The following is a 288,358-nucleotide window of genomic DNA, read 5'->3' on the forward strand; positions in this document are numbered from 1 at the left end:
AAGAAGCAAAAAATCTATTGTGCCACAAGATCTAATCTTTGTCTGCATGTAATTGCCTTATTAAAAGATTTGCAAGCGAACTCCTTCTGTGATTCTAAAGGAGACGGAGAAGAAAAAGGCATGCCGCTTAAACTGAAAGAAAAGAAAATACACACCGCTAACGCTCCCCAAACTCTTCTTATTATATGACAACAACGTGTAATCCAAACTAAAAGTTAGATCTGCAGCCTCCTAGCATTTTAGCAGCGGCAAAGACACAACCGTGGCAATCTAGCATCCATGTGTGGTTTTGTATTTAAGCTCAAAGGAGGTGAATTTGGCTCCGCGTAGCCTTCAGCTATGCTTGGCAATATGAATTATGCTAGGTATTATCCATCTAGTTGCTACATTTATATCCCATCCTTCCACCAAGGAGCTCAAGGTGGCATACCTCCCCCTTCCTCATTTTATCCTCGCAACAACCATGTGAGATAGGCTAGACTAAGAGACAGTGAATTCACACCCCCATGTGAGCTTCAAGGCTGAATAGTGACTTGAACCCCAGTCTCCCAACACTTCTGATCAGTATACCATACTGGCTCTCTAGTTAATTTTATCTCTTTCCCTCCTCTCTCCCCTCCCTCCCCATTGCCCAATGGATTTAGCAAGCGAAGCCGGGGGGGGGGCTACAATTTATGTTGCTAATATGAGCAAGGCCAGATTCCTTGTCTGTCTCGGCCACCAACAGTTTCTGCACTCTGAGGCTTCCCATCAATGGAACTGCTCCGCAATTCGGCAGAAGAAAAAGGAGTAATCGCCCAATATTGTCGCCAATGCCAATTAAATTTCATCTGTGTGAGTAGAAGGTATGAGTGGATGACACGTTCTTTTAGCCCTTTGGCCTATTCTCCCCATTCCTACATACACACACATAGATATAATTGCTTACTTTGGACTGTTGAGAAGGCATGGGATTGCACCACTTGCCAGCTGAAATTGTTCCCTTAAAAAACCCACCCCACAGATAAAGTAATGAAGCATCATAACACAGGCTTCTATTATAGACAATTGTGTTAATTCACCTCATTCCCACCTTGCACATAACATTCTCTGTATGAGAGAAAAGAGCAAGCCAAGACCCATTTTATTTCTTTGGGACGTGGGTGGTGCGGTGGTCTAAACCACTGAGCTTCTTGGGCTTGCCGATCAGAAGGTCGGCGGTTTGAATCCATGCAATGGGGTGAGCTCCCATTGCCCAGTCCCAGCTCCTGCCGACCTAGCAGTTTGAAGCAAACCAGTACAAGTAGATAAATAGGTACCGCTGTTGCGGAAAGGTAAACGGCATTTCCGTGCCCTCTGGCACTCGTCATGGTGTCCCGTTGCACCAGAAGCGGTTTAGTCATGCTGGCCACATGATCCACAGGAGGCAGTAATGGCCACCAACCTGGATGGCTTTAAAGGAGGAATAGACAAATTCATGCAGGAGAAGAATATGGAAGTCTGCTGATGGCAATGTTCCACCTATACTGTCAGAGGCATTCTGCCTCTGTCTACCAGTTTCTGCATTTCATCTGACCCATTTACTGCAATTATTAAGTTTGCAGATGATACTACCATAATGTGTCTCCTTTTGCATCACACCTTTTTAGATTGCACGGCTGAGGGCAGGGGCTTTGCTCCCCCCCCCACTTCCCCCCCTTTTTCTAGTGATTTCATATTAAAAATACATGCGGAAATAAGAGCTTCAGTAACAAGGCTCAGATTGCAATCTCATGCGCGCTTGCATGTTTTGCCTGTTGTGTTTCCATTCCCCCCCCCCCACCCAAAGAAGGTCTGATGTTTCATATGGTCAGTGCACTCCACAGTCAGCCAGCCTGCAAGTTTAAGTGCCTGGAAGCAATCTTGTAGGTCTTCCCAGTTGAATGAATTATCCTTGCCTTTCTTAGTGAGTGTCTTAAGGAAGGTTATGCCATAGCCGTGGAGCCACCCCTAAGAAGGCCCTGTTTGATGCATCCAGAGAGCTTCCTTCACAAATACATAGTGCTCAGAAGCAGAAATTCTGCAGGTCATTTTAGAAAATGGGGGGGGGGGGATACAGATTATCCTTCAGGTATACTCAGCCTAGATAATTTATGACTTTATAGAAGATGACTGGTACCTTGGGGAGGGGGGAGTGACTAAAGGCAAATGAGCAAGACTATATCAGATATGTTCCCTACAACTAACCCTCCCCCAGAAAGCTCTAATATTTAGAAACGTACCGATTGATAAATGTGTGTGGGGTGGTGTGATTTGGGGACCAAATGTTGATCTAGCCCTGTGAAGGAAAATACTATTTTCATTCTCCTCTTTCTCCTTCGGTTGACTGCAATCCATTTAATAGCTGCAATTTTCATTGATGGGGGTTCATAAAATGGTTTGGGACTAATCATTGATTGTTATAAACATTTCATTCTTTAATCAGTAATTCCTATTGAGCTTCGCTGTAGTTAAAACGATTAATCACGGAGCACTGGCATTTAGCCCTTACATAACGTTGGAAAGGCCCTACGATCTGGAATTAAGTCCGCTGTGCTTCCTAGAAGGCCTTATTTCAGCCTGTTGTCAGATTTGATTTCATTTTGCTCTGCTTCGTCTGTGTGATGGTTATTTTCAACAAGATACACTTGTGGCCTGGTCTGCATCAAAGATGGAGAAGCTTCTTCAGACTGAGGGCTTCAGTGTCTCATGGGGAGCCCCTAGGTGGTGGTGGGCGGGGCCAGAGGCAAATGTGGGTGGAGCAATGGATGTGACACAGACCATTCTACATTCCAGCCTACAGTCTGACTTTGTAGACCAAGGGTAGGCAACCTAAGGCCCAGGGGCCGGATGCAGCCCAATCGCCTTCTCAATCCGGCCCGCGGACGGTCCAGGAATCAGCATTTTTTTACATGAGTAGAATGTGTGCTTTTATTTAAAATGCATCTCTGGCTTATTTGTGGGGCATAGGAATTCATTCATTATTTTATTTTTTTCCCAAAATATAGTCCGCCCGCCCACCACATGGTCTGAGGGACGGTGGACTGGCCCACGGCTGAAAATGGTTGCTGAACCCTGTTGTAGACCAAACACACTCAAGCACCTCCCTCATTCCAGGCAAACAACAGAGAGGCATCGTTACAGCTCACGGACAGATTTCTCTCAGGCCAAAGGACTCAAGGAAAGCCTGGAGCGTCTGATGTTTGGCCCCTGGACCTGGGGTTCTCCACCCCAGTCTACATAATAGAATATTTTTGCTGTGTACCTTCAGCTTGAATCGTTTAGGGAAGGAGGGGTTGCCAATGGAGAACTAGCTGAACAGATATCAGAGTAAAGGTAAAGGGACCCCTGACCATTAGGTCCAGTTGTAACAGACTCTGGGGTTGCGGCGCTCATCTCGCTTTATTGGCCAAGGGAGCCGGCGTACAGCTTCCGGGTCATGTGGCCAGCATGACTTAAGTCGCTTCTGGCGAACCAGAGCAGTGCATGCAAACGCCGTTTACCTTCCCGCCGGAGCGGTACCTATTTATCTACTTGCACTTTGTGCTTTCGAACTGCTAGGTTAGCAGGAGCAGGGACCAAGCAACAGGAGCTCACCCCGTCACAGGGATTTGAACCACCGACCTTCTGATCGGCAAGCCCTAGGCTCTGTGGTTTAACCACAGTGCCAGATTCCAGAAGACAAGGGCAAATGAAACAGTACAACCTACAAAAGCCATCCTGTTGAGCCAAGGAATTTGGGCATGGATATGATGTCACAAGTGTTGGGATGAAGCTCAGAGTGCATTGAAAGTGGGTGGGTTAAGCATGGAGAGAAAGTGTTGAGTTCTCAGCTGTGTGTGCGCGCGCGTGTGTACATTGTTTGACTTCTCAGTCCTTGAATACCCTGAAGAATGCACATTGCCACTTGATGCAAAATAAAAGGGTTCTTTTGCATGTGAGAATGGGTCATCACAGATCTATAATGCGTCAGACAGACCTTTCGCATCACCTCAGTGGAATCAGTTCACACGTGCAGCTGTCCATCAAACGTGTGAACCATTGCATGACCACTGACAGATGAATATCTGAACAGAGCCTGCCAAGAAACCCTGCACTTGAAGTGGTATATTGGAGATGCTGCAGCCATCAAGTGATAACTACTCCTGGTTAACCAGGCTCAAACCTGCATGACTCCAACACATGTATATATCTCATTTACACATTACATTTTTAGGGATACATTTTTTAAAAAAAGTATACGTCAAAAAAATGTGAGAGTGGTATTCAAAACACCACAGTTAAGTGGAGTGTGTGCTTTTTACGCACAGAGAGAAAACGGTGGACGTCCTCTTGTCTGCCTGCCTTCAGAAAGGGTTTCATTGAAGGAAAACCATCCATCACCGGAAATCTACAGCAGAGATAGTGAACCGAAATGGGCTTTCAGTTGCTGAAGACTATTCCTTCCACCCCTTTACCTCCCCCCCCCCCCCGCTCTTCTGCCTTTGGATACAAGTGACTGGTCTCTCCCTCTCTCTCTCTCTCTCTCTCTCTCTCTCTCTCTCTCTCTCTCTCTCTCATTATCATTCTTCAAAACCAGGCACTCTCCCGATGATAATCGCTTGGATCTGTTTCCCCAATGCTTTCTGGCTGGTCTTTTTTTGGGGGGGGGTGGGGAGGAGAAAGAAGAGGGGTGGTCTGCTGCTTCCTTTCTGATTGGTCACCCATCTCTCCTTTTGTTTTGGAGATGATTATAGAATTGACTTTCAAGTCCTGGTCTCTCCTCCCTACTTACCCTTATGGTACACCCAGCATCGGGCGCTTAGAAAATTCTTAAGACTTCTTTTATGTAAAGGTTGTGACAAAGCATTATGAGCTTGCAATGGTAAGTGCCCTTTTATTATTACAGTTTTTCTCTCTCTCTTTCCTTTTGCATTAGAGAACCACGGATCGTGTTTTCTTGGGAGAGCGGGGGGGGGGGAGTAAGAGAGGCTTTGGGGGGTGGGACTGCTTCAGAATAACCACCCAAGCGCTTTCAAAGTGCACAGAAAGCGATACTGGGGGAAACTTCAGCTGTTTCATGCGAAGCAAGGCAAAGGCTGTAGAATCAGTCTGCCTGCCTGCCAAAGGATTTTGCAAAATATATGTGCAAATATATATATATATATCTGCATATACGATATATGTATTGCATATCTCTATGTATGTCTCTGTTCAGTCCAGAATCAGACCCACAACCTGAGGATTGTGCTCTGAATTCTGCCCCAGAAGAGAAGAGAGTCCAGTCATAATCTAGCACCGTCCAAGAACAATGGAACTCCGTCTCCCATTCAAAAACTAGACCCGTCTTCTCGCTTGCACGTCTGGTCTGTCTGTCTGTCTCTCTGTGTGTGTTTAACCCTCCCATCCATCAACTGGCATTAGCTCAGCGCTAGAGAGAAATTGACACGCACACCAAAGGCATTACCTAAATACCACGCAGCTTCTCGCTCGAGCTGCAACCCGACGCATCCCATTGGACTCAATGGGCCTTACTCCCGAGTAGACCTGCTGCCTAGTAGGCTTCCACGACCGCTGAAAGGCGGAGGGAAGGAAAAGTCCCTAAGCATGAGACACGGAAGCAACATCTAAATTTGCATCCTCGCCTTGCAGCCAGGTGGATAAAATGTGATCTTATTAAATGGGGAGGGGAGGCGTCGGAAAGGATCCCAGGGCTGCTCTGCCTTAATAGTTGCCTCGGGGGCGGGGTCTTTCAAGAGGAGCAGTTTGTCTGCATCAGGGGTAGCCAATCTGGTGCCCTCCAGATGTTGCTGACCTTTGGCCACGCTGGCAGGGCTGATGGGAGTTGGAGTCCAACCACATCTGGAGAGCACCAGATTGGCTGACGCTGGCTGTTATGTTTGAGGTGCAGCCAATCATCTCCTTTCTCCCGGCTCACTGTTTTTATTAGCTCCTGCGCCTTTAATAGCAGCTGAACGTGCATATTTTAGGAAAGATAAGACTGATGCCCATGCTTCAAAGAAGCAGATCTAGCTGCTGTAGAAAAACTCAAGAGAAGACTAGGCTAGCTATCTTTCTGGATGATTGGCAGCTTCTCCAGCTACACTTTTATTACTGAAACGGAGGTCAACATTAGGACCATGTTTACCATCTCTCAGTGTGTGTGTATCAAGATGATGAGAAAAAACATAGGAGAAGGGCTTGGTTTTGAAACATTGGCCACCCGAAATATAGAACCAGTTTAGAAAGAGGGACATGTTCAAAGCAGCTGAGAAACACCATCTTAAGAAGTTAGTTCAGTGCCTTGTTCCTTTTGTTGCATCTTTATGCATCTAGGTAACTGATACTGATTCACCATTTCAAGTACCGATTCTCTGAGAAATTTGGCTGCAGTTACCCACCTCCCGCTGACCCCAATGGAGGCAGGTTGCAAGAAGCTGGACTCTTTGGTTTCATATTGCATCCTATTGCTGCTATTATTATTTTTTCAGCAGCTGTAATTGATGCATTCATTGCAGGCCAGATCTGCTGCCCCTGTAGATCCTGCTGCCTAAGGCAGTCTCCTCACTTTGCCTCATGGCTGGGCTGGCTCTGTTTGGGAAGTTGTATCGCCCTATATTCTAAGTGAAATCAACGCAAAAACAGACCGCTGTGCTCCTCTCTGGAAAAAAGAAATCAAATAGTGTTATGCTGAAAAATTCGTAATACCTTTGATTCCATTTTACAGAAGGCACATGTGAGTGGTCTTCAGTTTTACTCAAAAGTAGGCCCTAAATAGAGGGACGCGGGTGGCGCTGTGGGTTAAACCACAGAGCCTAGGACTTGCCGATCAGAAGGTCAGCGGTTCGAATCCCCGTGACAGGGTGAGCTCCCGTTGCTCGGTCCCTGATCCTGCCAACCTAGCAGTTCGAAAGCATGTCAAAGTGCAAGTAGATAAGTAGGTACTGCTCCAGCGGGAAGGTAAATGGCGTTTCCGTGCCCTGCTCTGGTTCACCAGAAGCGGCTTAGTAATGCTGGCCACATGTCCTGGAAGCTGTACGCCGGCTCCCTCGGCCAATAAAGTGAGATGAGCGTCGCAACCCCAGAGTCGGCCACAACTGGACCTAATGGTCAGGGGTTCCTTTACCCTTTACCTTTAGGCCCTAAATAATGTTAGGCTTATAAATTTCATGAGGTCGGCTCAGAATACCACCCTATGTAAGCCAGAGTTGCCTCCAAAAATTGGTTATCATTGTTTTCCTTTAAAAGGGGTGGGTGGGTCCAAAGTAGGCCCAGAAAGTGCTGGAAAGGGATGAAGTTTGCATGAAAGGTTTGCTATCTGGCCTTGACATTGATCACATCTCCTTATCCATCAGAAAACCTCTTAATTGGTCCAAGATGAACTTTGTCCCCAACTGAACACTCTGCATTGCTTGATGTTTTATCATGTTTTTAATATTCTGTTGCAAGAATGTCCAGAGTTAGAAACAATAAAGTTGTTGTTGTTGTTTGTTGATATGGTCCCTGGAGTAGTTTTTTCTGGAGTAGAAAATCTAGTATACAGTGGCACCTTGGTTTACAACCATAATCCGTTCCAGAAGCCCATTTTTAAACCAAAACAGGTTGTAACCCAAGGCGCGCTTTCACCAATGAGGCCTCCCCCCAAAAACTGTTTGTAATCCAAAAATAAAAAATAAAAAATGTGTTGTAATCCATAACAAGGTTGCAAACCGGGACACGCACTTCCGGGTTTGATGTGTTTGTAATCCAAAACGTATGCAAACCAAGATGTATGCAAAGCAAGGTACCACTGTACATGTTTAGTATACACATATACCCCTAAGGCAATATACTCCTTGTGATTATTGCAAGACAGGAAGCACATGTGAGGAGCACATCAGACTGCATTGTATATTTCTCCACTTCTTGTTAGCATCTACAGTGGTACCTCTGGTTATGAACTTAATTTGTTCCGGTGGTCCGTTCTTAAGCTGAAACCATTCTTATCCTGAGGCATGCTTTCACTAATGGGGTCTCCCACTGCACGTGCGCCGGAAATACATGATTTCTGTTTGCATCCTGGGGCAAAGTTCGCAACCAGGAGCAGCTACTTCCGGATAGCGGAGCTCATAACCCGAAACGTTCGTAACCAGAAGCATTTGTAACCAGAGGTACCACTGTACTGACAAAGAAAGAGGGCGTTGTTTGGTTTCGGAACAACAAATAGCGTTTACAAGTGATGGCAATATGAACTGTGGACGAAGTTTTTGTCAATAGCTACTAACAATACCTCAAGGAGGTCCTTCCTCTTGGACCAAGCTCTCTTGAGCCAGTATTGGGATGTTAGTTGAGATGTTGATGCTAGTTGGTTAGTAAGTAGGAAGCTATTCTCCTGTTTGTGCAAGTTTTGCAAGATTTGGGGAAGGCATCTTGCTATCTCAAAATGTTGTTGTTGTTTAGTCGTTTAGTCGTGTCCATCTCTTTGTGACCCCATGGACCAGAGCATGCCAGGCACTTCTGTCTTCCACTGCCTCTATCAAAATACAAAAGCTTCAATATACTGTTAAGGGGAGGTCAGATGGGGAAGAGCGTCCCTTCCCACATCATGGCAATCATGATGTGGGAAGCTATCCCTGAGATGATCCCTAGCTGTAGAAAATTCTTATACAGTACAACAGTGTGGGAAAGGAACCAAAACTTAGCCTTATTCTGCATGTGCCATAACAGAACAAAATGGTGCACTCATTGTGGAGGGGGGGAAATTATTTATTGAGGAGGAAGTGACAAGCAAACTGGGAAATCCTTTTTTATGATTTTTGTAAAAGGAGTGTGAGATTTATGTGATTTATCATGTCCAAAAATGGGAGGTTTGCAGAATTGGGCAAGTGTTGCAATCACACCTGTGCGGCAGTTGCACAAAAAGGCGTTTCAGTACCCAGGAGAGCAACTCACCAACCAGAAAGAAAAACCAGCCCTATGCTCCTTACAGATGCTTGGGCAGCCAAAATGAGCAGCAGAAACAAAAAAGGATATGGTTGCATCTTTCTAAAATTTCATCTGACTTTAAAAAAAAAAACACCAGCAACTTTAAGTTGTGTGGGGCTCTGGTTTTGAGTGGGGAAGTAGTGTTCACAGGAGATATGGCAGGTATTTGTAGAATTTGTACTGTTAAAACGGAAACGGGTCAAACCATCACAAGAGGTGTTGAAATTCTGAGAGGTTGGATAGTTACAATGGAATGGTCTCAGGGGTAGGCTGCAGATTTTTATTTTTATTTATTTATTTTTATTATTACTTTGTCAATAAAATAAAATAAACCACAAAATCTGAGGGGGGAGGGGAAAGTAGTGTTCAGAGGGGGGGCTTTTGTGACTCATGCCTATTTTCTATCCCTTGGAGTTGCTGTTAACCTGATAAGTGGGGTGGGGGTTAAGCAGTGGCGTAGCGTGGGTTGTCAGCACCCGGGGCAAGGCAAGTAATTTGCACCCCCTAACCCGTGGATTTGCACCCCCTAACCCCAGATGTTGTGCCCGGTGCGGCCGGCGCCCCCTGCACCCCCCATGCTACGCCACTGGGGTTAAGACAAAGGTTTCGATATTGTGCCTGTCTTTTCTTTTCTTATTGCATGGCTAAGAGCATCTTGAAGTGTGTATAGCATTCATCCTCTGATACATTCAAGAATAAATAGCTAAACTGCAGCATATTAAAAAAAAAAAAGTTTTGTGGTAATCTTTCATGCTTCATAATAACATCAGCAAAGTTTATCAGCAAAGGGCAGATAACACACTCCCCCCTTTTTAAGACAAGGGATTTTCTTACTTTGAATGGCATAGTAATAATTATACTACTACTACTACTACTACTACTACTACTACTACTACTACTACTAATGTTATTATTTGTATCCCGTCCATCTGGTTGGGTTGTCCCAGCCACTCTGAGTGGCTTGCTGCTTATAGAAAATCAGACATTAAATGCTTCCTGATACAGGGCTGCCTTCAGACGTCTTCTAAAAGGTATAGTTATTTATCTCCTTGACATCTCAAGGGAGGGTGTTCCACAAGGCGGGCACCACCACTGAGAAGGCCCTCTGCCTGGTTCTCTGTAACCTCGCTTCTCGCAGTGAGGGAACCGCCAGAAGGCCCTCGAAGGAGGACCTCAGTATCCGGGCAGAACGATGGGAATGGAGATGCTCCTTCAGGTCTACTGGGCCGAGGTCATTTAGGGCTTTAAAGGTCAGCACTGGCACTTTGAATTGTGCTCGGAAACGTACTTGGAAACCAAGCAGAAACACGAGTCAGCTGTTCACTATGGCGAGCTGCATTGTATTTCTGTTTCAATTATAGCAATAATTTCCAAATTGGCATCAATACATATAAATTAGAACTTGCAAATATCAAGCAAATATGTGCTACATCCTTTGACCTCTTTTATGGTTGCTGTGTTTCCTCTCTTCTGGCAAATTGTATTTTTTTTTTTTTTATAATAATTTTTATTAAGGTTTTCCAAATTAGAACAAATCAAAGCAAATTAAATCCAATCTATTGCCAATAACTAGGACTTCCCCTCCCTACCCCCTCTTGTGTTCCAAATCTTCCAAATAAACAATTAAATTCAACAAATTCTTATCCCCAGATTACACTCTTCGTCAATAACCCAATTTATCCAAATTCTCGTCCCCTAAGATCGATCTATACCCTTCCACGGGTTTCCCCCTTTCAGACATAGTACAGATGAAAATAAGATAAATGTAAATAATAATTTTACAGCCTTTGGATTCCAATTTTCCCTCCCCTTTTTCCCCTTTGCGTTTCACCTATCCCTCCACTTCTAATATCTTCCTGGAGTTCCCACATTACACTATATCCCTCCGATTCTTTGCCAGTCTTTAATTACAGATGTCCAATCATAGAAGGAGTCTATCAAATAAGGGCCCATTTCTTCTATCCAGGTTTTTATATCCAGGAGTAAAAACTCCAATTTTGTATCCATAAGCTTGTCAAACCTGAATATCCCAAATGTTCCCCCAGTTCTGTCCAGTTCTTGTTGTTTCCTTGTTCTTATCAATCATTCTCCTCCTTTTTATTTCTCTGTTCTCCCACAGAAATGTTCTTTTTCCAAAAGTTTCTAGTGTCTCTGCAGAGGTTTGTTATTCTTGAAGCAAAGCATTACATCATGTTCCTTTCATTTTCCAACAAATAGTTCCATTGTTTCCTGTAGTGTGTAGACCTCTGTAGACAAAATAGTGTTTCATTCCTGCAGTTTCCCAGGAGATTGAAAGTTCCATTCAACTGTTCACATTTCCTGTGAAAAACACATGCAATGTCCCTCGGCTCCTCTAGGTGGATTGCAGTAACAAAGTTCCCTTCCAGAATCACATCCACCAGACCAAGTAGCTTGTTGACCGATATTTAAAACAGTTTGTATTCAATTTGTAACAAATATAACCGGCAAAGTCCTCATAACAAAGTCTCTATTTTAATCTTCCTTTTTGACAGCTCTTTGACAGCTGTCAAAACCTCCATCACTTTTCTCCAGGCAGTTTCACGAATCGCTCCAGGGATTCCGGGGGGGGTTGCTTTTTTTTAAACAATTCCACTTTTCTCCTCCAGCTCAATCTTGTAATTTTCCCTCGCGAAGTTGCTGATTCGGCAAGATAAGGTTACACTCGATCTTAGTTGTCCAGTCCTTTGTTTTGGCTCTTCTACAATTTAGGGGTAGGCTGACTTCCTTTTTTCCACCTCCCCCGTTCGCTCCGAATTTTAAAAATTTATCCCCTTTTTTTTTTAGTCCATATTCCAATTACTCACGGGTTCTTCTTTAGAGCCGAATTTTCAATAGAAGAAGTCAGCGCTCTCCGCCGGATGGCATGCGGCTGCGCTCGGCAGGGATAGCAGAGAACTCAAAGCACCACGCTTCTCCCCGGCACCCGATCCGTAGCCTTTAAAAAGGCTCCTTCACGAGTCGGGAGGGCGCTAACGGTGCCAGCCGAGTCTCCATGTCCACGGCCTCAATCTGGCCGTGGTTTTTAAGGGTCCCCGCATCGCCGGTGCGGTAGGACCCAGCCCCTGCCAAGCCGGCTCCCTCCGGAGCTCGGAGGGAGCCCGCCATTCGGCGATGGCGCCGACCCGGAAGTCCCCTCTTCTGGCAAATTGTAAATGACCTTAAGAACATAAGAGACCTGCTGGCCCAGGCCACCAGCTCATCTAGTCCAGCATCTGGATCTCATAGTAGCCAACCAGATCACAGAATCATAGAATTATAGAGTTGGAAGGGACCCCTAGGGCCACGAGTCCAACCCCCCCAAAAGGAAACATGACAAAAGATACTTACACCTTCCAATGATCCATGCACATATCCTGGAAGAGACAGCTGAGTCGACATTAGAACTGCTTGTTATAATATTTGAAAACTGATGTTAGCTTGGCAGCCTATGAAAAAGCAAATATGTTTGTGAGAAGCCCACAAGCAAAATCCAAGTGCAACGCTTCTCTCCCCAGCCGCTCAGTGTGTAGAGCAGAGGTCATCAAACTTTTTCAGCAGGGGGCTGGTCCACTGCCCCTCAGAACTTGTGGGGGGCCGGACTATATTTGGGAGGGGGGAATGAACTCCTATGCCCCACAAATAACCCAGAGATGTGTTTTCAATAAAAGCACATACTCTACTCAAGTAAAAACACCAGGCAGGTCCCACAAATAACCCAGAGATGCATTTTAAATAAAAGGACACATTCTACTTGTGTAAAAACACCAGGCAGGTCCCACAAATAATTCAGAGATGCATTTTAAATAAAAGGACACATTCTACTTGCGTAAAAAAAACACTGATTCCAGGACTGTCCACAGGCAGGATTTAGAAGGTGATTGGGCCAGATCCAGTCCCCAGGCCTTAGTTTGCCTACCCATGGTGTCGAGCCTATCAGTTGATACATCTAATGGCCAGCATGGAAGGAAAAGAAATATGTGAGATGCTCAGGCCAGGCTTAGCCATGTCTACCTGAAAAGAAGTGAGATGGCTGACAACTTGGCATCCCACTTTGTTCATTATTAAATTGATATCCCACCCTCCTCTGATACATCCCTACCCTCTCTCCCAAAAGGAGCTCAGGCTGGCAAATGCAGACGACTCCATCACATGTGGGTTCACAACAGGATTGTTTTCCCTCACCCCCCTAAATGCCTCCGATTCTGGAACCAGAAACAAAATTAACTTAGACTGCAGACCTATACACACTGCAGGGGAAAATTCCATTGAACTTCCTGGTAGCAAGGGAGGTGTGTGTTGTGTGAAGAAATGATTCCAGCAAGCGCAGCTTTCCCTACCCCACAACAATAAGCTGCTTAAATGCTCTCTTATGCCCAACTCTTGCAGATACAGGAGCTGTCTTGCCCCATAGTCATGTATTTTAATTTTTTTAGCAACCCTAAAAAAGAGGCAAATCAGCAAAACTTGTACTTCTGGAGGAGTGGCTGGCTGAGAATGTTGTGCTTCCTTAGGGGAAGGGGCAAATCTATTTTTGACTGCCATTTGTTAGCAAGTCAAGCATTTTCTTCTAAAAATATGCCCAGCTCTGACGTCCTGGCGGGTGCATTCTAAGAATGCAGCGATGTCTTTAATGTTGGAAAGCACAAGCCCGGTCATCTATGCTAACCATGCTGTTTTGGACACATGTTGTGGAGAGGGATATCCAGTTTTCTCGATTTCCCTGCCCACCAGCATATTATGTCCTTGCACTTAATTCCTCCCCACACTTTTTGTTGGTTTGTTTCTAAGCAAGCAGGCAATTAGATTTCACATTAAACTGAGCAAGCACTGATGGGGTTTTGCATGCTACAGTGCATCGTATTGTTCTGTGCATGTGAAATATGAAACAGATGGCCAAGGGAGCCCAGGAAAAAAGTGTGTATGTGGGGGGGGGGAGAGGGAACTTGCTGTGCCCTTTTTAATAAGACCTTAATGTTAAGCGAAGTGGCAGCCAAGTGCTTTCTCAAACACAACTTTTATGATTACTGTTTTCTTTATAAAAAGACAAAATGTGTGTGCTGTGTTTGCATAGTTTTCACTGCAAACTAATGCCATTCAGTTACTGAATTATCACGGCATGTTTCCCATGCCGTTGTTTGCTCGGAGCAGAACAGTGCAATGAGACAGAGGATCCCCTAAATGCATCAGGATCTCAACCTATACATTTGTTCACTTACTGCAATAGTCACATCAGGTACCCTGCCCACGTCTGTCCCTAAGTACCCCTGCCATGTATCCATCAGAAGTTTGCCCATGAGCAAATGTAGTTGGGGGGAAAAAAGGATGCTCACCACCCTGGTCTCTAGGCAACCTTCGGCCCTCCAGATGTTTTGGCCTACAACTCCCATGATCCCTAGCTAACAGGACCAGTGGTCAGGGATGATGGGAATTGTAGTCCAAAACATCTGGAGGGCCAAAGGTTGCCTATGCCTGCTCTAGACCATCTTGATTGGCTTCTCAGTTACTATGCATGGGCCTCAATTCGCCAAGTACTGCAGACCACCACCCCTCTCCTGTTTTTCAAAAGCCAAGCCATGGACCCCCTATTTTTGAAATGTTGATTTTATGTGAATGGTGCCACAGAACCCCCTGGGTGGGTTATGCACACCCAGAGGTGGAGGAAGGGGGTGCAGTGCGGGGCGGGTTGTCCCGGGTGTCACCACTTAGGAGGTGACAAAATGGCGGGCGGCACTCACCGTGCGGCCTGCAGTGCGCCCGAGCCACACCTCTCTCCTGGGAGTGACATGGTGGCCTGGGCGCGCGCAGGCTCCATGCCACCTAAAAGGTCCACCTGCGGCCTCCCCCCCCCCCAGCTGTAGGGCGGCTGAGTGAGAGGAGGCAGGCAGACTCCTCAGAGGCCCCACGGAGCGTCCTGCCCCAGCTCGCCCCACCCCACGGGTAGCTGGCCACGCCCCTGGGCACAGGACACACGCACCGCCCCAGGCGCCCAATCGGCTTGCTCCACCACTGTGCAGACCGCCCCCACAGCATACGTGGACCACCAGTTGGGAACCACCGCCTTAGAAGATGTTAGAAACTTAGGCTGCCCACTGATAGACACTTCATTGGAGTAAGCTCCACTGGTCATAGTATCCTTTACTTCTGAGTAAATCAGGGTTGCTATACGTCCAGAATTATGTCCAGAATTTTTATTCTGCACATCCGCCCAGGGATGTTTGTACTTAGGACATAGGATGTTGCCTTGTATGGAGTCAGACCATCACCTTGTTGAGTCATGTCTATGTCAGTAGCCTTTACCTTTTTCAGACCCAAGACTCACCTTTAGGTCAGCCCAAACATGCATTTGGGGTCTCGTTTCTTAATTTAAAAAATGGATTTGTATGATGGTAGTACAGATTAGGTCATCTAGCAGCTGGGTCCCTGCTTTACCTGAAATCGCTTGAGATTGAACCTGCGACTCTTTTGCAACAGACTATGTGCTTTGCCACTGAGCTCCATCCTGTCACTTTGATATAGCCTTGCTGCCTTGGGGTATCTTTTCTAAGCTCAGCTGCTTTGCATGTCCTGTTATTTAGGAAAATCATTCAAAATGTTGTCTCCTTTTTTATTATTAAAGGGAGAAAGATGCATGTGAAATCCTCTTGAACTCATTTTGCTTGTGATACTGAATAGCATTCAAATGAGAATGATCTTCCCAAATTTTTTGTTTTTTAATTTTTTTTTTTTGCAAGCTTGCCCAATCCAGCTGTATATTTTATATGCTAATCTAAATTCTATTTTTGTTCCCCTTGGGGGTTTTAAGTGATTATAATTGTTGCTCTTCAAAAGCCAAACAGATGATGATTGCTGCTTCAGGAATATACCAAAAAGAAACTGGCTTTCATTAAACCTGCTCATCCCTCTTTGTAATTATCCCTATTTTATCTCACTAAGAAGCAGGAGGGAAATGGCAAGTATAGTTCAATGAAGGCACTTTGGTTATTTAAACACTGCTTTTATTGAGCTAACAGGGGGTGTTAAAGGGGAATTTCCAGGAGGAGGAACTGTAGCCTATAGCCCAGTTACCTTTCCACTGGAGACTAGAGAACCCTGAGTCAGCTTAGAATGTAGGCCAGCCAAGAATACTGCAGGACAGATGCCCCTTTTCAGCATCTCTGAAAAGAAAGAAAGGGAAGGAGGGGAGAAGAGAGAATTTGTTAAGTCCAACCTCATAGATATGGCTATGATAGCAGACTGACAGATGTTTTGCAACACATCTCCCTGCCTGCCTGCTCTGCTGGAAGTTGCCTTATAGTAAGCAGCGCATCATTGTGGGAGTCAGAGGAGAGAAAAGAGATGCAAGGTTTGGCAGACAGGATACTTTGAGTATTTCTGGACAACCCATCCTGATTTGCTTGCAGGGAGATGAGATAGCGTTGGCTATTTCCAAGCCTCCGTTCTGATTTGTTTGTATCAAAGGAAACATGATCTAACTCGCCAATTTCTTTCCCTATCTGATTTTTGGGGGATTAGCAGTGTTTGTGTGTGTGTGTGTGTGTGTGTGTGTGTGTGTGTGTGTGTAAGGCCTCCCAATCTTCTATAATTTTACAACCTGAATTTCCAAGTGTGTGACTGAATCTCACCCGAAAATAGTCACAGTGCCCTGCAAGTGAAGAATAGTTTAGAGCACAACAGGCTTCCTCCATTTTGTCAAATCTTGCTTGGGAGACTGAACAACATGCAGATTTTTTTAAAAAAGGAATTAAGTACAGCTAGTGTTTGATTTCTCAAAAAAGAGAGGACCATCTCGAAACATGACCCTCTGATCTGCTCCTTGATCCTCTCCAAGTGGGGACTCATTGCAGTTTCTCAGTCGTGAGAGAAATGTACTTTGGGTCTGTTCAGGGACACTGTCATTTCTTCTCCCTTTGCAACTTAGAGGGCCTGTTTATTGAGCATTCATCCTGATTGCCTTCTGCAAAACTTCGCCTGAGGCGAGGCAATGTCCACTCTTTTTTTTTTTTTTTTTTGTGTCAAGCTTTCCTAACTGCAAAAACCACTTTCCTAATTGCAAAAATGTAAGTGGTCAAAAAAAAGTGGGTTTGTTGCAACTTTAAACCACTTTAAATAAACCTACGGTGCATTTCTAGGTATGCAATTGGATCCTTCTGGGGGGGAGAGTTAAAGTCTGGTGGGGAACTAGGATTTGGCAGTGGCACTGAAAACAGCTCTTGGGGCTGTGTCCTATTCAGGGATGGAGGAAGGGGTGTGTGGTAGGGGCGGCTCACCAGTGGCGTAGCGTGGGTTGTCAGCACCTGGGGCAAGGCAAATAATTTGCTCCCCCTAACCCGTGGATTTGTGCCCCCTAACCCTAACCCCCAGATGTTGCACCCGGTGCGGCCGGCCCCCCCTGCACCCCCCACACTACGCCACTGTGGCTCACACCGGGTGTCCACACAGAGGGGGGTGACAAAATGGTGGGCGGCACTCATTGCAGGGCCTGCAGCAGGCCCGAGCCACACATCTCTCCTGGAAGTGACACGGTGGCTTGGGTGCCCGCAGGCTCCACATTGCCCCAAACGGTCTGCCCGCCTCATCCCCCTCAGCTGTAGGGCGGCTGAGTGGGAGGAGGCAGGCAGACTGCTCAGAGGCCCCACGGAGCATCTTGCCCCAGCTGGCCCTGCCCCCGTGGGTGGCTGGCCCCGCCCCTGGGCACAGGGCTTGCATGCCGCCCCAGGCGCCCAGTTGGCTTGCTCCACTGCTGGCTGGTGGACCCCATACTGAGGGCTTCCATAGGGGCAGCAGTGGGAAGCTGTGAGCTGCCATTTAAAATTTCCCACAATGCCCTGGAAGTACCCAACAAAGCATAACAAAGGATGCTATGGGGGATTTCAAAGGATGGCTTGTAAACTTGGCCTTTTGGCACAGGGGACGCAGGACAGGTGGCAGGAGCAGCTACCTGACGGTCCTTGACCTTGGTGTAGCTCATATCTGCAGAGGTTAAAAGCCACGTGAGGTAGGAATTACTACATCATCTTAATTTAATAGAACTAACGTAGAGAAATGGGATGCAGGTGGTGTTGTGAGTTAAACCACGGAGCCTAGGGCTTGCCAATCAGAAGGTTGGCAGTTTGAATCCCCACAATGGGGTGAGCTCCCGTTGTTCGGTCCCAGTTCCTGCCAACCTAGCAGTTCGAAAGCACGTCAAAGTGCAAGTAGATAAATAGGTACCACTCTGGCGGGAAGGTAAACGGCGTTTCCGTGCGCTGCTCTGGTTCGCCAGAAGCAGCTTAGTCCTGCTGGCCACATGACCCAGAAGCTGTACGCCGGCTCCCTCAGCCAATAAAGCGAGATGAGCGCCGCAACGCCAGAATTGTCCGCGACTGGACTTAACGGTCAGGGGTACTTTTACCTTTATCTTTTAAGAAAGATCCAGATATCTCCTGGAATGTAATGCCTTTCCAAATATTTGCGGCACTTGTTTTTAAAAAATCTAATAAAAATAACTTCCGTCTGCACTTTATATACAACATGCAAGCCTCGCATGAGTCTTTATGCTGCCATCCCACTTCTCAGATTCCTACTGTACTCTACGGGAGTTACACCACTGGGCTGTGCCATTTATCTTACACCTTTCTGCTTCGGGCTTGCTAATGCTGCATTACCTTTTCATAAGCCCAAGATTGCCTGTCAAGGAGATCTGTAAAAGCAGGGCTGTCAGCGGATTTCCTCCACCACCCCGTCTCTCCCCACACACCCCTTTACCAGGAGACAAGCTGTATTAGTTGTGTGACAAGACCGCTCTTCTATTTTGGAAAGGAAGGATTTATTCCAGGGCTGTGCTCTCGTGCATGGCAACAGCCACATCACGACCGGTGTGCTGAGTTTGGCAGAGAATGGGGAAAGCATGCATTTTGCAAGACAACGCAGTAGGTTGGCAATTCGGAATACAGGAGCCTGGAGGAGCTCCTTCCCTCACCCAGTGTTCCAAATCACATTGGTCCTCAAGAGCATCTCAAGCTCACTAAATAACTACCGGCCCTTTCCACAACATGCACACCCAGCAGTGAGGGACACACGTCTGTAAGGGACCATATAACACTGGTCCTGAAAGACCTTCATTGGCTCCCAGTACATTTCCGAGCACAATTCAAAGTGTTGGCACTGACCTTTAAAGCGCTAAATGGCTCGGCCCAATATACCTGAAGGAGCATCTCCACCCCCATCATTTTGCCTGGACACTGAGGTCCCCCGCTGAGGGCCTTCTGGCAGCTCCTCACTGCGAGAAGTGAGGTTACAGGGAACCAGGCAGAGGGCCTTCTTGGTGGTGGTGGCTGCCCTGTGGAATGCCCTCCCATCAGATGGCAAGGAAATAAACAACCAGCTGACTTTTAGAAGACATCTAAAGGCAGCCCTGTTTAGGGAAGTTTTTAGTGTTTGATGTTTTATTGTGTTTTTAATATTCTTTTGGGAGCGCCCAGAGTGGCTGGGGGAAAACAGCCAGGTGGGTGGGGTATAAATTATTATTATTATTATTATCAAAGGTAAAGGTAAAGGTACCCCTGCCCGTACGGGCCAGTCTTGACAGACTCTAGGGTTGTGCGCTCATCTCACTCTAGAGGCCGGGAGCCAGCGCTGTCCGCAGACACTTCCGGGTCACATGGCCAGCGTGATGAAGCTGCTCTGGTGAACCGGCACCAGAGCAACACACGGAAATGCCATTTACCTTCCCGCTATAAAGTGGTACCTATTTATCTACTTGCACTTTAGGGGTGCTTTCGAACTGCTAGGTGGGCAGGAGCTGGGACCGAATGACGGGAGCTCACTCCACTGCAGGGATTTGAACCGCCGACCATGCGATCGGCAAATCCCACAGCGCCACCCGCGTCCCTATTATTATTATTATTATTATTATTAGTCTGCCTTTCACAGGAAAACCCTCTCAGCATTCAAAGACCCTCAAGCAAAAATAAAGCAAAACATAGTTATTTGTATCCTAACTAGGCTCCCCTGATCAGAAGGGTTGTGTGAGGAACCCATTACTCTGTATGACTACTATTAAGTATATTTTAACCACCACCGGTTATCTTTTGGATTTTGTGTGAGGGAAATCTTAGCTACTTGGAGACTCAGGCCAAAGTTGAACCAATAAGAAATATTTATTTTACAGAACAAAGTGGATAAAACAAAGGCTGTATCAGGTGGTAATGTTATTTCAGGAAACAGTGAACTTATTAACAATTGTATTAAATCTAATGCAGGCTTCCTCAACCTCAGCACTCCAGATGTTTTTGGCCTACAAATCCCATGATCCCTAGCTAGCAGGACCAGTGGTCAGGGATGATGGGAACTGTAGTCTCAAAACATTTGGAGGGCCGAGGTTGAGGAAGCCTGATCGAATGGATGTTATAGGCTTCCAAACAAGGAAGTAAATGCATAGTTTTTTTCAACCTTCAGTCGCTTAAGTTCAGTTATTACACTTCAGGTAGTTGTTAAAGGTTTCCAGACTAGGAAGAGAAGGAGGGAGGTGTTCATGGTGAGTTTCAGCACCTTTTTTTCTAGAAAAATAGCACTGAGTGGAACATTTTCACCTGGCGCCGAAAAATATATAATGAAGGTGCCAGACAAACTTTCCTGAGGAGAACATTCCACAAACAGGGTGCCAATACAGAGAAGGCCCCGTTCTTGTGTTGCCACCCTCCAGGCCTCTTGAGGAGGAGTCACACGGAGAAGGGCCTCAGATGATGAATGCAGAGTCAGTGCTTGTTGAAAAATTGTGTTCAGAAACAGAATTAATCTGGAGCTGCCCAATCTGATTTTGAGATGATTCTTCAAATGAGCTAAGGGGACACAATAAATAGTCTTGAATAAAAATGTTTTTGGACAAAGGCATCACATTCACTTTCAACAGATTATTGACTACCCACACTCAGTTTGTGGAGGTGGGTGTGAACATCGTGTAACAGAGACTGGTTTACAACTGCAAAAGGGAAATATATTTTTTCTGTAGGATCCCTAGAATTTGAGTAACCGAAACCCAGAAATCAATATGGACAAGGCACAAAGCAAACAAACATGCAAGGTGACTGCAGAAAGCCATTTTTTTTAAAAAAACATGATCAGTGGAAGTTTTGTTGCACTCTCTGGGTATGAACCTGAACTGATTTGCTGCAAAATCCAAAAGGTAAACTAAATGCATTTATTTAGCATTGCGTGAGTGCACTAATTTCAGGCGCAGGCGTAAGGGAGTTTAATTATAACCATAGTTCCTTGGGAGTAGGATGCATTCAACTTAGTGAGACTTCTCGGTAAACATGCATACGAATATAGCTAAATAAAACTGTTTCACTGAAGTGAGTTTAAGCAGACTTTACAGCCTTGACGCCAGAAAGCATCTTATGGAAAAGCTATCATTACTGCGAGGGTGAAACAACCCAACTGCCATATTTTAAAAATTACCGGTACATCCTTGAAAATGCTGTGAGAGAGACATCCTTGCCAAACATAAAGAAACCTGCTCCCAAGTAAATATTCTAATTTACTCAAAATACACTGGGAAGAAAGCTGAAGGGTTTTGTTTGTTTGTTTGTTTTTTGCTAATGAAAAAGTATGAGGGTTGTTTATTTCACTTTCTTTCTTTTTTCTTTTTTTATTTATTGAGTTTATATGAGTTTATTTTCAACATACACACCCACACTTGTAAAACTGCATAATCAACTGTAAAACTGCATAATCAAAAGAAAAACAAACAAACAAAAAACAAAGGAAAAACAAAGGAATACAAATAATCCATAGTAACGTACAAAAACATATATAGAACAGATAATGAACTATCTATCTATCTATATCTATATCTATATCTATATCTATATCTATATCTATATCTATATCTATATCTATACACACACCATATTTCAGTTCTTCTTTTCTTCCAGTTGACTTCCTTCATCTTCTGCACGGTTCTCTTTTCATTTTTGGTAAACTGCCTCCTTCTTAATTCGTTATTACCCCCTTTTTTTACAATTGTTAACTGAAGTACCATAAATTATCTTGCAGAAGTTAATCGATATTTCGCTTTCTTTCGCCCTCCTACCAAAAGGAAAGCCCCTCTGATGAATTTTCTCCAGATCTTTGCCTGGCACCATTCCCTCTATCCACAAGGCTAATAAAGGAGGCCAGAGGCCAGAGGACAATAAAGGAGGCAAAATGGCGGCCAGCTTGCCAGCTCAGCAGTTGTTGTTAACTACCACTCGCAAAAGGGGCTTCAGAATAAACCTTGGAGGGAAAGTGGATAGGAAGCTGCATGTGACACGGCTCTTGGTGAGCTCCTGCCTTGAGAAACTGTCAGAGAATTTCTCCTACTCCCTGGAGAAATTTAGTCCTCCCCTGAACAATTTCTCCACCCAAGAAGGGGTGTCCACAGCTCTGGTTCTATAGAGCTTGGGATTTCTTTGTATTTTCCTAAACACTTCTTAAATTTATATATGTTGTTAACAATTATCATACATTTTTGTTGTTGTTGTTTAGTCGTGTCTGACTCTTCGTGACCCCATGGACCAGAGCACGCCAGGTACTCCTGTCTTCCACTGCCTCCCGCAGTTTGGTCAAACTCATGTTGATAGTTTCGATAACATTGTCCAACCATCTCGTCCTCTGTCGTCCCCTTCTCCTTGTGCCCTTCATCTTTCCCAACATCAGGGTCTTTTCCAGGTAGTCTTCTCTTCTCATGAGGTGGCCAAAGTATTGGAGCCTCAGCTTCACGATCTGTCCTTCCAGTGAGCACTCAGGGCTGATTTCCTTCAGAATGGATAGGTTTGATCTTCTTGCAGTCCATGAGACTCTCAAGAGTCTCCTCCAGCACCATAATTCAAAAGCATCAATTCTTCAGCGATCAGCCTTCTTTATGGTCCAGCTCTCATTTCCATACATCACTGCTGGGAAAACCATAGCTTTAACTATATGGACCTTTGTCGGCAAGGTGATGTCTCTGCTTTTTAAGATGCTTAATTAATTAACACTGTGATTCTGTGCTTCTGTGGAATGCATATAGCACTTAATGACAAAACAGGCTTACTCTTCTACTCTACTATATTTCCAAAGAGCAGCTTATATATGATTTCCAGGGAGTCGTTCCTCCAGGACCACCCTTTCCTTGCTTCAGGGTGGGAACTGAGCAGTGGGTTATCAAACCATGGTGCAGCTTATCTTCTGCTCATTCATCTGCATGATTCCCCTTATTGCCTAGTTTACAGGCCTACTTTACAGGCCCATAGCCAGATAATATGTGCAAAGCACTTTGGACACTTCAAACGAACTCTATAAATGCCAAGTATTCCTCATCTTTTGTATATTTACAAAAATGATATTTGCTTCCAAAAGGTCATACAGTTGTTCCACAAATACCACCACTGCTCTAATCTGACTGAGCCTACGGTTCTCAGATACACTAACAGATAATAAAAACAGTATGAATGTCATATGTTGTCACCATAAGTGATGATCGGATGCAGTCATGTATATATGTAATTGGGAGGAAAGGTTATGTGGACTTTTGGCTGGATAAGCAGGCAAACCATCCCATTGTGCTCTCTCAGATCAGGCTGTAAAACCATAACTTTTATCCCTAACATTATTTTGAGTGTACTTTAAATATGTCCCAGTCCACAGTATAAATCTGTCTCTTATGCATGTGATCTTATTACCTTAAGATATAATTACACAGTGCTCCAAATATAAGGAACGTGGCAGCTTTTTAATTTTTTGTTTAAAGGTAGTAACTATCAATAGGCAATAGCCATTATTTTACAGCTCTGTATCATTAGCAGAACAATTACTGCAGAGGAGAGATGTTTTAACACAATGCACACTCTTTTCTCCTTTAGATAATTGCATGAAAACATAAAACTCATGCTCGTGATAATAAAGTGCTTGTGTGGCTGGTTTTAACTTTTCATATCATAGGTGCATGCTAATCCTTCCAATAGTTATCATTCCTCCTCGCTCCTCCCTAATCCTTCTTGGAGGAGCTTTGCCCAATTGGTACATATAATTCAGAGTCATAGAGTTTACTTGCTAGAATGCTCAGAATGTTTCAGTATGAGTATGTTTAGGGAAGCTTTTAATGTTTGATGCATTACTGTATTTTAATATTTTGTTGGAAGCCGCCCAGAGTGGCTGGGGAAGCCCAGCCAGATGGGCGAAGTATAAATAATAAATTATTATTATTGAGTTCTCATACTGATCTGCAGTGTTAATGAACAGCAACAAGCAATGGTAACCATATAACTGACAATGGTTGTGCAGCACTTCTTTTTTAATATATTTGTTTTTACTATCATCATTATTATTACAAATCTGTTGTAGCTTGGGTTTACTGTCACATCTTAGGGTAATTACCGTATTTTTCGCTCTATAAGATGCACCAGACTACAAGACGCACCTAGTTTTTGGAAGAGGAAAACAAGACAAAAATATTCTGAATCCCAGAAGCCAGAACAGCAAGAGGGATCACTACGCACTGAAAGCAGCGATCCCTCTTGCTGTTCTGGCTTCTGGGATAGCTGTGCAGCCTGCATTCACTCCATAAGACGCACACACATTTCCCCTTACTTTTTAGGAGGGAAAAAGTGAGTCTTATAGAGCAAAAAATATGGTATTTGTTGTTTTCTGAAACCGTCTTATATTGAGTTAAACCATGGGTTTATCTAGCTCAGTATTGTCTACATCCGGACTCACAGTAGCTCTCCAAGGTACCAGGCTGAAATCTTTTCCACTCCTACCCGAAGCAGGCATAGGCAAACTCGGCCCTCCCATCATTCCTGACGACTGGTCCTGTTAGCTAGGGCTGGTGGGAGTTGTAGTCCCAAAATATCTGGAGGGCCAAGTTTGCCTATGCCTGTGCTAAAGATTGAACCTGGAAACTTTTGCATGCTGAGCAGGCAACTACCTTGCTACAGCAAAAACTGAGCTACAGCTGCTCTGGAGGCCACAGCCAATTGTAACAAATGAGCATTCCACCCTTGGTATACAAGTCAGCGCCAAAGAGCATGCATCAAACAGCATAAAAAGCAAGCAAATTAGACTTATATATCATGCTGTTTGAAGTTATTGTCGCTCTGTAAATAAATATTGGTATCTACTCATTTGTGGACTGGCGATTATCTTTTCCTTTATTTCCTCTGCAAATAGTTCTGGGAGCTTACTGGTGCTGCGGAAAGTGAGATAGATACCTCAGCTACAGCCACCTGTTCCCTGTCTTGGGTGCACATTATTTGACACAGGCTAATGGCAAACATGAGACGCGGGTGGCACTGTGGGTTAAACCACAGAGCCTAGGACTTGCCGATCAGAAGGTCGGCGGTTCGAATCCCCATGACGGGGTGAGCTCCTGTTGCTCGGTCCCTGCTCCTGCCAACCTAGCAGTTCAAAAGCATGTCAAAGCGCAAGTAGATAAATAGGTACCGCTCCGGCGGGAAGGTAAACAGTGTTTCCGTGCGCTGCTCTGGTTCGCCAGAAGCGGCTTAGTCATGCTGGCCATATGACCCGGAAGCTGTACACCGGCTCCCTCGGCCAATAAAGCCAGATGAGCGTCGCAACCCCAGAGTCGGTCATGACTGGACCTAATGGTCAGGGTTCCCCTTTACCCCCTTTACTAATGGCAAACATGGAGCATGTCCCGTCCCCGTCCCCCCCCCCCCCACTGATGGAATATTAGGAAAACAAAATGGTAACTGCAAATGTTCTTATTGATTCTGATCCACGCTGACAGAAGTCACCTATTGTTTGTTATGGCCTTACAGTGAGTAGTGCTATCCAAAGTGGGCCTGAAAATGCAGGACTATGCTGTTCTGTGCACATGATGTCATACAAATTACATGGCTGCTTGCTTAGATACCTGAGTCAATGGCTCTCCAGCATTTGCTATGAAACCCACTGTTGGGATTTCATCTTCTGGTATCAACTCTGCCTGCGCCCAGTAAACCACAGGCACCAAAGCAGGAGCCAAATGCTTTGTGATGCATGGTGCATGCTTTCTTTCAGCTCATCAGTATATCCCAGCATCTGCAGAAGTATGCCTAGCTGAAGCCACAAAGAGGACCTTTTCACTGGCCGTACGCAGCCTCTGGAGGCTAGTCTGGCCTCCATTTAAATGGATTTCCACTGGATGGGAACATCCTTCTGGTACAGTAGTAATTTGGATTAAGTACTTAATTCATTCCAGAGGTCCGTTCTTAACCTGAAACTGCTCTTAACCTGAAGCACCACTTAAAGTTCTTAACGCAAGGTACTATTTCTGGGTTAGCGGAGTCTGTAACCTGAAGCACATGTAACCCGAGGTACCACTGTATAGGAGGACTTTGGAGCCACAAATGGTTTTAAAGCAGCTGAACTGAATGGTTTTACTGGCTGAAGATACCTGGTTGTTTGAAAATCCGCTTTGTGCTTTGTGTAGGCGTGTTCTGCTGTTGGGTATTTTTTAGGCGTTCTGTTTTATTGCATGCTTTGACTTATTGCTATTTGCTGCCTTGTGTATTTTTAGAGAAGGGGTGGCTAACCTTTGGCTCTCCAAACATTCCTGTTCTCATCATCCCTGACTTCTGACCATCCTTATAGGGCCAATGGTAGTAGGAAGCCAGTACACACACACACACACACACACCCTAGCCAGATGTTTTATATACATAAATATATAACTAGACCAGTGTTTCCCAAACTTGTGTCTGCAGCTGTTTTTGAACTACAACTCCCATCATCCCTACCTGGCAAGACCAGTGATCAGGGATGATGGGAACTGTAGTCCAAAAACAGCTGGAGACCCAAGTTTGGGAAACACAGGTCTAGAGTGACCAGATTAGTGAACAAGTCATAAAAGGCTGGTTGTGTCCATTTAGAAATTTAAGTGAAGACATTAAGAGATAAAATAAATCCTATGAAATCCCCAGCTATGCTGGCTGCCTAACCATAAAATATTTTCTGTTCTAAATTTTGAAAAGTGTATCTCAGCAATCTTAACAATAAGCCTGTAAGGCCTTGTTACTATTCTCCCTCCATTGCAAGGTGCATTGTCTGAGAAAAAGGAACTTGCTGGTGGCTGTCCCATATATTAGGGAAGGGGCTGAGATTTGCAGCGGCAACTTTCACCCGTTAGACCACTCTCTCCAACCTTTCTATCTTCAGCTAAATAAACAAAGCCTCATTTCAACAGGAGCCCATTTCCCTGCTAAAGCATGGAAGAGCCGAGTCCTTGACACCATTAGCCTTTCCAACAGGATTTGTTGCTTACACAAACATATGGCTCATTTTTCTTACACCAATTCAGTAATTATTCCAAAACTCATTAGTCAGGCTCCCCCACCACCACCTTCAGAGAGGAGTTGGCAAATTTATGATCCCTGGGAGATGAAGTGTCTGTGTCTCTGTGCGGTACGGGAAGCGAAGCCATCTTCAACACAACACAACATCTAAACTTATTGGGGCCTTTTATTTAGATAAACTGCTTTAGCACACGTGCACACCCAACATGCAGTCCCCATTTGTCTTTCAAAGGAACGATTCTGTGCGTGGACTCACAGTGCGGTTGTGAAGATGAATTTTGTTGCGACGAGGGACTCCTGTCTCCAGCAGAACACGAGATCCCGCTATTCCATGCCTAATCCAGGGGCCATTTGAGGACATGGAATATTGGCTTCTCGACTCTCTCTCTCTCTCTCTCTCTCTCTCTCTCTCTCTCTCTTCCCCGAATCAAGGCTCGGGGGAGAAGCTTCTCTCCTTGCAAGTGGAAAGGCATTGCACAATATACGTGCCCTTTAAGTGTCCTGCCAGCAACGTGCTCTCTAATCCCACCTCCCCACCCCACATCTCAACTTCTTAATTTCATAGAATTGTAGAATCGGGGGTCATCTAGCCCAACCCGCTGGAATACAGCGCAGCAGGTGCGTGTAAGCATATATTTGGGGGTGGGGAGGGCTTTATGTCTTTATTTGCCAGAACACAACGCAGCTGGGGCTGTGCTTGCTGCTTGCTCCCTTACAGCACCTGGATGGCCTTTGGAGGCGAAAGTTTGGCGCATTGCAAGCTCGCCTCCCTTCATCCTTCTCTTCCCCCCCCCCTCCATCCCTGCTCAGCCCGCCGCCCCATTCAAGTGATTATCTGTCGAAGACCTCTAGAGCCATCTCCATCTCTGCAGCGCGCTGATAAGACAGCTGTTTCTCTCGCCGCCGTGTCTCTCCGGGCCCCGGTCTGTCTTTCGGTACAAACTGTGGCTTTGTTACCCTGGCCTGCTGCTGTCACTTTCTCTGTTGTGCGGGGCGTTTGATCCGAGCACAAAAGGGGGAGGGTGGCTGGGTGGCTGGGTCGAGGTGCGGGGGGTTGCAGAGTGACAGAGACTAAGGGAGGGAGAGGGAGAAGGGGAGAGAAAAGAGATGGGAATGATCGCCTGGCTGATAGGCATGGCTTTGCGGCATGTATCCGCGTCCAAGTTGCAGAGAAGAGGGAGGGGGTGTAGGAGGAGAGGGACCCCCTGCCCACAAGCAGCAAGCCAGAAACTCCCCCCGTCTGCCTCCCCCACACCCTTAAAAAAAATAACCTAGCAAATGAGCGAGGGATAACAACGAGAAAGCAAGCAGATGGCTTCCTCCAGTCTGAATCCAAATAACGATCATTTATCTTCCCTTTCAAGAAGTTAAGAGATTGCTCCTGCCCTTCCCGCAAAGAATAATTTTTTAAAAGCAACCCCTTCTTCGCAACTGCCTTTGTACATACCAAGCATTCAAGGGGAGTGGGGGGGGGGAGCAGAAAGCTCATTTGTATTCAGGCTGCATCATCATCATCATCATTTTATTTTATTTTTAAGAAGAAGAAGAAGAAGAAGAAGAAGAAGAAGAAGAAGAAGAAGAAGAAGAAGAAGAAGAAGAAGAAGTGGTGTTGCTTAGTCAGGCTCGCAACTCCTAAACTTGCTGCCAACATGCGCAGCGCGAGTCTAGGCGTGAGATATATATACTGTATATATGTTTCACACACACACGTGTATGATTTGGAAGAAATCTTCATTGGGTTCAGTTGGACTCAGTTCTCGGCAAGAGGCTTAAGGCTGCAAGCTTTCGTGTCAGCGGGACTTCCTTCCAAGTAGCAACATCCTGTCAGTGTCTACTCGGAAGTCAGCACTGGTTTATCCCCAAGGAAGTGTGGAGCCCAAGTGGCGCTCCGAAAGACACTCCGAAACAGGCGTCCACTGAAAGGAACTGAAACGGAGCGTCGGAACAAGTGAGTCAGTTGAAGCTTGAGGCCCGTTCGGTGGCTATTTTGCAACAAGGAAAGAAGCGATACTTTCTCTCTCCAGTTAAGAGAGAGAGAAAGACGTTGCAAGAGGCAGTGTGTTGAATTAAGCAACGCCTAGACCATTTCGTGCGCTGGAGCCCTCCCGTTTATTATATACTTCTTTTGCGTTTAGGGAGCACGCCCAGTAAACATGACCTTATGAGAGCCCTTTCAAAAAGAAGCTCTTTTAAAGACCGATCTCTCAACTCGCACAATTTCACACATGGGCAGCACTATCGCCTTGAGATAACATGCTTTCCAAACGGAATAGACAGTTACATCTCAGATATATATTTTTCTGCTGAAGTCCCCCTTCCCGTCCCCGCTCCCTGTTTGAGCGTGGACAAGCGAGCCTCTCTTTCTAACCGACGCGCTTTACAGCTCTTGTGAAACAATGGTTTTCTAAAAAGAGAATTTGTGTGTGTTTCAACTTGGCTCTTAGCTGCTGTGTGACTTCCTCGTTCGCCGACCGTGGGAGATGGCTGATAAAGCAAGGAGAAAGAAGTGAGCTGCTTTGGCTAAGGAGCGTTGGGCGCCTCTGTCCATGGTCCTGAAACTCCCCAACTTTAGTTTTAGAGTGGAAACTGGAGATTAAGAGATTGCCGAGATTTGGGGATGGTTCCTTTGTTTTCCCCACCCCGTCCAGCCCCCAAAAAGTGTTCTTCTGCCACATGAAATGTACCTTCCCGGGCAGGCGCGTTAAAAACAACTTGTTTATTTGTTGTTGTTGTTGTTTTCTTGAAATTGCTAACTTCCTAAATTATTGAGTTTGGTTTGCGAGTGACTGGGTGGTAGCAGGACCTACTCAACTCTAAAAAGTATGTTGCCCGCGTCCGAAAAGTGATGGTCCTGTTATTTTTGAAGAGCACTGTTGTGTGTGTTACTTTTTCTTTTTGTCGCTGTGTTCTTACCTAGAAAAAGCAGCTGTGTAAACAGAAAAAGAGTCTCTTTATTTATTTCTTTGTGTTATGTGTCAAACGTCGATGTCTGCAAAGTTTAAAAAAATCAAAAGATTAAAAGAAAAGAAAAAAAGATGAGGACCATCTTTTGCCTAAACAGGAATGGGACAGGGGAGGGACCTGGCGGTAAGACCTTCAGGTCAGTCTGATGGATGAGAACATCTGCTTAATTTCACTTGCTACTTTGCTAAGTGTTTGTAAACTTACGGGTGCCTTTTTAAAAAAAAGAAAAGAAATGAGTTCAAACTAGCGGTTAACATGGCATTTGCACTGTGTACAAGGTTGGCATGTGGCGTCTTTTTCTAGAATCTCCTGGTAGTCCTTGGGGAAAGTTGACGAAACCCCATTTCTTAAGTTAAAACAGAGAGAGAGAGAAAAGATACACACCTTCGAGGGATTTCTCTAGAGCAGCTGCTTTTGAAAACTTAGCAAGAGTGTTGTTTTTAATCGATTCCACTGAAGACAGAATGCCACTTTGCTGCACGTTTTAATCAGCTCTGGCATTTCGCAAGGTTACTCTCCTTCCTTTCTTCTCCAAGGCTGCCAACTCTCCCCTTAAAACATCTCCCCCCAAGTTAGTCACTTAGGCAACTCCAAAGAGAGTTTGGTCTTACTTCTTTTAGCCTATCAATAGTCCAGGTTGCCGCTGCTCTCCATTCTTCCTCCTCCTCCACCCCAACTCGTCCTTCAAACGCCGATTTGACATATAATAGCTGGCTTCATCAAGAGATGCTCCTGAATGAGGGGCGTGTCTATAACACATGGCTAGAGCGTTAAAGGGAACAAAAAACAGCCTGCCTTTCTTGTTCTAATGATGGCATCACTAGTGAAACAAAGGTGGTCATAATTAGGCAGAGCCCACATCTAAAATCTCAAAAGCAACAAACAAAAAGTCCTGGTTTTTTACGGGACCCCAACGTTGTAAATGTAACCCCACGTTCATCGTCGAGGTGGGTATCCTTTTAAAACCTAACTAAGGCATCAGTCATAAAGACAGCACTGTTCTGTTCCTCCCTCCCCCACCTCTTCTGTTTTAGGGTTTCAGGATCCATCCCATCCCACATTCCCCCCAAAGAGGCAGACAGCGTTTAAGGAGTTAGCGTTATCCCAATGCTTCACAGTACCAACTTCAGCCCAAGGGGAAAGGTTCGTTTGAGGATGAAGCGCCCATTTTAGTTCACCTGAAGGCGGCTAGGCGGTGTAGAAATGAACACACACACACCCTCCATCTGACGTCGATTGAATCCTGATATTGTAGGGACCAAATAGTCGGATAACCGACGGCTCTGGCATCCGTCCCTTTCATCCCCTGTAAACACTTAAGGACACACTCCCGGGGGTCCCAAATTAACATTAATCTCACGGTCCCTACCTACTTTCTGGCACTCCTCTCCACATGCAAAATCTTCGGTTGTACTTCGTTTGGGGGGGAGGAGAGGGATGGGCATATAATACCGCCTCCCCCGGGGGCATAGAGTGCTTAGATGTTACACGTAGCGGTTCGCCCCTTCCTCCTTCCCTCTCCCACCAAATATAGTCTAGAAGGCATTTCCGATTGGAGAGAGAGCGAGAGAGATTGAAGTACAAGAGAAGGACACGGAAGGGCAAAGGCACGGAAAGCTGCTGCGGTGTACCCACCGGGGGAGGTAGGAGGAAAAAAACCATTCTCAAACAGAATTAAGTCAGAACAATCGGCAAGGAGGTCGAGTGGAGGTGGGGGGGGGGGAGTCTTTGCTTCCCCCCACCCACCCCCCGCCGCCGCCGCTACCGCCACCATCAGCATCCCTCTCTCCGCCCTAGCAGCTTAGGAGAGCATCTTGGAAGGATGGCGAGCAACTTTCCTGGAGAGGAGGGAAGTTGAGGGCGGGAGGTGGGAGGCAGGACCCTGAAAAACGCTTCTTAGGCAGCCTGGGAGGGGGGCAGATTCAGCTTAACAGGCTTCTTCCTCCTCAAAGGGAAGACCGGTAGACGCCCTGTGAAATTCAAACGCATGGCAAGTGCAAAAGACTCTGCAGTTGGGATGGAGCTGCTTTTACCCCCCCCCCCTTTTAAAGAAAGAATTTTGTGTTCTCCCGGTGAACACAAGTCCCTACAAGTCTTCAAGGTGTGCTTCCTTGCTTCCTTCTCTTCAGTTGGCTGACCTACATAGTGGCAGACCGTGTGTACTGGAAGGGGGTGGTGAACATCTAATTGTGTATCTCTGTGTAAGAGAGGGGTGCCTACTCTTTGGTAAAGAGAACTCGTGACAACCCCCCCCCAAAAGCGGGTTAGATCAGACCTCCTTCCTCCGTCTAAAGAATCGTGGCGGCAGCATCCGACCTAAACCCAGCCGATCGAGCAGTGATTCAGCCTGCTGTTGCAAAAAAAAAATGTGGCAAGCATTGCCAACGTCTTGCATTTCGTCTGGCGTGTGGAAGTTCCTCTCCAAAAGAGAGAGAAAGACAGACAGAAAGGGAGGGCGGGTGCTGGGCAAGAGAAGGACAAGGGGAGGAGAGGCAACTTCGCTCAATCCCTGCGCTGCTCGCTTCCTGCGCTGCCTCTCCCCTCTCTCTCTCTCTCTGCCTTGCCTGCCCTGCTCGGCGCAACGCACCCTTGAAACGGGACTCCATTGAGCCCTCCGGAGTGACACGGCCCTGCGGCCAATCCGGAGCAGCCTCTCCGCCGGGGCGGTGCCTGCCGGAGCCTGCCGGACCAATCGGGGGCTCCGCAAGGCCTGCGAGCAAGCTTAGCTGTCCCTGGCTCCGGCGTATACTTCCGCGCGTGGCACTCGGGATAGGTGGGAGAGCCTGGCGCGGCTGCAGAGACACATAGGCGCGCACCCTCGTGCGGAAGCAGAGGAGCGCCGGGTGATACGGTTCCTATAAATCTGTGCTCCACTTCGCCTCCCATTTAAGGCGTCCTCCCCCCTCGTGCCTGTTCTCACTTAAAGAGATGCAGCAGCCCACTTCGATTGGGAGCTGCTAGAGCGAAGGAGGCAGAGAGAGGGAGGCAGCCCTTTAGGAAACCCTCCTTTCATCCCTTCTTTCCTTTGTTCCTACCTTTTATTTATCCTCCCCTCCCCCCCTTTTTCTGTTTAGTTGTGTTGTAACAGGGGAACCTTCGCTCTTGCCACGCTCCTTATTTTTTTTAAGTTCTTCCCCCTTTCTTTATTTTTTCATCCCCCCCTTCCCAAATTTCTTCCCGCGCTGTGGGAGCGGAGAAAGAAAGCAGCTTTTAAAAATAATAATAACAATATATATATATATATATATATATATTTCAATCTTCTTTTACATTTCTCCGCCCCCCTCCCTCCATTTTTTATTTTCTTCTGTTTACAACTGTCCACAATTTAGGTTTTGGGTGTTGTCGTGAGACCTTCCCCCTTTTGCTTCTTACTCATCTTTATTGGGACACCGCTACCTTTTCCCCCTTTTTTTCTTTTTTCTTTTTCTTTTTCAAAACTGAAGCGAGAAAGGTAAGTTGCGCTTTTTTGTTACTATATTATTATTATTATTATTATTATTATTATTATTATTATTATTATTATTACTCTTGCTGTTTCGTGTCTCTGCTCGCCCTTAGGGCGGCTACCTCGCCCACAGAGGGAGGAGGACCAAAAGTCGTAGACAATTAAGTTTACCGCACACACACACTTCTGTGCTCGGTTTTCAGCGCTTGGTGCCCCCTGCTAATAGGGTTAGAGACCCGCTGCACCGTTGTAGAAATATCTGCATGAGATAGAGCAGTTGGTAGATGATATACGTTATATATGTATATTACTTGCGTTTAGGCAGCTAGGTGCTCACAGGGAGCAAAACGCTGGAGAAAAATACAGCAGCTTAGCTGGAGGTGTAAAGTTCACAGTCTTTTTTAAAAAAACAAAAAAAACAAAAAAAACCCACCTCTGATCGTGAAACGCGTCTCTCGCGTTGGACCAGCGGAAAGTACCCAACACACAGGGCATGAGGATGAATGAATGGAATGAGCATCGCTTTGAGGAGCTTAAACCCGGCGTTTGCAGATCAGACGGGATAAGCTCGCCGCTGTAATTGCATTAACCAAATAGCATTGGGTGGCTTGGAAAGAAAGAGAAGGTGGAAACGGCGGCGGCGGGCGGGGAGGTGGGTGGGTAGGAGAGACAGAGGCGCGCACACACAGCAGACAAGAGACGAGATGGGAGAAGCAGTAGCTTGATATTGGCGAAAATTTGCAGATCCTGGTGTGTGTTAGTTGTCAGAGCTGCTGGCTGGAGATGTGCCAGTATATATATATATATATATATATATATATATATATATTTGTGTGTGTGTGTGTATTAAAATGGGGAGGTGGCAGCAGGGTGGGAGAACCAGACTTTTAAACAACCTTCCAATGACAATTATAGCGCTCTGCAGGGAGAGTTCCGCTTTTATATCCGGGAGACACGATTTTCTTTGTTCTGAGGAAGCTGAGAAGGGTGGTGAGTTGGGGGGGGGGGGGGAGAGAAAGATGCTTCAGCTCTTGATGCAGCCGAAAGACGTCCTCGCTGGCAGCCCGGCTCGCGTACCTTGCTTGGGCGGAGAGCGAAGCGTTTCCTCGCGTCGCTGTCCTTGGTCCTGAAACTGCGGCTGCGAGGGCGGCCGGCTCGAGAGCCCAGGAACCAGAAATCGGTCCCCTGAAGGCGAGAAAGCGTAGAATCAGCCGGGCGACGAGACAGTCCTCCCACAGTCCCCTCCTATTGTGAAACTGATACCATGCTGGAGAGGAGGCGAGGCGTTCGTAGTCCCCAGCCCGCTCTCGTTTCGCCTGGTGTCAGCATTTGGGGGAGAAAGCGTCTGCTCCTATGGTTTAATGAAGGACACACACACCACTCCCTCCGCGTCCTTGAATATTGCATGGAAGAAGTTGGTGGCAAAAGGTGGGGGGACATGGGGCGATGAGATTGTGGCAGTCTCTCTTTCTCTCTCTGTGTGTGTGTCGTTTTTTGGTTATGTGTGAGTGGCCGCAGGCTCGCCCCGGGGCCTTGGATTTCGGCTAGGAGCGGCTCCGGCTTGCTGTTGTAGCTTAATTTATGCCCAGCACGTTGCTATGTGTGTATGTATGTATGTATGTATGTATGTGTGTATGTATCCACCTATTTCGCTTCCGGGAAGCATTTAACAGTAGAGCTCTATCACTCTGAACAAATCGGTAGCCTGGGCGCCCTGTTTCCCTTTGGTTTGTTCCAACTGGGCAGCAAAGGAAATTGGGATCGAAGCGCCGAGATTTAATTAACAGTTGAAGGGTGGTGGGGTTTGTGTTTTTTAACCAGCTGCCTTCAGGGTGGGTGGGTTTTGTGGTGTTGTGGGATTTTTTTGCGGGGGCGACTACGTAGAGCTAGAGAGAGAAACCCAGGTATAGTCAGTGTGTTATATTTCTGAAGCACACCCCTTGCATGCCTTGGAGCCTGCTTATCAGATATTGCTCAGAATATCAGACGACGTTTTATTCGCCCTGCACGGCCTCGAGATGCGCTCAGGCGCGCGCAAGGCTGCAGTGTTCAAAGCTCTGGCCGCGGCGATGGGGGGAGACATTAGTGGGACTCATCTGGAGCAAGTGGCTGAGGGGTTTGGCAGCGTCAGAATTCCCAAGAGGGTCTCTCCGCCCTTCTTACTTTAAACGAGGATCAGTGTAATAAGGAACCTTCTTCTGGAGGGGTTTGGAACGTGCTTCGTGTTGGTGGTGCCCCCCCCCCCAAAAAAAACCCCGCTTGGTCTTTCGTCTCCCTGCGCCAGCTCGGCTGGCTTTTAAATCTCTCCTTTTCAGGCCACGCTGCAAAGTGACATTGCCAGGCACTCAACGCTGAGAAGTTGAGCTGCTCTCTTTGTGGAAGGCACGCTTTTTTAGAGAAAGAGAGAGGGAGGTATAGAATCCAAACTCAGCGTGACCGTTGGCACTTACAACCGAGCGTACTTAATATTTGGAGTACTGGGGCTACGTAGGGGTACAACCACCCCAATACAGATGGTTGGGAGACGGGTGGTCACCATCAGTAGTTGCAGTAAAAACGTGGAAAGCTTATATATGCTACGGAAGAAGGCCAGGTGGAAGTGCTATAGGGCAAATGTTTTGCACGCTCGAAAGTTCCCCGTTCAAGCCCTTCATCAGGAGGTCGGGCGTGTCTGAAACTCTGGAAAGCCGCTACCTGTCAATGTGAGCAACACTGGCCAAGATGGGACCCATGGCAGACTGCCTGGGCGAGGCAGCTTCCTAAGGAGCTACTTGTTTCTTTTTCTGTGGTGGGTGGGAGCAGATGGCCTCTGGGTAGACCCCCCTCCCTCCCCAAGAAGCCACGCGGACCTTATCTGCCCTCCTCTCTCCACCACCCAACAGAAGCAGCTCTGCTTGGGGGAGTAAGATGGCCAAGGTGACTCCGAAGCAGCTCTTCCTAATAAAACCGGGCTGTAGGCCTGCGCTGAGCGCGTCTCGGGGGCTTCAAGGGCGCGCCGCTTTAAGGGAGCCTCCATCCCGGCTCTGCGCCGGCTAAACCTCCCCTGCGCAAGGCTGCAGGTGAAGGAGATTAGCCTCCTGGCAGAGGAAGGAAGTACTCCGCTAGGGGGGCAGGTGCGAGCAATGCCACCTAATTGTCTGGTGAAGGTCAAGCTATGTATGGCGGAAGCCGGTAGCAAATAATGCTTGTTGTAGTCGGTGGGATTTAGAGCTGCCTCGAGGGCAGGACTCGGTCGTTCCGCGTTTACGAGAGCTGCTGCCGATTTATTGAATCGCTACAAAGCTGCCCTTCTGAATTTGTCTCCCGTGATTTCCTGCGCCGACGGCCCGCTCTAGGTGCGGTCCAGCAGGCGCGGAGCGCGCGCAATCCTGAAGCCACTTAATCCGGCCCTTCTTGAATTTCAACCGAGCTTTAGGCCCGTTGCCCCCCAAAGGAGTCAGCCCAAGCTGCTGCCTTCGCCTAGGCGAGACTGCCATCATTTTCCGTGGTGGGCCCAGGCCCCACTGAACTCGGTGGGGCTTGCTTCCCGGTGAAGTGGGCTGCTGCACGCGGTCCTTGGAGAGAGAGGGGGGGGGGCGTCGAGGCTGCAGTTCGGCTCCTGCTTTCTGGATCTGAGGGGCGCTGCTGTTCCGTATTCGGAGGGTTGGACAAGGACGGAGGTCTCCACAATGCCCTTGAAGACAGTCAAACGCCTTTTCCAACTCCTTAGAAGTCGCTGGTGAGAAAGACTGCGCACAGGGCCATGACCACACCTATCTAGAAAGCACTTAAGGCAGCTGAAAGCTAAACATGTTTTTAAGGCAGGATGCTTGCAACCCGCCCCCCTCTTTTGTTCAGACCGGCGAATCTTGGCATGACGGCTTAAGTGCTTTATGGACGAGAGCCACCAACGATTTCCCTTCACGTAGCTCCATAGTCTCCCATTAATCTTTCACGAGATGTTCTGCAGAGTTAAGAGGCTTGGTGGATTGCAGCCAAAAAGGCGCTCGTTCGACACAGTTTACTCCGGAGTCATTGACTTGAGTTGTAGGAGGACGGCTTCCAAAATCAGGTCTAGCTGCTTACTGGCTTCCCGTGCTTAAGCTGAAGGAAGTCTCGTCGAGTATAGGGGCGCATTACTCCCAAAGAAGTGTGCACACTAAATTGTACCAAGCGTTCGGTTATACAGCCGCGCAGCCCGATTCTGTGCACTTGGAAGTCGGTGCTAATGAGTTTAGTGGGACTTGTGCTCACCACGCCTGCATGCCTAGGATTGGGCCGCCCGCATTAGTTCCAACGGGGTTGGCTTCCTTATAATTGCGCATATTATTCCATGGCTGTAACCCTCCGTACCTCCAACTGCGAGTAAGCGCCATGTAACTCGGAAATATTTTCCTCCAAGTATGTATGGCTGTGAGCTTAGCATAGGAGCCAACTCCTAGGGGCCGAGGTCCCCCCAATAAAGTATTTTAGGGGGCCGGTCCCTAATAGTAGTAGTAGTAGTACTACTACTACAGTAGTAGAAATTATTATTATTATTAATACCCCGCCCATCTGGCTGGGTTTCCCCAGCCACTTGGGGTGGCTTTCAGCAAAATATAAACACATAATAAAACGTCAAACATTAAAACCTTCCCCATACAGGGCGGCCTTCAGAGGTCTTCTAAAAGTTGTAATGGACATTGCTATTCAAATGGTGTCCTTGTCATGTGATTGATTCTGTGGGGCGGAGCTTGCCTGGTCCCCCCAATATTTCATTCAAGTTGGCACCCCCGGAGCTTCGGATGGCCTTCTAACAACCCGATCCTATTCCACCTTCTCCCAGAAGTAAAGCCATTGATTTTATTTATTACACTGTTGCCATGTGCAATTAATTCCTATGGCAAACAAAGGAAATTGTTTCCGAGCAAGCCCACGACCATATTCACCATCTGACACCATTAATTTCAGCAGGATTTATTTTCTAGCAAGCGTACATAGAATTGGTCGGTTCCCCCCCCCCCCCCCAACCTGGCGCATCTCCCCACCTAACTTGGGACTTACAACTCTCATTGATCATCCTAGCTGGAGCTGATGGGAGTTGGTGTCTTAACATCTGGAGGGCAGCAAGTTGTAGGGGGGGGGGGGGCATCAGGCTGGAAGCTGGTTGCGTCCCACCCATTTGACGAGCCTGTGATATCAATGGTCGTCTGCGGCATCAGCAGAAATAAACTCGGCGCCAAGGCTTCCAGAAATTACAGAGCATCACATTAGGCTCTCGAAATGGAGCTGCTGTTGCACTAGGTCCAGAGTTAAAGGTCTCCTAATTCCTACACTAAGGGGGGGGGGACTCCAACCCGCCCCCCACAACCTGTCTTTCAAGTTTAAATATGGAGATTAACTTGGGGTTGGATTGAGCCCGCCTTCCCCACAGTGGCGCAGGCGCACTTCGAGAGCACCCCCTGTTGTCACTCAAAAACTGCTCCGGGGGCCGTTCATTTATTTTATTTTTCCCGCCGGCGCCCGACTGGAGTTCTGTGCTAGGACGTTGCTCGCTTGCACCGAGAGTATTCTTGCACTAAAAACGCCGGAGGCCAGATTTTATTTTATTTCTGCAAGGGTGCACGACCGGCTGTGATGACCGCTACCAGACACTGCAAAGTTAGTATATTGCATTAAGTCTTGGATTGCTTTTTAAGAGGCAGGGGGTTGTCGTACATCGACATACATACTATTTATCTGTACTGAAAGCGAAACAGGATTTTAGGCCAATCCTGTGCGCACTTGCAAAGACACCTCGCTTCTTTCAGTAGGCCTTTCAAAGCAGTATGCGTTGGGGACACGGTTTTAGTTTGCAATCCTCGACGTCTACCGGAGAGTAAGGCTGCATATAGGTTTATGTCGTACTTAATTTGGAAAACGTCGCTGGCATTGCAGTGGCGTCGGACCGTTTGCAGACGCGAAATCTAAACCAAGTCCGCAAGGTTCCGTGCAGTGCGTAACTCCATCCGGATCTGGTCAGATGCAGGTGTTAATGGACAGCGTTTCTTCGAAACGAAAAGCCCCACCGACCTCGCGTTAACTTGCACAGTTATAATGGGACCGCATGTGCAGTTTCTGGAGAGCAGGCCGTGCCGAGCTCGGCGGGGCCTCCCGGAGACAGCTTGCAACGGCTGCCTGGCTAGGAGAACTTAAACAGGGAGGTCATAAAGTCGTTGCAAACGAAACCTTGCTTGGGCAATGCTTTTTCTTCTTCCTTTCTCGTAGTAGCCGCGGGGCTCTCGTCGGGTTTGCAAAACCGGGGCGATTTTAAACGTTGGTGCGAAAGTAACAGGTCTCCGCTTGCAGGGAGTCGTTTGCGCCCTTCCTGGGGTTGCACGTGGAGGAAAGGCGGGGCGGAGGAGCCCAGCCCAAGGGCTAAAGTGGCCGCGCGCGTGGTTCCGCTGGCGCGCCTGGCGCCTCTGATTAGCGCCCTCCCTTTCCTCCTTAGCAGCGCGCGCGCGCGCAGGTGTGAGGTGAGGCGGCCGCAGCTGCAAGCAGTTGGCTGCGGTAGGGTAAAGGCAGGTGCGCGCGCGCCGCCCCGCGTCCTCCGCAGGGTTCCTTCGGAAGGGCGCCAGAACGTCGGAAGAAGACCGTCGCCTTTTTTGACTTTGGTCAGGTTAGCTGTTTATCCTCGAGAAGTTAATGTTTCATTTCTTTCCAGCTAGCCAACAAGCCTGTTTGTGTGGAGCTGTGAATGGCTGGTCCCCCCCTTTTGTTTCCTGGGGGGCGAGGGGGCGTGTTGGTGGGTTGGGGAGGGGTTGAGAAGGGGATGGCGATTTTAAAGTTTCTGTTTCCTTGCTTTTTCTTTCTCTTGGTGAAGGTCGTTCTCTTTGCTAGTGGCTTGGGTAAAGGTGCATTTGAAAATCAGGATTTCGTGTGAACGTGTGGCTTCTGGGAGTGCCAGAGTTGTAAGCTGGTATGCAAATCAGAGGGCATATGTTCATTTGCACATATTCCAGGAAGGGCTGTAAATCTTTGGTAAGAATGCATGCTTTGCACGTGGAAAATCCCAGGTCTAACCCCTTTGCAACTTCCAAGTCGGACTGGCAGAAGCTCTTGCCAGATATTCTGCAGAGCTGGTGCCAGTTATTGTAGAGAAATAAAACAAATAGTCTCCACTTTGTGAAAGGCAGCGTTCTCTGTACGTGCAGAATTCCTGATTCTCCCCCCCTGCAGAATGCTGTGTTGGCATTACAGTATGTGGAGACCAAGTATTTCAGATTTCCAGAATTATATATATATATTCATCAGCACATTGGGCAAAGCTGGAATGAGAGCTCAAGGAGGTGCACTCTAAACTTCAAAGAGGAGGCTGTAGTCCGTCAGATTGCACTCTTGTGTGAACAGCTCTTTGCGTGCAGCCCCATAGGCCCTTTGCAACAACTTAATGATTATTATTATTTTGCTATCGGGAATCAAAGCAAAGCAGCTAATAGTCAACATTAGCTATTATTAACTGCTGTTTGACTCAGAACCTTGAGAATGAAGGTGTTTAATGTATTCAGTGCAATTCTTAATGACATTAAGGTTGCAACCTTGGGCTTGGAGATAAGCGTCAGTGGGGCTTCCTTCTGAGGAGACATGCTTGAAAAATCCCAAGTCATCCTAACGCTTGTTGTGCTTGCCGATCACAATATTGAAAGACAGGAGCAGGTTTAAAATTCTGTGTGCAGATTTTTTCCTTCCATCAAAAGACTTGGGTATTCTTTTAAAATACGAGCTGAACGTTGGGGGGGGGGGAGTTTTTTCCTTTTTCTTTCAGGTGGAGGCAAATTCTCCCTGTGTGTGTGGCTGCACACATTTGCTTCTAGAGAGGCAAGTGTACTATTCCTAAGTGCCATCTTGCTGAAATTACTCCAGAAATCCACATTGACTTTCAGTCCTTACTGATGTTAGAAGGAATCTCTTGCTAAAGGCTGCGGATGCAGGTGCTGAGCTTTAATTTCCTTTTAGGGGGAAATTATTGTAGTTAGACCTTTTGAGACTGGGGCTTTCTCAGGTCTTCTGCTTTGGGTATGGGAAAATATGCAGGTTTCTTTCAGTACAGCTGAAAACCATTCAGCATAATTGGAAGTAGAGTTCAGGAGAGGCAGATGGCTTAAGATCACAAAGAGATGAGGTTTGCTAGAGTCTTGGATTGGAGGCAATATTTGAGTGAACGAGCTTGCATGGGAAAGATAGCGTCTTCTCAAGTCTGCAGGAGGACTGCGTTTCAATGCTTGGCCACAAAACTGGTGGTGTCTTTTCCAAAACTGTATAGTCAATGGGGCGTATTCTAAAGTCAAGTTCTGTTGATCTGAACTGACATTGTTCGTTAGCTCCGGAGAACAGCCTCACAACAGCTTGCCAAAAGTTTTGGAGAACAACTTCACCTTCCTTCCTCATTTGCCTTTCTGGCTTGGGCCTAAATTTCATTGAAAGCAGTGAGCATTATTTAGCATCCGTCAGATTGTGCAGCTGATGAGGCAAGTCTTCTTTAAAGCACTGCCCTTCCTCTATGACAGCAACATCTGATCATCCAGATGTTTCTGAACTACAACTCTTGACCGTAGCTGGCATATCCAATAGCCAGGGATGGTGGGAGTTGCTCAGTAACAGCTGGAAGCCCAAAGGTCTTCACGCCTGTTCTTAGCTAACTGGTAAGAAATGGTAGTCAGGGATGAATGTGAAAACACCCCCCCCCCCAACTTTTGTGTTATATCTGCTTCTCTCGTGACACATAGCACACTTCCATTAAATTTATATCACTTCAGCCAGCATATTTCCCTCAGGATAGACTTCCTCTGTAACTTTAAATTAGCAATGGGAAACTTGGGCCTTGAAGATGTTTCTGGATTCAAATTTGAACTTACCATTGGCCAAGCTGGCTGGGACTGATGAGTCCAGCAACATCTGGCGGGCCACACATTCCCTATCATTGCTTTAAATCCTACAGTAATTCTTTGCAAGGGGAAGGATATTCCTAGAAATCTGGACTCTCATTTCCCACAAACTTTGGCATCGGAGCAGTGTTTCCAGCTGTTTTTTGGACTACAACTGCCATCATCCCTAGCTAGCAGGACCAGCGGCCAAGGATGATGGGGATTGTAGTCCAAAAACAGCTGGAGATCTAAGTTTGGGAAACACTGATCTAGAGTGCAGATCTAGAGTGCCAGTTTATTAGGGTTTCATAATTTTATATTGCAAAAAAATCCCCTTAGACTGCTTTGTCGCGGTCAACGCTTGCTGTTTAAATGATTCCATCATGTATCTTTGATTTTAGAAAAGTGGTTCACAGCATTTGAAGTGTTAAAGGGCAAACTTGGAGCAAGCTCCAGAACCGGGTTTCATTACTTGTCGCCTGCAAGACCGAAATTCAGCCCAGCAGCTGTGAATTGGGAGTCTTCCAAGAAATGTTGTTTTCTGCCACCTGTGGGCGGTATTGTCAAGCTGGCAGACCGCAATGTTTAAGGTTGGAGGGTTGTGTTTGGCCTGCTCTGCAAGCAAGATTATGGAGTGCGGCTTGCATTTCAAGTAAGAAGGGGAACCTTTCGAATGGCAAGTCCTGTAAGAAAGGCTCTCTTCTATTGGTAAAAGGCATCTTAAGCAGAGCTACTGACACAATTTATGGGATGCCTTCATGGCTCCCCTCCAAGCCAGAACTCAATTTCGGCGCTTCTCAGGTGGGTTCCATTGCTATTATAAGAGAACAAGGGGTGAGTTCTGGAACCTCTTTTTCTAGAAAAACAGCACTTGGGTGCCTGTATAAAGTAATCTGAGCTTGCCATAATGTACAAGTGAGAGCATGATGAGTAATGTGTCAATTTGCAGAGCCAGAGGAATGGAATCTTTATTTTCCTAATATAAATGGGGAAATAGCCGGTTGACATCTTCTTTTGCCTTTCAACTGGTTGAAGCAAGTGGCTCAACTTTGTTAACGTCTACTGCTGAGAGTTTGACTCATTACCCTCAACCACTCCTACAGCCTTGCTTTAGAGAAATGAATCACAGAGGAGAGGTTATTGGCTTGGCAGTGAGCAGAAATTGAAAATGCCACGTTGCAAAGAAAGCAAGCAGTCGGAGCTGGATTTGAAGAGGAGGAAATTGCCAGTAGACACAAATCTGCCTTCTGCCCACACCAAGCCTGTATTACTAAAATTAAGGTGGACCTTTGGCTCTCTGAGAAGAGGTAGAGAATAGAGGCAGATAATTCAAAGGGGGGAGGAACTTGTGTGTCTGTTTAAGTGCAACATGGGGACTTAATACATATGGGGAACAGGACAAGGAATTGAAAGTTCCCAAGGTTATGTACACAGAAACCTTGAACTGATAAGATCTACCCCTGAAACGAAGCAATAACTCCAATTTGCAAGCTGCCATACTTTTATTCTTGCACAAAAATGTTGCATTCCATTTGCAAAGCTGAACCAGAATTGGTCATCTTGGTGTTCTGGTGAATCCAGTGCCTTTTGCTCTGTTTGCCTATTGGACAATCTCCGGGTATTTTGCTGCGGATTCAGGCCCAGATTCTGACTCCCAGTTGTTTTAAAACAACACCTGATAAAATGACCCCTTTCCTCACAAGTTGTGCTTCTGAAATTAAGAAAGGTTGGGGCTCAGTTCCGGTATTCAACACAAATTCCCGAGCTCTGAATTCTTTAGCGTGTCTTTTGCCGCTGACTCTGTTTTGGGGTTCTAGTAAAACAAGAAACCTCAAAGTGTATCCCACAAACCTGAAGTATGTGCCTCTACCCTGTTTCTGGGATTCAAATACAGTCATACCTCTAGTTACGTAACTTTCAGGTTATGAACGCAGCAAATCTGGAAGTGTTTACTTCTGGGTTCGCTGCACGCGCAGAAGCGATCTACGCGCTTCACACATCTGCAGAAGCGATAGGTGCGCTTTGCGCACGCGCAGTAGCGACACTACTTATGTACTTTTCAGGGTGCGAATGGCACCTTGGAACAGATCGCGTTCGTAAGTAGAGGTACCACTGTAATAGTTTACTGGCAGCAGGAGCACCCCAAGCAGCGTAAAATGAATGGTAGGTTTATGTTTCGGATAGCAGAAGTGGTCAAAGGTGAAATTTAAAACAAAAGCGGAGGATACCAGCAAACTAAAATAAACAACATGAGGTGATTGGTAATGGGTATTTAACTTCATTTCTGTCATATTTCCCCCCCCCCCCCGCCCAGCTAAAAAAATAAAATCAAGAAAGGATTAATATAAAGAGAATATAACAGAACGACGACTTTTACTTAGGAGGAAATCTTTTTCAGAAAAAAAGAAAGAAATGCATTTTGGACTGGGGGGGTGATGAAGTATGAATATTTGTCCTCTTCTGTTGGTAGAGTGTGAGATTCTTAATCTCAAGATAGTGAGTTAGAGACCTACATTAGGCAAAAAATTCCTGTATTGTTGGACTAAACGACTCTCATGGTTCCTTACAGCTCTTCAATTCAGATTTTACTATCCTTCTTTTCCCCATACAGTGGTACCTCGGGTTAAGTACTTAATTTGTTCTGGAGGTCCGTTCTTAACCTGAAACTGTTCTTAACCTGAAGCACCACTTTAGCTAATGGGGCCTCCTGCCGCTGCCGCGCCGCCAGAGCACGATTTCTGTTGTCTTCCTGAAGCAAATTTCTTAACCCGAGGTAATATTTGTGGGTTAGCGGAGTCTTTAACCTGAAGCGTATGTAACCCGAGGTACCACTGCACTGGTTTTTAATGTGCCAGCTGCTTTTTCTAAACATTGGTTTTATTGCGCAAAAGTTTAATTTTCGAATTGCTTCCACCAAACGCCTGTGTTTGAGCAACCATTTTAAATTTTAGCAAAACTGATGGACTTGCAGCTCAATCCAATGCATGAGTAGTCAGAAGGTCTGTTAAATTCAAAGTCGTGTAAAGGTGATTGCAGCTTTAGTGGCCAGTTAAGATCATCACACGATTGCTACTGTATTAGTCAAGGATAAAAAAACAAATGACCTTCAGATCTGCTCAGAACTGAATTTTGTGTGTGTGCAATTATTCTGCAAGTGCCCCCCTGCATAATTAAGCATGGAATTTCCATTTATGCAGATGGGTGAGGATATATGCATACTGTTGACAAAATGCATTTGGCCTTTTGCTGCACTCGGTTTGTACACCTTACCTGACAGATGTCATGTGTGATGCCCATACAATTTCAGATCTTTGCAAGATGAATCAAATGTTTGGACGGGGGTGGGGGGTGAGAGAGGGTGGGACTATATGTGTAAATAGTTGAGTTGTGAGGGCAAACATTTAAACAAAGATTGAGAGGCATCTGTTTCCAGTTTGAAAATAATAATAATAGTAAATTCACCCCTAGATCAAATGTTTTCCGAAGCTCTTGAGCAGATGGAGTGAGATACCTGAATGAAAAGGTATTTGCTTGTTAAGTAATCTTATGTCTAAAAGCCGAATGAATAGACTCCATTGGTGTTTCAGGTGTAAGTCAACTTCCTATGTCGCTGCTTTTAATATTTCTCTGTGTGGCAAGTGAGATCAATTGTCAATGACCTTGAGGATGGAAAAGAGTTGTATTGTCATTTAAAGGGTTTGAAATACCCTTTAAATTTCCCCTTACAAAAGCCGTTTTGTATATACACTTGAACTGATGTTTTCTTTTATGGTGATGCTTGTCAGCTGTAGTGGATTTGTGTGTGAATAAAAAAAAGGCTTTTTATTCTGCTTCGGCACTGCAAAAAATTAGTCTTCAGTGCAGCCAGAAAGCCTGGTTTTTTAAAAAATAAATAAATAAAATGCCAATTGACATTTGAACAAGTCTCTCCTTTATTAGTCAGGTTTGTGTGTAACCTGTGGGTGGTACGCAGTTAAATCTTGCTCAGAGTAGACCATTTAAAGTTAATGGACCTAACATTGTCGTATTAATTTCAGTGGGTCAGCTCTGAGTAAAACACAGTTGAATACCACCCTGTACCAAAAAAAACTACAATAAAAAGCTCAATTCTGTAACCTGTTTATATTATGCAAATTAAAGACACGCACATAATTTTTACATTTTGCATAATTACATCTCTCCCCCCCCCCCCAGCTATGGGGATTGGTAGTGTGTAAAGCAGAAAATCTCCATGCTTAAACTGGGAGTTTTGCTCAGCATTCCCTTCCAAGTATTGCCTACATGAACTCTTAAATATATCTTCTCAGCCATAAGGGCTCTTCAAGGAAACGTGCAATTTTCAGGATGCTAAATTCCATGCCCGGCTCCACATTTTGCACACTTTGCTGTTTGTGTTATGCTCTGTGAGTTTTGGTGCAAGCTCCGTTCTCTCTTGTGAAGCGGAAAGCTTCTGACATTCAGATAAATCCTGAGACTGTTGCCTGAAATTTGTAGTCTCCCTCATGAACTTCCTGTTACAATTAGCATTGAGACACATGGTATACTTTTTGATTCCTCTTTGAAATGGCTCCTAAAAGTGCATGACAAACTTGTCCAGACCCAAGGCATGGTATTCCCCCTTCCTCTTACGTTCTGCTTTGTTGTGAACACAAAATAATTAGTTGTACTTCAGAATTTGCAGCCATACTGAGAAGGGAATTTCTCTTGCACATTCTTTACCACCCATTTTAAAATATTGCATGCTTTGCTGGATTGCCTGCTGAAGGTTTTTTTTTTCTTTTGACCTGCTTTGCTGATCTCTCCTGGTGAGAGAAACTGCAGTTGACAGATGGTTTTACTTGCATTTTAAGTATCCATGGCTGTTTCTCTTCTCCGGGTGAATATTTTGTTTTCTGCAAATGGTTAAACCTTCTAGATGTTAAAGTTTCTGTTCTGTATCCTTGACAGCGATGACCATTCTTTGCTTCTTTTGTTTGCCCTGGGCACAAATAAACACAGAGCTTTCTTTCTTGTGAGTTTTAAACATTGCATGAAGTATTACGGAAGAGGAACCCAAAACCGAATTTTGAATTCAGTTCTGTTCTTGTTCGGGGTGTGTGTATGTGAATTATCTAGATTACACTTTCTGGTTGGAATGCCTGTGTGTTTCTGTCACCAGGCTACTGAAGCAGAAAGTAGCTTTTTAAGCGGACCACAATATTGTACCCCAAACATTTGCTTTAAAACAATGGAAGATACGGTAGTTAAAAGCAAAACAAAAAACCACATGGGTGTGCTGGAGAGCAGGGACTGATATTTTATCCCTTTCTGGAGAGAGAAATTGCCATTATGCTGCCAGTATTTGAAGATCATCCGATGCTACTAGCCCAGCAGGCGTTGTTGTCAAATTGCTGGGACTCCAGCATCTAATGGATTACAACTGGAGCTAGACTTCTGTAATATCTGCCAAATTACACAAACAGAAAGCAACTGCAGGCTTGCTATTCTGCCTTGCTCGACACAGATAGTTTTAGCAAGTAACATTCAGGTTTGGCCTGCAATTTTCGAGCATGCATTCTTAGGAAGTAAGTCCTGTTGGGCTTGGGGAATGGGCAGCAGGGTTGGTTCAAAATAAATACGCTTAGGTTTCTGTGGCATTTGGCGAGGTGTTGTTGTTGTTGTTGTTGTTATTAAATTTCTATACTGCCCTTCATCTGAAGATCACAGGGCGGTTTGTAATATAAAAACACAGTTTCCTGCAAGATTTTCATTTCAGCTCTTCAGACTCCACAGTAGTGTTAATATAATCTGCGCCTTTTGTGGTGTGCAGCTGAGATTTTAAGTAGCCTTCAGGTGCGTTAATGCTATCCCAGAGTAAAGAGAGGTTCGACTTAAAAGCCACTTTGGGTGTATAAAGCTCCAGAAAATGTTTGGCAGACGTCTCTTAGGACCCTGTTCTGTTGGAAGATTCAGAACAGGCAAAGGAAGTGTGCACAGCACATTGTTAAAACAATGGCGTTTGCTTCCACAATATATAGTGACTAAGCACTAAACTTGCTGGAAACTCGAAATGTGTTGCAGTGTAAGTGTATGGGAGCAACTGTCAAAATAATAATAATAATAATAATAATAATAATAATATTATTATTATTATTATTATTATTATTATTATTATTATTATTATTAAGTTTCCAATCAAGTGTTAAAAACAATACAGCATTAAATATTAAAAACTTCCCTAAACAAGGCTGCCTTCAGATATCTTTTTAAGAGAAGATAGCTGCTTATTTCTTTCACATCTGAAGGGAGGGCGTTCCACAGGGCGGGGCCACTACTGAGAAGGCCCTCTGCCTGGTTCCCTGTAACTTTGCTTCTTGCGGTGAGGGAACTGCCATAAGGTCCTCAGAGCTAGACCTCAGTGTCCGGGCTGAACGATCGGGTGGAGACGCTCCTTCAGGTATACAGGACCAAGGCCATTTAGGGCTTTAAAGGTCAGCACCAACACTTTGAATTGTGCTTGGAAACGTACTGGGAGCCAATGCTGTTAAGTACAGAACCTAGTTACAGTCCTTGGAGTTCCTGTTTGTTTGCTTTAAAAAAACACAAATGTTTGCTGGAATCCTAGAGGGCATTCCAACCCTCTTTAAGTAGGGGTTTCCCAAAATTAGGATGTATAAAATGTTTTGCTAATGCAGGGAAAAGTCAAAATATTTATCTTCCTAGCTTTCTGGGAGGGAAACGTTTAAATTGGACCCGCACAGGCATCCCCAAACTTGGCCCTCCAGATGTTTTGGGACTACAACTCCCATCATCCCCAGCTAGCAGGAACAGTGGTCAGGGATGGTGGGAATTGTAGTCCCAAAACAGCGGGAGGGCCAAGTTTGGGAAATGCGGCTTTAGAGTGTCTCCTGCTCCCCCGCCAAAAGCTGCAGAGAGACCAGAGTTGTTGAACTTTTTGGGGATAGGTCGATCTACCAAGGGCAGCCCGCAATCGACAGGTAGATCGTGATCAACCGCTTGGGCAGGCCTGCTCTAAGGGATGCGGCGATAAGGTTAGTTTGCATTGATTGATTGAGTGAGTGTTGCGTGTCGAGGTCCGCAAGCCACCCCCCAATAATTCACACATCAATTTTGGTTTGGGTTTTTGGCAAGATTTTGGCCACAACTTTATTTAAATACACACAAATGGGTGGTTGCTTAGGCATTCGTTCCAACTATCTGTCCTTGCCCAGGGACAGAACTGACTTCCGGATTCCAGCGGAAGCCAGTGAGGGAAACAATTTTGGGGAGAAAATGAAGCTGGGCCTCAGTCCCTCACTTCACACCCTCATGCTCCTGGTGGCTTGCACGGCCCAAGTCCGATGCCAGGGACAAGGACGAACAGAATGGCAAGCCCCTGGATTCCTTTAACGGAATTCTCTTTCCACACCACCATTGGAGGTGTAGGCACTTACCCCTCCACCAACCATTTGAACCAATGCCTAACCGCCAACCTTACAAGTTGTGACGATTTGCTACGCAGTAGGCAAAACCAAATGGCACCAGCCAATCAGCCAAATGGGCAAAATTCCTACCAGGCCCTTGCCTCAAAGCAGACGACCTCATGACAGGCATAGCAAGGTCAAGCGAACAAACCCCCCAATACAGGGAGGGTGGGCAGGTGATCCGGTGCAAGGAGCCAAGGGGACGCCCAAAGTTGGGTGTCTAATATTTAAAACCTCTGACCTCTCCTTCAAAATTGGCAACAAGCAATTCTCCCCAGCGACCCAGTTAACCAATTCACTGCCTGGGTCACTCTGCAAATCTGTCCAGCAACACTGGGGTGGCTTGTATCCCCCACCGCAACACGTGCTCTCTGCTAGGGAGAACACTTTTTTTGGCACTTAAGACCTTGATGTTGGGAACGGGGTACCCATGGCCATCGCAGATGTCCCTGGATTTACAGTTTTTGCCCATCCCTGACCTTTGGCCACGTTGGCTGGTGTGGGAGTGCCAACAACACCCATCCTTGCTTTTATGCTAAGTGAAAACAGCAAGGAGTCTTGCAGCGCCTTAAGCTAACACGTTTATTTTGGCATAAGCTTTTTTGAGCGCTCGCTTCATCAGACATATGATATAATCCCACATTGCCAGGCATATATGCACACATGGTGAGAGGATGGAGAGGCGTTGCGGGGGGGGGGGGGAGGCAGAGGAAAACAAAATGCAAAAACAGAAAGGAAGAACACAGTGATAAGTAACAGCAAATTAGTGACAATAAACCAGGCTGTGTTGCTGATAACACAAACATCCTGTAAAGTCTGTAATTTCAATTCAAGCACCGGTGATGGATATTGTTTCTGTCCTTTTTGCATTTTGTTATCCGCTGGCCTGACTCCTCTCTGTTCTCCCTTCCCTTCTTCACCCCCCAATTTATAATTCTGTGTGTATAAATAATGCTTTCTGGTTTGGGATTTTACTTTATGTGAATTTTAAACCTACAAAAGTCATAATAAATGTGTTAATCTTTAACATGCTGCAAAAGACTCTCTGTGCTGCAGTGGACTGACATGACTGCCCCTCTGGAAATTTATTTATGCTAAGCAGTGTTTGTGTTGCATGGGTCTGCCGTGGAAGTAATTACGGCTTACAAATGATTCCAATGGAAAAGGCTTTAATTTATAATTTTAATTATAACTTGGAATTCAGTTCTGCTCATCCTGCAGGCACATCCTTAAAATAGATCGATGGTTTTAGCACCAGGAGTGTGCAGGGTGTCCTGCAAATAAGAAAAAGCAAAAGACAGAGATCCCTGTCCCAGATCCCTGTCCCAAGCAATTTGCAGACCAAATTGAAGAAGAAAATATGAAATGCCCAACCTTTGGTACTTTTGTTTCTGTGCTTTCTTAGGCACCCAGTGTGGCTGGGGCAACCCGGTCAGATGGGCAGGGTACAAATAATAAAATAATTATAATATAATAATAATAACAATAATATATATATATATATACACACACACATACATATACATACACACACACACACACACACACACACACACACACACACACAGTGGTACTGCAGGTTACATACGCTTCAGGTTACAGATTCCGCTAACCCAGAAATAGTACCTCGGGTTAAGAACTTTGCTCCAGGATGAGAACAGAAATTGCGCGGCTGCGGCAGGAGGCCCCATTAGCTAAAGTGGTGCTTCAGGTTAAGAACAGTTTCAGGTTAAGAACGGACCTCCGGAACGAATTAAGTACGTAACTAGATGTACCACTGTGTGTGTGTGTGTGTAAATCATTTTTATACAATTTTCAAAAAATATAAACATGCAACAAAAAACAGTACAGAATCCAAATATCAAGATTACTCTGAATCTCCTGGCTTACCTCCATCCCTTCCCTGGGTTCTTTTAGTTCTATTTTCAAGTGCATATCAATACTTCTCCAATTTTTCATCTTCCTAAGTTACCTATGCATTCTGTTACGTTACAAGTGTATTTAAAATCCTGCTAATATTTTGGCCTGCTTACAATGATTTTTTATATACATTATTTGCAGAGATCTCCAGACTCTTAAGCTGTAGTCAGGCTTGGGCTACAATAGGCACAGGCAAACTCGGCCCTCCAGTTTTTTGGGGACTACAGCTCCCATCATCCCTGACCACTGGTCCTGTTAGCTAGGGATGGTGGGAGTTGTAGTCCCAAAACATTTGGAGGGCCGAGTTTGCCTATGCCTGGGCTACAACCAAGTACCTCAAATAATTGTTTGGCTTAGAGATACGATATGCATACTTAGAAATTGAGTTGCACAGATATCAATAAGATGCGTGCTGAAAACGAAGGTGTCATTTGCTGTTTACGTAACTTCATGCTAGTCCCATCCATTTTGGGGGGTCATGGGCCAGCTGGATGCTGAGGGGTGGGGGGTGGGGGAGGCGCCAGCTTGGGAACCTGCCAAGGGAAGAGGTCTCAGAGCCAAGGGATTGGTGGTGGGATGATGACGAAGGAGAAGAGAGCAGCTCAGACTAATACTAATAATACCCCACCCACCTCTGGGTGGCTTCCAGCAAAATATAAAGGCATAATAAAACATCAAACACATATAAACTTCCTGATACAGGGCTGCGTTACAGGGGCTGATATCTGAGCATGTGATGGAACAGTGCAATGCATTAACGCATGAGACAACTTCCATTGACCTGTTTCTAACCTGAGTATTGGATCTGTTTAAGCATCATGGACCGGCCGGATGCTATGGGGTGGGTGGGGGGCATCAGCTGGGGAACCCCTGAGAGAAGAAGGCTCAGAGCCCTGGGGAGTGAGGGTGGGATGATGATGATGATGAGGGAGAAGAGGGAGCAGACTAGAAGGAGGAGGTGTTGGAAGTGGAAGGGGCAACAGGGTTTAGTGAGTAGGAAGAGGCTGGGGCAGAGAGCAGTCCAGAATAGAGGCAGGAGAGGAGGAGGAGGAAGGGGTCAAGAGGCAGAGATGAGCCAGGATGCAGAAGAAGCTGGGAGGTCTCCTCCTCCTACTGGAGCCATCTTCCACCACCACCCCTGGTCTTCCAGAACAAGAAGAGGTATGAAGAGGGCAGAGCCAAAGACAGATGCGTCAACATAGTCTTAGATTTCCTGGGAAAGCGGGGACCTTTGTTCCCCACAACTGCCTCATAGGGGCTGTAATAATAATAATAATAATAATAATAATAATAATAATAATAATTTATCTCTACCCCGCCCATCTGGCTTGGTTTCCACAGCCACTCTGGGTGGCTTCCAACAGAACATTAAAAACAGAATAAAACATCAAACATTAAAAACTTCCCTAAACAGGGCTGCCTTCCCGTGTCTTCTGAAAGTCGGATACAGAGGTACCTCGGGTTAAGAACTTAATTCGTTCCAGAGGTCCATTCTTAATCTGAAACTGTTCTTAACCTGAAGCATCACTTTAGCTAATGAGACCTGCTGCCGTGCCGCTGGAGCACGATTTCTGTTCTCATCCTGAAGCAAAGTTCTTAACCCGAGGTACTATTTCTGGGTTAGCGGAGTCTGTAACCTGAAGCGTCTGTAACCTGAGGTACCACTGTAGTTGTTTATTTCCTTGACATCTGATGGGAGGGTGTTCCACAGGGCGGGCGCCACCACCGAGAAGGCCACCTGCCTGGTTCCCTGTAACTTTGCTTCTTGCGGTGAGGGAACTGCCATAAGGAGCTGGACCTCAGTGTCCGGGCTGAAGATGCTCCTTCAGGTATACTGGACCGAGGCCGTTTAGGGCTTTAAAGGTCAACACCAACACATTGAATTGTGCTCAGAAACGTACTATAAATGTCTACAAAGTGTCTTCAGGAGTACTTAAAGAAAACCACACCTATGAAATATATTTTTTTCTTATAAAATGAGTGAAGCATTTTGATGTGAACAATTTAAAAAAATATATGCTTTTATGCAAGCTAGTTTAGTATTAGGGAATGGAAATGTACTTGGAGATTAACGTGCTTGTATAAGGCTGTGTTCTCATGCAATCAGGGCTAGGATCTGGCTGGAACGCTCTGTAGGATGTTAGTATATTAATACATTTTGGAACCAGCTTTTGCTCTTGAAAAACACTTCGGTTGTTCTGACGAATGTGTCCTGAAGCATTTGGTGCTGGTTTGTAGCACACTGATATGCTTATATACTTACTGCATGTATGGCTAGAGGGTTCTGAAATGGTCTTTGGTGCAGCAGCTCCAAGATAACATCTTTGAGTCGCTTGCTGTTTATAGTGTCTTGAGACTGCAGAGAAGGAAGCACAGAATAGTGTGTGGGTGCTCAGAAAGAAACCCTGGGACAGGGAATTGGATGCCGCTGTGCTGAGAGAAACCGGAAGAACATTGTAGGGTGGAATAAATTAGCTTAATGTTTCACCAAGACTGCAAACTGCAAAGAATAGTATCTAAAGCTCATTTGACCATGTGCATTATGTTGCATTTCAAACCCAAGTGATGATTGTGTGCCTTACAGCGGTGAACATTGGAACTTCAAGGGGCATTTTGGACAGTTTTGTGGAAGAAGCTTCTAGTTCAGGCATCCCCAAACTCGGCCCTCCAGATGTTTTGGGACTGCAACTCCCATCATCCCTGACCACTGGTCCTGGTAACTAGGGATGATGGGAGTTGTAGTCCCAAAACATCTGGAGAGCCGAGTTTGGGGATGCCTGTTCTAGTTCCTCCAGTGCGGGTCCAATTTAAACATGTTTCGCTCCCAGAAAGCGTGTTCTCCTTCATGGAGAGCACGTGTTGCGGTGGGGGCCGCCAGGACACTCCAAAGTTGGGGGCGGGCTAATTGTTCGTTGGCCACTGATGCGATTGGGGCTTCCCTTGTTGTTGGGATCTAGTTAATGTTGCCATTTGTTGATTGGCAGCCAGAAATGCTAAAACTCCTTGCACGAGGCTAGGGCTTCCTCTTTTCGCCCGTGCATCGGCTTGCCCGTCCCTCCCTCCCTAGAATAGGGTTGTTCGCTTTGACCTTGCTATGCCTGTCATGGGGTCGTCTGCTTTGGAGCGGGGGCCTGGTAGTAATTTTGTCCATCTGGCTGATTGGCTGGGGCCATTTGGTTTTTGCCTACTGCGTAGCAAATCGTCACAACTTGTAAGGTTGCAGTTAGGCATTGGTTTATGGTTTGGTTGGTTGAGGGGAAGTGGTTGAGTGCCTGCCCTTGGTAGGTTGAGTGCCTGCCCCTCTAATGCTGCTGCTGCTGCAAGGGATTCCATTAAAGGAATTGGGGGCTAACTATTGCTTGTCCACTCTGTCAAGGGGGCTCGGGCCATAGCAATGAGCTCCTGGTTGCATTTGGGGTGAGGGCAGGTTCCCTGCTCCGCGTAACCCCCAAGTGTATTCCCCCATTCTGACTTTTGCATCGTGCGGAATGTCAGTCTGTCCCCCATGGTGGGGGCAGATAGTCGCAACCAATGCCTAAGCAACCACTCACAAATTTGTATTTCAATAAAGTTGTGGCCAAAATTATGCCAAAAATCTTAAACAAAACTTTCTGTGTGATGTGTGAGTTATTGGGGCGGCCCTGGGGACCTCGACACGCAAAGCTAGGAAGATAAATATTTTGACTTTTCCCTGCATTAGCAAAACATTTTATATGACCTAATTGCAAGGCGGAGAAAGATATTTAAGACTTGATTCACTTTTTTCTATATGTACAATTCACTGTAAATTTTGAACCTGCAAGCATAATCAATTAAAAGGTAGGAGGCGGGTATTCTATAATTTTATCTAGTATTTCCCCCCCCCCCCCAGAGTCTGAAATGCACAGCGGGCTCATATTAACAGCTTCCACCTGCCATTAACTTGCAACTAACATAATAATGGATTCCCTTGCCATTTTCAACAACCTTTTTGTATCTGTCTAATCAAGGGTGTACAAAATTCCAGTCTCTAAAATTTTCCGTTAGAAAAGCCTCACAGTTTTCCTGTATTGAAAAAAAAAATTCTTATAGCAGTTTGGGGAGAGGAAATGAAAAGCGTCGTAGCTACTGAAGTCCTTTTACCATGCCCATGTCAAGGACTGAAGTTAAAAGTAGTTTGAAAAGTGATGCATCTGCGGTGTCATCAAACTGATAATAAAAGCAGAACACTCTTTTATATTCAAGAATGGCAAGCAAATTTCCATCTCTTATTGGCACCACGCTTCGATATTTTCGGCTCTCCCTCACAGTAGAGAGTCTGGTGCAGGCCTGTGCATCTAGGCTGTTTAAATGCAAAAGGCAAGCAGGAATAAAACCTACTGAAAAAGAGTCTTGCATTTAAAATGTGCAAAATGCGGCCCGCAATCTCAGCAAAAGGTTTAATCACTGAGGAGTCTCTGTGGTCAGTCTAGCCTGTTGTGAGGAAACAGGGACGTCTGCCAAGTTTTTATCACTCCTCCAACAAACGTCTCATGGCCACAGATTCCTCGTCTCCGGGTGAAAGTTTCTAAACACTTTTTAAAAAGCAGCGCCTTTCAGAGCGTGTTAGTCATTTGGGTTATCCAGTGATTAAACTGTAAGTTTTGTAATTGGTTTTTGCATACCTCCCCCCCCTTTTTTTGGGCTCATTTTTGGAGTACAGCTTCTTAAGCGAGACAATTTTGTTGGAGCTCATGATGAGGGATTTCAGCTGTCCTGTTGGGCTTGGGGATTTTGGTCTGGTTTGCATTCAGTCGTAATTAAAATCAAATAATACGAACAAGCAGCATAGTTAGTGCATGCTGCTCATGACCAGCGCTGGAATTTTGCCAGGCGCTTTTTGCACATGGCTATAGGCCACTATGGAGGGACGCAGGTGGCGCTGTGGGTTAAAGCCTCAGCGCCTAGGACTTGCCGATCGAAAGGTCGGCGGTTCGAATCCCTGCGGCGGGGTGCGCTCCCGCTGCTCGGTCCCAGCGCCTGCCAACCTAGCAGTTCGAAAGCACCTCCGGGTGCAAGTAGATAAATAGGGACCGCTTACCAGCAGGAAGGTAAACGGCGTTTCCGTGTGCGGCTCTGGCTCGCCAGAGCAGCGATGTCACGCTGGCCACGTGACCCGGAAGTGTCTCCGGACAGCGCTGGCCCCTGGCCTCTTGAGTGAGATGGGCGCACAACCCCAGAGTCTGTCAAGACTGGCCCGTACGGGCAGGGGTACCTTTACCTTTATAGGCCACTTGCGACCAGGTGAAGATGCACGGACGCCAGGATGATGTCTCCACCATCTGGAGGTCCATTCTTAGATTTTGACTGTTTTCACACACTAGCAACACATCCTGTAGAATTCCATTATATTTTGTTTGCACAATCGGAATGAATTTCAGGAAGCAAAAAGTCATACTGAAAAATACAACGTTCTGTTTTGGCGACTGGCAGCCATTTGGCGCCTAGCTTATACAGTGGTACCTCGGGTTAAGTACTTAATTCGTTCCGGAGGTCCGTTCTTAACCTGAAACTGTTCTTAACCTGAAGCACCACTTTAGTTAATGGGGTCTCTCGCTGCCGCCGTGCCGCCGGAGCATGATTTCTGTTCTCATCCTGAAGCAAAGTACTTAACCTGAGGTAATATTTCTGGGTTAGCGGAGTCTGTAACCTGAAGCGTATGTAACCTGAGGTACTACTGTATATCTAGAGTTTCTAACACTGCTTATGATGATAGAAATATACTATTTTCAAGTGTGGCAGTTGCACTTAGTTGCTGCGGATAATAACTTCTAGTAGACCTATCATCCACATATTGGTTTAAACCTCTCCTAAACCCATCTGAGGGATGCGGGTGGCGCTGTGGGTAAAACCTCAGCACCTAGGACTTGCTGATCGCATGGTCGGCGGTTCGAATCCCTGCGGTGGGGTGCACTCCTGTCGTTCGGTCCCAGCGCCTGCCAACCTAGCAGTTCGAAAGCACCCTCGGGTGCAAGTAGATAAATAGGGACCGCTTACCAGCGGGAAGGTAAACGGCATTCCGTGTGCTGCGCTGGCTCGCCAGATGCAGCTTGTCACGCTGGCCACGTGACCCGGAAGTGTCTGTGGACAGCGCTGGCTCCCGGCCTCTAGAGTGAGATGAGCGCACAACCCTAGAGTCTGGCAAGACTGGCCCGTACGGGCAGGGGTACCTTTACCTTTACCTTAACCTTAAACCCGTCTGAACATGACCATATCCCATGGCAGTGAACTTAACAAATGCATGTTTTGAGAAATTCTTCCCTTTTGTCCTTGGTGTGAAATACTGCAGTTCATTGGGTAACCGTGAGCTCTGTCATGAGAGAGGATTCTCCCTGCCTGTTTCCTTGGTGCTATTCAAAGTTTCACACATCTCCCCCCCCCCCCACAAGAAAACCTAAAAAAGGACCAAAACACTTTTCAACTTTCCTTGAAAAGGAAAGTTTTCTTTCTTTCTCAGACAGGGTGATCAGAGACAACATTGGAAAAGACAACCTTAATAATAATAATAATTTATTTATATGGCGCCCAACTGACTGGTTTTCCCCAGCCACTCTGGGCAGTTTCCAACAAATTAAAACACAATACCAACATCAAACATTAGGAACTTACTCAAAAGGAAGCCCTGCTCATCTCAGTGAGCCTAAAGCATTATCTACATTTCCGCTTGTGGTGTGCTTAGAAAGTACGGTTCCGACCAGTTTCCGTCCTTTGCTCCTTTCCAAGGGAAAACTTGCTCTTTAGCGATAAAGGTAAAGGGACCCCTGACCGTTAGGTCCAGTCGTGACCGACTCTGGGGTTGCAGCGCTCATCTCGCTTTATTGGCCGAGGGAACCGGCGTACAGCTTCCGGGTTATGTGGCCAGCATGACTAAGCCGCTTCTGGAGAACCAGAGCAGCGCACGGAAACGCCGTTTACCTTCCCGCCGGAGTGGTACCTATTTATCTACTTGCACTTTGACATGCTTTTGAACTGCTAGGTTGGCAGGAGCTGGGACCAAGCAACGGGAGCTCACCCCGTTGTGGGGATTTGAACCGCTGACCTTCTGATTGGCAAGTCCTAGGCGCTGTAGTTTAACCCACAGCGCCACCTGTGTCCCTTCTTTAGCGACAGTTTGGAACAAATGGCAATCAGTGGTGGCGGCAGAAGTCCGAATTGCCATTTGCTCTGCTTGAGTGCTAAAAGTGCATTTTTCCCTGGGGTGGAAGCAACAGGTCAAGAAGTGTTGATAAGCCCACACTCCCAGGCAAACATGTATGCAGTTTCAATTCAAGGCTTAATTTGGCATGTTTTATCTGGATTGAGTGTAATAACGATGCAAACTTTTCGAAAAGCAAAGCGAAACCCTTCCTGTAGGGAAAGGATTATGTGTTCTATAGGGCTGAGGGGTGTCTGGTTTTCAACGTTGTGATACATCGGCAGCAAAACATCACGATATACCGATATATCATGATGTTTGAAATAAGGATGTAGAGGCGAACGGGGCAATGTTCTGGCAACTGATGCTACTTAGGGGTCCAAAACTGATACATTTTTACTTACCTTTAAAATACTATATTACAATTGTTACTTTATAGTACACAGGGGCATCAGGAATCATGAGAAAAGCGATGGATGGCTTCATGGTTTTTCCCATACCACAATTTTTTACATAGCACAGACACACATATCGTGATTTGCGCTATATCGCCATGCCGAATATTGTGAAACCGTTGCTACGATGTGGACTTCAGACTGATTTGGGGATGGTGTATTGATACATAATCCAGCCCAAGTGTCCTAAAATTGCTCTCTTATTTATTTTCTCGACTGCTTAATATATTAAAAATACCTCTAAGCGGTATACAAAAAACCCCCAAGAAGAAAACGCACAACTTAAGCAAAACATTACAAAAACACACAGTTGCATATAAACATGTCACATTAATACAAGGCAACTAATATATGCAAATCAACGCTGGTCCATTTTCTTTCAGAAACACCCTCCCTCTTAATCTCCCAGGTTCTCACTCAGAGTCTATGCAAACTCTCAGCTCGCCCACAAAAGTCTTGCAATAAGAAGAGTTTCTGGGAACAAGAGTCATCACCCTAATCTCTCACTCTAGACTTGCTTTTTACGGACAGGCGCAAGGTGCGTGGTTCTTCCTTCAGGCTGCCCACTCAGGTGTCCCTTTAAAGGTGCAGTCTCCAAAACCAGTTCCAGGTACAGCAGGTTTGTTGGGTTTCCTGGGGGGGGGGTTCAAAGGATGGGGAAAGGCCCCCCCCAGCTCTTTCTTCACCCTCTCCTTCTCTTCTAGCTGCTTCTGAATTGAGTTATGTGCGAAGCCTCCCCTCCTGCCCTATGGCTACATTTGGGGTTTGGAAGCGCAGTGAAAATCTGGGGACAGTGCAGTGGTACCTGTAGTTGCATTCCTCTTTCGTTACGGACTTTCAGCTTACGAATTCAGCAAACCCGGAAGTAAACACCCGGAAGTTCATCACGCGTGCATGCACAGAAGCATTCCTTGCACATGCACAAAAGCGATCTGTGCACTTTGCGCATGCGCAAAAGCGCTTGATTGTGCTGCGCACATGCATGGAAGAGGCGCTGTAAGTGTGGACTTTTCGGGGTGCGAACGACATCTCGAAACTGATTAAGTCTGCAACTAGAGGTATCACTGTATCTGTTTGCCTTTGGCAAATGACTCTTTGTGAGCCAGAGTTTGGCTTTCTGGCTTGTGCAGTTTCTGTCCCAAAGTTTTAATGCCTACCGATGTGGTTGCTACCACTCTTTTGCTTTTTCCTCTCTATATAAATACAGAATGAGACATGGAGAAAGCTATCCTCCCAGGCGATAGCTGACAAGTGGGTCTTGTGCAACCAGGCAACCCTGGTTTGGAGAGATTACATTGCTGAATTTGCACACTTCAGATGTGAGTGCCTAACTACTATAGTTGTACCTTGGAAGTCTTAGCGGAATACGTTCCGGAAGTCTATTCGACTTCCAAAACGTTTGGAAACCAAGGCGTGGCTTCTGATTGGCTGCAGGAAGTTCCTGCAGCCAATCAGAAGCTGAGGAACCTGTGGCGGATGTTCGGGTCCCAAAGAATGTTTGCAAACTAGAACACCCACTTCCAGTTTTGCAGTATTCGGGAGCCAAAATGTTTGACTTGCAAGGCATTTGACTTCTGAGGTACAACTGTATTCTTATTCCATACCAGAAACATTGCCACTACAGTGGTACCTCAAGTTACATACGCTCCAGGTTACATACGCTTCAGGTTACAGACTCTGCTAACCCAGAAATAGTGCTTCAGGTTAAGAACTTTGCTTCAGGATGAGAACAGAAATCGTGCTCCGGCGGTGTGGCGGCAGCAGGAGGCCCCGTTAGCTAAAGTGGTGTTTCAGGTTAAGAACGGACCTCCAGAACAAATTAAGTACTTAACCCGAGGTACCACTGTACTATGTAAATTTCTGTTAATTAAAACACCCACAGTAATATTTCAGTTGTGAAATGAACTAGCAAAGGTTAGTTTCTTCTGTAATCATCAGACATATTTTCATCTGACTTCTTCCTGAACCTTCCCAGTTTTTAACAATATACAGTCATACCTCTTGCGAACGCTTCATGTTGCGTTTTTTCGGGTTAAGAACGCGGCATACCTGGAAGTGTTTACTTCCGGGTTTCGCCACACGTGCAGAAGTGCTCTATCACACTTCGCACATGCGCAGAAGCCCTGCTCTGGTTATGGACTTTTTGGGGTGTGAATGGCACCCCGGAACGGATTGTGTCTGCAATCAGAGGTACCACTGTATTGTTGAAATACTTGGCAGAATGTTGCTTAGTTTTTCAGTGGAGCTAAAGGATTTGGGTATATCAGGAAAAGGGCTGGCAGTCTTTTTTCTGCATGCACAAGTCTAAACATACAGATACTCTACACTTTGAATTAGATAAAGGTCGGCTCTGTTTATATTGGCTCGGAAAGAGCCTAGTGTTTCCAAAACCACCACAAAAAAACCACCACAGAGGTGCAGCTCTGCTTGTTTCTGAGCCATTCAGATTAATTCAGTACCTCCTTCCATCATAAAATGTGTTTGTCCCTTCATTTTAAATCTGGCTTGCTTGCTGGTACAGTTGGTGGCAATAAGCAGCTTGAATGAACTAGGGAGACAGAGAGGATGTGTCCCTGAAAACTGCTAGTGGCTCTCACCCCAAAAAACGTTTTGCTCCAGGGTGGTTTTCTGGGGCAGTTGGATTAAACAAGCTGTTCTTACTGGATTAAAATCTGAAAGCCCAAACAGGGGAGAAATTGAGTAACAGGCAGGGTGGATAAAAAGCAAAGATTTTTTTAAAAAAAAAATCTGATTTTTTTATTATTTAAATCTGATTATTTAAAATAAAATGCTCTTGGAGCTAAAACCTTTCTAAAGATAGTTTTCTATTTAAGTTACGTTATAGTCCAAAGGCTTTTCATCAGCAAATAAGGATTTGTTTAAAGTTTTTCATGTGTGCTAAAACTCAGTCCTAAGTTTGTTTGTTTTTTCTAGCACATTGGTTAACAAACATGGATAAATTGCTATAATGTTATTGTTTTAGTTAAATAAATTGTTGAAATGGTTATTAAAGACATCATTATTTTTTTCTTCCAATAAAGTACAGCAGAAAAGCTGTCCAGATATAAACAATAATTTCAAAATTATCTGCCTATGTATTTCTGATAGTATAACCAAATCAGTAGTTTTTGATATAACTGTAAAAACTACTCTGAAAATTTATTATTCCAAAAATGAAACCTTTGTATGGTTGTAGCTATTAAGAGGATGCCAGCAAGGTTGAAGCTTTCTGTAAAAATGATTTAAATCAAGCCTTACTGACTAGTAATTTAAATCGTGATTTAAATTGATTCGGTTTAAATCAAATCCACCCTGGTAATGGGGAATTTTCCTCTTCACCAGCCCTCTTAGTTCCTATCTGGGCCAGCTTGACGAGCTTCCTTGGCACCTCTGCTTAGAATAGACACACTGCTTAGGTATAGGTTAGCTTTGCTATTTAACACGACGTAGTAATAAATTACCTTTTTGCAAATTGAAAATCAGTTTAGCGATACTGCAATACGTATGTTCAGCTTTGCTTTCAACGAGTGACCTCGCAGTAAAAACAACAACACAAGTAGGACGGTATCCCGTTCTGGGTTCGTGATTTGCATTTTTCTTTTAAATTCTGTCTTGAGTTTCCCTTTCTGCAACGTAGCAGGCAATGCGCCCTGGCCTTTAGGCCACGGGAAATTGCATCACTGTCCTCCAGCTGTCGCTTGCCGGCAACCGGCCGCCTATAATTCCTCCAATCACAGCACTGGTGATGCACAAAACTCTGAGAACGTGTAAAAACAAGAACACCTTGCTGTGAAAATCCACCACGTTGTGGTGTGATAGCCACCACAAAGCCAGACCCCCCCTCTCCCAGTGAAATTCTACGTTGCACTGATGGTTTAGGATTTTATTATCATTTACTTGATCTAAGGCTTCCCGTTTCATTGGCGCAAGGTGAGAGCTAGCCTTATAATATAATAATAATAATTTATTATTTATACCCCGCCCATCTGACTGGGTCTCCCCAGCCACTTTGGGCATCTTCCAACCAAGTATCGAAAACAATACAGTGTCAGACATTAAAAACTTCCCTGCCTTCAGGTGTCTTTTAAAAGTAAAATAGTAGTTTATTGCCTTGACACCTGGTGGGAGAGCTTTCCACAGGGCAGGCGCCACAACCAAGAAGGCCCTCTGCCTGGTTCCCTGTAACTTCACTTCTCATGCCGAGGGAACCGTCAGAAGGCCCTTGGTGCTGGACCTCAGTGTCCGGGCAGAACGATGGCGGTGGAGATGCTCCTTCAGGTATACTGGACCGAGGCCATTTAGGGCTTTAAAGGTCAGCACCAACACTTTGAAATGTGCTCGGAAACATACTGGGAGCCAATGAAGATCTTTCAGGACCGGTGTTATACGGTCTTGGCGGTTGCTCCCAGTCAACAGTCTAGCTGCCACATTCTGGATTAATTGCAGTTTCCGAGTCACCTTCAAAGGTAGCCCCACGTAGAGCGCGTTGCAGTAGTCCATGTGGGAGACAAACAGAGCATGCACCACTCTGGCAAGACAGCCTGCAGGCAGGTAGGGTCTCAGCCTGCGTACCAGGTGGAGCTGGTAAACACTGCCCTGGACACAGAATTAACCTACCTTGGGAAGAGCAGTGGCTCTTTTGCACCTCTCTTGCGCCATATTTGAGTAGCAGCCATCACCTTATGTTGGCAAAATGCCTCACTATAACATGCTGTATATTGGAGCGTTTCCAAGGCAAGTGCAGTAGCCGGAGAGCCTTTCTGAAAAGGCTTCTTTGCGTTTGACCTTTTCAGAATGGTTTTGAAGGTCTCTTTGCTTTTCCCCCAGTGGTGAGTGCTTTCCCTCTCTCCCTGAATTGCAGAGAACTGGGGAGAGCAGATGGGTGTATCTTCCTCAGTGCTGGAATCAACACAGGACTTAGGCAGGGGGTCTGATTCGCATGGAAAGCTAACCGCATGGGCCTGGGTGCCCCCCCCCTACACATCCCTCTGAAATGGCTGTGAGAAAGAGATCAGAAGCTTTTGCTTCCATTTTCAAATAACAGTGTTTTCGTTTGTTTGCTTGTTTTAACTTGGACAAATGTTGGTTAATCTTGGCTTGTTCATTGAAACGAATATGGAGATTTTGCCTTGGCGTAATACTGGCTGTAATGGCAGTTGATGAGAACCAACCTAGCAGTTTGAAAGCACGTCAAAGTGCAAATAGATAAATAGGTACCGCTCCAGCGGGAAGGTAAACGCCGTTTCCGTGCGCTGCTCTGGTTCGCCAGAAGCAGCTTAGTCATGCTGGCCACATGACCCGGAAGCTGTACACTGGCTCCCTTGGCCAATAAAGCGAGATGAGCGCCGCAAAACCAGAGTTGGTCACGACTGGACCTAATGGTCAGGGGTCCCTTTACCTTTAATACTGGCTGTAATGGCAGTTGATGAGAAGCAATGGTAAAAGTAGAAAAAGGGGAACATGTATGACAACTACCTGGGGTTTGGTTTGTCTGTTTGGGAGCTTGTCTGTGCATCTCAACATGGCTTTTGTGCAGCGTTTTTCTTTGACGGTTGCATGAAAAAAAAAGTCAAACTTTTGAAACAACCCCCAGTTGAATATTGTGTATGCCGGTAGTCTGGAACGAGCTCTTGCTTGATTCGATCCTGATAGAAATAAAATTCGCTTCCTTGAAAGGATAAAGTTTTGGGGGTCCTAGTGGAAGTCCTTGAAAGATGACCTTCTTTGCCCATCTATTCAACCTGCCACTTGAATGTTCAAGTGGATTGTGGAACCTCAATGGGTTGTGTGTCCAGAAGGCCCTTGTCAACACAAATCAGCTCACAATATGCAAGACCATTTGGGGTTGGGAGCAAATATTTGGCATCCTTTGTGTGTGTGTCGGGGGGGGGGGGAACCAAAGTAGGTAAAATTGAGAACTGTGGTAATGGACATAAAGCATAATTGCAGGCTGAGTAATTACTTTGCGGGACTGTTTGAGCAGGTTACCCCAAGGCGGCAATTCGAAGATAATCACATTTTACTCTATAAATACTAGTGAACCGAGAGCTCCTTTCTGCCTCCTCCTTCCACCTGGGATTAATGCGATTAGACTTGAATCCAATTGGTGCCTTAAAATGTGGCTGAACAGTAGGCTTATCAGCAGCTACCTAAACCTATCTACATCACTTCATCTGAGTTCCCATCTGTAAAATGGGACTAAGGTTTTTTTTTTCTTTTTTGAACAGATAAGGATTGTAAAGCTCTGGCACCTAGAGGTTCATATGGTTGTTTTTAGAGTACTTTATAATCAGTGCCGGATTTCTGTATAAGCTAAGCAAGCTATAGCTTAGGGCCCCACTCTCTTGGGAGCCCCCAAAAAATTTAAAGGAAAAAAAACTGGATGTACATTTCCAAACTATAAGATAAAAAAATAAAACCTACATACAACAACAGTGTTTTGTGTTGTGTAGGCTCCCAGGATGTAAGTCATGGGACCTGTCTGCTAGCCTGCTCCCTATAGTATCACTGGCTTGCTCATTTCTATGTATAGGGTGCCTACATTCTGCATGTGCAAATGGCTTGAGATACCTATTAGGTCCATAAACTATCATATAGTATATATCCAACACAAAAAAGCGACAATTTGTCATTGACAAAGGACAGCTGGACATATCAAGGGCCCCCGTTACCTTCAGTAGCTTAGGGCCTCATCCAACCGAAATCCAGCGCTGTTATAATAGGTGCAGTGTTGCCCAGTGGCCTCGTTCATCTTTCCGTGAGATTGTTTCTGGTACGTGGGACATGCAAAAACTGCTGGGATGGACCCTTTAGTTACAGGAAAGATTTGGGTTCTTGTTTTCTGGCAGGTTTATAAATGTCTGTATTGCAAACAATTAATTAGTAACTGTTCACCATTCTAGTTTGCTCTGCCTTTTTTTTTTTTTAATTAAAAAGCTGTCAACTTCAAATGTTAATTCACCAAAGTAGGTTCTCTTCAGTGGCTTTTGTTAGTGAGAAAGAAAAGTGATTTTCTAGTTGAAACTGTTTAGCGTGGATCAAAAGGGCAACTGCAGAGATGCTATTAATCTCTCCGCACTGTATTCTTGGGACGCTTTCATGAAAGGTCTGCGTTCCGAAGTTCGAAACATGAAACAAAACTTGGGTTATCTATGCAGGGCAACTATGGAAGTTAAATAATACCTTCTCGCCTGCTCTCATCCGTGCAATACTTTTTTTCTATTAGGGTCAGCTAAAATGTCACTAAATAGCAGGCAAGCATTTTGAGCCCAGAACTCTTCAGGCTAGATAAGCAGGGGGGATATATTATTATTATTATTCTAATTAATATTATTAAATATTGTTTGACTCCTGAAGGCTTTATTCCACAAGTCAATACATGGTATAAACATAGATCAAGTTACCATTTACACACCTCAATAAGGTACATGGCTAGGGACAATCTAACACAGAAATTCATCAGGTGTAGCTCCTGTTACTGTAGCTCCATGATAAAGTGTACCTGTTGAGTTCATGGATGCAGACCTCAGTGTCTGGGCTGAAAAAATGGGGGTGGAGATGCTCCTTCAGATATACAGGGCCAAAGCCATTTTAGGGCTTTGAAGGTCAGCACCAAGACTTTGAATTGTGTTGACTTCACACCCAAATCTAGTTTATTTTCCTTAATCATATATTGACACGATGCATCCTTGTTTTTAGCAACTAGTCTAGATGCCACAGGTGACAAGGAGTTTCATGCAAGCAGGTTACTTACTAGGCTGGCAAAGGAGGGAGGGGTTTTCTGTAGGCTCCTTAGGCCACCATGAGACAATTCTCATGATCTCTTGTCGGGCTGGCATTTCTGAAAATGGCTCCCCCATGTGGTGATGGGCCTGTAAATAATACAGTGGTACCGGAGGTCCATTCTTAACCTGAAACTGTTCTTAACCTGAAGCACCACTTTAGCTAATGGGGCCTCCTCCTGTTGCCATGCCACTGGAGCACGATTTCTGTTCTCTTCCTGAAGCAAAGTTCTTAACCTGAGGTACTATTTCTGGGTTAGCGGTGTCTGTAACCTGAAGTGTATGTAACCTGAAGCGTATGTAACCCGAGGTACCACTGTACAGCAACATAATGGCATGGATATAGAGTTAAGTGATGTCTTAACTGGCAGGTCAGATGGAAGCCAGTTCTTGTTCCCTTAAAATTGCTATGCAGAATTGGCAGTAGGTTGCATTTATGGAGCAGGCAGTATTGCTTTTCTTAGTGTTTATAGGCCTGATTTAAATATTCAGTTAAGGAGCTGTATTGAACTAAGACTTCTGGGGGTTTATTTCATTGTCGGAGCCAGGGTTGTACCTGTTTATTGTTTGGTAGAAACCAAATGGTCCTAATTAGGTAGGTGTTTGGAAGCAAACATTCATCTCTATAAGGCAGTTGTCAAAACATTTTGGTTGACCTACCTAGCCAGTACCCAGGATTGAGTTCTAGACTGGGGTTATTAAGCTGTTAAGTGAAATGTACAAGGCAAATGTAGGAATTTAGTGATGCGTGAGTCCTTCCCAATGTAAGATTTTTACTGTTTGCTTTCTTGCTTATATTGTGCCAACTGTTTTCTTTCGTTCATTGAAACAAAGCTGTGGCTCTGGGGAAGAAGAGAAGTTTAAAAGTTGCAGGAACGATGCTTAACACCTATAGAACTCATACAATAAATTGGGTGGGTTTTTCTGCCAGGAGGGGGGCTCTTTTGTATTATACCACATTGCCATGCCATCTCACTTATCCATAAATATTGGACTACTTTGGTAAGCATAGTATACTCTGTTGGCAGCGTTCGAAATTAGCTAGGAGCCAGGCGCATTTTGCACCTGGCTGTTGGCCACTTGCGACCAAGTGAAGATGCCAGGATGGCGCCTCACGTCTCCACCATCTAGAGTCGCATGCCTGGGGATCCTTGGGTCTTGACTGTTCTCACACACCAGCAGCACATCCTGTGGAATTTTATCTGTTAAATGTTACCTGCACAATCGGAATGAATTTCAGGCAGAAAAAAGTCATATTGGAAAAAAAGAGTTATCTTGTAAAGCTGGCCATTTTTCAACAGTGCAAGTGGTAATATAAGTGGATGCTAACTTTTTAGGAGGGAGATGCTTAAATTTCACTGCAAAGAGCTGCACTGCATGTTAAGAACTTGAGTCTGCAGAGATGACAAATTCGTAATTGTGCACTGGGAGGAATTGTTCCTGACAATGTTCTGACGAAAGTGAAGTGTCCTTGGGTTGCTTTGGCTTGTTTGCTCGGATCCGATGTGTTTCTTTATTGTGGCTTAGAGCAGAATAATGATGTTAGAAGAATTAATTGGTCTTGCAGTGCACTTTGTAGTACACATTCCAGCCATGTATTGGTTATTCCCTCTTTAGAGAGACCCGGCTTCTCAAGTCTTGGGCTGTTAAAGATAAGGTTTGTATTAAAGGAGATGCTAACATGTGAGTGGGGGGAATGTTCAGTGGCTTCACTGAAGAATGACCTATCTGGTAGGGTTGTTGGACATAGTATAATTTATTAAGAAGTACCTGCAGGTGGTGCTGTGGTCTAAACCACTGAGCCTCTTGGGCTTGCCAATCGGACTTGCCAGTCAGAAGGTCGGCGGTTCAAATCCCCACAATGGAGTGAGCTCCCGTTGCTCTGTCCCAGTTCCTGCCAACCTAGCAGTTCGAAAGCACATCAAAAAAAGTGCAAGTAGATAAATGGGTACCGCTCCGGCGGGAAGGTAAACAGCGTTTCCGTGCGCTGCTCTGGTTTTGCCAGAAGCGGCTTAGTCATGCTGGCCACATGACCTGAAAAACTGTCTGCAGACAAATGACAGGTCCCTCGGCCAGTAAAGCGAGATGAGCACTGCAACCCCGGAGTCGTTCGCGACTGGACTTAACTGTCAGGGGTCCTTTACCTTTTTTTTACACATGTTTAGGATGTTTAAGCTCTTTGGGGAATAAATACACATGAATGAATGAATGAATGAATGAATGAATGAAATATACATACAGTGGTATCTCGGTTCTCGAACGAAATCGGTTCCGGAAGCCCGTTCGGGTTCCAAAACGATTGAAAACTGAGGTGCGGCTTCCCATTGGTTGCAAGAGCTTCTTGCACTCATTGGAAGCTGCATCGCACATTCGGTTTCCAAAAAAAGTTTGAAAATGGAAGCATTTACTTCTGGGTTTGTGTGGTCGAGAACCGAAACATACGACAACGGAGGTGTTCGAGAACCAAGGTACCACTGTACTGATTTTTCCCCCCTGCCAGAACTCAGATCTGGCACCTCTCAGGTGGGTGCCATTGCCATTTTAAGAGAACAAGGGAGATGTTCATGATGAGTTCTGGCACCTCTTTCCTAGAAAAAATAGCAGGGCACATGCTGTTCAGTGTTTTGCCCAGTGGTGTCTCATTGCTCCCTTGCTAGTCTTGAAAACTTGAGTTCTATAGTAAAACAGCTGAGATAAGTGCATTCCTTAAACCTTACTTCTACCTCCCACCTAGTCTCAATTTCATTTCATTTTTCATTTCACTTTTAATCTGTAGACCGCTTTTCTATATTACTACATATACACACACGGCACTTTACACACACCTAATAGTAATCTGATCCAATACAAAAAGTCGTAATAAAGCATAACTTTAAAATTGAACAACGTATATCAAATAAAGTAATAATAATCTATTAGACTATACACAATAAAATTGACTCTCGAAACCTCAGCAAATAATAATTAAACAGAAATTCACTCTTAACGATTACAATAAATTGTTGTAAAGTTAACAACCAAGCTATCCTGATGTATTTAAATACTTCAGGGTCAAGCTTCCAGCTGTAGGGTTAAAACGTTTGCCATATATTAGGAAATAGCGCTGGGTTTCCATCTTTCCCTATGGTGTTTTGTTATAAACTTGGTAACTTCCATAGAAAGTGTCCTTGCTTACAGCTTTTTGCATTAAGCTTTATTGACTTGTGGCCTGTTAATTATGGGGTGACTTTCTTTGGGGCTGTTGTGTAAATTTGCCCTGAATAATCAATTCCTCCAGACCTGACTTCTTGCTCTGGAAACAAGCTAAAGTAAAGTAATGTGTGGGTTCTCCGGGAAACCTTTATGCAAATCAGACCAATTTGCATAAGGTGATTTCCATGAGATAATGTTCGGTTTTGCATTGCAAAATATTCTGATGCCCTGGAGAAGGGTGATCTAGTAAACAAAGCCAAAAACTATGAAACTGTAAAGCTTGACTGATACTGCATTCTTACCAATAAACTTACAAAAGTGCTTAAACAAAACACTAGAAAAAAATTCACCCCACGTCTCTGCTGGGGAAATGCCTAATATTGCTTGGGGTTTGTGTCCTATCACATGACAAAGTCATTTTCTTTAACTGGTGCTTGTTGTATGAATGACTCAAAGCTTATGGGACTGCAACTTGCATTCATTATATCTGAGGCCATATGCTTCTAAAAAGGACAATAATATCTGTCTTCTAAAAGTCAGATAGCTGTCTATTTCCTTGACTTCTGATGGGAGGCCGTTCCACAGGGTGGGTGCCACTACCAAGAAGGCCCTCTGCCTGATTCCCTGCCTTCTTCCTTTATGCAGAAGCCCAACTCTGGGATTGTTGTATAAGAATTGCATCTCTGTCCTCCCTCACCTTGAGTCTTGAGCCTGCAAGTTGCGCACATTTAACATGTGCACATTCAGATTCACATGCTTGGCAATTAAAAAAAATAAAATCAAAAAGAGTGGATATCCAGGGAATTTTTTTTTCTGGCAAGCCCCTCCACCCTTCCATTGAACACAATGTGTTATGACTATATGCAATTTTAGCTTTAGGTGTGATTCCCAGAACAATAACCCTTCATAAGTTTACTGTGCCTTGGTATGCTGGAGTAATATTCGGTTATCATTTGACAGCTGCACGAGTTTGCAATCCTTTTTTCTCCCTTATTTGGGTTATCAGTACAGTGGTTCTCAAACTTAATCCATTCTGGAAGTCCGTTCCAAAACCAAAGCATTCCAAAACCAAGGCGCGCTTTCCCATAAAAAGTAATGCAAAACGGATTAATCCGTTCCAGGTTTTTAAAAACAACCCCTAAAACAGCAAATTAACATGAATTTTACTATCTAACGAGACCAATGAGCCATAAAATGAAAGCAATAAAACAATATACTACAATCAATCAATCAATCAGTAGCTGAACTGGGTTCCACACAGTCACACAAAAAAACAAAAACAAAAAAGAGCCGCAAAAACAAAAAATAAAAATAAATAGCAGTACCAGACAGACTTCAGCGTAACACTCAAAATGTGTAAGTGTGGCACTCAAAACGGAGCACGTTTGGCTTCTGAAAAAAGTTCGCAAACCGGAACACTTGCTTCTGGGTTTGCAGTGTTTGGGTTCCAGGTTGTTTGAGTTCCAAGTTGTTTGAGAACCAAGGTACCACTGTATTTGCTTTCATAGTTCTCTCCAACCCCATCTCTCAATAATCAGGGGAACCTCGTGTCGACTTTATATCCTCTTTATATTCTCTCTTCTGCTTGTCGGGATCCTTTCTAAGAAACGTGGACCCACCTGTAGCCTTATCTGTTTGTGAGACAACTACAGGCTTGATGAAAAACTGTAGCATAATCCATCTTCTGGACCCCAAGTTTAGTTTGACACTTTGCAGCAATTGCATTCAGAACAGCGCTCAGAATTCCCCAGGCGCATTTTGCATCCTGTAGAATTCTATCCGTGATATTTTATCTGCATAATCAGAATGAATTTCAGGAACCTAAAAGTATTGGGGGAAACAGGACTTTCGAGGTGTCTGGCCCCTAAGCATTCTGTTTTGGCGACTGTAACCCTGGTTTAAGGAGCCATTTGGCGCCTAGCTTATATCTGAGTTTCCCACACTGATTTTCTAGTGAGTGGGTGTGAAAGCTTTCCAAGTAATAACTTTTGAATTCAGACAAAATCAAGGTCTTCAGCAGGCCCTATGATCTGTTGAGAATACAAACCCTTGCAAGCAACTTAGTACTTCTGCAGTAGTATTGTGCATTGGTACCTCAGGTTAAGGACTTAATTCTTTCCAGAGGTCTGTTCTTAACCTGAAACTGTTCTTAATCTGAAGCACCACTTTAGCTAATGGGGCCTCCTGCTGCTGCCGCCGCGCTGCCGGAGCACAATTTCTGTTCTCATCCTGAAGCAAAGTTCTTAACCTGAGGTAATATTTCTGGGTGAGCAGAGTCTGTAACCTGAAGCGTATGTAACCTGAAGCGTATGTAACCCGAGGTACCACTGTACTTAATCATCAAAGGACCCAAACTGCCTTTCATCATCTCTTCCGATTGGTCAAGTTGACAGCAACTACAACCAAAAATCTCAGGTGCCTTTTTGCCTGGGTTCTTCACAGTGGAGGATTTCCCACTTAACAGATAATATTGCAGAAGGCATAAAAGATTTGTTGCAGGTGTGAGGGTATTTGGTGGCGAGCTTTGGGCTTGAGTGGTGGTTAGGCATTGGTTGATCTTATGATGGGGGAGGGGAGGTGCGGCCTTCACCTGCCCCTCCAAGCTTAAGGGTATTCCCTTAAAGGAATCAGGGTGTGTGGATCTTGTCCGGAGCCCGGGGCAGAGCTAGGGCCATGCCACAACCCCGTCAGGAACCCAGGGGGAGCTCAAGTTGGTTTGCATCGCCGGGGCTCCCGGTGGTTGACCCTTACTGACCTCCCTGCATGATGGGCAGGAGTCAGATATAGTCGGGTCAATTCCAATGCCTAAGCCAATACCGCTCACATTCTGAAACCAATAAAGCTGTGGCCTAAATTTGCCCAATAACCATTGAGCTAATATCCGTGTCCTTGTGTCTTATTCATCGACGAGAGGGTGGCTTCAGGGTCTTGACACACAACCAAAAATTGCAGGTGCCTTTTTTTGCCTGGGCTCCTCAAAGTGGAGCATTTTCCACTTAAGTTTGAACACTGGTGCATCTCACAAGTGCTGAAAGCAGTATTTTGCGTAATGCCGTGAGATTGCCAGCTTTGTGGACCGTATTCTTCATTGATGAGCAATAACACTAGTCAAATGTTCAGTTGCTGACTCTCCATCTTCAGCCTCCTAAGCTGCCTCTCTGACAGGCTCCGCTGGTGGTGTCTCGATTGGCTGGCATCTTCTTCCTTTCCTTCTGTTCACACTTCCCCGCAAAGGTGCCCTTCGTTGCCCATCTGGTTATGTTTGTGCTCGGAAAGGCAATGTCTCCAAACATTGCTGTTGTGTGTTCTGCAGTGCTAGAGGGAGAGGGCACTCCAGACTTGAGAGCTTTGTCATCTGAGAAAAGAACAACATGCTAGGCTCAAAGAAGAGGCATTTTGATGGAAGTGAAATGCTCAAAGCCATTCTCGAAAGCTGGCCTGTGAATGATAACCAAGACGTCCTGATTTTATTTATTATTGATTGATTGATCGACATAAAAGGTAAAGGTACCCCTGCCCGTATGGGCCAGTCTTGTCAGACTCTAGGGTTGTGCGCTCATCTCACTCTAGAGGCTGGGAGCCAGCGCTGTCCGCAGACATTTCCGGGTCACGTGGCCAGTGTGACAAGCTGCATCTGGCGAGCCAGCGCAGCACACGGAACGCCGTTTACCTTCCCGCTGGTAAGCGATCCCTATTTATCTACTTGCACCCAAGGGTGCTTTCGAACTGCTAGATTGGCAGGCGCTGGGACCGAGCGACGGGAGCGCATCCCGCCGCAGGGATTCGAATCGCCGACCATACGATCGGCAAGTCCTAGGTGCTGAGGCCTTTACCCACAGCGCCACCCGCGTCCCTATTGATCGACATAGGACAACTCAAATATTACTGACCCCTGAATGGTGATCAGGGACGGACCAAGACATTTTGACACCTGAAGCGAACCACAAAATGGCCTCCCTCTCCCTGCCGGGGAAGAAGGGGTGAATAAAGATTACGTTGGGAACAAGGGGGCAGTAAAGATCTACATTGGATTCTGCTGCCCCTGTGGATCCTACTGCCTGAGGTGGCTGCCTCACCTTGCCCATGGTTGGGCCGCCCTGGTGAACATAAGGAAAATGGCTTAACAAAATAACAGAATGTAACCCCCAAAAAAGGAATAGGCAAGGCAATATAATGGAACATAACTTCAGAGCATCTTTGCCATCGTCTTTCATTTTGGTGACAGATGAAGATGTAACTTTTTACCCAGGGTTTTGGGGAATGGGTGAGGTATATTGGAGATATATACCGTATTTTTTGCTCTATAAGTCTCACTTTTTCCCTCCTAAAAAGGGGGAAGGTGTGTGCGTCTTATGGAGTGAATGCAGGCTGCGCAGCTATCCCAGAAGCCAGAACAACAAGAGGGATTGCTGCTTTCACTGCGCAGCGATCCCTCTTGCTGTTCTGGCTTCTGAGATTCAGAGTATTTTTTTTTCTTGTTTTCCTCCTCCAAAAACTAGGTGCGTCTTGTGCTCTGGTGCGTCTTATAGAGCGAAAAATATGGTATATGTTTTGATAGCAGCTGTTGCTGTTATTTGATTTTGTATTTTGGCTTCCTACTTTAGTTATGCTTGCTTAAGTTTGATACTGAAGTCAGTGTATATCTGCCATGGGACCTCCGAGTGAAGGGAAGACGATAAGCACTTCTAATTAATAAACATGTGGCCCTCGAGATTGTGCTTGCACTTTAACTGACTGATGGACAGATACTAACATTTGTTAATCACTGTTATTATTACTACTACTGTTATTAATTGCCCACCCTTCACCCTAGTGCATGACAATGGAAAACACAATATTAAAAACAGTTTAAAACAAGTTAAATAAAAATAAATAAGAATATTACATATATAAATATATTATGTAAATGAAAGCGTTACATTAAAAACATGAAAAATCTCCAAGGTTGCCTAGTGATGGGTTGATATGTCAATTTGGTTTTCTCGGTTCCTCATTTTTCTGCTCTTGAGTTGTTCATACTTGCAGAACAGTTTTGCTTAAAAAAAAAAATCCTCATGAGAACTTGTCAGCACTTTAGTGCATATTTCTCCTTATTTAAACATTTTTGTAGGCAATTTTGCTAAATGTGCATGTTTTCGCAAAGCAATCTACTCTAACATAATGCAATTTTATCTTCGCTAACAGTATGCATTTTTGTACACATTATTTGGATTGAAAACTTCATTGCAAAATTCAGGGAAGCGTGAATTTTGAAGGATGGCTGTGTTTTCATTTAGTGTATTGTTTCGGAAAGGGCAAATTAGGTCGGGTTGCCTTTAAATGTCAACTGAATCAAATTTCACCCCCATCTCTATCTGTGGCAAGTAAGAATCACATTTCTTTCTTGGGTACCCAGACAGAAATGCTTTCCTGAAGATGTGGTGGTTCTCTTTTTAGGCTACAAAGGAGTCACTTGAAAATACAGGCTAGATTTTTTTTTTCCTTAAAAAAGCTAAATGCTGTCTAATAAATCATTTTGTGGTTGTTCTGCTTCTATGGCGGCAGGTGTTGGGTGGTGTTCCGGGCCCAATTCAACATGCTGGCTTTGATCTATAAAGCCTTTAATGGCTCAGGAACGCATGGACTGCCTCTTTCCATATAAACCTACCTGGACCCTGAGATTATTTTCTGAGGTCCTTCTTCCTGTGCCACCTCCTTGTGAGGTCCGGAGGGTGGCAACATGAGAACAGGGCCTTCTCTGCAGTGGCTCCCCATTTGTGGAATGCTCTCCTCAGGGAGGTTCGCCTGGCACCTTCATTATGTATTTTTAGGCACCAGGCAAAAACATTCCTCTTCAACCAGACCTTGGGCTGATGAATATCCTACAGCCTTTTACATGTATTTGTGGGAAGGAGGGGTTATTGTTTTGGTTTAATTATTTGCTTGTGTTTTATCCTGTATTTTATTTTGTGAACCACCCTGAGATCTTTTGATGAAGGACAGTATATAAATGCAATAAATAATAATGTTGGTTCTTATCCACCACAGCCAGCGTGACCAATGATTAATCTCCCCTAGTGCATTGATATAGTGCTACCTTGGTTGTCAAACTTAATCCATTCCGGGAATCATTTTGACTCCTGGAATGGTTCGAAAACAAAGGCGTGGCTTCCGATTGGTTGTAGGAGCTTCCTGCACTTATCCGGAAGCAGTGTCAGACGTTCAGCTTCCGAAAAACGTTTGCAAAACGGAACACTCACTTCCGGGTTTGTGTTGTTTAGGATCGAAAAAGTCCACGTACCAAGGCATTCGACAACCAAGGTACGATTGTATTTTTGTGTGGCCAAGACAAAAAGTGGGGTGCTTGGCTCTTCCCTACCCAAGTGAGGGATGTGGGTGGCGCTGTGGTCTAAACCCCATAGCCACTTGGACTTGCCAATTGGAAGGCCGGCAGTTTGAATGCCTGCAATGGGGTGAACTCCCGTTGCTCTGTCCCAGCTCCTGCCAACCTGGCAGTTCGAAAGCACACCAGTGCAAGTAGATAAATAGGTACTGCTGCAATGGGAAGGGAAATGGTGTTTCTGTGTGCTCTGGTTTCAGTCACGGTGTCCTGTTGCTCCAGAAGTAGTTTAGTCCTGCTGGCCGCATCACCAGGAAAGCTGTCTGTGGACAAATGCCGGCTCCCTCGGCCTAAAAGCAGAGATGAGCGCTGCACCCCATAGTCAAATCCAACTGGGCTTACCTGTCCAGGGGTCCTCTACCTTTACCTTACCCAAGCTGGCACCATATATGTAGCTCAGTGACTTTCCCCATGTGGGAAATGAATTAACTATTGGCTTCTGGTCCAGCCAATATTTGGGAGGACAAAATACTTGCCTACAAAACCCCAGGCGGTCTTCCACAGGGAGCCCACAGGGAATGCTGTAGCAGTTCCTTACTTTGTATGAACTTCAAATCATGCTTGGGCCTCTCCACAGCCTTTGATTCTCTTCTTCCTTGTCTATGGTTCTTGCCATGAGACTTCAGGAACTCCTGAGATTAAGTATTTGTTTTGAAATGGACTCCAAATAATCTGTTCTCCTCCTCCTCCCTCTCTAGTTTTGCACTGTCTAGCAAAGGTAGACTCTATGAAAGCATATATATATATACTGTATATATTCTGCCTTTCCAATCCTTTAGCTTTTTCCTGTAAGGATGCATTTGCTTTCAATGCTTCAGGAGAGGCGCAATGTGTTATGTCTGCTGCCTTCTGATAAGGAAACTGCCACAGAAGAACGGCCTTGAGGAAAAGAGTTTCATCAGAATAGTGCGCTGGGTTTGGGGTTTTTTAGCTTTGTCGTAGTCGATCTACCTCATAAGCCAAGGAAAAGAATCTGATTTGAGCCTGGCTGGAATGTAAGAAAGGAGGATAGATGGACCAAAGTGTGCAAATAACTTTGCAGGTAGTATTTGACCCTGTTTACGTCTATAGGATTTGCTACAGCCTGATCCCGTTAACATATTCTCCTAATATGCCTCATCTGTAGGATAAAAAAAATCCAAAAACCCATTCATTAGTAATGCCAAAGAGATAATTCTTTGAGGTGCCCTGAAATTGCTTTCTAAAGTGGGTTTTGGGTTGTTAAACACGCTGCTGTTTCTGTACCTGCCTATTGAAACTGGATTAAGAAGCTGGGACACCTTGCACTTAAGGAGAATGGTTATTTCTTCTTTTCAATGTAATAATAATAATAATAATAATAATAATAATAATAATTAATTGATAGGGATGAAAAATACCTTCCTGATATTTTTTCCTTTGTGCAGAGCTTGCTCATCCTTCTTAAATGGATTTCATCTAGTGTTTGCGCAGAGCTTCCAACTCTTTGTTTTGTATGGGAAGACGTAGCTAAATTGATTGGCCCCATTGCTGAGGTCTGCTCTCCATGACTTGACGGAAGCAGCTGGTTGTAGATTTGGCATTGTGCATTGCTGCCATGACCTATGGCTGCATCGGCGCTGGTGGATTTCTGCTGGTGTAGCCGCACTTAAGTTTCATCTGGTCCTCCTTGGCCGGCATTTTCTTCAGAGTGTGCCCCCAACCCTCTGGAGCTGATTTTGAGTTGGGGGGGGGGCTGCAGAGAGGGAAGTTCTGTTAGCACACATCCCTTGCTGTTCTAGAATGGGGACATTGGATACCTTTGGCCACAACAGCTGCCTAGCTTATTCTTCATGCTTCAGGCATTAGGGAAGAAAGTGTCTTGAGTCTACCGTGACTCTCCTGGCTAAAGAGGAGCAAATCTGTCCGTTTCAGGTTTTCTTGGATTTCTCATATTTCCAATCTTAAATTCTGTTTGCCATATTTCTGTATCAATTTTCAAACTTTTCTTTAAAAAAAAAATCCTCGTGAAAATAAGCATTTTAGTGTGAATTTCTCCCAGTACGTGCAAATCCCACTATCTGAACACTTGTTATCTGAAATCTGAGTTATCCATTCCCAAAGAATTCTACCCAAACCTTGCTCCACAAGCAGCTGATTAAAAAATCCAAACAGCTGGAATATGCCTACTTCCTTCCTTGTTTGTGTTTCGCTGGTCAGCCATTTCAGGCAGAAAACCATGGAGAGGGAGGGTGAGAGATCGGAGAAATCAGTTTTTCCTTTGTTCGGTTTTTGTTGACTGGCTCTAGCAGTTTCGGGCAGAAACCATGGAGGGGAAGGAGAGACGATGGACAAATCACAGATTAGAAACATTTCTGTAGGAAATAATGGAAACAATTAACTTGTTATGCCAACTTTCTCCTAATAAACTTTCCTGAATGGGAACGCACTGTGTTTGGAAAGTGGGACCTTTTTGCATGCTATCTTCAATATGCATTTGTGTGTGCATTTTTTAACATAGTACATGGCCGGACGACCACCTTGCAAAATTTGGTGATGTGTGAATTTTGAAAGTTGGCTGTGTTTTGGCTTGCGAATAGTTTCATAAAGTCCAAATTAGTCCCCATCCCTGCTTATGAGTACTGCAACCATGTGGCTGAAAGATACTGAGTGATTTTAGCAGTTGGTAGAGCATGAGATTCTTATTCTCAGGGTCATGGGTCTGAGCCCCACATTGGGCAAAAGATTCCTCCATTGCGGGGGCCTGGACCAGATGACCGCCGTGGCCCCTCCAGCTTGACAGTTGCATGATGCTATATGCCCCTCCCTGCCACATTCATATCCTACTTACATTACAAACAGAGTCTCTTCAGTCATTCTAAACAGAGCTACCTGCTTTCTCCTTATAGTTTTGAACTGCCAGAAGGGGGATGATATGAACGCAGGAGGTCCACTTGGAGCATTTGATCTGAGTCCATTGAGACCCCTTTAAGATAAAGGTAAAGGGACCCCTGACTCTTAGGTCCAGTCGTGGCCGACTCTGGGGTTGCAGCGCTCATCTCGCTTTATTGGCCGAGGGAGCCGGTGTACAGCTTCCGGGTCATGTGGCCAGCATGACTAAGCTGCTTCTAGCAAACCAGAGCAGTGCACGGAAACGCTGTTTACCTTCCCGCCAGAGCAGTACCTATTTATCTACTTGACTTTCACACGCTTTCGAACTGCTAGGTTGGCAGGAGCAGGGACCGAGCAACGGGAGCTCACCCCGTCACGGGGATCCAAACCGCCGACCTTCTGATCAGCAAGTCCTAGCGCCACCCACATCCCTGAGACCCCTTTAGTGCATGGTAATTGTGGGAATATTCAAGGAGGCAGGAGAAGGATTGTTGTTGTTTAGTTGTGTCTGACTCTTCATGACCCCATGGACCAGAGCACGCCAGGCACTCCTGTCTTCCACTGCCTCCCGCAGTTTGGTCAAACTCATGCTGGTAGCTTCGAGAACACTATCCAACCATCTCGTCCTCTGTCGTCCCCTTCTCCTTGTGCCCTCCATCTTTCCCAACATCAGGGTCATTTCCAGGGAGTCTTCTCTTCTCATGAGGAGGCCAAAGTATTGGAGCCTCAGCTTCAGGATCTGTCCTTCCGGTGAGGACTCAGGGCTGATTTCCTTCAAATGGATAGGTTTGATCTTCTTGCAGTTCATGGGACTCTCAAGAATTTCCTCAAGCGCCATAATTCAAAAGCATCAATTCTTTGGCGATCAGCCTTCTTTATGAAGGATATATTGTCTATTAATATCCTTCCTAACTTGCGCTAGCAAGTTTTTACTTAGCAAAGTTTTACATTCTCCTTTTAAATGCACAGCGGATAGCTGGTTGCAGGCTTCTGTTAGCCTCTCTCCCATACAATTCAGTATTGAATTGTATGTTCCTGGTAAGATCCCTTATATCCCTCTTAAAAAGAATAAACATGCCACAATCTTGTTTAAAGTATATAAAAGTTCACTCACATCAGTTTGCAGTGGGATCGCTGAAGGCAGGTTTAGTTACAGATATATACATGTGAGTCTATCCCATATGGGAATAATCCCAGTGTCCTCTGTTGGCTGAAAGCTAACAGGGTATTTCTAGCTTAAAAGCTGCTCCAGTGATGGAGGAAGTCAAAGTGTGTGTGTGTGCTGTGTTCCTTGTCCTTTTGTTACCTGCACAGGTAAGGTCACACCCACCTATAGTCACATGCAAAGGAAGGATTTCCCAGCCAGGAGGAAACAGGAAGTTTTCGACTGGCTGGACCAAACATTCCCCTGCATGTCCACTCTAGGAAAACAAGGAATGTTGTACTTGACTGCTCCATATCCCACAGTAATGACATACAATAAATTAACAAGTTTGTCATTGGGGCTTCGGTGTTGAGAGCATTTTGTAATGCTAACCTGTGGCCTACAGCCTTCTCCAGATGCTGCAATATTATCTCCTGAACTCAGCACTGAGATGGTGCTGGGGGGGGGGATAATATCTCTCTGCCTGCTTTTGTGATATGTTTTTAATCTTCCTGTTTTAGTGCACAGCACACAGCGCTGAGATTGGAAGATGAAGCCCCCTTCTTGCTCGTTTGAGAATACAGTGGTACCTCTGGTTGCAAACAGGATCCGTTCTGGCTTCATAGCTGAGGAAGTCCTGCAACCCCTCTGCTGCAACGCAGTAGAAGGATTGGGACCCTGCTATATTCAGTGGGGATTTGATAACTGTAACCAACAATACTTTCACAGAACCGTAATAAAAGGATTTAAGTGCTTCACTCTTGGGAGCTGACTGCACGCACGGTTTCTATTTAAAGTTGGGAATCTGTATTTTTTAGTGGAAGGGAGCTTGTCGCTCCAAATTAGCTCTATTTTGAATGCTGAAACTGAATTACTTTTAAGACACACCTATTTCCCACTCCTTCAGCAGTAAATCTGTCGGCGTCACTGCATATGGTGTTCAATGGGTTGTGTCTGTGGTGTAGAAGAGGCGGCTTTGGACTGGAGGGAAAAGGCAGCCCCCCACAAAAAAGGGGGTGGATAGGACTCCTCAGAACAGTGTGGTGGGCTTCAGGAATAAAGAGGGGATTTGTGCAAGCCATATCTGTATTTATTTTACAGAAGCTGCCTTTGGAACGAAGATCCTTTCCTGACACAACTGGGATACCCTTCAGAGCAGGCTTCCTCAACCTCAGCACTCCAGATGTTTTTGGCCTACAACTCCCATGATCCCTAGCTAGCAGGACCAGTAGTCAGGGATGCTGGGAATTGTAGTCTCAAAACAGCTGGAGGGCCGAGTTTGATAAATATTCAATTTTAAGGCGGCGGGGGGGGGGGTGTTAAAAGAACAAAATGGGTTTATTCCCCTTTTCCCCTGCAGCAAATCCCTCATGAAGCTGCCTGGGAGGGGAAATGCTGATGGCTGTCATAGCTGTCTCTCTGTCGAAAAAGAGGTATTGGAAGCCATAGTGAACACCTCCCTTGTTCTCTTCTAATGGCAATGGCGCCCACCTGAGAGGTGCCGGAACTGAGTTCCGGCTGAAAAAAACCCTTGTACTGTATTATACTAAATTTAATTCAGGAATAAATGTTCCCTACCGAGGGTCTTCTCGGTGGTGGCGCCCACCCTGTGGAATGCCTTCCCATCAGATGTCAAGGAAATAAACAATTACCTGACTTTTTGAAGACATCTGGAGGCAGCCCTGTTCAGGGAAGCTTTTAATGTTTGATGTTTTATTGTGCTTTTAATATTCTGTTGGAGCCGCCCAGAGTGGCTGGGGAAACCCAGCCAGATGGGCGGGGTAGAAATAAGTTATTATTATTATTTATTAATTTCAGTAGCCCTACTCTTATTTGTGTTGTTTAGTCGTTTAGTCATCTCCAACTCTTCGTGGCCCCATGGACCAGAGCACACCAGGCACTCCTGTCTTCCACTGGTCAAACTCATGTTAGTAGCTTTGAGAACACTATCCAACCATCTCGTCCTCTGTCGTCCCCTTCTCCTTGCACCCTCCATCTTTCCCAACATCAGGATCTTTTCCAGGGAGTCTTCTCTTCTCACTAGGTGGCCAAAGTCTTGGAGCCTCAACTTCAGGATCTGTCCTTCCAGTGAGCACTCAGGGCTGATTTCCTTCAGAATGGAGAGGTTTGATCTTCTTGTAGTCCATGGGACTCTCAAGAGTCTCCTCCAGCACCATAATTCAAAAGCATCAATTATTCGGCGATCAGCCTTCTTTATAGACTCACTTCCATACATCACTACTGGGAAAACCATGCATTGGTACGTATAGCAACTTGGTGGGATTTTAAGCCCTTTCCCATGCACAAAGTGATTCTGATTCATATTGCTCTCTTCCCTCAAGCAGTTGCAATTTTTAAAGTAAATAGATGGAAACTTAAGACACACACTCTTAACCTAACATGCAGCTTGGCTAGGTGATTTGCGTTGCTGTCAGTCTTGATACTGCAGTAAGGATACCAGTGGACTGTTTCCTGCCCTCAGTGAGTGGCCATTCTACCAATTTTGAGCTACAGGGGTGGGCAGAGAATGTCTTGGCAGTTGTGGGGTCATCTTTTCCCTCCCAGCTCCAAAACCTGGAGAACCCCCCCATCTCCCCGTTGACCTTTTCTGTTCTACATTATTCAAGTCAACAATGGGGAAGAATTTGAGACCACTGGCTGAAGGGACTTGGGGTTTCTCCAACTATCTGCAGCCAACTGGATACACAACAACCAAGTTGCCAGAGTGTGGAGAGGAGTAGAAATTGAGAAGAAGAAATTGAGAAGTAGAAATTGGTAATTCCAGTTATTGACTTGGCATCATATTGCCTTTGAAGGGGTCTACAGCTTTTGGATAGCATTGCTGGCAAAGTGCACCACAAGGCTTCAAGTAGGTGATGATGCTAGTGCATTTGGGGGGTGGGGACCAGTTCTGTGCACTGTGTCTCCTTTTAAAGAGTTAGACTAGCAATTCCCAGAGCTTCTACTGATGCAAATTAGGGCAACGCTATTAAATTAAGACTCCTGTGGCTTGAAGTACCTATACAGAGTGGGTGCAGCCTCTTTGTCTCATGCTCTTTGTCTCATGCTCTTGTCTCATGCTTTGTCTCAGCACCCCCTGCCCAAGTTTTAATCGGGGTGTCCTGAGAACAGCCAGCAGAATAACACAGTCCCTTATTAAATACACATGTAGTGGTACCTCGGTTTACGAACTTAATCCGTTCCAGAAGTCCGTTCTTAAGCTGAAACAGTTCTTAAACTGAGGCGTGATTTCCCAAATGAGGCCTCCCACTGCCGGGGCCCTTCCACTGTTTGGATTCCGTTCTTAGACTGAGGTAAAGTTTGCAAACCAGGACACTACTTCCGGTTTTGTGGAATTCGTAAACCGAATCTGTAGTTCGTAAACAGGGCTGTTCTTAAACCGAGGTACCACTGTATATGCACATGTGCGTTTGTACATAAATACTTCATATATAAATGAAAATAAACGTATATCAGCAAACACAGTAGAAGACACTGCTGGACTGTTACAGAAAAGTGATTGCAAAGCTAAACATTGAGTAAGTTGCATACAGAATGGATATCTTTATTTCAGGGTAGAGTGATAACACAGCTATGCGACTTCAGAATGCAACTTCAGAAGAATGAGATTCTCTCGGTCTGTTTCAGTCTGGCTTCAGGCCTAGCTTTGGCACTGAAATGATCTTTGATCACCCGGGTGCTCTGGAGAAAGACAGGAGGAGCGTGTCCTTGGTTGAGTCTTGTTGATTTCTCAGCGACTTTTGATACTGTTGACCATGGTATCCTCTGGGGAGAGACTTTGTGGGATGAGAATTGGAAATACAGTGACAGTACTTGTTCTGCTTCTAGCTGTAAGATTGCCCCTAAAGTGAAGCATGAGGAGACGTTTGCTTGGTCTCATGGAAATTGTGTAGTGGGGTTTCTCAGGATTCCATCCTGTGTCCCATGCGTGCGTGCACACACACAAACACACATATATATAGCTGCTGGGAGAGTTCATCAGAAGATTGAGAATGTGAGGCCATCTATATGCAGATGATACATAGAAATGAAGTTGCATGTATTGAGGCATAGCTACCTGTCCCCTTCACCTGCTAAAAATACCTCTCTCTGCTTTGGGCACAGTTCTGTCCTTCAGTCTCTTTTACAGATGTAAAAATTCCTGGATATTCTGAAGCCATGGAAAACTTTTTTTTTTTTGCAGACATTTTGCAATAACAGACTATGCAATAGTCTTCTTGTGGTTGTTGTTAAGCATTCTTATACAGAGAAAATAACTTTGTTACTTTCAGAACACAACATGTATGTATAATTTAGTTTCCTATAAAATTACCATGTTTGATAACAGGAAAAGTACGGGTCACTCAGGCAATAATTACCAGTTGAATTTGCTTTTTACGTTTCCTGTTGCAATTGGAGGGAGGACTTTCTTTGAACTATAAGGAACCCAGCATCTCAGGAAGTAGTGGTGGGTTGGATGCGGGCCAATAAACTGAAGCTGAACCCTGAAAAGTCAGAGGTGTTATGTGCCCCAGGGTCTCATGCCCAGTAGGGCTGGGTGATATATTGGTGCATCGTCCAAAACCGGTTTGAAGTCTGTATCGTGATACTGGTTTCAAAAATTTTGACCTGGCAATATATCGCGAATCATGATGTGTGTTGTGTGTGCTTTGCAAAAATCACAGTGTGGGAAAAACCGTGAAGCCAGCCAATGTCTCTACATAGCTCCATCCTTATTTCAGACGTTATGATATATCAGTATACCCCAATGTTCAGCTGTGATGCTGAAAACCCAGATATTTCCCAGCTCCAGTGTCCAGGAGCTGGGGGGATTGCCTGCCCTGGATTGGTTTGCACTCATCCTGTTGGGTTCACAACTCGTTGGGGTTCTCCTGGATTCAACGCGGTCACTAGAGGCTCAGGAGGTCTTGGTTCGGACACTGAGATCTAGCACCGAGGGCCTTCTGGCGGTTCCTTCACTGCGAGAAGTGAGGTTACAAGAAACCAGACAGAGGGCCATCTGGGTAGTGGCACCCGCCCTGTGGAACGCCCTCCATCAGATGTCAAGGAAATAAGCAGCTATCTTATTTTTAAAAGACATCTGAAGACAGCCCTGTTTAGGGAAGTTTTTAATATTTAATGCTGTATTGTTTTTAACACTCGATTGGGAGCTGCCCAGAGTGGCTGGGGAAACTCAGCCAGATGGGCGGGGTATAAATAATAAATTATTATTATTATTATTATTATTATTATTATTATTATTATTATTATTATTATTATTATTATTGGTGGCTAGGAGTTTCTTTTTTCCAACTCTAGATGGATCGCCAGGTATGACCCATTTTGGACAGAAGTGAGCTGGCCTCTGTACTCCATGCTCTGGTAACTTCCAGATTGGATTATTGCAATGCACTCTACATGGGGCTGTCCTTGAAGACGACCCAGAAACTTCAGTTAGTCCAAAATGCAGCAGCCGGTTTATTGGCTGGGGGTTCCATTTAGATAACATATAACCCCTGTCTTAAAACAGCTGCCCTGGTTGCCAGCTTGTTTCCAGGCCCAATTCAGTGTTGGTGCTTAAATGACTGAGGCCCCAAATATCTGGAAGAGCATCTCCTTCGAGACCGTCTTGGGTGCTGAGATTGGGAACCCACTTGATACAGTGGTGCCCCGCAAGACAAACGCCTCGCAAGACGGAAAACCCGCTAGACGAAAGGGTTTTCTGTTTTGGAGACGCTTCGCAAAACGAATTTCCCTATGGGCTTGCTTCGCAAGACGAAAAAATCTTGCGGGTTCCCACGGGTTTTTTCACTTTCTCCCCCTTTCCTAAGCCGCTAAGCCGCTTAACAGCTGATCCGCTGATAAGCCACTTAACAGCTGATCGCTAAAAGCCGCTAGACCGCTAATAGCGCTAATCTGCTAAGCTGTCAATGGGCTTGCTTTGCAAGACGAAAAAACCGCTAGACAAAGAGAATCGCGGAACGGCTTCTTTTCATCTTGCGAGGCACCACTGTAGTTCCTTTGTGGGCATGGAAGATGCATGAAGATGTATCTGATAACGTGGAACAGCAGGGCAAAACAATGTTAAGATTTCTAAATGATTGAATATTGGTAAGGCCTTGATCAGGTATTTTTGATAAACATGTGTACACAAAATTAAGATACTTATATGTCTGTTCTGACATCCCTTGTGACTTGGGAGTAGACATAGACTAGTGGTAAAATATTTGGTCAGTAGACCAGTCAAATATAAGTCAGTTACTCCTAAAGCAGTAATATTATCCTTTTTTGTTCAACAAGTTTGATACTTTTATAAGGATTACAAAACAAGCATTTCAAATGTTGCTGTGAAACAATGGAACAAACAGTTAAAACATCTAGCAAATTACAACAAAATTCTGTATTTAGAAATGGGAGAGCTGAGAAAATACTTGGTTAAAATCAATAGAATGTTGTCATTATATACCTGCTGCACTATGTTTAATTGTAAGTCAAGCCTACTGAACTCAGTGGGACTTCCTTTTCAGTAAAAATGGGTCAGTAGGGTCAGACTTCAGATGTTAAGGTAAACATAGACAACTTAGCTAAACTGAATCCTTATTTACTTGATGCATATCCCATCTTAAAAATACTAACATAACTCACCTTTAATGACTCAGAACTGGTGGAGCCCCATTTATGACGCTAAGCCATAGTTTGGCATTGCGTTTATGAATCCTGAAGGTCTTTATGCCTTGTTGCGGTGATTCATGACTTCTGATCCTCATTTACTACAACAAACCAAGGTTTGATTCTTGGTCCAAATGATCATATTGTGACTCGGGTCTGTCTGCACTCCATAGGTTTATCCTATCAAACATGTGTGCATCTTTCTGAACGATGCAAACCTTTTGATTCTAAAACTTCCATGTTCACAGAAACTTTACAACATGGAAAATGGCATGATTCGAAAAAAGCATCTCTACTTCACATGCTAATTTGTCGATAGATTGTGTGGGTTACCAGACTTTTTATTAGATTCTTTACAGTTGTTGAAAATCTGAGGCAGGTGAGAAAGCTCAGCAGAATGTAAAATTCAAGTTAAAGAAAATTTTATTCTAGCAGTCACTAGCAGCATATTATGATCAGCAGATATCAAGGGGCTGAAACATACTACACAACATAGAATTAGTTGTGTCCTTTTATTTGAAATGCAGAAATTGTACTTGACACTATAATTTGTCGGGAGATGAGAAAGCCCTAGAATGCACACAGAAAAAGTCCCGTGCACATAAAAATATTTTCTTCTTGCCAGATATCTTCTCAGTGCTTCCCACCATAAAAACTAACATTCTTCTATAAGGTGTAATTTCAGAATGAGCGAAAGAGTGTTTTAAAAACACTAAAACGCCTTAAAGAGCAAACACACACCTGCCACTATTCTTAGATTAAAGATTTTCCCCATCTTAAAAAACAAACAAAACACCCATTAGCTTTCTTCCATGTTTTTAGTACTAAGGCTTGTATGGTAGCTCTAAGCCCAAATCTAACATCTTTCTTATCGTGTTATCAATGTTGTCTTGTTTCTGTGCTCCTTTCTTGTTTGGCAAAGACATGTACAGTTGCAGAAGCTTGCACAATGCGTGTATTTATTATTTTGGGGAAAAACAATTTTTATTCACAAATGTACCACGAAGTCGTGTGCGCTGTTAAGGTATTCATAATGGATCTATAGTTCCTTGAAGTGTTAGGCAGTTTAAATTTGATAAATATTACAGCATCTTCCGTTTCCCTCCAAACTCTTTTCAGTTTGGTAACTTTGGGAGCTTGCGCTGAGCAGAACCGAGAGATGGGCTCTTGAGAATTGTGGCAGTGATGTAAACGTTCTGTTCTCTGAAGGTAATGGATGACAAACAAAATGGAGCATGAATGCAAGCTTAAGTATACGGGGCACATTTAGTTAAATGCTTTCATAGGTGTTTCGGGAAGGGATGCTTTCAGAATCCTAGAATAGCAAGCTTTTTGATTGCGTTGTCAAATGGCTTTGGGGAAAGTGGGGCCGTTTTGTTACGTTTGTTGGGTACTTACCTTGTGAATGTAGGGACGTGGGTGGCACTGTGGTCTAAACCACTGAGCCACTTGGGCTTGCCAGAGTATCTTGGTCTGTTTCTGAGCAAATTGTCAATTCTTCTGTTCCTTCAGTCTGATTTTTTTGGCACAACAACCTGCTCAGACTAATAATAATAATAATAATAATAATAATTAATAACAATACCCTACCCATCTGGCTAACAACACCCTCTCCTTTCTGGGAGGCTTCCAGCAAAATAAAAACGTAATAAAATAAAAATAAAATAAAAATGTAATAAAACATCAAACATATATAAACTTCCTGATACAGGGCTGCGTTACAGGGACTGATGCGTGAGCATGTGATGGACCAGTGCAATGCATTAACACATGAGACAACTTCCATTGACCTGTTTCTAACCTGATTATTGGAGTGTCATGGACCGGCTGGATGCTGGGGGTGGGAGGAGGCATCAGCTGGGGAACCCCCAAGGGAAGAACACTCAGAGGCAAGGGTTTGGTGGTGGGACGATGATGAGGGAGAAGAGGGAGCAGACTGGAAGGAGGAGGTGCTGGAAGCTGAAAAGGGAACAGGGTTTAGTGAGCAAGAAGAGGCTGGGGCAGAGAGCAGTCCAGAATAGAGGAGAGGAGGAAGAGGGGTTGAGGCAGAGATGAGCCAGGATGCAGAAGAAGCTGGGAGGTCTCCCCCTCCTACTGCAACCAGCTCCCCTCCTCTCTGGTCTCCCAGAACAAGACGAGGTATGAAGAGGGTAGAGCAAAGGAAGGCAAGAGAAGGCACCTCAAGGTGCTGGGAAAGTACCCTGGGGGAAGACTCAGAGTGGTGGGAAGGTAGGGACCATCATTCCTCGTAACTGCCTCACTGGGGCAAAATCCACTGGGAATATTTCCGTGAGCACTAGGTCTGAGCTATCTTGGATTCCTGGAATAAAGAGTTCACTTCACTGATGTTGGGTGTTATATTGCTAACCTGATCCCGACTCTAGCGCCTGATATTAAGGTAGCTGCAGCATGCCATTTTTTACATAGAAAAAGCAGTTTTCATGACTGAGCACATATAGAGATGTGAGGGCCTGGGCAGCGGCAGGGACGGGATGTAGAAGGAAAACACCCCTTTGGGTGGAACGTTGGACTATGGCGTGTGAAAGTGTTGAGAAGCGTGCTTTAAGAAGTCTATAACTATGACGACAAATACAAAAGCAGAAACCGATAGTGATTGTTCAGAAAACAAAACACCTTAAATTTCATGTAGTATTCATTGAGCCTTGACTCTCCCTTCTTCTTTTTTTGCACTTCTTTCTATGGAAATGAGTGTAGAAGGAGAACACAGGGTGGCATTCAATGCTAGCACTACTCAAGAGTTGAACCCACTGGCTAACATGGGTTTGTGAGTTTCAGTGGGAAGGAAGGGGAAGTTTGTTGTTTGTGTGGAAACGCAAGTGTTGGATACAGCTCAGTTGTAGCTGTGACTAGGAAGTGTCTTAGCATTTAATACTTGCTTTGCCAGATAATACTTGCTTTGCCTAGTGTAAAGCAGATACCTTTATATGGCTTTCCATGCACTTCTAGCAGTTGTTGTACATTAGCCATCAGATTTCTTCTTCTTCTTCTTCTGAGATCACTCGTAGGCGAGTAAGATTGTCTTGCATAAACAAGGTTTTAACATTGAGTCTGTAAGTGACTGTGGAAGCCAATTCTGGATCCCCATGTCCTTCCACAGTCCGCACATTAGTTTCTGGGTGTGAGTTGATCACAGTGTGGATTTGCCAAGCGTGCCTTCCTCTTAGCACATCTCTCTCTTGCGTCCTGAGTGTGAGTGTCTTCAAAGCCCATGACACCTTTGGTAAAGGCTGTTCTCCAATTGGAGCTCTCGCAGGCCAGTGTTTCCCAATTGATGGTGTTTATACTACATTTTTTTAGATTTGCCTTGAGACAGTCTTTAAAGCTCTTTTGTTGACCACCAGCATTACGCTTTCCATTTTTAAGTTCGGAATAGAGTAGTTGCTTTGGAAGACAATCATCAGGCATCCGCACAACATGACCAGTCCAACAAATTTGATGTTGAAGAATCATTGCTTCAACGCTGGTGATCTTTGCTTCTTCCAGTACAATGTTGTACATTGACTATCAGTGCTTCATTTGAAACTGATGGATGCAGAATGCAGCAGCAGTAACCTATTCCACCTGTAACGTGGCCGTTGTACTAGACCCCCTATTACTTTCCAGGCTGACTCAGTGTGGGGGAATCTAAATCTTAACAAGACATTCACAGCTGGATGCCTGCATACTGCAGTTTTGTGCCCACACTTCAGCTGTTCCTAGTTACGAGGGGTGCAGGGTCAAGCAGCATCTGTTTGAAGTGGAGGGAGAAGAGGAATAGAATCATAGTATTAAAGGGGAAAAGGTAAAGGGATGGTTAAGTCCAATCAAAGACGACTATGGGGTTGTGGTGCTCATCTCGCTTTCAGGCCGAGGGAACTGGCGTTTGTCCACAGACAAGTTTTTTGGGTGATGGGGCCAGCAGGACTAAACCGCTTCTGGCGCAATGGGACACCGGGACGGAAACCAGAGCACATGGACATGCCGTTTACCTTCCCTCTGCTGTGGTCTGTATTTATCTACTTGCACTGGTATGCTTTTGAGCTGCTAGGTTGGCAGGAGCTGGGACAGAGCAATGGGAGCTCACCCCGTCGCGGGGATTCGAACCGTCGACCTTCCGATCAGCAAGCCCAAGAGGCTCAGTGGTTTAGACCACAGGGACCACAAGTCATTTGTAGTCCAACCTCCTGCAATGCAGGAATTTCCATTAAAGCATCCATAGTGGACAACCATCCAACCTCTGCTTAGAAACCTCCAAGAATCTGTTCCACCGGCAAACAGCTCTTAACTGTCGGAAAGTTCTTCCGCACGTTTAGTCGGGATCTCCTTTCTCGGTGACTTGAATCCACTGGTGGTTCATGTCCTAACCTCCAGAGCAGGAGAAAACAGGCTTTGTGCCATCCTCCATGTGACAGCCCTTCAGGTATTTGAGGATGGCTGCTGATGTTGCAGTTACAACCATTCGTTGGGATTTGTGTCTGTTTTGAATGTATTATATGCTGCTTAGGGATGCGGGTGGTGCTGTGGGTAAAACCTCAGCACCTAGGACTTGCCGACCGTATGGTCAGCGGTTCGAATCCCCGCGGTGGGGTGCGCTCCCGTCGTTCGGTCCCAGCGCCTGCCAACCTAGCAGTTCGAAAGCACCTCCGGGTGCAAGTAGATAAATAGGGACCGCTTACCAGCAGGAAGGTAAACGGCGTTCCGTGTGCTGCGCTGGCTCGCCAGATGCAGCTTGTCACGCTGGCCACGTGACTCGGAAGTGTCTGCGGACAGCGCTGGCTCCCGGTCTCTAGAGTGAGATGAGCGCACAACCCTAGAGTCTGGCAAGACTGGCCCGTATGGGCAGGGGTACCTTTACCTTTACCTATATGCTGCTTAAACTAAGCGGGATGCAAAACAAGATAGGTTTGTTATTTAAATAGATAAGCAATCAGTGGCAAGTCCAACAGGAAGAACAGACTTGATATCTGCCTCCTCCCCCCCCCAAAAAAATAATAAGGTGGCTGACTTGCTCAATTGCTCTTTTTACAATTTGAATTAACTTAGCTGGGTTTGGTGTGTTTTTTTGAATTGGAGCTGAAGAAAACCTTTCCGTCCCCCTTGTGGAGGGTTGTGTAAAATTTAAAAGCTCTCCATGTGCTGCTGCTGCTGCTTAATTCAGTGCACCACCTGAAATCTTCAAAAATAAACCATTTCCAGTTTCTCTTTACTCTCTTTCTCTCTTCCTAATATCCACATATCTGTTTACTGGAGTTACTCCACTGACACCCGTCATGTTGGCTTTGACCAAATTTTTTCAGAGAAAAATCCAATGGGCTCCCCCCCCCCCCCCCCGTTAATTGGTTAGTTTTAGACTTTTATTCTTCCTTCCTTTCTGGAATTTTTGGTTAACATTTTAATCTTGTTTTTAAGTTGTATTCATTCAACTTGTTTTTATTATTGCTTGTTAGCCGCCCTGAGCCCGGCCTTGGCTGGGGAGGGGGTTTAAATTATTATTATTATTATTATTATTATTATTATTATTATTTATTTATGCATGTGGAACAAGTAATTCGAGGCAGGGTACCTAAAGAATTTTGCAAGTTGGCTGATTTTCACTGTTAGGATCTGATATAACTCAGTCCTGGTGTCCTTTCACAACCTTTAAATACATCAGTAAACCAGCATTTTAAAACATTTAATTTTTAATTTTTTTTAAGGGCTTATTCCTGCGAACCTTCCATGCAGGTTAAATATTAATGCATAGCATGAAGTAAAAACAACAACAACCTAACATAAAAATTTAAGTGACTTCCTTCTATCCTAAAACACAAAGAAGCATGCTGTTGAATTTCTCACATTTTGTAAATATTTTACAAGCATGCTGTTAAAGATAACTTCTAAAGATTAACATTAGTTGGACTATGACACTAAAACACACTGTACACTTCTTGACACTTTACCTAATCGGCCATTTCGGTGTGTGTGCTTTTGGGTATTAGAAAAGCACTTGAGAGGTTTTATACCATATGCAGATTAACATCAGTTTTGTTTGCAAAATATGTCTGACCATCTCAATTGAATCCCAGTCAACTTGGGGTGCAGGAGAAGTTTCTGGAAGGCTCAGTTTTCCGCTTAAACCTGTGAGAAGAAAACAGCTGTTCTGAGAAAGCGTATTCTCCATCATGGAGATCACGTGTTGCGGGGCAACGAAGACACCCCTCTTTTGCTGGGTGGGTTAGTATAGATAACCACGAATCTGACTGGGCACCCCTCAGTCGTTGGGGAGAATTTGGTGTAGCAATTTTATGAGTGACTGTTGAGGGGCTATTTATTCCCTGCGCGCAGCGCTGAGCTTCCTCTTTTCGCTGTGCGCATTGGATCACCCACCAACCCTCCCTATAAAAGTTGCATCTGCAATATTTGTGTGCAATCATCTATTAAACCTAACCAGGCTCAATTCAGATTCAGTCACAGAAATCGTACCCCATGCTGTCTGAATTGACAAACGATGGTTTGTAATTGATTTGTAATACTGGTTTGTAAACGAGAATCAGAAACCTGAACTGAACTGAAAAACAAGAGCTACAGAGTGTGTTCTCCTTCATGGAGAGCACGTTTTGCTGTGAGGGCAAACAAGACATCCCTCTGTTGCTGGGCAGGTTAGTTTGGATGGTCACGAATGGGCACCACTTGGTCGTTGGGAAGAATTTGATGTTGCAATTTATGATTGACAGCTGAGGGGCTATTTATTTCCTGTGCGCAGCGTTGAGCTGCCTCTTTTTGCTGCCATTTGGCTGATTGGCTGGTGCCATTTGGTTTTTGCCTACTGCGTAGCAAATCGTCACAACTTGTAAGGTTGCGGTTAGGCATTGGTTATATTTGGTTGGTGGAGGGGGCATGGTTGGCTGTGCCTGCCCCTACAATGCTGCTGCTGCAAGGGAATTCCATTAAAGGAATCCAGGGGCTCGCCATGCTTTTGTCCTAACCCCTGTCAAGGGGCTAGGGCCATGCAAGAGCTCCTGGGAGCATTTGGGGAGAGGGGAGGGCCTGGCGCCCAGCTCTACGATCTCCCCCAAAATGTTCTCCCTTACTGACTTTCGCAGGTTTGCGGATGTCAGTTCTGTTCCTGCCTCTAGACGGGAACAGATAGTCATGAACCAATGCCTAAGCAACCACTCACATGCTGTGATCAATAAAGTTGTGGCCAAAAATTATGCCAAAAACCTTAAACAAAAATTCTGTGTGAATTCTGTTTTTATCTGAGGGTGGCTATGGGGTCCTCGACATGCAAACATCCCAAAACAGGACGTGTGTTCTTCTGGCATCTTTCTGTGGGTTCTAGCCAGGGTGTATTTCATTTAAATCAAATCAATTTATTATATTTTTTGCAGAAAGTCTCATTCTTGCTGGTGTAATCTTAATATTTGCAACCAGATGAAGATTTCATTTTTGGAATAATAAATGTTTAGAATAGTTTTTACTTTTACATCAAAAATTACTGATTTGGTTATACTGTTAGAAATACATTCACAGATAATTATGACATGATTGTGAGGTTCAATAAGTTAACTCTTTATATTTGGACAACTTTTCTGCTGTACTTTATTGGAAGGAGAAAAATCATCATTGCCTTAATAACAATTTAAACCATTTATTTAACTGAAACAATAACATTATAACATATGTATCCATGTTCATTAAGTGATGTGGTTAAACAATTTTTTTTAAAAAAAAACCAACCACCTTAGACAGAGTTTTAGCAGACATGAAAAACTTAAAGCAAATCTTTATTTCCTGATGAAAAGCCTTTGGACTATAATGTAACTTAAATAGAAAACTATCTTTAGAAAGATTTTTCCTCCAGAAGCATTTTATTTTCAAAATCTGATTTAAATAAACGCTGACTCCCTCGGCCTGAAAGCGAGATGAGCGCCACAATCTCATAGTCACCATTGACTAGACTTAACCGTCCAGGGGTCCTTAAGCAGGTCCTCCAGGACTTTGAGCCAAGATGGAACAATCTATCCCCCCCCCCAAAAAAAATTTCAAATTAATTTTCCAAGTTTTTAACAAATACAACATAACACAAAAAACAAACAAAAAAAAAACAAACATAGAAAATTTCTTCCAATCAAAATCCAAGCTAATCTCCATTGTTAAGTGACTTCCTCAAATCTTTCCTAACTGATTTTCATTAGGTCTCATTTTAGCAATTTTCCAATATTCATTTTCTAATATAATTAACTAGTTCGAATTACTAACTTCCTTTCTTTTCATCATGATCTCAATCCATAATATTATACAATTCAACATATTTTAATCCTAATCCAATTTAATACTTGCAAGTATTTCCACTTATATAATATGATAATATTTAGCTAGATATTCCTTAAATTTCTTCCAAGCTTCTTGATATTTCTTCTCTTTCTGATCGCGGATTCTTCCAGTAAGGTCAGCCAGCTCCAAAAAGTCTAACATCTTCATCTGCCATCTTCCACTGTTGCTATTTCTTGGGATTTCCAATTTTCAAGATGGAACAATCTAGTGGACTTCTACCATTGCAGTTAACCGTGAAGCGAAGATTCAGGAGACATGCCTTGAACAAAGTAGTAAGAGGCTGTAATTAGACGTGGTGCCTCTTATGATCCATGCACAAGCAATTAAAGCTGACTCATTTACATGCCGGTCTTTAGAAGAGGTGGGTTTGCACTGGAAACCTGTAACATGGGTCAATATGGTGGGTCAATACCTGCTTGCTTGAGACCCCTTTGCCCTAGCCCCAGGTGAGCAGATAAGTGGCTGTTACAAACCCAATAGGCTCTTTGTGTAGTCAACTTTCTGCTGTCTGCTTGATGGTTTCTCACCCTGGTGCAAAACAAGCTCAAATAAATCTGTTGTGGAATTATATAGGGCATGTACATTATGTTTATTCAGTTCCTTCTACTTTTCGATAGCAAACCTTTTGATCTGGGGTTAAGCTGCTAATTTGTGGTCCTCAAGCAACTTAAGTCACTAAGCACTCTTAAATTTACAGCACTTGGAGAATTAGCTTAGGATTTCTCTTACTATAAAATTCATTTGGAAACGTGTTCCCCTGAAATCAGCAGAATTTATATTTTGGAAGATGAAAGGGTCTGTAATACTGGTGCAAGCTCTCTTTCAGTGCTTTTCATGGTCTCTGCGTTTTTCAGAGTCCAGAGAATTTAGATATGACTTGGCGCACCCCTTTTCTTGTTCGCATATTTAAGTCAACACAGAATTGAAGTAGTTGTACTGTTTCGGCCTTTGGGTCGGAACGGATCCACAACACTGGAGATTAACTACCCAGTCTTACCTATCTCTAGTGGGCCATGTTCTGTATTTAGCAGGTGTTTCCTTGAGATTTGTGATGCTGGTGGTGGGCAGGGTATTCAAGCCCCTGTATGGGGCTTACAGTGCATGAATCATTTAGCTAATTATTTTCATTGCTGACATGCTTTATAGTGCATCACCCCCTAAATCAAAGGCAACTTAATTGGCGGCCCCTGGATCCTGTTAGACTACCATTCCCATCATTATCATCCAGAATGGCTAATGTACATGGATGTTGGGTGAGTTCAGAAACATCAAGTTAGCCACCCATGCCTTACCTTACTTGCAGAAAGTAAAATTAGAGCTTTTAAGATTATTTTAAAAGGTTAAACCATCAGGTACCCAGGTTTGCTTGCTTTACTGTGTTTCTACAACCAAAAATGCAAGGCATTCTAAGTAGCTTCTGTTTCCTGCAGTGAGAATTCTCTTGCTCTTCTGTATGTCGCACAATGGGTAAACCTGGGTGTTTTATCACTCAGTGCACACCTGGCAAGGGTCAGCTGCCAATCCTGGTGTCTTCTGCATAATTTCACGTGGACTTTAAGTCCAGCTTTGGTACCAAAATAGCCCTGGTGGTTCTGATGAATGGCCTTTGCTAAGAAAAGGACAGGGCAGTGAGATCCCTGCTTATCTTTTTGTGGATACAGTGGGACCTTGGTTCTCAAACTTAATCCGTTCTGGAAGTTTATTCCAAAACCAAAGCGTTCCAAAACCAAGGCGTGCTTTCCCATAGAAAGTAATGCAAAATGGATTAATCCTTTCCAGACTTTTAAAAACAACCCTTAAAACAGCAATTTAACAATTTTACTATCTTAACGAGATCATTGATCCATATAATGAAAGGAATAAACAATGTACTGCAGCCACACAATCATTCCATCAGTAGCTGAACTGGGTTCCACACAGTCACAAAGACAAAACAAAAAAAGCCACAAAAATGCAAAATAAATAGCAAAAGCAGACAGACCTCAGCGTAACACTCAAAACGGAAGTGTGGCACTCAAAAAGGAGCACGTTTGGCTTCTGAAAAAAGTTTGCAAACCAGAACACTTACTCACGGGTTTGCATTGTTGGGTTCCAAGTTGTTTGAGTACCAAGGGTATTTGAGAACAAAGGGACCGCTGTATTTTAGATACTATCAGCCACAGTCCTCTTCCAGACAGCCTCTCTGGGTTGGAAATTGGGGACACGTTTCACAGTGGTTTCTTTACTACATCTGATTCCAGAAGGTGGCACTAGATATCTGCTCCCTGGTATTTATGCTATGAAGTTCTAAGTGAGCTCATCTGGATATTTGGAATAAATTCGAACCTCAGCCTGTGCAGAAATGGCGAAACCGACTGCTTAAAACCAAGAGGACAACATGATGATATTTTCATAGAAAGATGGAGGCCCATTGGTGGGCAACCTATCAAATTATCACTCATATGAAATCACGTGCAGGATTTGAGAATGGAGGAACAGAAAATGTAGAGAATGGATTTTGGGGGCTTAGAAAATAAATGTAGATGTGTTTTAATGCAACTATTGAGGGGGATTTTTTGGGGGGGAAGGAAGTCAAGAAGAAAAGGTATAACAAAAAAAGCCACATACAGATTATATATAGATAGGTAGATGATAGATAGATAGATGATAGATAGATAGATAGATGATAGATAGATATAGATATATAGATATAGATAGATAGATAGATATGATTGGATTTATGTAATAATTTGGAAGGTTTAATAAAATCCATTACACAAAAGAAAGAAAATTGAGCCTTAGCTGTCAGTCACATCTTGTAGGATCATCTTCTTGTATTGTAAGGCCATTGTTGGAAGTGGTTCTTCAGGTGCCAGTACCAATTGAGGTACAGTGAGAGGAGACTTCCTTGTGGTAGAGTGCTGCCTACAAAATGCTTTCAAAGAGGGTCACCTGTATTATCATTTTGGAACAAGGTGAAGGCATTTTGTTTTAAATTTTAGTTGTTTTTAAGAAGGGTAAGCCCATCCCCTTAGCAAAGTTCTCGGGGTAGCATTACAAACAAAAACTGAGACCACAACAGTAGCTGAAATACATATTGTTAGCTAAACTTTTCAGCGGAGATAAGTGTGAACTTTCTGTTTATATTTAAAAAAAAATCTAAATTGGAAATGGATCTGGTTTTCAGCAGCTTTAGATTTCTTACTGAAAATTCATATTCTGTAATGTGTTACTCTGGTGTTTTGAAAGGCACACTGATTTTTTATTGGAAGGTTGGGATATATACCAGTATGGTGTAGGACTGGGAGATACCTGGTTTTCTACGTTGTGATATGCCACCAACTAAACATCGCAGTACATGGATAAATCACAATGTCTGAAATAAGGATGGCGCTATCTATATAGAGGCATTGGCTAGCTTCACGTCCTACCCTCCAACATCTTGACTTTTGCATAACACATACATACACACATATACATGATTTGCGATATATTGGCAGGTCAACAATCATGAAACCAATATCACAATATGGACTTCAAACAGGTTTTGGATGATATATCGATACAGTAGAACCTTGTGTTACGTACCATCCTCCTTGCGAACGCTGCGGGTTACGAGACCCGCCAACCCAGAGGTAGATGCCCCTTGTTGCAAACTTTGCCTCAGGATGCGAGCGTAAGTTGCGCGTTGGAAAGTGCCATTAGCGAAAACACACCTCATGTTAAGAACGGTTTCAGCTTAAGTTCGTAACTGGGGGTACCACTGTATATCGCCCAGCCCTAGTGTGGCATGGTGGTTAGCATTGAATTAAGGACCTAGGAGATCAGAGTTCATTTCCACACTCCGCCATGAAGCTCATTGTGTAACCTTGGGCCAGTCACCATCATACAGACTAACCACAACCTCACAGGGTTGGTTTGAGGATAAAATCGAAAGGGAGCAAACCACGCATGCCACCTTAGGCTGCTTGGAGGAAAGACGGGATGTAAATGGAAAGAATATAAGCCTACGATATTAATAAAATCTGTATTGCAAGTGTTTGCAAACAGCAGCTGTTTGCATCCACGCTTCACATTTTTAGGTGTAAATGAAACACCTTTGGTGAAAAAGTGTGCTGCATGAGACAACACACTTCTCGGTTGTGTGCCCCTTAACAAGCAAACCTCGATCTTCTGCTTTTCCTTTCCTCTTGGTCTTGAGGCATCTTTTCCTGAGGTTATGATCACATGTGTTTGACTACTTATATAAATACTTTACCTTCCGGAATAGTGAGATGCTAAAGGGGAAGGAATTTGAGAGTTTGTGCGCGATGTATTGCCATCTCAAATGGTCTGAAACTGGTATCGCGATCTGGAAGCTATACCTGTTTCAGACAATTAAGCAATATTATCGCCCAGCTCTACTGTTTATTTTTATATTCATTTTTCTTTATCTTTTTCCTTTCCCTTTTCTTCTTTCTCTCTTTTTGCCTCTGGATTCATCTTTTAGTTTGGACAAAAAAGAAGAAGAAGATATTAGACAATAATCTTTGTATTTTTCTTCATGAACCCTAATAAAAAATAATTAAAAAGAAAAGAAAATTAAGACACCCCCCCCCCATTTCAGCCATACAAAAGGACCTCTTGTTTAAACGATTGTAAGAACCCTACATGGGCTATTGACGAAATATAGCCGGGCTTTGTAGAAATGCGGATAAAAGTATTCCCATGGAGCATCCAAATGTTTTAATGCAAAATTCTCAGGCACAGAACTTTATGCAGTGGTCTGAAGGCATTCTGAAAGTCTCACTGAGGATGCGTTATTGTTAATGTGGCTCCTTGTAAGTCCTATTTTTTTAAAAAAAGAAAGGTTGCACACTGTGGTTTGTACCTAGACCATATAACACCGGTCCTGAAAGACCTCCATTGGTTCCCAGTACGTTTCTGAGCACAATTCAAAGTGTTGGTGCTGACCTTTAAAGCCCTATATGGCCTCAGCCCAGTACCTGAAGGAGCATCTCCACCCCCATCATTCTGCCTGGACACCGAGGTCCAGCTCCAAGGGCATTCTGGTGGTTCCCTCACTGTGAGAAGCCAAGTTACAAGGAACCAGGCAGAGGGCCTTCTTGGTAGCAGTGCCTGGCCTGTGGAATACCCTCCCATCAGATGTCAAGGAAATAAACAACTATCTGACTCTTAGAAGACATTTGAAGGCAGCCCTGTTTAGGGAAGTTTTTAATGTTTGCTCTTTTATCATGTTTTTAATGTTCTGTTGGGAGCCACCCAGAGTGACTGGGGAAACCCACCCAGATAGGTGGGGTATAAATGAATTATTATTATTATTATTATTATTATTACTATTACTATTACTATTACTATTACTATTACTATTACTATTACTATATTATTGACAGACTCCAGTCTGAAGAGTTAAGATTGATGGACAAGACCTTTCATAACTAAAACCTGCAGAAGCAAATAAACGAGAACCTATAATGCATGAAGTTTCATTGAGCTGTATAAATTGCTGGTGGTTCTTAGGCTGAGAAGATGTGCATCAAAGAATGTCCCTGCTGCAGCATTGGACTAAGAAAGCCTGCAACTCAGGATTCATTTATGAATGCCTTGCTGTCTGATCCCTTTAACAATACCTTTTTAAGTCTCCTTCTAGCAAAAATAGGGCCTGAGACTTAAAAGCTCACAGTGGTAACATGTTCTTTGCAGAGCAGGATCTGGCTTGTGGATGTTGTTGTCTGCATTAGAATGGTAGGCACAAAATACTGTATGTGTCAATGTGCTTTTCATGCCAATTTTTAGAAGTAGTATTTTGTGTATCTGTCTTGTTTCTGAAGGATTCTTCCCACTCTTTATTCTGCATCCTTTGGTACCCTTTTAAGTTAGCCTGTGTGTGTGTGTGTGTGTGTGTGTGTGTGTGTGTGTGTGAAGGATTATTTGTGGACCACGTTTATTAGTTTTTCCCTCTACTTTGTGTTCCTTTGAAGTTGTGTGATATTCCTCAGGTAACTTATTTAAAACATGTTGCAAATATTTGACACAAATCCTATCCTCCTTTGTGCCAATATACTTTTATAGCAATAGTAAAGTAACTATATGTGTTGGGGTATATTGGTGTAAACTGTGTGAATGTACATGTTAAATAGGTGGTGTAATTTTGTGACTCACCTAGGACCTACTCATTAGCACCAACGTGTGCTGTCATTTTTAACTGAACCCCTGTCTTCTTCAGAGGAGGAAAGACAGTAGGCTAGTTCAATAAAGCAGTGTTCGAAATTAGCCAGGCGCCAGGCGCATTTTGCACCTGACTTTCAACCACTTTCAACCAAGTGGCGCCTGACCTCTCCACTATCTGGGGATCGTTGGATCTGGACTAGTCACATGCACACACCACAGCCTGTGAAATCCTATCAGTTACATTTTATCTGCACAATCGGAATGAATTTCTGGAGCCAATTTGTTTTTTCTGTGCAGCTGGAGCAGGAGCAGTCACCATTAAGAAAAAGAGGTCGGAAGAGGCCAAGATATACATGGGCTGTCCCTGGATCAAGTGCCTTTTCTTCTTTTAGTTCTCAGAGCTCTTAACCTAGCTCAGGGTTGTCATCTGAATTAGCCAGATGTTCAACTGAGAATCAGTCGCAGTCAATGTGCCATTTGAAATATGAGACATTGGAGTCCTCTTGCCCCCAAAATGGCAACTAGGCTTTCCATTTTGGCGAATGTAACTGAAATATACTCGGAGTTGCGTAGTGATTTCATGCTTTTTATTGCAGCTTGTAGGGACGCGGATGGCGCTGTGGTCTAAACCACTGAGCCTAGGGCTTGCTGGTCAAAAGGTTAGCGGTTCGAATCCCCGTGATGGGGTGAGCTCCCGTTGCTCAATGCCAGCTCCTGCCAACCTAGCACGTCAAAATGCAAGTAGATAAATAGGTACCACTCTGGTGGGAACGTAAACGGCATTTCCATGCGCTGCTCTGGTTCACCAGAACCGGCTTAGTCCTGCTGGCCACATGACCCAGCTGTACGTCGCCCCAAACCGGTTTGAAGTCCCATATTGTGATATCGGTTTCATAATTTTTGACTCGGCAATATATTGTGAATCATGATGTACGTGTATGCATTTGCTCCATGCAAAAATCACAATGTGGGAAAATCTGCAGAGCCAGCCAGTGCGTGGCCCGTGTAGCCGCTGCTGGCCGCCAGCCTTCACCTTTTATTCTTGGTTTTGTTTTGTTTTTTGACACAAGAAAGCCGCCTCTTTAGCGCATGTGCGGCAGCCTACAAGCTAGAGAACGTCTGCCCTCTAGCGGCGCTGGCCGTTCTACACAGGAAACCTCCACTTTACATACATTCAGGAAACCTCCACTTGTTTTTATATTGAGCGCATGCACTTGTTTTTATATTGAGCGCATTGTACATTTGAATATCTACTTGCCATTATTCCGACTATGTTTCTGCTTTCAGAGCTAGTTATTACTTACATTATTACAAAAAACAGTAATAATTGAATGCAGTGGCAATAATTTATGGTAATAAAGAGTGGACACATAGTCCTATAGATACAACCGGCCCTTTGAGGGTGAACAAACTGCTGATGCGGCCCTCGATGAATTTGAGTTTGACACCCCTGATCTACGGGATATCTAAGAATCTGGGATAGCAGTGGGAAACAGTGCTGGAATAAGGGAATTTCCTGCAAAAAAAGGGGAAGGTTGGCAGCTATGTGTGGACCTCACCTCTGTCCACCATCCCCAGCAACAAGAGCCCACATGTCTTGCCAGCCCTTAGGTCATGGGTAGGCAAACTAAGGCCTGGGGGCCAGATCCAGCCCAATCGCCTTCTAAATCTGGCCCGCAGACGGTCCAGGAATCAGCGTGTTTTTACACAAGTAGAATGTGTGCTTTTATTTAAAATGCATCTCTGGGTTATTTGTGGGGCATAGGAATTCGTTCATTTCCCCCCCTTCAAAATAAAGTCGGGCCCCCCACAAGGTCTGAGGGGAGGTTGACTGGCCCCCTGCTGAAAAGTTTGCTGACCCCTGCCTTAGGGGAATTCCCTGCCTGGTAGAATCAAGGAAGGGGGGATTTCCCCACCAAAATGCTGGCATCAAAAGGGCCAATAATCGCACACACACACCCTGCTGGATGGGCAGTGTTTTGCCGTCTGGCTGGGCATTGGCTGTGGGCCATGTTAAACTTGGTGCCATTCTTTTGAGTTGCAAGTAAAAAGTGAAATAACCTGGATAGCTCAGCTGGTTTGGGCGTGGTCCTGATAGTGCCAGTGTTGCAAGTTTGATCCCCGTATAGGACAACTCATGATTCTATGATACTACAAAGCTTTGTGTTTAATGAAACAGCAGGCTAGAATAAAATAAAATAATTAGCTTATACTCTTAGCTTGAATTTACATTATTGTTCCATTTCTGCCCATGGATATGCAGGTACATAAAATGGGGGCGTGGGGGGTGTTAAAAGGTATGCTAGATGCAAGCAATCTAAAAATAGGCTGACTGTCCTTGTGAGAACTTTTATTTCGACTTTCGTTTTTATGTTTGGGTTGCGTGCAGCTGATACTTAAAATTTTGTGTCGAGGTAGCTAAAGTCTAAGGATAATTGGGCATGTTGAATTGGTGCAGACAATCTCCATTACCTGCGTAAAAACGAAACAAAACTGAAATTTCATTATGAACCATACTAGTCACGGGCCTGGGATGCGGGTGGCGCTGTGGGTTAAACCTAGGACTTGCCGATCAGAAGGTCGGCGGTTCGAATCCCGGCGATGGGGTGAGCTCCCATTGCTTGGTCCCTGCTCCTGCCAACCTAGCAGTTCGAAAGGACGTCAAAAGTGCAAGTAGATAAACAGGTACCGCTCCGGCGGGAAGGTAAACGGCATTTCCGTGTGCTGCTCTGGTTTGCCAGAAGCGGCTTAGTCATGCTGGCCACATGACCCGGAAGCTGTACGCCGGCTCCCTCAGCCAATAAAGCGAGATGAGCGCCACAACCCCAGAGTCGGTCACGACTGGACCTAATGGTCAGGGGTCCCTTTACCTTTACCTTTACCTTTACCTTTACTAGTCACGGGCCTATCAAAATGTTTTCTTCCCCTCTGCCTGTAATGAGTCCATGCTTATCCCTATTTTTCCCAGTGCCCCTTCATGGGCTTCCACTGGCAGAAATAGGGATAAACATAGGCTCATTCCTTGGCTTAAATAATACTGAAAGAATGTGGGATTTGCCAGTCCTCTTGTGAGTGTTGTGTATTTCTACCGTGGGCCTAATGTTGCATTTATTGTCGCTTGCCATAACCTGCCGTTTTCGTATCGCTAAAAGGCGATTCACTTTGTTTCTTAAATGTCAAGGTAGGACATTTTTCTGTGTGTAAACAATGGTGGTTCTGATTCAAGAACACACCATTACTTGTTCCTAGGGTTGGAACACATCCTAAAAGTTTCCAATGTTCTTGTTAAATCGATTTATTTCGGTCGCTGACCAGAGTGGTGCTTGGAATGTCTGCTGTCCTCCTTCCAATGACTTGCTTGTCTCTGCCATGTCCGCTGTGCTTCCATACAAACCTCAAATCTCTGTACATTAATTGCTTGGTTTGCATTCCGATTGAGAGGGTGTTTTTGTGATGTTAGAAGAGGGATTTTTCCAAAGGCTGCAGTTTATTCTTGAGACAATTTCCCTTTAATCTTAAATGGCCCGTGTTGCTTCTGTGCACATTAAGAGTATGTACAATAGTTCTCTTGAAGTTTTTCATTTCCACTTCCCCTTATTCCTGGGAAATTTCCTTGGCAATTTGTAGAGGAGTGGTTTCCTTTGAAGGAGCTCTGTGTTGTCTTAATAGTGAGAAAGATGTGCGTGTCTAGGTCCCCAAGCCACCCCAATAAAACACAATTCACACAGAATTTTTGTTTAATGTTTTTGGCATAATTTTGGCCACAACTTTATTAAAATACAAAAAAATGTGAGTGGTTGCTTAGGCATTGGTTGCGACTATCTGACCCTGCATGGGGACAGACTGACATTTGGGGAGAGAATGGAGCTGGGCCTCACCTCTCCCGAAATGCTCCCAGGGGCTCTTGTGTGGCCCTAGCCCCTTGATAGGGGTTCGGACAAAAGCATGGTGAGCCCCTGGATTCCTTTAATGGAATACCGTTGCAGCAGCAGCATTGGAGGGGCAGGCAAAGCCAACCAATTCATAAAACCAATGCCTAACCGCAACCTTACAAGTTGTGACGATTTGCTACGCAGTAGGCAAAAACCAAATGGCACTAGCCAGTCAGCCAAATGGACAAAATTCCTACCGGGCCCTTCCCCAAAAGCAGATGACCCCATGACAGGCATAGCAAGGTCAATATAGGGAGAGTGGGCGGGTGATCTGAAGCGCGCAGCGAAAAGAGGAAGCTCAACACTGCGCGCAGGAAATTTAAGAATTCTGTCAGTCACAAAATGGCAACATCAACTTCACCCCAATGACAAGAGGAGCCCATTCACAGCAGTGGCCAACTACCTTCACCCACCTGGCAACAGTGGGATGTCTTGATAGACCCCACCGCAACACGTGCTCTCCATGAAGGAGAACACGCTATCTCACACGTTGCATATTATTACAGGGCACAGTAGCGAGAACGCAGAGATAGAGGTAGTCAGTTTCAGGCCATCCTATTTCTTTGCCAAATATTTTGTATTGGTACCCTTTGATATTTGATAGGTCTCCTTCTGCCCTCCGGAAAGGCTATTTGAGGTGTGGGCTTCAGGGGAAAGGAAAGACTGGTTGTGTACAACAATTTCACCAGGCGCATTTTGCACCTGGGTATTGGCCAATTGCCACCAAGTGAAGGTAGATGCCCAGGCGCCAGGACGGCACCTTGACATCTCCACCTTCTGGAGATCTTTGGATCTTGACGACTGTTTTCACACACTAGCAACGCATCCTGTAGAATTCCATCTGTTATATCTTACCTGCACAATCAGAACAAATTTCAGGAACCCAAACCATTGTATTGGAAAATTCAACTTTTGAGCCGTCCGGTCCCAAAATGTCCACTAGACATTCTGGTTTGGCAACCGTAACCCTGGTTTAATGAGCCATTTGGCGCCTGGCTTTATATAGCTGAGTTTCCAACACTGGTTGTGTAGCCTGCCCTCCCCTGTTGAAGGTCTGGATAATAGTCGTAAGCAACCATCATCTTCTGGCTTAGCCCAGAAAGAGCACAGCCTTTTCGTCTTTGCTTACCATTGTATTAAAAGTTCACAGTACCACTGAAGCTGCTGACATCTTTTATTCCTTTGGAAGAATGTAGGAGATTTTTTTTTTTTATGATATAGTGAAGTGTGATGTGTCTTCTAGTGAATGTGTACAATGACATGACACTAAATGTATCCTGTACCACTGCTTTTATCAGGTTTGTCAAGGTATTACATGAACAGCTAATAAATGTCATTGCTGTTCAGTATGTGTTCCATCTCGTGTTGAATTTTTCCCAGCTTATCTCATTCATATTCAACTTGTAACTTGATAATTCTGTCCTTGGAGGATTCACTGTTTTATAGCAGAGTGTGTGCTTTTTGCAGTGGATAGAGAAAAATCTACAGCTTAGGTGCCTTAGCGCTTAATTGAGGCTGTATACGTAGTGGTGCAGATTTGCAAGCAATCCAGTGAGCTAGTTGACTATTAATATACTTAATTTTGCAACGGCTGCATTTTAATCTTAACGATTTTGAACTTTTGACCAAATAATGTCTGCAATATGAAAGTTTAAACCTGCCGCGTACATGGTTGTCTGTAGCACTTGCATTGTGTACGTGATAAAGTGGGATTCCCCCCTTCTTTGTAAATTGGAAGATAATATTTTATTTCAAGCTCTTGTTGTGCTACAAATAACCGAACGAAAGCTGTGATGTTCAGTAACTCCTTTCCCGTTAGCTAGGAATTTTTGTGGAACTCTCTTTGCAAAACTGAGCTAAGCTCTCTTCAGTTTGGCCTGTGTGTGATTGAAAGCCAAAAATAATTTCCCCGAAGAATGAATTTGCTCCAAAAGGCAGTCTCTCCCCCCCCCCCCCCCGATGCTGTGTTTACATACATGTATCTATGTTTTAACAGGACAGATTGGCATACAATCGTATTTAGGCAAATGAATCCAGCTTGGAAGAGTTAGCAAAGATCGCTTTGTGTATTCAAAAAATTACTTCCGTCCTGCCTTGACTATCCTGCCGGCGCTGACCCAAGTTCAGAAAGCTGTAATTAGCAATATTTGTCACTGCCTAGTTTTGCAAAATTTTGAATCCTGGCAGGTTTACAATTTGCATGGGGCCTAACTTAATTTCTCTGTGTGCCTGGGAACAACGCATTATTGAAGACCATTTCTTTATAGTGGCTCTGTTGTTCCATCTCTGTAATGCTTTTCAGCTCTCACTAATGCTTCCCAATAAATAACACACTGAATGAGGGTGCTATTACAACATCAAATTGAACAAAGCAACTTATATCCTACTAAGGATATTATTTATGAACAGGGTGGATTCTAACAGAGCTAGACGGCAACTGATATGTAATTTAGAAGGCTTTTATTAAGGGGAATATGTATAAAATAGCCCATGGACACACAATTCAGCTACATTTTCTCCTTCTACCTGTCTCCACTAGGCATTTAATTCCCTCTCCCTGCCTGCCCCTATGTGCTCATCGTAGACACTTGTCTACAACACATGCATTTATTATACATTTAAGCAGTGCTTTTTTCTGGGGGGTACGCAGGGGTACGCATACCCCCTAAACATTTTATGAATCTTTGTACTTTTGTCCAATTTACTGTATTTATTTTTCCCAATTTGAACTATAAAATGGTGGTTTTCTTGAGTCAAAATGAGAGCACCCCTAAATTTTTTTTGGGGGGGGGAAGCACTGGGTTTAAGGCTTGGGTGCAAATGAAGCTAGCTTGTGCCACCTTTTTTTTTTAAAAAAAACCAAGCTTCTAAAAAAAAAGTGTCTTAATTCATGCAAAGCAACGGCAGCGGCACATTAAACGAATTTGAAAGAGATTAGATTGGAATTGCCTGAAAATTCTATTAAGCCACACTGCATGGACGTGCTGGGAATAATAAAGACAATTAACGGTAAATTTGTACAAACTGATTTGTTGCATTATCTTTTGCTCATCTAACATACGGTACTTTTTGTGTCCATATTGCAGCCGGCAACTCCAAACTAACATGGCAGTCAGACTGTGTGATGTGGCTTCTCTGCTTAGAAGTGGTTCGTGGGCAGCAGAGCCTTGGACTGGGGTCTGTGGGATTTTTTTTATTAAATTCTGTAGGATAATTTTCGACATGTTAAAAAGTAGTGCTGAGGCCATACCAAACCCTTCAAATTATATTCGGAATACCTCTTCATACCACACCTTCTCTTTTAAGTTTTGGTGCAGGAATCAGTCTGTATCCCTGGTTTTGGGGGACGGGGGCTCTCACGGCATCCTCTGAACTTGTAAAATATACAAGTGACTTCCTCGAATAAAGTCCCCCCGACTTTCCTCATAGTATACTGGAGTTGAACACCCAAGTCAACATTTGATTTCAAAAGAGCAAAGCTTGCATTAAAGCTTTTATTTGGTATGGTCTGAATGCTGAATAACAGTAACTTTGGAGGGGGGAATTATTAATGTTGTGTATTTTTTTGGTTACTGATGAAATTAATAGAATTCCATTCAAATTACTTTGGCCGGTAATAAAAAGAAAAAGAGAGGAAAAAATATATTTATTTCAGGAACTGTTGAAAAGCCTGTTCTGTATCAGGTGACAGCTAAGTTTTTATTCTGACACCTTCAGTGGGATAGGAACTATGTGTTAAAATACAGATTTATTAGCAGTGTTATTTTTCTAGAAAAAAATGATGGCTCTCACCATGAACTTCTCCCTTGTTCTCTTAGAATGCCAATGGCACTCACCTGAGAGGTGCTGCGGTGAGCTCTGGCAAAAAAAGCCCTGTTTAATAGCATTGCTTTATTTGGAACAGCGCAGATGGTCTTGTAGCTTAGACATAATTACAGAAATAGAATCATAAAGGGACCACTAGGGTCATCTAGTCCAACCCGCTGCAATTCAGGAACCTTTTGCCCCACGTGGGGCTCAAACCCACAACCCTCAGATTAAAATCTCATTATCTAATGATTGAGCGGTTCCAAGGAATCCAGACTCCTGAATCTGTTCATTTGAATGATGGTCTAGGATTTCATTCTTGCTGTCTGAATATGAAAATACAATATGCAGCTATATGATGATACCGTGGTGGTTGTTTTTTTGTTTGAAGAAGCCTTTTAAAAATTGTTTTCAAACAACGGATGCTTAAAAAACATATTTATTTTAAGAAAGCTTTAGTCTGAGGACAATGTTTTGGCCCAACAGTTATTCAACTTCTGGCAGGTATAGCAGGAATATTTGAACAGTGAATTGCTTAAAATGTTCTTGATCATTTTGTGCACAGGCAGTTTAGTTTTGCTTAGAGCCTTTTGTGTAGAGTTTATGTTGGTTGAAGTGAAAGGATTGCTTATCGTGAAGATGTGGTTCTTTAAAAATACACACTGAAGAGATTTTCTCTTTTTTTCCTGGAACCCAGTTATCTCCTGGGTTAATCCATAATCCTCTCATCCCTTCGCAAAATATGTGCAATTAATGTAAATACAGACTTATTCCCATTATTGTCAATATACAATTGTAAGTCTTCTTGAACTTCCCAAAGGCAGAAAAAAGGCACGTTTTGCCAAAAGGCAAATTGCTGACTCTTAAGCTGGAGGTTCCTTTGTGGAGCTTTAGGGTAGAGAACAGTTTTACTGGCGCAACTTGAAATAGGGTTTGTGTTTTGTATTGGGAAAAAATTAATTGAAATTCTTTAAATTGATGAAATTTGTCAGATTTGATTGAAATATCTGAGCTGTAAGATGTCAGCAGTACCCAACGATTGCCAAGCAGTAGCAAACCTTACATTGAAATGAATACACACATTCAGAATAGTCATATCTTATATGAGCAACCCCAGTTCTTCTGGTGGACAATATTTGAGGTTAGTCCAGTTTAACTAGAAGCATAGATACAAAGATCTCTGGGAACATTAGGAAGAGCAGGAGATGTCAAAATACTGGCGTAATAATTGATGGGTACACCTTTTCCTATCGTAGAGTCACCGGCAAAAAAGGGCTTATGTCAGAAGGCAAACGCCCACTCTACTTTAATCCTCACTTAAATGTGCAACATTTTGGAACAGAAATTTGTATTTTGCCACCATTGTGGCCAATGCGGCCAACTCTCTTCAATACTGCAAAAGTAACCAAAACAGTACATTGCTTCTAGTAATGCCTTTCGTAAAGTCTGCCATTGATTGCCATTGTTAATTTAGCTTTTGCAATCACCATTGAAATTTCTAGTTTGTGTTTTCCTTAGCTGAACAACTCTGGGGCTTCATCTGAATTTTGTATTTGCACAGTTAAATCTTAGGATTTACTGAAATAACAGCACTGGCTTAGGGGGAAAAAATATTTCTAATCCCTTGCTGTCAGTTAAAGCTCATGGGATTCCCCCCCCCCCCGCCGCCCTAACTTATAAAATCTTTCAGTAGAACCTTTGTTGTTGTTTTTTTTTTAAAAAAAAACTTCTAAATGGATTTTATTGCTAGATAATTAAAACTATTTCATTTTATTGTTAAGACCATTATTGCAGACCTGACAGTTGGGCACTGTTTTATAGTGACAAAGCTTTAAATTCTTGGCTAGAATCGCTAATAGATTCTGAAATATGAATTCTGACAGTTCCCATTTTCTCTGTTTTTAGCAGGTAATTGCTGCCATGGAAACACAACTGTCTAATGGGCCAACTTGCAATAACACAGCCAATGGTCCTACTACCATAAACAACAACTGCTCATCACCAGTTGACTCTGGAAACACGGAGGACAGCAAAACCAATTTAATAGTCAACTATCTTCCTCAGAATATGACACAGGAGGAGCTCAAAAGTCTGTTCGGGAGCATTGGCGAGATAGAATCCTGCAAACTTGTAAGAGACAAAATAACAGGTACGTAAGCACCAGGTTTTTGCATAGGCACCGACACGTATATGTTACTGCTTAAACAGGAGTCTGAATTGCATTACTTCTGAATTTCAAGGGTGGTGATGGGGAACGTGGTGTTTTATCTCATCTGTAATGTGAGAAATAGAAAGCTTAATATCAAAGAATAGTTTGCAAAGGCTTTTGTAGAGCAATATTTTGTCGCCAAGGCAACATGCATGTTCATCTTCTTAGCAATTCTTGGTTTTCACTACAGAAAAATGAAGTCTTGACAGATTTTAAAACTGCCTGCTTCTAACTTAATTGTTGTCATGGGGTGAGGGTGACGGGAAAACACCAGAAAGTGAAGCTGACCTTTGCAATTCACCTTAAATGTTCTGAGAAAAAGATCAAATGAATCATGTGTGGACGTTTCGGGAAACTTTTAAAATTGGCCTTAGATCCCTTGATCCTTCACAACCAGTGCAGAGCGCAACGCTAGCAATGCGGAGCTGAATAAATTTTTTCTTTAAGAAACCCAACGGTGCCACTTTTGGGTTAGTAAAATAAAGGTCTTAAATAAAAGTGGAATTTAGGATCAGAAAACGTCAAAACAGTTTACAGGTACAGATGCCCAGTGAACCGTAAGGAACAGTTATCAGTATTTTAGTCCCAGTTGAGGAAGCCACGTGGTACTAAACACCCCCAGCTGTTTTCTGCTCACAGAAGTAGACCACGTGAAATACTGTATTTTTCCGTGTATAAGACTATAGTTCCCCCAGTTTTTTTAAAGTTTAAAATTGGGTGTCGTCTCATACATGGAATGTTGCAGTTAATTTTTGGCTCAAATAATAGGGTTCGTCTTATACATGGGGGCCTTTTATACATGGAAAAATACGGTACATAACATGAAGAATTTGCAGGTCTATCTCAAGTGCAGCAAAGTCCATCGACTTCAAGGCACTGAATCCATCCTGTACTTTTCCAGTTCATTATGGGTCACCCTTGGCAGTGAAACCGAAGTTTGTTCATGTGCTGATAGTTCGACAAAGTCCTGCCCCCACTCCGAATTTGTCTCAAGGTTCTGCATTTGCATTATTCTCTTGGCAGCGTCCAAGTATTGCGTTCCATCTTTCCCCCTCTTTGTTCCCATTTATCACCCTGTTCCATAGTTGGCTGCCATATTGACACTTGGAACTTGGAATCTCTCCTGAGCTTTCGGGTCAAAAAAGGCAGCAAGGGAGCTTAGTTGTTGTGACTCTCCAGTGCTTGAAACGAATTGCACTTGCAGCTGGAAAGTTGGGTTGAGTAATTAGCAGTATATAAAAAGTTAGCCACTTAAGTGATTTTTTGGGGAGGGTGGGTGGGCATGGTTTGGCTTAATACACTTTATGGAAGGGAATGGAAAGTATGTGGCCCTTGCTAAGTCTTGGAACCTGCTCCCAGGTTCTACACTGCTTGTAATTGATAATGTTGTTGTTTAGTCGTTTAGTCATGTCTGACTCTTAGTAACCCCATGGACCAGAGCACGCCAGGCACTCCTCTCTTCCACTGCCTCCCGCAGTTTGGTCAAACTCATGTTGGTAGCTTCGAGAACACTATCCAACCATCTCGTCCTCTGTCATCCCCTTCTCCTTGTGCCCTCCATCTTTCCCAACATCAGGGTCTTTTCCAGGGAGTCTTCTCTTCTTATGAGGTGGCCAAAGTATTGGAGCCTCAGCTTCAGAATCTGTCCTTCCAGTGAGCACCCAGGGCTGATTTCCTTCAGAATGGATAGGTTTGATCTTTTTGCAGTCCATGGGATTCTCAAGAGTCTCCTCCAGCACCATAATTCAAAAGCATCAATTCTTCGGCGATCAGCCTTCTTTATGGTCCAGCTCTCTTGATAATGTAAGAGTATCTTTTTTGGAAAATCAAGAATTGCAATTCAAGTAAATTGTACTTAGGAGTTTTGAGGGGGACTCCTGTCACAGTTTCTGCAATGGATAAAGCAATAAGCCTGGGTTTAAGAGGCTGTGTATAGAACCAATGGCCCCCCACTGAAGTGAGGTGCGGAGCATAGAGAATACTTTCTTCTAGGGCCAAGGGAAAGGATTGTACCATTCTGTTGGCTTCCACCACCTCCCCAGTTCCTCTGTCTGAAGAAGGGGCAGAGGAGGCCCTTATCAGAGCAAAGCATGCTGGGCTCGCTCGTTGGCTAAGAAAGTTCATGCACCACCACTGTGGTGGGAAAAGGCTGAACTAGCTCAGTAGCTTTTGAGACCCCGACTGAAATCAGTTCTGAATTGCCATGGCAAATTGCGAATTTCCTGTTCTGCCTCTTGTTGTTCTGGGAACGTTGAGGGAGACGGCGAGGGCGGATGTAGGTATTTCTGACTTGCAGTATGGTCATTGAAAATCTCTAGGGAGAGATCTGTCAAAATTTGTAGCCTGTTAACAGAATCCTGTGCTGTGGACATTAGGGCCTCAACTGATTATTAGTTTTAGCAATTGTAATAGAGTGAAGCAAACCAAAAGACCAGATTTAGAAACTACCAGAAATAAAACTTACAAAATAGGCAGCTAGGATTTCTGCATGTTTTGCTTCGCATTATGCAGTGGTAAAAAATAAGTATATTTTGAAAGAAAATTCCCCATATTGTAATCTTTTATTTGTAACTGTAGTTTTCAGTTTATGCTTGATGAAATAACCTGTTGGTGGCAATGTTGGAAACAAGGAAGAGTGAATCTGATCTCCAAGTTTCCCAGGGGCACTTCCAAGTCCTTTATCTGTTACTGTTACATTTGAGTTATCTATATCTATATCTATATCTACATCTATCTATCTATATAGATATATATATAGAGAGAGAGGTGTGTGTGTGTGTGTGTGTAATGTATATGTGTATATGTATATGTGTGTGTCTCTCTCTGTGTATATACCGTATTTTTCGCCCTATAGGACGCACTCTTTCCCCTCCAAAAATGAAGGGGAAATGTGTGTGCGTCCTATGGGGCGAATGCAGGCTTTCGCTGAAGCCTGGAGAGCGAGAGGGGTTGGCGCGCACCGACCCCTCTCGCTCTCCAGGCTTCAGAAAGCTATCCGCAAGCCTTGCAAGCCTGGCGGGAGGTCCCGCGGGCTCGCAAGGCTTGCGGGCAGCAGCCTGCAGCCCACAAGCTCGGGGGACAGCGGGGAGGCGCAGCGCCGCCACCCTGCTATTCCCCGACCTGGTCTGGAGGCTGGCGATGGGGAGAAGCAAGCTTGCTTCTCCCCCCCAACAGCCCCACAAGCTCTGGGGACAGCGGGGGGGCGGAGCGCCACCACCCCGCTATTCCCCGACCTGATCTGGAGGCTGGCGGGGGGGGGGGAGAAGCAAGCTTACTTCTCCGCATCGCCATCCCCACAAGCTCGGGGGATAGCGGGGAGGCGGAGGGCCGCCACCCCGCTATTCCCCGACCTGATCTGGAGGCTGGCGATGGGGAGAAGCAAGCTTACTTCTCCGCATCGCCAGCCCCACAAGCTCGGGGGATAGCAGGGAGGCGGAGCGCTGCCACCCCGCTATTCCCGGACCTGGTCTGGAGGCTGGCGGGCGGGGGGGGGGGGAGAAGCAAGCTTCTCCCCATCACCAGCCCCACCAGCTCGGGGGACAGCAGGGCAAGCCGCTGCCCCACGGAGGCTAGAGAAGCTGTCCCTGAAGGCAGAAGAGGGAGACGGAGCGCTCCGTCTCCCTCTTCTAGCTTGGGGATGGCTGCGCAAACCTGGGCGGGAAAAAAATTTTTCCCCTTGATTTCCCCCCCAAAAAACTAGGTGCGTCCTATGTGCCGGTGCGTCCTATAGGGCGAAAAATACGGTATACACACACACACACACACACACACATATTTATATATATGTATATATGAGAATGTCCAGTAGCACCTTAGAGCCCAACTAAGTTTGTCCTGGGTATAAGCTTTCGTGTGCATGCACACGTCTTCAGATACTTAAATTTGCATTGCGACTCGTTATATTGTGTGCAAAGTAGCTCAGCTCTTCCAGAACCGTTACCCCAATTTCTGTACCTTTATGGGAGCCAGAGTATGGATGCCTATACTCAACTATTAGCTAAGATTATCATTCTTTCCTACTCGGCTAGCTCCCCTTGTCCTTAAGGGTGAATTTCAATCTGCATGGTCTCAGGCAGTTATAACTGAAATTTTAGCCCTGGGTTTTCCCCTTGATCATTTGCTCAGAATGGGTTTTGGTCAGGCTCAACCAGCCATCGGGCAACGTATGACCTAGAATGCCAAACTGATCTGGGTATGCCCCACTCCTTTATTGTCAGCAATTGTAGCAGGTATCATCCTGGATTAGTATAATATATTGACCGATAAGACAGTCCTAGGTGAGAAGGGTTTCCTTTTTGACAGATAGATGACCACCTAGAACCGCTTTTATGTCTATGTGATTTTACATCATTTTTTCCTCTTTCAAGCTTTTAAAATTTGCCATTGGTGTTCACTGTCTTGAGATTGGTAATTGACCATAATAAAATGACTTGTACCTCTATGGAATGGTATGCCTTTGCGTCCCATGGAATCGCTGAAACTTGACTCTGAAGATGACTTGAGGTTCATCAGAGCTTTATAGACTGAGAAGGCAAGTCCATTCAGTAGTGTGCGTTATAAAAGCTTCCTTTTTGTCATTGTTCTGCGTCCTTAATTGATGAAATTCGAATGAGCTGATATTCAAGCACACAGGGCATGAAGTAAACTGCTCGCATTTTTCATTAACAAGTACAGTGGTACCTCAGGTTACATATGCTTCAGGTTACATACACTTCAGGTTACAGACTCCGCTAACCCAGAAATAGTAGCTCGGGTTAAGAACTTTGCTTCAGGATGAGAACAGAAATCGAGTTCCGGCGGCAGCAGGAGGCCCCATTACCTAAAGTGGTGCTTCAGGTTAAGAACAGTTTCAGGTTAAGAACGGACTGCCGGAACCAATTAATTACGTAGCCAGAGGTACCACTGTATATAGCAAGTTCCCATGCTTTTATTAAGCAAGATTGGATAAATTGGCGAAGGGCAAAGTCTGCCCCTTGACAAACTTTACTTTGAGCCTAACTTTTGCGTAACTTTTGCACTGTCTCTAGGCTATACTACTTCAGAGTACAGGTGTGTGCTCACATAATGGAATATCAATAATAATAATAATAATAATAATAATGTAGTACCTTGCCCATCTGGCTGTATTGCTTAGCTCATTGGAAAACAAGGTCTCTGTCTGCCTCTTTGAGATTGTTCTGTTCCACACTTCATCTCTTCTTAATACTAAAGAATTGGGGAAGATGGCTGCCACCTTTATTTTTATGCCTCTTTTATGAGACTATGGAAATGGGATCTGAAGGTTTGTGTGAAGGGTTTCCCTGGGAATTCCCTGGTCACTTTATGGGGCGAATTCACGATTCACAGGCTGGCCCTTACGTGTTAGTTCCTCGGCACAGAAAGAGGAAACACTAATCGTGTTGCTTTTGCGTGATGATGTTTAATGCAATAGTGGGATCTTGCGCAAGTTGCAATGATATGGCTGCATTTCCACATAACATGACAACGTGTAGTTGATGTGGCATCTTTGAGATGCCGTAGAAGTTCGCATGCACAAAGGAAGTCTGGAAAACACAGTATCCCAAGAAATCTATTGATTGTTCGAAAACAACTTTCATCAGATTTCCAAAGACTTGACTTTCTAAACAGTGAATATTTGCAAGATGCAAGAATGCTCCCAAGTTCCTTCTTGGTTACAGATCCCCCAATGCTCCTTGGTTTTCCAGGGAGCTGTTGCAAATGATGAATCTGATCAGATGTCTGCTATAGAGCACAAATGGTGTAAAACTCAACACAGAGAATAGCAAACATGGCACTGTTACGACTATTTCTCAATAAAGCTTTACAGTGGCCCTGACACACCCTAGTATTTCAAAAAACCAAGGATCATGGCGGTGTGTGTGTGGAGCGTATGGCGCAGCAACTCAGCGTTCTCAGTGGTCCTGGCATATAGGGAAATGGGAGAGACAAAGACAGAAGAGAGGAAGGAAGCAGACGGCGAGAGATGCAGGCAGAAGAAAAAGACTGGATCTGGAGTGGATCAAGCAGAAGATCCATTCCAGCCATTTTCTTTTGCCTGCCTGCCAGTCTTATGACTCACCAACTTTTTGTGGAGAGACATCTAAGGGGCTAAGGGACTGCTTTCGTGACAAGCAAGTGAAAAGGAGCCAGTATGTATTACATAAGTAAAATTTAGTTCTTCATTAAAAAAAAAAGTTTAGTTCAGTTTTAGTTTCTTTAGTTTGATGAATATTCACCTTAAAAAAACATCATTGGCTTCATTCCCTAATTAAATGCATTGTGCATGCCTACACATCCAAAACCAGGGACTTGTACATTTCTCTTTTGTCAATAAGGCCTAAAACAATCCCTGTTTCCACTAATTTTATCTGTTCCTCACACTCCCTTTCTGACAGAAGTTCAGTTAAGGTATGTGAATTGCCCAGACACTAAGGTCCAGCTCTCAGGGTCTTCTGGCGGTTCCCTCCCTGCGAGAAGCCAAGTTACAGGGAACCAGGCAGAGGACCTTCTCAGTAGTGGCACCCGCCCTGTGGAACGCCCTCCCATTAAATGTCAAGGAAATAAACAACTATTAGACTTTTAGAAGACATCTGAAGGCAGCCCTGCTTAGGGAAGCTTTTAATATTTGATGAATCATTGTATTTTAATATTTGACTGGAAGCTGCCCAGAGTGGCTGGGGAAACCCAGCCAGATGGGTGGGCTATAAATTTTTTATTATTTTTATTTTTATTTTTATTTTTATTTTATTATTACCTGTCCAATATCTTCAGCAAGTAGTCTACAATCTCCTCATCATTCTCTTAGCTCGTATTTGACTCCATCCTCATCCAACTGCATCTCTAGCCAGTTTCTTGTTTGTTGTATTTAAATATGTTTTATGTGGGTTGCATATCTTTAGCGATATGCTCCATTATTATTATTATTATTATTATTATTATTATTATTACTACTACTACTACTATGTTTGCATCCCTTGTTGTCTGCCTGGCTTTGTGTGTGTGCATGCCCTCCAAAACTGTATTCCTTTTCATTCTCCTCATTTGAACAAGTCAACTTCCATTTTCTGAAGGAAACCTTTGCCTGTAATAGATTCCTTGACTCTTTTTGTTAATCACGTTGAAGTCCTCTTGGGTTTGGTGGTGCCTTTCCAAATTTGAGGTTATATTCTAGCCGAGCTGTAATTGTGACTTTGAATAATTCCCATGCATTCTGAAGAGATCTGCTTCTTGACTTCCTTTCAACTTTTGTTTTACCAATCCCCCTCATTTTTGAGATGTTTCTTCTTTGGAATTCAGATGTGAATGTGCCAGACTTTCTTGGCAGTTGTCCACTTCCATACGCATGTGTGGAATTTGTTAACAATTCAGCCTTCGTGTTGTATGGTTTTGGGGCTTTGTCTAGCAGGGGTGTGTTTGCAGGATGGGAGCCACTTTTCAAAGAAGTGGATCACTTCCATTTGGTCCAGGCTCCAACTTATCTTAATAGTTCATTTAAAACTTTAAGTCTCAACCTGAAAGAGAGTTTTAAAAGGATCTCTCCACCCCGGGTGAATGGGCATCAATATGGCAAACACAATTCATTGTAAGCAAGTCAAAAGTGAGGCACAGTAAAGCAAAAAATATATATCTTACTTTCACATAAACATACATGGGGTCTGAACTGCGGAGGATCGCCCAAAGTTTTACAGCTGGGGGGGGGGGGAAGAATTGCCAAAAATCGCTCACATGCAGCATTGACGCTGACAATCGCCGGTCGCCGACAATCGCCCACTTGTCACAGCGACAGCCAATTGCAAACAGACCCTTTCTCAGAAAAAATCTCTTACACGACTGAGAAAATCTGTCCGCTGGCAATCATGCACAGAACCGTCTTTAGAAGATGTGGCGTTTGGGTGCAAATATCCGCCCAACGCCCCCAAATTACCACAGATAGTGGGGGGGAAGCTGTGCACTGCCAGCCATTGGGGGGCGCAACTGTCCCCCATGCCGCTGCAGGAGAGTAATCCTTGCAGATGCTTGGGAGGAAAGCTGTGCAGCAGCCAGGCATATAGTTGGCAGGGCTCAGCTTCCATCCTAAGCCTCTGCAGGGACCGCTCTCCTCCCGCGGAGGCTTGGGAGGTAAGCTGCATGCCCGCCAGCCATATGGTTGACGGGGCGCAGCTGGCGGGCATTCAGGGAAAGGGGAGGCCGCTGGAAAAGCCACGCAGCTCCCTTACTCGCTGGGCGCCCCTGAGAGGCTGGCGCCCTGGCGCAACGAACCACTAAGCCCTACAGGAAAGACGGCTCTGATAGTGCATGTCCCAGAACAGCAGCGACAGCCAATCCACAGCAGTGATTGCTGCAGAAACCAATCACCAACCCAATTAGAGAAGGAACAGCCAATCCAAAGCAACCAACAAGTGTCGCTAACAAGCTCCTGCTCGTAGCTGCCACCAATCACCTGTCCACCCCATTCACTATCCATGTATACAACAAGGCACCTTGGGGTGGCAGCGGACAGCTCCATGAAGGTTTATCCCCCATGTTTGGCAGCTGTGAAAAAGGCGAATGCTTTTGGTGTGCATGTGGGAAGCATTGATTTGAAAGCTTCCGATGTCATCATGCCTTCATCACACCACCCAAATGATCAAGGGGATGGATCACGAAAGGTTAGGGCAGGCACCCCCAAACTCAGCCCTCCAGATGTTTTGGGACTACAGCTCCCATCATCCCTAGCTAACAGGACCAGTGGTCAGGGATGATGGGAATTGTAGTCCCCAAACAGCTGGAGGGCCGGGTTTGGGGGTGCCTGGGTTAGGGCATTTGAGTATCTTTAGAGAAAAGGTAAGAGGATGTGTACTTGAAGTATCTAAAATTACACATGGTGGAGCAGTAAGTGGATAGAATAACAACAACAACAACAACAACAACAATTAATAATAATAAATTTATTATTTCTACCCCTCCCATCTGGCTGGGTTTCCCCAGTCACTGGGTAGCTTCCAACAAAAGATACATTAAATATATTAAAACCTCAGTCATTAACAACTTCCCTAAACAGAAGGAAATCTTTTCTCCTTCTCTCTTAACGCTAGAGAGAACCACTGAGCATTGGATGATTCAATTCAGGCAAGAGAACAGACCTTCCTCACACAGTGCGCATCTTCTCCCAAAGGAGCAAGTAAGGGCCACCAACTTGGATGAGATTAATGCATGGATGAGACCAGGATGGAGGACTAATCCAGAAACCCCTCCTTACATTCTTCACTCTCTTGCACAAGTCACAAAGCTTGTGCTTCAGAATGGTTTCTGGCTTCTTCACTGGGTGGTTTTCAGATGAGAAAACAGCCTCATAGATGCGAGGCCTTGTCATGTCCCCCACGTATTGAGTGTCAGTTGGCAGAGTTCCTTCGGTATCTTCTGGCTGGCAGTGGCAACACGGTGTGAAGAAGATCCGCCAGTCTCTCTTGTGCAGTTGCTAGCCGTCTTCTCTTGATCCCCAGATAACATAGGAGCTGCATCCCTATTGCAAACAGCTCCGTAATTGTCTGTTCAACCAACCAGCCAACACCAACACTTGGCTGTCGTAATTCTAAATGGCTTATCTGTCTGTAGCTGAACCTGCACATTTTAGCTTTTGTATAGTTAATATACTTCCTCCTCTTGGTCCAGTATACCAGAAGGAACGTCTCCACTTCCATCGTTCTGCCCGGACACTGAGGTCCACCTCCGAGGGCCTTCTGGCAGTTCCCTCGCTGCGAGAAGCCAAGATACAGGGAACCAGGCAGAGGGCCTTTTCGGTAGTGGCGCCTGCCCTGCGGAACGCCCTCCCACCAGTTGTCAAAGAGAAAAATAACTACCAAACTTTTAGAACACATCTGAAGCCAGACCTGTTTAGGGAACCTTTTAATGTTTAATAGGTTATTGTATTTTAGTGTTTTGTTGGAAGCCGCCCAGAGGTGCTGGGGGGACCCAGCCAGATGGGCGGGGTATAAATAAATTATTGTTGTTATTATTATTATTATTATTATTATTCTCACTTGTTCAAGTAAAGGTGCAGTTGGGGGGGTATATAATTCTTGATTTTGAAGAGGTGGCAGAAAACTTTGATTAGAGCAACTGAGGCGCATTCTAATCTTACTTAGCCTAGCTCAGGGGATGGCAATTTTTTTTAGGTACGGGCTGGTCCACTGTCCCTCAGATCTTGTGGCGGGCCGGAGTAGTGGCACCGGGGGGGGGGGGGAGGAGCTGGAAGAAGAGGCAAGAGGGACAAGTAGTCCTGCTTCCCAGCCCCAGTTGCTGCGCTTACCTTCCCCGTTGCTTCTTGTGGGTGGGCAGAGAGAGCTCGTCCGCTCCGCTCTCTGGCCCACAGGAGCACCAGCCCGGCGACGGCGGAGGGAAGACGAGTGGTGCGAAAGGGCTGGCTCCGGAGAGGGGCTGCTTAAAATGGCGCTCAGCCAGCTCAGCCCAGCCCCCTTCCTCCTCTAGGCAGGGCGGGGAGAAGCCAGAAGAAGGGAGAGAAGAGGCGCCACCATGGTGTGTGTGAGGGAGAGTATCAAATTGATACATTCTAATGTCAAGTTAAGGGACGCGGGTGGCGCTGTGGGTTAAACCACAGAGCCTAGGACTTGCCGATCAGAAGGTCGTTGGTTCGAATCCCCGTGACGGGGTGAGCTCCCGTTGCTCGGTCCCTGCTCCTGCCAACCTAGCAGTTCGAAAGCACGTCAAAGTGCAAGTAGATAAACAGGGACCGCACCGGCGGAAAGGTAAACGACTATATTTTTTTGGGGGGATGAACAAATTCCTATGCCCCACAAATAACCCAGAGATACATTTTAAATAAAAGTACACATTCTACTCATGTAGAAACACGCTGATTCCCGGACCGTCCACGGACCGGATTTAGAAGGCAGTGGGGCCTGATCCGGCCTTAGTTTGCCTACCCATGGTGTATGTGATGTCAGGTAAGGGCACGGCTGCAAAGGAGCAACACGAAGCCTTGAAGTCTGCTTCCGATTGTTCCTCAGCAAGTCGGGGAAATGCTTCTTTTGCCTGTGCAGCTTGAAATCAAGCATCGCGAACAAAGGAAAGCTCTTTGCCAAGTGTCATGGTGATGTCGGGTGATTCCTTGACAGTGTCATCGTTGTGCTCTTTGAGGGAGAAGGTTTGCATCCTTCCTATTTGGACTGGTTTGTACTAGAATTTTGGAAGGTCACTTTGCACCTTGCATGTCTGTGGCATTGAGCGTAGTTGAGGACATTCTTTGATCAATAACTATCAACGTTTCCCTTTTTTAAAGGGAAATTCCCTTATTCTGAATAGGATTCCTTGCAAGAAAAGGGAAAAGTTGATAGCTATGTCTTAGATACCTGCCTCTTTGCCCACTGTGTAACAGTGCTGTTGGTAGATGCCTACTACTAAAAGTAGTTTTGAGGTGACTTACAATATATTATATATATATATCTAATATACCATACTTCACAGTGGAATATGCATGAGCTAAATCGACAGTGAAGTGCTTTTCCTGAAGAGACATTGATCCAACTGGATTGCATCTCTACTTTAATTTTATACCGTTACCTTAAGTTTAGCGATGCACTTGGGGGCGAATGAAGTATCCTTCCAGGGAATGGCTCCTGTCTCGTTCTCCTTTTGCTAGCAACCACTGGTTGTTGGTTGCCATTTCAGTTGCCTCAGCAAATGCTAGAGCTGTGGTTCCCAAACTTTTTTCTCTTGGCTTTCAGAATAAAAATTTGCTTCACGCCACACATAATTTTTCAGAGATACGAAATACCCTGGGGGGGGAAAAAAGAACTCTTAGCAATGCTTGATTTATATTGGTAGGCCCAGGGGCCGGATCCGGTCCAATTGCCTTCTAAATCCGGCCCACGGACGGTCCGGGAATCAGCGTGTTTTTACATGAGTAGAATGTGTGCTTTTATTTAAAATGAATCTCTGGGTTATTTGTGGGGCATGGGAATTCGTTCTTTTTTCTCTCTCTCTCCAAAATATAGTCTGGCCCCCACAAGGTCTGAGGGATGGTGGACCGGCACCCTGCTGAAAACGTTTGCTGACCCCTGATTTATAACATAAAACGTAACTACTTTATAATATGATCATTGGTCATCCCAAAAGTATGAAACAATGTAGCTACATAAGAACATGAACCATTCCCAATATATAATTTTAAACGACGACTAGGATTGCCCTCAATATCACTTAGAGTCGTAGAATTGTAGAGTTGGAAGGGACCACAAGGTTTGTCCTGTCCAACCCCCTGCAATGCAAAAATATTTTGCCCAACATGGGGCTCAAACCCAAAACCCTGAGATCAAGTCTGATGTTGTACTAACTGAGCTATCCAGGCACACCTCCAATGCTCTTGTTCTCATTTTGGGACAAATCAATCCATATTCTGCAAATAAAAATAATAATTTTGATACTATACTGCACTACAGTGGTGCCTCGGGTTAAGTACTTAATTCGTTCCAGAGGTCCGTTCTTAACCTGAAACTGTTCTTAACCTGAAGCACCACTTTAGCTAATGGGGCCTCCTGCTGCTGCCGTGCCGCCGGAGCACGATTTTTGTTCTCGTCCTGAAGCAAAGTACTTAACCTGAAGCATTATTTCTGGGTTTGAAAAATTGACTTTGAAAAATTGGAATCTATCCAAACCCAATTCCTCAGGGCCATACTTAGGATCCCCCCCTCCGTGGCAGGCACGATCATGAGATTGGAAACCGGTTGTCAAGCCTTTAGGTATGTGGCCCTGAAAGCGGAGTTATGGCTATGGCTCAAGCTCTGTTTCAGACCGGTGGGTTTGGCCCCCTTGATTCTGAGGGATAACTTTAAATCTCCATGGGAAGGGGAGATAGTGGAGGAAGTGCAGAAGTGCGGGTTGTCCTCCCTTTATATAGAGTCCATGACGTATAGCCACGCAAAGGCGGTGATCGCCCAAAGATTAAGGGATATTGCCAGATAGGAGGACATAGCCCGTGTGAAATCTGGGTTGTTTCTGGGGGAGCAGTTGTATCGGGCTGCTCCAGCTCGCTACCTGGCTGATATCCACTACGTGGAATACCGCAGACTATTTACTGCGGCTAGGTTGAATGTTCTTGACTCGGCGGTTCTGAAGGGAAGATATGGAGGAGTCCCATATGACCAGAGACTATGCCACTGTGCATTGGGTGAGGTAGAATCCACAGAGCACATTTTACTCAGCTGTCCCTTCTACAACAATTTAAGACAGTCTCTTATAGCTCCATACTTACCCCAGCTCAGTTCCCGACAAAGAGGAGAGCAGACAGCATATCTGCTAAATGAGTCTTCTGGGAAAACAACTTTGTCAGTGGCTAAATTCCTTTTCCTGGCACTCAAGTGTTGGAAACGTATAACTGAATGCTTTGATGTGGGTTATCTGTGAGAGGTCTAGTACTGTGGCCCTACCTTATTTATGTACCCCTATGATGTTATAGTTTATAAGTATTGTGTAATGTTTTATTTCTATCGGTCGAATAAAGGAAATTGTTGTTGTTGTTTCTGGGTTAGCGGAGTCTGTAACCTGAAGTGTATGTAACCTGAGGTACCACTGTATGTTGAAATATTTAAATATATTTTTTTTAAGAAATATTTAAATGTTCCATTGATTGTTTTTGAATCTTCCCACCCCTCTTTCTGTGCTCTACTGCCCCACAAGTGTGGCGTACCACACCCTTTGAGAACCACTGTGCTAGAGCATACTTTGCATGGGATAAAATAAACCCTGGTATGATTGCAATGCATTTTTGTATTCTTGCGTATTTTTTCACACTACAGTGGTGCCCCGCAAGACGAACGCCTCGCAAGACGGAAAACCCGCTAGACGAAAGGGTTTTCCGTTTTGGAGGCGCTTCGCAAAACAAATTTCCCTATGGGCTTGCTTCGCAAGACGAAAATGTCTTGCGAGTTCCTGTGGTTTTTTCCCCCTCCCCCCCTTTTCCTAAGCCACTAAGCCGCTTATCAGCTGATCCGCTGATAAGCCACTTAACAGCTGATCGCTAAACCGCTAATAGCGCTACTCCGCTAAGCTGTCAATGGGCTTGCTTCGCAAGACGAAAAAACCGCTATACGAAGAGCCTCACGGAATGGATTAATTTCGTCTTGCGAGGCACCACTGTATATAGAATTGTTAATCTCATTTACTATGTAGCTGGGGTGGGAACATGCCGTAGGACTCTTGGGAGCCCCTTTCTGCTATTAGTCCTTCCATCGGCGCAACCACAAGACCCCGCCCCATCCCTCTAAGCAGCAGAGAGGCTGGGCTGCTTCCCTCCGCTCCACATGTAGTGGTCCTGCTATGTAGCATCTTTCACGTCTGACTTTATGTCACCATCAATATAATACATATTAATAGTTTATAGGTCTTTTATGGTGACAGTCTGCTTTCCTATTTGCTATGCTCACAGGTAAACAAAACAGCATTTGATACAATGGTGGCTCCCACTGGTAGAAAGAAAAGGGACTACAGTGGTACGTCGTATTACGGATGGGATCCGTTCCAGAGCCCCGTCCGTAACATGAAATGCCCGCAACTTGAAGCGCTGCAGGCGCGCGACACAATTTGGTGCTCCTATGCAGGCGCGAGCGGCGAAAGCTGGAAGTAACCCTCGCAACAAGCCTTACGGTTCTCTGGGATGAACCCTCCAAAATCATATTTTTGGAGAGTGCAGGAGGCTTTGGGGAAAAAGAGGGAATTGATGGGAACATGCATGTGTTCACAAGTAAAAAACCAGTGTATCAGAAAGGACATACACGCTATGCCAATTATCAGTATTTATTATATGCGACTGTAGCCTAACATGGTAGCTAACTACATAGTAAGCAGGTACCTCTCACCAGCCTCCAGGTGTGTTTGCCTGCCTGGAATGCGATGTTGACGTTCAGTGATTCCTCATGGCCGCAAGGATGGAGAAATGTCCTCCGATGTCTGTGGTGTCTACAGTGGTACCTCAGTTTAAGAACTTAATTTGTTCTAGAGGTCCGTTCTTAACCTGAAACTGTTCTTAACCTGAGATACCACTTTAGCTAATGGGGCCTCCCACTGCTGCTGCATGATTTCTGTTCTCATCCTGAAGCAAAGTTCTTAATCTGAGGTACTATTTCTGGGTTAGCAGAGTCTGTAACCTGAAGCGTCTCTAACCCGAGGTACCAATGTACTGTATTAAGTCATATGGATTACTCCACTCAGAAGGCAGTCTGTGAGGGAGAAGGCCCTGGCCTCTGGTTAAAAATGGGACCCCCACCCTGATAGAAAATGTTTCATATCTCATGAGAAGAGCTCACCCACAGAAAGCTTGGATCCATTTTCCCAGGCTCCCTGAATAGAATACCTGCCTTATATCTAAGTATATTTGCTGTATGCTAACTTGTGCTTCAGAAATTCCAAGCGTTGTGTACCTGCATCTGTTTAATGTTTTGTGACAACTTGCACTATTGCTGTTCTTCTGACAATAGCATAGTTTGTTTGCATGCTTCAGTGAGTACTTGGAAAGTAGATTAGTCGGCAACTGTAAATTATTTTTAAAGTTACTTAGGCTGTCTTTTATTTTGTCTTCAGTGTAAAATAGCTTATCTACCTCTTGCTAATAAAGGGTTAAGATACAAATGTAGTTGCTTGCATCGTTGGGTAATAATATTTTTCTTCCCCCTTCTCTTTTTTCTTTTTTACAATCAGGACAAAGCTTGGGGTATGGATTTGTGAACTACATTGACCCTAAGGATGCTGAAAAGGCGATCAATACTCTGAATGGATTGAGACTTCAAACCAAAACAATAAAAGTATGTAGAATTTTTATGGGGGAAATTAAGTGCACATTGCTATTTGTTCTATGTGTTTCCAAAGGCTATACCTGGCCTTTGAGTTGGTGGTTTATTCACAAGTCTTTAATTCCTCGGGCCTATACTACTAGTTTGCATATGCAAGGATATTCAGGACAAGTTTTTACCTCCATAGCAGGCATTTGCAAATATTCTAAAATGGCATCCTTACACTTCGTAATTTACATAGTGTTCTAATGCATAGATGCTAGGAGAGGATAATGTGTTTAACCACATAATCATTGCCGCCGCATAATAGTCGGACCCCATTTTTTCCCAAGCCCTAAAATCGGCCCCAAAGCATTTACTGCATAAACTCTGCTAAACTTCAGGCCCCCTTCCTTTCCTCCTCAGCCACGAGCTCCTAGGGGAAGCGGAGCAGGTGGGAACCTTTCTCCCCATCTTCCTTATTTTTATCACCGTTTTGGCGGAAACCGATGCTGGGGTCAGCTGGGTTCTGTGGGCCAAGGGAAGATGTGGCGGGCGCTAGCAGACCTGGCGGCAGGTGGTGCCATAGCCACTCGTTTTCTGTTCTCACAGCATTCCTCGCCAGAACTTCCTGTCCAAACTTGAAGCGGCTGTTCCGTTCTTGCAATGCAAAGTATAGAGAGGTTTTGTTTGCCATAGAGATTCCGTTAGATGAGGGACGCCTCTCTTGAGTCAGTAGACTGAACAAGAGAAGGAAGGCTTTGCTTTTGCAGAAAGTTATTTCCATACGGAAAGTCTTTCCATTTCCTCTCCCTGCGGTCATCTCAAGTGGTGTGTTACAGAAATACACTCCCTCGGCTCCACCTACTATCATCCCCCCTTTTTTCCTTGTATGATGGTCGCACCCCCTTTTTTTGAAAAGAAAATTCAGCATTAAAAACAGGACCATTATGCAGTGAAATACAGTATATTTATTAGATATGATCCTTCCTTCCTCACATTCGTGAGTTCAGCAGAGTGCATCCCTTTGCATCTTAAAAGGGAAGCTTAGATGGGCTCATTGTAGCCTTTCTGTTTACATTATCCAGGATGCTTTAAGGTATTTTCACCTTAAAGCAATAATCGCACAAACAAATCTTGCAAAAGGTAAAAATAGCACGTACTCACTCAGAATACTCGTTGAAGAGTAACAAGTACAGCAGCTTTGTTCTGGAAGGCTTAAAATGGCAATTCGGTCGCAAAGACATGCTGTAAAGGTAAAGGGACCCCTGACCATTAGGCTACTTCTGGCGAACCATAGCAGCACACGGAAATGCCGTTTACCTTCCCACCAGAGCGGTACCTATTTATCTACTTGCACTTTGACGTGCTTTTGAACTGCTAGGTTGGCAGGAGCAGGGACTGAGCAATGGGAGCTCACCCTGTCGTGGGGGTTCGAACCGCCGACCTTCTGATTGGCAAGTCCTAGGCTCTGTGGTTTAACCCACAGCGCCACCCGCGTCACATAAGACATGCTTAAAACTAGCTTAAAATGGTGTCTGAGCAATGGAGCTCAGGCATGCAGATGGTTCTCACATTTATGGCTTGGTGATGAGAGGACAAAGTGGCCTGGCCAGGTGTGGAGGTTATATGTGGCTACGCCTTCCCCCTCAAACTTACTGTGGAACTTTGTACACTTCATGCGCCTTTCTAGCAAACATGCACAGTTGGTTTGACTGCAGTTGTAAACACCCCACCAGCCTGCTACTGTTAACTGAGGGTCACCTTCCTTGAATGTGCTACACTATTTTGGAATCCATTCCTGGGAATTTTTGTCCGGTTATTACCTGGAGCAGGGGTCAGCAGACTTTTTCGGTAGGGGGCCAGTCCACTGTCCCTCAGACCTTGTGGGGGGCCGGACTATATTTTGAAGGGTTGAATGAACGAATTCCTATGCCCCACAAATAACCAAGAGATGCATTTTAAATAAAAGCACACATTCTACTTATGTAAAAACATGCTGATTCCCAGGCCATGGGTCGGATATAGAAGGCGATTGGGCCGGATCCGGGCCTTAGTTTGCCTACCCATGACCTGGAGCCAAGCACGAAGCTTTCTGAGTACAATGTGCTTGTGTGTTGCCTGCAGGATGCCACCTATTCCTCTTCAATGCGTATAGTGGCCTTGGCAGTGTGGTCACACTTGTATTCTCATCAGGACTTAAACTAAGACATTGCCTTAGTAATTAACCACTTCCTCCTCCCTACTGAGGGATGTGGGTGGCGCTGTGGTCTAAACCACTGAGCCTCTTGGGTTTGCCGAGCGGAAGGTTGGGGGTTCAAATCCCCACGATGTGAGCTCCCTTTACTCTGTCCCAGTTCCTGCCAACCTAGCAGTTCGAAAGTCACAGGTACCGCTGTGACGGGAAGGTAAATGGCATTTCCCTGCGCTCTGGTTTCCGTCATGGTGTTCTGTTTTACCAGAGGCGTTGTAGTCATGCTGGCCACATGACCCGGAAAGCTGTCTGTGGACAAACGCTGGCTCCCTCGGCCTGAAAGCGAGATGAGCGCCGCAACCCCATTGTCGCCTTTGACTGGACTTATAATCGTCTGGGGTCCTTTACCTTTACCCTCCCTGCTGATCATACCTCTTGGTTTCCAAAGTTATGGGCAGACCTCTGTCTAATCCCTTCTTGACATGGCAGCGTTACACTGCGTGCCTTCTGATACGGTGATGGAGAAGAGCAAATATTGATGGAGAAGGTGGACTTGGTGCAAAGACCTCAATGCTACATGAGAAGTAGAAGCCAGAAGGCTACTTTTTAGGCATCCCTGGCCCTTGGTGGATTTGATGCACATGGTCACCAGACTTTAAACAGTGGGATACTATGCTTTCTGAAGAGAAAAGCATAACATTGGGTACATTTTTAGTCACAACCACACATTGTGAAGTGAGGTGGGCAACCAGAGATGATAACAGGAGAGAAACGCCTTGCTTCCTCAGCCAAAGCAATTTGTCCTCCCTGCTCTCTCAGAAAAAAATAGAGGAATCTAATTAAATTTACTAGACTTCACTAACCTACTTAGTTGTTGTCACCTCTAGGCAGGACATGTTATGGTAAGATAAAGCAAATTGGGGCTTTTGTGAATTGCATTTACAAAATTCTCATAGAACACAACGCTTTCTATTTGTTTGTTTGTTGGCTAATAAAAAAACAACAACCATGTCTTTAAATCCACAGTGCAAGTTGGAATTAATTCCGCACAGGACAAAGGCTAGCCAAATATTCTGTTTTTCTTTCATGGAAGATTTCTTGACATGACATTTCTCCTGAATTGTCAATTAATGTGTATATGTATAATTATCACCTGTCAGAGGAATATAGCTTTTTTTAAAAAATAAAAAATAAACCACCAACCTTGATTTTAACTCTGTAGGTTTTCTTCCCACTCAGCAGTATTTAAAAAAATCATAAATGTATTGCCATTACGGAGGTGTTGGCAAGTAGGATTTGAAACATTTTTTATTTTTTTACGCAACTGCTCTAAAGTTTTAATAGTTACCTATGCAATAACTGTCCCAGTTACTGAAATTATATATTTCCACACCTGGTTGTGAATTCAAATATTGGTTCATATAAGAGTCCGATTAAGGAACTTGATTTTTAAAGGGTATCAAACCTCACAGGCCTACATTTATTTTGCTTTGCTTTTTGTTTCCAATTGCAACCACTCTTACTGTTGAAGAGACAAGCTGCTTTTGAGTTTAAAACCGACTTGCCTCTTTGGTAGCAAGACTGATGTTTCTTGCCAAGGGTTTTTATTTCTAGGTAAACCTAAAAATGCAGGCAGCAGAGAAGTTGGAATGCACATGCTTAAAAGTCACATTGCACTTAAATAGGCTTCTATATTTAAGGAAGGCGTTGCAATCCTGCAAACGTCGGTTTGTCCCCTTGCTTCTCAGCACTTGGTAGCAACGGCTACTTCGAAACACATATTCTGGTGTAATAAATTGTTCCGGTGCCACCTGTATTCTGCAAACTTATGAACGTGCTTTTCAGAACGGGATAAATGCTTGAACTACAGTTGTCCGACGTTAGAAAATATAGATAACCAAATATACTTTGCAGGAAAGTAGCACTGCCTCTTTCCAGTGTGCATATTTGAAGAAGAGAAAAAACAGCCGCAGAAAATCTTATGCAACTGAGAAGTACGGCTTGGTAGACGTCAGTTTTTAATGGTGATCTTTTCCATTAACCAATGTGTCAAGAGAACGGTGAAATATGTATGCATTGTATAAAAATCCCCTTAGAACATCTGAAGGAAATGAACTGTGAAGGTGAGGAAGGAGCCCCCTTTGCAACCTCTGCAGTTGTACTTTCCATATTAAAGAACATTGATCCTAGTGAGTGGCAAAAGAAGGTCCTATTTGGAGGTTTAATTAAAGTGAGTGAATTTTATTGATGCTATCAATCAGCGGAGATTGAGGGAAAGGGCTCGGTGCCAAACCATTTAGTGCTCTTGACAGGGTAATTAAATACCACAGGACTGTACTCTCAAGATAAAGTGAAGTGGTTCTGCAGATGTGAGGGAGAATAACAATTTGTGTTGGGACCAAAAAAAAAAAAAAAAAAAAAAAAAAAAAGTCTAGGTCCCTTTCTAAATTGTCTACACGGGTTTTAAAAATTGTGATCAGAATTGTTTGGACTGATAGCAAATATCAGTCATATCGCTGCTATTTTTCTAGAAATCGGGTCTTCCCTTAAAGAGGGCACGTATTGCGGTGAGACCTGGAAAACCGACACCCTGTGTTGTGGGTGGGTATGATTGGTCAGCCACAACACCCGGTTGGTAGGTCCCTCGAAGCTGGGTGCAATCTGGCCAATGGGACGCAGTCCAAACGGTTCGAGGGACCTATTTCTGCCCATGCACATGACCCAGAGCTTCCTCTTTCGGCGTGTGCATTTGGAACACCCGCCCACCTCCCCCTACTTTTAGGGCTTTGCGGTTGACCTTGCTATGCCGTCGTGTGTCATCTGTCGTTGGGACAGGGGCACGGCAGGAATTTTCCCCACTTGGCTGATTTGCGGCTGCCATTTGGGTTTCGCCTGCCACGTAGCAAATTGTCACAACTTGTAAGGTTGCGGATAGGCTCTGGTTCAGGTGATAGGGATGGGAGAACGCTCTCGCCATCCCTATGTGAAGGGTATTCCGTTAAAGGAATCCAGGGACTCGATGGTTTGGTCAACCCCTGAGAGTAGGTTGTGCCTGTGTCTGAGTCCAGGGAGACATGTGGGTGGCAGAGATAGCCCATTCCCGTCTTTCCGCTTATCCAGGTGTTCACACTTGGCTGACCTATGCTGGTGCCCTGGGTCAGCGCTACCTGCATGGCAGGGAGCTACTCGAACCAGAGCCTATGCAACCAGTCACTTTCTGTAATCAATAAAGTTGTGGCCTAAATTCTGCCAAAAACCAAAACCAAAATTTTGGGTCAAGTGTGAATTTATTTAGGGGGGAGGTTTTTGGGTCTGAACACGCAAATGGTTCCCCCACCCTGATGGAAAATGGGTTTGATATAACAAAAATATTGTCATAAGCATCCATGAAACAATTTATTTACATTTCTTGCAGGGTGGATTTGATTTAAATCAAATGGATTTAAATCACGATTTAAATCACTAGTCAGCCAGCAAGACTTGATTTTTTTGATTTTTTTTTTTTTTTACAGAGACTCATTCTTCCTGGTATAATCTTAAAATTTACAACTAGATGAAGGTTTCATTTTTGGAATAATAACTTTTCAGAGTGGTTTTTACAGTTCTATCAAAAATTACTGATTTGGTTATACTAGAAATACATAGTCAAAACAAAAAAAATTCCTTCCAGTAGCACCTTAAAGACCAACTAAATTAGTTCTTGGTATGAGCTTTCGTGTGCATGCACACTTCTTCAGATACCTTCTGAAGAAGTGTGCATGCACACGAAAGCTCATACCAAGAACTAACTTAGTTGGTCTTTAAGGTGCTACTGGAAGGAATTTTTTTTGTTTTGACTATGGCAGACCAACACGGCTACCTATCTGTAACTAGAAATACATAGACAGATAATCATGAAATGATTGTTTATATTTGGACAACTTTTCTGCTGTAATTTATTGGAAGGAGAAAAATAATCATTTCCTTAATAACAATTTAAACAATTTATTTAACTAAAACAATAACATTATAGCATATGTTTCCATGTTTGTTAACTTATGTGGTTTAAACGATTTAAAAACAAACAAACTGAGTTTTAACACAGATGAAAAACTTAAAACATTCCTTATTTACTGATGAATAGCCTTTGGACTATAATGTAACTTAAATAGAAAACTATCTCTAAAAGATTTTTTTCCTCCAAAAAATTTTTATTTTAAAAATCTGATTTAAATAAGAAACCCGATTTAAATTTTAAAAATCCGATTTTTTAAAATTTTAAAAAAATCATTTATTTTTATCCACCCTGATTTCTTGTGAACTGTCTTGAGCGTGAATGCGTGAAAGCAGTGTATAAGCCAGAGTCGGGGAACCAATAGCTCTCAAGATATTGCTGTACTACAACTCCTATCATCCTGACTGTTAGGCTATGCTGGAATAAGAGGTGTTTGACAGTGGAACCGTTTTCCTCAGGAGGTTGCGGACTCTCCTTGCTTGAAGGTTTTGAAGCACAGGCCGTTTGGGCTGCGTCCCATTGGCCAGATTGCACCCAGCTTCGAGGAACCTACCAATTGGGTGTTGTGGGCGAACAATCGTGCCCACCCACAACACAGGGTGTCGGTTTTCGAGGTCTCACCGCAATACGTGCCCTCTTTAAGGGAGGACCCGATTTTTAAGCAGAGGCCTCCCTCGTGGGCAGCCTTTTGAGTAGAGCAATCCATACGACTTAATACAGTAGACCCCACACACATTGGAGTTCGACCTACGCACACAAAATACATTGTTCCATCCTTGCAGGCATGAGGCATCACTGAATTTCAGCCACGCCTTCCAGGCCGGCAAAAACACTTGGAGGCTGGTGAGAAGCATCTGATCTCTGCACCCTGCATAAGTGCCTTTGCACTTATGGAAAGAGATAATTTAGAGATAGTTTAGAGATAATTGCCAATGCCTTTGCACATTGGCAAGCTGGAAAAAACAACACAGCTTGAAATTTCCCATAACCTACGAAAAGCAATTTGATATTGTTTCAACACGTTTAGCTTGCAAACCTCTTGCTCGCTCTAGTCCAAATCACTGAGATATCAACAGGAGGAAATAAATTTGATTAGTTTTAATCGTAGTAAAGTCCATTACAGCAGCGGAATTGAAACCAAGGCAGCATGTTGGTCTCGCGCAAGGCCAACTCTCTCCATGTCATGCAGCAAATAGTGGTGTTTTCGTGAGCAGCATTCAGACATGGAGCCAGTCTGCAGGTGTGAAGGCAAGGGGAAAGGAAAACCGTCAGGAAAACTATGGGCAGGGTATAAATCATAAAAGATGCAAGAACCAGATGCATTTCTGCAACTACGGGGCACTGCCATTGCCACAAGTGAAAGGAGGATTTAGGGCAGGCATAGGCAAACTTGGCCCTCCAGATGTTTTGGGACTACAACTCCCATCATCCCTAGCTAACAGGACCAGTGGTCAGGGATGATGGGAACTGTAGTCCCAAAGCATCTGGAGGGCCGAGTTTGCCTATGCCTGATTTAGGGCCTTTCTGCTTGTTGGTTATCTGTTATTGGCTCAGTTGGTAGGTTTGTTTCTGTCCTCTTGACAAAACCTCAGATTTGATCACTGTGTGATCACCGTGGGACCCATTCCTGGAATCACAAGTATTGGCCTGCCAGCTTTGCAACTGTTGTTATTTTAATTACAGCGCAGTCTCTAATAACACATCAGTGATTTGTGCTTTTTGTCTTGGATGACAGGGCTAGCCTTTCGTTGGGTGAAATGGCAGGACCAGCATTGGCTTAAACGCTGCCAGCTGGGTCCTTGTTGCAGCCTGCGAGGGTGATGGAAAACATAATCCATGAAACTCTACAAGTCTGTGATTCTCTTCTCAGTAGACGCCCCAAATACTCAATTCATGTGTCACAAGCATTGAGGGCTCTGGGGGCAGAAAGCGGGTGCTGCTGCTGCTGTACTTCTCGTCCTCCCCTGTTGATGGTTCTGGAAATTGTAAAAAAGAAAAGAAAAAGGGAAATATATCTTTTGCTTTGGCTAAATGAGATCATAGTACAGCTTCTGATTATAACTTTTATTACTAACAGCAGAGTTCAAAATTTGCAAGGCATTTTGCACCTGGCTATTGGTCACTTGTGGCCAAGTAAAGATACCCAGGCGACAGGTCATATTGCTCCTCCAAATGGCAACTAAGCATTCAGTTTAGGCCACAGTAATCCTGGTTTGGGGACGTGGGTGGCGCTGTGGTATCAACCACAGAGTCTAGGACTTGCCAATCAGAAGGTCGGCGGTTCGAATCCCCGCGATGGGGTGAGCTCCCGTTGCTCAGTCCCAGCTCCTGCCAACCTAGCAGTTCAAAAGCACGTCAAAGTGCAAGTAGATAAATAGGTACCGCTCCAATGGGAAGGTAAAAGGCGTTTCTGTGCGCTGCTCTGGTTTGCCAGAAGCGGCTTAGTCATGCTGGCCACATGACCCGGAAGCTGTATGCTGGCTCCCTTGGCCAATAAAGCGAGATAGCGCCGCAACCCCAGAGTCAGCCACGACTGGACCTCATGGTCAGGGGTCCCTTTACCTTTACCTTTAATCCTGGTTTAAGGAGCCATTTGGCACCTAGCTTGCATATCTGAGTTTCTAACACTGACTAACAGTAGTGTATTATTATACTAACCCCCAACGAATCACGCATCGCTGTGGCGAAGGGGTACTTGCCTTTGACTGATTATCATTTTGCCCTCCCTAGACGTGTCCAGGTTTCTCCCTTCCCTAACTAATTGATCCTTTTTTGTCGATGATGGCTTTTGATTTGATTTCATTTTGGTGTAATCGGCCCATATTTATTTATTAACGCTGAAGATGAAGGAAATGGCATCAACGACTTCTGTAACCGTTGTGTCTCAACACACAATTTAGAGAGCAATCGCGAAAAACAAGGGCATTTAAATATACTTCTAAGTTATTTGGTATAGTTTGCTGGCATTGGATAACCTATCCGATCGGCACGGTACCAATTGCAGAGGATGCAAGGTTCTTGGTTTAGATTGCCCATCTGGTTTTGAAAGGAAAACTAGCCTTTGCACTGTTCAATCTTTCCGTTCTTCTTGTATGGCCATTTGCATGACGGAACAGCAAACGCTTTATTCTCTTCCCACAGGTTTCCTATGCGCGACCAAGTTCAGCTTCCATTAGAGATGCAAATCTGTATGTCAGTGGTCTCCCAAAAACTATGACCCAGAAAGAATTGGAGCAGCTATTCTCCCAGTATGGACGTATCATTACTTCTCGTATTCTAGTGGACCAAGTCACTGGTAAGTCGACAGCTGCGCCCTACTATCTCTCTCGCTTTTCTCAGCCTGGCAGGTTGTGAGAGATTCCATCTTCCAATACAGCAAGCCTGCCTTCAGAATATATCAAAGGTATATATGGGCCAGAAAAAACAATTTTCTGCCGGAGTTTTTCATAAATATGCATGGACTAAAATAGATTGTAGTGTGTAGTCAGCCAGCCCTGAGTCATTTCCACCTCGAAGGTGCAGGTTTTGAAGCCTGTTTCATGCCTTGTAATAAATTTACAGCTGCTATAATCCTCATTTCCAAGCCGCCGAGTGAAAATAGTCCCTGTACTCCTTATAAAGTGCTAATAAACAGTCTTAAAAATAAAATAAGGAAAGCAAAATCTTACACGGAAGTGCTCTGCTGTTATCTTAGGCTAAGTCTACATGAAATGCAAACTAGTAATTGCTACACAGATTTTTTTATATATATAATGTTGCATTATCCTCGTGCTGAAGAATATTAACTGCTGAGATCTAGAGGAAAACAAATCCCACGGGTTTAAAAAAACAAGTCTGAAAGGCATATTGATTTGATGCATAAATATTAAACTCAGTCTTAACTCTCCAGGCACTGCCATCCTAGTGAGCATATTGCTCCATATTTTTTTCTGTTTCTGATATAATATAATCTCAATGAAGTAGACTAATCCATTAGAGGGGCTGGAGAATGGAGCACCCTTTCTCGTTATTAAGGGTTCAGGAATCTTCTGTTTTCTCCCAACGCATTTCAAAATCCTAGGAAAATATACAGCAGGCTGTTCTATTATTCTACCATAATTTCCAAGCTAGATAGTGTTTTCTTCAATGCCACGAACAAAATTTTAAATAGACCTGGTGATTTTGTGACTATCAGCTGCTTTTGCTAAACCAAGGTTTTGATTTGAACAGAAAGTAGGTTTCTGTGCATGGGTCCCAGTTAAAGCCGTGGAACTGCATATGTACAAAGGCAAAGGCTAAGTACCGTACTTCTCCGTGTATAAGACTAGGTTTTTTTTATATTAAATAATTGTGTTAAAATTTGGGGCTCGTCTTATACACAGATAGTGCATAGGGGGGTTTTCTTAATTTGGAGTCCCCCAAAATAGAGGGTGTCTTATACACGGGGTGTGTTATACACAGAAAAATACGGTATGTAAGAACATTACCATACTGATGGATCACCCAAAAGCATGTCTTAGACCAGCATCCCATTGGACTGTGGTAAACCCAAGAGGCAAGGTTAGAGCACCACGTATTAGTTATGTTCATAACCATGGTTGCTGCTGTATTTGAGTAGATTATTCTGTATTGCAACACAGGGGTTTGTTTTTGCCACTGTCAACATAACCATGGTTATGCAGACATACTTTGTAGAGAAGGACGCATTATCCACATACCTGCTGTTTGTCTGCTTTAAAAAAAGATGCATCGTCACAGTATTACATGGGAATTGCCCCTTTATAATGAGTTTTTTCAGTGTTCCCTAAAATTCCCTCTTCAAAAACAACAGCCCCTTCCAGGGCTGTTACTTAAAAACAATGTGTGTTTCTAAAATATGCATTCAGTTGGGGGGGGGAGGGTTGTAAAGTTTTCTTGTGCTTTGGTAGACTCTGAAATTTCATTGCACTTGTTGCTGATTAGGGCGTACTCCCAGTTAACATTGCGGTATGGAAATCCACATTAAAATTAGTTCTGAAGGAGGGTAGCTACAGCTGCAACATAACATAGCCACTTACTAGGGCTCTAGGTAGGGTCGTGCTGTTTTGTGTTGTCTTCTCCCCTGCCGTATGCATTAATCCAGTCCTTCCATATGACACGTGTGATTTTGCATCTCGCTGCTCATAGCGGTGTGTGCAAAGTCAGGAATAGCTTGAACCTAGGAAAGGCAGGTCCAGAGAATTCTCCCTCTCAACCACACACAGATTGGTGCCAGCGTATAGCAGAGTTTTGATGTGTGGAAAAGCGGGAGGCAAAAAATAAAAAATTCACACGCAAAAAAGCAAAATGGCGCGGTTTTGAGTAGAAGTGCCTGATCCTGCAAATTAACCAAGTTGCCTAATACCAATGCCTTATGTTGTGCTAATTAAACAGCAGCTTTCAAGAGATTCAGATGGTATGTTTTTTGCCCATCCCTACCTGGAGATTCCAGAGTTTGAACCTGGGGGCCTTCTGTGGCTCCAGAAGGCTGTTGTCTTCTTTGATCCCTTAAACTTAAGTGTTAACATTACGTTGTGTGTGAAGCAATTTGTGTGCCGCTTAATAGGCAGAAATACCTCTAAACCAGAAGTTTCCAAACTTGTTTGGCCTACCGCCCCCTTTTCAGGAAAAAATGACTCAGTGCCGCCCTGGAAATCAAGCCTGATGGCTCAGTCCCATCTGCCCCAAGGGTGGGGCTGGTGCCGCAGCCCACCTGCCATTGGCCAAATAGGCAGGCAGGCTACAATCCACTTCTCGGGCCTGGGGGAAGCTGAAAAGGGTTCCCCCAAGCCTTGGAAACCCCTTGCCTCCAGCATGACTGCCGAATCCAGGGGAGGTATTGTTGCTGTCTCGCAACACCTCCTGACCTGACGGTAAACGTCATTACACAACTGGTGAAACATGTAAGAACAGTTTTCTCCCCCAAATTTTTCTTTCCTTATGCTACCACCTCCCCCTTGTATTTATTCAACGCCTGCCAATTGCTTCCAAGGCTACTACTGCCCCCCTGGATTGTTCCAGCGCCCGCCTGCCCCCCAAGAGGGTGGTTTTGCCCACTTTAGGAAACACTGCTCCAAACAGTGTCCAGAGAACTAAACAAGAAGAACAAATGTTCCAAAATTATGCAATAAAACAATTAATGCAACACACACACATCCTCATCCTTCTGACACACCTCCCCTCTGAAGATATTTCCACCTGCTGGCGCTTCTTTAAGACTCCACCCAACTTTCCTGGCTCTCACCAGGTCCTGCACAGACCCACAGATCACACCCAAAAATGTGCGTTGAAGAGGGTTCCTGGAACCTGCTGACTTCAACCTAGTCCAGACATGGCCAAACTCGGCCCTCCAGCTGTTTTGGGGCTACAACTCCCATCATCCCTAGCTAACAGGACCCAGTGGTCAGGGATGATGGGAATTGTAGTTCCAAAATGGAGGGCCAAGTTTGGCAATGCCTGCCCTAGTCTCTCACTCTAGGCTTGCTTTTTTGGGGAAGGCACCACAGTTGATGGGGCTTCCTTGAGCTTCCCGCAGTTGTGTTGCCTCCAGCATTCCAGCTGTTGCTGCACACAAACAGGACCAGGCTACAGCGGATTGGATATGGTGGTGAACAGAATTTTCAGCACCGCATTTGTTTTTTCAGGTCACCCTTTGTTCTTGCCCCTAAAGCACGGGGCCACCGCAGAAAAGGTTGTGTATCCATTTGTTAGGTCCTGCCCCTTGACTCCTGTTCCTACAACAACAGGGTTTCCCAGACTTGGCTCTCCAGCTAATAATAATAATAATAATAATAATAATAATAATATTTATACCCTGCCCATCTGGCTGGGCTTCCCCAGCCACTCTTTTGCACTACAGTTCCCATCTTCCATGACCCACTGGCCTTGCTAACTAGGGATGATGGGAGTTGTAGTCCAAAAACAGCCAGAGACCCGAGTTTGGGACACAAGTAATCTTTATTGTCATTGTCCCATACAGAACAACGAAATGGGGGGGGGGGGAATAAATCTACATAAGACATTCAAAACCAACAAGCCTTCTATCTCAGCCTGGTTAGCCCCCTAAAACTCTGATACCCCATTTTTAAAAATACAATACACTCCCATAGAGACTCCTAACACTGCGTTTAAAACCAAAATCGCATTTGGATAGAAACTGTTTCTCAGGCGGCTAGTCCTAGTCTTTATAACCCTGTACCTTCTTCCAGAAGGCAGAAGCTGAAAGAGATAATTTCCAGGGTGTGCACTATCCTGCGCTATCTCTGCAGCTTTCTTGTGGCACCTGGAAGCGTAGATTTGATCCAAGGTGGGAAGAGTGCACCCAATTATTCTCTCTGCAGTCTTTACAACCCTGGACAGCATTGTTTTTCTGCGGCTGGTCTTGTCCTCCGTTGCTTCATACGGCTTGTTGGCTTACATGTAGCTGTGAAAATGGGGGTTCTGGGTGTGTCGGCATTGTCTTGGAAGAGAGCAGTGAACGAGCCTTCTACCTTTATGCAGGAGTTTCAAGGGGTGTGGGCTTCATCCGGTTTGACAAGCGGATTGAGGCAGAAGAAGCCATCAAAGGCTTGAACGGACAGAAACCGCCGAGTGCCACAGAGCCAATCACTGTAAAGTTCGCCAACAATCCAAGCCAAAAAACAAACCAGGCCATCCTTTCCCAGCTGTACCAGTCTCCAAACAGAAGGTACCCAGGACCTCTAGCTCAGCAGGCTCAACGTTTTAGGTAAGTGGAAATATATAGGAACCCTCTTGAGACCCCAACCATTCGGTCCGAGTTTTCCTTTGAACCAGGTTGTCCTCTCTCTGGTAGGAATTGCATTTCCTCATATGAGAGTTGTTGAGTTTCTTAAACTTTTGTGTGTGTCTGGAAGGCATAGCAGTCAACACTTATTTAACAGCACTGCAATCTGTCAGCAGCTATAAACAGAAGAGTTTAAGCCGCTAATTAGTAGCGCTTAAAGAAATGGGGAAACATTGTTTTTCCAACCAGGGTTTTAGGGTTATTTTTAAACTTCTAGAGTAAATAATTCTACTAAATCAGACATCTTTCTCAACCATACAATTCTCTTTATTTAAAAGTTTGCCTTGGACATTGTCCATTCTTCTCTACTTTCCGGATCGTCCTTCTAACCTTGCCCTTTTTCTTATTTTTTTCCTGTGGAAAAAAATGTTTTGTTTTTTTAAAAAGTAGTTTGCACAGTTTTTTGTGTGGGTCTCTGTTCCTGTGGCACAGAGCTTTGCAGCCATATGTTTTTCTCTTGTGATATTTTAGTGTACTGAAAAGGACAGATGGTGTGAATTGAAACAAATACTGTGTTGATCTACATTCAGTAGCTGCTTTAGGGTTTTCTATTTAGCGCCGTGCTATGAGAGATTTTGTGTTATGTGCATATGCACACTTGCACATGCATGCTCTGAACTTTGACTCTGGCTTGCACTAGATTCCAGGTTTTCCAGAAAGGTTATAAAGAGTTGGAGTCAGCAGAGAATCGCTGCAAAGTAGAGCAAAAACAGAATCGGATGAGTTGGTTTTCCTTCAAAGAGAAGCAGAATACTCACATTGGGGAGAGAAAAACCTAGGCTTTGCCAGGACTTTAATTTTAATGTTTCAATTATGCACCTGGCCAATGGCATATTTAAACGAAATCCGGGCAACTTCTTTGCATTTTGTTCCATTAACTTTGTTCACCCTTAAAAGCGTTTGTCCTGGCGAGCTCTTCTATCTGAGCAGACAAAGGCAGTTGTTTTTATTCAGTATTCAGTGGATTTTTCTAATTTTCCTAGAGGTTTTCTTTTGGTTTTTGTGTTTTTCTCATCAAAGGATACTCTTGTCAAGCCGCTGAATATTGAATAAAAGTAGACTTGCCCTTTCTCCATAGGCAGAATGCCTGCTCCAGTACTGAGTGCCGGGGCAGAGGTAGCACTGCTCAGAAGAGGAACCCCAGAATGCCCTGTGCCTGAAGTTAAGGCCATTGGGGAATGACTGCACTGACATGAAAAAAGAGGTAAATAAACTCCTGCAGAAATGGCGACATACACAATGCCCCGTGGCCTTTTCAAACCCCCGGAGCAGTCTTTCTCCAAAATCCCAGCAGCCCAGCTGTCCCCTAGATCACCTGTAAGCTTATAAATTGTGAGTGGTATTCATTGTGTTTTGAGTGGCGGCAGCTGGATCTGAAGGGGGAATGTGGCGTGTGTGCTGGAATACACAATACTTGTTGGGAGATGTTGGGATGAATTCCGAGAGCTGCGCCTGCATTCCTTAATTTTAGTGTATTTTTCATCTCTGTTGGAAGCCGCCCAGAGTGGCTGGGGAAACCCAGCCAGATGGGCGGGATACTAATAATAAATTATTATTATTATTATTATTATTATTATTATTATTATTATTATTAACCACTTCCAGAATAGGCTTGCTTTGACCACTGTACCTTTCTCACAGTTTGAAAAAGAGAGAGAGAGAATGTTGGCCTTTGTTGCCAAGGCATCCTTCAGCACTAATTTTGTGAACCGGAGTGGTTTCACCCCACTATTAAGTTTTCAAATGAGATGGTGCCCTCTAGATGTTGTTGGGACTCCAATTCCCATCATCCCCAGTCCGCAGAGCCAGCGGTTAGGGATAGTGGGAGTTGTAGTCCAACAATAAATGGAGTGGGCAACTGCGAGAAGCAAAGTTACAGGGAACCAGGCAGAGGGTCTTCTCCGTAGTGGCGCCCGCCCTGTGGAACGCCCTCCCATCAGATGTCAAAGAAATAAACAACTATCGGACTTTTAGAAGACGTCTGAAGGCAGCCCTGTTTGGGGAAGTTTTTAATATTGGATGAATCATTGTATTTTAATATTCTGCTGGAAGCCGCCCAGAGTGGCTGGGGAAACCCAGCCAGATGGGCGGGGTATAGGCAATAAATCATAGTTTATTAATGATGATGATGATGATGATGATGACTATTCCTGACCTAGAGGATGGGCAAGATCTCCCTGGCTCACCCCAGACGGACTTGGAGATTTTCAAAGTCCTTTCCCCCAAATTGGAAGTCTTTTCTCCCGAACCCAACCCAGAGCCCGTTAAAAAATCATAACCCCCATTCCATTGTCTTCCATCAAGTAGCAATGTCAGGAAACAGTAATGGAGAAGGATGTGTTTCTCTCTAGGACTTCTGCAAGTGCAGTAGCTACACTGGCCTATGGGACTTACAACCCAGTGTAACTGCTACTCAGTGTATCAAAGTGGAAATAAGGGGGGGGGGCAAAACTGCCTTCCCTCTGTGTTGACTGCTGCTCCTACTGCCGTTTTGTGGAATGGCATGGGCTGGTAGCGGGCAGGGAACTTAAGGCTCAGAACTTGATCCCAGCAGCTTTCAAAGTTTTCCTCTAGCTTAATTTAGGCTTTTCACACCTCTGATTCTAGTTCTGGACACTACTGCCTGTGACTCGGAAGCTAGTGGGACTATTTTTCAGTGGGGGTTAATTCCTGGTTGCATCCTTCGGTAAGCCCATGCAGAGGGCGGGGGCTGCCGGGTACACTTGACCCGGAACTTGGAGGGTTAAGCTGGCCGGGGACTCCCCTCCAGGGACCAGCTGCTTTTTCGTTTGAGTTTATAACTGTATTCTAAGAAGACTCCCATTCTGGGCTTCAAACAACTTCCTCATGGGCCTGTCCTCAGGTTTGTAGCCTATTCACTGCAGGGATAGGATAGCTCATGATGCAATGCAGAAGATTTTCAGGTGTGTTTAATCAGCTGCAATCTGGCACTGGAATTCCGCTCCCCCCCCCCCCCCGACACTGTTACACCTATGTATAACTCCTCTAGCACAGATAACTAGTCACAGAAGTTGATAAATGTCCTCTTACTCAGTTCCCTCAATTAAAACTTTTCCATTTTAATTAAAATTTCAATTAAAAATTAAGACAATCAGTTTCACTTGGACCCATGTTTCTGATGGCATATTACTTCATACCCAAACACTTTGCTCAACGGCTTAATTAAAACACGAGGCAAGTTTTTCCATGCTTTCTACTAGAGCAGGATGAATGTATCAGCACTTTTGCTGTCTGGAAGTTGCCAGAACAATACAGCTCCTTGATAATGGATGGTCCATCTTACCCTTTTCCACATCACATAAAGGTTTTGCAGCCTTTGGAATCCGTAATGTCCTGTAGCCTCTTGCTCTTACTTCTGAAGTGATTTGAGAATTATGCTGGTTTCTTTTAATCTGAGGTCTCATTTCTAAGTGGAGGTCTTATCCAAGATTTTAGGGGATTCCCACTGTGCATATAGCAGTGTCTAGATCTGCAGTATTTATACCTTAACCTCCTAACGAACGCTATATTTTAAGTTATATTTAGAATACAGTAAAATAGACATAACATACACTTTTGCCTCGCCTTAATAAGTTTTCTGCAAGTTCTCAGATACTCCAATTGCCACTCAGCTGCTCAATTTCTGGGCCGCCAAAGGTCTAGGAAATAGTCCTGGTCCAGGCAAGTTCCTGCCCCCCCCCCCAGGTGGAAATAATGACACACAACACTATTATTAAGGTTAATGGGTTAAAAAAGGCCACAACTTTATTGGTTACAGGTGATGAGTGGTATTGGCTTAGGCATTGGTCCTAACCGACTATATCCGACTCCAGCCCGTCTGCTTGAAGTCCAAGAAGGGCGAACCACCAGTAGGGGGAGTTCTGCTGATGCAAATCAACTAGGAACTCCCCCAGGGAGTCACTGCTAGGGGGTGTGCCTTGGACCCTCACCTCCTTAGGCTTTGGACAGGGCCACACCCCCCAGAATCCTTTAACGGACTACCCTTCAATATGTGAGGCAGATGATGGCGTTACCTCCCCTCTTCCATCTACAGAACAATACCAATGCCTAACCGCCGATACCCAGAAAGTTGTGACGATTTGCTACGAGGTAGGCGAAAACCAAGTGGCTGGTGCCAATTTGCCAAGTGGAAAAATTCCTACCAGGCCCCTCAACGGCGACCAACCAAGGTCCATAGCAAGGTCAAGGAACAAAAACCTTATAGGGCGGGAGGGTGGGAAAAAGCAGGAACAGCTGGGGGGCGGCAAAAAGGGCAGGCTGATTGGCTGGCCAGGGGGTGACACGGCCTGGAATCTCCCCCGGTAGTGTGGGCGGGCCTCCGCCCGCCGCGCACATGGAGGGGCCGTGAAGCCCACAACCCCACCTCCTCCTTAGTCGGAAGTGGCTCTCCCATCCCAGTTAGGACACGTGTAAAGGTCATGTACACCTGCGTTATTTGATTAAAACCTGTACCTTCAACATCAATTTAACGCCCCAGTAGGGCTGGGAGATACCTGGTTTTCAACATTGTGATATATCACCAGGTAAACATCGTGAAATACTGATACATCACGATGTCTGAAATAAGGCTGGAGCTATATAGAGGCACTGGCTGGCTTTTCCACATTGTGATTTTTGCATCACACACACACACACACACACCATGATTTGCAATATATTGTCAGGTCAAACATGATGAAATCTATAGCACAATACGGACTTTAAACTGATTATCAACTTTAAACTGATATCATGAAATGGACTTTGAAGCAGTTTTGGACTATCTATTGATACATCGCCCAGCCCTAGTTCCCAGTGCAACTCATTGCTAGTAAACAAAAAAGTGCAATATGATAATTATTGTAAATTAATTATAAAGCATAGAAACCTTAAATAGAACTTGCAAATAAAGCTTTAAAACTGTATGCTTAAAGAGATATCTTAATGGCTGTCTCAATTTGATTTGGAAAAGGGGGAATCCTGCATTCATTAATGCAGCTACCATTGGCCCGACCCCCCCCCCCCAAAGCATTAACATGTAGGCTGCATCAGTCAAGGTTATTTCTTTTCTGCTAAAATACCATGTAGAAGTTTTGAGTGTCAAGTACATAGAAATTTCAGGGTTCAGAATAATGGTCTTCATTATAGAAATACATGGATTGTGTTTGTTTGCAAATATAGTGTTGTTCTTGCCCCTCTGTTTTGGATTAAAGCACAGGAAAATGGGAGCAGTTGGAACTAAGAGACTATCAAATCGAAATAGCTACACTGATTATAACTAAAAGGGTGATAGCAAGAGTTGAAAGATTGTAGGGGGCAGATTTTGAGACAGACTTAAGCAAGCATTCAAGAGCAAAAAACACTCAGTCTTACAAATATTCTCTCTCCGTGGCCACTGACCATGTAAATGTCCAGAACTTTGTGCATGTCGTTAATTGCATACTGACAATCTCAGATTAATTCAACGAATGTTTGAAGACATCTGAAGGCAGCTCTGTTTAGGGATGTTTTTAATGTTTGAAGTTTTATTCTGTTTTTAATGTTCTGTTGAAAGCTGCCCAGAGTGACTGGGGAAACCCAGCCAGATGGACGGGGTAGAAATAGTAAATGATTAATAATAATAATAATAATAATAATAATAATAATAATAATAATAATTTAAATCTTCACCAATAAATGCTGATACAGTGGTACCTTGGTTCTCAAATCTGTTCCATATATCCATTCCAAAACCAAAGCGTTCCAAAACCAAGGTGCGCTTTCCCATAGAAAGTAATGCAAAATGGATTGATCCAATCCAGACTTTTAAAAACAAGCCATAAAACAGCAATTTAACATGAATTTCTAACAAGACCATTGATCCATAAAATGAAAGCGATAAACAGTGTACTGCAGTCACACACACAATCAATCAATCAATCAATCAGTGAGTAGCTGAACTGGGTTCCACACAGTCACAAAAACAAAAGACCCGCAAAAACAAAAACGCAAAATAAATAGCAAAAACAGACAAACCTCGGTGTAACACTCAAAACGGAAGCGTGGCACTCAAAACAGAGCACATTCGGCTTCCGAAAGTTTGCAAACTGGAACATTTACTTCCGGGTTTGCAGTGTTTGGGTTCCAAGTCGTTTGAGAACCAAGGCATTTGAGAACCAAGGGTCCACTGTAATCGCGTAATTGTCAGAATTCATGTGCATCCCCTTGCCCCCACCCCCCAAATGAAGAGATCTGTATCTCTTGGCATTCACAAAACTTTCATTTGATTTTGATGAATCACATGTCAGTTTAGCTATTAAATTTGCTGAAAGGCAAGCATAGGCAGTAGATTGTGATGGCTTGCAAAAATTATTTTTAAAACCCAGATGGGGCTCATGATTTGCTTGCTCATCCCACGATCACGTCTAGTCTGAATGGAGCTGTAGTTCGCAGGGTTGTTGTTGTTTTTTAAAGTCTCACCAGGGGCAACAATGAGATGAGAACAACATCGAAGTGTGTAATGTGGTTTCAGAGGCTATTCAAGACATGTTTTCGCCAAAGGCAACCGAGGGACATGAGAAGCTGCGTTCCTCTCGGACCTCTTCTAGTTTTTGTATGGTGTTTTCATCTCCAGAGGATTTCTTTCCATAAAAAGGCAGAAATGTTAATTCCAAGGCGATGTCACTGCTCATACATCTCATCTTGAGGTGATCAGAGTGTTTTCATAGTGACAACTTCCCTTCACTCGAACAATTTACGTAATTAAGTAATTTATTCCATAGGCTGATAACATCAAGTGCTTAACATAGACTTCCATTTACTTCTATAATTGTGCAAATGAGTTTGTGCATAATTACCCACAGATATTTGAAGGTTGTGATAGCTAGGTCTAAAACAGAGCTTCTTATTAGGAGTTTTGGGTGCGGAAATTGGGTCAAAGTGTGGACGTGCTCAGTGTGAAAGTGGCTTGTGTTGGACAGGGAATTATGGGTACAAACACATACAGACGGACTTTGGAACCCGGACGTCTGACGCGGCTTCCGATTGGCTGCAGGAGCTTCCTGCAGCCAATCAGAAGCCACGCCTTGGTTTCCGAACGTTTTAGAAGTCAAACGGACTTTCGGAATGGATTCCTTTTGACTTCCGAGGTACGACTGTATGAATGCTGCTATCCTAGAATTGTGGACTGGGAAGGGAATCCAAGAGTTATTTTATCCAATCCTCTGCAATGCAGGAATCTAAAGCATCCGTGACAGATGGCCATCTAACCTCTGCTTTGTGGCTGGCTTGATAATTGGATGAATGTATCATATGAACAAAGACCAATGTATTTTGTAGCCTGTAGATGCTCCTTTTTCTAAATAATGGGACTAAAGCAGGCTTGATCCACGAGCCACTTCCTCCTAAGATGACTACCTTGTTACGGAAATTAAATTTCCTTCAAAAGAAGCCAATAAAGCACACACTTTTATGCTTAGGGAGTCAGGATCTTTCATTAAACTCAAAAGGCACTGCTTCCAGTTTATATTTTTAAAACTGGCATCCATTGTGAGCACATTTGCAAAGGCAGAATGAAAGATTTGAAAGGCAGAATGAAAACTAATCAATTTTGTTACATATTGCCACTTAAGTTTTATCATTTATTAATTTTAGAAATTTATATGTTGCGTCTCGGAATTTCCTGAGTGGCTTTTCAATACAAAATAAATAAATAAATCAGAGATGCAATAAACATTTTCTAAACAGAGCATTACATTTAGGAAAAGGCTACTGACCTCACCACTCACCTCTGATTCTCAGGGTTTAGACTAGGCATAGGCAAACTCGGCCCTCCAGATGTTTTGGGACTACAGCTCCCACCATCCCTAGCTAACAGGACCAGTGGTCAGGGATGATGGGAGCTGTAGTCCCAAAACATCTGGAGGGCCGAGTTTGCCTATGCCTGGTTTAGATGCTCTGCTTCAAGACTGCCACATTCTTTCCTGTGCTTTTGCAGGCCTGTCCACCCCCAAGTCTACTCTTCAATTAACAAACAAGCCCTTTAGGTCAGGGGTGGCTAAACTTGTGGGCCATATGCATCCTTTATATTTAGTTTTCCCCACAGATTTGTACCTTACATGGGTTCCCTAGACTTCATCAAGGCCCCCAGGTGATTTTTCAATTGATTTCCCTCCCCGCCCCCCGGCAGAAAAAGAGAGACTTGGGTAGCTTAGTTCCATGTTGTATGTGTGTGCTTTGTGTTGGTTTCCACCACTCATGAACAGTGCTTCTCAGCTGCCTGTGAAGCTCTCAGCAGCACGATCATTAGCCCTTCCGTATTCAGATGAACTCTTCCTTCCGAAGAGGGATGACCTGTCACCATCACTCTCGAGAGGCGCTGAAGTGCCGGTTCTCAAGGATGATCATGAATGACTGTCTCTCTTCTGAAGAAATCGGCAGGATTACTAGAGCTCTTGGTGTGTGAGGGTTGGCCAACTCTCAAAACCACTCCTGCTTTAGTCAAAGCCCAGAAATACGTGTGTGTGTTCGTGTCTGTTTAAAATCCAAGTCAACACCAGCTTAGTTTTGCATCCATCATTGTGAGCAGAAGGCAACACACAAGGCAAATCTTTTAACTTCTGTTCCTCCCCGTTGGTTGGTTGGTTGGTTGGCTGGCTGGCTGGCTGGTTGGCATCCATCTGCCTCAGGAGAAAATGGAAGAGAGTGTCAAACTATTGGGAGAGTTATGGCGCCTGCTGTGACTGTGGAGACCGATACAGGAGGGACATGTTTTGTTGCAGACGGGGAGACGAAGGCGTCCTGTTGTGCTGGTGCAAGCGTATCATGGTGTTTCTTCTCTCTGCATTCCTCACAGCGGTCATTCCTCCTCTGGTCACTGCTGCGCGGAGACCTGACCTCACTGATTGTCTCCAAGGCCCTGTGGTCATCTGCAAGGGATTCCCACATGGCGGGGTTAATGTTGCCAGCCTTCCGTGTCACATTTGCAATGCAGAGTTGGTCCTCGAATTGCCACATCCATTTTGAGAGCAGTTTAAAGTGACTTAGTATTAATTGTAGTAACGGCTAGTGCCAACCTTTCACTCAGCCGGACACAGGCAAACTGGGCCCTCCAGATGTTTTGGGACTACAACTCCCATCATCCCTGACCACCAGTCCTGGTAGCTAGGGGTGATGGGAGTTGTAGTCCCAAAACATTTGGAGGGCCCAGTTTGCCTGTGCCTGCACTCAGCTATAGTTAATATGGGATGGGCAGGAGGAGGTTTTTTTTCCTGGTCAGTAAGTGTATATGTTCTCAAGTGTGGCTTCTGAATTCTCAACTATAAGTGATACGGACCAGCATTGACACAATCGGGTATCTCTATCACTCTGATTGAGCATAAAACTTCGTGATTGGCATAAGATGTTCATGTTTCGTGGTGGGTTAAAAGTAAAATCAAATTGGCATTCCTTTGCGTGGACAGGTGGAGTCCCCAGGTCCGGAGCGCCCCCCCCCCCCCCGTCATGTGGAATAATGACTCAAGACAACGTGCTATGGGATTAAATTGGCCACAACTTTATTAAATTTCAAATGTGGGTAGACCCTGGCTCAGGCATTGGGCGTTCTCCCTCCACAGTCCCCAGCCGGGGACCTAGGGAGCATCAGGGTTATCTAGTGTTTGTGTGGGGGATGGGCCGGCTCTGGAGAACATATGTTCAAGCAGAGATAGCCGCCCCTGTTACGCCGCTGCCGCAGGGGAGAGCAATGACGACCTTTCGGCGTACGGTCAAAGCCTCCCTTCAGAAACCCCTTTAACGGGGAACCCTGGTATCGCCGCTGCAAAGAGGAAGATGGACAAAACGATTCCGCCCAATGCCTGATACTGCCAAAGTTGTGACGTTTTGCTACGGGAAAGGCGAAACCTGCCAATGCAGGGAAATTCCTTTCCGGCCCTTTGACAGCGACCTTAACGTAGCAGCGCCCGCATACCTGTAAGAAAAGTTAACCTGCAAAACCTATGAAGAAAAGTTAACCTGCAAAAGAAGGCATTAACTGAGGGTGGGTAGGGTGGGAGAAGCTCTGGAGCCAAGTGAGGATTCCCAGGTAAGATCCTCCCTCTATTGTGTGGGCAGGTAATCCCTCCCCCACCTGACCTGATCTCCTTGGCAACGCTTCCCCCAGGTGGGATTGGACAACTGACTGGGGTAGGCGGAGACCTCCAGGTATCCCACCTGAGGGAAGGCAAAGCCAAGCCTATGCTGATGGAGCCGCTCCAGATCCAGGGGCTGCGCTCGCCCACGCAAAGGTCGCCCCCCGTTTTATGCGGGGAGCAGTCATTGCGCAAGTTAAGCTGGCACGGGAGAAAATGTTTGCAGTTTGTGGCAGCACGGTTGACAGTTAAGCAAGTTTCTGTGCAAGGTATAACATTTATAAACACTATTTAATTGTGGTACGAGAAGGTAATGTCTTGCCATCGGAAATCTTGAGGAACGGACTTTAGGAAACGTGTGCAGAGTAACTTAATACGTGTTTCAGCCCAAAGGGCTTTCTGATAATGGAGTGGGAATGTGGACAAAATGGTCTGGTCCCTCATGTAAAGACTTCTGTGTGAAATTCATTTTCTGAACCAGTATTTTAATACGTGTGTTCTGTCACTTTTTTAAAAAAAACAACACCCAATTGTCTTGGTAGCGTGGAATTGGAAAGCCTTGTTTTATGTCCTCCCGAGGCTGAGCTGCTCTTTTGCATAAATACCTAATGGAAATTTAATCAAGGCTGGCTTTGTAGGATCTCTCTGTAGCGGGGGCGGGGAGGGCAGAGGAGGATGCAGGTAATATATATTGATTGTGCATCTTCAGCCTTGTAAGTCTGTTCTGTGAGAAGCCTTTCAAGACCCAACTAGCAACTTGCACTTGAAGGTAGACGACCCAAAGACTGAACACTTTGCTAAATGTGTTTTGCAGGTTGGACAATCTGCTCAATATGGCTTATGGAGTAAAGAGGTAATGAAGAATTGTGTTAGGTCCATAACGCTTAACCCTTCCTAATAATAAATTATACTGTTTTGAGTTGAACATACTTTGGAGCTAATTTATTTTATGTTGCATTGTCTCTGCATGTTCAGACATTAAACAAAAGCTATTTTTATTTCAGTACATCACTTAACACATTCTCTCTCGTCATCACATCCATAATTTCAACAGCTTCCAGCATTATTTTCAGTGGTATTTGTCTTTTTCAGTTAATGGCTGGCATTTTATTAATCTTTATCGCATTGCCTATTGTATCTTTCTAGCATTCTGCAACAACTTAGGGCCTTTCTGTACTAGAGTTTTGCTTATTCAGCCTTTCCCACCAGTGCCAATAGTATTGTATCTGCGCCAGCAGATGGTCATAGATCAATGGAATTGGAAGGGATCCTGTGGGGATCATTTGGTCCAACCCCCTGCAATGCAGGAATATGCAATTGTCCCATAAGCAGACCAAGCCTGTAACCTTGGCAGTCATGAGCGCCACACTCAAACCAATTGACTTGGTGCAATGATATTGGCTATGTAACGCAGATGCAATTCTTTAGTGCTAAAAGTACTTCACATGTATTATCTTGGTAAATCTTAAAGCATCCTGCAGGGTGATAATATTTTGCAGCTAGTATTGCAGCTAGGGGACTGAAGCTTCACAAATAGTGAAGAGTTGAAGTAGGTATTTCATTGCAGGTCTGCATTTTTAAAAAGAGACAAGTATTAGGATTTCTAATACCCAGTTGTCTTAGGGACACTTTTGCTCTTGCTTTTGTGGCTAAGGCAAAGTTTGACCAGTCCGCAAACGCCACATTGAGTGTCCCGACAGGAAGGAAAGGTGTGGACAACTAGAAACTAAATAATGTGCCGCTGTTAATCAGATGTGTCACTGTTAACGTTTCACTAGGGCAGCAGGGGTCCAACTAGATACTGCACAATATGACAAGGGGGATCGATAGTTCACAAGGCTATAATAAAGGAACAAAACAAAAATATTCAGTAAATGGAAGACCGGCATCTCACAGCAGATAAGTTCACTGCAGAAGAAAGGATTAGATAACCATAAAGCCTGGCCAAAGCCTTAATGATAATTCCTTGCCATGCATTTTTCTTGAGTTGGGCTCGTGCGTCCTGCACTCTACCTAGTTTGAAAACTGCTGTGTCGCAGTAATGAATGTTTGCAGAGGAGCCAACTCCTAGGGGCCGAGATCCCTTCGCCACCACCTACCCCCCAATAAAACATTTGAAGGAGCCAGGGCCTCCTAAAGTTGATGGCCACTGCAATTCAAATGGTGTGTGTGTGTGTGTTCTGTGTCACGCGATCGACTATGTGTGGCAGGACTTAGCTGGCCCTCCCCAATATTTCATTCAAGTTGGCACCCCCAAACGCATGCTTTGTAGGCACTGAAATCAGTGCATACTTGAGGCACAAAACTAGGCAGAAAGGCTCTCAGTTTAAACTTGTGCAGCATGCTGATACCATGTGGAAGTAGACTGCATTTTTAAATTCAAGTTCTGAACTTGCCTTCTCCTTAAAATAAAAAAATTCCTTTTTGTCTTCTCTCTCTCTCTCTCTCTCTCTCTCTCTCTCTCTCTCTCTCTCTCGTGTCTTTGCCCCTCTCCGTTGGTTAGTAGGTTTTCTCCAATGACCATTGATGGAATGACCAGTTTGGCTGGGATCAATATCCCGGGACATGCGGGGACCGGATGGTGCATTTTTGTTTACAATTTAGCTCCCGATGCAGACGAGAGCATCCTGTGGCAAATGTTTGGACCCTTCGGGGCCGTCACCAACGTGAAGGTCATCCGCGACTTCAACACAAACAAGTGCAAAGGCTTTGGATTTGTGACTATGACAAACTATGACGAGGCGGCCATGGCTATCGCCAGCCTGAACGGATACCGCCTTGGAGACAGAGTTTTGCAGGTCTCGTTTAAAACAAACAAAACGCACAAAGCCTAATGAGGTGCCCTCGGCCCAGTTTATATTTGAAAACTTATTCGACAAAGGCAAGTTAAAAGAAACTTTATACATTAGTAAATGTCTTTGTAAGTCAGTGTTGAGATGGGGGGGGCAGGGGATACAAGACTAGCATCCTAAGAAATATGCGAGATTTTTTATTGCTAGTATTTGAATTAAAAAAAAAAAACTTCTTAAATATCTTATGTTTGAATATGGACAAGAGGTACAGGGTTTTTACCTGTCACAATGCATTCTATTGCCTTCTTTGAAGAAGGCGGAACCTTTTAAAATGTTTGAGCTTAAGGGAAGACGATTTCTTTTACACGACTGCCTTGAACCTGTGAGTAGTTAATTGAGGCTTTGTGTTAACGATCCTTGAGTTAGTTTAGTCTTACGTTGTGTTTGATTTACACTTTAATGCCTTGCAGTTTAGTCTGTTCAAGAAAAGTGTTTCGAAGTTTACATTTTTATTTATAAAGTTTGAAAGTATTTATTTTGTAATTATTATTTGGGTCTGGGGGAAGGGGGGGTGGTGCATTATAAAAGCTTATTGTAAGATTAATGGAGAACTTTTCGTAAAGCAGTACCTTGCCAAAGAGATAAGAGCCTCTTTGATGTGGGTTTAAAAAAACAAAACAAAGCATCTATTTTTATAAAAAAGAGAAAATTTGGAGAAACTTTTTACAGGTCCTGGAACAAATATTTTGACTTGAATACTTTGAGAAATCTCTTCATATGACACCTAGTGAGCTTTTAAAACTTACCAGGAAATTTGCAGTGGTTGGGGGAAAAAAACACTTTAGAGAGATTTATGATGTAGAAATTCTTTAGAGATCTTTGTTACACAAGAAGTTGGAATCACTGAGAAATGCACTGCTGGTTTTGATTTTGTAATCGTTGTGCAGTCTCTGAACATCCTGGTTACTATGTGATAGGTGGCTCACATTAACTTGTGTGGTTTTGAAACAAAAAGGAGAAAAAAAATTAAAAGTATATAAGAGCAGGCAAGAAATTTAAATTAACTGAGATAGGGGAAAAAATCTGTTCTTCCTATAGAATTCCCTTCAGATAGAGCTCATGGTGTTTAGTGATGTACTTCCAGTATTGTTTGAAGAATTGTTTTGTCTTAAAAAATAAAAAAAAGATGTTTGCACACGGTTTGCACCAATGGCAGACCAGGAAAGAAGCAGTCTTGCGTTGGATATATTTGAAGGTATTTTGAAAGTTACGTTCAAGGCTAACACCTGAGCTTTGTGTAATGTAAATAATATCTTTTTTGTTTTATGAACCTCTTTTCAGCTGATAACTTTTGAGTTTCCTTCTGGTTTTTTCGTTTTCCCTTATTTAACATGCCAAGTGATGTTCAAAATTCTGAATGTTTTTGTATGTTTCCTTTTCCTTTGTATAAATGGCATTAAGATTGTTACTTGAGGTCTGCTTAATTCATTTCTGTTGTCCTGAGGACTTGAATTTACAGTGTATCAGATACGTTGCAAATTTTGTCTGTAGATAGTCTAGCTTCAGCTGTTTATGGTGATGCTACATTTTTGTTTATAAATATGTTTGTGGTAAAAAAAAAATGAGTATAACCATAGGTTTTGAACAAATTCCTTACATTTTTCATACCAGAATCATAAATACCTGTATGCTATTGAAATTTAACTTTGTATGACGCTTAAAAACACTTATTTGGGGAAAATAATAAAGACTTTACCATGTATGGAAGAAATTTAAGGTCAAAAAAAGTACAAATATTTTCTGATTAGCATCTAGCTTATAATAAATTTTTAAAAAGCTGAAGGCCAGCAGAGCCTTTTCCAGGATGCACTGACAAACTATATAGATCCGTCCTGCTTTTTGTATAAACTGAGATGCTCATTTGCTTCCCCTTAGAACCAAGCAATGTGCTATGCATAACATTCTTGTACATGATATTTGCAGTTGCTTTCCGATTCTTATTTTTTAAGAAAAGAATTGTAGTTATAAAATTTTCAGTATAGTACAGTACATAAAAAAACAACTGTGAGAGAATAAAGTGTGCTAAAGTGACAAACGACTTTTCTCATGCCGGACTCATTCAATGCTCTTCGGATCAATTGGCTTAATCCTAATCCCACACTCTTGTTGGGATCTGCATTAACACAAATTCCCTGTGCTTCAGAAGGTGATGGAGTTCCATGGTGATGATGGTGGTTGGAGTGGGTCCAACACCTGGTACCTGCAACCTTTGCCACTTTATACGACTATAGTGAAAATAAAACTCAAAAATCCACTCAAATAAGGGGCATTGATGAGAAGGCATGTGTCTGTTGGGCTTCACTTTGCACTGTTTATCAGAGCACTTAATAAAATGTAAGGCTGGTATTTATTTGAAGTTGTACAGTATGACTTAATTCACATCTGTTGGAGTAGAAAAAAAATATATTCTGTTGAGTATTTAAAAAGAGGCTGTACATGTTTTCTTTTGTGTTTGGATCCTTTGTACTTTTTCATGTTCAGTACATCAATAAACAAAAGTTGAAGGGAAAGAACAGTGTGGTACAGCGGTCTTTACCCAATTTTGTTTATTTTTTGAGTATGCTGTCGTGGGCATAAGAGCAGTCTCACACACACACACACACACCCATTGGTTTGAGGAAAGTGGGTGTTTCAGTCCCACAAACTCACATGCACACACAAATCAGGCAAGTTGGCATCCTCATCTTCCCAAGCGTTTTCTTCAAGATGGCAGGTGTTAATACAAGCTAGGAAGGGGGCCTAGAGAAGTGGATGTGATTACATACAGTGCCAATCTCTGTTTACAGTATTGAAATAAAAACTGGTATTTTTCCCTGCTAACCCCCGAGGCAGTAGAAATTTCCTCTGGTGAGCACCTGAGTGGCTGTCTGCTGTTTGTAAAAAAGCAAAGCTGAGCCTGAAGTCAAAGCCAAGAAGAGAGACAACAATGGCAGGTGTTATATTAGGCTTATATAGTACAGAAGTCTCCTTTCTTTTTAAGGCTTGCAGGTCTGTCCTAGAATAAAGAGTGGAGAATGTATGCCGATGTGTTGGTGCTATTTTGACCACCACAACAACTTTTTTACACTGAGTCGAGAGAAGCAGCAGAACCTATCCCCCTGCTCAATTTTCTGCAATCTTTGCATGGTGGGGAGGGTCTAAGAGATAGGATGGATGAATGGGTACCATGCTGAGCCCCTTGAACCTAGGAGTCTAGTGGACATCAACAAGCGCAGTCAACAAGGAAATGAGCTATCGCCTCGCTCCATAATTGTTAAAAATCTGAGATAGGGCTGGGCGATACCTGGTTTTCAGCATCATGATATGTCACCAGCTAAACATTGTGATATATCGCAATGTCTGAAATAAAGATGGAACTACGTAGAGGCATTGGCTGGCTTCACAGATTTCCCCACATTGTGATTTTCGCCAGCGCTGCTCTTGTGATTTGCTGCCCCTTGCATAAGGCAGGAGATTGCTAAGCCAGCAGAGTTAACAAGGGGGTGCAGGAATCGAGAGAAGCATTGGCTAGTAGCTTCATGGTTTTCCTCACGTTGTGATTTTTGCATAGCTCTCTGACTCTCTTCCTTTCACACACACACAACTCTCCGTATATTGCCAGGTCAAAAATTATGAAACCGTTATCACAATATGGACTTCAAACCGGTTTTGGATGATATATCACGCAGCCCTAAGAAACATCATGATTCGTGATATACTGTGGTACCTCGGTTCTCGAACGAAATCCGTTCCAGAAGCCCGAAACATCCGAAAACCGAGGCGCGACTTCCCATTGGTTGCAAGAGCTTCTTGCACTCAGCAGAAGCCATGTCGCATGTTCAGGTCCCAAAACAGTTTGAAAACGGAAGCACTTACTTGCAGGTTTTCTGCGTTCGACAACCAAAGCCATGTCAAAAATTATGAAACTGATATCACACTATGGAGTTCAAATCGGTTTTGGATGGTATTTTGATATATTGCCCAGTCCTAATCTGAGATGAGCTAAATTTTGGGAGCAAGGAAAGCAGAGGCGGAGGAAGGGGGCGGCGGGGGTGGTCCGCCCCGGTGTCCCCGCTGAGGGGGTGACAAAATGGCGCACGGCTCTCACCACAGGGCCTGCAGCGCCCTGGGAGTGATGCGGTGGCTTGGGCACCCACAGGCTCCGTGTTGCCCCAAGTGGTCCGCCCGCCTCTTCCCCCTCAGCTGTAGGACGGCTGAGTGGGAGGTGGCAGACAGACTCCTCGTAGGCCCCGTGGAGAGTCCTATCCCGGCTGGCCCCGTCCCTGGGCAGTGCCCCGCTCCAGTCTCCCAATTGGCTTGCTCCGCTGCTGGGAGGAAGCTGTCTTTACACACGCTGTTAATTCATCAATCTCATTGCATATCGAGGTCCCCAAGCCACCCCCCTAAATAAATCACAATTCACACAATAAGTTTTGTTTACAGTTTTTGGCATAATTTTGGCCACAACTTTATTAAAATACATAATGTGAGTGGTTGCTTAGGGCTTAGGCATTGGTTACGACTATCTGTCCCCGCCCCGGAGACAGAACTGACTTCCGGATTCCAGCGAAAGCCAGTAAGGGAAAACAATATTGGAGAGAGAATGGGGCTGGGCACCATACCGTCACCCCTCCCCGCATGCTTCCAGGGGCTTGCGCGGCCCTAGCCCCTTGCTGGGGATACGGACAAATGTGTGGCAAACCCCTGGATTCCTTTAACGGAATTCCCTTGCAGCAGCAGCATTGGAGGGGCAGGCACAGCCAATCTATGCCCCTCCACCAACCAAATTTTAACCAGTGCCTATCCACAACCTTACAAGTTTTAACAATTTGCTATGCAGTAGGCAAAAACCAAATGGTACCAGCCAATCTGCCAAATGGACAAAATTCCTACCAGGCCCCTGCCCCAAAAGCAGACGACCCCATGACAGGCATAGCAAGGTCAAACACTACAGCCCTAAATCAGGGAGGGTGGGTGGGTGATCCGATGCACGCAGCAAAAGTGACTAAAAAGAGCTGTGTGCCATGAATATACTGTATAACCTTTGGGCCAACCCACTAAATGGTAGCATCAAAATCTCCCCAACAACCCAAGTTGGCACAATCACAGTCATGGCCATCCAAACGGCCCTGCCCAGTAACCAAGAGGGGATGTCCTGTTAGACCCCACCGTACCACATGCTCTCCATGAAGGAGAACACGCTTTACTGTCTACACTTGTTGACTGCCTTTTAAAACCAAGTTTCAGGCAGAGATCTCTCCTAGTGCCAGGGGTTGAACTTCAGACATTCTGCACACACACTCTGTGTTCTACCACCGAGATAATCCTTACCCACTAAAAATGTTCAGTACTGTAAAGACAAGAGATCATTTTCATCGGAACGGAAGTGTGAATGGCTTGTTTTGTAGAAAGGTGCTAAATTACAGTGTTCCTTGTTTTCATATGTTGATGTGTGCATGAACTGCTGCAGACATCTGACTTGTACTTACTATTTATTTCATGTTTGTTTACCATCAGCGTAAACCCACAGCAGTGTGTGCTGAAACTGGGACTGCAGTCTTTAATCAGCAGGTTAATAACTAAAGCTTTCATATGATTATGAAATGGTAGAGGCCACTTCTAATTAGATGGAAAGCTGAGGATATTTTTTTTTTCTGGCGGTGTGTCAGAATGATAGGAAATGAAAAGGAAAATACTGAAGATGGCCTCTCCAAACAGTGAGTGGCAGCTTTTATTTTGAAAAAAGTGTAAGATGTCTTGCACCCCCCTTCACTATCCTAAAAAAAGCAACAACAAATTATGTCAATGATCAGAATGCTAGTTTGCCATTCCAAATATTCATATCTTTCAAAGAATAGAATACAACTTGAGAAGAAATGGGAAACATCAGCTATAAAAATGCTTGGGGGAGTGGATCATCTTTCGGGGGCTGGGAGAAATGGCTTAAAGCATTTGGAGCTCTTTAGCTTAACATTGTTGAGATTTTGATGTAAGTGGTTTGAATAATACATTTTAACACTAATGCTTGTTTATCAAATGAAGCTGCTTGGCGGCCGCTTTAGAAAATAGTAATTTTATTTATTTAACGATGTATGTCTTTTTGGATTGTTTAAAGTAGCTTACAGGGCTTTTTAAAAAATAAAATAAAAATCTAGCTCAGTAGCATTTCACTCGCATAAAACTAAATAGATCTTGACTAGTTAAACAAAAACATGAAATCCAGCTAGCAAAGTAAAGGAACTCCCTACCCCCCTTTCCCAAAATCTCTTGTTTAATTTACTCTCTTTTGCAGTGATACCCTTATGGTTACAGCAACAGATCCTTTCCCTTCTTAATAAACCAGGGGTGTGGAGCGCATGGCTCTTCAGCAATCAAAATCTCCCCCAGCCCATATAGCCAGTGGTCAAAGATGATAGGCGAACTGTCTGGAGAGCCACCAACCAATTCTAAACCACTGCAATAAATGGGTCTCATCCAGTGTTCATTGACTCCAGAATGTCACCCGAAGGGGAAACTCCCACTTGTATAAACATGAGCAATATCTCCCTACTTTAACCCCTAACCCATGGATAGGCAAACTAAGGCCCAGGCGCTGGATCTGGCCCAATCGCCTTCTAAATCTGGCCCGTGGACGGTCCGGGAATCAGCGTGTTTTTACATGAGTAGAATGTGTGCTTTTATTAAAAATGCATCTCTGGGGTATTTGTGGGGCATAGGAATACGTTCATTCCCCCCAAAAAAGAAAAAAAAATATAGTTCGGGCCCCCACAAGGGGACTGGCCCCCTGCTTAAAAAGTTCGCTGAACCCTGCACATTGTCTCTTACTTTTTTCAGTATTCATAATTTACAGAAATCCCTGCCACAAGGTGTTGGCAAACAAGGTAAAGAGAGAAAAAGAGTTGCCGCCTCAAAGTTCTGACACATAAGCTTTCTTATAGGATATATTGGCGGATCTCTCCCCCCCCCCTCATTTATTTTGGGCACAGCCTTTGTATTCCAGCTTCCTAGCCTTGTAAAAGGATTCAGTAAAATACTCTTTGTGTCGCAAGAGAGATCCGAACCTTGGACTACGCAAAGATGGGCAGGCAGTCAACTGTGCCCACCAGCCCAAGTCCTAGTGAACCCACCTAAATGAACCCACCTGTCGAGTGCTGGGATTCTTGTCTTTATGATGTGGCTTTCGCCCACATTTCCACTTGTGCCATGCCTAGAAAAGTCCAAGCTCTTTTCTGAGGGAAATCCCTCTCTTTAGTAGTGGTAAAGGTAAAGCGACCCCTGACCATTAGGTCCAGTCGTGACGGACTCTGGGGTTATGGCACTCATCTCGCTTTATTGGCCAAGGGAGTCGGCGGGCGTACAGCTTCCGGGTCATGTGGCCAGCATGACTAAGCCGCTTCGGGCAAACCAGAGCAGCGCACGGAAACACCGTTTACCTTCCCACCGCAGTGGTACCTATTTATCTACTTGTACTTTGACATGCTTTCGAACTGCTAGGTTGGCAGGAGCAGGGACCGAGCAACGGGAGCTCACCCCGTCACGGAGATTCGAACCGCCGACCTTCTGATCAGCAAGTCCTAGGCTCTGTGGTTTAACCCACAGCACCACCCGTGTCCCTTTAGTAGTGATAGATTGGAACAAATGGCAATCCGGGCAAAACCCAAATTGCTGTTTTCTCCAGTTGGCAATACGAAGAGTGTGTATTAGGGCTGAGTGATACCTGGCTTTCAGCATTGTGATATATCAGGCATGTTCAACTCTGTAGAGACTGCAATCTACTCCCAGTATTATAAAACTGGCAGTAATCTACCCATTGTCATTGCCCATAGTTGTTGAGCTTTTTTTAGGTGGACACACCAGAGTTGTTGTTGTTTTTTGGGGGGGGAGAGCAATTCAGCTTTTTAGGGAGAGGAGTGCATTAAGTCGCAAGCCACGGTCTACTCGCCGCACATCTTCCCCAACTCTGCCACCAACACAGGGACTACAGCCTTTCAAAGCAGCGGCGCCGATGGGACAGAGCGCCAGGGGCAGGGCGCATATCAATCACTCAAGAGAAACTGGACGATCACTTTTTTAACTACCGCGATCAATGGGGAACACAGTACAAAGTACTGTTTAGTGAACACGAGAGGTCTACATCATAAACTATCCATATGTCAGACCAGCTCGCTCTTTACCTCCTTTATTCCTCCCTTGACGGGGAAAAGAGTCTCGTCTGCTATCCAAGCTAGATGGCTAAAAGGATCCATTTCGTTGGCTTACGTTTCCCTCTACCTATTGGAATCAAGGCTCACTTGGCCAGGCCTACGGCAACCCCTGCGGCCCTGTCCCTTAATTCCTCTCTATAATAGATTGGCAGAGCACCCATATGGTTGCCACATTCCACGACGGGTGGCACTGTGGTCTAAACCACTGAGCCTCTTGGGCTTGTCGATCAGAAGGTCAGCAATTTGAATCCCCGCGACATGGTGAGCTCCCGTTGCTCTGTCTCAGCTCCTGCCAACCTAGCAGTTTGAAAGCACACCGGTGCAAGTAGATAAACAGGTACCGCTTCGGCGAGAAGGTAAACGGCATTTCTGTGCACTCTGGTTTCCATCACGGTGCTCCGTTGCATCAGAAGCAGTTTAGTCCTGCTGGCCACATGACCTAGAAAACTATCAGGAAACGCCAGCTCCTTCAGCCTAAAAGCGAGATGAGCACCGCAACCCCATAGTTGCCTTTGGCTGGACTTAACCGTCCTTTACCTTTACATTACATTCCTTTATCACAACATAATTGACACTTTCACCTCCCCTGAGGCTGCCTTTTGCAGGAGGCCATTACAGTATGTGCTTCCAGTTACCTAAACATCAGCTTTCTATATCATGGTTCTATAGGCACATCCCAATTTGGCCTCAGCTTTTATGGGGTCTCCAGAAAAGGCTTACTCTGAAAACGTATTTCTGGATCCCATAAAAGCTGCCATCAGAGCCCACTCGGGCCGTCAGCAGTTGTTTATTCTGTGGTACCGCTACTCTTGTATGTATTTTCTGATAGCTTCTCCATCACACTTTTCTACCTTTCTTACCAGGGAGTCTCAGTGAATCTTTTAGGCAACATTTTCCTGTTGAAATCCGTCTCCCACACTATACTAATACCACATCTCCTTGCTTTCTGGCTTGTTATCTGAAAACTGAGGGAGGGAGGAGTGAGGAGGAGGCAAGATGACAGCTTCCTGTTTGTGGTTTTTTTGCAAGCTTGCAATGTTGCCTATTGACCGCCAGGTGGCACAAAACCTGACCCCCAATCTTGGTGGCAGCTTTTACAGGATCCAAAATACCTTTCACGGTATGTATCTACTGAAAAGAAGGCAGGTGACAATACAGGGGTACCTTGGAAGTTGAATGGAATCAGTTCCGGAAGTCCGTTTGACTTCCAAAATGTTCAGAAACCAAAGCGTGGCTTCTGATTGGCTACAGGAAACTCCTGCAGCCAATCGGAACCTGCATCAGACGTTCGGGTTCCAAAGAGCGTTCGCAAACTGGAACACTCACTTCCGGGTTTGGGGCATTCGGGGGCCGGCCCTTAGACTTTTTTTTTTTTTGCATTTTGTTTGTTTGTTTGTTCATTAGTGGTGCTGCCAATTCAGTGCAGAGTTATATCTCGCATCAGGCTGGAGTTTTGCAGAGGAGGAAGGTATTTCTTTGGTCATCACAGTGGTGCTTCTGGCAAAGACCAACCAATTACACGGTGGAGTACAGAGTCAGATTTAAGGTGCTGGTTTTGACCTTTAAAGCCATATGCGGCCTAGGACCCACGTACCTACGGGACCGCCTCTCCTGGTATGTCCCGTGGAGGACCTTAAGGTCCACAAATGACAACATTTTCGAGGTCGCAAGGTGGTTAGATTGGTCTCAACTAAGGCCAGGGCCTTTTCAGTACTAGCCCCGACTTGGTGGAACACTCTGTCACAAGAGACTAGGTCCCTGCGGGATTTGACATCTTTCCGCAGGGCCTGCAAGACAGAGCTGTTCCACCTGGCCTTTGGTTTGGACTCAGTCTGACCCTTATGTTTCCCTCCCCTTATGGTCTTGATCTATGGGCTACTTTTAAAATGAGGCTGAATTTTAAATTGCAGTGTAACCTGTATTTTAAATTGGGTCCCCCCCCCCCAATTATGTTTTTACTGAAATTTTAATGGTGCTAGCCTCCCTGAGCCCAGGGAGGGCGCGGTATAAATAAAATTTATTATTATTAATTATTATTATTATTACTTGGATTGAGCCAAGGAGCCAATTCACACATGCAGAACTTCAGGCATGAGAGTAACTGGGCCATGAGCCTGACTGCTGACAGCACTCACTTCCAGCCTACGCACATGAGTGCAAAAGGTGAGCGTAGGCCCAAAAACGATTCGATTATATTTACTGGGATGATTAAGACAGTCCTCTGAATAGCTCTGCCTGCTTATGTTTGCTGTGGAGTGCAGGTACTTTCTTATGATGATCGTGCTTGCCTTGGTGATTGGATGGGAACAAAAGCTTAGTCATGATTAACACTTCACCCAGGACCCAGGCATAAAGAGAAATTATCATACTGGTACTTTTCCTCATTCCATTTTCCTCTGCGTACTGTTCTGGAAAAATCTTTTTTTAAACACTAATTACTGGGTATGATATAAAGCACCCCACTTCAGGTGAAATAACGCAAGAGCAACATTAAATCCCTGCATTTATCATGTCAATAGAAAGCCCATTTTCCTTTATAACAGGGTTTAAGAAGAAATACCTCGCAGGGGATAGGTAGCGTCACTCCTGAGTGGTATTTTTAAAGACACTGCGATCCCCGCGGTGGATATTTATATTTGTAAATCAAAAGTGTGCGCTCGAGATCTCTGGAAACCTAAGGCGCAAGTGACCTGTGTTAAGAGACCCAAAACGTGCATTCTTGGCTTGTAAGTGTTAAAAAAAGGTATCTCACACCAAGAGCTACCCAATGCAGCAGCTTGTGGGAATCCCAGCAACCACTGGGTGTGATGGTCGCTTAGGTGTGTCCACTGGGACTTGGCTGGCTTCCATAGTTGACCTCCTTGTCCACCCAATGTTCTGATCTCTCTTGCATCTGTTCTGTCCAGGAACACTTCCTCCATCGTCCAGGTCACTGACCTCTTTCCTTATAACAGGGTTGCAGGGGATGCGCTGCTGTTGTCTTCACCTGCTGTGCACCTGGACCTCATTTTTGCCTGTGCACTCCTCTGTTTTGAACATTAAAGATTTGGGTAGAAAACACTGCGTGCGTTCCAGTTCTTCCTCCAGTGGGAACCAAGACATGAGGTTCCCCATCTCCGCTGCAGATGAGTGTTCTTCACCCTTGGGTCCCCATATGCTGTAGGACTACAACTCCCATCATCCCTGACCCATTGGCTTAGCTAGCAGTGGATGATGGGAGTTGTAGTCCTACCACAACCGGCGACCTAAGCCTGAAGGGCACTTGTGTAGATAATACTGAACTGGATACACCAGCTTCCTGTTACTAAACAGGGCTGTTGTTTCCAAAAACACACACCAGAATAAACCTCTTAGTCCTCCTAGTGCTGCTGGATGGCCTTGTTGTATTTGCTGCCTGCAACAGATTAACATAGCTCTGTCTCGGCAGCTGAAGTACCATTTCTAGGAACGGCTGAAAATGGAAAGCCAGATATTAATCTCTCTCCGCATCCTCTGATGTTGACAAGTGATGGAATGTGTTGGTGGATTTTGGGGGGAGACAGACCCACCCTCTTCCCAAGTCTTTCTGTTGTGCGGGCAAAACAGCTCAAACAGTAAGGCTTTAACGTTTGAAAGATGTATTAATATTTCACTGGTTAAAGCATCTTCCCGTAGTGATTGTTTGTTCTTTTTGTAGCTGGGAGCAATTAGCTGGAACAGTTGCTGTCGCAGCTGTTAGATGGCTTTCCCTCCAACAGTGATAATAAAGGTTTTTTTTTGGGGGGGGGGGTTGTTCTCCTTCAACATGTGTGCAAATGTGTAGAGTTACAAAAAGGGGAAAAAAGATTTTCTTAAATACCCATCGTCTTCAAGGTAACACGGAAAGGCAACCGGCAGGTGCATTCGGAATCAAAACACACAGCTTGGTCCATCGGCTCAGGAACATTGCCATCATTTGATGCCTGCCTTTGTATTTGCTGATGTGAAATGCATGTTGCAGAGCCCTCTTCGGAAATAACCTCTGTGTGACTTCTTTTCAGAGAACTAATTCTTTTCCTTCTGCCCCTAAATGACTCATTTCTGGATTCAGTAGAATTCAGTAATGGTTCTCTCTCTCTCTCTCTCTCTCTCTCTCTCTCTCTATATATATATATATATATCCCTCTATATTTCCCCTCTATATCTCCCTGCCTATTGAGCAAACAACTGGCAGGTGTACAAAATAGCATTGCTAATTATCTTGGCATGTGCCAGAATTAAGCAATGAAGAGCATGAGCTGTGAGCTGAGGCATCCTTGGTTCAAATTTCTGCTCATCTAAGAACTCGGTGAGTCCCTCTCATGATGACCTAATCCTCATTCATGAGCTCTCCCACTTCAGACTGCAAGTGAGGTATCTTGAGTGAATGATCCTCTATACCAAAAAGTTGTATTAAAAGAAGAAAACCTCACAGTAAAGAGAAAGCTTAGTCAGACCTTCTTCTTTGGAGATCACTCGTAGCCGAGTAAAATTGTCTTCCATGGACATGGTCTTAACACTGAGTCCTTAAGTGACTGTGGAGGCCAATTCTGGATCCACACGTCCTTCCACAGTGGGGACATAGGTTTCAGGGCGGGAGTTCATCACGGTGAAGGTTTGCCAAACATGCCTTCCTCTTAGGCACATGCCTCCCTTTTCTTCCTGAGTTCAAGCGTCTTCAAAGTCCATGACGCCTTTGGTAAAGGCTGTTCTCCAACTGGAGCACTCGCAGACCAGTGTTTCCTAGTTGTCAGTGTTTATCCTACATTTTTTAAGATTTGAGAGAGTCTTTAAACCTCTTTTGTTGACCACCAGCATTACGCTTTCCGTTTTTAAGTTCAGAATAGAGTTAGTTGCTTTGGAAGATGATCATCAGGCATCTGCACAACATGATGAGTCCAACAAAGTTGATGTTGAAGAATCATTGCTTTGACACTGGTGATCTTTGCTTCTTCCAGTACACTGACATTGGTTCACCTTTCCTCCCAAGTGATATGTAAAATTTTTCAGAGACACCATTGATGGAAACTTTTGAGGAGTTGGAGATGGTGTTTATACCTTATCATTGGCATAGAAGCCTAGAATGGTAGAGTTGGAAGGGACCACGAGGAGCATCTAGTCCAACTCCCTGCAATGGAGCCATGAGATTGAAGAGTCTCATGCTCTACCAACCATGCTATTTTGATGGACTATTTTTCTATCAACTGTTAGTAATATTGCTGATACTGTCATACTGCATTGACGAACGCCTTGCAACTCAAGTGTTTTGGCTCCCAAACACCGCAAATCCAAGAGAGTGTGTTCCGGTTTGTGAACTTTCTTTGGAACCTGAACATCCAACATGGCTTCCTCAACTTCCGTTAGGCTGCAGGAGCTTCCTGCAGCCCATCGGAAGCCGCCCCTTGGTTTCCGAACGTTTTGGAAGTCAAAAGGATTCCGTTCAACTTCTGAGGTACCACTGTATTATTAGAGCATTATTTAGGTATTTATTATGTTTTCCCCCATGTGTACCCCACCTTTTTCTCCATGGAACTCAAGGAGGCTTATATGGTCCCCCTCCTCATTTAATTCCCACAACAACCCTATGAGGTAGGTTACGCTGAGAGGCCATGACTGGCCCAAGGTCACCCAGTAAGCTTCATGGCTGAGTGGCGCTTTGAACCCTGGCCTCACACTCCAGCCAGGTTGACCACTTCAGTGATCGTTGAGCCCCCAATGCATGTGTATACAGCGAAGTCTTGAATTTTAATGGCATCTCACATGAGAGCATCTTCCAGTCCTTCAACCAGCTAATTGGATGTATTCCATACATCAGGCGTTTCCAAACTTTTCTCAAAGAGGGCCAGATTTGATGAAGTGAGCATGCGTGAGGGCCGACCAAAGGGCCAACCAAGCTTTTTTTTAGGATTGAATTTAGGATTTTACCCCAGGAAATCAACTGCCACAGCGGCCGGATTAAACCGACCGGCGGGCCGGATTAGGACTTTGGACATGACTGCCATACATAAATAGCTGCTTGCCACAATTAATTGTGAGGACGCCAGTTTGGCTGTTGTGCTGCTGTTGTCATGTTTGTATCTAAATCCAACCCTTAACTAGCATTTTCTCTTTGTTTGGTTGCTTTTGGTTGTTTTCTTTTTCCTAAAGCTGTCAAGAACAATAAACTTTTCCTTATTCCGGAATCGCTCTTCAGATCGGCATGTTCCTTTATAAGAGCAGATAACTCTTGTCTTTCGAGAAACATTGTTTATCCAAATCCGCGGACCAGCTGAGGCCTCTTGGTTTTGCTATGCCTGACTCAGAGATATTTAACTGTAATGTGTTGTGACTGATCCCAAACGCATGTGTTAGCTATGGCTACTTGCCACTGAGTAGGGAAGTGAAACTAAGTGTTGTTTATCAAGACGAGAAGTGATACCCAAATGAGACGGGGAGGTGTGATTCTAATTTGCACCTCTGTTTCAGTTTTGCTCTGAGGATCTGCATTTCTTTGTCAGTGTGTTTCAGAGCACTGACAAGGGGAGACGAACCAAATGTGTCGCTAACAGATGCAGCAGCCAGGCTAAAATTCAGATTGCTTTGTGCCTGAACGAGAGACATTTCTTCCCCCTCCTTGCATGTGTTACTAAGCAGGGTGCCATATTTTGGTGCACCGTCTCTGTCAGAATCCATGAGCGTATAAACACTGGATAACAGTTCAGTGCTGTAAAACTGGAGAGCTGACACTGTGGAGCAGACAGAGTGTTTGATGCAGTCCAGGAAGACCCGGGTTCAAATCTCTGCTGAGCCCTAAGCTCACAGGCTGATCTTCGGACAAGTTTCTTCCTCTCAGGGCAACTCAACTTTGCCATGTTGCGAGGCTAAAGCAAATACAATTTGCATATTCCGAGCTGCTCAGCATAAGGTTGGGATAAAGAAGGGGGTGAATAAATAAAATACGCTTAATCCTGACCGAGGTCACGCCCCTGTGCTTGCAACAGCCGAGGGGAATTCGGCCGGGAAGGAGGCGGAGAGCCGGGAAAGCGGTTGAGCGGCCATTTTTTAAAAATATGCAATATTAATCCTAAAAAAAGTAAAATCCTGAATGCTTAATTTCCTTCTAGCAGTGGTGCAGCAATAAAGCTGTCGGCATATTTGCAAAGCTAAGCAAGGTCTGGTATGGTGTCAAATTGGAGCGGGGCAAACCACGTGTTGAGATGGCTACGTTGCAGGAGGTTCAACTAGATGACCCTTGTGGTCTCTTCCGGCTCTACAATTCTGTGATACTATAAAGAAAGCAGGGACTCTTGATTTGTTCCCTTTGAGTTCACCTCGACCAAGAAAGTGACGCACAGGTGCTAGAGACTGAAAAAGAAGCCTAGAATCATCAAATCGTTGAGTTGGAAGCAACCCCCAAGGGTCATGGGAGTTGAACCCCCTCCAGTGCAGGACTGGCCTGCTCCAACTGGACGTAGAGTCGGGGAACCTAGACTTTCAATACCTGAGCCCATAGTCTTCTTCCTCTGCCCCAGGAGTGGCTAACCTGTAGCCTTCCATATTTCTGGACTCCAGCTCCCTTCAAACCCAACCAGCATGGCCAATGGTCAGCAATGACGCAGAAGTTGTTGAAGTGACCCTCGTTCCCTAGCCCTCCTCTATCTCCCATCTACTTATCCTGTCCCACTCACAGCCTGGACCCTAAAGATCTGGGAACTGAGACTGGAGCTCTCCCTTCTGGTCCTTCCTTGTTTGTTGCTGCTTTTAACTACTTGCCTGCGTCTCTGCTTCAGTCTCTTTTGTCGAAACATCAGGCAACGCAAGGAGAATCATGCTGTTGAAGATCCAGTATGATAAATCTGTCTGTCTCCAGTTCCTCAAATACCAACATGGCGGGGATACTTCCACTCTGAAGGTATGGCTGCATCAGCTGTTTGAAGGTAGGTTCTTGCTTTTTGCTTGAATACATGCCACCCAGTCTTCTTGTAACATGTTCATACTAATCCCACCTTGGAACGTTCTTTTCCCCGTTTACAGCATCTCTTGTGTTCACACGGCTTGCAGGTACTGTCCCAAACACATCAATGGTGAGCAGTTGAGAGGATACAGTACACCCGGCAACATCAGGTAAATTTTTGGCAGAGATGGGCCTGTGTTGGGGGAATGCAATGACCTAGCTTTGTATGCAGTGTTGGTTATTCCCAGAGCGAGCCCTCTGAAGTTAATGGACATGACTAACTTAGGTCTATCCTTAGTTGTCTGTCTGCCTGCCTGCCTGTTGCCTGACTGTTAGATTCTTGTACAGCCCTTCATCCAAGGATCACAGGGCATTTTGCAATATAAAAAGACCAAAATACACACAGAACAATACCCCAACTCGCAGGGCCATAGTGTTGCCATAAAGCAGCAATGCAGCAGCAAGCAAAGGCTCTAGCAGCTCAGTCAGCTGCTTGTGGCTGGAAAGCCAAACAGGATGTTTGTGACTGTTGCCATGGGAACAAAGGGGCAGTCCATTCTCCTTATTGAGCACCGGATGTGAGCTCAGTGTGAGTCATATGACCTGTACAGGATGTACATGGGTGGAGTGAGATTCTCTCTGTTGTTCAAAGAGTGCAGACATCTTTATCTGTATGGCTGCGAAAGACAGAAATAAAGACCTGTAAATACGTTTCTGTCTGAGTCTGATTCCCCTCCCTGGGGAGCAGGGAGGAGGAGAAGCAGTGGTGTGTTTTTCTCACAGTCTGGGAAAGATCGCCGAAACGGACCTCGTCTGTTTCCTGCCGGGAGTCGCAGGAGGGAGGTTAGAAAGGAATTCAGCCGGTGCCTAGAAGACTGGCACATCCCTCTGACCGAGGCAGAATTCCAACACATAGATCGTTTAATTCGCCAAAAGGTCTGGGAGGAGTGGAATGTTTTTGCCTGCAAATACAGTCCTTAGTGCGTGTTATATTCAAGAGTATAAGGGGGTGTTTTTTCTTTTTCTTTTTCTTTTGCTTTCGTGTGATTCCTTAAAGGAAAAGCAAATCTTATTCAAATACGGAATGCTGTGATTGAAACAATACCTGTCTAGACTAGAATATGTGATGGAAGGTTAATCTGAACACGGGTTTTGCACTTTTCTGGTTGAATATAGACCAAGGAAACATGGCCATATGGACTCCGTCGCATAAGATTTTCTTGGGAAGCCTTGCTCTCCATGCTGCTGTCTTTGGAGGTTAGGTTTGGGCACAGCTTTCCAAGCTTTCCACGTTGGCTGCACACTTTTTAGACATGCATCATTTCGCGACACAGCCATTCAGTTTTACTGGCAAATCAGAGGTTAAATTAACCCCTTTCCAGCCCTGGGAGGAGTGTGGGGAGTGTTTGCACGATGCACTAATGTGTTGCAACGCACAGTTTGGAAAGCTCTGGGTGAGGGGCTTGAAGAAGCAGAGGTCCTTCTTTTGATGCCACAGCTGTGGAACTCCTCTTTTCAGGAGACATGTCTGGCCCAACCCTTGGCGTAGAAGCAAAACTTGCCTCTTTCAGAAGGGTCATGATCACGTTCATTTTAAATAATAGGGATAAGAGCAATAAGTCAACTGATCACGGGAGCGTTGAGTTGTTTTGCTGTTTCCAAATACAGTTCTTTCATTTTTAATGCATATTGCCAGCTGCAGATGTTGAAGCTCATAGGAGAAAATTTCCAATATCCCTGTGTCCTCAGATGTGCCACTTTAGTTTCCATGCTGCATGCTTGCTCCTAATGGTTTACTTGGAGAGCTTATAGGTTTTATGAAAGCACACATGTTTTTAATGTTTGCTGTTCAGTTGTGTTTTTATATTATGTTGCAAGCCGCCCAGAATGGCTGAGGCAGCCTAGTCAGATGGGCGGGGTATAATAATAATAATAATAATAATAATAATAATAATTTATTTATTTTGATAGTTTTATGGATGAGCAGCATGATGTAGGCCTATTTTAAAGAGAGAGAGTTTTGGGAAATAGACAAATAAAACAGAGACATGATGACGCATGTGTTTGTTTGACCCCAGACATCTTCTGGTTTTCCAATGTGCTTGAATAAGCTGTCCTATTATTGAAAGTATTGAATAAAATAAAACTGTCCTATTATTGAAAGTATTGAAATTGTAATCCATGCAAGCAAACAGAAATCAGCGTAGTATGAAATCTGTCGGCTTCTAAGTTTGAGATAATTTTTAAAGCATATGGTCTCTTACTCACCTTCCCCTTGTGCAGAATCCCTCGTACCTTTTTAGCAACACTGTTATCAATATTTGTGTTGGGAAAAGGCTATGGGAAACACACTGCAGATTCCTGGTGTATTTGTGCTCAGAGCAGGATCCATCAATCACACGATGATAGTGCTCAGGCTTTGCCGTGTTGCCATGTGTCCTCTTTTTCCAGGACATGTCCTCTTTTTCAAGTGTGAAATTTCTGTCTGGGTGGGTTTTTTTTTGCATTTGACAAAATGTCTCTGGCTATACTTTCTGGAAGAGACGTAGACATAACTGGTGGCTGAAGACTTGCTTTCCTCTTCTCTTCTCTTGCCCCCCTCAGCAATATATCACAGCTTCTGTAGCCTATAACAGGCATGTCCAAAGTCCGTTTCAGGGGCCTAACCTGGCCTGCCAGTCGGTTTAATCTTGACCCTGAGGCAGTTTATTTCCTGAGGTAAAATCCTAAAAAAAATACCACAATCATAAATAAAGCTCAACAACTTCAACCCTAAAAAAGTTCAACAATTTTGAACCTTGGGGTAAAATCATAAAAAAAGCTCAACAATTTCAGTCCTAAAAAAAAGTTAACAACTTTGGCTCACGGCCCTTCACTTCATCAAATCTGGCCCTATTTGAAAAAAGTTTGGACACCACTGGCCAATATATAGTAGGAATATTTGAAATGAGAGTCACCATGGCGTCCTCCTTTTTTTGCTCTTCAAAATATGGCAACCCTACTATGTGCTGTGCATATTTGTGCCTTATTGGAAGGCAAAAGGCTTGCATTTTGCTTCCAAAGAGCTTATATTTAACTTTTTAGGTCAAGTGCGCTTTTGCAGAAGGCTGTCGGGAGCGTGATAGTCGAGAACATATATTTCTGCTGCACTTGTCAGATGTGATTATTTCTAAAGGCTAGCAATATTGCAGCTGAAAGTATTGCTATGTAAACAGAATTCACTGAAGCGCCATGTAACAGAAATAAAGGCATCTTTGCGCATTAGACCTAAATAAATGCCCATATATTTTGTTTAAAAGGCTATTTTTTAAAAAAAAAAAACCCTCCAGAGTCCTCTCTCCATTTAAGATTGATCACTGCCCCACCCCGACGCAGATATCTGCATATCCACCGTACTTTTACGTGTATAAGAATGTTTATTTATGTAAAAATCATGCTAAAAAGTTGGGGTCATCTTACACATTTCCGAGCACAATTCAAAGTGTTAGTGCTGACCTTTAAATCCCTAAACGGCATTGGTCCAGTATACCTGAAGGAGCATCTCCACCCCCATCATTCTGCCCGGAAGCTGAGGTCCAGTTCCGAGGGCCTTCTGGCGGTTCCCTCACTGCGAGAAGCGAAGTTACAGGGAACCAGGCAGAGGGCCTTCTCAGTAGTGGCACCCGCCCTGTGGAATGCCCTCCCATCAGATGTCAAAGAGACAAACAACTACCAGACTTTTAGAAGACATCTGAAGGCAGCCCTGTTTGGGGAAGCTTTTAATGTTTAATAGACTATTGTATTTTAATATTCTGTTGGGAGCCTCCCAGAGTGGCTGGGGAAACCCCCCAAAAGCTCAACAGCTTTCTCAAAAAAAACACAAAAAAAAGCAACTTTTTTGCGTCCAGATTTTTACTTCTTGAAATATGGCAACCCATAACTGATCCGCATGTTTCTGGGATTTTGTGTTACCTCAGCTGGGTTCCTGGAACTGTTCTCATCTCTGGCTCCCAATGCGTGTATGCTGGGTACTTTTCTTGCCTGACTTAAGCTTTGCCATGAAGCGGAGATTGCAAGGATAGATAGGGAACGTGGGCTTATACCAAGTCAGTCTCTTGGTCCAGCTAGTTCTGTATCATCTACACTGACTGCTGGCAACATACACAGACTGGATACACACCCAGTCCTACCCAGAGACACCAGGGATTGGTCTCCCTTCTGTGTGCAAACCACTGAGCCATGGCCCTTTCCAAAACCTAATGGGCCACTGTCAGGGACTGGACTGCGGAGGAATGGTGAAGCCGTCCCGTCCCCCTTTTTCTGAACCTTCCCAAGGGCAGGAGGACAGTATTGATTTAGAACAGTGGGTTGAAGAGGGGCATAGTCCAGAGGGGAAAAGCTGGGAAATATTGGGTGAGGAGGAGCAGCAAGAAGAGGAAGCACCAGGAGACAGCTGACAGATTCAGTGTCCTTGGGCAGCATTTCTGACTCCCCTTCGCCCAAGACTAGGCGGGCTTTGAGGCTGATAGAACAGGGAGTGCAACAGCAACAAGCTCAGATTACCCAATGTAGGAGTGACGTAGATTAATGGGGGCGGAGGGGGTAAGCCTTTATTGGGAGCAACGCCATTTTTTAAGAGAGATATGCATTCCTTTGTCTCTCACTGTGATTATTAAAGAGCTTATCTGGTAAGATTGCACTCCTTTCATTTGATCTGCTTATTTACTGCCACCAGGGGAGGGATTTGATTCCCCGAATCCTGACAGCCACAGACAAACCTCAAGGAGAGTTGTGGTCCTTAAGGAAGTCACCAGGGACTTCTAGTGTGACCAGAAGAGAAGACACCATCAGGCAATGGTTAACGGTGGTAGACAGATAATGGGCATCTGCATCCCGCTGTTTCTTTCTGCTTTAATGCCTTTAGGTGCACCACAACTGTGGCCCTCTCCTTATTCGCCACAGTTCTCCCCATCGTTCTGCCCGGACACTGAGATCCAGCGCCGAGGGCCTTCTGGCGGTTCCCTCACTGCAAGAAGCCAAGTTACAGGGAACCAGGCAGAGGGCCTTCTCGGTAGTGGCGCCCTCCCTGTGGAACGCCCTCCCACCAGATGTCAAAGAGAACAACAACTACCAGACTTTTAGAAGACATCTGAAGGCAGCCCTGTTTAGGGAAGCTTTTAATGTTTGATGTATTAGAGGATTTTAATATTTTTTTGGAAGCCGCCCAGAGTGGCTGGGGAAGCCCAGCCAGATGGGCGGGGTACAAATAATAAATTATTATTATATCCTTATTCGCATTTGTATCTGTACATTATGCGCTCTGGTTTCACCTGTCGTCCACCACAAGTACAGATATTTTCTCTTGAAGCTGTATGCTCTTTAGTGAGATGACGCAGAGAATATCAACATAGTCATGTAACATTTGTCATCCTTAAAGATTCCCAATTTTTAGTCTTGTCTCCAAGCCTGACTGCATGAATATTAACCGGCGTAGCTTAATCGTGAATATTTATGGTCGAGAGTAATCCTGCATTTAACTGTAAAAATGTAATGATATGCTAGCTGCTTGACCAATAATTCATGCTGCTGCCAACTCAACGATGCATTTTAATTGGTCTGAAAGAATTGGAATGTATGTAGGTATTGGAGAAATGTTCGGTTTGTGAGGAAAAATAGCTGAACACATGCTGTGTTGACTCTGTATGCAATGTAAATATGAAATATGGCAGGGGAAAAGACGGATTTAGCTAGTCAGGTTCTGAGCTGTTTTCTAAACGCTTTGCCAAAAGGGAACTGTGTGTATAGATACATTCTGCAGAGTTGGCAAATGTTTTCACTGGCAGATAGGCGCTTGTGTCTAACATTTGGGGCTGTGTCAAATGTTTGCAGATGAACATTTTAGGCACCAAAGAATTGGGGTGTGGGGCTGGCCTGAACATTCCCAACTGAGCATTAAACCATCTCTGCAGTGTCCCTTTCAGCATTTGCTTTGCCCCGTGTGTTTAGCTTCTTGTTTCATAGGTAAAGGTAAAGGACCCCTGCATGGTTAAGCACAGTCAAAGGTGACTATGGGGTTGCAACGCGCATTTCGCTTTAAGGCCGAGGGAGCTGGCATTTGTCCACAGACAGTTTTTGGGTCATGTGCCCAGCATGACTAAACTGCTTCTGGCGCAATGGAGCACCGACACCAGAGCAGCGCACGGAAACACCGTTTACCTTCCCACCGCAGCGGTACCTATTTACTTGTGCTGGTGTGCTTTTGAAATGTTAGGTTGGCAGGAGCTGGGACAGAACAATGGGAGCTCACCCTGTCCCGGGGATTCGAACCACCGACCTTCTGATCGGCAAGCCCAAGAGGCTTGGTGGTTTAGACCACAGTGCCACCCGCGTCCCTTCTTGTTTCATAGTCCCATCCAGTAAAGGATGATCACCTAGCCAGGGTAGGGATGCTACAATACCAGATAACCAGTCAGATTTGCGTGCGTAACAACACCATTGACTCAACCAAGGAGGAGGGAAATTCTTCCAGCCCTCTCTGAAGTGGTGAATATTTTTGCCCCTGGTCATAGCGCCGTCACCTTGAAAGTTTGTTAAATTGCGGGGGGGGGGGGGGCATTTTTTACAGGGCACAAAAGTGTTTGTGAGGAGTTCAGCTCATTTCTAATATTCCAGGGATCCGATTTCCCTCTGTAGGACAAAATATTTTGCCACAGGTTGTGGTAACCTTAATAAGAACTAGTTGCGTTTTTTATTATTCTGTATTTATACAAAGCAAGGTCTTTATATTTGGGACCCAGTCTTCTCACATTAAAAAAATAAATAAAAATATTGCATTTATATCCCGCCTTCCCTCCAAAGAGCTCAAGGTGGCATCTGTGGTTCTCTCCCCCTCCTCAATTAATCCCCACAAGAACCCTGTGAAGTCAGTTAGGTTGAGGGGCAGTGACTGGCTCAAGGTAACCCAGTGAGTTTTGTGGCTGTGGGGAGATTTGAACCCTGGATTCCCAGGTCCTAGTTGGACACTAACCAAGTGTCCAACACTGTGTGTGTGTGTGTGTGTGTGTGTGTGTGTGTGTTTTTCCACTTCTTCACATAGTCTAGTGGACGCTCGGGTTGCAAACGTTATCTGTGCGGGATGGACATTCGCAACCCACAGTGGCGCGTCTGCGCACGTGCGGGTTGCGATTCAGCGCTTCTGCGCATGCGCAAAGTGCGATTTAGTGCTTCTGCGCATGCGCAAAACCCGGAAGTAACCCGTTCCAGTACTTCTGGGTTTCGGCGCAACCTGAAACGTCTGTAACCTGAGGTCTGACTGTACAGGGATGAATTCTTGGAATGGAGAAAATGCTACAGACTCTTCTGAACCCCCTTTACAAATCTGTATGTTGAGCACAAAGGGAACACTCAGATGCTCCTGGCCTGTAAGGCAGCATCAATTTCCCTCCAAAGCAACACTTTATTTCTATTTCTAAACTCTTCCTTCCCGAACTGCCAGCCAAGCACATGGGTTATGTGCTGGTTCAACTGACACAAACGATTGGTGCTCATTGACAAAACCAATTATCTCCATATCCCAAGCCACAAGGTAGAAATTACCAAAGCTTAGTAGGAAAGATTTAACACGGATAAAACTGATGAAGGCAGAATAGCTGGAGCAAATGTAGATTTGCTGGAAAGAAGTTTTCTTCTGACTTCTCAGGATTTGGATAATCCAGAACTTAGAATTAGGGCCATTCAATCATAACAAACGTCTGAGATGAGATTTGCCTAAATGGATCCAATTCGAATTGGACTAGGTAGAATTTCACCTTTGAAAATGCATATATTGCCACAGACTCTGGTTTTGTTTCTACAGATTCCACCAATACAGGTTACCTCATCAATGTTTGGCAGAAAAGATTACCTTCATTTTAATGCATGAGAAAATGCCAGAGTAACAGCCAGCACTTTTGAGAAATTAAATTGAGCAGGTAACTTTATCTCTTCCACATATAAAGGAATACTGCTCTGAAGCAATGTTGGGTCATTTGAAAGGTTTGGTCATTTAATATAGGTTGAAGATTTTGGAGAAACAGGAGATAGGGACATCTTTTAAACATACACACTGGTATTCTAGCAGTAGGGAAAGGACTATTTATTCCATATACTGAAGCCTATATTTCTTTTTTTCTTGTATATGTTTAAACAGAACTAAAGTCTAGGTTTATCTCCACTGACATCAATCCATTATAATGGGAAACTGAAAAATGGGGATTTATTGGGAAATATGCTGTCTTGGGAAGATAATGACTTAGCTGAAATATGCAAAGTCGTAGCTGATAGGGGTCTGGGGATATTTAAGAAGTGCTGGTTGCCTGCTGACTTCAGATATGTCAGTGCTGACATGTTTGGCATGTTGCAAACATATCGCCTTGCAGGTCCCTTGAGCGTTTATGCACCACTTGAGTCTTTGATTTCAGGTAATCAGACTATTCTGAGTGAGGTGTGTAAGATTATCATGGACTTGATACCAGGAACTATTCAGATCTTAGGAGGGGAATACCTGAAGCATCTTTGAGAGGGATTTGGCAATATGCTAATGCATGAATATTAATGGAAGGAGATACAGTGGATGCTCGGGTTGCAAATGTGATCCGTGCGGGAGGCACGTTCACAACACGCAGCACCGTGTCTGCGCACGCACAAGTAGTGATTTGGCGCTTATGCGCATGCCAAAACCCGGAAGTAACCCATTCCGGTACTTCCGGGATCGGCGCGGTGCACAACCCGAAAACACGCAGCCCGAAGCATCTGTAACCCGAGGTATGACTGTATAGATATTCTGTATGTGACTCCATCTAGGTTAAAGATAGCAATCCAACTCATGATCTCCCATGCTGGTTTGAAGGTCTCTGTTCATGAACCCTTAAATCAACTCCATTGGCCTTCACCAGAAGAAGGATGCCAACATCTCTGATGTGATGCATCCCATTTTGCTCAGCAAGAGGGTGAGTGGAATTTTCCACTGACTGTAGCCCATGGGATTTCTCAGAACAGGACATTCCAGGGGCAGGGAAGGGCTGATCATAAACTCGTACATTTCCGAGCACAAATCAAAGTGTTGGTGCTGACCTAAATGGCCTCGGCCCAGTATACCTGAAGGAGCGTCTCCACCAGCTTAAAAAACACAGTGAACTCCTAACCAGGTGTGTGTGTGTGTCAGTGTCACAGAGCACATCTGAGCATGTTTACTCCCTTTAAGTCCCATTTAAGTTAAATAGGACTTACTTCCCTAAGTTAGGGATGCGGGTGGCGCTGTAGTCTAAACGACTGAGCCTCTTGGGCTTGCTGATCAGAAGGTCGGCGGTTCGAATCCCCGGGACAGGGTGAGCTCCCATTGTTCTGTCCCAGCTCCTGCCAACCTAACATTTCAAAAGCACATCAAAGTGCAAGTAGATAAATAAGTACCGCTCTGGCGGGAAGGTATATGGCGTTTCCGTGCACTGCTCTGGTTTCGGTGTTCTGTTGTGCCAGAAGTGGCTTAGTCATGCTGGCCACATGACCCGGAAAGCTGTCTGTGGACACACGCTGGCTACCTCAGCCTGTAAAGCCAGATGAGCGCCGCAACCCCAGAGTTGACTGCGACTGGACTTAACTGCCTGGGGTCCTTTACCTTTACTTTTACTTTCCCCCCTAAGTTAGCAGGTACCCCAACACAGAGATAGAAAGCTGATTTATATTATAATGGAGTGGCTAGGGAAGCGTTGTATAGCGTGTGTGTAGAAAGAGAGAGAAGGAAAGTAGGAGAGAATGTACAGGCACACACAGAAATTTTAAATAGCATTGCTTCTGTGTAGATACATTTCTTCTGATTACTTTTTTACACTACTGCAACTTTTTCTGTTTTTCATGTGCGTCTGGGGAGCCTAACCGACTGCTTCCTCTCCAGCAACATATTTAAGGTATTCATTAAAAGCTATTTCTGTTAATGGGCTCTCGAAGAATGAATCAAATCGCGTATGCTGTAAATGAAGTTTAAACATGTTAATTCCAACAGTTTAACAAGCTCTGACATGCCTCCATCCCTTTGCAATATGCAATTTTCTGGAAACTGGAGAGCCCGCATAATAGATATTTTAGCTATGCATGCCATTTTGCTATTAAATTAGAATACGATTACCTCCCACAGCCAAAAGACTACCCTTGAGCCCCAAGTAATATGACTTTATTTTGCAAACAGATCAAGCCAACTTTATTAGATGGCAATGACTGGGAAAGCAAAAACACTTCATTAACATTTTAGCATCTTGCCTCTTCAGTTTTATTATGTTTAATCAAAGTATGAGTTTGACAGCATTCAGCAGACATGTCCTAAGCTTGCCCACTTCCTCAGCCTCTAGAAGTTTTTTAAATGCAGAAGCTGGTGTTGCTTTTCTTACTTCTATTTTTTCCTATTCGCCTGATTCCTGAAATCCGGGCATGTTCGAGAAAAGGCAAGTAAACCGAAAATTGCCTAGACTTGCACTTTCCATAGGAATATATGATCTCATTGGACCCTTTCAGCTAAGTGGAGTGGGATGTTTTTCCCAAGAATAATGCATATTTAGTGTTTGGTGGGGAGGGGGCTGAACCTGAGAGATTATCTGAGGGCCTCAAATTCCCCTTCCCTGCGTTATACTCTCTACTCACTATTGGACCAAACCTTAGAATGTGACCCAATGTCTCACCATCATATCACAATTAGGTAAAGGTAAAGGGACCCTTGACCATTAGGTCCAGTCGTAGCCGACTCTGGGGTTGCGGCGCTCATCTCGCTTTATTGGCCAAGGAAGCCGACGTACAGCTTCCGGGTCATGTGGCCAGCATGACTAAGCCGCTTCTGGCGAACCAGAGCAGCGCACGGAAACGGCGTTTACCTTCCCACCAGAGGGGTACCTATTTATCTACTTGCACTTTGACGTGCTTTCGAACTGCTAGGTTGGCAGGAGCTGGGACCGGGCAATGGGAGCTCACCCCGTCACGGGGATTCGAACTGCAGACCTTCTGATCGGCAAGTCCTAGGCTCTGTGGTTTAACCCACAGCACCACCTGCGTCCCTTTACATCACAATTAGACGCTCCTAAATTGACTTTGGGGCTGTAACTGCATCTTCCAGCCTGACATCGGCCCACCAACTGATGTACAGCATCAGCATGTTGGGAGTTAGAGCAAGCCCTGATCATAATACAGGATTTGGAACAAAGAGGCAAAGGAGGGGGGGGGAGACCCAATTTAATTACTATATTGTTCCAACCTTGTGAGTTCCAATTTATGCCTTCCAACGCTTGGCTCAGATTTTGCTTCGTAATCTTGTGGAATAAACGAAGCGCGATAGAAATCCTGTGAATAATCTAGGTAAAATTATTCACGGGCCTCCTCTGTGTGAGGTGCAGAGGGTGGCAACACGAGAATGGGCCTTTTCTGTCGTGGCTCCCCGTTTGTGAAATGCTCTCCCCAGGGAGGTCCGCCAGGCGAAATCGTACCTCTCCAACCAGGCCTTGGGCGGATTAATATCCTGCAGCCTTTTAAATATTTCTGTGGGGAAGGGGAGGGTATTGTTGCGCTGTTTTGTTTTACTTAGTTGTTTTTATCCTGTATTTTATTCTGTGAACTGCCCTGAGATCTTATATAAATAATAATAATAATAATAATAATAATAATAATAATAATAATGGCTCTGAGTGTCCAGTCTGTGATGTATTTCCTGGGGTAGATTGCAGGGCTAGAAAATGGTACGTTGGAAACTTATCCAAAATTGCTGACGAGAAGTCTTCTATGCAGAGTGTCAACACATTGTACAGAATGGTTTGTGTAACATGCAATAACCGTTGCTGGGCTCTTGGGTCCTGCCGCCAACTTCTTACAGTCTGCTGAGTTATATTCCTTTGTAGGAATCATTTTGGAGGAAATCTGGCCCTTTTTTAGGTCATCCTCCTTTAGGTATCATTATATGCGTCTTTCCCAGCCAGTCTGTTTCTTAATGTTTCTAGTCTTTCTAAAATTTCAGCTTGGATTGAGGACAGGAATGACCAGAATTGACTTATTAGACTGTCAACTTCTTACAGTTCATGGTGGCTTCCTCATGCTGAGCTGTGACTTCTGCAGAGGGGAGAGACTTTGAATGCATTGGGGTCTGGGTCAGAATCTCCCTTCCGTTGGCAACAAGGAGGAAAGCCTCCATGGGGAACAATGGGAGCTTTCCTCTCACTGTAAATAGCAGGACTTTGTGTCTTGTGTAAGAGTATAGGGTGTGTGTGTGATTGCAGTCAGAACCATTGTTGTTGTTGTTTAGTCGTTTAGTCATGTCTGACTCTTTGTGACCCCGTGGACCAGAGCACGCCAGGCACTCCTGTCTTCCACTGCCTCCCGCAGTTTGGTCAAACTCATGCTGGTAGCTTCGAGAACACTATCCAACCATCTCGTCCTCTGTCATCCCCTTCTCCTTGTGCCTTCCATCTTTCCAACATCAGGGTCTTTTCCAGGGAGTCTTCTCTTCTCATTAAGTGGCCAAAGTATTGAAGCCTCAGCTTCACGATCTGTTCTTCCAGTGAGCACTCAGGGCTGATTTCCTTAAGAATGGAGAGGTTTGATCTTCTTGCAGTCCATGGGACTCTCAAGAGTCTCCTCCTCCAGCACCATAATTCAAAAGCATCAATTCTTTGGCGATCAGCCTTCTTTATGGTCCAGCTCTCACTTCCATACATCACTACTGGGAAAACCATAGCTTTTACTATACGGACCGTTGTTGGCAAAGTGATGTCTACTTTTTAAGATGCTGTCTAGATTTGCCATTGTTTTTCTGGCAAGAAGCAGGCGTCTTTTAATTTCGTGGCTACTGTCACCATCTGCAGTGATCATGGAGCCCAAGAAAGTAAAATCTCTCACTGTCAGTCAGAACCATAGAGGGCGACAAAGACTTAAACAAACTTCCCATAACTTCACAGTCCTTATTCAGTTTATGGCCCATCCACTCCCAGTGGTGACTGTTCATTAAAGAATAATGAAGTGCATGCCTGATTTGGCCCACAATGGCATAGATTGAAAACATGCAGAGAGAGAGCCACTGTGGCCATTTCCTGTAGCTCTGAGCAAGATCACTCTAGGAATTTTGACTTAGGTTTTGCACATTTCAAGGGCTGCAGAATACAGGTCTCCCTTGTGCCACACGTGCTGCCTGACTTTAATTTGGTGATAGCTTATTATATAGTAAATATATAAATTGTAATTGTAAATTGTAAATAATGGAATGGACAGAGAACATGGGGTCCCCCCCCCCCGTCTTAAATTTTCCATACTATTCATTGCCACAGTGTGTCCAGGATCTGCTGGTACCATCAAGGCTAATGATCCGGAACGAATCGTCGTACAAAAGATCTAGGCTATCCCTCTTAGAAACCTTCCATTTTCTCTGTCGGTTTATCAGACCCAAGCGATAATGAAATAGTTCTGGACTTAATTAACAAACAAGGCCAAAATATTTTAATAGAGGCGTCTTTATGGCCCAATGGCACAGCTGTGTATTGTTAATGGGGGAAAAAGCTTTCACATGGATGTGGAAAGCCAACAGTGCTTTCATATTTATTCCAGACACCTTTTAGCACTTTTTAATTGAAGTATTTTTGTTTGGGGTTTTTTAAAATGATATTTCTCATTGCTATAAAGATGGAAAGTTGGATCTGTATCTTCTTTATTATTTATAAAATGCATGTTATCCCAAAATGATCACAGGACAGAATATAAAGCAGATCTAAAGCATCAATTCACGCATCTTCAAAATTCAGTCCCCTATATAAATTATTCATCAGTCTGTGCTCAAATTATATAGTGGGGAACTGGATATCATTGTTTTTAGAAGGCTACAGGAACCACATTTTGGCTAAATTTTACTATTTATTACATTTGTATCCATCTTTCCTCCAATGAGCTCTAGGTAGTGCACATGGTCCCCCTACTGTATTAATTTTATTTTCACAACATCCCTGTGAGGTAGGTTGGATTGAGAGAGAGAAACTGTCTCCAGGTCACCCAGTGAGCTTCATGGCTGGGTGGAATCTGGTCTTCCAAGTCCTGGTCTAACGCTTTAACCACTACACTGCACTAGGATTCAGGAAGTGTGCATTGTGGATTGTATGAAGGACCCCCCACTTCACCATAATAATCTGGGTACTGACATGCAGCCAAGCTCACGAGGAGCTGAAATGCAGCACACCCCAGCGAAACAGGAACCAGAATATGCAACACTGGAATAAATCCACAGGAGAGTCAATCTAAAATCCAAATCATACTGAAGGCCAGCGTCTAAGGCATAGGTAGCCGAAATGGTGCTTTCTAGATGTTGTGGACTCCAACTCCCATCATCCAGTCCCCTGCCAGCAAGGTCAAGGATAAGGCTAATGGGAGTTGTAGTCCACAATGTCTGGAAAGCACCATGTTAGCTACCTCTGGTCTTTGTGAAGGGAAACTAAACTCTCGTGAAAGCAGAGTGTGAGCCAGCAAGCCAGCAGAAGAGGTTGCCCATGGGAAGGGACATATAGGGCACATAAACAGGTTGGCAGGTTGGGGCATCTTCTGCTCACCTGGGTGGCACTGGCTGATTTCCACTATGGTCACAGCAAGTCTAAATATAGATGAGCCCGAGGGCTGCCCTGCTGACCATTAGCTCAAACTCAGTCATGTCTCATAACAAGACAGACCAGGAAGCAAGGTGTCTACTAGACCAGGCAGAAATTGTACTGTAGCTTCCATCACATCTAACTATATAGGCTTGAGAGCAGGATACTTTGATTCAGCAGAGCTCTTATTGTGTGCTGAATGACACCTTGTGGGGGCAAATTGGTGAGGTGTTGTGGTGTGTCTCATAACAACAACACCACCCACAGGTGTTTCCTTTCCACATTCAAACACCGATAGGGTGTCAGTTACAAAATATAAATTTATTTTCCATGGCCATTGCCATATGTACTTAAAATTCAGTATGTGAAAGTTGCAGTAAATCCATGCGCTCAAACATTTTCAGCAAGAGAAAACAGGAAAAGGGTTGCTAGCAACATTCATTTAATATGACAGCCTTTTACCAGCAATGTTTTGCATTTTGCCTCGTAGGTTTAGCGGCAACGGGGAAAGATTTCTAAATGTGCTCTTAGCTATGTCTCCGCTATATCCCCCCCCCCTTACATGTGGGGGGATGCTCTCAGAGGAAGGCCTCATTAATCAAGCATAAAGCCTCTTTCCTTACGAGCTTCCCAACATCAACATTAAAACTTTTAATTTCCCATTTCACTTTAGGGAGCCTTGCAGTCCTAAGAGCATCTTGTCTGAGATAAGCAATGAGCCCATCATGCAGGCTGGTGGAGATGCTTAAAGCAGCTTCCATGAAGGGCTGCACAGAAGAGCCAAGGGCTGGGGCAGCCCATCACACCTGCTGCCCCTTCCTTCCATCTGCTGTTCTTCCAATGCAGGTGAAGACCCAGAAGACCCAGTTTTGGCAAAAGGCCCAGTATGCGTGTGTACAAGCCTGCAAGCAAAACATGTTCCCTCTACAGTGGTACCTCGGGTTACATACGCTTCAGGTTACACACTCTGCTAACCTAGAAATAGTGCTTCAGGTTAAGAACTTTGCTTCAGGATAAGAACAGAAATCAGGCTCCGGCGGCACGGCAGCAGCAGGAGGCCCCATTAGCTAAAATGGTCTTCAGGTTAAGAACAGTTTCAGGTTAAGAACGGACCTCCGGAATGAATTAAGTACTTAACCCAAGGTACCACTGTACTTCCCTGCTCATAATTGTGTGCACAGAAAGCTGTGCCTCAGGTCAAGCAGTGGCCTAGCATGGGTTGCCCGTCCCCGGGGCCGTGCAAAAAGGAAGGAGGGAAATGGACACAGTACTCATGTGCATTCAGCTGCCTAACAGGGTCTGCATCACCCAGGAGACCGTAGCCACAGAGATAAGAAAAGATGAGTTGTTCCATTTTCTGGAGAGGTCACTTCCTAGTTCACATGGAGAATTCTTTTTCAATGGAGCCCAGCACAGCTGTACTGAGGCAGCACCAGGTGTTGACATTTTGCACCCTTAACATTTTTGCACCAGGGCAAACACCCCTGCCCCACCTCACGCTACACCACTGAGGTCAAGTAATCGGGGCAGGACCCACTCTGCTCACCTCTGCCTTTTTATAGATCATGGACGCTGGCAGGAGAGGGGCTGATGTTCGATTAGTTTGCATAAGCTGGCTTTTCTTCCCCGTCCTGCATTTTCTGTGTGCATGGGGAAAAAATCTCCTCCGTTTCATATCAAGGAAGATTTCTGCCTCTGCACCAACAATACTAATTATAATCATCATCATCCGTTTATGGATTGCCTTCCACATTCTTCTCAAGGTCACGTACATAACAACAACTAAGAATAGCTTTTCGTACAGTACACAAAGCAACAATTAAAGGTAGAACAAACACATTGGAAATAATGCAGAATGAACACCCAGTTGAAAAAGGGGGTCAAAACATAGGAGCATAGAAAGTTGTCCTATACTGAGTCAGACTCACTGGCAGCAGCTCTCGGGTATTTTATTTTATTTTATTTTATTTTATTATTATTTTCAGTTATTCATTTTACAATGTTTCTACCACAAAAATGGCACCTAGACAAAAACCAACATTTTGTTCTACTTCCCTGTCCGCATTTCCTTATTTTATATCACAATCTTGCTTGCATAACCAATTCTGGCCTCTTTATAAATTTAATATTTTTGCTCTCTATAAGTTGTTTTTTTTACTGCTTGTGTTAATGTCAGTCCTGCTAACATTTTTAATTGTTTGCGATTTGTCTTCATATATTCCACACATTTTCCCCGTTCTGTTAAACAGAGTCTCTCATCATGGTCTCTTATTCTTCTGTTTCACCATCACTACGTACTCCATCAGTTTTATTTGCCAATCTTCTTTTGCTGGGACTGCAATCTTCTTTTGCTCTTTCCATCTTTGGGCATATACCATGTCAGGCAGCTGTTGTAAGCTCTGTAGGATTTTAAGCAGGGCTGGAGATTGGGCTTCTGCCTGTAAAGCCATTGAGATACATCCCCACCAAAAACGTCTTCTGTGGTTTTGATAAAAGTGCAAATACCGAACATCTGTTGTGTCTGATGCTGCTGAGGAATGAGGGGAAATGGGAAAGGACTTAAACCCTGTTCAGGTGTTCAGCCTAAAAGGCTGAGGGCACCAAGTGTGGGGCGGCAGGGGAAGGTCACCTGCAGCATTAAAAAAAAAAAAGTTTTTCGATTTCCTTGGGTTACAAAAGTACATACAGTGTCTCTGCTTTCAGTTCATAGAGTCTACAGATCAGTTATATTTGATGTGAGACACTCATGTTATAGACAGTATAAAGTTTAGGGGAGGGAGAGGAGTGATGGCAAACTTTCATCCTTTCACATAGTGCATGTGCGATGTTTTTCTGTCAGGATCTCATGGGTAGGTTCTGTTTGTTGAGAATTCCATTCCACCTTAAGGAACAGGCATGTGGAATTGTTGCATTTCACCTGTCTGTTTACATTCCAGCACAGCTTGCTGGGAACTTCCGTTTTGTGTATAGCTTTTGCTTATGCTGTTTTGCTTTGGACACGAAGGAGATCAGACATGTTTTTCTGTCCTGATCTATGCTGAATAAACCTGCTCGTGCTACTTCTGTTTGTGCGGTGTTTTCTCTGCTGAACAGTGTGCACAGGCTTCTAAAGCCTGTGTCACAGATTTATGCTGCACCAAGGACCAGAGTTTGCCCGGCACACCGGCTGGTCGGTGAGAGCCAGCTGGGGGTCTGCCAATTGCCCTGTTTCCTTGGGTGCATGCCAACATTTTCTATTCGTCTGTTTTCATTGGTAGTGAGAGAGATTTAGGACTCAGGGTTGGTTGCCTTCAGTGGACTGCAGTGAGTTTGGTTTGCATGTACAAGAGAGGATGGGGTTGTTGGGTCAAGCTAGCCAAATTGATTTGTATGCTCTTAGTGGGTTCTTGTTGTCTCGTTGGGCTGTGTATGTAATAAAGGGGAGCCACACCGAGGCGAAGGCATCCTCTTTGGTTTGTTCCTGTGCTGTTTTCAATTTGTAGCTTAGCTTTTCTAGCAGGGCTGTTTCCCATATGGTATGTTACCCCTGGTCCATGTTGAGCAGGCCAGTGTAAAGGGAATTTCCTAAATGCAGTGGGCTGCATGTAGTTGCATGCAACTACAAACCAGTACGTTTCCAAAGTGTTCCCAAACTGACCTTTAAAGCCCTAAATGGCCTTGGCCCACTATACCCAAAGGAGTGTCTCCACCCCCATCGTTCTGCCCGGACACTGAGGTCCAGCTCCAAGGGCCTTCTGGCGGTTCTCTCACCGCGAGAAGTGAAGTTACAGGGAACCAGGCAGAGGGCCTTCTCAGTAGTGGCACCTGCCCTGTGGAACTTCCTCCCATCAGATGTCAAAGAAATTAACCACCATTTGACATTTAGAAGAAATCTGAAGGCAACCCTGTTTAGGGAAGTTTTTAATGACTGATGTTTTAATGTATTTTTAATCTTTTGTTGGAAGCCGCCCAGAGTAGCTGGGTAAACCCAGCCAGATGGGCAGAGTAGAAATAAATTATTATTATTATTATTATTATTATTATTATTATTATTATTATTATTCCCCTTGCATAATTTGAAAAAATAATAATAATCCTCCTTGCAAATCTTGATAAGGCTGGTTCCCCCAACTGCAGCGAGTCTTCTAAGCGCATTCAGCCAAATGTGTTTAAAAGCCCCCTTCAGACTTGAACAGGGCTTGCGATTCTTACTGCTGCCAGAATAGATGTGGGACCAGCAAAATAAAACTGTCAGACCAGCTTTGAGGAGCTTAATTGGTGCTGTGTGCGTGTCAGACTCTCATCTGATGACTGATGTATTACAGATATTTGCATCTTTGCTTCCCCGAGTCTTCCTGAAGCGATTTGCTCTGTGGGCGCATTCTGCCGCACAGCTGCATGCTTCTTCTGCAAAGGATGGATGGATGGATCATCTCAGCTCCTAGCAGAGGATTTGAACAGATGGTCTTTTGGTCCTCCCCATTAAGATTATCCCTCCCTTTACATATCTTAGAGATCTGATCGGAGTAAGGGAAAATAAAACCAATCTTCCTTTCTAAGGGCTGCTTTCAAAATGATAAAATGTCCCGCACCAGAAATGTTTAGAAATATACACCAAGACACATACTTTGCATGTGTTAAACCGGTGTTTCCCAAACTTGGGCCTTCAGCTGTCCTTTGACTGCAGCTTCCAACATCCCTAGGTGGCAAGACCAGTGGCCATGGATGATGGGAATTGTAGTCTGAAAACAGCTAGAGACCCAAGTTAGAGAAACAATTAAAACCATTAAAATTACACACATAAAACTGCTCTGTGTGTGTGTGATTTATGTACATATCCTAACTAGGAACCTTCCAACCATGACACCAAGATCTAGTCTAGCGAAGTAGGACTGAGGGTTGTGGCTTATTTTGATTGCAGAGTAGGGCTCAGCGATGTCGGGTTTTCAACATTGTGATGTATCACCAGCAAAACATCACAATTTGGTGATACAATATGCATTGGCCCCAGCCAGTGACACACATATGGTGAAATTGGCACAGTTCTGACTGCAGATGCTGAGGCGCTTTTGTCAGGAGTTCAGCCTACACTCGAGTAGGACCCTGGCAGAGACACATGCCTGACTGGCATGTTCTCTCCCTCCTGGTCAATCGTCTGGGAGCTTCAAAAGCTTTCTTCAGCCCGAACATCACAGTGACCGATGCCAACCAACACCGGCATACTTAGCGATCCACAGAGTCTTCACAGCTTGCATAACAGACCTCAGCAACTCAGCATTTTGGCTAATCTACTTTATTTACATATAAACACACACGGAGCACTGCAACATGGCTCCCACTCTCTCTAGCATCAGACAGCAAAGAGAGAAAGAACAAAGGACAACAATCCCACTTCACAGAACACAGTAACACAAACATCCTGTCTCTGTCACTTCCCACTCTGTGGAGTCAAAACATATACCGTCATGTGATTGCACTTGAAGCTGTCAGGCTCCATCCTCAGGGCTCCCTCCATCTTCTGGGAAGTGGGAGGCAAGTAGGCTGCTTCCTTCTTTCTTCCCTCGAAGGTGCCAGCAGCCCTGTGGATAAAGCGCTTGCCAGCGGGGGCAGGTGGGTGAGCTCTCTCTTTCTTCCAGAAGGAAGAGGCACCCCTCCTCTTTCCCCCAGGGAAAACCCACCATTTAGCGTTGAATCAGAACAAACAGCAATTTTCTGCAGATTGCTGTTTCTTCCAGTTTAGCATTAAAGAGCGGGCTTTCTAGGGGGGGGGGGGATGAATGAAATAAGAGCAATAAAAACTTAGGATTCTTAACCTGACGGATCCCAACAGTTTGAAATATTACAGACTTGGAGGTTCTGGTCTTATTTAAAGACATCACCAACCAAACCTGGGCCAAAGCATATTAACCTGTGTACATAAGAAAAAGAAACGGAAGGTCAAGTTGGCTGAGAAGAAAATAAAATCTAAAATAACTGTTATTGCCAGCTCCCAAGGTAGGAGACATTCAATAGCAGAAATTGATCCCAATGCAGATTTGAAAGATTTGATAGTTAACATGATCAAAAATATAAATGATAAACTGGATTCAAATGAACAATAGGATTGAACAATATTTAAAAATAATAATAGATCTCCAAGGTCAGGTAAAAGACCTGACAATAAAAAATAAGGAGCTAGACAAAATAGTTCAAGAATTAAAAATCAAGACAAATAAACAAGCGGGTGAGGCAAAGGCAAAACCCCTCGGACCCATTGCTTCTAAGCATGGGGCAAGCAGAAGTGTGGAAGAGCCCTTAATGTCTAGGATTTGAACCAAAAACTGTTCCAAACCACTTTTTTTCTAATCAAAATCAGTTTAGGATGTATCATGTAATTCCTAGTTAGGTTTGGGCTGAGATGGAATTTGAATCGGGACTTTTCCAGTTTGCAATTAGTGTTGGCACCTCTCTAAACAATGCCAACTCATTTGGGGGGGGGGGGAGTGGCTTGGGCAATATGTCCTCAGTGCACCCTGTTAGAATTCTTGCTCCGTGATTGCAGTCATGGGATTGTTGTCTATCACATGACGGTGTATGTTTTGACTCCACAAAGTGGGAAGTGACGGAGACAGGATGTTTGTGTTACTGTGTGCTGTGAAGTGGGACTATTGTCCTTTGTTCTTTCTCATTGCTGTCTGATGCTTGAGAGAGAGGGAGCCATGTTGCAGTGCTCCGTGTGTGTTTATATGTAAATAAAGTAGATTAGCCAAAATGCTGAGTTGCTGAGGTCTGTCACGCAAGCTGCGAAGACTCTGCGGATCCCTAAGTGTGCCGGTGTTGGTTGGCATTGGTCGCTGTGATTTTCGGGCAGAAGAAAGCTTTTGAAGCTCCCAAATGAAAGACCAGGAGAGAGAGAACATGCCAGTCGGGCATTTGTCTCTGGCAGGGTCCTACTCAAGTGTAGGCTGAACTCCTGACATGCCCCTCCTCTTCCTCCTCCCTCCCATTTATTCCCCCTTTTCCTTTGAGTGCAATCTGCACAGTTGCCAGAAGGGGCTAGGCAGACAGAGATGGCTGCTGCTTCTTGTTATACGAGTGCTCATTCCTTACAACACATGTGAATTCCTTACAACACTCCCCATATCACAGGGAGAGGCAATTTTTACTTCAGCAAATTTTCTCACTGAGTTGTGTTTTTATCCGGTCTTCTCTAACTCCATGCAGGGACAACAGATCACAGCAACATCATGTTCCATCATTGCATTTATGAAATTATCCATACAGTTTATTTATAACTTGGCAGCTGCGTGCTTTCTTTTCTTCTTCAAGGAAAGTCACAGAGCAGAGGAACTTATTTGGAGATTGCATTTCTCCAAAGGGTTGTGTTCGTGTGTGTGTGTGTTTTGTGTGTAGCAGAGTGTATTTGATCAAAATAAAAGGCAGTAGGCAGCCGGCTTAGGGGAATTTTCTCTTCCTTCCTCCTCTTTGTACTCTGATTTCGAAACTACAATAAACACCAATGCTTTTATTACAGCAAAACACCAAATGAAAGGATTTCTCACTTAAAAATATAAGCATTTGAAATACTTCCTGATGCAACAGGGTAAGTCCCTTATATTGGAGTTGCTGAGTTTGTGTGTTTGTGTGTCTTAACAGAAATGATTTTTTTAAAAAAAACAACAGCAAGTAATTAAAAGATCCATCATTCACATGCGCTTGCTACAGGCTTGCTGCAGGTATATATGGGATTATTTTAATTAATGTCAGTTTTCCTGAGCTGGATAGATTTCACTCTGATGAAAACTCAGGCAATCACAAATGAAACACACCATCTCATTATGTGCAGGCATTTCTGGTCTCCCTGTGCCTTTTGCAGCCTCTCTATCGCCTACCTGCCTTTCTCAGTGGGGCTCTTGGAAGATGAAAAGAAAACAACATTTTGTGTGTATTATTGGCATGGTATGCCAAGCTTGAACTGGAATGGAGTGCTGCTGTTTGGCAGCAGTTTGAGCTGATTAAAAGGGAGACTAATAATAATAATAATAATAATAATAATAATAATAATAATAATAATTTATTATTTATACCCCGCCCATCTGGCTAGGTTTCCTCTGCCACTCTGGGCGGTTTCCAACAGAATAGTAAAATACAATAGTCTATTAAACATTAAAAGCTTCCCTGAACAAGGCTGCCTTCAGATGTCTTCTAAAAGTCTGGTAGTTGTTTTTCTCTTTGACAACTGGTGGGAGGGCATTCCACAGGGCGGGTGCCACCACCAAGAAGGCCCTCTGCCTGGTTCCCTGTAACTTCGCTTCTCACAGCGAGCAAACCGCCAGAAGGCCCTCGGAGCTGGACCTCAGTGTCTGGGCTGAATGATGGGAGTGGAGATGCTCCTTCAGGTATATTAGGCCGAGGCCGTTTAGGGCTTTAAAGGTCAGCACCAACACTTCATGCAGGTTGATGACCACCATGGCCCCAAACATCTCAGGCAGCAAGTCCAGTGTGGGGTGGGGGGCTGTGGATGAGACTGATGTTTTAATGTATTTTTAATCTTTTGTTCGAAGCCTCCCAGAGTGGCTGGGAAAACCCAGCCAGATGGGCATGGTAGAAATAAAGTATTACTATTATTATTATTATTATTATTATTATTATTATTATTATTATTAGATACCTTGCAGATATAATAGACTCCAACCAGACTATGTGGAAGAGCACATAGCAGTGAGGATGTGCATTCATTCTTAATAAAGCTGTATGTCCATGAAGCAAACAGGGTCTGTGTGTTCCTTGTATGATCCCTTCCAATACAAAGTTTGTTTCTCACCTGTCTGGAATCTGGCAAGGCGGATGCTTTCGTGAGGCTATCATACATCTGAAAAGTCATTCCAGTTAGGTGGAAAACATGGAACTTGCAGGTAGCTGTGAGTCTCCTCTTTAAATTGCTGGGGAATACAGAATACAAACAAACAAGTGAGACTTGGAAGGAAGGGCGCTTTAGGTAACCGAAACGTACGTTTTTGACCCATACCTCCGAAAGACTGAATGCTTTACTCAGCTAAAGGATTGGTTCGGATCACACAAACAAACAATTCATAACTCCAATGTTTCTCCAGCTGCCCAAGGACAATTCTCGAAACCCAGGTCTCATTCGCTTCAATCTACAGCGTAGGACTTGGGTACTCAAAGGAAGATAGCGGACCTTCACGTTAGAGACAGTGACACCTAATGGTTCCCTTCCCTTTCATTGGTGCTGTGGAACATAGGGAACATTCCTGCAACATGACATCCCATTGGTCCATCCATCTCAGTACAGTGGTACCTTGGTTCTCAAACTTAATCCATTCCGGGAGTCCGTTCGACTCCTGAAACCATTCGAAAACCAAGGCATGACTTCTGATTGGCTGCAGGATCTTCGTGCAAATAATAATAATAATTTGGGTTTCCCCAGCCACTCTGGGCAGCTTCCAACAAAGATTAAAAATACACTCAAGCAGAAACCATGTCAGACATTCGGCTTCCAAAATCCATTCACAAACTGGAACACTTACTTCCGGGTTTTCGATGTTCAGGACCCGATTTGTTCAGGAGCCAAGCCATTCGAGTACCAAGGTGGAACTGTATTGTCTGCAGTGAGTGGCAGAATTTTAAACCGGTGTCTTTCCTAATCCTACTAGGGGATGGCGGGGTTTGAACCTGGAGGTTTGGCATGCAAAGCCTATGTTCTCTAACTGAGCTATGGCCCTTCCCCACAGGAGTCGCCCACTCAATGTTTATTTTACAGATTTATGCACTGCCTTTCAATCAAAATCTCTCCAAGGAGTCATGCAGCCGTTGATTGCAATACAATACATAGCCCTTAATTTGTATCGCCGGGTGGTGGAGCAATCAAGAAGGATGCTGATGCTAGAGCATGTTCTCTTATCTCTGGTGTAGCTGCTGGCACTCTCGATAGTCTTGTGGAAGCTATAATAAGTCTAGGTGAAATTGCACCCCTGGAAATGTGTTTGCAGGTACCATCTAATGCAGGGGTCAGTGAACTTTTTCAGCAGGGGGCCAGCCCACTGTCCCTCAGACCTTGTGGGGCGGTGGACTATATTTTGAAAAAAAATATATTAACAAATCCCTATGCCCCACAAATAACCCAGAGATGCATCTTAAATAAAAGCACACATTCTGCTCATGTAAAAAAAAAAAAATCCCAGACCGTCCACAGGCCATTGGGCAGGATCCGGCTCCCGGGCCTTAGTTTGCCTACCCATGATCTAATGCAAGTAGCTGCACTCAGATCCCTTTTGAAGCACTGCATATTTTCCTTAGGAATCGCACTGGGAGCTGTCCCAGGTCCTGCACGGCCAATCACAGCATCTTGATTGTTTAGCACCGTGAATACCAGCTATTTGCTGCTAGAGCCTCAGCACACACCTGTCTCCCCCAAGCCTTGTTCAGTCCAGCAGATGGTGGGGTTTATGGCCTGGCCAGAGAAGGGCAGCCTGTGTTTTTGGCTTCTCAGCCTACTTCTTGTCCAGAAACAGCAGTGTCATTACTAGTGGGTGCCGCACATCTATTTAGCCAAAAGCTTTATAGTTTTGTAGCTCTGGGAGGACCCAAAAGGTGATGCAGTGCAACCCCCTGCTAGGCAAGGATAACCTTTAGTAGGCTGCTTTCCACACTACTCTCCAAAGTTTTGCCAGTTATGTGTGTCCTGTGTGAACATCTGAAGGCAGCCCTGTTTAGGGAAGTTTTTAATGTTTGAAGTTTTGTTCTGTTTAATATTCTGTTGGGAGCTGCCCAGAGTGGCTGGGGAAACCCAGCCAGATGGGCGGGGTATAAATAATAAATTATTATTATATTATTATTATATAACATACAGAAAGCTAAGTTGTCATTAGACCTGCATGAAAGCTTTTGTGTGTGTCAGCTTTGAAACACTTTGTTGTGCTTGGTGACATCAATTGCTCAAGGATGCAGAGTGCAATCTTGTTCTGTTTGCCCAGCTTTTGGTTGCCAGCAGCTCTCCAAGGTCTCTGTTGGACGACTTTTCTAGCATCCTACCTGAGATTCTTCAACTCAGGGGTGAGGGATCGCTTCCAGACATTGTTTGACTCCCATCAGTCCAAATCAACGTGTCTAATGGCCAAGGATGATGGAATATGTAGTCTAGCATTATCCAGAGGGCCACAACTTCCCCATCCCTTATTTGCTGGGGAAGCTGTACCTGGGATGTGTGGGGTGTGTGTGTTCTCCCATTCAGCCATGGCCCCTATAATGCCAGGGGCAGTGCAGAGGGCAGGAAAGGCCGATTTTCCTTTCACTAGTGTGAAAGAGAAGTAAAAGATACGCACTTGTGATATTTAAGAGCCAGTGCTGTCTTATCCAGTCTCTATGATGTGTACTCCCAGTTTGGCATGTTGGTTGGAATTTTTTGCAAACCCAAGATAAGGAGAATTGATGTGGCAGTACTTTTTTTTCAATTCCACCCAGATTGCTTGCTGCTGTTTGGAAAGAAAAGCAGTTTCCTTTTTTCTGTTCGTTTTCTTTTCTTTTCTTTCTTTCTTTTTTGGTGGCTAACACCTCAAGGCTCATTTTATCTTTGCAAAACAATATGAGCTTGATATCAGCAACGTCAAAGCAAATTAATTCCCCAAATGTTTTCTAATTTTGAGCAAAGGCGAAGGGGGGGGGGAAGCATTTGGTGAAGGGAACGTTCCCTGGGAACGCATCAAGGACTAATGCTCATGTCTGCCAGGCGGGATGTGCAGTTGCCATAGCAGCAATCAATCTACTAAATAACTAGCAACATAAACTGATTCAAAGGCAAAAGACTGATTTAGGTCAGGAAATAACACTCCACGAAAAGAGTGGCTGTTTTCTCTGTGACTTGTGATGGTTGTGTTTGTTTTTATAAATGCACTTGAAATGCATATGGGAAGCTTGCCTGCCTGCAGGAGCCCAAGTGTGGGACTCAAGAGCCCTTCAGCAGAGAGTGAAGAACCGACCCACTTAAAACTGATATGTGGCACTTCCAGCATATTCTCAGACAAAGACGCAGCAGAGGGGAGACGTTCCTGTGCATTGTTTGGTGCTATTTATGGGCGCCCATCGCAGTGACAGTTGAGAACTGCCTGCTGGTCGTGGCACGTGAACACCAACCTTTGCAACTGAGAGCGTTGAGATCGTTGTGAGAGGCGCCTGACTGCCACCTGCTATTGTCTCTCAACTGATTCCTAGACTACTGTCTAGGAGTGTTTGACTCAGGCTGGCCAGAAGAGTGAGAAGTCTTGGAGAGCAGCAGCTTGAGGAAAAGCCAACATGAGGGCACAAATCATGGCAGCCATGTGCTTTATTGCCCACAAGGATGCACCAGCTTAGATTATTGATCCACCCATGCCATGTGTCTTGTGGAACCTTTTTGGCATTCTTCATTACATTTCTTCCTTCCATATTGTTTTGTAGCCCAGGTGTTGTGCAGTTCCAAGCAGCCAATAGCCCTATTTCAAACCTGTTCTTGATGGGGACCATCTTGTGGTCATATTGGTGAGGATGGAGGACATTTCAATTTCTCTTCCAACAGGTGAAAAAAGACCCCCCCACCCCCCTTCAGAGGCATCTGTTCACTAAGTGTTATTCCAAAGATTCCATCTCCTTTCATAAAACATCTGTCGCATGCCACTGTGCCTTGGTTCCCTAGGGACACTATCTTGAAATTAAACCATTTACTTAAAATGGTTTAATTATTATTTTAAAAAAAAAAAATCACCTCAGATGAACAGACTAATTTTGTGCTGACCTTGACATAAAGACATACCAGCTGGACTTTTTCTTCTAATCCTTTCTTGATTCACAGTTTTGTTCCAAAGCCCCGTCCAACAACCCATTATTTTACATCAAGACTTGGTGATTCTGTTACACAATTTGCAGAGTGCTGTTTCTGTTACAATGCCAGCCTCAAACAAACCCACAAACTAACCCACAATTGTCTATTTCCAGTCGTGACGTGCTCTTTTCCACAACCAACCACCCTTCCATTGTTTTTGGGCCACTGTCTCGGGTTGTCGGCACAACCCGAATGTATTTTTAGAGGAAGAGCAGCTAGCAGAATCAAGGATGCTTTCTAAAGCACATGAGGATGATGATCCTGGAATTGATACAGGGAAATGAGCAGGAGAAAAATAAACATGAACCAAATGGCAAGAGATGAAGGCAATCTTCCTTCCCGTTTGGGTCTTCAGGCTGCCACACAGCACATTATCTTGGCTGCAGAAGGGGCTGCTTTATGCAACCGCCGTACGTTGCCCTCCCCATCTCTGTTCATTGCTCTTTATGACTTCTTTGTGTTACAGTCTTCCTGGTCCGTTTCTTTTTCTCAGAATTGCACAATCGCTGCAGCGAACTTGTGTGCAAGTCCTTTGCCTCTAACATAGCTGTGCTGGGCCCGGGGGTAACCCATGAAACATGGTCCAGGACCGGTCCAGAATCCGAAGGTTCCGCTGGGAGTCAGTCCGACAGGGTCAAGGCAGGACACGAGGCAGGAAACCAGGCAAGGACAGGCACAGGATCTCAGGCAGGGTCTGGCATACAGCTATATTGCTCCCGCAAACTGGAGCAGGGTCTAACAGCCTTTTATCTTTGTCAGGGCAATGGCCGGTCCTGATCCCCCGGTGACTCACCTCCCTGTCTCGCCCGAAGGCGAGCCCTCCTCCTGCGAGTACTCAAGTCTCTCCTTCTCTCAGACCTTAGTCTCTGCAGCTTGGGATAAGTCGGCGGGTTACTAGCCCCAGGGGCTGCCTCAGCCTCCCCTGACCCAACCGGTAGTGGAGCAGCTGTAAGTGATGGCCCAGCTAGAGGCAATGAGGTCATCCCCACATCTGGAGCCAGGGCAGGCTCAGGCTCCTGACTCAGCCCAGCAGGTGTTTGTTGTAGGGAAACCTGTGCAGACTGGGACTCTTCAGGATCAGGCCCCAGACTTGGTTCAGATGATGCCTGAGGCAAAGGATCTGGTGCAGACTGAGTCTCCTCTGATTCCGAGTCCAAGCCCGAGTCCCAGGCCATCACAGTAGCACAGCTATTGGTTCTAACTCCAGACTGTCCATCAGAAGCAGAGCTGGCCCTACCATTTTATTGGGGGTGAGGTGTCCCAGTTTAGACTATAGATTATGGGACTACCATTAAGCAGTAGCTAATTGTCACTTTTTTAAAAACCTCAGCGTTTAACTTGGCTACCATCAATCATCATTTGGAGGTGGGTTTTTCTTTTGCCTCTAGAATCAAAATATCTTGGGCCACAGACATTTAATGCAGTTTAATTCAGGCAAGGATCTGCCATCCTTATTCCAACAACAGACTGCTCCTTTTTTCTTCTCCATTACACTTGCTGCCTGCTATCTCAGCAAGGGAAGTTTGATTATTTTGTTCATTTCACATAATTACCCATTGGATTTCATTCCTACTGTGAATCTTCAACATAATTCTCTGCTCAAAAAAAAAGTACCAAAATATGTATGAAATTGTGCATTTTAGCTTAAAATATTTTAAGGGGAAATTTGTGTTTCATGGTACAATGCTTTCCAGATGTGTGTTTTAGGATAACGTACATTTAAAATAATGTGAAATTTCAAGTGTATCTGAATTTGCAGATGGATGGGGAAATGGAATAGAATGGACTTACAAATAAATGAATCTGAATGTGGTGTAGAGGGAAAATAGACTGATCCATCCAGCCCTAAACACAGCCCTCTGTTTCCAGCGTGTTTAGTTTGGCTAAACAGCTAGAGAGAGGTAGAATGAGGTTTCTGAATGGAATCTTGAACACCATTTTCCCAGAAACTCATTAATAAATCTGTAAATATATAGCTGGCACTATCCATGAGTCATCCATTCATCTCAAATTATCAGTCATTAATCTTAAATTATCAATCATCCAAATGGAAAGAAAGTGTCTTTGTTCACCATCACCAATGAATATAAATGTATTTAAATACATTAAATACATTAAATCCTTCTACAAAACCATATCTAAATTTGTAGTCATCGATGCTTCTGAACAGCATCCATATATTTCTGTCTTGTCTTCTTTCCTTCTGCATTTCTTCCATTTCCTTTGTCAAGTTTAGATGGAGAGCCCTAGAGACAACAGATCATCTCTTTAGAACTTGATTAAAAATGTGTCTACACTGACAAGCCCAAGATCAAATGGCTCACAAGTCTACATGAATCATTAGGACCTGATCACACTCCTCCCTCACGAGTTCCCTTGCCACATGAAACACCCACCCCACAAGCTTAGCTCTCCATCTGTAGGATGGTTTGAGGCATGGGGCAGGAATGTCCATGCATAGGAAGTGGTGGGGAAGTGCAGAGTATCTGTGAAACTGGTATGTAACAAATAGACCAAGTTAAATACTAGATTGGTTCATGCGTGCCGGCATATTGCTTTCTTATCACAATGACTCAATGGCTCTCAGATGAACTACCTCTCTTAAAAATACTGTTTGTTAAAACTGGATCCACACATCCTTCCACCTTGGGGACATAGGTTTCCGGGCAGGAGTTGATCACGGTGTGGATTTGCCAAGCGTGCCTTCCTTTTAGCACGTTTCTCCCTTTTGTCCTGAGTTTGAGTGTCTTCAAAGCCCATGACACCATTGGCAAAGGCTGTTCTCCAACTGGAGCACTTGCAGGCTGGTGTTTCCCAGTTGTCAGTGTTTATACTGCATTCTTTTAGATTTGCCTCGAGAGTGTCTTTAAACCTCTTTTGTTGTTCACCGGCATTACGTTTTCCATTCTTAAGTTGGGAACGAACGGACGTTCATTCCTTGTTACTACATTTGCAATATTTGCCCAGTGTTCCTTCAAAAGCAAATTAGGAAATGGTCAAGAATACTTGGCTTAAAAATGATGTTTGGAGATGTCCTCAGTGACCCAAAAGAGCCACTTCAGTGGCTAAGGATGACTTCATCCAAAGTGTGCGCACACACACACACACACACACAAAAACCTATGTTATGCTCATTAAAGAGTGACACAGGGCTGGCCCTACCATTAGACAAAGTGAGAAAACCACCTCAGGTGGCAGTTTCTGGGGGTTAGGAGCCTTGGCTATTCCCATTTATTGGAGGACATGGTTTACACCTCCCATAACCACTGTCCACTGCTTCGGTTGCAGTAGACGGTGACATCATGTCCCTAACGTTGAAGTAAGATTCAACAGCCAGTCCTGTACAGTGGTACCTCTGGATACGAACAGAATCCATTCCGGAGCCCTGTTCACATCCTGAAGTAAATGTAAGATGCTTGTGCGCAGGTCGCGTTTCGCCGCTTCAGCGCATCCGTGTGACGTCATTTTGAGCGTCTGCGCATGCGTGAGCAGCGAAACCCGGAAGTAACGTGCTCCGTTACTTCCAGCTCGCCGCAGAACGCAACCCCAAAATACTTAACTTGAAGCTGCTTCAACCCAAGGTATGACTGTGCATCGAAAGAGGAGGGGGCGGCCATCTTGTTACTTCACCTCAGGCAGCAAAAGATCTCGGGTCAGCCCTGTAGCCACAGTTAGCTGCAGCTCCCCATTAACTTGCCCGGATAGCGAACCCAGCCTTGCTTTTGCGCAGTGTGTTGAAGTGGCAAGTTCACCCAAACTCCCATGCTTGAGGCTGCTCCATTCATCAAAGTACAGTAATGAAGGAAAGAGGCAGGCAAAATGACAAGCTGGTATGCCCTGTCACACTTTCGGCTCTGCTTTTAAACGCATTTGAAAAGATGAGAGATTATATCCGGGGGGGGAGGGAGGAGGGGGGATGTTGTAAAAAGGAGACCGGCTGACACCTCTATCCGCCATCAGGCATTCTGTCACTGTGATGCATCACCCCCCTGCTTCTCACAGTCAAGTATGGGGAAGAAATATGCAGATTTGTTACTCTGTTGGACAAAGCAAAGAAAAAAGGGGGGGGCTGTATTTTGCTACCCTTCTTTTCCACTTCTGTTTACCCAAGTATTTGCTTGTTGGTGCACGGACATTTCTTTCCCCCTCCCCCTTTTATACTTTTTTTTAAAAAAAATAAAGATTTTCAACATCTTTATTGAAAGTTCAAAAAGTACATAATTATATGTGCACTAAACATTGTGAGGCGTAAATAAAACAGAGAAACAGAGCCCATGTAGAAGGGAGAATAAAGGGGGAGGGGGGACCCCCCCAAAAAAGGTATGCAGTGGTACCTTGTTTTAAGAACTTGGATTAAGAACGCTGCAAACCCGGAAGTAGGTGTTTTGGTTTGTGAACTTTGCCTTGGAATAAGAACATGTTTTGCTTCCTGTTGAGTGTGTTCCCTTTGTAAATTGAGTCCCCCGCTGCTATGGGAAAGAATGCCTTAGTTTAAGAACACTTTGGTTTAACAGACTTCTGGAATGGACTACTGTATTTTAATACTTTGTTGGAAGCCACCCAGAGTTGCTGGGGAAACCCAGCCAGATGGGCGGGGTATAAATAATAAATTCTATTCTATTCTAAACCAAGGTACCACTGTATTTTACAAGGTTGTTATTGTACTTCACCAGATCCTAACCTATTACAGATTTGGAATACACAATCGGAATCCATTTTTACAATTGCATGGATTTCTAACATACAATGGAAACAATATGTTGAAAATACGTATCTTTACATTATTGAAGTCTGTAAAACAGCATTATTAAACCATAAACCATGTCTATATTTTTTTTACACACATTCTTCTAAGCATTCTTCTAAGAAGTTCTGAGTGGCCAGTGATGAGTTCCCCTATTTTGTGAAAATTAGGGAGGGAAGGAGGGAGGGTGACTGTGGAGGTGGAGAATTATGATGGAGAAATCTCATGATCATACCAAAAGGACAGGAAGCCCTTCTTTTAGGGATTATAGGAACAGAAGTACCAAAAAAAAGATAATTCAGCTGCTTATGTATGTAACAACAGCCAGCATTCTCTACACACAAAAATGAAAGGAAAAAGTTTCCACCAAACAAGAATATGCTGAAATGGACTATGCTGAAATGGCAACGCTAACAGCCAAAATAAGAAAATCTAATATTGATTGCTTTGTGGAAGAAAAGAATGGAAGCCCTTTTCGGACTGTCTAAGGAAATTTTATCATTTGAGGAACTCGAGAGCAGGATTTGAAATATGAGCCACAGAAGGAATTAGAGAAATACAGTATTGGTGTGTTGGTGTAAGAAATAGAAGGTATTGTGCAGCAGGGAGGGGGGGAGGAATTAAAACGTCATGGAAAATGGGGCAGGAAGTCAATAAAAGATAAATTATGTATTGAAGTATATATGCTGAGGGACACGGGTGGCACTGTGGGTTAAACCACAGAGCCTAGGACTTGTCAATCAGAAGGTCGGCGGTTCGAATCCCCGTGACGGGGTGAGCTCCTGTTGCTCGGTCCCTGCTCCTGCCAACCTAGCAGTACGGAAACACGTCAAAGTGCAAGTAGATAAATAGGTACTGCTCCTGCGGGACAGTAAACGGCGTTTCCGTGCACTGCTCTGGTTCGCCAGAAGCGGCTTAGTCATGCTGGCCACATGACCCGGAAGCTGTACGCCGACTCCCTCGGCCAATAAAGCGAGATGAGCGCTGCAACCCCAGAGTCGGTCATGACTGGGCCTAATGGCCAGGGGTCCCTTTACCTTTTTATATATGCTGAACTTTCAAAAATTCAATAAAAATTACTACAAAAAAATGAAAATAAACCTTTTTGCAGCAGGAAGCCATCAAAGCAGTTTGTAGTAAGATGAAATGGAATAAAAGACCAAAGAGACAAACATACTCTTAAATCTGATTATCCCTACCAGCTCTTCACAACCTTTTGTTTTGGATGTAACTGCTGTTTTCTTGACTATTGGCCATGGTGATCAAAAGTGGAGACCAACATCATACAAAGGATGACCAGGCTGTTGAAAGCTGACCTTCCTATTTTTAACAATTGTGGGAAATGCAAAGTAAGTCCAGCTCCATTCATCTATGCCAGTGATGACCAAACTTGGCCCTCCAGCTGTTTTGGGACCACAACTCCCATCATCCCTAGCTAACAGGACCAGTGGTCAGGGATGATGGGAGTTGTAGTCCCCAAAACAGCTGGAAGACCACATTTGGCTGTCACTGATCTATGCAATAGCAGAATCATGAGAAATTTAAATATAAAAGTTGCAACCTTAGGAAGGAAAATCAATATAAAACATGCTGTGATTGTAGTTTGGAATTTGCCAGTTTGGAATTTTGGCTGTTTCTAATAATACGCCGGTCTAATGCCCACTTTGGTCAGCACCTCAATTATAGAAGTCTATGTACAGCCCAACAATAGTCTTTGCCCAAGCCAGTAGTGTCACCTTTAAAAAAATGGAATTTCTAATGTTACTTAAAAGGCAGAGCTCTAAATTCATTCTTTTACTGTGCTTAAATCCAGGAGATCAGCTGCTTAATTTGATAGGCCTCATAATTTTATGTAAGGCAGGCCAGTATTCCTTGCTTTTAGTTTTTATACAGCTTTTCTCATCTTTTCATAATTTATCCAAAGGCCTGCTGTTTTGTGAAATGCTATCCCTCTCAATATTCCTGGGGGGGTGGGGGGAATATATTTTTGAACAGTGCAAGTTTTGTATCTCAGTGGGTTTGCCAACAGTGTAGTTGGTTAAGCTTAGTAAGAATGAGAACTACATTTACTTTTCTTCTTCTTTGAAATTGCATTTTTTTTCTTAAACCTGTGTTCCTTTACCGCTGGTGTTAAGGCTTGTGAGAAGAAAACCAGGAGTAATCCCTGAGTAAAATTGCATTAATGTAATGCAAAATATCAAATTAATGTTCACAACAACTTCTTCTGGCTTTACATGAGTTCCAGTTCCCCTCCCCCTGAATTAATTTGACTTCCTTGGGATGTTTTTATCCTCTGAAATCAATGGAGGGATTTGTTTTATTTTGTCATGCTGTTTAGTCTAGTGCATTTGCTAAGCCTCAAATCTCGCCTTCCTTGTGAATTTTAGGATTTTCCAATACATGCAAAGCATTTTCAATTAGATCGATGAAAATGGTAGCAAAGTATAATGACACACTTGACTATGCAGAATTGCATGCTTTCTATGAAAACAAACAAAGGGACAGATGGATCATCAAAGTCCCTTGGTGCTTCTTATATTATAACTGAACACTTATTTGACTGATCACACCTATTTCATGCCCCAAACAAGGGCAGTTTTGCTGACCTCATAGCAATTGTCACAACTTGATGGCAGATAAGACATTGGGTTGGATCCTTAAGTCTAGGTCAGGGGTCTGCAACCCGCGGCTCCGGAGCCGCATGTGGCTCTTTTACACCTTTGCCGCGGCTCCGGGGCGCATACTAGCGAGGGGAGGAGGCGCATTGTGCGCCCCAACACTCCCCACTGTGGTGGGCGCTGTACTGGCTGTGACGTCGCATGGGGGCAGTGTGTGCGTTAGTCACACACCGTCCCGACGTCACCTGCCCGCCCGCCCGCTACATTGTAAGCTGGTCACTGTTTTGAAGGGGAGTGAAGAACACACACACACAAAAAGGTAACTTGTTAATTTAACGTTTATTTCTATGAGGAGGAGTAATTCTGAGGGGTCAAACAAAGAAATAATAATAAAAAGTGACAAAAAAGTTATTTTTATAATGACGAGTTTTGCGGCTCCGTTTTTTTTTCCTTCGGAAATGGGTCCAAGTGGCTCTTTTTGTCTTAAAGGTTGCAGACCCCTGGTCTAGGTCAGTGATGGCCAAACTATTCCAATCTTGATGGATATCTGCCAGATTAGGAATACATCCAAGTCTCTTAACGTGTTCAGGTAAGAAATGAAAGTGTCCACCAAGGCAAAATTTTATATTTGCTGTGATAAGTAATTGCCCTTTACATTGCAGAGGACGACGAGGCCTCTAATTTAATTGCTAGATCACCTCTTTACATGACTAATATAGCAAGGAGGAAGAAGAAGACTTGCTGGAAAACTTGAGGTGCAAAGAAAGGGCACGTCTTTCTTACATAGGACCTAGCTGTAGATACACATGTTAGTGCTGTATGTAGCATAGCAAAGGCCAAACGTCAGGCAACGAAAGAGAAAGAAAGAACTGCTAAATGCTCTTCCATTTATTTTACATGTTGTGCATTTCCAGTGGCAGTTTCTATGAGATTAGCATTTGAATCACATCCATCTGTTTCAGGATTATGTCGTATTGCCCGCTGAACCTTCGCTATTGAATTGAGGCTCTGCAAGATGTTACATTCCTGATTTATTTGCAAGGTTACATACAGCTTCCTGCCAGGGCTGTTAAACACAGGCCTGCAGAAAGGTTTGGGCTAGACATAAAGATCACACACACAAAATAATAAACTTCGTAACATTTTAAACTAAGGCTAGTTTATTTCATCCTGAGAGCTTGAGGTTTCATAGACTTCAAAAGGTCCAGCCTTCACCAAGTTGGGGCCCTCTAGATAATGGGATCCCAAACTGTTTTCTGTGAACCACCAGCAGTCCTCAGGGTTTGCTCAGGTGGTCTGCAGTGTGTGTGTGGGTTTGTGGTTCAAGACAGGATTAAATATTTGCGTTGAATATTCATTCTGATTTTTAACTGTATTTGTCTTGCTTTTATTTCTTACATTGCAGTTTGAATGCTATGATTGTAATGCAATAAAATGCAGTATATAAGAAATAAAAGAAGCAAAAAAAAAAAAAATCAATTAAAAAGCATCCAGCACAGCGCATTGCAATTGAAACAACAGGAGGAAAAATCATTGAGTGGTCCACAAAGACCCCCAGCAATTTTCATGTGGATTTTGGGCGAAAGGATTGAGAAGCTTCTGCTCTAGATATTTTGGACTAGAATTCCCATCAGCCCCCGACAGCAGAGCCATTGACTAATGTAATCTATAAAAGCTCACACACTCTTCTTTTTTTAAAAGAAACAACTATACTCACATGGCTTTGGACCTGGATATTTTACTAAAAGAATAAAAATATTTTTTTTCTGCTGAATTTGGGCAAAGTTGGTGATGTCATCATACACCCCCCTCTAATTCCACTTTTCTTACAGAATTTCAGTAGTTCTAGAAACGAGTATCTGTTTAGAAAAACGGAGCTGAGTTTGATCAAAACTAGATTACTGTGATCATCATATAATCTGGAAATGGTGATGTATAAGGAAGGCCTTTCAAGAAGTCGGCCTCTAGTAAATCTTACCAGTAGTTAACTTGAGAGCTCATCTTTTCAATATAGACACAAATTGTGGGGCTGGTATTATGGCACAATGGCTGACAAATCTTACGACTAGTACTTATGGCAATTAAGCCCCATAATAGGAGGCACTGAAAAAAGGCTTCTCATTGTAGTTTTAAAACCACCATTGTCACCTCCCCACCACAATCTTGGTGAACGATACTGTTAAATATTTGTATGATCTACGCACGCGTTAAAAAAAGATGTCTTTATTTGAGGTGTGAGCAAATTATTGAGAAGCTGAACAGACTATTCTCCTTGATGGACAGAAAGCCAAAACAGATAAGGTTCTGCTTTCCTCCTATGGGTCTCGTGTGAAATTGGGTTGTCCTAACTCTGGTATAAAAAGACAGGGATAATTGCCTGCAGCTCAGCAAAGAGAATGGCATTGTTTTGGACTTCAGTTCCCCTCTTCATTTGCTGAAAGCAAGCCGATCTTTGAGACAAAGGAATTCAGCTTAACTGGTAAAGGGTGCGTTTGGAGGGCTGGTGATTCCCCTCTGAATTACCTGGTGATTGAATAAAAATAGAAGAAGCCTCATTAATTATCCTTAGCCTGCCATTCCAAATTAAGGGCTAAATTGCAGCTCTCAGAAGCGGGAGGAAGGCAGGGCCAAACTGAGCGTGCTGGAAAGCCATGTAAATAAGTTCTGCTTGGAACAGCATAGATCAAGACTGCAGTTCCTGCACATATCAAAGACAGTGGGCTCAGAAGTTGTGTTTCGTAAGAATCTCTATATTACACCCTTGTGCAAATTAATTGAAACAAATAATGTAGTTTATTGTACAAAATTCACATATACGTACTTTAGTAATGGATATGACCTCCGCTATTTTTAATCAGTGTTTGAACATGGTTTGGCATGGAGTCTACTAGTTTTGAACAGTCCCTGTTGATTTTCGGATCCCTGTACCACACTTGAATCAACACCTGAATGAGCTTCTCCATAGTCGTACAGTCTACAGCACGGGGGCAACTTTTGCATATAGCCCACAAATTCTCAGTGGCATTTACGTCCAGGGAATTCCCTGGCCAATCAGGTACCTGTATTTGCTGCTCTGTCCTGAATTTCTTCACCACTTTTGATGTGTGACGGGGGACTAGGTCCTGCTGCAATATCCCAGTACCTTCAGGATACCTCTTTTCCAGCTCTGGAATAACTCTCTCTCTCGTAGAACCTCAATATATTGTGGCGAGTGCATCATTCCTTCTATTGGCTGCAGGCTTCTGACACCATAATGATCAACCAACTTTCCCTGTTTGTTTTGAGTACGGGACTACGAGAAAGATAGAAAACATGGTTTGTTTCAATTAATTTGCACAAAGGTATATTATTTAGTTATTTTATTTATTAATTTTGTATAAAACCCTTCCTTTGTAGATCTTGCTTGGAATTTTATAGTTATTTAAAAATGTTCTGTTTGCAGCTTTCATATTCCTTAATGCTGGCAGTTATAATGCAAGCAGTTCATACTTTTACAACAAATAACGGTGATGGCATTTTGTTACTCTCTTATTATGATACAGACTCATGCCTAGGCACCCACAAAGTCATGTTAAATATGAGATGGTCCTGTTTCGAGGCCGTCTTTGAAAAATGTTTGGATGTGCAATTGCCTCACCTGCTTCCCGTTACAAGTCATATCCTCTTAGCTCCGTGACATCATCAAACTATCTGGCAACAAGAAGCTTAATCAAATGGTAAACATGGAATGAACAGCAGTTTTATGGAGCTAGAGTGAGTTCTAAAATCTGTAATGACTTTCCAGAGATTTTCCCATCCTTTTGGATTGCGGTATCTGCAACAATTTAATGAGCAGTGTTAGAGCTGATAATGTATAAAGTGAGACTAACTTCATAACTAGATTAAAAGTTAATTGTACTTTTGGCTGAGCAAGTTCAGAAGATTTACACGATGCAAATGATATGGCACTCACAAGGCATATTTTATCAGCCCAGAATCTTAAACAGATGCTGGTTTTTGTTAATTAGGGGCCTTGATTTTATACAAACAGGGTGCTATTTCATACATGCAGACAATCTCGTACATTATTTGCATGTATAAAGTGCCAGCTGAGATTAACTAAAAAGGGGTTCGATGCATCTCCCTCTAGCACAATTGTTGTGAATTTAAACACACTTTCAGATTTGTTCAGTGACTTCAATTGGCAGACTACACATGCCAATAAATAAATATGGATGTGTTATGACAGTTCATTAATTTGGGGGCCTGTGAAGTTTCCCACTTCCACAATAAAAAGCAACTGATAACAGCTGGGCTCCAAAGTCATGAGATGAAAGGTAATGTATTTGTAGTAATCATTCTTATTTATTTAATGTTTGTTTTCTGCTGTGAAATTAGGTTAATGTGCATGTGGGAATAAAGCAGAGCTGAAACAAACAGGTTGTCTTCAGTTTGCAAATGGTCTGATGGCTGGAAGCATTTGATGAAATCTTGGGATTTATATTTAGGTTCTTTGAGAATGCCTTGCTTTAACTTTCTCTCATATGTTTTAATTATTTTTCCAGATCAACACAGTACCACATAACCATATTGCGTCAGAATTCATATTTTTGAATGCTGCTTCCTCCAGCTGTTTAGTAGAGACCATTAAACAATTCTAGATTAAGACTGCAAACTTCAGGGTTCCAAGTCGTTAAGAGACCCAAAATAGAGACCCAAAGCTCCATGTGTGGGATCAACTAGGGTCACCTTGTTAAATAATAACTTAAGAACTGCATTGGCACCCTGTATGCAAGCCTCTGGAACCACTAGTCACTTGAAACTGCTGCATGGTACTTGCCATCTAAGTCCACCTCTTTCCTTTCCTGCACATACACCTGCCAAGTGAGCAAATAATTTAAACCAATCAGTCTAGATAATCAACATCCAATGCATCTATTCCCTGCTGCCTGCCAGTTGCAGAAAGAAATGAAAAAATCCTACTTGACCCCCAGTATAGAGACTAGTTAAGCTCACACTGCTGGAGGGAGAGCTGGGTGCCACATTCCAGAAGGCGAAGGGAGGTGGCAGCGAATGATTGGCTTTTAAATACCCTCCAAATGCCATTCATTATATCAAGGATCAGGAACTTTGGCCCTCCAGATGTTGGTAAACTACAACTCCCATCATCCTTTTCCATTGGCCATATTGTCTGGAATACAGATGTATAGAGATAGATGTATCTGAATGTACGCATTGACATTCTAGTAATCGTCTGCTTAAGAATGGACATCAAACTGCAAACAAATGTTCTGAAACCCTGCATACCTAAGGCTGCAATCCTAACTTGGGTGTAAGCCCTACTGAATTCAACAGGACCTACTTCTGAGTAGACATTGTTAGGATTGCATTGTAAGTCATTAACAAAAGTCCCCACACAAGAATGGGGCAGGGGCATATCTTTTTAATGGAGTGATACCACACCACTCTATTCCTAGCAGGAATAGGTGTATAGAACCACATTTGCAGATCTCTGTGTATTGCAGAGTTGGCCTGACAACAGGCCTGGTGCTTGAAGCCAGCTCCTCGTAGAATGTGTCTTTGGGGACCCCAAATCTTCTTGACACAGTGCATCAGGTTTGGGGCCCACATTCCCAGCATGTTCACACTCCTGTCTCAGCGCCATCTAGGCTGGATTGGCCATACTCACATAATGGAAGATGACAGGATCCCCAAGCTGGCTTCAGGCATCAGGCCCATTGGCAGACCAACTCTGCAATACACAGAGCTCTGCAAACATGACATGAAATCTGGCAACATTCACTCTGCTGTGTGGAAATCCCTTGCAGACTATCTCAGTGCCTGGAGGCGATCAGTCAGGTGGTGTGTCCACAGCAGTGACCAAAGGAGGAATGATGTCAGGGACTGGCTAGATGAGGAGTGGTGGAGACTGCCTGGCCTGCAGAAGAGGATAGGCTGGACTTAGGTTTGTGGTAGTGGGAAACAGGACACACCTCAGAGGAGGACAGGTGGGAAGTACTGGAAACTAGGAGCTGGGGTCACCTCATGAGAAGAGAAGACTCCCTGGAAAAGACCCTGATGTTGGGAAAGATTGAGGGGGCAAGGAGAAGGGGACAACAGAGGACGAGATGGTTGGACAATGTTCTTGAAGCTACGAACATGAGTCTGACCAAACTGCGGGAGGCGGTGGAAGACAGAAGTGCCTGGCGTGCTCTGGTCCATGGGGTCACGAAGAGTCGGACATGACTGAATGACTAAACAACAACAACAGGAGTTGGGGTGGGGTGGGGAATGAGGAACAGGAGAGAATAAGTAGAAGCCTCAGCCCTGAACAAGAACAGGAATCAGGTTTGATAAAGGCAGCACCAGCTGATAGTGTTCCATGGGTAAAGGTGAAGGACCACTGGACGGTTAAGTCCAGTCAAAGGAGACTATGGGGTTGCGGCACTCATCTTGCTTTGAGGCCGAGGGAGCCAGCGTTTGCCCACAAGTTTTCCGGGTCATGTGGCCAGCAGGACTAAACTGCTACGGGCGCACAGAGGACCATGACGAGTGCCAGAGCGCACGGAAACGCCATTTACCTTCCTGCCACAGTAGTACATCTATTTGTCTACTTGCACTTGACGTGCTTTCGAACTGCTAGGTTGGCAGGAGCTGGGACAAAGCAATGGGAATTCGCTCCGTCGCGGGGATTCAAACCGCTGACCTTCCGATCTGCAAGCCCAAGGGGCTCAGTTGTTTAGACCACAGCACCACCCGTGTCCCTATAGCGTTCCATTGACAGTCTGCCAGAATCACCTGCCACTCCTAAAACAAGACAAACAGTCCACATAACAGAACAGAAAACCAGGCAGAAGCAAAGAATGTCCATGGTGACTTGCCATAGGCAGAGGGAGGGATTTGAGATGTAGAAAATAGACTGTATGGGAGGGGGCAAACATTCTGAGCAACAGCTCATGATACGGGAGGATACTTCATGAATCTGTGTGTGTTTCCGTGTTGACACTAAGAGCTGCTAGCAGAAGTGATCTGTGTGTTTCCTTCTGCTCTTCGTCAAGAGTGTTTGCTGCCAGCTCCCCTATGACAAATGGTCGCTGGGAGGAGCACAGAAGCAATAAACACCATGCTGCACCTCAATCAGCACAACAGGATGCCTCCATCTGCCCCAGCTGCAGCAAAACACGGCTCTCCCTTATCAGCTTCTACAACCACAGCAGGTGCTGTAACTCTCCAATGGTTCGATTTCACCCCTGATGGCACACTCCTCCGTTGTCTCCCGAGACAGATGGATGTAACCGATAACCATGCAAGATGAGCTACTAGTTGAATATTGAAATACAGTGGTACCTCAGGTTACATACGCTTCAGCTTACAGACTCCGCTAACCCAGAAATAGTGCTTCAGGTTAAGAACTTTGCTTCAGGATGAGAACAGAAATCGTGCTCTGGCGGCGCAGCGGCAGCAGGAGGCCCCATTAACTAAAGTGGTGCTTCAGGTTAAGAACAGTTTCAGATTAAGAACGGACCTCTGGAACGAATTAAGTACTTAACCTGAGGTACCACTGTACTTTATTGTCACTTGTACAACTTGTATACAGTGAGATTACACGAGCACCCCCCACTCAGCTCTCTTAGTCTTAATTCCCCTTGTTCACTGACGCACACCCACCAAACCTGAAAGTCAGTTGCCCTGTTGGTATCTTTTCATTCAGCAGCCCATGGATAGAAGCTGTCCTTTACCCTGTTGGTGCGACTAATCATGTTTCTATATCTTCTGCCTGAGGGCAGGAGATCAAGAAAGTGCCAGCCAGGCTGTGAATCATCCCTGAGAATTTTCCTCACTCTCCTGAGGCAATGTTCTTCCGCTATTTCATCCAGTGGATTCACGGGACAGCCCATAATATCTTGTGCTGTATACACCACCCTCTGTAAGCACTTCCTATCAGATGATGTCAAACCAGCATACCACACCGTGATGCAGTATGAAAGGACACTTTCTATATTGCTAGGAAAGGTGGTCAAACTCAAAACAGGACAGAAGTAGAATTACAAGAGGAATTGGATTTGTTTTCTGGGCCCCGGGCCATTGATTTTCATGTTTGCAATGCACACAAAATCTAGCCAATAGGACCTGTTTGTTTTGACGTTTGTTAAGAAATGCTCTATGCTCAGAGCTAGAGTACTTGAAATATTAGAAATGGCTGGCTATTTACAGTTGACCTCGTGTTAGAATATATCAATATCCGCTATGTATTTCTTTCCCTTTTTATACTGACGATGATATCAGAACATTTAATGTTGTTTGAAGAGTATTCCATTAGCCTGGTGCATTAAGAATGTCATCCCACTAGCTTTGAACAAAACAAACATACCTGTAATGAAAGTTATGATAAGAGGCTCTTGGAGGCAACATCAAAGGATTGCCATGGCTACTGAACATTGGCCATAGCATTTGAGCCAGCTCTGCCGACTGATGGAAGTTCGCAAATAACTGGCTCAAAATCCTCGTTTTTATTACAAGTGAAGCACATACATTACTCATAATGAATGATTTGTACTTTAAGCTGCTATCCTGTTTCTGTACTTGCACAGCCGCCATTCACTGTTGGCACATCCTCAAAACCTGATTAAATTAATTTCTTGCTCAGTAAGAAACTGGGCTTCCTTCCTGACAGCTTCATTCTAGTCTAGCCTTGGGCCATGTTTGCACCATGCATCTGGACATGGGTGGCGCTGTGCTCTTAAGCCACTGAGCCTCTGGGGCTTGCCAATCATAAGGTCAGCAGTTTGAATCCCTGCGACGGGATGAGCTCCCGTTGCTCTGTCCCAGCTCCTGCCAACCTAGTAGTTCGAAAGCATACCAGTACAAGTAGTTAAATAGGTACTGCTGCGACAGGAAGGTGAACAGCGTTTTGGTTCACTCTGGCACTCATCATGGTGTCCCGTTGTACCAGAAGCTGTTTAGTCATGCTGGCCACATGACCTGAAAAAACTGTCTGTGGACAAACTCGGCTCCCTCAGTCTGAAAGTGGAGATGAGCACCACACCCCATAGTTGAATTCAACTTGACTTAACCCTCCAGGGATCCTTTACCTTTACCTTTTTCTTTTCACCATACATTTAAAGCATCATGATACCACTTTAAACAGTCATGGCTTCCCCTGAAGAATTCTGGGATCTGGCATTTGTTAAGGGTGCTGGGAGTTGTTAGGAGACCCCAATTCCCCTCAAAGAGCCACAATTTCTAGAGTGGTTTAATTCCCCTTCATAGGGAACTCTTGCAGAGGTTTTTGTAAGTTGCTGGAAGATGGGAGCATAAAAAAATATGTGTGTGTAGCAGCTGGTGCATTTATTTATTTATTTGGACACCCAAAAACTCAAGAGTGAAAACATTTCTGAAAACTAGTCAAAATGCTTCAACAGATCCTTAGAACATTGCTTTGCTCATCACTGCTGCAGAACTGGAATGTCCCAAATTAATTTTTCACTGTTGAATGTTACTAAACCCTGGAGGGAAAGGGGTTTTCCAAACCTAGGAAGTAGCTCCCATAAACACCTTGCCATCCCTTGCTGATCTGAGTTGCTCTGTGGAGGGTATCATTAAACGTGTGGTTTTGTGTAGAGATTTTGACAGGTTGTTACCCATCTACCCTGCCAGTTCATCTATCTTGGGTTCCCTGTAAATGAGGGAGACCTCGCAACAGTAAGAGGACCATAGGAACCAACTCCTAGGGGCGGATGTCCCTTTGTCCCCCAATAAAATATTTGAGGGGGCCAGCCCCTCCCCCCCAAGTTGATGGGCATTTCCATTCAAATGGTGTGCACACACCACGTCTTGTGATCGATTATGCGGGGTGGGGCTTACCTGCGCCCCAATATTTTCTTCAAGTTGGCACCCCTGAAGAGGACATCTGGCTGCCACTGAGAGCCCTATCTTATTATCATGACACCTAGTGCAACGTGTGAGGTGTGTCTTGTCTTCCACCCTTCAACCATCTTATGTGGGGAAACTAGCCCTTGACCACTTTGCCTTGAGAATTGGCCCCATCTCTATTTGCTGCGAAGAGATTAATCATGTTGATATAAAATATGATTACCCCATTTCTTGGTGGGGGGAGGGAAGGAAACTGACATTTTAACAAGAACCTTCCTTTCTGCTAATTGCTATTACTGTTTCTCCCCAGGCTGTTCTCACTCTCAGCCCACGTAGGAAGTCTGATGATTTTCAAATTAAGCTATAATGGGTAGAAATTTAAAGCACAAAAAGGAGAGGAGATGAGACAGAAAAGCATTCTTACTATTAGAAATCTTGGCTGGAAATATGTCAAGGAGGGTTGCATCCTGCAACTGAATATATATATGTATATATGGGGTTAAGTGAATGTAGCATATTTCTCTACAAACACCCAGGTGGTGTTGAATCTGGTACAAAGTTCATAGCTCCACAATGAAGGCGTAGACAACCTGCAGCCATTCAGATGTTGCTGCGCTAAAACTCCCTTGGTCAGGCTGGCTGATGGGAGTTGGAGTCCAAAAAGAGCCCCTGAACCTGTCATCATAGAATTGAAGAGTTGGAGGAGACCCCAAGCGTCATCGATGTCAACACCCTGCAATACAAGAATCTCAACTAAAGTAGCCATGACAGAAAGGAGGGTTTCATCACCTCCCAGGGGTCTCCTTTCCAATGTCGAACAGCTCTTACCGTCATAAAGTTCTTCTGGAATCTCCTTTCTTGTGACTTGAAACTTGTTGAGTACTGAAACCAATACTCATTTTGAAATGAACTTTTGGAGTTCTTAAAAGGATGATTTAAATGAGAGGTGAGCTTCAACCCCTCTCCTGATCCATTATCCAGCCCATTGAGTCTCCTAAGAAGAACCTAGGGTGCAGCATGTCAGGAGGAAAACAGAAGCAGGAAGGAGGAGGAGGAGGAGGAGGAGGAGGAGGAGGAGGAGGAGGAGAAGAAGAAGAAGAAGAAGAAGAAGAAGAAGAAGAAGAAGAAGAAGAAGAAGAAGAAGAAGAAGAAGAAGAGGAGAGATCATGGGTAGGCAAACTAAGTCCTGGGGGTCAGATCCGGCCCAATCACCTTCTAAATCCGGTCCGTGGATGGTCCGGGAATCAGCGTGTTTTTACACACGTAGAATGTGTGCTTTTATTTAAAATGCATCTCTGGGTTATTTGTGGGGCACAGGAATTAGTTCATCCCCCCCTACCGCAAATATAGTCCAGCCCCCCACAAGGCCTGAGGGATATTGGACCAGCCCCCTGTTAAAAGAGTTTGCTGACCCCTGTGATAGATAGATAGATAGATATAGATAGATAGATAGATAGATATAGATAGATAGATAGATAGATGATAGATAGATGATAGATAGATAGATATAGATATAGATAGATAGATAGATAGATAGATAGATAGATAGATAGATAGATAGATGATAGATAGATAGATGATAGATAGATAGATAGATAGATAGATAGATAGATAGATAGATAGATGATATAGATAGATGATGATGATGATGATGATGATAGATAGATAGATAGATAGATAGATATAGATATAGATGATAGATAGATAGATAGATAGATAGATAGATAGATAGATAGATAGATGATAGAGGGATGATAGAAAGATCCTTTTCACTGTTGCTTCTACTACCAGAAAGAAAGGAGTTCATTTCCAGATCAGTCAGAGCAGAGCCTTTGGGCATTTGCTGTTGGTTGATGAAATAGTCTCATCAAAACTCTTTTGGCTTCTTACGAAATTCTTCAGAGGAAACCTCAAAACTCATGTCAAGTGTTGCTTTTCAAGTGGTACGCATGAGGACTGCCCCTCCCCATTAATTTTATTAATCCCATCCAAACAGTTCTGGTGTCAATGAATTCCCCAGGTTTATGCAAAGGAGGTTTGCTGTTTCCTTCAAGAACTTTGGGGGCTATTTTGATTTGGTCTTGCACTGCTGAACTGAGAGACTAGTAGTTGGAACTTCAGCATTTAAGGCCAGAGATAAGGGATCTGAAGGACTTCAACTCCCAGCATTCTTGATAATGGGTTGGGTTTGTTGAGGCTGCTGGGAGTTGGTTTCTAACAACATCTGGAGAGCCACAGGTTTAGGGGAAAGCCATTAGAAGTGTCTTGGGTTTTCAATTTTGCAACATTCTTTCCAATGGAAATCTATCTTAAGTACAGCACAGTTTTATTCTGCGCAAATAAAGGAGTGCTTTTGTAGTACAGAAACTAAGGACAGGAGCTGTGAAGTTACAGATTCTTGGTTCAAATATGAGCTCAGTGATGAACACAGTGGGTGTCCACAAATAAGCTACCATCTCTCGAACTTAGCATCTCATTGCTTGAAATCTATAATATAGGGGGGAATTCGAGACCTGGGAGAAGAAAGGATTGAAGAAGACTGGAAGAAATTTAAGATTTATTTACAAAATTATTGTAATTTGATGGAATGCTAAGAAGGATGCTTGATTATAAACAATTGGCCATCACTAAATTAGATGAGCATTATTAGACTATATTGTAATGATTGGTTATAAGATTACAAATAAGATGGTAATTTGCTTGAAAAATTTTATGAACAATGTAAGTGCGAGCGGATGACGTGAGGAAGTCCAAAGATGTTATGAAATTTTGTAAAGACACAAACAATGCTGTTTTTTAATTTTGTATCTCTTTTATTAAAAAAACCTAATAAAAATTTTGGGGAAAAAAAAATATAGGGGGGAAACTGATCTGCCTTCCTGGGTATGGGGAAGACTTGATATGCTTTAAAAGCATGCTGAGTGCAGTGGGTTGGATCCAAGTCTAGTACTACTCAGAGTAGAACCATCAAATTTCTTGGACATGACTAATTTAAATTCATTCATGTCAGTGGGTCTGCTCTGAATAAGACTATCATTAAATCCAACCCTATATGTTGCTTTTGCACATGCTTGGGACAAACAAATTGCTACTAATTGTCACAATTCTTTTAGGTTTATTTTTTGAGAACTTGGAAAGAAACCACTCCATCAAATTATGTTCATCTTTAATATTCACAAAAGATATGCCTAAGCAGTTCAAATAATTAGAAGTTCATCCCCTAGAAAGCCTTTAAAGGGATGCACACATTATATTGTATTTCTGCACCACTGCAACGATTTGTGTACCTGGTCAACACTGTTTTTAATCATTTCCAAGCCCAAATTATCTTGTGGCTCAGCTTATTTTCTCAGGGGGGTAGCTAGTGGGATGAGGAAGTGGATGTGATATGCACCTTAAACTTTGACAGCTTTTCCATTCCTGTTTAGTTTTGCAAGTGGCATATTATTTACTTGTTAATTTCTCATGAGCCCAGGTTGCAATAACTTTGGATGAAGAACACAGCCCCCCCCCCATGCTCATGAGGAATTTGCAAGCAACTAATATACTACACTGAAAGAAAATACTTGAACTGCCTCATAGGTGAATTGCCACCTGTTCCCTCAAGGGATGGGGATGAAGAGAAGTTATAAAGTTATTTTAATGTAAGCTCGGGATATTTGAATTTTTATCTCCTGCACTGAAAATACCAGAAAGCCTTAATCACATTTTGACCTTGCATTTTTGGATGCTCCTTTTCCCTCCCCACATCTGAATAATTGCAACTCGCATTTTTGAACCTGGTAACTTATTTATTGAAACTCGCACGCTTTTTTCCCCAACAATTCTCAAACATAATAAACACAAGTGTTGCATCCCTGAATCAGGGCAAAGTTGGTGTCTATGTGCTGTGATAATAATAATAATAATAATAATAATAATAATAATAATAATAATAATTTATTTATACCCTGTCCATCTGGCTGAGTTTCCCCAGCCACTCTGAGCGGCTCCCATTCAAGTGTTAAAAACAATACAGCATTAAATATTAAAAACTTCCCTGAACAGGGCTGCCTTCAGATGTCTTTTGAAGATAGAATAGCTGCTTATTTTCTTCACATCTGAAGGGAGGGCGTTCCACAGAGCAGGTGCCACTACCGAGAAGGCCCTCTGTCTGGTTCCCTGTAACCTCACTTCTCGCAGGGAGGGAACCGCCAGAAGGCTCTTGGAGGTGGACCTCAGTGTCTGGGCTGAATGATGGGGGTGGAGATGCTCCTTCAGGTATACAGGACCGAGGCCATTTAGGGCTTTAAAGGTCAACACCAACACTTTGAATTGTGCTTGGAAATGTACTGGGACCAATGCAGATCTCTCAGAACCAGTCCCGGTGGCCACTCCCAGTCACTAGTCTAGCTGCCGCCTTCTGGAATAATTGCATGGCCATGAAGATGCCTTTGGGATACTCACAAACTGAGTAAAATGCAAAGAGATGGGAATGTTTAATGCCACAAGAAGAGACCTGCTGGATCAAGCCAAAGGCCCACCTAGTTCAAAATCCTGTTCTCACAGTGGCCAACCAGATGCCCATAGCAAGTCCACGAGGAGGACCTGAGCACAACAGGGCTTTCCCCACTTGCAATTCTCAGCAACTGATGATCATAGGCACACTGCCCTCCAAAGTGGAGGTGCGTGCTGGGCCCAGGGGTAACCCTTGAAATGCGATCCAGGACTGGTCAGTCTAACAGGGCCAAGGCAGGAAACCAGGCAAGGAAAGGTACAGGATCTCAGGCAGGATCTAGCATACAGCAATATTGCTCCCGTAACTTGAGGCGGGGGTCCGACAGCCTTTTATCTTTGTCGGGGAAACGGCCAGTCCTGATCCCCCAGCGACTCACCTCCCTGTCTCGCCCGAAGGCGAGCGCTCCTCCTGTGAGTACTCGGGTCTCTCCTTCTCTCAGACCTTAGTCTCTGCAGCTCGGGAGACGTCGGTGGGTTACTAGACCCAGGGGCCACCTCAGCCTCCCCTGACCCAACCGGTAGTGGAGCAGCTGTAAGTGATGGCCCAACTGGAGGCAACAAGGTAATCCCCGCATCTGGAGCCAAGGCAGGCTCAGGCCCCTGACTTGGCCCAGCTGGTGCTTGTTGCAGGGGAACCTGTGCAGACTGGGACTTTTCAGGATCAGGCCCCAGACTGGGTTCAGATGATGCCTGAGGCAAAGGACTCAGAGCAGACTGAGTCTACTCTGGTTCCAAGTCCGAGCCCAAGTCCCAGGCCATCACAAGATGGAACATACCCACTATGACTGCTAGCAGCCATTAATAATAGCCTTATCCTCTAAAAGTTTTTTAATCTTCTTGGAATGCCACCTAAATTGGTGTTCATCTTGCGGAAATGAATTCCACAACTTAACTATGTGCTGTGTGAAGAAGTCCGTCCATCCCTCCCTCCCTCCCTTTTTGAGTAATCCAAAATGAGACCGGGTATAGGGCGGTGTATAAGTTGAATTATTATTATTATTATTATTATTATTATTATTATTATTATTATTACATTTATATGCATAAGATTTTTTTCCCCAATGTAAATTTGTATGTAGACATATTGTGGGTCAAATTTACATTGGGGAAATTATTATTATTATTATTATTATTATTATTATTATTATTATTCAACATACACTGCCTTATACCTGGAGGTCTCAGGGCGGTTCACAACAAGACCACAACATATAAAATCAAACCAAAAGCAGTAACCCAATACTGCCCCCCCCCAAAAAAAGAGCCACATTCTAAAAGGGTATTGTATGTCAATAAGATCGACCAAAGACCTGGTTAAAAAGGAACGTTTTTGCCTGGTGCCTAAAGGTGTATAATGAAGGCACCAGGCAAACTTCCCTGGGGAGAGCATTCCACACTCTCTGCCACTGCAGAGAAGGCCCTGCTCTCATGTTGCCACCCTCCGGACATCTTGTGGAGGAGGCACACGAAGGAGGGCCTCAGAAGATGATCTGCCCTATCTGTTAGACATATTACTATCACTTAGATTTATTAGTTGCTTGTTGCCAAAATCACCAAGTGACCTACATTTTAAAGCATAAACATGAATGCATCAAATATTCATATGGAATTTTAACCTTCTCATACAAACAACTACGATTCTCACACACAGAGAGACAAACACACCACAACAGCCACAGGAAGCTGTGGGATCATGGTAACAGAACAAGCCCTTCAAAAGCCTGGGGGGGAGGTGAGTAAATATGCCTGGTGCTTAAATATGTCAGTGCTTAAATATGTTAAATTTGCCACGTGGGCCTCGCCAGGGAGAGCATTCCACAGATGGTGGCTATGGGTGAAAGGGCCTGCTCCTTTGGCAACACCCTCTGAAGCTCCCTTGGTAGGCAGCAGTGCTTGAGAAGAACCTCAGAAGACGATTTAAATGCCCAGGTATGTTCATATTATAAGGGACGCGGGTGGCACTGTAGGTTAAACCACAGAGCCTAGGACTTGCTGATCAGAAGGTCGCGGTTCGAATCCCTGCGACGGGGTGAGCTCCTGTTGTTCAGTCCCAGCTCCTGCCAACCTAGCAGTTCGAAAGCACATCAAAGTGCAAGTAGATAAATAGGTACCACTCCGGCGGGAAGGTAAAAGGCATTTCCGTGCGCTGCTCTGGTTTGCCAGAAGCAGCTTAGTCATGCTGGCCACATGACCTGGAAGCTGTACTCCAGCTCCCTTGGTCAATAAAGCGAGATGAGCGCCGCAACCCCAGAGTGGTTCGTGACTGGACTTAACTGTCAGGGGTCCCTTTACCTTTATGTTCATATTAGGAGAGGCATACCAAGAGATACTGGGCTCCTCAGCCATGAAGAGCTTTATAGGTCAAAACTAGGATGCTGAATTGGACTTGGAAGCACATCCCATAATCTTGTATCTTGTTTCGTATGTTAATGAATGTTTATGTTTTACCGTAGGATCTGTTGACTGGGATGAGAGATTTGTTTGCATTGTTCCTGATCAGACATTTCTGAAGCAGAGAGGAAAACAGCTTTCCAACATCATTCTTTAATAAGATGACTAGGTAAACCACCTGTGCCCTTTTAAAATAATCAAAAACAAAAACCCAGTAACATCCGCTCTGTTATGGCTTGTCTATTTTACTTCACATATTATAATGGTCTGTTTACAGCAATTTATAGGGAAGTTGATTTTCCCCTGGTGTCAGTACTCTAAGGCAGTGTTTCCCAACCTTGTGCCTCCAGCTGTTTTTGAACTACAACTCCCAACATCCCTGACTAGCAAGACCAGTGGCAAGGGATGATGGGAATTGTAGTCCAAAAACAGCTGGAGGCACAAGGTTGGGAAACACTGCTCTAAGGAATCAGGCATTGTTGTACTGGAGTAATGTGATGCCTTCTGCAGGAGACCATTGCCCTCTCCATCATCTAACCAGGACCTAAAGAAAACCTCCCTGGATCATACAAGGGTCTATCTCAGGGCTGGCTCACCTGAGAACCTCAAGATGTTGCTGGACTACAACTCCCATCATTCCTGACTTATGCAGACTAGGGCTGATGGGAGTTGGAGCCCAGCTACACCTTGAGGGTCAGAGGGTGTACCCCACTCCAGGTCTGTCTATTCCTGCGTTGTTTCCAACTCAGATATCTTGGGATGGTTCCTGAGCAGGCAAATGACACCGACGGACATTCCTTATTTGCCCCCCAAATGCCACATGCCTGCTTTTCCAGTGTGTGCATCATGTTCTATGATTTCCCTTTTTTGCACAAACATCTTCATCTCCAAATGCTCTGAACGTGTCCCAGTTCTTGCAAATAATTTTAGCTCTGTGATTCCGGTGACCTTAGAGCGAGCGAGCGGGGAAAAAAATGAAATGTTCCTTCCATATGAGCCTGCATAAATATTTCATATCTCTTAAACAACAGGATATGATTTCTTCAAGGCAGGAGAGAAGAGTGTGAGGGATCTATTTTAGAAAGAAATGTAATCATTTCCCATTTCCCTCTTAGCTACGCTGGGCATGATGCATTGACTTGGAGGAGTTGCGGCGATGGAACTGATACAGAGAATGTGGCCCGCTTTGTATTCTGGGGTGCAACAGACTGAAAGTGCAATAAAAGAGACTTGAATCAACATTGTACCATTTTTGAAAGGATGTGCTTTTTATCAGAAAACAGTGCGTGCTTTTCATGTCTGTTAGAATGGCTGGATCCTTATCTCCTTTTATCGGGTAAAATAAAGCCATTTTAGTATTTGCAGGTGCCTTGCATTGTTCTGTGTAAACAAACCTCCCGCTTCTCAATGAGAAGCCATGTTTCTCGGTTTTTATCGGATTCCATCTTCACAGTGAAAGAGGGATGCCGGCGGAATTAAACAATGCTCAGAGGGGGTTTGCAGCTTGGTAGCGTGGTTTGAGGCAAGCCCACGCCCACAACTGGTGAATGGAAAAGACAATTCAGAAGGGACGGCAATTTGCTGCATATTGGCCTCTACTGTCAATCGCCTCTCCTAGGCAGTGTAAACCAAATGCGGTAATTTGCTACATTCCAAGTTCCATTGTGTGTGTTTGTTTTTATTTAATCAGAGCTAAATGATATTACGCGAAGTTTCCTTTGCCCTCCTGAGGAATCTAGATTCAACACTTTCTGAGTGGCTCGGTGCCAGAGACAGAAGAAAGTGTAACCATAGTGATGGAATGGAAATGATTTCCTTTGTTCTGAAGGCTTCAATATCCAACAGACATTACAGTTTTCAAGGTCAAAAATATATTAAGAGATAAAAATTAAAGGGAAAAAATGTGCTAGCTTAGCGACAAAAGCTAATTTAGTTTATGCATTATAAATTATGTTTAAAATGACTAGAATGGGATTTCTCAGCAAGAACTAAATGTGTGGTTTCGCAAAACTAATTTCCAGAGATGAATGTGATTATGGAATTTAGCGTTTAAAAGCTTTTTCAAGCCATCAGAGGAAATGGCAAAGCTATCAATTATACAACTTTTTAGTGGTGCCTCTTGTCAGAAATATCCTGGTATTTTTAGCCCGCTCCTTGGCATTTACTAAATTAAGGATGTCTGCAAACAAATCGGCTAATTGGAATGTTATTTAATTAAATAAAACTTGGTGTCAGTGAGCCTTAGCTGGGCTATTAACCACTGCAGGGAATCTTGTTCAGTGGAAGAGCAGTTCTGAGAGAGCCCAGGCATGGTGAGAGTCGTGCCTTTTCACTGAGCCAAAGCCCTCTGCAACTGTACCCAGCTGCTTGGTATATGGGTGGGTTGACAATTTGCCATCCATATAACATCTTGCTAAGTTGTTTGCTTGCACTGCATTTCCTCTTAGTGGGTTTGTGTGGTTTTTCACAAACCCAGAGTAGATCGCATTTACACCGTGAATTGCATTCAGTGCGGCGCTAAGGTAAGTACCGTATTTTTTGCTCTATAAGACTCACTTTTTCCCTCCGAAAAAGTAAGGGGAAATGTGTGTGCGTCTTATGGAGCGAATGCAGGCTGCGCAGCTATCCCAGAAGCCAGAACAGCAAGAGGGATTGTTGCTTTCACTGTGCAGCGATCCCTCTTGCTGTTCTGGCTTCTGAGATTCAGAATATATATTTTTTTCTTGTTTTCCTCCTCCAAAAACTAGGTGCTTCTTGTGGTCTGGTGCATCTTATAGAGCGAAAAAGACGATAAATGTTCCATCAACACAAGGCTTTCTCCTTGTGCGATGCAACATTATCCTACATTTCTCAACCTGTGCAACGCTTAAATCTATCCCAGAGTTTTCCCCAACCCCTGGGAGCAGAATTGAGGATGGACTGTGGTGCACACACAGGAAGGAGGGGAGCGAAATCCTCTAGCGCTGGGGCTCATCTTTGCATTAGCAGAAAAGGTTAGTTGAATGCTACTGCATACATTTGAAGCACAAGAAATCCCAGGAATTGTAGTTTGCCCCTCACAGAGCTACAGTTCCCATCACCCTTAACAAATTATTCTTCCCATGATGCTTTGGTGGGAAGCTATGCACTTTAAATATGCTTTAAATATACTGTGTGAGTAGAGTGGTCAGAGTCTCTGATCACGAAGGCAGGACAATTCTACTAGTCATTCAGGATACCTGAGGAATTTAAGCATGGCCAATTTGGATCTGCACCAAGCTGCTCCACATCTCTGAACAAGGTGAAGACCAGGACTCAGCTGTTTGCCAAATTCCATACTTTAGAAATAAAGCACACTTTTTATGCATCGAAATATATTTGGCAAAGCCTGTTTAGAAACAGATAGAAATGCAATTTTGTGGGGGGGGGGTGTTGTTTTTTTTTAATAAAAAAATGCAGATCAGAAACAGGATGGAATGGACTTGTACAAAAGGAAAATGGGCTGAAAATTAGATGATTCAGTTATTTTTTCTGTTCACTCAATTTTATTCCAAATTCTCTTTGAAATGGCTTTGCTCTTGTGGAGCTACGTATATATGAACAAGCTGATAAAACAAAATTATTTTTGAAGTGGAAAAGGGACGAAACACCACTAAAAAGAGAATGGGGTGTTTTGTTAGTGTGTTCTCCTTCCAGTTTTTATTTTATTTTATTATCAGTTTTAGTGAAGTGAAAGAACAGTACAAGGTTGACCGCCTATTAATCAAACAAAGCTGCAATAAAACATGGGGTGCTTTCCCCCATTTGAAATCTAAAAACCATTTGCATGTTCCTCAACAGTGTGGCAGTTTAGATGCATAATAAACTCACTCTTGCGATTCCTTGTCTCTGATGAAAGGAACAGTGATGAGTTTGTGGATCTTGTCCACATTCTAAAACCTAACTGTCACCTTATCCTCAGAAACGATTAACATAGACACCATTTCTTGGTCTCTTTACCCCAGAGGAATAAAATTGGCTAATTGCCATTCAGATGATTCTAGACTTTTACTGAGTTTGAGTTACAAAATAACTCAATAAAATAAACTTAGAGAAGTTTAATGACTGAAGGACGGATCGGTCCTTGGTTGAGCAAGGGGGCCTTGAGTGATCTAGTCTGTCTCATCCATCACCAACAACACTGGAATAATCCCAATTTCCTTTATATGGTTGTAGCAAGGATCACCCAAATAATGTTTCTGAAGGAGTGAGGGACAAGTCTACCCACTTCAAAATCTAAACTCAGAAAGAGCTCAGTTAAAACATTTTCCACAAATGGTTTTTTTTTTCTTTTTATTATATCAGAGCTCATTCCAAAGTTTGGCCCGTTGCCGTTCTCATGAAATTACCAGAATTTCCTCACAAGCCTCCTTGTTGCTGACTTTATCTTCTTTCGCAAATGTACCTGTCACTGATAGTGCCAATGAAGGAGCTCACAGTTCAGAAGACGATGACATAGGTCTTCATATGGGGCTGGCAGATACTGCAGCAACATCCTGGCTACTGGGGCCTTGGGAAATAGAGTTTCCAAGGACTCTTTCAGTTCCCAGGACTGAAAAAGACAAGGGGAAACCTCTGGTTCCAACACTCTGTCACCATTCTGGGGATCTCGGAAGCAGTGGCAATAGAACTCCTCCCAAAGTTCAGAACTGGCATCAAAGTACCTTTCTGACAGCCCAAGACGTCTCTTGTCCCAACCCTTCACTGGAGAAGGAGGCAAGTACAGGAGTGTGCTTCAGACCAGAGACCTGCTGAGATCTTGGAAGAGCAACTGCAGCCAGCTCCACTACAAAACCCTTTAGTTGAAACGTGACACTGCTGGTCTACTAGCAATGCAGGAAAGTCCCTGTCCTTTTGCAACTCATCTCCTCCTCCTTATGTGTGCTGGACAGCTCCTGTCCTGGTCCAGGCTCCTCCTGCATAAGTCATTTGCGTGGCGAGTTCCCAACCGCCCCCCAGGTGGAAAAAATGACACATGACACAATTATTAAGGTTAATGGGCTAAAAAAGGCCACAACTTTATTGGTTACAGGTGAAGAGCAGTATTGGCTTAGACATTGGTCCTAAACAACTATATCCGACTCCAGCCCGTCTGCTTCAAGTCCAGGAAGGGTTAACCACCAGTAGGGGGAGTCCTGCTGATGCACATCAATTAGGAACTCCCCCGGGGTCATCGCTAGGGGGTGTGCCTTGGGCCCTCACCTCCTTAGGGTTTGGACAGGGCCACTCCCCCCCGGAATCCTTTAATGGACTACCCTTCAATATATGGGGCAGGTGATGGCGCTACTTCCTCTCTTCCATCTACAGAACAATGCCAATGCCTAACCACCAATACCCAGAAAGTTGTGACGATTTGCTATGAGGTAGGTGAAAACCAAGTGGCTGGTTCCAATTTGCCAAGTGGAAAAATTCATACCAGGCCCCTCGTGGCAGAGAGCTTTGGCAAAGTATATCTGGCAGGGGAAAAGGCCACGGATAAAAATGAAAATTTTGATAGATAAAAAAGAAAAAGGGGGGTTTTCTCTCCCGGACCTAAGTTTATATTATGAAGCGGCCTGTATACTTTGGTTAAAAGATTGGATTAAACTGGAGAATAGAGATCTGCTGGATTTAGAAGGCTTTAATAATTGGTACGGATGGCATTCGTACCTTTGGTATGGGAAAGTGAAGGCTCACAAGAGCTTTCTAAATCATATTTTCAGGGGACCTTTATACCAAACATGGGAAAGGAATAAAAATCTCCTTGAAAGAAAGACCCCATGGTGGATCTCACCGATTGAGGCATTAACGGTGAAGAAAATAAATATGGAGGGGAAAAACGCCACCTATGAAGAAATGTTAAGAAAAACAGATCAAGGGCCAAGACTTAGACCTTATGAAGAGATAAAAAATCTATTCACTGGGTGGTTGCAATACCACCAGGTGAATGATTTGTTAAAAGAGGACAAGAAGAAGTTGGGTTTTGATGATAAAAAATCAAAATTTAATGTAGAAGTAATAGAAGGTAAGAACAAAACCCTATCTAGAACCTATGATATACTATTAGAGTGGTACACAAAGGACGAGGAGGTCAAGGAGGCAATGATCAAATGGGCAATTGATTTTGGTTATAACATCGACTTTGAAAGGTGGTTGGAAGTGTGGAACCGTAACATAAAGTTTACAGCATGTATGTCCCTGAGAGAAAATATTTGGAAGATGCTATACAGGTGGTATCACACCCCTGTGAAGTTGGCCAAAATGTATAGATTAAAGGATAAGAAATGCTGGAAATGTGGGGAGGTGGAGGGTGACCTATATCATCTATGGTGGATATGTAAAAAGGTGAAAGGCTTTTGGGAATTGATTTACAATGAGCTTAAAAAAATATTTAAATACACCTTCCCCAAAAGACCCGAAGCCTTTTTGCTGGGAATGTTGGATAAAGATATTAAAAAAGAAGATAGAACGATATTCCTCTATGCCACCACAGCAGCGAGAATTTTGTTGGCACAATATTGGAAAGTGGAAACTATCCCCAATATAAATGATTGGCAAATTAAAATGATAAAATATGCTGAGCTTGATAAATTAACAGGTAAAATAAGAGACCATGATGAACAGAAATCTCTGAAAAATTGGAGTAAATACTGGAACTACATTGGAATAAATGGTTAATGTGACTGGCGGGGTCAGAACAATACTACCAGCGTGTGAATTTAGGTTTACAGATCAAAATCAAATACGTGAATGGAAGTAAACATTTGATACTTACCAAAAGGATGGAAGGAAGTCCAGGAGGTGGGTTTTTTTCCTTTTCCTTTTTCTTTTTTTTTCTTTTCCTTTTTTTTTTTCTTTTTCCTTTTTTTTCCTCTCCTTTTTTGTGAAGTAGCCGGATTAATCTCTCTTTGTATAGTTAGAGAGAGGAAAAAGTTTGGCTTGTATATTTTTACTTTTTTCTTGTTGTATTTGTTTGTATTTGTTTGTATGCCTGTTATGTATATAATGTTAATAAAAATGTATTTGGAAAAAAAAAATTCATACCAGGCCCCTCAACGGCGACCAATCAAAGTCCAGAGCAAGGTCAAGGAACAAAAACCTTATAGGGCAGGAGGGTGGAAAAAAGCAGGAACAGCTGGCGGGTGGCAAAGAGGGAGCTCCCCGGCCGCATCCTGCCTTAAATAGGGCAAGCCACGTCCCCCGAGCTGGCCAGGGGATGATGCGGCCAGGAATTCCCCCAATTGTGCGGGGCCGCCTCCGCTCCTGCGCATGTTGAGGGGCCGTGAAGCCCGCAACCCCACCTCCTCAAGCGGAAGTGGCTTTCTCCTACCCTGCTATCCTGATTCAGTTGAACACTTTGATTCCTTCAGTGCATAGCCTCTGATTCGATTCTCTCCAAGTGGGTAATAGGATTCAGAAAAGTGTATTTTTTTTTTAAAAAAAGATCTAGATACGCACACATTCTTCATGGCTTTGTGAGTGGTGGAATTAGATGCTCCATATACGCTTCTTTCAAGGTGCTCATCTTAAAGGGCTCCTAATTCATGTATGGTTTTGTCATGTTAACTGCCAGTACTTAGCCAGATAAGATGTTAGATAATATAGTGGTTTTTAGTGCACTCTAAACACAGCTTGTAAAAGCCCTACATTCTTTGGGCTCAATAAGAGAAATGGGAAATGCAAGTACATAATCCTTTCATGGTTTAATTAAAGTAGCTCTCCTGCATTCAAATCATTTGCCACTGTTCTTATCTGTTAATCCCAGGATGAATGCAGGGATGGGGGAGGGGCCACGAGGAGAGAGAAATTGACCCCAGAGAGTCCCTGTTTGCTTTCTATTTCTGCTCTCCTCCTTTATGCAGAGTCAGTGTATGTGGAGGCACAAAAAATTTCCACACTGAAGTTATTTGCTACTTTATTTCTTATTAGTGTTGTTAATAAATCAATAAAATCAACTATTAGTGAATTATTATCACTCATTAATATCTATCTATCTATTTATTTATTTATTTATTTAAAGGTAAAGGTAAAGGTACCCCTGCCCGTACGGGCCAGTCTTGACAGACTCTGGGGTTGTGCGCCCATCTCACTCAAGAGGCCAGGGGCCAGCGCTGTCCGAAGACACTTCCGGGTCACGTGGCCAGCGTGACATCGCTGCTCTGGCGAGCCAGAGCTGCACACGGAAACGCCGTTTACCTTCCCGCCAGTAAGCGGTCCCTATTTATCTACTTGCACCCAGGGGTGCTTTCGAACTGCTAGGTTGGCAGGCGCTGGGACCGAGCAACGGGAGCGCACCCCGCAGCGGGGATTCGAACCACCGACCTTTCGATCGGCAAGCCCTAGGCGCTGAGGCTTTAACCCACAGCGCCACCCGCGTCCCTATTTATTTATTTATTTGCTTGCAAATGTTTTCTATGCCACCTTTCAGGGCAATACAGTACAGTGGTACCTCAGGTTACATATGCTTCAGATTACATACGCTTCAGGTTACAGACTCTGCTAACCCAGAAATAGTGCTTCAGGTTAAGAACTTAGCTTCAGGATCAGAACAGAAATTGTGCTCCGGCGGCGCGGCGGCAGCAGGAGGCCCCATTAGCTAAAGTGGTGCTTCAGGTTAAGAACAGTTTCATATTAAGAACGGACCTCCGGAACGAATTAAGTACTTAACCCGAGGTACCACTGTATATAAATGAAGCATAAAAACTAAAACATCTGATTTCAGCAAAAAAACTAAACCCTAAGCCTTTCAAAAACAATTTCAAAACCCAGCTCATCTTTCTTTCTTTTAAACAATCAGTTAAAACCAAGGAATAATTTAAAATCCAGCACTAGTATAAACCATTACATAAACAACAACAACAACAACTGAAGTAATCCCCAACTAAAAGTGGTAAGAACAAATAGATTTAGAAGGCTCCCTTAAAAGGAAATACTGGTGGTTCGAAACATACCTGTATATCCCTTGAGAAGGAGTTCCACAAATGTAGAACCACCACTAAGAAGGCCATTTCTCTACAGCCTCCCTTACGATGCTGTAATTGACTCACGATCTATTGAGGTTAAATTATTATTTATAATTGTTGTTGTTGTTTAGTCGTGTCCGACTCTTTGTGACCCCATAGACCAGAGCACGCCAGGCACTTCTGTCTTCCACTGCATCCCACAGTTTGGTCGTCCCCTTCTCCTTGTGCCCTCCATCTTTCCCAACATCAGGGTCTTTTCCAGGGAGCCTTCTCTTCTCATGAGGTGGCCAAAGTATTGGAGCCTCAGCTTCACAATCTGTTCTTCCAGTGAGCACTCAGGGCTGATTTCCTTAAGAATGGATAGGTTTGATCTTCTTGCAGTCCATGGGACTCTCAAGAGTCTCCTCCAGCACCATAATTCAAAAGCATCAATTCTTCGGCAATCAGCCTTCTTTATGGTCCAGCTCTCACTTCCATACATCACTACTGGGAAAACCATAGCTTTTACTATACGGACCTTTGTTGGCAAGGTGATGTCTCTACTTTTTAAGATGCTGTCTAGGTTTGTCATTGCTTTCCTCCCAAGAAGCAGGCGTCTCTTAATTTTGTGGCTGCTGTCACCATCTGCAGTGATCATGGAGCCCAAGAAAGTAAAATCTCTCACTGCCTCCATTTCTTCCCCTTCTATTTTCCAGGAGGTGATGGGACCAGTGGCCATGATCTTTGTTTTTTGATGTTGAGCTTCAGACCATATTTTGCGCTCTTCTTTCACCCTCAATAAAAGGTTCTTTAATTCCTCCTCACTTTCTGCCATCAAGGTTGTGTCATCTGCATATCTGAGGTTGTTGATATTTCTTCCAGCAATCTTAATTCTGGCTAGGGATTCATCCAGCCCAGCCTTTCGCATGATGAATTCTGCAGATAAGTTAAATAAACAGGGAGACAAAATACAGCCTTGTTGTACTCCTTTCCCAATTTTGAACCAATTAGTTGTTCCATATCCAGTTCGTACTGTAGCTTCTTGTCCCACATAGAGATTTCTCAGGAGACAGATGAGGTGATCAGGCACTCCCATTTCTTTAAGAACTTGCCATAGTTTGCTGTGGTCGACACAGTCAAAGGCTTTTGCATAGTCAATGAAGCAGAAGTAGATGTCTTTCTGAAACTCTCTAGTTTTCTCCGTAATCCAGCGCATGTTTGCATTTTGGTCTCTGGTTCCTCTGCCTCTTCTAAATCCAGCTTGCACTTCTGGGAGTTCTCGGTCCACATACTGCTTGAGCCTTCCTTGTAGAATTTTAAGCATAATCTTGTTAGCGTGGTGAAGCAAATATAATGGATAATACAATGCATATTGGAAAAAAACAAATATCAATTTGGCACTGGGAACTAGATACTAATGAATGGGAACATTAATGTAGCTTCTGACTTGCTACTCTTAGATAGAATATGAGAGACATCAAACACTAGCCTGGCTCTGCTAGATTTAAAAATCTGCCATGCTTTTCTTCAGGTTTGCTCTCTGTCTGCCCAGAACCCTGTTTGTTTCTTTTAAGGCAAGGGACAGATCTGGGCTACAAGACAATCTTTAATTTCTCAGAATTGCAGAGCATCCATTTCTTTACTGTGTTTTCCAGTTATCTGTAGTACTTGGGAGGGACATATTCCAACTGAAATATCCACTGTTACCGGAAAAATCCAAGGGCTCCCTGGACAAAAAGTAAAGACACCAACCAGAGTAAATTGGAGCAAATCAGCAGCCTGTAGGCTTGGCCTTTATTGACTGTTGCAACAGGGTGCTCCCCTCACTTGCAGGTGAGAGGAAAGACACAGAAAAATTGTGTGCAAGACCTTATAAAAACTTTTGAAATTCCCATCCTCTAGGTCAAGCCCACCCCCAGAAACATCATGCATACATTACAGAAAGGAGGGGTTGAGGGAGGAGTTGTGGTGGTAACCTGAGTGTCCGGTCACCTGGCTGGTTCCCTTCTCCTCCTCCCCATGAGTCATTTTCTGAAGACAAAAGGTAGTCACAGTTTCCTGCCCCTTGAGGGAAGATCTGATCATTGTCTTTTGAATGAATCCATTCCCATATGCAAGTTCATTCCCATATGCAAGTTCTTTGTGATCTTGATTGTCTTCTGTCTAGGACCATCAGGGTTGGCATAGCAACTGGGCAGGGCTCCTGTGGAATTGCTGGGATGGTGAAGGGATTATGGTGCCCTGTATCAAACCTTCCCCATTTTGTAGTCCTTCCTTCGTGGAGTAAAATAAAAGTAGAACAGTGCAAATCCGATGCATGGTTGATTTTCTATGAATTTATAACAGAAGCGTAGTGTATGTAGTGTGTGAGTGTGAGTGTGTGTGAAGTTTGTACAAACTGAATGATGGGGGAGGGGGGGTTTCCTGCTACACCACCTTGCTACTGAAGCTGCAAGCTGAACTCATGGCCATATCTTTTTCCATTTTGTGTGCATCCTTTATTTGCCCCACTCCTTTGCTTGCAACATTTTGTGATATCTTGGTTGATCCTAGTAAGGGCATTGCTGTGTACTTTGGACTGTTAGGTAAATGCAAATTGTGGCCTAATTCTCTCGATGGGAGAATTTAAATCCTCACATTGAAATCAAAAGGACCTGAGAATGCTTGAATCCTGCTACATCTCACCTTAATACTTTATTCATCATTCCTCAGTTGTCTGTTGTGTGCCCATTCTGATTTGTCATCATGGAATTTTAGTGTGAAACAGAATGAAAAAGCCAAGCAACAAAACACACACACACACACACACACACAGTCCAATGCAACAAGATCAGGAATAAATAAACTCAATAATTTGGACAATGACCACACTAACTATGTCCAGATCTACACAGCTATAAAAAATGCTCTGTAAAACAGCCATTGTAAAGTATGCAATGGAAAATATCATTTGAGTTGAGATTTCAGATCTACAGTGCTGTCTGGTGTCACAGTGTTGTAACACATTCATAACGTTGTAATTTGACTAATATAGCTGAGTCTATATCATATGTAAATTACAGTGGTACCTCAGGTTACAGACGCTTCAGGTTACAGACGCTTCAGATTACAGACTCTGCTAACCCAGAAATAGTACCTTGGGTTAAGAACTTTGCTTCAGGATGAGAACAGAAATTGTGCGGCGGTGGCAGCAGGAGGCCCCATTAGCTGAAGTGGTGCTTCAGGTTAAGAACAGTTTCAGGTTAAGAACGGCTCTCCAGAACGAATTAAGTTCTTAACCCAATGTACCACTGTATATATGATGTTTATCTTGGGGCTGTGTATCTTCTCTGGCCAAATCCCAGATCGTGAACTCAGACCAATTTGATCTGGGATCTGGATAGGTTGGGTCAAGGCAACTCTGGATTGGGCCCACCCAGCAGGCTGCCTATGTGTAGAGCCTTCTCAGCACCTCTTAACCCCATGTTGAGTTAGGGTTCAGGCCGCACATGTGCCCCGGATCATTCTGGGTTGGATCAAGACTGCTCAGAAGTGTCCCCTGGGCCCTGAATCCGATGTGGGTGGGGAGGAGATGTTCACAGCCCAAGTTTACATCATAGTCAGAAGAACTATAGGAACCTAAATTTGATTGGAATGGCATCACAAGCTTGAATGGCTTCCACCTAGGTAACAGAAACCGTGGTGCCATAATACCTTTAATTTTCTATTTTTAACTAATTTTCTCCATATCTGCAATCTGGACGGATTACAACTGCACATAATTCTGTTTCTTTGCAATGCAGGCTTAGAGGATTTAACAAATGAGGTTTCATTTTCATTTCCTGAGACAAACATGAATGAGCATGTGGTATGAATATGTAAAAAAAACAAAAAACAAGACTTGGGTTCAGACTCTGTAACCCTTAGTAAAATGTTTTAACCCTGTAACTACTCCCCTCCCATTCTCACTTCCATTGCTAGAGCTTTAAAAAGCCTGTTAAATGGCATTTTAATTTCTTCCACTGGAACCTGCCAGGTATGCTTGGCAATGCAGGAGATTTGTAGTTCCCAGATGTTTCTTATGCATTTGCAAGTGAAATGATGAATTAACTTTGGTATTTATGTTTTCAACTTGATTCATAATCCTGATTGGCTCACTCTGGTGGCTGATTTACATGAAAGTTCCTGGGATTGTATTACTGAATAATTAATTTCTACAGTACAGTGGCTAATTCCACTTGGGTGATCCTAGGGTGCTGCTCATGTGATAACAGATGAAATATATATTCTGATCAGCAATGCAGTGAGCCAAAGTCACGTGGAATGTTAATTATATATCACTGATCACAGAGCTGGGCTGATAGCAGAGGATGAAATGAGAATTTTGCTTTTTAACCTTCTTTCTAAGAGGTAACCGAAGGTCTACTGTAATCTGAGAATTACCTGGTGAGATTATTACTGGAGGTCATTCACAAGAATCCTGAGGCTATCCAAATCCATAGCTGTTCTTGTCATTTGTATATATATAATCTCCACGATGGAGTGAGGTCCCGTTGCTCTGTCCCAGCTCCTGCCAACCTAGCAGTTCGAAAGCACACCAGTGCAAGTAGATAAGTAGGTACCTCTGTAGCAGGAAAGTAAATGGCATTTCCGTGTGCTCTGGTTTCCATTACGGTGTTCCATTGCGCCAGAAGCGGTTTAGTCCTGCTGGCCACATGACCTGGAAAGCTGTCTGTGGACAAACGCCGGCTCCCTCAGCTGGAAAGCGGAGATGAGTGCCGCAACCCCATAGCCTTTGACTGGACTTAACCATCCAGGGGTCCTTTACCTTTACCATATTCTGGTCCTAACAGAACAGTCATTCAATAAATGGCTTATTAGTTTAATGGACAAGTAAATTAGTCGAAGTTAAGTGGACTTAACTTGCAACTTTGGCACCAGGAGATGCCAGTTGATGGCCCCTGATAAAACAACGATGCACTGTATTTTTCGCTCTATAGGGCACACTTTTCCCCCTCCAAAAATTAAGGGGAGATGTGTGTGCATCCTATGAAGCGAATGTAGGCTCCTTGGCTTCAGCGATAGCAACGCAAAGCCTCCGAAGCGCAGAGGGAGTGCTCCCTCCGCGCTCCGGAGGCTTCACGTTGCTTTTGCTGAAGCCCCCGGAGCACAGTGGGAACTCCCGCTGCACTCCGGGGACTTCAGGCAGCTATCTGCAAGCCTTCGGAGCACAGCAGGATAGCCGTCTGAAGCCTGGAGAGCGAGAGCGGTTGGTGCACACCGATCCCTCTTGCTCTCCAGGCTTCGCTTCACTGGAGAGGCACTGCATAGTTTTCCCTCTCTGCGCAGCGCCCCTTCAGCAAAGCGGGAGGAGAAATGGAAGGGGCTCTGTTTCTCCTGCCGCTTCGCTGAAGGGGCGCTGAGCAGAGGGGGGGAGAGTTTTTTCCCCTGTTCTCCCCCTCTAAAACAAGGTGCGTCCTATGGTCCGGTGCATCCTATAGAACAAAAAATACGGTACATTTTGTGCAGCTAACTTAAGCCGGGAGAAACGAGACTGAGCTAAAAAGAGGGGGACAGAATGAACTGCAGTGCACAGCATGCCTAAGGTGACCTGAACCAGATGGATAAAGTGACAGATAAATCTTCCCTTCGTTTCCATTCTCTGCTCCACCTGCATTGCCACCCCTGGGACCATTTTCAAAGTGACCCTTCAGAAGCCCTTCGATAGATCAGGTTTCCTTTTCGCCCTCCTTTCTCTCCTTTTTTTATTCTTGCTCCCCCTGCTATCAAAACACACGCAGGGGCCTTGGCATCCCGGTTTCTACTGGCTCCGCCTGGGTGGTTCTTTGGCAGACTTCAGAGCTGTCTCTGCATCTCACGTCAACATGGCCTAGAAAGGAAAAGAAACGGCCAAGTCAGCCCAGGTCATCAAGATTGCTATAACCCTCCCTGAGATCTCCTGTCTCCCTGAGGTTGTCCTAAATATATACACTCCATTTTCTTGAGCAAAGTAGATCGGGCTTTATCTCTTCCCCCACCTCTTCTTGTTTTGTCAGGACGGATTATTGCAAACTTTGTGCACTGAATGCCATGAAGCTCATTAGGACTATGGAGCCAATAAACGTAAAGTCAGAGTGGGAGGGAGGGCAGGCCAGGGGAGATCGCCTTCTTCAGTGGTCGATCATCTGCCTCGCTTGCAGAAGGTCCCAGGATCAATTGCTGGCATGTCAGGGTAAAGCTCAGAGAGGAAGAGAATGATGCATGAAACCCTAGAGAGCTGTTGCCAGTCAGTGTAGGGAATATTGAGATAGATGGACCAATGTGTCTCACACGATGGATCCAAGAGCCCTTCTTTTTTTAAAAAAAAAAATATTCAAAATTATAACAAGACATATTATCCAAAAAAATATTATCCAAAAAAATAAATATTATCCCCCCCCAAAAAAAAATAGGGGATGCGGGTGGCGCTGTGGGTAAAACCTCAGCACCTAGGACTTGCCGATCGCATGGTCGGCGGTTCGAATCCCCGCGGTGGGGTGCGCTCCCGTTGTTCGGTCCCAGCACCTGCCAACCTAGCAGTTCAAAAGCACCCCCGGGTGCAAGTAGATAAATAGGGACCGCTTACCAGCGGGAAGGTAATCGGCATTCCATGTGCTGCGCTGGCTCGCCAGATGCAGCTTGTCACGCTGGCCACGTGACCCGGAAGTGTCTGCGGACAGCGCTGGCTCCCGGCCTCTAGAGTGAGATGAGCGCACAACCCTAGAGTCTGGCAAGACTGGCCCGTACGGGCAGGGGTACCTTTACCTTTACCTATTATCCAAAAATATATCATCCTTGTTCTCTCCCCTATTTTTCCTATTTTACTTGCACTGGTGTGCTTTCGAACTGCTAGGTTGGCACAGAGCAACGGGAGCTCACTCCATCGCGGGGATTTGAACCTTCAACCTTCTGATCGGCAAGCCCAAGAGGCTCAGTGGTTTAGACCACAGCGCCACCTGAACCTGTGGCCATCCAGATGCTGGCTGCTGGATTCCAGCCACCATGGCCAGCAGTCAGGGATGATGGAAGTTGGTCAACAGATGACGAAAGAGTCCAACAACATATGGAGAGAGGCAGGTTGCCCATCCTTGTTGATGATCATAAACAGCAACTTTTTGTTGCAGGCCCCACTTGTAAAAGCCTGTGTTATCTGGCTATGCAGGTCTGTTGAGAGATGTCTGCCTGGGGTTTCAGAGGGCTACTGGAGTCAGCACAGACAATTCAGGTCTTAGTTGGACCACTGGTCTGATTTTGTATCTGAAATATACTCGGTGTCGCGAGTGAATTTCATGCTCTTTATTCAGCTCATAGTGGTGAGGAGGAATGGAAGTTCCCCCACAATATCTGCTTTATATACATTATTTGCACAATGGGCTGCACGTGATTGGCTAATTCCGGGACTCTCCTGTAGGCCAATCAGGTTGTGGATTCACTTCCACCTGGAGCTGGATTGGGTGGCTCCTGCAGACCAATCATACTGCTGCATCTAGGACCAATCAGACTGCTGCATTTTGGATCCTATTCAACTCAGTACATAATAGTATCATATCTCCATTTGTTTGCCTACTCATTCTACTTTCAATAAATCTCAGTTTACTGCCCCTCCTTAGCGTTCAGAGATTATTTGTATATTTGCTTTTGCTACTTGTTTAAACAAACTTCTCTGGGCTATGCCAGGCTTCGGCACATCTTAATTTCTCTGATTTTTATCATCTGAATTCCACTTGCTGTTTTAGCATGAGAGAGAAAGGGAAAACTCCAAATGAAGTTGTTGTGTTGATCACCTGAAGGCAATTTAAATAATGAATGACTAGGACCCGATGATTCACAAAGTAATTATAATGAGCAAATGAAGTATAACCAAAAAAATTAACAGCATGAACTCAGTCTTTGAGGCACTTTGGGCTATTGCTTTACAGTGGCTTTGCATTATTTTGTTCAGAATGAAAGAATAGCTCCAAAACAGGAGAAAATACTTTAGATCTAGCATATGTAAAATGCTTTAGATATTGTGATGGTGTGTTTAGCAGATGTATATGCATAGGCAATTGCAGAGTTCCATCGATCTTCGTTCTGAAATGAGAATTAACAGGCAATCCCTTTTCTATAACAGAGCCTCACACTTCCCCCTGCAGCAATCTGAGAGATAAACTCCATCTTGAAACCTAGAGATTTTGGTGTGGTCCCACGATCCAAGAACTATTTGGCAAAACACAGTGGGGGAGAAAAATATCAATTTTATTGTCAAGACTGACAACACAGATATACTGTTGTGTTTAGAACAAAGAGTTCTCAGATGGGGGCATAAACCATTTGCTGGGAAAGCGCTTCCTTTATATCATGCATGCTCACATCTCAAAGCTTAAACTGGACAAATATTTGGTGGGGGGTCTGCCCTAATTGGCAATAATCATGGCGACTTCTTAGTAAGCCATACTTTTTACAGACAGTTTTTTGTCTGTAGCTGTCTTTTTGCAGACAGTTACAGGAAGTCCATAGTGTGTGATGAGATAAAAACATGACAAAATGTTATTTTGTTTCCTAAGCTCCATATTGCGCTCCTGTGTGTTGCTTTTTATTATTATTCAATGGAACAGGGTGTGCCTGGTATTTTGAGGAACCTGTTGAGAGCTGTTCCCTCCCATTGAAATACGCCACAGAGGATCTTATGCTCATACCACAGGTTTATTTGCCTATAATCCGCATTGGGGAGTATTGATGTTGCTTTTATAATATATGTGTATAATTTGTATAATTTTTAATTGCATGATCATTTTATTTTGGATTGTGACAACCTTTGGCTGCAAGCAATACCTTTTTTAAAAAAAACCAAATCACACAAAAGTGATGTTCTACTTGTCACAACAGGAAGCATGTAATTAGTTTCTGAAAGAAAGTTTTCTTGGACAATGTCTCCAAAGGCCTGGTTAAAAACGAACATTTTTGCCTGGTGCCTAAAGATGTATAATGAAGGCACCAGGAAAACTTCCCTGGGGAGAGCATCCCACAGACAAGGAGCCACTGCAGAGAAGGCCCCGTTCTCATGTTGCCACCCTCTGGACCTCTCAAGGAGGAGGCACATGAAGGAGGGCCTCAGAAGATGATCTCAAGGTTCGGGTAGGTTCACATGGAAAGAAGCAGTCCTTGAGGTATTGCAGTCCTGAGCCATTTAAGGCTTTATAGGTGAAAACCAGCACTTTGAATTGGACCCGGAAACTAATTGGTAGCCAGTGCAGTCGGACCAGGATCTGTTCTGTTCTGTCTTTCTGCCAAGGTCATGCTGACTATAATAATAAGGCCAGAAGGAGCCTGAGTTTTACTTTCTATCTCTCTTTCCTTCTGGTGTGGTGTTCTGTATATAGTATGCTTGGTGTTAAGGTTTTAGTCTTATTGTAAGTTTAAGTTAAGTCTGCTGCAACTAGATTTCTTATGGACAGTGTCAATCCTGAATGTATTGGATTTGTCACCATTATGATCATTTGCCTTCAGTAGCAAGAAAGCTCCGCTGGATGACAGATGAATTGCCTCTGGTCTATTTTTCGGGAATCCTGCAACAGGTTTAAGTTTTGACTCTGCTAACTTTACGTTGGAATCTGCTCTGGATCGGCAAGAGTATTGTTAGCCCAGAAATGGAAGCAAGCAGAAATTCCGATGAAAGAAGGATGGCAGACAAAATTAATGGACTATGCAGAATTGGACAAAATGACAGGAAGGATTTGAAACCTGCGGGACCAGAGATTTACAGAAGATTGGGAGAAGTATATTGAATTATTTGAAGAGCAACTGTAATCAACAAATTATGCCAGTAGGACTACAAGAAGTTTTGTAAGGAGAAATATACAAACTGTTACAAAGTAGAAAAAGATAGAGATATCGGTTATGAGTTTGAAATGTAATAGGGAAAATAAGAAATGCATATTAAGAGATTAGATTGGAAAATTTTCAGACAGGACTGATGGAAGTCAAAAAAATTGAATAAGATGTAAAAGTATGTTTAATTACTGTTGAAAACGATATGTTAAAAAACAGATAGATAGAGATAGATAGATTAGATAGATAGATAGATAGATAGATGATAGATAGATAGATAGATAGATAGATAGATGATAGATAGAGATGATAGATAGATAGATAGATAGATAGATAGATAGATAGATGATAGATAGATGATAGATAGATAGATAGATAGATAGACAGACAGATGATAGATAGATAGATAGATGATAGATAGATAGATGATAGATGATAGATAGATAGATAGATAGATAGATAGATAGATAGATGATAGATAGAGATAGATAGATAGATAGATAGATAGATAGATAGATAGATAGATAGATATAGATAGATATGATAGATAGATAGATAGATAGATGATTAGATAGATAGATGATAGATAGATAGATAGATAGATAGATAGATAGATAGATAGATAGATGATAGATATAGATAGATGATAGATATAGATAGATGATAGATAGATAGATGATAGATATAGATAGATAGATAGATAGATAGATAGATAGATAGATGATAGATAGATGATGATAGATAGATAGATAGATAGATAGATAGATAGATAGATAGATAGATGATAGATAGATGATAGATAGATAGATGATAGATAGATAGATGATGATAGATAGATAGATGATGATAGATAGATAGATAGATAGATAGATAGATAGATAGATAGATAGATTAGATAGATAGATAGATAGATAGATAGATGATAGATAGATGATAGATAGATAGATGATAGATAGATATAGATGATAGATGATAGATAGATGATAGATAGATAGATAGATAGATAGATAGATAGATAGATAGAGATAGATAGATAGATGATAGATAGATAGATAGATAGATAGATAGATGATAGATAGATATAGATAGATAGATATAGATAGATGATAGATAGATCAATATGGGTAGAATTCATGACGGTCTCCCCCACCAGTGAAGAAGAGTAGAGTGAAGATCTACCTCAGGAACAAGGGGCAGGGGGACTGAAATGTGAGGTTTCGACTGCCTCAACCGAGCTATGCGCTCTTGAAAACCAACGACCACTTGACCCTGCTTTCTTCCAATATAAAGTTGCACACTCTTGATCTGTGACTATCTTCAATGCTAGCTGTGGAAAGCGTTGTAGGGAGGGAGGGAGGGTGGAGAGCCCATAAAGTAAACAATGGAAAGCATGTTTGTATCAGAGCTGCTGGCTTCCTTCGCCCTGCCACCACCCAAGACTCATAATGTCAGGGTGACCGTGAACAAACCATACCAGCAGACGCTTGTATGAGATTGCACAAAATGAAGGAAAATGCTGTGAGGTTTCTGAATAATTACATCCCAAATGAATAGAACTGCCTGCCTAGAATGTTTCTGACAAGCAGGCTGGCAAGTCAATTTTCCAGTATGTCGTGATGCAGAAGTGTGTTCTCGAACATCATAAATTTGCATGCACTCCACAGCTGGTTTAGGCTGCACTGTAGAGGTCTTTTCAGCCTTTTTCGCTGTCAGAGCAACCGGTTGCTTCACAAGAAATTACAACTCCTCTGTTGCGTGGCGAGTTCCTGCCTCCCCCCGGAAGAAATAAAGACACAGGACACCATGTATTAGGTTAATGGGTGAAATAGGCCACAATTTTATTGATTACCAAGAAATGAGCGGTATTGGTTTAGGCATTGGTCCTATTAACTAGCCAGCTTCAGCCCAATTGCGTGAAGACCGGCAAGGGTTAACCACCAGTAGAGGGAGTCCTGCTGATGAACGTCAACTAGGAGCTCCTCCTGGGTCACCGCTCGGGGGCGTGCCTTAGGCCCACACCTCCATAGGCTTTGGACAGGGCAACGCCCCCCGGAGTCCTTTATCGGACTACCCTTTGCTTTGGGGGGAGGCGATGGCGCTTCCTCCCCCCCTCACATATTCTTAACCCTCCCTTACCAATGCCTAACCACCAATGCCGAGGAGTTGTGATGAGTTGCTACGAGGTAGGCGAAAAACCAAGTGGCTGGAGCCAATTTGCCAATTGGAAAAAATTCCTACCAGGCCCCTTGCGGTGACCAACCAAAGTCCATAGTCAAGGAGCCTGCCTAAAGGGAGGGAGGGTGGGAAACTGAATCAGCTGACGCGGCAAAAAGAGGGCGAGCCTGGGCCACGCTGGCCCTAAATAGGGCAGGCCATGCCTCCCTAGCCACCCGATTGGCTGGCTGGGTGGATGACGCAGCCGAGGATTCCCCTGATCTCGCGGGGGCTGGGATCAGCCCCTGCGCATGTGGGGTGGGTGTGAAGCCTGCAACCCCACCTCTCCCAAGCTCGGAAGTGGCTTTGGATGAGGCCTTAAAAGATCTTCGGCAATCTACTGGTTCAACACAGGTCTACTAATAGCCCGTCCATGATCCATATGCAGAGAACCAGCCATACATTATGTGACCCATACATTGGTTACTACAACATGCAAATGGTGCTATCAGTCATCTGGAAGGTCTTAGTACTTAGTTTGCAAATCCAGCAAGGCTACAGGTGCTACAGGTTTCCTAGGCTGCATTTAACCACTAAGCTAACGGTTCCATTTTTGTATCCATACTGAGTGCTTGATCACATTTTCACTAGCTGCTATACCACATTTCCACTAGTTTCTTGCAAGTTCTTGAGATGTTCTCAAGAACGTCACATGTGGGCTGCTTCAAAAGACTTGGAATACCATGGTCAGAGCCGCCTTCATTCATTCATTGGATTGATCACAGGTCACAAAATGCTCAGAACATGCAACAATAATATAATGAGTATAATGATCCTTTGACAACAGCTGTTATACTCATCCAACAGGAAATGGGCAAGCTAGTTTTAGCCCCTTTCTTAGTTGCTACTGGCAGATGGTCACTCAGCAGCAACAGTGAGGGATATTCTCGGTACATTTTTAATTCTGGTCTTTATTCGATGAAGTTTATAAGCTGGAGTGAAATCTATGCTCTTTGTTTTTGGAGCCCTGCATCATCATCATCATCATCATCATCATCATCATCATCACCACCACCACCATCCCTTTCTAGGATTATGGTGATAATAACTGATGAGGTAAACAGAGAATGAGTGCAAGCTTGCGACTTTAGGTATATAACCTAACACCTGAAGAGTCCACCTGCAGCACTGGTGTCATACGTGGCAACAGGTAACAGGTGTTTCTGGCACACCTGGACAGCAGGAGGCCTTTCCCTCAGCTGAGTGGATTAGAGGAAAGTCCCACCAAGAGCAAGGAACAGAGCAGGGTTTCCCAAGCTTGGGTCTCCAGCTGTTTTCGGACTACCATTCCCATCATCCCTGACCACTGTTCTTGCTAGCTAGGGATGATGGGAGTTGTAGTCCCAAAACAGCTGGAGACCCAAGTTTAGGAAACACTGGTACAGATATACACCCTCTCTCCCTCCCTCCCCCCCCTCACATACACACACTTGAATGTGCACCCAGCTGACACTATCTCATATTTCAAATCCAACATATGCCAGGTTGCTGAAAAGGCTGCCCACTGCATTTCAACATCTCCTTTTAAACACCAATCTGGTTCAGTATATGTTTCAAAATGCTACATTTTTTATGCTTGGATGCTTTTCTCGAGAACGGAGCGTGGCTGCATTCAGGTGTCCATTTAGAAGCTGCCTCAATGGGGTCCAGCTCGCAAGGCAGTTTTGTACACCTAGTCAAAATGCAGCCCGGCTTAATTGAATCTTAAGAGTAATTTGAATGATACAAGGTTATAACTCTCCTTTTATCACCCCCATTCGACTCATCTCCTTGCTTTGGCTCCCCCCCCCTCCTCTCACTTCATACAGACAGCCTACAAAAGTAATCTTTCAAAAAGAAATCCTCTGCTGGTGTGGTGTTGAGATATTATAACTCCCTTTTTAACATTGCTTCTCTCTGTTCATCTCATCTGTTTTGTAGGTTCAATTACAGAAGGTGTAATATAATGTTATTTTAATGAAATGCTAAGTAGACTAGAGAGGCCATTAGTTCAAACAACCTGAGCTATATTCTGGTAATCTCGCCCGCTCCCACAACTTTTGAATGCTAGATGAAGCCTTTGAAGTGAAGTGTGATAACTTTAGCCTTTTGTAGAAATCTCTGCTTTGACTCCTCTCGGATTTATTCCCTTTTACAGCTGCATTATGGATTTCTGACTATTAGCTCAAGCTTGCAAGTATATTATGATTGTGATCATTTGTGAATGTGCAAGAGACTTTTTCTATGGATTTTCTTCATTATCACAACTGTTCCAAGAAAAAACATGAATTTTTCACCATCCATGTGGACCATGTGGCCACAACTGTCTGATACTCCTCGCTGAATGTGAGCACTGAAACCCAAGGGGTTTTTCCTGCATAATGTGTGTCCAGCTGAACTTCGCAACTCTTTTGTCCAGGTATAAGGACTTGAGAAGGGATTTGCTTCACTTCCTAATTCCTCAATGTATTAAGGGCCAGTGGTGTATTGATTTGCTTTGCACCACAGAAAACCAATTTCTCCCTATGTACATACTTGTATATAAAAAGCTTAAGTATGATTGCAGCTCATGAGAAGCTAGCGTTTTAATACATTTTGAGAAACTTTGCTTTCAGTTCCAAATGTCTTTATGGCTGTCTGCATTATATCTCGTTGGACTGGTCATGTTGTGCAGACGCCTGATTATCATCTTCCAAAGCAACTACAGTACTCTATTCCAAACTTAAAAATGGAAAGCGTAATGCTGGTGGTCAACAAAAGAGGTTTAAAGCCTCTCTTAAGGCAAATCTTTAAAAATGTAGTATAAACACCAACAACTGGGAAACACTTGCCCGCGAGTGCTCCAATTGGAGAACAGCCTTTACCAAAGGTGTCATGGCCTTTGAAGACACTTGAACTCAGGACGAAAGGGAGAAACTTGCTAAGAGGAAGGCATGCTTGGCAAATCCACACTGTGATCAACTCCCGCCCGTAAACCAATGTCCCCACTGTGGAAGGACATGTGGATCCAGAACTGGCCTCCACAGTCACTTATGGACTCATTGTTAAAACCATGTCTATGGAAGACAATCTTACTCAGCTACGAGTGATCGCCAAAGAAGAAGAAGAAGAACTTTTCTGTATAATTTATGTACAGAAAATGTGATACCTTGGGTTACATACGCTTCAGGTTACATACGCTTCAGGTTACAGACTCCGCTAACGCAGAAATAGTGCTTCAGGTTAAGAACTTTGTTTCAGGATGAGAACAGAAATCATGCTCCAGCGGCGCGGCAGCAGCAGGAGGCCCCAGCAGGAGGCCCTGAAGTGGTGCTTCAGGTTAAGAACAGTTTCAGGTTAAGTATGGACCTCCGGAATGAATTAAATACTTAACCCGAGGTACCACTGTATTTGGGGCATGATCAGTGCTATTTTTCTAGAAAAGAGGTGCCAGAACTCACCAGGAACACCTCCCCTTGTTCTCTTATAATGGCAATGATGTCTACCTGAGAGTTGTTGGAACTGAGTTCCAGTGAGTTCTGAATGAAAAAAGACCTGGGCATGATCCAGCCTCACTACTTTTAAGCCTCACTGAATTACAGTGGGAGAGTTGGGCTGGGATGTAAATATGCTCTGTTGGAAGCAGCGATACTTTAATGCTACAATGCTGTACTCACTAACATGGGCATAAACCCCATTGAACTCAATGGGATGACCTTTTGAGGAGATGCTCCTGTTTAGACAATAATTCCCCTAATCTCCTAAACCATCTGTTTTAATTGCTGCTTAGCTGTTTGAATAGTTATGCTGCCTTAATGGGCTTTCATTATTGCACATTTTAATTATGGCTGTTTTAAACGCCTTGATGAAATTCTTTTGTTATGTATTTTAATTATGTGCAGATATATTTCTACAATTGGTCTCACACTTGCAAACAGCTTAGAAGACATATAGACATCTAAGCGGTATGTAAATCAGTAAACGATAACAATGATAGTAAGCCCGTTGGATCATGCAGGTGGTTTGTGATTTATATAATTTACTGGCAGAAGTAGAGAACAGCTAGTTTGCCTTATTTCCTATCTCTATTGACATTTATGCTCTGTTAAATTTTTAAATAGTTGTAATTAAAACTCAGTAAACTATTTGTTTAAATAAGGTAAGTGGAGGGCAGGATTCCTATTGGGACACTTTAATGGAGATGCTGTTTGTACTGGAAGCAAAAGACCTCTGGATTCCCGCCCCCCTTCTCTTGTGTCAGGTTGCAAATAGGGCTTATGTTTTCTTCTCTGCCCTTTTTAGAGCTTTTCATTCATTTTGGACATTTCGGTTAATTTTTGGACTTATATTTGAAAAGAATTCTGAAGATTTCTGTCAAATGACAGAGAGCAGAGAGCTTCTGCAAATTAGAGCTTTAGATTTTTGCTTATCCTTCCACCCACTGTGCCCTCATTCCCTCTGTAAAGCCAGTGGCGTGGCGTGGGTTGTCAGCACCCGGGGCAAGGCAAGTAATTTGCGCCCCCTAACCCGTGGATTTGCGCCCCCTAACCCTAACCCCCAGATGTTGCGCCCGGTGCGGCCGGCCCCCCCTGCACCCCCACGCTATGCCACTGTGTAAAGCTGCTCTTGAGTATTGATCTGTGGAACAGAATATGCCACAGAGGACTTCAGTTAGGGGTAGGGGTAGAAAAACCTGCCAACTTCTATTTCTCTGAGTCTCGGATTTATTTATTTTTTTAAAAATCCTCACAACGTTTTAGTGTGATTTTTTTTCTAATATACATATCTTTGCCTACTTTAATACATTTTTATATACTTATTTTTCAACATATGCATTTGTATGCAGCCTTTCCCCTAATATTCAGCCTGCTGAAATTTTGTCTTTCGTTTGCATTCCCTATGTAAAGAGTAAAGGGACCCCTGACCATTAGGTCCAGTCGTGACCAACTCTGGGGTTGTGACGCTCATCTCGCTTTACTGGCCGAGGGAGCCGGCATACAGCTTGCGGGTCATGTGGCCAGCATGACTAAGCCGCTTCTGGCGAACCAGAGCAGCGCACAGAAATGCTGTTTACTTTCCCACCAGAGCGGTACCTATTTATCTACTTGTACTTTGATGTGCTTTCAAGCTGCTAGGTTGGCAGGAGCAGGGACCGAGCAACGGGAGCTCACTCTGTCACGAGAATTCGAACCACCAATCTTCTGATCAGCAAGTCCTAGGCCCTATGGTTTAACCCACAGCGCCACCCGCATCCCTTGCATCCCCTATGGGTGGGGTACAAATTATAAATTATTAAGATTTACCTTTGAAAGAGGATTCTGTATGCCTTCTTTCCCTTTCCTTTTGTTTTCATTTAAATTGGATGTTTTAATTGTACAGTGGTACCTCGGATTACATACGCTTCAGGTTACAGACTCCGCTAACCCAGAAATAGAAGTACTTTGCTTCAGGATGAGAACAGAAATCGTGCTCTGGCGGTGCGGCGGCAGCGGGAGGCCCCATTAGCTAAAGTGGTGATTCAGGTTAAGAAAAGTTTCAGGTTAAGAACAGACCTCCGGAACGAATTAAGTACATAACCAGAGGTACCACTGTAATGTATTAATAAAATCTTCAAAAAATATATATTAAAAAAGAGAACTGCACCAGAAAATTTAGAAAAGTGTGAATTTTGAAGGGCAGTTGTGTTTCAGCTCACAGATTATTTCAGGTAGTGCGAAGGAAGTTGAAGCAATTTCTCCCCCATCCTGAGTTGAAATAGGCAGTGCAGAAATGGAAAGCGTTGGTTGTGTTGCCTTGTGCAAACATCAGCTCCTTATTGCGAGGAGAAAGGCGCCATTGTATACAGCCCTCAGATAATTAACTTTTGGGCATCTGTAGCTTGGTATTGTTCTGTGCCTGCTATTCATATAACTGGGTGTTGTTGTTGTTTTAATAGAATTTTTAAAACTTTGGATTAATTTAATTTGGTTCAGAAATAAACAGAATACAAATATGTTGTCAGGACAGCTGTCACAAGGTACAAATGCAACAATGATTCTAATTATTAATGAAGGGAATAAAACAATAATCATAAATGCTGCCACACTCCAGTGTGGCTTGTGAGAGCTTAGCATTTATAATGAGGATTGCAATAATAGTGTACAATTTCTTTTTTCCACTGTGATAATTGTGTGAGCTTTAAATAGCTGTGAGTATGCTGCTTTGCCTAATTTTGACAAACAGAAAATTGCTTGTTTATGGGTATTGATGTTCCAATCAACCCAGGAGATACAGGTTTCAACATAGCCCAGATTATAGACATCTGTGACTGTGAAGGTTTTCAGCCAAAGATCTGGTCAACAGCTGCTATGAATGATTATGCGAAATTCAGGCTGTCAACACCCCCAGCTACTTATTTGGCCTCTTTTGTCTCTTTGCTCCCTTTCTGATGATAGTCTTTGAGAGATTCACTTCCAGACCATATTTCTCCCCTGGCCCATTCTCTCTTCGAATTCCATGCTTCCTCTACAAACCATGGCCTCTGATTCCTCTTTTTCAGCCTGCTCTCTATTTAGTCCTGCTCCTTCGTCGATCCTAATGGGATTCTCATCTCACACAGATTTCCTTTTTCATCCTCTCTGCCAGCTCAATCCGGGCACTTTCAGGTTATATCTTCATTGAACATTTATCCCAGAGGTTTGCAGGGGTTTTGAGACATGCTGGCTGTCTGTATGTGGGGAACAGAAACAATGTTGCCTCATGCTGGTGTCATCCCACCCTTTGTCAGGAGCTCGTCCTACACTCGAGTAGGACCCTGGCAGAGACACATGCCCGACTGGCATGTTCTCTTCCTCCTGGTCAATCATTCGAGAGCTTCAAAAGCTTTCTTCAGCCCGAACATCACACCGACTGATGCCAACCGACACCAGCACACTTAGGGATCTGCAGAGTTTGCATAACATACCTCAGAAACTCAGCATTTTGGCTAATCTACTTTATTTACATATAAACACACACAGAGCACTGCAACATGGCTCCCTCTCTCTCTAGCAAAGAGAAAGAACAAAGTCCCACTTCACGGAACACAAGCATCCTGTCTCCGTCACTTCCCACTCTGTGGAGTCAAAACACACACCATCATGTGATAGACAAAAATCCCATGACTGCAATCACGGAGCAGGAATTCTAACACCCTTCCCAGTACATTTCCTCATCACTTTCCTTAACACAAAACAACCAATCACTGAGGAAAGCAGCTTTGTGGCACAGGGCCTCCTCTCAACTGTAATTGTGTGACTTGAATCGACAAGTCCAAAGGCGCCCTCTTTCTTTCCCTCTCTTAAGAAGATATATAACTTGGATCTCCGGGCCACAAGTGACATTCTTCTGAACCTTCTTATTAACTGCTAAAGGGTTTTGCAAGGCATGGCACTTTTGTATTTGAATAAGCAGAGCAGGATTGTGTGAAGTTCTACCACTCAGTCCACAATTCTCAGCTAGTTGGCTTAGGGCAAACAACTCTTTGCAGTGCTTATGTTGGAACAGTACCACAGCGGTTTCCTTTAAGGCTTTAGGCCGCATAGCTCTGCCCTTCTTTGAGTAAATTTTGGAACCTCTGCAATCATGGATTTAAAAAGTAATTTCCTGGATTTCTAAGGATTAAGATAAATATGGGATTTAGAGACAAGTTGATTATGTACACCTTCAGATACCAAGACTTAAGAACCAGAGTTAAAAGTATTCTCTGGAGTCATCTAGTTTCCTTCCGTGTCTTTTGCATTGTTCCTAAGTCTGCTGCCTGTGTTCCTTCATTTAGAGTGCACTTCAGTGGTCCCTGGGAAGGGTATACCAGGAACTACAGGAACTAAAGCAGGCCGCCCTGTCCTCCCGCTGGTCCACCTCCCACTAGTGGTCCATGATGGGAGAAGGCATGGGAAACTCAGAGGTCCAATGGCTTAAATCCCAGGGGCAGATGAGGGGTGACTTTTGGTCTCTGGATTCAAAGCCCTCCTTGACACATTCCTTGATACCTATTTGAACAATAAGCAAAATGCTAGTGGAAGAGAGAAACCACCATTCCCCACACACCTTCTTCCCTGCCAGCACAAACCAAGTACAACTGTGGATTTGATGCTTCCTGCAGTCTAGGACAATTGCTCTGCCCAGGCGCAGAAGTTGGGAAGTGTCATTAGGGCTTTGCTCACATCGCCCTTACTACATCAAGGCTTGATCTACAAATGCACCAGAATGAGATAGACAATCTAATGGTGGCCTGCAGGCATGAAGTGGCGTCTACAACTCCCAGCAAACATTAAAGAACTAGCACATCAGGGATGGTCCCAGTCTCCTTCCTGTGATACTAATTATCGACTTGTGGGGAGTTTATTTTATGCAGAGGTTCATTCAGGCATGTGCTTCAACATGAAGTCAAAGCGATATGCTGTAATGATCTCTGGCTGGCAAGCCAGCCCTGATAAGTAATAACTCTCTGGCAATTTTATGTATGTTTATTTACAAAAAGACACATCCAGTGCCCAGCTTCTCACCTGCTTACATTTATGTTTGTTGGTCAGTCTGAAGTTTCACCCCTCCCACAGCAGGAAGAATGCCAGACCCCTGCCTTTCCCCTCTTGCTCTTTCATTGCCTTCTGATTTTATCCAAATGCCTAGAACGGGGACTGAGAGGCTGACTAAGACCTCTGCTTATCTGCTGATTGCCTAGCAATGCTCAGGCTGCCTTCCAACTCTTCCTCTTCTTGAGAGCTAATAGAGTCTTCCCTGGAAAGGGGGGTAGGGCTGCTCTCTCTCAACTCTGTCAGCTGGTTCTCTTCTACTGTGTCGGTCTCTCATTCACTTAGTTCAATCTCTGAGTCTAACTCATCCCCTGCGCTCTGGGAGGCCACGTTCCTGACATATGCTCCATTCTACTAAGTCAGGACTCTATCTTGTGTCCCAGGTTGTACCAGAGGCACAACCCTACAAAGGAGGGTTATCTCATTTCATCCTCCGAACAACTCTGAGCTATGGCCCTTTCCCTGGACTTTTGATGGAGATGTTTGCACGCCCACCGCTTTTCTCTGTTGTTGCTTTCTCTGATTTGATTACTGACATTTGTGCCGTTTCACAATTAGATCTCTTGTTGGATTTGCTTTGGACGTTGGCTGAAAAGCAGGATGTAAATATTTTAAAGGAAATTAAATTTAAAGAGAACCGTCCGTGCAAAAAGGTCCGATGTAGAATTATTCCGAATGTGTCCCTGGGATGGATTCAGGAGGCAAATATCTGGTGCCCAAAGTTTCAGACTTGGGCTGTGAATGTTAAGCATACATCTCTAATAACAGCCTAACAGTGAAAGCAACCCTGGATAAATAGCTTTGTGTTGGGGAAATGCTCAGATACCTTGGAGTTTATTTGTAATAGTCAGTCCAGGCTCTCTGACTGACAGAAGTCTAACCTTCTTCATATCTCTCCCTATTACTGATAGAACTCGTAATAGCTTTTTAAAATGAAATTTACCCAGTGTCAGGAAAAAGCCAGGAGCTAGGATGGAAATGCATAAAAGGAGTGCCAATGAAAATTTGTGTCACCCTCAGGCTGTTCAGAAGAACAGGCGAGGTTTGTTCTCAGGCTGGCAGTGGAGGGGGGGGGAGGCAGACAAAAACATAAGAGGGTGGGGGAGTGATATGCAAGGACCGGCAGCACAGAATCGTATGTGGCACACAAGACATCTAGCAGGGGGTCTGGGCAGGGTTGCGAAGATAGACAAAAAGGCCTGCCTCCAACGTGAAAAACCAAACATGGGCAGCCTTTTCATTATTGAGGGGCCGCATTCCTTATGAGTAAATCTGTCAGGGGCCACATACCAGTGGTGGGCACGGCTGAAGCAAAAGGGAATAAGACCAAAAGCAAAGCTTGGTTGGGTCGCCCCATCTCTCTCTTTCTGCTTCCCTATAGCTCCATACCCTCCAACTGCCAGGGACTGGCTGGATGAGGAAGAGTCGTGGGAACCGCCTGTGCAGAAGGTGACGACTTAGATCCTGGATCTTGGTGGTGGGACACTGAAGAGCAGGCTGTGGAAGGGATGAGCTTGGAGGTGCTCGAAACAGAGGTGGGTGGGTCACATGATTAAGGGGGCTCAGGAGAAGGAGGACCTTCCAGGGCAGGGCTAGAGAGTCGCAGAAAGGAGTCTGTGATTGCCCTTGCTACCCAGAGGAGGAGCCCATGCTCTTGACTCAGCCTTCGTCTGTTTGAGGAGGATCTAGAGTGAAAGGGTAGAGTGAGAAGAGCAGAAATAGTTGTCAGTTTCAGCAATGTCTCAGCTGGCTTAAGACAGACCAGAGAACTCCACTGCGTTGTTATTTTCTGTCGATAAACAGCCAATTGCATTCTGTGCCTCCGGTGTGTGTGCCTGCCCTGAAGTTGACCTGGTTTGCTTGTCAACTCCTTGACACCAACATACCTCAAATAAAAATAGTGCCCCCCCTTCTTACGAGGCTGGGTGTGATGGCCTTGGGCTCGGACTCGGACTCGGAGTCCGCACCGGATCCTTTGCCTCAGGCGGCAGCTGAACCTAGTCTGGGGCCTGATTCTGAAGAGCCCCGGTCTGCACAGGTTCCCCTGCAACAAATACGAGCTGGGCTGAGTCAGGGGCCTGGGCCTGCCCTGGCTCCAGATGCGGGGATTCCCTCGTTGCCTTCAGCTGGGCAATCACTTACAGCTGCTCCTCTACCAGTTGGGTCAGAAGAGGCTGAGGCGGCCCCTGGGTCTAGTAACCCACCACCGTCTCCCAAGCTGCAGAGACTAAGGTCTGAGAGGAGAGACCTGAGTACTTGCAGGAGGAGTGCTCGCCTTCGGGTGAGACAGGGAGGTAAGTCGCTGGGGGATCAGTACCGGCCGTTACCCTGACAGAGATAAAAGGCTGCTGGACCCCGCCCCAGATTGCAGGAGCAACGTTGTTTGCCAGAACCTGCCGGTGATCCTGTGCCTGACCTTGCCTGGTTTGCTGCCTTTGTGTCCTGCCTTGGCCCTGTCGGACTGACTCCTCGCAGAACCCTTGGATTCGGGACCGGACCTGGACCGTGTTGCTCGGGTTACCCCCGGGCCCAGCACACTGGGGCAGGGATGCAGAAGCTGAACGAACAAGTCGGAACCAAGACTTTCTTAAGGGCATTCAAGTGACCCAGAACCACTGATGGAGGAAGGAGGTGCAGTGGGTGCGATCCACCCCAGGTGTCATCCCTGGGGGGGTGACATCACCATGCCGCGCCCCCCCGAGATGCTCGCCGCCTGGGACACTAGCCCTGCCCCCACGGGCAGCTAGCCCTGTCCCCGGGTGCACAGCATTTGCGCTGCTCCAGGTGCTGGAGCAGCTAGCTCCGCCTCTGCCCAGAATTTGTTTTCATAAACACAGGAAGTGAGGAGTAGGAAGCATAGACCTAAGAATGCAAGGATCTGAACTCCCAGTATCAGGATGAAACACTGTACTGAAGGGATGGCTGCTTGTTTAATTGGGACTCTCTGTGACACCATGAGAAGCTGTGATCGCTAGGGGGTTTTCGGGAACGGTCCTTGCATTTTCAGGGAAGTTGGAGGGTATGTAGCACACACACTCTCATTCCCTGACATCCCTTTGTCTCCCTCACTCTTTCTGGTACCCTTTTCCTCTTCCCTTTCTTTTGCCACCCTATTCTTTCTCCCACTCTTTGTAACACCCCTCTCTTCCACTTCCCCCTTCTTTGCTGCCTGCTTGAAATTAGGCCACAGGCAGCAGATTGACCTCCCCGGCTAAATGATGATCTGGTGTTACAAGAACATCGTCCATGTTTTCAAGGTGGAGATGGAAATCTTTGGCCACTGTTTTGTATGACATCTGAATTTGGGCAACCATACTGGTTTGTTCCACCATTAAAACCATTCATTTGTGGGTCATGGGGGACTGTGGCTAGCTTGAAGCCACAGGCTTTTGATCTTGCAAGCACAAAAGAGAATGAGAGGGGAGAATGTGTGAAGCATGTTGCCAAAGCATGGTTTCTTATTAGGCTTAAATGGAGCCAGAAACTCTCTTGGGTTTGCTAACTCTTGAAATAAAAAATGAATGGCTGTGGGTGGTCTGGTCCATCACATTTCTGGCAACTAGCTCCAATGGAGGACTATGGCCTAACACTTTTCTGCTTGGCTGGCTGCCAGTCATAGACTTCTGTGCATATTTATGCCAAAATTCTTATTTATGATCTACATGTTGCATATGTTAATGTATAAGGGTTTATACATGCAGAGGAAAAGGACAAGAAAGGTTTGATTTTGGTATGCTGTTTAATTTGGGTACGCTTTGCCCTGTACCTGCTCAGCACAATCTACAGTCTAAATGCTGTTGTGTTTAAGGGCGTTTGGCCCCTGCCCTTGACCAGAGCCTAGTCTGTGTTCTGTAAGGAAACTGGATCTAGAACCACATGAAACTGATACTGCATTGTACTGTCAGTAGAAACTGCCTCTTCCTAGAACAGTTTGGTGTTTCTCTGTTCTTTTGGCACACTCTGCTGGCATCGGGATGGGCACTCTGCACATGCTCCAACAGCATATACATATACCTTCTGGTCCACTGGGCTCCAAATTTGCTCCATGAGCCACGCCACCCTGCTTTGCACCTGACATCATATATGGTATCAGCTGCTATAGTGCTGTCACTTTGCATGTGCTGGTGGATTCCAATCCCTTCAGGCGAAAAAACACACGATACGTGATGTCATGGTGACATCAGGTGATTGACAGGTGGGCAGCCCATGAGGGTTGGAAAAGATAAAGCTCAGGCTTGCCAGCCAGATTCAGTTTCCAACCCCTGGGTTTAGTTAAACACTGAGCATATCTCTCTAACAAAAACAATGGGCTGCTTTCACGTGGAGGCATCAACCCCATGAACAAAACTGCCGGGTGAATTTGCTACCTTTCTTTGTTCATATCTTGGAGATAAAGGGCTTCTCTGTGGAAAGCAAAGTGTATTATCCTTCTTCAATATATCTGAATTTTCTGCATTTTCTTGATTATTCAGAAATGCCAGCTGGTGTGTGTGTGTGCATGCGCGTGCATGTTTATTTCTGCAAGCAAAGCAATAACTGAACTATCCAAAATTGAACTAAATAGGATCAAAAGGCCCCAATTTTCACAACTCCATCAAACTCCTTTTACTGTCTTTAGATGGGGGGGGGAAATCTCTCAAAAGACTTTGAAGGAGAGGGCTGATAGGAAGAAATCAATAAATACTGAATTGAAGAATAAAATATACAAGTGGAAAAAGCAACCATACCAAAATAAGGTAGAATACCTGCTGAGGTAGTATGCAAGCCTTTAGATAGCAGATCCACAACAGAAGTTTTTTTTTTTTTTTCAAGAAATGGCTGGTGGAGAAATGAAATTTCAAAACACATAAAACATAACACCCTATGGGAGATACTCTAGACAAAACTGCTGGGTTGTTTTCCTTTAAAAGAAATGAAGTTCTCTGCACAGCTTTAGAACTCTCTTTTCTTGCTTCTTTTCTTGATTTCTTGTTAAGTTAAGGTAGGGGATGGGGACGGGTTTCTGATTAATGCAGATGAACCTTTGAAGCACAGTAGGATTGGGAGGTGGAGGATAAATGGGGGGGGAAACAGAGGTGCAGAATGAGTAGTTCATATTGTTACATGGACAGGAAAAATGAATGGCTGAGAGGTTCTTTAAGAGTGATGAGGCAGAATTCTGTCCTAAGCAGAATTCTATTCCCTCCAACATTTCTCCGATGAAAATAGGGACGTCCTAAGAACCTTTTGATGAGGGTGAAAGAGGAGAGCTCAAAATATGGGCTGAAGCTCAACATCAAAAAAATGAAGATCATGGCAGTGCTCTGATGGTGTTTCCTGCTTGGCAGGGGGTTGGACTTGATGGCCCTTGTGGCCTCTTCCAACTCTATGATTCTATGATTTTATGGCCACTGGTCCCATCACCTCCTGGCAAATAGAAGGGGAAGAAATGGAGGCATTGAGAGATTTTACTTTTCTGGGCTCCATGATCACTGCAGATGGTGACAGCAGCCACAAAATTAAAAGACGCCTGCTTCTTGGGGGAAAAGCAATGACAAACCTAGGCAACATCTTAAAAAGCAGAGACATCACCTCACCAACAAAGATCCGTATAGTTAAAGCTATGGTTTTTCCAGTAGTGATGTATGGAAGTGAGAGCTAGACCATAAAGAAGGCTGATCGCTGAAGAATTGATGCTTTTGAATTATGGTGCTGGAGGAGACTCTTGAGAGTCCCATGGACTGCAAGAAGATCAAACCTATCCATTCTGAAGGAAATCAGCCCCAAGTGCTCACTGGAAGGACAGATTGTGAAGCTGAGGCTCCAATACTTCTCTCCTGAGAAGAGAAGACTCCCTGGAAAAGACCCTGATGTTGGGAAAGATGGAGGGCACAAGGAGAAGGGGACGACAGAGGACAAGATGGTTGGATAGTGTTCTCGAAGCTACTAGCATGAGTTTGGCCAAACTGCGGGAGGCAGTGGAAGACAGGAGTGCCTGGCGTGCTCTGGTCCATGGGGTCACAAAGACGGACACGACTAAATGACTAAACAACAACAATGTTCTATAATAATAGCAACAATAATAATTTTACTATTTATACTGTGCCCATCTGATTGTGTGGCTTCCAACACATATAAAAACATAATAAAACATTACACATTTAAAAACTTCCTTCTACAGGGCTGCCTTCAGATAGTTCAGGGGTTGGATAACTCCATACCCTCCAATATGTTTCTGATGAAAATAAAGAGGTCCTTAGGAAAAGTGGGACATTCTGGGATCGAATCAGAGACCGAGGCGGCTTCTGTAAATCCAGGTCTGTCCCTGGAAAATAGGGACACTTGGAGGGTCTGGAATACAGCCTGGCACCAAGACTTCTGGTTTAAACAGAAGCATTTCTGTAGCAGAGCCAAGAGCTCTTGGTTTGGGAGGCAATAAGTTTCCTAGATCATCTGCCTGGTGCATGACATTTTGGATAACTTAAAATGGTGGGCAGTTCAGCCTGGCTTCCATACAAAAGTGGTATGGCCATCCATCTCTGAAGAGCATTGATGGGGAAGATGATAACTGCAATGGTGTGGCCAAGTTGAATCAGTGAGGGACCTTCCCAGCCCCTGGGGCTCTTAGTCAGTGCCCAACCTGACCGGACACTGGTGCTGTGCCTGTTTCTACACAATAAGGATGCTGAAATGGTTTCTGGAACTGTTTGGTTGCTCCTAATGAAGTAACTGGCAGGTTTGAACAAAGATACTAAAATAAATCCAGGCATGCCACAGGTCTTGATGGTACTTTGCATGGTTTACTATGGTTAGAATCTTCTGCTACTTCTGATCCTCTGTCTATCACAACCAAGCCATTGCCTCATCTTTTTGAAAGCATTTTCTTTTCTTTTTAAAATATAATTTTTATTGGTTTTCCATTGAATAATATATAATCACATCATTTTTATCCTCTTTACCTCTTCAGAGCCCATCGACTTCCTTCTCTCCTGCCTCATGGCTTTCAGAGTTAACCTTTATATCATTGCAATTTATACCTTTTCCAATTCTAGTTCACTCATTACCAAAAGCATTAAAGTTTACGCTAAAATAAAAAGGGAGGAAATTCCTCATTACAAGTCTTCAGACAACCCTGCAAGTGATGTTAATTGCTTACAATAGTCTTTTAAATATTGTGTAAATTTACTCCAGTCCTTTTGGAATACTTGATTCTGCTGGCTTCGGATTTTCCCTGTCAGCAACTCCATTTCTGCAAAGTCCATCATTTTCACCTGCCACTTCTTTCGTTGGTACTTCTTGTTTTTTCCATTTTTGGACCAAGAGAATTATTGCCCCAGTTGTTGCATACTTAAACAGTATTTTATCCTCCCTTGGTTCACCCACTATGCCCAGTAAAGCATTTTCAAGCCTTTTACAAATAACTGTGCACATTTGTTTGTAGATGGTGGTCATTTTAAAGATGTTGCACACATCGCAACCTACTGTGAATGAGTTTTCCCAATCCCACCGTACTCCACAGTGAAGCAATTATCACAGCATTTAGCATGAGAAAATCTTCCTTTCAGCTTTTACCATCTGCATAATGGGCTACATCCAGCATGTCTACTCAGAATTAAGACCTGCTGTGTTCACAGCTCTATGTGTTTAAGGCTGCAGGTTGATCAGTAAGAAGTGCATGCCCTCTCATTCTTCAAAAGGAAGGCAGGTTCATCTCTGCATTATCAACATAGCAATAAGAAAAGGGGAGAATTGGAACAACAAAAATAGGGAAGGGGACACAGTTTAATTACACAGACATCCATGTAAAATGGCCCTGTGAAAAGTTGGGCATGATTTATGTGAGTATATGGAAAGTGGAATGATGATGGGAAGAAGGAACTTAGATCAGCAACAGCTGTGACCCTCCAGGTGTTAATTTACACCAACTCCCATGATTCCTGACCATTGGCCATGCTAGCTGGGCTGGATGGGAGATGGAGTCCAACAACATTTGGTGTGCCATAGATTGCCCCATCCCCATGCCCCATACCTCGGTTTAAGAGCAGCCCTGTTTACGAATGATTTGGTTTTCGAACTCGGCAAAACTGGAAATAGTGTCTTGGTTTGAGAACTTTACTTTGGTCTAAGAATGGAATCCAAAAAGTGGAAGGGCACCGGTGGCGAGAGGCCTCATTAGGGAAAACACGCCTCGGTTTAAGAATGGTTTCGGTTTAAGAATGGACTTCTGGAACGGATTAAGTTCGTAAACCGAGGTACCACTATAGAATGCATGAGAAGAGGAGTAGGGCAGCAGCAACATATATTTTCAAACACATTGAAATTCACTCTGCGCTTATTTTTTCTTGGAAAAGGCGACATGTTTAAGCCACATAATTCAATTAATATTTAGGAGGACTAATCTGTATAAAGCATAATTGGCTTATTTAAAAGCTGATTAGATTAATGCTATTATGATGATAATAAAGCAGTTCTAAGAATTTCCATTTTATTTTATTTTATTAAAAAAAGTGGACTTTACAGTGCCACATTAAACAGAGCATGCAGATACCTAGCTGAACATGATGATTGAGTTATACCAGAGAAGGTGGTGAAATGTTAGAAAAAGAAACAGCTACGTACTTGTATTCCGAAGCAGAGCTTCTGCTCTGCTAACTGAAGAGAAAAGAATGCTTGCATAAGGAATCTAGAACTCTGAGTACATCCATCTTGATGGACTGGGGTAGCACTGAACAGGCATAAGCTATGGAGTCTTACAGAAAGGCTGGCAATGCTAGGTCATGGAAATTTCTCCCTGGGAATGCAGCTCTCTTAATGATATGGGTTTGAATCTACATGCACCCAACAATGTGCTGGTGTCAGGAATGAGCCAGCTCCTAGTAGAACTTTACAGCCTGCTGCAGAACAGAGAGGCTTAGATTTGACGCAGGCTGAGCAAAGAACACAGCACTCAGTGGTGACTCATCTGGGCATTGGAATGCCGGTTGCCATGGGAACAACTGAGAGTGGGCTGGAACACAGCCAAAGCTCTCAGGAAGCTTAAACAGGTGCAAACAGACACAGAGATATTCTGTCAGAACAGGAAGAGGCTGGAGCTAACCCAATAAATCCAAAGAGTCAGTGAATGGGAGGGCTGCTGGATAGGAAGCAAAAGAAGAGTCGTAAGGGGTGATGGTTCAATATATCCTGTAGAAACCGGAAGCAGTCTTCAGAAGGGTCATCTTGAGTGATAATGCCTGCAGCTGCGTTAGAGCTGTCCGGAGCTATCTGTTTGTTTTTGCAATAAATCCTCCTTTTTAATTACCTACACTTACTGTGTTATCAAGCTGGGAACCTGGACTCCTGACAGCTGGTTAGGTGGGAAACAGTAGTGCTCTTCCAGAGTTCTTAGACAATCCATCCAAGGAGTGTGGAGGCTGGCCCTACTCCTGATGTTCCCACACAGAGTGGGGATTTTAAAAGGGGAATTCTGAACATGTTTATGGCTGGATGCACTAATCATGCTCCCTGCAATTGGGAACACAGCACAATCAGGATTCCAGAGTGCGGATGGAACGTTCTTACAATCCCCCTTTAGACCTTCCCAATCAGTGAAGGAAGATCAAGGTTCCACAATGGGCTTAAAAAAGTAACTGGGTTCCTGCTGGATCAGGCCAGATGGCCATTAAGTCCAGAGTCCAAATCTGCAATATGAGGATGATTATTTTGACCAACCTCATAGGGCAGTTGTAAAGGTTAAATATAACAGCAAAGTAGTATCAATTCCTAAACTTTACAAGGTATATTGAATGTCTGGCTAGCAGCCCTGTTTCTCATGGACCATGACCTGGCGGACATTAAGACATTAACTGTGCAGCCCAGCTCCCACCTTGGAGATGCCTCTGTCTCTTGCCAAACATTTATCCTTGACAAGAAATTAATATCACCATTAAACTATCAGTCGTTCCATCTGAGGGACAGCAAAGCTAAAGGCAGCAGAACTGATGGCAGCACAAAAAGTGATGAATTGTGCTTTTTCTTTTCTCTCTCTCACTCTCTTTTTACTTTATTTTCAGCTGGATTCTTGTCCAATATTGTCTTTCAACCGGTCTTCCCACTGGGCAAATTCAGGGCCTTTAAATTGTGCAAATCTTTGTTGTTCATCTTGTCCCTGAGACTAAACTACATCAAATATTTCTTCCTGTCTGTGTGGGAGCCTCTCTCTCCCTTCTCACCCCCCTCCAACATCAGAGCTCAGATTGGCTCTCTTGATATAGCCTTAGTTCAGAATTGTAAAATACCAGGCAGAACTCATTGTCTGTGTTTTTCTTTTTTCCTCGGATGTTCAAGTGTTATACGCTGGCCCACTTTTGGGAACCAATGTTGGAAAGCGGTTCTGTAAAAGAGGCTGGCACCATTTGCAGCTTTCCTTCCCCATTAGTATTGTTTTATTATAAATTTATCGCATTTATAATCCACCTTTTATCACATGAATTTGAGGTGGCATACCTGGTTTTCCCTCTCCTCCTTTGTGACCCCCCCCCCACAACATCCTTGTAGGTTAAGTTGAGAGGCAGTGACCGGCCGAGGCCACCCAGTAAGCTTCCGCCATGACCCAGTGGGGATTCAAACCCTGGTCTCCCAGGTCCTAGTCCAACACTCTAACCCCTAGACCAGATTCAGGACCCAAGGACACTGATTTCCAGGAATGCTTGCACACAGGAGGTAGACACCACCTACTGAAGGCAGTAGCTTGTCACCAATCCTATCAGGTACATTTCAGCAGATTAGGGAAAGGGATGCTGATGGCGTGAACCAAATTAATTACAAGTACAGCTCAAACTTTTTTGGGGAATGCCCCCTTTTTGGAATGCCTTTGGCTACTTGAGTTGCTTCATGCTCGTTTGAACTTTTGTTATGCTTTAAAGGATTGCAATGGTTGGAATGTCAGCAATCTGAATTTCCAGATTGAACTAATGCCTGCATAGGTCTGCTATTGGAAGAGAATGTGTGCAGAATTTCAGTTCACCAGAGAACATAATGGAAATCCTTCCATTTTATGACGTCCTGGTTCCATGGCACTCTGTGGATTATCTCCCTCACCCCCACCCAAAAAACACACCCCAAAACTGCCTTGGTTTTGAAAATCTCTCTCAAACCCAAAACTATTGGGAGCTGGTTGTAGATCTCCAAAGGACTCTGCCAGGTACTTGATAGGTTCTTGAGATCTGCCTAATCACTGACCTAAGTGAAATCAGCAGAACAAAGCCATCCAATGCAAAATATCATTTAGCACTTTTTCTGCTGTTATTTCTTTGCTATATCCCCAGCAGTGATAAACATAAGCCCCCAGCAATGAACACGCAGTGCTTTAATGCCTTTGGCAAATCATTTAAGAAAATATATATATCAGTTTTGAAATGTAAAGCAGTGCAAATGAAAAGTAACATCCCCACTTCTCTTTCACTGTCAGCGACTCCCAACCTCTTAAAAAATATTATTGGCAATGACTGTGAAGTTCTGTTGGCTGTGGGGCCTGCCTGTGGTGCATTAAGACAGCCATAACTCACGTTTGGCTATCCGTTCAAATAGAAGTGGCTGTCATTTCTTAACAGTGGCTTCTTTGGAGAGGTCACAACTTGAGAAAAAGCCAGTATTTCCAAGGTGAAAATATTTTGAGCGAGCTCAATTTTATTTTAGCAGAAAGGCAAGTGTTAAGGAGCCCTTGCAACATTTTTAGTGCTGTATCAGACAACAGAGGTGGGCAGAGTTAGGCTTTGGGGACCTACTTTGCCTTTTATTAGAACTCTGAAAACCTACCAGCTGGAGCTAGGGGCAAAAGGGGCAAAAGAAGTTAAGAGTTAGCCTTAGGTTGCCTCTAAGCATTTTCAGAAGGGACGCGGGTGGCGCTGTGGGTTAAACCACTGAGCCTAGGGCTTGCTGATCAGAAGGTCAGTGGTTCAAATCCCCGCAATGGGGTGAGCTTCCGTTGCTCGGTCTCAGCTCCTGACAACCTAGCAGTTCGAAAGCACGTCCAAGTGCAAGTAGATAAATAGGTACCGCTCCAGTGGGAAGGTAAATGGCGTTTCCGTGCGCTTCTCTGGTTCGCCAGAAGCGGCTTAGACATTCTGGCCATATGACCCAGAAGCTGTACGCCGGCTCCCTCGGCCAATAAAGCGAGATGAGCGGCGCAACCCCAGAGCCGGTCATGACTGGACCTAATGGTCAGGGGTCCCTTTACCTTTTAAGCACTTTCAGAGGCGAGGGGTTTGCTTTTTCTGCTACATGGCCTGCAATCATCACCCAAAAAATCTGCCCCCACATAAGCTTAGAGATGTTCCATTTTTAAAAAAATAATCTATTCAAACTTCAGAGCTGTCCATCACAAAAAAACCTGGACCTATTTTCCTGTGATTTGGCATCCTTTAACCATTCTGGAAGAGCTAATATGCCTGCAAATTCTAACCACTTCTGCTGCATTGGGGAAAAGATAGCGCTTTTAAAATTTATTGATAGTGAATATCTGGAGGAGAAATGAAGAGGACTCGGTTAGACCTTGAATTTAATCAGGCAACCCACAAAGCACCACTGAATTTTGTGGTTTCTTAGTTAACTGGTCCAGCAGGTGGGGGAAGATGGAGATCCCTAGGCAGTAATCACAGGCAGTCCTGGTTTTCCCCCAATGTCCCAACTGTGCTAATTACACCACTTAATTGCATCTCAAACTAATATAATTTATGTCCTGTTTGTGATTGTGGCTGGAGACCATGGCGCCATGGTGCTTATTTCTTTAGCAAGATTTTCCCCCTCCCCCAAATAACCCTACTAGATACATGTAAAATATATGAAACAGGAGCATAGCCATCAGATGATAGTTTCCCAGCTAATGCAATGGTATCACCTTTTCATACATAACACATTTAAATGTTCTTGCTGCTAGAGGAATAAAGATGTCAAAAGCAGTTAGAGCTATGACAGTACGTTAGTTGCAAATAAAACAAAAGCTATAGCTAAAATAAATGCTGCAGATAAATAGCCCGCTGTGAGAGGAGGGTTCAGCTGTGAAGCTTTATTTTAGTTTTATGGCTATGGGACATATCAAACCACTGCTTTGATTTCTCATGTGCGCCAGAAGGTTTCAGGGTAAAACCAGATAATAAACATGCAGCCATTACATTTATTATATATAATATTCAATTAGGGGGTGTTCAGTGTTTATATTATTATGAGTACTTACTTTAAGGTATAAAAAGGATGCAGCAAAAATGTTTATAGCTTATAGTTTATAGTATAAAGTTCAGGGGTGGAGGGTTTTTTTCAGAGGTGGAAGCAGGAGGTGAAACTAAAAGGCAGAAATATTTTAATCATGCATAGGCTGAGTCCAATTAAACTTCAGTGCATTGGAGGATATTTTCTCATGTGTGTGATGACAGACATACATGTGTGCATGAAGCTGCCTCATTCTAGGTCAGATCATTGGTCCATCTAGTGCAGGTGGCAGAGAAATTTGATTTTGTTTGCATTTGAAGGTGAACCTACAGAATCCATTTTACCAAACAATACACGAGCCATCATTGAAAAATCACACTTTTCTGAATTTTGCAGTTCAGTTCTCTACACACACACACACACACACAGAGAGAGAGAGAGAGAGAGAGAGAGAGAGAGAGAGAGAGTTTCCTTTCGCTTGGCAGATCAAGATGAGCAGATGATGAGCTGGGGCAATCAGAATAAGATCCACCATTTGACTATTGATTCAAAACCCTAAAATGTATTTTATATAACTGACTTTTTTATTTCTATTTTTGTATATCGTATTGCTGTTTTCTTGCTATGGCCAATAAAGATTCACACACACACACTGTCCACCTGTAATTCTCAGCAAACTGTTATTCAGAGTCCTGCTGCCTTTGACAATGAAAGTAAAGGTAAAGGGATCCCTGACCATTAGGTCCAGTCATGATCGGCTCTGGGGTTGCGGCACTCATCTCACTTTTATTGGCCAAGGGAGCCAGCGTGTAGAGCTTGCGGGTCATGTGGCCAGCAAGACTAAGCCGCTTCTGGCGAACCAGAGCAGCGCACGGAAACACTGTTTACCTTCCCACCAGAGCGGTACCTATTTATTTACTTGTACTTTGTGCTTTCGAACTGCTAGGTTGGCAGGAGCAGGGACCGAGCAACGGGAGCTCACCCCGTCATGGGGATTCGAACCGCCGACCACCTGATCAGCAATTCCTAGGCTCTGTGGTTTAACCCACAGCGCCACCCGCGTCTACAATGAAAGTAGACCATAGCTATCATGCCTCATAGCCACTGATAACCACTCATGTTCCATAATTTAACTATGTGCCGTGTGAAGAACTTTCTTTTGAAATCCTGACTCTGCCAACCTTCAGCTCCATTGGAACCTGAGTTCTAATTTTAATTGGAGAGGGAGAAAAACTTCTCTTTATTAATTTCATAATAAACTACTCTTTCATGTTCCCTTTGCACTTGGCTCTCCTTTGAGAATGCCTCTCAGTGGCAGTCATGTGAAGAGCAACCCTGCTGGTAGCATGTCATGCTTTGGTGTCAAGCGTTTCCTGAAAATGGGAATTGGCTGCACAGAAGAAGCTGTACCACTCTTGTGTACAAAATGACACCCGTTCTCATAACCAGAGGTTAGGGGAATAAGGAGCCCCAGTTGTACTTTCTGCAAGAGCTTCATGAGCACGCTGGAGCAACATATGAGGTTCAGTGTGGTGTAGTGGTTAAGAGCAGTAGACTTGTAATTTGGTGAACCGGGTTTGCGTCTCCGCTCCTCCACATGCAGTTGCTGGGTGACCTTGGACTAGTCACACTTCTTTGAAGTCTCTCAGCCTCACTCACCTCACAGAGTGTTTGTTGTGGGGGAGGAAGGGAAAGGAGATTGCCACTTTGAGACTCCTTTGGGTGGTGGTAAAGCAGGATATCAAATCCAAATCCAAACTCTTCTTCTGTACCGGGGATGTTATATGTTTAGTGCTGCTGACACAGCAGTTTGACTTTACCCCCAGAGGCGTACGCCATTGTCCCTTGAGACAGACGGATGCCAACAAAAAAGTTAGAGACTAAATGCAGTAGGATGTGAAAATGTCTGTTACAGGACAATAAACTGTGAATATGCACATTTCTCTGCTGACAAATATGCTCATGCTTGGGAAAAATGGTGTGTGAGAAGGAGCTCCCAGTTTCTGGAATATAAGTTGTTTCTTCACTCAGCTTCCTTTTTCGCCTGCCAGCTCTTCTGCCTTCTTCAATATCCAGGTGCTCATTAAGGCATCTCTTGGGATGGCGTATGATCTAAAAGCTTCCTGTCTCGTTCCTATTAATCACGTGGGGAGACAGCTGCTCATAGCAGACTATTTCATTTGAAAAGCAAAAAAAAAAAGCGATAACCCTCAGCTTAACTAGATGTTGCATGGCTCCTGGTTAAGGCCACACAAATGCTGGATGGCTCAGTTAGCTAGCGTGTGGTGCTGATAACACCAAGGTTGCAGGTTTGATCCCTGTAAGGAATAGCTGCATATTCCTGCATAGATGATCCTCAGGGTCTATGATTCCATGTAAGCCTTAGTTGCTTTATTGAGCAGCATATTGTACTACCAACCTTACTGTATGCTTGTGAAACATGGACCACTTATAAACGCCATCTCCAACTCCTCAAAAGATTCCATCAACTGTGTCTCCGAAAACTTTTACACATCACTTGGGAAGACGGGTGAACTAATGCCAGTATACTGGAAGAAGCAAAGATCGCCAGTGTTGAAGCAAGGATTCTTCAACATCAACTTGGACTGGTCATGTTGTGTGGATGCCTGATTATCGTCTTCCAAAGCAACTACTCTATTCCGAACTTAAAAATGTAAAGCGTAACACTGGTGGTCAGCAATAGAGGTTTAAAGACTGTCTCAAGGCAAATCTAAAAAAAATGTAGTATAAACAGCTACAACTGGGAAATACTGGCCTGCGGGTGCTCCAGTTGGAGAGCAGCCTTTACCAAAGGTGTCATGGGCTTTGAAGACGCTCAAACTCAGGACACAAGGGAGAAATGTGTAAAGAGGAAGGCACACTTGGCAAACCCTCACCGTGATCCACTCCCGCCTGGAAACCAATGTCCCCACTGTAGAAGGACGTGTGGATCCAGAATTGGCCTTTACATACACATACGGACTCATTGTTAAAACCGTGTTTATGGAAGACAATCTTACTCAGCTATGAGTGATCTCCAAAGAAGAAGAGAAGAAGAAGAATTGAGAAGCAGATGCCACTGCCTTTTAAGAATGGAAGTAAATCTGTCTACTTACTAGCAGCCTTATACTTGGGTCAGCTCGAGAATCTTAAGAAATGAATGAACAAAATCAGTGGAGTCTTGAAATGAGTAGTTAACATCAGCACAGTTTTGAAATGTTCAGTCTGCCATCTTGATTCAAAACGGCATCCAATTGGATCCAAACATTGACAAATATTTCCTCATTTGTCTCATGCAAAATTTGGTTACAATAGCTTAAGAGGTGTCCAAACACAAAGTAAACAAGCAACTTTCCAAAATGTGTGTGTGTGTGTTTGCACCACACAGATATCTCTGTTGCTTTGATTACATCTTTATATACCAGTTCAAAGCTTAGGTTTCGCAATTGGCAGATAAGTCCTGCAAGTATACAAATGGCCTGTGATAAACATATAAATGAGTTGTCTTCATGCACCTGGTAAATCATTCGTGCATGTTGATGGGTTGTAGGGAAGCAATGTAATTCTACGTGGTCATGTGACAGAGCTGTAGCTTGTCAAGCCTGAGTGTATAAAGACCAAACAAAACAAAAATGACCTCCCATTAGTATCCCAGATGAATCTAATCCCTTTAAATATTGGCAAGTCTGGTTTTGGGGCAGAGTAACTCATATCAATTTTTCCACTGGTGTAATTCTATTGACCTCAGTGGAATTGTTTTAGAACCACACTGGATTAATTAAGAAGAAAATCAGGCCCAAAGACATTCATATATTGCAAGTATCTCTCTTCCCTGCCCCCCACAACCCACATATGGGGGGAATTAAACTGACACAATTGGGCTGGGCGTACATCCTTTCCCAAGGATTTTCCATTTAGCGGTAATTATAATTTTGTGCAGTGCAGTGTTGCCGCAGAACACAGCAGGGACTAAACTATTATTTATTATCACTGGTTATTAGCCAAGCTAAAATTGTAAAGCGAGCAAGCGAGAAAATCTCTCCTTTTTTTGGTTATTTTTGTTACACATCTAATTAAACTTTTAAAGCTGCACAAGTGTTTTCCTGAAAGGATATATTTAAGATGCTTTTTTATTTAAGAGAGAGAGAGAGAGAGAAATGCAATTGGAACAACATTTGTTTTGTGTGGTAAACAGAAGCCTTTTGGCAGAAGAATCCTTTAGTTTTCAAAACTGCCAAGAATTATTTGCTTATCTGCAGAATTTCAACTGCTCTCTCTGCCTGTAAGTCATATGGAAGCAGAGCTGGAATAAACAAGATTCTGTAGCAGAACGGTTGGGCGTACTGTAAACATACATTATTAGGTTCACAACCTAAGCAGTTTGCATTTCCCTGTTATTAAGAGGGGAGAAAGAAAAATGGGGCGGGGGGAGGAGAGGAAGGGGGACGTTAAGTGAAGCCTGGATATTCTAATGTAATTTAGAAAGGGCTGCAGAGTTGTCTAAATGATAATGGTATTTGACAGTTTGATATGTATTTATAGCTGTTGCCAGCCCTGTCTGAATACTATATAGGATTATCAGGGATTTTGTGGGTTTATCACCACAGGCATGCAGGATTAACAGCCTGATGAAGTCAAAAAGAATTATTCAGCCAATCCTATCCATGTACTCATATTGCGCCCTTCACACAAGGTCCTGGAGCACTATATATATGTGTGCATAAAAGCACACAGTAACTGCCAAAGGGGGGAAAAATCAAGTCAAAATAAAAACAGAAGTATTCAGTCTTCCCTTGGAATAGACAAGGAAGCCATGCCGCTGCCGAAAATCTCCCAGGCCAAACTGAAACCAAAAGGAATTTACCAACTCGTGAAGGGAACGCCAATGACAACAACCTAGCCAGACTCTTAGCTAAGAATAATGAAATATTTAGGAGTGAAAGAAGAGTCAAGAGACTGCTTTGTCACGGAATCCACAAAGTATCAGCAAGTTTTGTGTGAAATCAGAGTTATGGGTTTTTGTTTGTTGGTTTTTGGATGATTCTGTGGGATTGGCTGTATCAGATGAGCAGCATATTGGTTGACTTCGATGCCATTCTCACAAACAAGAGGAAGAGCCAAAGCACAACAATCATTTGAAATTCACAATTCTCTGAATTTTGCAATGCTGTTTGCCAGCAACTAATGTGTGCAAAAATGCTCCCATCAAGCCTGCATATATTAGTAAAAAGAACACACCAACATGCATTGCATTAGGGGAGATTGCTGTGCAAAACTGCAAAGAAAGAGGAAAAAATTGTACCACAACACTGAATTTTCACAAGGACTTAACAACATCAACAACATTGCAGTGTCCAAAACTGAAGTTAATGTTGGGAAAATGGGAAACTGAGAGAACATGAAATGAACAGACTTGCACTTCCCTCATCAGATGGCAGCACCATCCCATCTACCCATACCTGGTCTATGGTCTATATTATGTGCAGCAAGCCCTACGTGGTCCCATCAAGGCAGGAAAAGGGGAATCTGGGACTCTCAATATGTCATTGGCCTCCAACTCCCATGAACCTTAGTCAGCATAGCCAGCAGTCAGGGGTGATGGAAGCAACATCTGGGGAGCCAAAGGTTCCCCTTCTCAACATTATGACAACGTAAACCATATAAAATAAAATTTGTTTCCATTTACTTTGATATCCTCTTTGGGAATCGGTGGTTGAGGTCTGCAAGAGGCCTTCTATAACACATATGCAGAAAATGTGCCATGGAAGAAGCATTTTCTATACAACAGAATAATAAATCCCAATGTCCTGAGACTTCAGATGTGCTGAAGGCTCTACTGAACTAACGAAAGCACTGGTATGGCAAGAGCAAAACCATTGCTCTTAGGAATCTGTGTAAAATAACATGCTTATGCTTGCAGCAAATGGGGGGGAAAGGCATGGCCGAGGTACCTGTAGCTGGCAGGGAAGAAATGTTTCGCTGTTCAGATGCTGACAGTCTGAAATTAAATTAAAGAGCAGAAGATGGGAGGAACATGGCAAGAGGAGGGGTGTGTGGCATTGAATGTGGGGAGGGAAGTGGTGAGTTTGGGAAAAGAGGGATGTTGGATCTATACAGCTTCAGGTTCATGGGTGCTTAAAATGAAGGCCAATTTAGTATTAATATTATAAGGAGGCATCCACTTTCCCTCTGGATGCTGACATATACAGTGGTACCTCGGGTTAAGTACTTAATTCGTTCTGGAGGTTCGTACTTAACATGAAACTGTTCTTAACCTGAAGCACCACTTTAGCTAATGGGACCTCCTGCTGCTGCCATGCCGCTGGAGCACAATTTCTGTTCTCATCCTGAAGCACTATTTCTGGGTTAGCGGAGTCTGTAACCTGAAGCATATCTAACCTGAAGCGTATGTAACCCGAGTTACCACTGTATACAGATTTATGCAGGGGTTATGTTTCTTACGTAACTAGGATAGCATCTAATCACAAAGGTCTACAAAGTTAGGGCAACACCAGGGTGCACTAGGGTTGCCATCCATCTCTAGAAAAATGTGATTGTCCTCCCCCCCCTTTTTTAAAGAAAAATGCCCCCTGTCCTGTTTAGATTTCAAAAGGGACTCATTTTCCCCCCACATATTTGAGCTCCTCCTCAAAACAGGGCGGGCAGAGGGTGGGTTTGGTGGGAGTTGGAGAGCAGGAGCCTGAGTGGGAGTTTGTGTGGGAAGAGGTTGGATCCACGAGGAGCTGAGCTAAGAGTGAGAGTTATCGTGGGATACGTGCAGAGGGTGAGGTGGGGCAGGGAGGACGAGTTTGAGAGAGAGAGTTTTTGTGTGGGCAGAGAGTGGATTGCAGAGAGGGAGGGGAGCCTGCAGTGCATGGCCTGCCACAGTGGGGTTTTGTGTGGGCAGGCGGTGCAGCGGGTGGGTCAGTGTCAGGGTGTTGCCAGCAACCCTCGGCTGGTTGCCCAGGGAAGTATAAAGACAAGTAGAAGTTTCTTACAGTCCTTGTTTATTTCAGACTTTACACAGAGTGGCTATAGAACCCAGACTCTTGCCAAAGTTGTGACGTTTTGCTACGGGAAAGGCAAACCTGCCAATGCAGGAGAATTCCTTTCTCGCCCTTCAATGTAGCAGCGCCTGTGTACCTGTGAAGAAAAGGTTAACCTGCAAAAGAAGTCTTAACTGAGAGTGGGTAGGGTGGGAGAAGCTCTGGAACCAACTGACGATTCCCAGGTAAGATCCTCCCCTTACTTTGTGGACAGGGTGGTGCCTCCCCCTACCTGGCCTGATCACCTTGGGAACGCCTCCCCAGGTGGGATTGAGCAACTGACTGAGGTAGACGGAGACCTCCAGGTATCCCACCTGGGGGGAGGCAAAGCCAAGCCTGTGCTAATGGTGCTGCATAGGGTCCAGGGGCACACGACCATGCAAATGGGCCCTCCATTTAATGTGGGGAGCGGCCATTACAGAGAGAGGCTATAGAACCCAGACTCTTGGATAATGGTGTTGTCCCTAGTGAATCTCCATCCCCATCTCTCCCACTTCCTCATTAGTCATCTTCATCACCTGCTAAGTGCCCTCTGTCTTTGAGCTCTTTGCTCTCCTACTTTCAAGGCTCGCCAGGTTCTGGGAGATGGAGGGTCTGGAATGCTTTCTAATGACACCATGTCAGCCAGCTGCCGCTCCGGTTCTGCCTTCTCACCCATGATTTCCCAACTTTCCCCCTCATCTCCCTCTGAGCTGTAACCTCCCTCAAACTCCTGTTGTAAATCTATACTGTCTTCCTCTTCCTCCTCCCTGGAAGGGTCAGGATGGGGAGGCAGTCTCTTCCACTCCTCCTCCTCTGCCCTGTCCCTGATAGTCAGAGAGCAAGGAGGGGGTTGCAGGGGCCTGGTCTAGTGTGGGAAAAAGAGTTTTTGCACAGGCAGAGGGGGCAAGAGTGGGTTGGATCCAGAGAGCGAGGGCTGGGGGTTGCACAGCCCTGGTAGAAAGTGTGGGGGGGGGGGAGAGACTCACATGGTCTGGGGCAGGTGGGTCACAGACCGAGACTCAGAGTCAGAGAATGAGAGAAATGGGGAGTTGTATTTTATGATCCAATTCATCTAAGGAAGTCAGATTATCCTCCACCAGGGCCAGGGCCTTCTCAGTGATGGCTCCGACCTGGTGGAATGCTCCGTCCTGTGAGACCAGGGCCCTGCAGGATTTAACTTCCTTCCGCAGGGCCAGTAAGATAGAGCTATTCTGCCTGGCTTTCAATTTGTACTTAGCCTGGCTTTCAATTTGTACCCCCCTCCCTTTTTTATGAAGATTACCCCGCTCTGGGATCCCACAGCTAATTCTCCCCTGGTCTCCTCGCTGGCCCAAATAGGACTAATTTAGCCAGCTAGCCCTGGTGATCATCTAATGTTTATTGGATGATTTCCCCCTAAATTAATTTTTGATTTTATTGTTATTCACGTTTTATACTGTATTTTATGCTGGTTTTTGTAGCATCAGTTAAGTGTTTTCAATTTGTTGTTAGCCACCCTGAGCTCGGTTTTCTGAACCGGGAAGGGCAGGGTATAAATAAAATTTTATTATTATTATTATTATTATTATTATTATTATTATTATATGCAGCAATGTTTCCTTAATGCTGCAATTCATCTTCCACCAGAAACTGCATTACCAGTGCTGGCCACTGTGATGAAATTATGTAACTTGCATTGTTATGTACTGAAGTTCTCACCCTGGGCCAGCAGGGGGATACTGTAGATAGTTATGCAAATGAAGGATCGAAAGGGACGTTCAGTGATTGGATAGTTTTAGAAAGTTGACACAGTTAGGTTGTACTGGAGCTCTATATAAGCAGGCTGACTGAACCCTTCAGTTCAGTTCTGTCCTGGCCTGTGAATAAACAAGAGCTGTTTGAAGAATCGCTGTGTCGTCTGATATGTTCACCCACAACTTAACATGCATCATTTATGTAAATGACGTTGCAATTCCATTCAAAGGAAACACAATGCACATGGGGGAGGGGGGAGTAATCAAACACATAGCATTTGCGGACTGAAAGCAACTACAGTGAATACCAGGCAAGTCTGCTACTTTGGTTTCCATTCTGTACATGGGGCGAATAAGCAAACATTGTCAATTTCCGCTCCCTGTTTCTGTTTCCCTTGAAATTTTCTGACATCCCTGTTTATGATGCGGCAGATGAACTGGACCTGACATAATAACATGACTCATCAACCTGAGAAGTTTTCCTTTTCAAAAATGTTCTGTGTGGACTTGCATCAAGAAGAAAGGAAACCTGGGAGATTGGCATGGCCTCTGTTTGCGGCTTCTTGTCAGCCAAAAACTTCTCTCCATCTGCTTTAATTCTTGGAGCAACAACCCTATTTAACTTTTCAACTTCTCACCTGGGAGCTGGTTACATTATATATACATTTTAAAGCTAATGGCGTATCAAAGGCACAACTGAGGGAGCTGCCGACTGTGCGTGCATCATGGGGCTGAATAAATTATACATGTCACAGCAAACCGGATGCTTTGGGAAGAATATCTGAGGTGGCATTACTGCTGACAGAAGGAGATTCTCTTTCAGCTGAAAAGGCATTTGCTACTTTGGGAAGCATGCGCCCCTCTCCTCTGTATTTCTGATGCTTTTAGAAGACAAAAATATGCTCGCTTAATGCTGTGACAGCTGAAAAACATTTCCTTTGAATGTTTTCTTGATTTGATATTGAACATATGAGACGTATGGAAAGTGGGGGGTGGGGAGAGAAGTGAAGAGACACAAGGTAAAGGACAGTAAAAGAGAAAGAAAGAAAGAAAGAAAGAAAGAAAGAAAGAAAGAAAGAAAGGAAGGAAGGAAGGAAGGAAGGAAGGAAGGAAGGAAGGAAGGAAGGAAGGAAAAAAATTAAGTGGGAAGAGTTGGTTGGTGACTTCTCTTAGCCTTGGTCTTCCTGAGAGCGAGCTGGATTGAAGCTTGCTCTTTGTTTACTTTTTCTACCCGTTTTCTACCTCTCTCTAGTATAGTGGTTAGAAGGGGTCGGCAAACTTTTTCAGCAGGGGGCCGGTCCACTGTCCCTCAGACCTTGTGGGGGGCCGGACTTTATTTTGAAGGGAAAAAAGAACGAATTCCTATGCCCCACTAATAATCCAGAGATGCATTTTAAATAAAAGGACACATTCTGTGGGCTGGATTTAGAAGGTGATTGGGCCAGATCCAGCCCCCGGGCCTCTGTTTGCCTACCCATGGGTTAGGGTATCAGACTAGGACCTGGGAAATGTCAATGAAAAAGCCAGCAAACCCCCCCCATGCCAGCCCCCTCTGCCCTGCCCCATTCTGCCCCTTTTTGTGACGTTTGTGACACATTTCCAGGTCATTCCTGGGCTTGGCGCATTGCGCCTGTGCACAGCCGCACACATATCAGACACCCCGAGTGCTTTTTTCTTCTAGATCAGGGTTTCCCATACTTAGGTCTCCAGCCATAAGCCATAAACTGATGCCCTGACTTTTAAATTGTGGTATGCTAACAAATTGACCCAAACAGCTTCATGAAATGAAACTTAGAAAGCATGTGGTTTAGTAAAATGTCAATCTCAGAGTGAATCTGGTTGCACTTGCTTATACAAATTACGACCCATTCAGGCATTCAAAGCATGTGATGATAATCACATGAGGCAGATGCATATTTGCCCTTCAGCTGCCCCTTGGGCTTCCTGCTCCCTGATAGTGACCACACATTTAGGGAAGGGCTGAAGCTCAGTGCTAGAGCATCTGCTTGGCATGCAGAATGCCCCCTGTTCAATCCCTGGTATCTTCAGGTAGGGCTGAGAGAGGCTTCTGCCTGTTAACCCAGGGGGCCTCTGCCAGTCCACAATGCTGAGGCAGAAAGATAATTGATCTGGCAACTTCCTATGCTCCTGTGTTCCTGAAGCATGTTCAGTCCAAGGCAGCCACAAGGAGGCTGTTCCTGTGCGCTGAAACTCTGAGCTCTTAGGATTCATGCAGGAGACTATGCTCACTGGCAGGCTGCCCCACTGTAGACATCTTCCCAAATGCACAGACAGCATTGGGAATGGACCATCACCTTCATCATCACTTTTAATTTGTATACTGTCTTTCTATCTCAAGGCAGTTTACAAGGTGAAGAAACAAAGAATGTACACCTTACAGCTGTCAACATTTAGAGGGGCCGGGAGTCCAGCTGGCAAGCCCAGTTCGGACGTCTCCTTCCATCGGCCCGTGCTCCAATGTAAATCAGCAACCCAAACTTCAAAAGCCAGGGCACGCAATTAGCAGAGTGTACACAGAAGTAGGCGTAAGTCATGCTACAGCTACAGATTTATTAAACATAAATCAGAACAAAGAAACATGTCATCTATCTCACGTTGTCTGGGAGAGCAGCCAAAAGCAAAAGCTATACACAAACAGAAGTTCCCAGCATACTGTGCTGGAGTGTAAACAGATATGTGACATGCAACAATTCCACATGCCTGTTTCTTAAGGTGGAATGGAATTCTCAACAATAACAATCTAATGCAATACAAAAATGTGATAATAAAATATAACTTTAAAATAACCTGTTATGTACTGAGGTTCTCACCATGGGCCAGCAGGGGGGTACTGTAGATAGTTATGCAAATGAAGGATCGAAAGTGACATTCAGTGATTGGATAGTTTTAGAAAGTTGCAACAGTTACATTGTTCTGGAGCTCTATATAAGCAGGCTGACTGAGCTCTTCAGTTCATTTCTGTCCAGCTTACAAATAAAGAGCTGCTTTGGAAGAATCGCTGTGTCGTCTGATATGTTCACCCACAACTTAACATAACCTACATAAAATAAAGTAACATTCAACCATCATTAGAATTTGTTGTTGTTGTTCTTTAGTCGTTTAGTCGTGTCCGACTCTTCGTGACCCCACGGACCAGAGCATGCCAGGCACTCCTGTCTTCATCACTAGAATAGTATAGTATAATAATATCAACATATAAAAATGAAACAGAAATCCACATTTAACAATTACAATAAATAATTTCTAAACTACAATCAGTAAAGCAATGGCAGGCCACAGTGCATAAAATAATACGATACAAATTGAGAAGCAGAGACTGGAGGGTGGAGCAAGGCAGGTGGAAGAAGGCCTTGCCTGGTGAAGTCTCTCCCTCCTGGGGTGTGACGATGGGAGGGAGGAGAAGGAATGCAACCCTGCTTTCCTGCCTCACACAATTGTGTATCTCGAATGTCCAAATGCGGCTCATGGGAGAAATCAATGCCTTTCCCCCACACACATGTGAGAAGCCAGACAGGAGGGAAGTGTTTTTGCTTCAGAGGACCCCCTCCCCATCTCCCCAAATCCCGTTCATCTCTAGGAATCTCATTCGGTTCATTATAAGCCATAGAGAGAGCCAAGCCGCAGGATCGGATCCCTCTGCACCTCTCTCAAAGCAGGAGCCAAAGAGGAAATGTCCGCTACACACACACAGGTGGGGGCGGCTCAGTGACACTTCAGGCTCCCAAATGAAACTGGCAATGAAGGGCAAGGCACGGACGGTCCGGGAATCAGCGTGTTTTTACATGAGTAGAATGTGCCCTTTCATTTAAAATGCATCTCTGGGTTATTTGTGGAGCATAGGAATTCGTTCATTTCCCCCCCGTAAAAATATAGTCTGGCCCCCCACAAAGTCTGAGGGACAGTGGACCGGCCCCCTGCTGAAAAAGTTTGCTGACCCCTGGAATAGGCTAACAATGAGAGAGATGACATGGTGACCCTGTTTAGGGACGTTTTTAATGACTGGTTTTTAATCTTCTGTTGGAAGCCGCCCAGAATGGCTGGGGAAACCCAGCCAGATGGGTTGGGTAGAAATATTCTTCTTATTATTATTATTACTCATTGAGCTGCCCCCTCCTCCAACAGCTTCACCTTACCCTCATAGCAATTGTAAGTAGGAATACCGATACCCCCTTCTTAGTCAACTGCTTTGCCGTTGCCATACATACTTCCATTGGTTCAATCTTATATACTTCTGTTGGTTTGAAATCACTTTCACTTTCATGATGTTCTCAAAATAATCTTGGTTTGGTGGCTGTTTGGTGATGTTGAGGCTCCTGTAGCTTCAATTGTTGAAGAGGTCATTTCAGCAGGTGTAGCTTTACCTGGTCAGATATCCCCAGGTTCCCACACCAAGTCCCATGGGAAGAGGGAAGTTTCAGTTTGTATTAGGAACATAGGAAGTGGCCTTAAAGTGAGTCCATCTCATTCATCGTTGACTACACAGCCCTCCGGGCAGAAGTCTCTTCAGCAGCCCTTCCTGGATACAAACAGGATTGAACCTAATACCTTCTACTCCTAAACCATGGTTTTGATCCACATTAAGTCTCTCTGTGTGGAGGGAGGAATGGAGAAGTTCAGATAACCTGGTCATCTCCATTATATATATAAAAATGTTGAATTATCCCACCTAGAACTGAGGGAATCCTAAACGCTTATCTACCAAGAAAAGTCCAAAAGATTGTGGTATTTTTATACTTTTAATATTGCCATTCCAGATTAGGGGTGCTGTTTAAACAGAAAAAAAAGCCACCAGTTCAGCCCACAATGAATCAGCAGTCATGGCAATAGTGTTGCTCCAGCATTATAGATGCAAACATCTTGTATGTTTCATTGACATGGGAAAGCAACTTATTTGTTTTGATTTCTTAAATGAAAGATTTAGAGAAGGATGAAACGCAAACCAAATTGTATTTTCCAGGAAAATAACAGGGGTGGGGAAAACGGAATTCAGTTAGCATATAAAAATATTACATGGCATTATGAAATGAATGTGCAGATGCTTTGGCGGTAATGGCAAGCTGAGAGTGGAAAACACGGAATTGTATTCTAATATGCTTAAACGTTTTGTTCTGAGAAGCAGAAAATGGAAAAGTTTGGAAGAGAAAACACATCTCCGTTGGAAATTACAAGAAAATGATACCGACTCAGAAATACAGGCATTATTTTTACATCTTACCCGTTGGGTTGTCAACTGACCAGAAAAGAAAATATATTGCCGCTTTTGGACAACTTGATTGTGCTTGGATGTCAAATTCTTTTTTTAAAAAAATAATATTTATTAAAGTTTTAAAGGTTACAAAAAGAAAAAGTAAAAAACACCATATTAAGCAAAAACAAACCAACACATCACAATAAGGAAAAAGGAAAAAGAGTAAAAAGAAAGAGAAAAAGAAGAAAACAGAAAAATAAAAACAATTTAAAAACACAGTGAATCTTCCCATAACTTATCTTTCATTTGCTTGTTTCCTTGACCTCCTCACACCTCCCTTTTTTGTATTCTAGTTCGGTTAGCTATTTCAGCAAATCCTTTCCATCTTTTCCAATTTTTGTCCTGTAATTTATCTTAATATAATGTAACTTTACTTTCCCTCCTTTCACCAATTAACAGTCTGTTTTTTCCTAATCCTTTATAGCATTTCTGCTAAAACCACATAACTTCATTCCAACATCCTTCTAACATTCATTAATTTTACAATGTTTCTGTAAATAATCTTTAAATTTCTTCCAATCTTCCTCTACCGACTCTTCTCCCTGGTCTCGGATGTGTTTGGATGTCAAATTCAACTGTGGTTTATTGACTTTGTCCCTTGCCCTCTCCTCCTGCTCCTCCTTCTCCTTCTCCTCCAGTGAGGGCTCAAGGAGCGACTCAGAAGCTTTACAGCAACAACTTGCAATATATAACAACCTCCTTTGAAGCTCATTGGTGCTGAGAGCACACCTTCAGTGGATTTGGAGTTTGGATTTGGATTTGATATCCCACTTTATCAATACCCAAAGGAGTCTCAAAGTGGCTAACATTCTCCTTTCCCCTCCTCCCCCACAACAAACACCCTGTGAGGTGAGTGGGGCTGAGAGACTTCAAAGAAGTGTGACTAGCCCAAGGTCACCCAGCAGCTGCATGTGGAAGAGCGGAGACGCGAACCCGGTTCCCCAGATTACGAATCTACCGTTCTTAACCACTACACCACACTGGCTGGGTCTGACTGGAACTGCTGATCAGCCCCATTGAAGTCTATTTGAATCCAAACTGCTTCCTCCATATAGGGCACTCTCATGTCTGCAGAGAAGGGGGGAAATGCTACTTGGAAGATGCTGTTGAAAGCTGCTTCCTGTGCAGAGGGGAAATGTCCCATCTGGACTTCCAAACAGTGGGATATATCCAGCCTCATATAACCAACAAGCTTAATTCTAATCAATGCAGGAAGGGGTTAAGAGTTAAACTATTAAAACTATTAAGGGTTAAACTATCCTGCCAGGCTCAGCTATGTCACACCCTTTCGCTTTGGGACACTTTATTCACTCTCTTTTCCACCATGTGAACCCAACCGGTAACGATGCCTATGCTGAATGCTCCAAGATTAGAACATGTGGCTTTAGCAAGCCATCTTTGTGTTTCTATACAAATAATTTAGAAACTCTTTCCATTTTTGAAACTAAGTTGTAATGCCTGTCTTTTCTTGCTGCTGTATGGGAATGCACATGAATCTGACCTTTGAAGAGTTTGTAAGGAAACATTTTTTCACTTACTAAATGTGTTGTCTCCTTCTATGTCAGGGAAGTGAGGGGGGCATTGGAAACTGCTTATAAGGAGATATTTTAAAGGTAAACAACTTATATTTCCATGTTTTACTTTGCTGCATGTTTTGTGATTTTTAAATCTCTGTTGGGGGTCTCTCACCAAAGAGTACTTGCCCCAAATCTGGATCTAGGCATCCAGATAATTTCCCTTTTATTCTTTAACCAAATTACAACAAACAACAACAACAACCACAGAGGAAGCGGCTTAGGCATCAGCAGAGAAAAAAATCTTTGTTTGAAGGAAATAGTTTGTATCTCCTCAGATTATTCTCATCATGAAAACCATGATTATTGTGTTGCTCATATACAGGAATTCCTCTTAGCTGTACACCAGTAGATGGCTTTTTCACTAAGCTCTGTCCCAGAGCCCACCACAGACGAATGGGCTCCACTATAAGATCAGCCAAAATAGATTTGGCTTAGTCCTTAATTTTTCCTAAAAACAAAAAGAGGCTGTCATCCCCCCAGTGTGATAAAATGAGCCCTGCCCCTTTCCAGCAGAGTACGTTTCCCCTTAAGACACTTTACTGGGCAAAGCAAAGCAATGGAACAAAGATGGCAGCCAAATGGCTCACAGACATGAAAACTTGAGTCTAATCTCATTTGCACCAGTTTACTCGATTGAAATGCCAGTGATGTTAGCCGACTGACTGCTGATTAGTGCTGTTGCCCACAAAACAAAAACCTGTCCTGTTAGCTGCAGGTCGCAAGGAGTTTGCTCAGTCAAATGACAATCGTGTCAAGCTTATTTGTCGGTTTGAGGTGGTGATCGCATCCTACAGCCGGGGGTGGGCTGGAGAAAAGTCCTGGCCGAGCCAGTTGACAAAATTCCATTGATTTCAATAGGACTCCAGCTGCAGCCAGATGTGATGGGAGATATCAAAACAGCTGGAGCTTTATCCCCCTCTGCTATCTGATAAGTCTTACAGTATATAGCACATGATGTGACATTTCTACTAATGCAGAACAGGTGATGTGATGCCACCTTGCCATGTGTTTTCTTGTCCTGGTATGTTGGAACAGGGAGACTTGGCACTGCAATGAATAGAACTGATTATATGACTAACAGCCCCTTCCCCGCAAAAGTAGAACACCAACCGCCTAAAAAGACACCCTATGAGTATGCAATGGGACTAGGTTGGACCTTTCCGTTAACTTTCCCATTAATTCTACTGTTCCTGTGGTCAAACCCACACTAAATGAAGACTAGGTGTCAGGGACTGGTGGGGCTCTGGCCAGTGAGTGATGGCGACAGTGGGGATGGAGGCTGACCCCCGGAGAGGAGAGGTTGGATCCCCCTTGCCCCCTATCTCCTAGAGCCAGGAGGGGCTGGAAGAGGGGTCTCAGGTTTTATGTGCACACTCCGTCATACGAGGGTACCTGAGCCCAGCGGGGCAGGGTCCCACCATCACTTTGACTGCTCTTCCAGGCATGAACCTGGAAAAGTTAATGCAAGCTAGGTAGATGCTAAAAGCCTCTCTGTGTGTGTATACCCAGTGAACCTTGGGAGTTGCTGCAGTTGTGGGCTTTTGTCAATAAAGAATTAACTAACAGCCATTTGCCTTCCTTGGCAGGGTGTGCACAAGACCCTAGGCCACATTCCAGCCATGCAGAAGTCTGATGTCAGGAGTCCAGGTTCCCAGCTTGATAACACAGTAAGCATAGGTAATTAAAAAGGAGGGTTTATTGCAAAAACAAATAGATTTGGACAGCTCTGACAAAGCCTCCGGCATCATTACTCAAGATGAACCTTCTGAAGACTCCTTCTGGTTGCGACAGAAGATACTGAACTTATGACTCTTACATATCTTGTTTTGCTTCCTATCTAACAGCCCTCCCATTCGCCGACTCTTCGGACTTAGTGGATCAGCTCCAGCCTCTTCCTGTGAGCTTTGGCTGTGTTCCCGCTTGCTCTCAGCTACAGCCTTAGCATCCGGCTGTTCAAGGTCAGGAAGAGCCGAAGTCTGCAGCTGCTGGCTCTCCTCTGCCTGACTAACATCTAAGCCTCTCTGTTCCTGGCTGCTTTCTGCAGTTGGCTGCAAATCTTCACTTGGAGCTGGCTCATTCCTGACATCTGAAGTTTCTACAAACAAACATCCATCTTTCCATCCAGGCAAGTGAGAGCCATTGTGACAGTTTAGGAACACATTTCAGCCAGGTAAAGGCACTCAGAGGAAGAGGAAAGCCAGGAAGAGGCAAGGCCAGAGAAAGGAGCATAGTCAGGATTGAATGCCATGGACCAGAGAGAGAGGTTTGGAGCTCTCGAGCCTGACGGTTGCCCACCACAGCTCTAAACCTTAGAGAGCATCATGGGCACCTTCTTCTCCTCCGTTCCCTGCATTTAAATTTGAAATGGGTCCCTGTGCCCTATAGTTTCAGGAGTTTTCGAATTAAAACTCTGTCTGTCAGGATTCACTTTGGTCAACTTGAGAGGGGCAGGTTGCTGATCTCGTTATTCAATCCCCTTCATATATTTAGACAAACTCCTGAACAGGGCTTGACTTATTTACCTGGCAAGCTTTGTTTCTTTCATTCCTTTGTTGCTGCAGCTGAAATCTGTACTTCCAAATGAAACAACCAAGATGCCATTGATAACTCTCTACTGATCATAATCAGAAACTGTAGAGTGATTAAACCATGTCAACTAGAAAGAGGGAGGGAGTCTCTTTTTAAATCACTCACAAACCACCAATGCACTAACATTTACTTGACTGTCATATTGGATTTGTTACATTAGACGTTTGTGCCGTTTTTCACCTACCCGTTAAACATTTTTTGGTTATTACTTCACAACACATCATTTATGTCGCTCTCTTTACTAACATGGAGCCATTATCTTGCCAGTCAGTAATGACAGATGATTTATTTAAGATTCCCCGTGGTACTGGTTAAAGAAAGGAAAGTACTTTCCTTTGGAGTGCCATATCTCTGTGTTGTGTATGAATATGTAGGGCCGGCCCTCCCATCAGGCAGAGTGAGTCGGCTGCCTGAGGCAGCTGGTTTTGAAGATTATGATGCAGCCTTGGCTACTATGCACCAGTCAGTGAGGACAGCACCCTTTGCAGCAACTGTTGTTGGGCTGACCCTGTAACAGTGTACATGTGTGCAATGATTATTCAAGTGACACTTCTTTGAATCCAGATTTTTTAAAAAAAAGAAATCTCAAGTGGGGTTTTCAATGCCCCCACATTCCCTAGTCTTCTATAACTTTGAAAATAACTTATTTTGTAAGCGTGCCCTCTTTCATAGAATCAGTTGGGGAGCCTATGTTGTGCATTTCCTTCCTTAACTATGGCAAAGTTCTAGATTCAGGTAGGTAGCCGTGTTGGTCTGACGCAGTCAATATATATATATATAAATATAAATTGTCCAGTAGCACCTTAGAGACCAACTAAGTTTGTTCTTGGTATAAACTTTCATGTGCATGAAGAAGTGTGCATGCACACAAAAGCTTATACCAACAACAAACTTAGTTGGTCTCTAAGGTGCTACTGGACAATTTTTTTAAAAAAAAATTCATATATGGCAAAGTTGTGAGATTGTGCGGTGGGGCCTTTTTAGGGTGTGGCAGTTCTCCTCTGGAATTGTGTGCTAAGAGTGCAAGTGACCATCTCTGTAGTGCACAAGACGGAAAGAAACCCACAATTGTGCCTCCATTTTAGCCCATTCCTGCCCCACTTTGCCTTTCAGAAACTGAAGAAAAAGGACCCGTCTCCCTGTGATTTGACCATATATTTATTATCAGCAAGCATGTCTGCTTCCAGGGCTGCCTGTTGATTTCTGCTGATGGCAAGCGATTTTGCTCACTTCCATGCCACTCCCTTTCTTATTGCTATGTTTCAACTCACCTGGTTGGAACAAGAGCAGGGGAGCGTTTTGGTCCAGCGAGCCAGATCAAAATGCACCCAGCCCTCTGTGGCCCACATTGGACAGGTAGGTGGAGCTTTTCACATGTCAATCAAATGATGTTGTATGACACCAGGCAGATCTGATCCAATCCCGAAACAGCAGGGTATTCAGTGCCCAATTTAAACAGTCCTGATTGCAAGCCAAGGCTGCAAAGAAACAACTGGGGACACCTGCGTAGAGTACAATCTCAATTGTGTCTTGGCAGCTGTGGAATTAAGCCTGCCCCATGACCTCATGAGTGACAGGTTTGACTTGCCAGCCTGATCAGACAAACTGGGGGACATGGCATTAGGTATGCTTGCAGGCCAGAGGTTCCTTGTTGCTGACTTAGATATTGCTGTAATTGTTATTTCCATATGTTGCCATCCTTTTACTTTAAGTTAGATTTGTGCTATAAATTTCAAAAATATATTTTTTCAGCCATTCACGGGTGGATGTCGTTGACTGGGCTTCAATGGGGCAAAATAAACCACTCCAAACAGTTCATAAGGAGATAAATAAATTTCTTCAGAGTTTTCCAGAGGGGGTTTCTACTTTAATAATAATAATAATAATAATAATAATAATAATAATAATAATAATAATAATATATTATTTATACCCTGCCCATCTGGCTGGGCTTCCCCAGCCACTCAGGGCAGCTTCCAACAAAATATTAAAATAACGTAATAAATCAAACATTAAAAGCTTCCTTAAACAGGGCTGCCTTTAGATGTCTTCTAAAAGACTGGTAGTTGTTGTTCTCTTTGACATCTGGTGGGAGGGCGTTCCACAGGGAGGGCGCCACTACCGAGAAGGCCCTCTGCCTGGTTCCCTGTAACTTGGCTTCTCGCAGTGAGGGAATCGCCAGAAGGCCCTCAGCGCTGGACCTCAGTGTCCGGGTAGAATGATGGGGGTGGAGACGCTCCTTCAGATATACTTATCTTTTCTTCTTTCTTATCTTACCAACAAATCTCTATTGTAAAAGCCAGGAAACTCCAGATTCTACCGGACTCCATCTACAACCTTCCCAGGGCCGTCTTTACCCGGGGGTGCAAGGGGTGCAGGGCAACCAGGCGCCAAATTCTGAGGGGTGCCAGGCACCCGCCGCTGAAGCTGCCTAAGCTCTTAACTACCTACCTGTTATGAAGTAATTAATAATTTTGATCAAGCTAGAAAAACAAAATACATATATACCTAGGTATTACCAAAATGTATACCTACTGTTTCACTAAAGGACTGTCGACTTTGTGCACTCATTTATCAAAGACGTGCCGTGCCAGCGTCATTCACAACAGCGTGTTTTAATTTTATCACTTACCGCTTCAAATTCATTTAGAGAAATCGTTTTAAAAAATGATGTTTCTTTTCGCTAATTGTCGGCATTTGTCTGACATAAGCATAATAAAAGTTAATTTGGGGGCTAAGCTAAATTTGGGGGCACTGGGAGGATCTTTGCACTTCGGTGGCACATATGCTAGAGACAGCCCTGAACCTTCCAGTGTTTGATCTATCTAGACAAACCTGCTCTAGACCCAACCAGACGGTCATGACCTCTTGCAAATGGATCATTGGCATCGATTTTATTTTTGTTACCAATCTGAAGTTGCATCGCCCCTCAAAACAGGGAGGCGACTTATTTGAATTTTGGGAGCTTTCTTTGGCAATAACTTTTAGGGTTGTAGCATTTTCTTGCATAGATTAACAGTGGAAGTTGATGACAGTCGCAAATAGGATGTTTCACTGTTACGCACAAAATAAGGAAATATGCGCAGAGTAGGTTGAAATTATGACTATACCTGCAGGGTGCCTTTTCTTCCTTATGTGCATGTTGTTTTCAAATTACCATCTGCACAGAAGAGGCTCTAGAATATTACTTTTCACATCTTATGAAAGTATATCACCCTCAAGTTGCATTTGTTTTCAAAAGAACGCCATGCAATGTGTTGTTTATAAAGCTGGTGAAAGTACACCACCGCAGTAAAATTTGACTTGGGAAAGATGCTCTATGTAGTTCGACTTCTGTGTTAACATCACAGAACTGATTGAAAAACAGTGCCGTCTTCTTCATCTCATAAAGCTTCATTACTGCATTTTGTAAATCTCCATATCGCATCAAGAATATTTGCCGTGTACTTTGCCTTCCATCATTTTACTTTGAAACTGTAGTCTTATAAAAGGTAAAGGTAAAGGTACCCCTGCCCATACGGGCCAGTCTTGACAGACTCTGGGGTTGTGCGCCCATCTCACTCAAGAGGCCAGGGGCCAGCGCTGTCCGGAGACACTTCCGGGTCACGTGGCCAGCGTGACATCGCTGCTCTGGCGAGCCAGAGCCGCACACGGAAACGCCGTTTACCTTCCCGCTGGTAAGCGGTCCCTATTTATCTACTTGCACCCGGAGGTGCTTTCGAACTGCTAGGTTGGCAGGCGCTGGGACCGAGCAGCGGGAGCGCACCCCGCCGCAGGGATTCGAACTGCCGACCTTTCGATCGGCAAGTCCTAGGCGCTGAGGCTTTAACCCACAGCACCACCTGCGTCCCCCTTATACAGTCTTATACAGCCCATTTAATTCAGTGGTATTTAGGCCCTTCCAGACATCCTTTTATTACAGATTGATAATAATTTGTGCTCATTATGTTATCGGGGCAGTCAGACATAATCCCACTTTTAACACTGCTCATACCTGCATATGTTTTGGGGTGGTGACTTCTTCCAATCAAAACATATTCCAAAGCTTCCTGCTGAAATCTTTAAATATCTTTTTATACCACAAATGTTCATGCTTGGTTTTCTTCCACTTTTATTATGCTATAGTAACTCTGGAGAGCCATAACGTGGTAGCATTGGGGAAGCATCGCAGAACAAATGAAAGCAGAATAAGCCCACCACTAAGACACTATTACTGTGTCAAGAATGTATTGCAGAGTACATCCACAATAGAATGTCAGTCTGCAGCAGCCCTTATTCATTCATTCATTCATTCATTCATTCATTTATTCATTCATTCAATTTATATCATGCCCTCCCTCCCAAAGGAAACCAAACTAACAACACCAAAAAGTCAGAACAATACAATTCCATATAATAAACGTATTTTAAACAATTAATATATAGCTGGATATAGCTGACCACAAAAAACACCATAGGAAATTTGACCCAGAATGTAGCTAGCAAAGCCTGCAGTGCACTTATGTGATTCAATTGAGTCTACAGCCCAATCTAGGCATATTTCTAGCTTTCTAAGAATATTGATGGGGTGTCACAGAATGGCCATGATAATCACCAGCTGGTTGCAATTATCCAATGGTAACTTGATGGCTTGAAGCTTTCATCACACAGTTGTCCAACCACAAGATAAGCTTTTCCATTTTCTCAAAGAAAGAAAAGATTCACCTGATTGTTACTACCACCCGAAAGGTTCTGAGCAGGTCATCTGGCACCACACACAGGTAATCAGAGTGGTGAAAACAAACAGCGGGTTTTACTTGCATGTCAACAAACCAGTAGTAAACAAAGCAGAACGCCACAGAAATGAACAAAATGCCACGCTTAGAACTGTTGGCTTTCAGCTGTTATAAATGCTACATTTGGATTACACACGAGATCACCGGTAAGAAAATGTTCTCCCTTGAGGAAACAGTCTATCTGCAGGATTCTGTCAATTTCAGATTGACCTTTTCTTCTGTGTAGATATTAAAGCAGATGGAGCAACTTTGTAGTTGGGGAATTTAATTCCATTGGCCTATGAAATGGAAGGACAGCTCACTGGAAGGACATATCCTGAAGCTGAGACTCCAATATTTTGGCCACCTCATGAGAAGAGAAGACTCCCTGGAAAATAACCTGATGTTGGAAAAGATGGAGGGCACAAGAAGAAGGGGATGACAGAGGACGAGATGGTTGGAC

At 44.1% G+C, this 288,358-nt stretch overlaps 1 protein-coding gene across 21 annotated transcripts; it reads left to right on the forward strand.

Moving 5' to 3' along the window:
- Window positions 1–4,745: 4,745 nt before the first annotated feature.
- On the forward strand, window positions 4,746–157,144 carry ELAVL2 (ELAV like RNA binding protein 2). Of its 21 annotated transcripts, XM_083719463.1 has the most exons (9): window positions 40,256–41,573; window positions 42,150–42,284; window positions 108,997–109,087; window positions 111,623–111,866; window positions 127,617–127,720; window positions 137,017–137,170; window positions 141,373–141,598; window positions 152,597–152,635; window positions 154,286–157,144. In XM_083719463.1, exons 3-9 carry the CDS (start codon window positions 109,016–109,018, stop codon window positions 154,614–154,616), a joined length of 1,170 nt encoding a protein of 389 aa, XP_083575589.1. In that variant the 5' UTR covers window positions 40,256–41,573; window positions 42,150–42,284; window positions 108,997–109,015; the 3' UTR covers window positions 154,617–157,144. The 21 variants fall into 21 exon arrangements, with proteins under 21 accessions (XP_083575574.1, XP_083575588.1, XP_083575581.1 ...); XM_083719448.1 differs by lacking the exons at window positions 40,256–41,573; window positions 42,150–42,284 and adding an exon at window positions 4,746–4,861; XM_083719462.1 differs by lacking the exons at window positions 40,256–41,573; window positions 42,150–42,284 and adding an exon at window positions 32,976–33,651.
- Window positions 157,145–288,358: the final 131,214 nt, after the last annotated feature.

This window comes from Podarcis gaigeae, assembly GCF_964106915.1.
Source record: "Podarcis gaigeae genome assembly, chromosome: 17".
NCBI lineage: Eukaryota > Metazoa > Chordata > Lepidosauria > Squamata > Lacertidae > Podarcis > Podarcis gaigeae.

Excerpts from the sequence above, each read along its gene's own strand:
- ELAVL2 (XM_083719448.1), top strand. Across the intron at positions 127,721-137,016 it reads TTCAAACCAAAACAATAAAA|GTTTCCTATGCGCGACCAAG; the intron begins GTATGTAGAATT and ends CTCTTCCCACAG. Across the intron at positions 152,636-154,285 it reads ATGGCTTATGGAGTAAAGAG|TAGGTTTTCTCCAATGACCA; the intron begins GTAATGAAGAAT and ends TCCGTTGGTTAG.